The sequence below is a fragment of the Halichoerus grypus genome, chromosome 13 (assembly GCF_964656455.1).
Source record: "Halichoerus grypus chromosome 13, mHalGry1.hap1.1, whole genome shotgun sequence".
In the NCBI taxonomy this organism is placed as follows: Eukaryota; Metazoa; Chordata; class Mammalia; order Carnivora; family Phocidae; genus Halichoerus; species Halichoerus grypus.
In genome coordinates, this window is record NC_135724.1 from 3466751 (window position 1) to 3755108 (window position 288358).

Sequence of the window (288358 nt, forward strand, 5' to 3'; positions counted from 1 at the left end):
TCACACACTCAAGAACCTTTTGCCCCACTGCCATTTTATTATTCTTTCCTGGAAAACCCAACCTGCTTTAATCCAGCCCTCTACCTCACCTGCCATGACAGTGACTGGGGAACCCTACTATTGGTTTCATCTTAAACTTAGGATTACTCACCCCACTGGGCTTTTCATCCAGCACAAGGGTCACGCTGCATTCCCCTTGTCCACACACTGCCTCCTCTCCTGGATGCCTGCTGCCTGGCTCTGCTTCGCCTCAAAGCTCTGACACCTTCTATCCCGTCCCCATTCTCAGCTGATCGCTGTGTGTCCAGCCTCATTTAGAAAAGAGAAGGCCATTGCCCCAGACCCCACCACCATGGACACCCAACCTGGTTCCCTACACGGTGCTCTCCACTGTGACGGGAGATCTGCCAGCGAAGGCTGACCTCTCTACTCACCCACTGAGTTCCTTCTCACTTGGGTGGGTTCCAGTCACTGTCCCCTTCCTCTCTCACATGATTATTTTTTTTCCTTTCCTGTGGGAATTGCCTCTATTAGCCTGCAAAAATGCTGTTATTTCTCTTATTTTAGAAAAAGTCCCACAAGTCTCTTGACTCATAACCCCTCCAGTTGCCCCTTTATTTGAAAGCTCTTTGGAAGAGATGCTTATTCTGGCTGTCTCCAGGGTCTCTCTGGAACCCACTTCTACCTCTGACCTCTTCTGAAATTTGTCTTTTCAAAGTTGCCTATTACATCCACATGGTCAATTCTCAGTTTTCATCTGCCTTAAACTTATAAATGATCATTCTTACATCCACCTGCCTACTCAACATCCCCAAGGAGAACCTCATGGGCATCTCAAATTTAGCATGCCCCACACCACGGCCCCTGTCTTCAGACCCAAGCGTGCCCACCACTCCACCCCCCCAGTAAATGCTTAGCTTACCCTTACCATCTATCAGTCAACCAAACTCTCAGAGCTGTCCTGGCTCTTACCTCCCTCACATCCTATATCTGACTTACAAGAAAATCCTGTTGACTTGGTCCTTTCTGAAGCTCCATGGCCATTATCCTGCTGGAGACACATCCCTCCCCGCAGATGGTTGGGATGCTCTGAACCAGCCACGTGTGCCCCCTTTACTCACTCTCAGCGCACCTGCCCCTGTGGTCAGCACTCATGCCTTCAAACTACCCTGGTGGCTCCCTGTCTCTCCGAGAATAAAGCCAGAGTCTTGACCTCGGCCTGATTTGCCACCACCCACAATACATACTTGACCCTGTCTCCTCCCACGTCCCCCTCGGTCACTCAACCACAGCCACAGGAGAGAAGTGTTCCTAAACACGCAGTGTGTTCCTGCCAGGGACACTTGGAATTGGGAAGCTTTTACAAAAAAAAGAAAAGAATGAAATAATTAAGGAAATGTTCAATAGATTTGACTCTGCCAAAAGGCACATTAAACAAAATTCACTATCAAGAAACAAAATGGGTAAAATATTTGTAATGTAGGACAAAGAATTGCTAGTTGTAATATATGAAGACATTTCATAAGTTAATAAAAAATACAAGTTCTTTAGTTTTAAAAGTGGACAAAATTTATCAACTGACAATTCAAAAGAAAGAAAAACAAATGTCTTTTATATAAGCATGTAAATTATCAAAAGTTTTAAAAACATATATTCAATTTGACTTCCTAGTAATTTGTACCCAGGAGTTCATTAAGAATGTACCAAAGAGGGGCGCCTTGGTGGCTTGGTCGTTAAGCGTCTGCCTTCTGCTCAGGTCATGATCCCAGGGTCCTGGGATCGAGCCCCGCATCGGGCTCCCTGCTCAGCGGGAAGCCTGCTTCTCCCTCCCCCACTCGCCCTGCTTGTGTTCCCTCTCTCGTTGTGTCTCTCTCTGTCAAATAAATAAATCAAATCTTTAAAAAAAAAAAAGAATGTACCAAAGTTTCGGTCACCAGACTCAATTTTAGTACAGTATTTAGTAAATTTAAATTTTAGTAAGACTGAAAATAAGAGAAAAGCAAGTGTCTGGTATTAGAAGGTTGACTAAAATAAATGATGGAAACCTTGCTTGAGGGAAGTACAACATATATTGTAAATAACTTTGTTGAAGTAGAAAAGATGTTTACAATTTAGTTAAGTAAAAAAGCAGGTTACAAAATGCCATGCACAAAACTAGTCCATCTTTGTAGTACTTCAATGTCACATACTTATGTTTCTGAATCAGTATATGGTAGTTGGCAGTGATTATTTTTTTACTTAAATGGGCTTTTAAATTTTTCCTTATTTTGCATTTTTTCTCTTTCCTAGAATGAACAGGTAATAATTTCATAATAAATGAAAGCATTTTCCTGTAATGAATAATCCCTCAATTTCTTTTAAATATGGCACAGTCATTTCTGTAATATTCTGAAAATTTTAATTCACCCTTCAAAAAGCACACTTATGTTTAAAAAATACATATGTATGTATATTAACATTAAGATAAAGATGTCATAAGTAGTGTAAAAATGAGATAAATAATACTGTGATTAAAAATGAAACAGAAATGAAAAAAATGAGCAAGGATAAAGCCACCGTCTGACTCCTGGGGGGAAACAAGTGATTACATAAAGAATAGGTGCCTGGCCTATTGTAAGAGCTCAAAAAATAGTTTTTATCTTATTATGGAGAATATTTGATCACTATTTTTCTGGCAACAAAACTTTAAACTTTTGAAAACTCACAGTGCATCTCTTCTAGTCGACAAAGATTGAGTCCCTTGTGTTTTCTCAACTTGTTTTCTTAAAATAAGTGACCCTTAATGTTTAATGTCTTCAAATTCATTATTGTTTTGAATGCATTCCAATGCTTAGGGATAAAGGGATGCCCAACTCCTATGCAAATGACCTAATGGGAACATGGCCCATGGACCAAGTGCCAATGTTCCATGGCCAGTAGGTTGACCTATTAATCCTTGACCTACAGTGTTGTGGGACTCTTTCTTTAATAGTTAGAAGCACAGACTCTGGGAATCAACTCCAGGTGCGAATTTCAGCTCCGTGCCTTATTTGCTGTGGGGCCTTGGTCCTCTTGCTTCAGTGATCTTGCCTTACTTGGGTTTAGAGCAACTAGAATCATACTCAGCATATCGTAAGTTCTAACCAGCATTAATTCATGTTCATTTGTAGCTTTAAGCTGCTTCCAGGCAGCTGCTGCCGTATATGGTTGATTATAGTTTTCCATATTATAATTTTTTATGCCTAACCCAAGCTCTTTATGCAATTTAAGTCTATCATTCAGGGCACTGAATGTTTTCTTCCGAGAGTGACATCATCAGTAGATGTAATCAACATGTTTCCATCCTGGTAAGTTAAGTGGTACCAGCCCCAACTGGGTGCCAGTGTTTATGTTCTTGTTGGCGATCATTATCAGCAGATACTGTGTCAGTTAAGATAGTTCAGCTTCCAGAAGAAAAACCCTGATTCGAACTGGCTCAGACAAAGAAGTGATTTCTTTTCTCCTACAACAAGAAGCTTCAGAGGTTCCAGGGCCCCTATTCAACAGGCTGGAGAAGTAACGATGGGCCAGGTCCATGCCCTCTCCTAGTTCCCCCCGTTAACATGCTGGCTCTGTCCCCAGGTTCACCTGTTATTGCCAGAATGGTTCAGAGCCATGCCCAGACAAGATCACGTCCAGGAAAACAAAACAATTGTTTAAATTTTATTAACTCGGGAGCAGGGAAACCTTCTCAAAACCCCCACTAAAAGTTTCTCTAGCCAGACACAGATGACATGACTATTTCTAAACCGAGACGAAGGTACTCGGAGTCCCATGACTGGCACAAATTGATCAAGATTTACCCCTACGGCTGGAATTCTCACGGAAGAGCTTTGGCATGCCCAGTGAAGCGGAAGGAAGGCAGGACGGGAGTGAACGTGGAGCGGGCAGCCGGCAGGGTCCGTTGCCATTGACCCAATAATGGCAGAGTGACAATAACATTTCTTCTTAATGTTCAGATAGAAAATGGCCATGCCAAGGGACTCAGATCAGGTCCACCACTTGGCCCCATCTACGTGTACATTAAGTTAAAGAGACACTATGCCCTGGTAATTAGCTAGTTTTGGATAAAAATGAGCATAAAACTCAAAAGTGTACCTTTACAACTGCATTATACATATTTGCAGCTGTTTATACATAAATTAATAATATATAAATAATAACACAACATAATAATGTGATAATACGTAAATTACATATTAATTATACATATTTATATATTCTTATATATAATTTAATTTAGTATGTATCATTTAATTATATGTTAATACATTAAATTATATATTGTATCATATATTATATAACAGATATATTAGCTTATATATAATTAATATATTACACATAATATACATATAATAAAATATATATTTATATATGACTTAAAATTCAAATTCAGACTAGTGTAACAGTAATAAAATCAATGCATATAAAACGACACTGAGGTATCTTATGCAAAAAGAGACACTATTTTTTGAGCATCTTAATAAACACTAGAGCACTGCTGGGAACATTTGGTAAAGAAGGAATAGTCTCCACCCTCATGAGGCTTATATATTAGCATTTCTCAAAGTCTTTACACAGGTTCTATTTATGTTTCAAGGTTTTCATTTACATTCATAGAAAGAGATTCATTCTCACAATTTATTTTAGATAATCAGAAATCCCCATGGTTTATAGTTTTCCTGATGAATACCAAAAAGGAACATGGTAAGAATTTTTAGAAATTCAAATCTCAAATAGGACAAAATTACTTAGAATGGTATAGAAATAATTATTAACTGAATATCTATGTCATTACTATGCAAAATATGAAGTTTGTAATAGATTTCAACAAACCATTCATATATGACTCAGGTCTCAGACATATGTGTTGGAAAATATAAGAATTTGTGATAAATTCATAAATTAGGAAATATACTTTAAATACAAAGCTCATGCTAATGGTTTTGTACAAGATACATGTCCCTTTTTTTTAATCAGTTTCTCTCTTCATATTATGAGCCCCCAAACAATTGTAGGTTTCAAGAATGAGAAAAGGATCCAGATTGAAAAATAGAAATGAAAATTAAGTAGGCTTTAAGATAAAAGCCCAATGCAAATAATAAGGAGTGGATCGGCTCTCTACATTTATTTGCATTTTCTGCATCTACAGTGTTAACAATATCTGCAGGAGCATATTTCTCACTGTGGTCAAGGAAAGCAGATCTGCCATCATAGGATGACAACAGTGTTTTGGGTTTAAGTCGGATGTTACCCTCTGCTATGGACTTTAAGAATTAGCAGGTAAATGAACACTGTTCATCTTCAAATTACATGCCACTCAATACCTGTTATCCATGTATCAGGGCCTCACTGAACAGATGTTGGTGAGCAAATGGACATGGATGTCATTTTCCGTGAAAAGGACCAAAGATCATAGTTGACTGAGCCAGCCACTTGTCCCCACCCTTCTCTGACATATCTCTAGTCATAGACACACAGCGTATAAATATTATCCCACTGCATAACTCACGTAGTACAGAAATTCACGTTCTAATAGTTACTTGAGTGATTTGTTTGTAGATTTTTTTTGACACAAATTGGTTTTTCTTTAAGGTAAATTTACAAATTCACAGCAGTCAATCCTGCATTAAACCTGACTGATCAATTTTAATGAAATGCCCTAAGTCATAATAATAATTTAAAAAAAAAACAAACCCTGTTTCATATTACAACAACAAAGAGATCTTATTTGCCCCCAGGTCCTAGCCTCCACCTGCTCCTATATGAAGCAAGTGTAGTGCAATAATAGTGACATTTTTAATTATGCTGTTTTTCTGTAAAATCCTGGTTTGTGTGTCCTGATTCTACAAGGTCATAACAAGCTTCCCCAGTGATGTGCGGACCTCGGAGCCCAGAGGCTCCCCAGGTGCTCCAAGAACACCATGAAAGAGAGCGTTCCTTCAGCTTGCAGGCTTACCATTCTTTATTTGTTTAATTATTAATAAAATCATTTTAGGATCCTTCCTTGACTCCATTTTACCCTCCAGCTACACCCTGTTTTTCACCTTCCCCTCCTCGTTCTTGAGAGAAGAGTTTACACCTGCTGCTTCCACCCCTGCCCTCCCAGCCCAGCCTGACTTCTGACATCGCTGTGCCCCACTGATTCCTTTTTGAAGATTACCAATGGCTTCCTAGTCACCCATCTCAAATGTTTTCATTTAACCCTCATTGACATCGTCCCTCCCATGGGGCTGACCTTGTTTACCCTGATTTCTGCCCCATAACTTAAAGCTCCCTGGAACTCTCTGCTCCTTTGGCTGGTGACATGGCCCCGCCTCATACAGTCCCACTTCCCCTTCCCTGTCCTTGGCTACCATCCAGGTGCAACGCAAACGCTCAGCACTCAACCCAGGAGTGACACCTTAGTGGGCCCTAAGAATTGGGGGCAGTTGTGGTAACCAGGACATTGCTTTCCGTGTCCCAGGTGCTAGGACAGAGCAAGAGGCATGTCTTGAAAGTTTTCTGCATGCTGACACCTGTTAGAAAGTAGCCTCCAGCAGCAACACAGAGGCAGGTTCATCCACAGAGGACTAGGGGCCGAGATGAGAGGCCGTGAGGCAGTCTGACAAGAAGCAGCAACGGTGACACTGGGAGACTTGGGTGACAAAGTTAGATGTACACACAGAAATGAGAACTGTTGATGGGCATGCATCATAGAGCCTGCCAGGTACTTGGATAAGGGGAAGTGGGATAGGTTGACTAGGTCTCCCCTTAAGGTCATGTTCAGGCACCAGCAAATCCGGTGTCTGCAGAGGATCCTCCTCTGGGTTCATAGCCGACTGTCTTCTCAGGGTGTCCTCCCATGACAGACAGGGCGAGGGAGCACTCTGGGGTCTCATATAAGGGCTCTGATTCCATACAAGGCTTCCACCCTCATGACCTAATCACTTCCCAAAGGCCCCACCCCCTAATGTCATCACCTTGGGGGTTAGGTTTTAATGAAAGAATGGGGGGGGGGGTTGGCAGAAACATTCAGTCCATAAGAGGAAAGATACTGGGGCTTTGTGAGTCTTCCCAGACTCACATTCCTGCCAACCCCTGGAGCTTGTCATTGGCCCTCCTCCCCCACCTCTCTATGTTCCAGTGTTAACTCCAAAACACCTGCCACATCACTGCAGGAAAGGAACACAGCAACATGGGAATTCTGGAGGTAATAAGATCTTCAGCCTGTGTGGTGGAGGTCTCCGAATGGGCTCCCTAGTGGAAGGGGCATTGAAAAATGCATTTAATTTGGCAGATGAAAATGCTTCTAGGCATAGAGAAACCATGAGAACGAATCAAAGGTAAAACACATGGCCATTCAAAGAGGAGGCCATTCAACAAGGAGGGAGAGGCAGAACTTGTGTGGAGGAGACTAGTGAAGGTCAAAACTAGAAGTGCTGTCAGCACCATGGGATCTTTATTGCCATCATGACACTCTGAGTTAGCCTTCATGGTTTCAGTTATCAAATGCGGCATGCTGAGGCCTCTCAAATCCTCATCCCTGGCCCGGACTTCTTCTACAAGCTCCAAATGTACCCATTTACTGTTGACCTCCACCTCAAGCTCATTAAGGCTATGCTTGTTGTTTTGGATCTTTACAATAGTTGAGTCAGCCTTTTAAATGGCAAGTAGCATCTGAAAAGCAAGTGGGAGTCATTTAGATCTGGGTGAGCTTCACTATGATCTGAATTTAATACAAATTCTTCATCACTTTCTAAACTGTTGAAATCGGGCAGCTACTTGGCAGCAGTTTTCCTTTTGCTCCTAATACTTTCAATTTAGCAGAGACATATCAGGATTCCTCTCCAAAGCGTAATGAAAGTCTTGATAGTTATTAAAAGGAAAACCTTTGTTATAAGAACGGCAGTCTGCCTTTTAATCTTATTTTTATATAATCAATGACACTGTTGGTTGTGTTTAGAAGCCTCCAAATTCCTAGTCTGGAGCAGCAATCAAGTCATGGGTGTGCACACTGGTTTGGGGTCCAACTAAGAGTCTCAAAGATTTATTTCAGCATTTATTTTTTCCCCTCTGGGCAGTGAGACCTGCTGCTCTAGATTTTAAAATAACAAAGATTGATCTTAAGGTCATTTCCATAAATATGCTGGGCACATAGGAAGCACTGGAATGCACAGTCATTCTGGTTGAAATGTGGCAGCTCAGCCCAAGGAGCAGTCCAGGCTCACTGTGAGATTTCCCATGAATACTTAAGCTTCAACAAGGGGCAGTTTCTTCAAAAAGGACTTTGGTCAACAGATTTGTACTGAAATAAACTTCACGAGTTGACGTGAGCTTAATTAAAAAGTGATAAATCTCCCTTGCCTCGTCTATCAGCTATTTAAAAAAGAGAGAAACTTCAGGCTCTGGCTATTAAGCCACACTAGTTGGCACTTATAAACACAATTTCCATGATATGTTTTATAACTGAGAAATACAGAGCCCATGTATTTTTCTTTCTAGAAAATGTTAACTAGTTTTTCATATATTGGTTTTCATCATTTATATTGTTCAATTCTAGGGAACATCCAGCTGATGAGTTAATGTTATATTTGCATGACTTACATTGTATGTTCTCTTACCTACAGTCAATAAAGCACTATGACTTAAGAACCCTAAATTATGAAGTTCTAAGTATATAACAGTGTGTCTGCCTCGATGCAAAAATTAAAATGCTAGTGTCTTTTATGACTCTAGATGGACATATGTAGCCATCTCAAATTTTCTGATTCTCAAGCCATCTGAAATGTCTTCATATGTGGGGAAGAGCTCTCGCATGGCTCTCCTCAGTTACGCAAATGCAAATTCTGGAAGACTTTCTCACCCTACTGGTGAGAAGACTCCAGAGAGCAGTCTGCACAGTGAGTGGCTTTATCAAGTGGCTAACTTTCCTTCCTAGGGGGATGGTTTTCATCAGGGTGGAAGGGATAACATGGTGGAAAGAATGGTATTTGCATTTGTAAAGACACTGAACTTGGCTCAGGTCAATGCTCTTAGGGTTGGCTTTTATGTTAAGAAGAGATTAGAGTGAACTCTCTCAGTTCTTTCTCCACCTCTCCTATACCTCACCCTGTTCTGGTTTCCAACTCACTGAAGGGGCAGGTGCCATTCAGGGTCTCTCCTGGGCATCTTACTTTCTAAGTCTCCTCCGCAGGATAGAGAAACTTCTCATCCCTTCATGGAATGGCTCCTACATCATCCACATATAGCCACTGTATACACACTTTCCTCTTGAAATTTCAAAAAAACATTTAAAGAGAAGAAGATGAAAACAAACAAACAAAACTTTATCCCTCTCAAAAGTGGTTGCTCTTGGAATTGAAAGTCAAGGATTTCAAGACCTAATTTAGAACCAAAAGCCAGGAAACTGAATTTAGTTTTATTGGGTCTTTTTGTGCTCTCCCTTCAAAGAGAATATATCTTAGTCTCATGAGAAAATATAACTCAGTTTTAACAGAGGAAAGGATCTCAATAAAAGGGATTATTTTTTATAAAAAATAATTATAATAGGAAATCTTACCAAAATTTATATTATTATCATATTATACATAAACTTACATTTAAGAGAGTGAGAAAATGTTGATGAATATTTTAGATTCAGACAACCCTGAATAACCAAGAAAAACACAAATACATTTATATAAAATCAAGAATCTACTCAGCCATTATCATCCCCCTTTGTTTTAACTGAAATCTGTTTTATAAATTTGGAAAAGTTCCATTGTTCTTTGTTTATTTTGACATTCCAGGGAAGGGAAAAAGAAAAAGATCCTGTGATGTCCATTCCTAATTTCTCCAAGTTCTTTTTCTTCTGGTGTGCTATCTAGAGTTATATTTACCATATATCTGAATACTAAAAATCAAGATACATAGTCTAGCAAAGCATATTTTCTCATTTTTCAATTTACTTATATGAAAAGTCTAATATGGAAAGCTATAAAACTTTAGTTGCTTTTAATTTTAAGCAGACAAGTTATACTTATTGAGATCTAATTTAACAATAAATAAAATTGTGTGATATATGGTTGCTTTCCCTACGGTAGCATTTCTTCGTGTTTTAGAATACAAATCTCCCCTGGCATCATTCCTTTCTCTCCTGCCAGATCAACACCAAATAAGCATTATGATGTATATTTCATAAAGAACTTTTTAATCCCTCTTGTATCTCAACTGAATTTTTTAAAAAACATGAAAGAAGAAAATAAAACCTTATGTCAGATAGTAGGTAATGGAGTTTCTTAAGATAACATGGGCATGGTTTTATGGTTTGTCTATACTTATAAGAAAGAAGAAAATACTGTCCTATTTTATCTTCCTGTGTAATGGGTGGGGCTGAGTGAAAGGCAGTTTCAATCTCCCCAGGTGTGCTGATGGAAAATGAAAAATGATTTTTCCCAGTCAAAGAATGAATTCCTAGAATGTTAGGAAGGTATTAGGACACCAAGTGTTTTGACACACAAAGGGAACAATTAAGCTGTTCGGCAGATATGTGACCTGAAAAAAGAACCCCAAGAAAGGAAGTTTAGTAGAACTGGATAAGTATGTTACATTCCTTCTTTCTTTGATGTAATAAAAATCTTCTTTAAATCCAATTTTGACAGAGGGGACTCTGGAAATGGCAGCGTGAAGAGGCTGGCAAATCATCTCCCACATAAATAAGTATGAACACATATAAAACAATATTTTGGGCTCTGGAGATTAACCAAATTTAAATAATAAATTGAGAAGCATTTAATTATGAAAAACTACTAGGGTTGGATAAAAACTATAGGAATATCTGGACCTCTCATCTGGTACTGGTTCCATTTGCCCACATGCACTCAATTCATAATATAGTAGTTTTACCAGGGCAGGGAGAACTTTGAAAACCAGTAGCCTTGCCACCATGGGGGAAGAGGCCAGTCAACTCAGAATGCAAGCTGAACATTTAAGGTGGTATTGTCAGTAATAGCAACAAACTTTTTAAAAACATGAATGGAGGAAACATACAGCTTTTCTACCTCTAGATTTCAGTCCCATTAAGGGAAAAGATCAAATCAGCAGAAAGTTAGTGGGTAGATCCTAGAAATGAGAAGTCCACAAGGGGAGAGAGATGAGCACTCCACACATCTCTGGCCAGCTATAAACTATGCCATGTGTGAGGAATGCTTAAGAGGGCTGAGAAGAACATAAAAGCTGAGAAATATTGAAGAAGGGGCTGAAGTCTGAATGTGCTGCCCAAGTTACACACACATCAAGTGGCAAGAGTGATAGTCATATAAATACAAGGTATTTGAGCAAAACTTCTGCCCAAACAATTGGCTGATTGCTAAGCTATGCAGACACAAGAGTAATCCTGCAAGGTCAGGCTAAAAAATAATGACTAGAATAAATAAAAACTCAATATAAAATCAGTGGCCACACACCACAGGGGAAAGAGTTTAAGATCACACAGATTATTAAAAAAGGAAAAAAAAAAAAAAAGAAACTCAGGGGAAAAGAAAAGCACACAGAATCCAGAGTATCTAAAATATACTTTTTAAAATGTTTACTATTTGAGAAAACTATAAAAGAGCTGCTAGGAAACAAGCAAGTTTGACCCATACTCAGGGTAAAAAAGAAACCAATAGAAACTGATTTGAGTGGGTCCAGATGTTGAATTTGGCAGACAAACACATCAAAGTAGGTATTATAAGCATATCCAATGAGTTAAAGAAAAGTGTCTTTAAAAAAATATGACAATGAAGACTCAACAAATAGAAACTCTCAACAGAGAAGCAAATGCTTTTTTAAAGAACCAAATGAGGAGTGCCTGGTTGATTAGTCAGTTAAGCGACTGACTCTTGATTTCAGCTCATGTCATGATCTCAAGGGAATGAGACTGAGCCCCATGTCAGGCTCCAGACTTGATTGTAGAGCTTGCTTAAGATTTTCTCTCTCTCCCTCTCCCTTGTCCCCTTCTTGTGCATGCACTCTCTCTCTAAAAGAAATAAAGAAAGAAATATGGGGCACCTGGGTGGCTCAGTTGGTGAAGCCTCCAACTCTTGATTTCAGTTCAGGTCATGATCTCAGGATCATGATACTGAGCCCCACACTGGGCCCCATGCTCAGCAGAGTCTGTTTATCCCTCTCCCTCTGCCCCTCCCCACACTCTTGCACTCTCTTTTTCTCTAAAGTAAATAAATAAAATATTTAAAAAAATAAAACAAAGACAGAAAGAAAAAAAGAACCAAATGAAAATTCTATAGTCAAAATACAAAATAATTAAAATGGAAGATTCAATAGATTGTCTCAACAACAGAGTTGAAAAGTTAGAAGAAAGACACAATGAACAGTTAGGTGAATAAATAGAAATTATGCAATACAAAGAATTGAAAGACCAAAGGTTTAAGAAAAGTGAACAGAGCCTCAAAGACTTCAGAACATCCTCAACTATATTTATGTATGTGTACTGGGGGTTCCAGAAGAAGACTGAGAATGGAGCAGGAAAAGTATTTGAAGACATAATGGTGGAAACATCCCAAATTTAATGAGAAACATGAATCTGCAGATCCAAGAAGTTCCACAAATCCCAATCGGACAAACACAAAGAGATCCACACCTAGATACATCATAATCACACTGCTGAAAGACAAAAGCAAAGATAAAATCATCTTGAATGCAGCAAGAAAACAAAGAAGACTCATTACATACAGGAGAACAATAATAAGATCAGTGACTAACACATGATCCTCAACAAGGAAAGCCAGAAAACAGTGGAGTGACATATTTCAAATGCTGACAGAAAACCCTGTCAAACCAGAATTCTGTTTAAAAAAAAAAAAAAAAAGGCAAAATAGAGACATTCTCAGATAAACAAAAACTGAGAGCATTTATTGCTAGCAGACTTGCCCTTCAAAAAATGCTATAGGAGTCATTCAGACTGAAAGGATATGGCACAAGATTGTAACATCAATCCTTGGGAAAAAATGAGGTACACAAGAAATAATAATAATGAGGGTAAATATAAAAGATGGTATAAATGTACTTTTCTCTTTTCAAAAATTTATTTAAAAAACATAATTTTGCATAAGGCAATAGCATAACACTGCACTGTTGGGTTTATGACATATACAGATGTAATGTAGATTAAAATAATACTACAAAGGAGGGGGGAGAAAGTGGAGCTATATTGGAGTAAAGTTGCTATATTTTATCAAAATTAAGACAGTGTTAATTTTAAGGAGATTGTGATAAATTAAGCTGCATAAGAAAATTTTTACAGCAACCACTAAGAAAACAAGGCATAAACAACAAATAAATAAGCAAATAGTTTGGAAATTAGCAAAGAGATTAAGTTGATACAATTAAAAAATATATTTGACACAAAGGAATGCAGTGAAGAAGGTACAAAGGAACAAAAAGACATAAGGCATAGAAAACAGCAAAATGACTCATGTGCATTTAACCTTATCAAAAATTACATTAAATATAACTATACTAAGCACTTCAATAAAAAGGCAGAACCGCACTCTTAACAATGGGTAGATCATCCAGAGAATCAATAAGGAATCAATGAATCTTAACAACACTGTACGCCAAATGGATCTAACAGGAATATACAGAACATTCTATCCAACAACAGCAGAATACACATTCTTCTCAAGTGCACATTGAACATTTTCTAGGATAGACCATATGTTAGGTCACAAAACAAGTCTTATTGAATTCAAGAAGATTGAAATCATGATAAGTATCTTCTCTGACCATAGTGGCATGAATCTAGAAATCAATAACAAGAGAAAAACTGGAAAATTCATGACCACATGGAAATTAAACAACATTCTCCTGAACAACAAATGGATTGAAGAATGAATTAAATGGGAAATTAAAAAATTTCTTGAGATAAATGAAAATGGAACCACAACATATCAGAACTCATGGGCTATAACTAATGCAGTTCTAAGAGGGAAGTTTATAGCAATTAACACCTACATTAAGATGCCTGAAAGACCCCAAAGAAATAACCTAAATCTACATCTCAAGAAACTAGAAAAAGTTACCAGCAGGAAAAGAATAATAAAGATTAAGCAGAATAAATGAAATAGAGAAAAAAAAAAAATAGAAAAGATTGACCAAAAGATAAACACAATTGACAAGCCCTTAGCTAGACTAACCAAGGGAAAAAAAAAAAAGAAAAAACCCAAATCAACAAAATTATAAATGAAAAAGGAGACATTACAACTGATAGCACAAAAATACAAAGGATCATAAGAGGATACTATGAACAACCATATGCCAACAAACTGGAAAACACAGATGATATGGGAAAATCCTAACATATAACCTATAAGGACTAAACTGGAGAGAAATAAAAAATCTGAATAGACCAATTAGTAGTAAGGAGATTGAATCAGTAATCAAAAGTCTCCCAATGGAGAAAAGCCCAGGACCAGATGGCTTCACTGGTGAATTTTACCAAACATTTAAAGAAGAATGAACACCAATTTTTCTCAGAATCTTCCAAAAACTCCAAGATGATGCAATATAGGCCAGCATTATCCTGATACCAAAGCCAGATAAAGACACTGCTAGAAAGTAGAACTATAGGTCAATATTCCTGATGAACACAGATACAAAAGTTCTCAATAAAATACTAGCACACAAAATTCAACAGCACATTAAAAGTTTCAAGACAAGGGTGCCCACTCTCACCACTCCAAGAGTACTAGAAGTCCTAGCTAGAGCAATCAGGCAAGAAAAATAAATAAAATGCATCAGAAATGAAAAGAAAGGAGTAAATTTTTTTTTTTGTCTGTAGATGATATTTTATATAGAGAGAAATCCTAAAGGTTTCACCAAAAACTTTTAAAACTAATCAACAAATTCAATAAAGTTGCAGGATACAAAATTAACGTACAAAAATTAGTAGCATTTCTATACACTAATGGTGAATTTTCTGAAATATAATGAAATTTTTCCCATTTACAATAGTATCAAAAACAATAAAATACTTAGGAATAAATTTAATAATGGGCATGATAGATCTCTACTCTGAAAACTGTAAGACACTGATAAAAGAAATTGAAGAAGGGCATCTGGGTGGCTCAGTCAGTTAAGCAGCTGCCTTTGGCTCAAGTCATGATCCCAGGGTCCTGGGATCGAGTCCCACATCAGGCTCCCTGCTCAGTGGAAAACCTGCTTCTCCCTCTCCCTCTGCCTGCCTCTCTGCCTGCTTGTGCTCTCTCCCTATCTCTCTGTCAAATAAATAAATGAAACCTTAAAAAAAAAGAAAGAGATCAAAGAAGACACAGATAAATGGAAAGATAATGTGATGTTCATGTATTGAAAGAATTAATATTGTTAAGATGTCCATACTACCAAAAGCCATCCATAGATTCAACACAATCTCGATGAGGATTTTAATGGCATTTTTTACAGAAATAGAAAAAAACACCTTAAAATTTATATGGAGTCTCAAAAGACCCCAAATAGCCAAAGAAATACTGAAAAGTAAGGACAAATCAAGAGGCCTCACTTTCTGATGTCAAGCTATACTATAAACTATAGAATTAAAACAGTGTGGCACTGGCATTAAAGTGGACCAATAGATCAACAGAATTGAATTAAGAGCACAAACGTAAACCCAAACAAAAAATATTGTCAACTAATATTTGACAAGGGAGCCAAGAACAGTCAATGGAGAAAACACAGTCTCTTCAATAAATGTGCTGGGATAATTGAATATTCACATGCAAAAGAATGAAATTGGATCCCTATCTTATACTACTCACAAAAATTAACTCAAAAATGGAGTAAAGACTTAAATGTAACACCTGAAACCATGAAACTCCTAGAAGAAAACAAAAGAACATCTCCTTGGTATTTGGTAATGACATTGGGTCTTGGTAATGATATTTTTTGAAATCATACCTAAAGCACGAACAACAAAATAAAAACTAAGTGGGAGTATATGAAATTAAAAAGCTTCTGAACAGCAAAAGAAACCATCAACAAGTGAAAAGACAACCTATGGAATGGGAAAAAATATTTGCAAACCATATATCTGATAAGCAGTTAATATTCAAACTACACAAAGAACTCATACAACTCAATAGCATAAAAACAAATAACCCAATTTAAAAAAAAAAAAAGGGGGGGGAAACACCAGACATTTCTACAAAGAAAATATATGAATGGCCAACAGGTACATGAAAAGATGCTCAACATCACTAGTCATTAGGAAAATGCAAATTAAAACCACAGTGAGATATTTCCTCACACCTGTTAGAATGGCTAAAATTAACAACACAGGAAACAATAGATGTTGGCGAGGATGCAGAGAAAGGGGAACGCTTTTGCACTGTTGGTAGGAATGCAAACTGGTGCAGCCACTATGGAAAATGGTATAGAGATTCCTCAAAAAATTAAAAATGGAACTACCCTAGGATCCAGCAATTCCACTTCTGGGAATATATCCAAAGGAAGTGAAAACAATAACTTGAAAAGATATCTACACCCTCATGTTCATAGAAGAATTATTTACAATAGCCAAGAAATAGAAACAACCTAAGAATCCATGGATGGTTGAACGGATAAAGAAGTTGTGGTACACATATACAATGGAATCTTATTCAATCAGAAAAAAATTTAATGAGGAAATCCTGCTATTTGCGGCAACAAGGCTAGACCTTGAAGGCATTATGCTATGTGAAACCAGAGAAAGACAAATACTGTATGATGTCACTTATGTATAGAATCTAATTTTTTAAAAATCAGAAAAATAAATCAGATTTGTGGTTCCCAGAGGCAGCGTGGGAGTGGAGGGGAATTGCAAGAAGATGGTCAAAAAATACAAACTTCCAGTTATCAGACAAATAAGTCCTAGGGATGTGCTGTAGGACATGATGACTATAGTAACACTGACAACTATGTACAGGAATGTTATTAAAAGAGTAGATCTGAAGAGTTCTGATCACAAGGAGAATTTTTTTTTCTTTTCTCTTTATTGTATCTATATGATATATGTCAATTATTTCTCAATAAAACTAGAGAGAAAAGGCTGAGATTTTCAGACCACAGATAAAAGAAAATCTTCCAACTTGATGCTCTTTAAATCCAATCTTGACTTCTTTTTAAAATAAAAATGAAAGCAGAAAGTGGCATGCATTCATAACTGGTCAGACCATGAGGACATTGTTCTAGAAGGGTAGAAGTCTACTATAAATCTGTGAAACACTTCTAAGCTGACAACCCTATATACCAAAGGAAAAAATACTGCCTTGGTGGAGACTCATGGGATCAGATCATATAATCCCATGCTTGTAATTGCCAATTTTCATGGTCATTCTCACTTCCTTCTGTATACGTGGAAGTCAGAGAGTTCAAGTTCTTAGAACTGCCAAACATCACCAATTTATCTAACAGTGAGTCAAAAGACAAACTTCCAACTGCAATTCTTGATACACTTAAGATACTTGCAGATATTGCCTTTTGTCCAAAATTAAATGGCATATAGTTTTCCACCTTCAGGAGGGTTACCTAAATGAGCTAAAAATGGCAGAACAAACTTCTGATCATTTTAAGTATGTGTAGATCAGTCAGCTCAGGCACTAAATGTTGCTTGTTTATAATTTCTATAAGCAAAAGCCAATACAACAAACATATAACAAAACTATCTCAATTACTTCTTCACGTTCCCCCAAATTATGGTGTAGATGAAACAAATTTGGCAGCTTTTAACAATTTTAAGTATTTCCAAATGTTTTCCTTTTCCATGTTGAGCATATCCAACTGATTTTTTCATAGAAGTTTTCTTTAGTTATGACTCAAAAAATAATATACAAAATTTATAATTTTAAGTCCATTTTGCACAAGAGCAAAGTAAGGCAGGAAATAATGTGAATGACTTGTCACCATCCAGACATGTGAGCACTGATGAAGTTGAACCAGAATTAAAAGCTCCTCATCCACCCATTCTGAGTATGACCTCCTAAGTGTGACAAAATCAGTTATGCACATCCTTCAGTCATCATTGGAGTAACCAGCTAGAACAGAGTCACGTGTAACAGAATTGTGTGCAAAAGCCAAAAGAAGGTAATGATGGAACTTTACTGCTTCAGCCAGTGACTTTTGATTATAATCTGGAATGACTCATAAAGTAGTGAAATCCACTTACTTGCTTTCACCAGCATTTTTTTAATGGGATAGGATAGGATAGATTAGGATAAGATACCAACAGTAGAATGGAATAGAATGGAATTAGAATAGAATAGAATAGAATAGAATAGAATAGAATAGAATAGAATAGAATAGAATAGAATAGGTAGAATAGGATAGATCAGAGCGTGTCTTATTTGTTACGCTTTTCTTCATGGAATTCTTATATATGTGTTTTGGGTGAAACTCACAGCATCTTTCTTACTATGAGTTGAAGTGAAAATATTTGCAAAACATTTGCCTAAAGTGCCATAGGTCTCATGCTTTCCACATGTTCTAAATCATCATTAAACCACTTATAACCCTTTAAGAACCAAATCTATTTCACGATGTCAAAAATAAAGAAGAAAGTTCAGCCACTTCTATTTAATTATATATGTGTATTCTATATCATTATAAAATGAGTCAATTAAGATTGTTTTTGAGATAATATAACTATGTTGAAAAGGCACAACATTAAATGTAGTATAAGGTTAAAAACTCTGGTCAAACATTGATACACTATTTGTATTTCTGCCTTTTTATCCCTACCTTGGATAACCAAGTAGTTTGATGAGTTTACTTATTTTAACTACACTAATCACATTTGCCACACCCACAGGATTCAAAATAAAAGAAGCCAGGTGTTTAGGGGAAATGCAGTATTTTGATTTGGGCCTACCTAACCATTACCTTCCAAGTATCCATCAGCTGATAATGAGCTACCCAGAAGTCACAGGAAGAAGGACGGCTCTTCCTTCTTACTTACAAGTACACTCTCCCTGTGCACCTGCACATGCGAGCACATGCACGTCCGCAGGACATTTTTAAAGGGAGTAAGAATGACAGCCATGACAAGAAAGGGGTCTCAACCACTGTGGATAAATCAATCCATCAAAAAAAAAAAAACAAAAAACAATTCTGCCATGAAACTTAATCACTAAAGGTCATGTCGGGGAGTAAGGAACAGATTAAATTAGCATAGTATTAGATATGGAAAATGATTTCTGTCAAAATCATCTTTACCACAATTATAATATGTTAATTACGTATTTCGTTAAGGAAGTTGATTATGGTTCACGGATGAAATCATGCCTGCCACGACACCTGGAAGGCAGCCGCGGAACCTCACACCGCCGCGAGCTCCCTCTCCGTGGGCGTGGAGTGCGGCTCTCCCACCCCTTCCCGCCCGGCTCTACCGGGCATCCTCCACCGTGCGTGTGCCACCGTCAGGCTTCAAGTGTTTCCGTCTTTAAAGGGGTGTCATCTGGGGCTCCCTGTCTCTGCCCTGAAGGAAACGTGGGTTCCCGATGAGTGCAGCATGGCCAGAGCAAATGGAAGGCTGCAAGCCCAGCTGGTTCGCGAGGCCCCGCAGTGGGGCTCCCGGTTCATGGCGCGGGTACACCGCTTGTCCAAGCAGACGCCCTCGGTGCCATCCCCCCGCCTGAGTTCTGGGCAGTCCGGGCCTCCGCAGGCTTTGTGTGGACCACTTCGAGAGGCCTGGTCCATCATCCAGATGCTGCGCCCAGGCTCGCGATGACAGCACATCATCATAATCCTGTCCCGGGAAGTGGCCACAATGAAGACATCTGAAGAGGATGGAGTCAAAGGTGGTAAAGTCCTACTTGAGACCTGCGAGCCAATTATTTTAGTCAATAATCCGTGAGCCTTTTCCTCAGGATCACCCATTCATTTTTTTTTTTTATGATGGTCGCACATTAATTCATGGGGAAATGTACAAGTGTTTAGAATTCTAGGGTTTTATTATGCACCTCATGCCCATGCTCATATATCTCCCAGCTCCCTGGAGCAGGGATTCAGGGCTCCCATTCCGTGCCCTCCTCCCTGATGTCCTTTTGCACTGAGATCCTCAAAGGGGGAAGGGACAGAAAGACCTCATGTTAGACTTCACCCAGAGACACCATGACTCAGCCCTGTCCAGCCCAGACCTGCAAAGGGAGCAGAGAACAGGCAGGTGACTGGAGGTGGGAGACTCCACCCGCCCATAAGCAAAAGTTCTCGATGAGCACCTGGGAACAGAGGCTGTTGCATCCCATTCACATAGAATGACCTCTTTCTAATATTTCCCTGCCAGCGAGAACATGCCAATGTTCATGTGACCTTGTGGTAGTAGATTTTGCCACACAGAATAATCATTGTTGGAATTAAGCATAATTGTCAAGAAAGACTTGGTCATCACTAGAAAGACTGTCTCATGTGACTGTCCCTTTGCTTTCCAACCATAATTACTTTAGTAATTAATCTCTGTCATTTAACTGTATTACATTTTGAAAAGAGAAAATGGAAGGAAGACCGGTTTCAAACTAATTTACATCACAGTTTAAAATCCCAGAATAGGTTGAATCAAATGTCAATTTAGCCCTTTCACATTTTCTAAAATAGTCCCATTCTAACACTCAGTCCAGTGGAATCAAAAGCAGGATCCTGAAGTCACCTCTTCCTGAAAGGTCAGGCTTCAGAGGCAATATTGCTTCAAATTCGTCATGGAAATCCTCCTGCCTTGTTCCAAGGTGCTCAGAAATACAATTAATAAACCCATTGAGGAGAGCAATGGGAAATCTCTTCTGTCCAAAGACCGTCTCTGCTGCTGGTAATGTCAATTGCTCATAATGTGGTGCGAGCATTCGTTAATGACATCATCATACAGTAAGTGAATAAATCTGTTCCAGCAATCTCCTTTAATTCCTTTTCACCTCATTTCATCGTTTCAAATTAACTTGTTTGACCTTGTTTATTGTACACCTCATTATACTTAATTTTCAAAGAAGTGCTTTTAATAGACTGAAATTTTCCTCAATTTCTTATTAGTTTTTTAATATTGGTAAGAGCGCATATATTACCTTTCTTGTTAATGGCAACTCTTATTAATAAAATGTTTCTCATGATAGACTATGCAAAAATTTACAATGTATTTTTAAGAAATCAGATTTGCTTTACATATAATCAAGGTATGCCACTAGCTTGTTTAAATTTGAAATTCCTCAGACTTAATAATCCATAATAAACTTTAAACAAAATCTTCCTCGTTAAGAACTTTACTGAAAATGTAAATGTGTGCTGTTGTCAATCCAGGGAAGCCTAGCATCAGACACGTGCTAGCACTGAGTGTGTCCGGGTATTTTCTGTTCGATAGCTGGGCAATGCCTATGTTTTGTGTGGCAGATAAATGGGTATACATTTATCTGTTGAATAAGGTAGATGAGAAAGGGACGCGTCCTTTCCTCTCCACAACTCAGATGTACATTACAATTCTGGTGTTCAATATTCAACTAGCTGGTCTCTTCAACCAAGACGAGCCATCATTATTTCGATTGCTGCGTAAAGACAGAAAAAGAATGTAACTTATATCTGCAAGGTGGGAGGAGGTATATATACCATGTCTGTGTGCAGTACGGGATGCGCGGTGACGTCCTGGGAGAAGGGCCGGGAAGCCCGGGAGGAAGGGACGTTGGGGGAGAGAAACAATGGTGGCCGCCCTGATCGGGTGCTCTCTTTCCATCACACGCTTCCCGTGGCCTCACCAGAAGGAGGTCTCTGTGGCCAGACTTGCGGGAGGTCTGTGGGAGCCCTCTCTGTGACCCGCAGACACACACACACAGAGGCCAGATGATGTGTGGCTCACTGGCCCTGTGGCCTGAGCTAGCTCGTCTTGGTAGAAGAAAACTGTACGAATGCTTTCCAGAGTTTATTTCCCCTGCACATTTGCGTGGTTTTGGTTTTGCTTTTTTGGCTTGAAGAAGATGAAATAAGACTTTATTGAAACAGTTGAGCTACTTCCGGTGTAACTCACTGCGAGGTCTCCCAGCTCTGGCATGGTTTTTCATGTTCACAAGCAAGTCTTCATTGCTTTCTGGCAAAAAATGGAGCAGATCCGTATTTTTACAGGCCCCGTGCCTCCTGATTAGAGAAAGCTTACGGTCCACATATACAAGTATATGGAAGATTAAGGAAAAGAAAAAAAAAAAGCCTCTTGCCAATTGACCTGCTAAGTGAATATATTTCAGGGCACAGTAAGTAAAAAGGCTATGAGGTTTTAGTTAACAAGAACTGACTGATGCTTAAAAGCCAGGTTCTCCCCACTCCTCCTCCTCCAGAGCGAGCTTGTTATCCTTGCAGGCTGGACAGCGCACCAGCATGTCTCTCCCCCTCTTCTCCCCAAATCAAAGATCAAAGGCTGCATTTGTAAAGCAAATAGTTGGAGAGTTACAGCCGGGTTTGATGAAAACCCACTCCAGGCCTCTTGGGAGATATTACCTTCCTCATTATTCCACTGATTGGCCTTATTTCATCCAAGGATTACTGCACATTCTCCTGACGGCTGATGAGCAGCTTCATGAATATACAAAATAATCCGGCGGCACTGGGCCAGCACTGATTATCATTGTGGAACTCGGAGGGGCTGCTTCAAATGAGCTGCTAGAGACGGTGGAACCCTTCCTCCCCGTTTTCCATCTGATTTTACCACAAGGATCCTTATTAGGCTATTTTTCACATGTCTGTAAGAGAAAGAGAAAGAGAGAGATATTGCATCTAGTTAAAAATGATCAGGGAATTCTGGGTACCAGATGTTTTTTGCTTAATATTGCAAAATGCCTTTTATTAGATTACACTGAGCACTTACTAACTACAGTTAAACTGCTTTGTAGAAAAACCCGATGGGAACGGTGCCCTAAATAGCTTTCCTGGGTTTGTGTTTTTTTTTTTTTTTTCCCTCCCTTCCTTTCTTTTTTTGTGCACACTCTCCGATTTGTAAGTGCTTATTCATGGTTGTGTGTGTAAGGAGCTGGATATGTCGGCTGGGAGAGAGGGACTGCGGATATGAAATTATCAAGGCCTATTACACACTGGCCTGGAATAATTTAGCATCACACTGAAATCCAGTCTCATTGGCCAAAGTACTTGGCCAAGGTGTTAATGAAACAGTAATGATAGAGAGCAAAGGTGTTTATTTTCGGATTCAGTCAGGCAGAAACAGCTTTGACACAAAGTACCTCTGATGGTTCCAATCTCCTCTGATAGATTCGCACCTGGATTGAAGGTACTTTCTTACAGACCCTTTTCTCTCCTTTATGCCCATTGTGAAAAGCCCACGGGGGACTGTAGAGAGCCCCCTTCCTACCCCAGAGGGCCGCTGTTCCAGGAGACGAGGTTTGAACAGGACCAGGGATCTTTACATTTCACTCCTAGAATCATATTTATTCCTGCTGTGCTAAACAAGAACGTATGCCCCCGATTGGCTTGCTTTAGTCTCTAAGCCTATCAGAACCCTTGGTTTACAGCATTGCTCATTTAATATCCAACAAACAGGGTCCTGTGATTGTCATTTATAGCTGGACACGCTTGTTTTTACTGACTGTGAACTGCTGAACTCTTCTGGGCAATAAATGTCTTATCCTGCATCCTGTGAAATATGTCATATGAAATAAATGACCAAAATGAGGGACTCTAGGTCTCTTCCCACCACGTTGGCCAGAGAAGCGTTCAGCAGATCTATTCCTGAGCAAGGAGGAGCGCTCTTCTCCACCATCATTGATGGCGACAAGCAGCTTGCCCTCTCTGGACTCAGAGGGAACTAGCTGCCTCCAGGCTGGGTAAAATCCAGCTCGGGGTGAGTCTGTGCTGTTATTGCTTCTGCTCACTTGGCTGCATCTCCCCCAGTCCATCCGACCCTCAAGATATGCCAGCAAGGGGCTGCAAGGGGCTGCAAGGGGCTGCAAGGGGCTGCAAGGAGCTATGTGTGCAAGCATTTATGAACACGAAAGGCAGCAGAGACATGCAAGGTACTATCATTCTGACTGTATCTGCATTATTATCATTACTGGAGAAGAACTGCCCATTATCATTTCTCATTGAACACACATCCCATGTGAGTTTGGGCGGGTATTTGTCTGGGTCTTACGTCTGGAGGGGATCCAGTAAAATTCTAGGGCCCTAGACACTTTGGGGTCCAGTCAGAAATATACTTGCTCTTTTACACAGAAATATCCTTGGAGCTGGTGGCGGGAAGGGCCTGCCAGACAGACAGGCTTCACAGCATCGATGGCTGAGGCTGATCAGCATCTTCCACCAGGCTGCTCCACGGAACCGCCCGGCACAGTCATTTAATGAAGCTTCATTTCATGACTGCAGCGATAAGGATGAAACATTTTAAAATAACCAAAAGGTAGATACACCAAAAAAGCCTGATGAAACATTAAATGAATGTAGTGTAACACATTATCTTTGCTTCTGCACATCCAAAAAGCGCAATGAACTAAAACATTGCATTAGGCCAAGAATAAAGCTAAAAATTAAATTGGCTCAGAAAGATCTAGGGTAGTGGTTTATGCACTTTGAGTGCAGTAAATTTGCTCATTTAATCTCATTCTCCCTACCTCTGATGTGCACACTTAAAAGAACACAGGGTACACAGAGAAGAGGTGAGAGAAAGTGACACAGTTACAATTTTGCTCTTAACTATTTACCTGATGCCAGAAAGCAAGGGGTGAGTCATATTAATGGTGATTTTTTTACTGTAAAATTGCCTCCATTTTCCAACATTTAAGTGCAGCGAATGTCAACAAACATAAAATATGAGCAACTTCGCAAAAGATGGAAAACAGACCCAATCAAGAAGACATATTTAAAAATATAATACTACCCCTTCAAATCAATAAATAAAGACAAGCATTTCATACACTAATGCATTTATCTGTGACCATTATAAATTAGTTGCTTGCCAGAAAATACACTTCTTAGCACAAGTGCCATTTTTTAAAGTTGTCTACTTAATGCACACTTAGTATATTTCCTCATCCAAAGCTCCTCTGCATAATTAGACAACATCCATTCTTAAAAACCAAAGTAGATGCCAAAAATGCAATACATAAAGCATGACGTTTTACAAATTTACATCTTCAAAAGCTATGTGCGGTTTCAGATAAAAGAAATTGCCAAAAGATCACTCTATTACGATGGCCCCGGCTTCCCCGAGTGTGCTCCGGAGGGAGCTAAGCCACAGTGGCGGTTCTCATGCACACTTCCTAGGGCGATCTTATGGGCAGGACTACCGAGAGTGGTTCTCGAATAGCTTGCTGAGTTGCTTAGGGCTCCCCATTTCATGCGGAGATCTGCCTCCCCTGGGGCATCTGCTCCTGAGGTCAGCATCAGAGACACTGGGACAGTGCCAACCCCCTGGAGGGCTCCCATGCTCCAAATGGTCATTTGGGATCAACACTCTCTTATTTCAGAGCCCAAGATAGGCTTTTGGGGAGAAGTCCAAGGGCTGATTCCTAAGTCTACACATTCCACTGCCTCCTTCCTTAAAGTTCCCTCTTTTCCTCTACCAACAACCCTGTCCGTTCTCCACGTTTCTCCATTATCCCATCTCCAAAGCCTACCATTGGCCTCTGTTGTTATCAGTTCCTTCACTAACAAGCTGACTCAAGTAACGTCTGCCTCATCAACAGACCATGGCTCTAGATCACGTGGTTATGGAGAGTGAGCTGGGGGGCGTTCTGACACACGGGTCCCCGAGCAGCTCAGAGAGCAGGCGTGGCGCCTGAATAGAAGTGGTCCTAAAATCATCAGAATTAATGATGCCAAAGATAATCTTTGAAGACACACTCTTCCTGCTGCTCATGGGATCAAACTCAGTATCATACCACCCTTTCTCTCGAGGGTGTCCTTTTACCTTCCTGGAAATGCCCTGAGAGATCATAGAAACTCGTGAGTATAATAAATATACTTTTATTCTGTGTAATACCATGACTTAAAGTTTAAGGGATTTTACCAAGAAGATAATTTTTCTTTTCATTTGTGTTTTCAGATATTTCTGCAACGTGAGAATTGAATAATTATCCAAGATCCCCCTGATTCTCCCTTATCACAGGTTGTGTCAGAAAGTTGTGGAATTTTCTTTTTAGAGGGGAGATTATTGATGTAGTATCTGCTAAGTCTGTCTGGGCTGACTGAAGGTGGGAGCAGTGTCTCAAGCAAAATAAAGTCTGAAAAGGGAAGGCATCCCTCACTCATGTTCTGATGCAGTTCTTGGCATATGTAATGAGCTGTCTACCCAAATGCCAGTCTCACCTGCCATCATCTTTCTGTCTAACAAAAAGTCAAATTTTGTTCACTTTCTACCAGTCTGGTCCTTCAAGATTCAGAGGGGAACATGATCTTTTTCTTAAGGGAAGCGAATCATCATGATCTCATTCCAGTTTCTGTGGTCAATTCAAGCTCAGGTATATGATTCAACCCTTGCCATTATAAATCTGCTGGGGTAAGAGTATGGTTGGAAGATTTATCTTGCCCCTAAAAGGGGGACATACGCAGGGACGCTCTATCCTATGCCTTGGATGTTTCTGTCTGCCTATGTTACCTTGATCTGTAAGAGCCATCCTGGGACCAGGTCCACAACCCAAGAATGTCAGAACAGAAGGGGGAGAAGAAGCTGGGTTCTGCCGTGCTGAAATCCCCCTGCCTCTGAGCTCCCTGATGGGCCTAAAAAGAAATATCAATCTTACTTAAGACACTCTTAGTTGTATCTTCTGTTATTTGTAGCCTAAAGCGTCCTAAAAGATGTGGGTTTAGAGACCCAACAGGAAAAATGGAGGCTAAGAAATAAGGTGGGGGAGGAGGAAGGTTTCAAGTTAGGGAGTACAAACTGATGGAGTTCTTGAAGCCTAGAGAGTAATGGGCAGGATAATGGGAGTGAACCAAGAATGAAGGAAGATGGCAAAATCTCTAAGTAGTGCCCTGAACGCATCTGCCTTGTCTGCTGGATTGCCACTCCCTCAAAGCAGCTGCAGAAGTTCTGCAAAAGGAAGCAAGCAGGATTCTTGATCTTATCTTGGAGACGGTGACACATAAAGACTTGCAGCTGTTGTCACGCTAAAAACAAATTGCATACTTCCAATTTATAAAAGTATTAGTGCAAGAAATTTCCACGTAATGAAAGAAGCTCATTAGAATAAAATGGTAGATTGGAAGTAGAAAAATAGCTCTTTATTTGTAATTGGTTCAGGCAAACTTTGTGAAAGAGGTGAATTTCCAAAAGCTCCCTGGAGAAAAAGTACCCCTTCCCCATTCACCACCTACTTGTCTGTTTTCGATTATAAATTCCTGGAAGGTGTGCAGGTGTTTTTGCAACAAACGTAAAGGGTAAGGACGAAGGCACTTTTCCTGAGTACCACCCTTGTTTTCTGTTCACTGATGACGACTTGATCAAATTCCTATAGAGTTCTGGCTTTTCCACATTTACTTACCCTGTTTGGACAAGACCTCGCTGCTCTTGGACAAGGTAATCAATGAATGGAGGCGAGACCATGAGTATAAGACACTGTGCATCACTCGGGGTTTACTTATTAACATGAAATCTTAAAACTAACTGTATTTATTGAGATGACCCCTGGGGTTCCCCAAGAGGCACGGGCAGGAAGAACTCAGCAGGGGACAGAGCTAGAGGATTTGCGGTAGTTCTTCTGAGGGGTGTAGGAATAGGTGGAAAAGGTATTCACAAGTGAAGTTTTCGCCAGTGGAAATTCGGCAGGGTGGGGGAAATATGTACTGACTCCTAGTATTTATAAAAAGGATCTGAACTTAGATCCATAGCCCCTGCAAGAGAAGCACTCTCTTACAATACCTTTGGACATCGCCATGTACTATAAAGGTGGAAAATATTATTACTATTATGTTGTCCCCATCTCCCCTAATTGTACCTACCATAGCCGGTGCACTAATGCTCTCTTTCTTATAATTTTATGTAGAGAGCTTGATTACGGAATGCCTGAGATTTCCAGTCATTGCATTTCTTCTAAAATACAGCTAATATAATAGAATAAAGGGCATTGTCCCTCTCTATTCTCTCTACAGAATGTGCTGAATCCAGGAGAAACCCCAGAAAGTTTTGTCTAAGACAGAACGAACTGCCTATTTTCTTCAGAAATTGAGGGCAGAACTGTGGTTACATTATATCTTTAAATATTTTGAACCAGTCCTGAAATCCTATTACTTCCATATGCTATGTGGTTTCCCATTAACAAAACCCTACATGATCTCATAAGACAATGTTACAGAGGAAATGTGTTGTCCTGGAATGAGAAAATGTGACTTCCTGCCCCACCTCTGACCCTTTTCCTCTGTGTGACCACGGACAAGTCATTTACACTCTTAGTGCTGCATGAACTCACAATCATAAATCTGCTAGGCAAGAAAGGTTACTTGTCTTTTCTCTTCCTTAGAACTAAGTGGAATTTAACACAAAGGCCTGGCCTGGCGAGAAATCTTTTGCCGATCTTCTTTCTTTCCCATCCAAGGATTGTGTAAGAGCCCCCACCACTGTTTAGCCCCTGGTTTACCTGTCAGAGGTGCAATGGCCCAACTGATGTGTCCTTTCAGAAAGACTTCTTTGGCTGCTTCTGGGCACACTGGGGACACGAGACTCTGAGAAGTTTGAGGAACCCAGTGTTCAGAGCCTAGCCACCCCCACCCTGAGTTCTCACCATCTTTCTGGAGTGACACCAGGAACCCAGAAAATAGACAGCCAACACACCATACGGCCATGCTGCTCTGAACCCCTCCCAGTCTGAGGAACTATCTTCCTGTTCTTCTCTAGCTTCTTCCAAAGGCTTTATCTCTCTCCCTTTTCTCTTGTGCATAGTGTTTTCAGAAAAGTCAGGACAAGGGTCCTCTACACAATTCGGTCTTGCATCACCCGACCCCCCCCCCCCCGCCCCTTCTCTGCCAGGCAGAAAATACAACAAGGGCAGGATCTTGGTCTTGGCCTAAAATAGTATCTAACATATAACAGTGTTCAATCAATAAGTGTTGAAAAAAATGAAAGAATGAATGAAAAAGCCTGGCAACCTAGCACAATACCAAAGGGATTGTGGGATATTAATGAGGAATAACAGGAGCTATAAATAAGAAAATATTATATGTTAATATATTATATTGATATGTATATTAGACATAATTACACACTTGTCTCCCTCTACTAGTATTTTGCACATATCACAAGTTTGTTAAAGGCAGGGAATGAAGGTTCTTAGGTGGACTCTGCAAGTTGAAGACATTTTACTTTAATCATCAAAACAATACAAAATTTGAGGAAGATGTTATTCCCATTTCACAGATGGGCAAACAGACGCTGGTAGAAATGAACCACTTTCTCATAATAACTATTACAGTCAGGGGGAGGACTAGGCTTGATACCAGGCCAGCTTTCTTTCTACCATTCCCTGATCCTTTCCTGAACAACTGACAAAGCCCACCGTCCCTCCTTGCCTAAAGGACGCAAAATTGTGTCCGACTTTCCAATTCAGCACAGAGCAAAGGAAACATGTGAGCTACTTAAACTATGAAAAAATTCAGATTTTCTCCAAATCTTGTTCTGACAACAACTAACATTAAGTAAATATGATATGCTTAATGGAATTTAAAATGTGTTTCTCAAATTTCAATACCAAATCCAAGGGAACACAGATTATACACAAACATGAGTATTTGGAGCATTTCTACTCTCCCATATTTCCAAGTATGATTTTTATTGTTTGTTATGTATTAAACTTTTGAATACCCAAGTGGTTTGTAAAAGCTTTTATTAAAAATCCCAACTTTGGGATGGATAGCCAAATTGAATCTGAACCCTGAAACAGCTGAGCCATATGATGAGTTATTTTCTCACGCGATCTCATTGAGTATACAGGGAGTTGTACTTTGTAGAGGCAATTTTAGTGGAATGCTTGGGACGCGGCATCCTTTAATTATCTTGACATTGTCCTGCCGGAAGGGAAATGATTAGGAACAGAAGAAGAAGACAGAGAAGGAAAATGGTTGGAAGGAAAATTGAATAAGAAAAGAAACTGCTTCTAATTCTTTTTGGAGATAGTCTAGGTATGAATAATAAATGAATGAATGATTAAGAAGAAGAGGAGAAAGGGTGAGGCAGGACAAAGGCCAGGGAACCAGGACCAAAGTCACTCAGTGAGGCTGTCAGGCAGGAGCTTCATTTCAGAGTGTCCTATTGCTGAGCCTAAGAGAAGGTGGGAACTCTGCAAACTCCCTTCCTTCCCCTGCTTTCCTGGGATTTTGCTCTAGAAAAACAAAGCCAGGGAGAGAGGAAGGGGGAAAGAGGAGATGGATGTGAAGGAAAGAAGGAAAGAAATAAGGAATGAAGGGAGGGAGGGAATTTAGAGACCACAGTTTCACACACTTTTCATCCCCATGGGCACTCTGCTTCAAGCAAGTGTTTTAGGACATCAGTCTACAAGCTCCTATGTACTGGGCATTGGGCTACATTTAGAATGCTTTTTAACCACAGATCCATTGTTTTGGTGAGAAAAAATGATGCAAGTGGATAACCTCCATGAATCCATCAACTCAAGATGTAGAGAATGACCTTCCCTGTTCTTCTCTTAAGTGGACACTCCTCACCTCTGAGGGTTCACAGAGGCTTCCGTCACCACCTCTACTGTCCATGAACACCTGTCCAGTGGTGCCTCCTCCTGAGTTGTGAGTCTCTATCCATGCTTGCACATTTCCTGGCCAAGCACGGTGCTTTCTAAGTATTTCGGGCATAGGTTGTTTTTTTGTTTGTTTGTTTTCAGTATATTTCTCATGTTAGACTGTAAGATTTATGAGAACAGAACCACACTTACTCATCTAACATTGTTTCCCAAGTGCCTAGAACAATGCCTGGTATACGTTAGCTGTGAATCAAATACATGTTCAGTGAATTTTGACGATGATCAGGGAGTGATGGTAATACAAGAAAAAGTTCATGTCTAAAAGCAAAAGAGCTCTTTTCTCTTCTTGCATGAGCATTATTACCTCACACACAATGGCAAAAAGAAGGGACTGGGTCTTAATCACCTTTCTACTGCTGTGCGCATCTCGGAGGGCACTCAAACTGTGTTACAGAAAAGGAGAAGAGAAAGATAGAAAGAAGAAAGGGAATGTGAGAGGGAGAGAGGAAGAGAGAAAAGGAAGAAAATTTTCAGGTGACTGGATAAGGAAATATAACCAAAACCAGCAATGGAGAAAATCAGAGATAGTAGCCTAGAAAAAAAGAATAAGCAAACACTCAGACTTCTGGTCACACTCTTTGCCTCACCTCCAATATGTGGACGTACCAAATAAGAAATAGCACAAGCAGAAGCAAAACTCAGCAGATCACAGGAAAGCAGAGGAAATCTGTAACAGGATAGTAAACCTGAGCTAACAGCCCAAACCTGGGGGGGAGGTGGTCAGAGTTTTGTGAACTTGGCCCTAAAATTTGGATACTTGTGTAGAGAAGACACTGCAGCTATAGGCCCTTGTGCAGGGGGAATCCGACTGAAAGAGTCCTCTTATCCATCTTGAGCTGGTGCTGTGGAAAATCGCTCACCAGCCCAGGGACTCAGCACAAGGTCTAAAAGCATCAGGAATGAGAAATCACAACCGTAAACTTCCGCTGAGCTTGGCGGTAGAGCCTGGTTTTGCATGACTTACACGGGCAGGTGGCGAGGGTCTGCTGGCCAGGAAACTGACGAGAAACCTGATCCGAAATGAATGACATCTGTAGGGCTCTGGAAGAGGTGAATCCAAACCACATCCCAGGGATGACACTGCAAGCCTAGGGCACACAAAAATCTCATGGAAAACAGGATGCTGCAGAGGGACTGCTGGTCCAAAATCACACAGCAGGACAAGAATCATGTCAGCAAGCCCAAACGGCAGATATGACCCACTAGAGAATTCATGCCCGGGAACAACAGAAAGTCAACTTTAAAAGAATAGGTTTAAAACTCTGAATAAAATAAAGGAAGGACTAGAGACCATAAATTAAAAACAACATTTTTTGATAAAAGAAATGATTAGAAATGTACTAAGAAAATGTAGTCATTGAAAAATTCAGAAATTTAACCTGCAGATTCAATGGTAATATCAGCCTATTCTCATATAAGTGTTCTCTCAGCATAGTACATATATCTAAATTTATTTCATCCTCATTCCAAGCCTATGAGATTAGTATAAACTATTTTAATTCCCACTTTTCATATGAAGAAATTGAAGCACAAAAGTGAAGTGGGTTGCCCCAGCTCACACGAAGTAAGTGGGGAAGCTGTGATTCACACTCAGAAGTCTGGATCCCGAGTCTCAGCTCTGCACCAGCAGGCTTTACTACCTCTTGGGATATTATAGTAGAACGAAGAGAGAGCAGAAGGGAGAAACTAGGACTTGGGAATTGAGCAAAAGAGCTAGAGCAAACTCAGAATGCATCTGAGAAATATACAGAAATAGAAATGAGAAGGAGGGAAACATGGAGAACACAATGAAAAGGGCCATTAAGTCTGGGAGCTCCAAAAGCAGACACTGAAGAGGAAGGAAAGGCAATTATCAGAAGGGTTAACAGGTTGGGACTGACCAAAGAGGTCATGAATATTCCTGTTGAGAAAATAGTACTAGTCCAAGCAGGGTAAATAAGTCTACACCCAGATACGCCTTCATGTAATTTTAAACATCAAAGCTCAGGAAGCTATCTTAAAAACAACTGGGGAGAAAAAAACCCAGAATACCATCAAAGAACAAAGCAAATTCAGAAATATGAGGCACAATATATGCCAGAGGAACATGGGACCATATTTTATTTCATTTTTTATTTTATTTAAAAGATTTCATTTATTTATTTGACAGAGAGAGAGCATGAGTCGGGGGGCGGGCAGAGGGAGAGGGAGAAGCAGGCTTCCTGCTGAGCAGGGAGCCCGATGTGGGGCTCCATCCCAGGACCCTGGGATCATGACCCGAGCCGAAGGCAGACTCTTCACCATCTGATCCACCCAGGCGCCCCTGGAACCATATTTTAAAAGTGCTGGTAGAAAAATCTGCCAACCCAGAATTCTGTACCTAGCTAAATATCATAAATAGGAATATAAAGTCTTACGTATTACTGAAGACAAAACATTTTCACACATGCATAGATTCTTCCAGTCACACACCCACTGAAAGAACTACTGCAGGACAAACTTCAGACAACAAGAAACTGAATCCAAACAAGGAAGAGCTATGCACAGAGCAAAGGTATGCAAATAAATTGGTAAACATTTTGACAAATCTGTCAAAAGTATTGACAGCAGAAAATAACATCTATTTTGGCAAGGTAAAAATAGGACAACTAAAATGCTGAGAACAAAAACATGAAAGACAAAAATGGCAGTTAAGAGTTAAAGCTTTCTAAATTTCCTCATCTTGTTCAGGGGGAGGATAGAGAAATAATTAAGTTTAAATTCCAGTAGCTCAATTTCATTTCTAATGTTTTATTGCTTAAAATAGATCTGGAGCAAAAAATGACAAATTTTTAGCATTTGTTAATGCTTATTATATTGCATTATGGGTGTTTGTTATATTGCTTCTGTACTCTTTTCTATTTTGAATTTTGTATAATTAAAAAAAATCCTTTTCACATTAACTGAAAGGCAAATTAAGTCTTCTAGACAATTATTTCACACCTTCCTCTCCCCACAAACTTTCAACACCTCCTCCCCCTTCTCCCTCTCGGCTGATGACCTTGTTTCTTACTCCACTGAGAACACTGGAATGATCAGAAGGGCATTCCGCAGACCCCCCTCTGCCTCTGCTCTGGCAGCCGTGGCAGCCCGCCGCCTGGCAGGTGCAGCCTGCTGGTCCGTCAGGACGGTCCCTCGGCTGATGGACTGACTGTGTGCCCTCTTGCCTTCCCATGACAAGACCCGGCACATAGCCCCTCGCTCTCCTGCATCATCCCCCCAAACATACAAACGTGCTGCTAGTTCTCCTTTAAAAGCAGAAGCAAAAACAACTTTCTCTTGCCCACACGTTCCCACCTGCTACTGCTCCATTTCTCTTCTGCCTTTTGCTGCAGAACTTGAAATAGTTCTTCCTGATGCCACCCCTCATAGCCCTCCTCCCATTGTCTTTAAACACAGTTCAACACACCCCTATCCCCACTGCTGCACTGGCCCTGCTGTCCCTGTGCTCAGGGATGACCTCCATCTGGCGAAATCCAAAACTCAGCCTCTGTCCTCGCTGAATGTGAGTCTGTCCCACATCCCTCTCCTGGCTTCTGCAGGCAATCCTTGGTGCTCCTTGGCTCAGAGACACTCACGGATCTCTGTCTCCATCTCTGTCTCCATCGGCACATGATGTCCCCTCCGTGTGTCTTCCTCTCCTCTAATAAGGACACCAGTCATAGATGGGGGCCCCCCCCACTCCACCCTGCCCCTCATCTTGCTTACACCTGCAAAGACCCAGTTTCCAAATAAGCTCACCTTCACGGGACTGAGGATAAGACTTGAACATATCTTTGGGGGACACAATTCAATTCACAGCATAAGGCTACTAGATATTTTAAATTTAGCTTGTCCAAACTGCCCTTCTGGTCTTCCGATTCAAACAGGTCCCACTGGCAATTCCTCTTCCCATTTAATGTCAGGCCTACTTAACAGTTGTGCAAAAATCTTGGAGTCATCTTTGGTTTCTCTCTTTTCTCACATCCCTTGTCTAGTCCCTAAAGAAACCCTGTCAACACACACACACACACACACACACACACACACACACACACACACACACGGGATCTGACCCCTTTCTCATCACCTTTATTGTCACTACCTTGGTTCAAGGCCCAGGGCTTTTAGTTATTACCACGCATTTGACTGTGCTCCTGAGCAACCAGGGTCCTAATGGCCAATTCCCACCCCGCAATTTTTCACTATTATAAACAGCCTTGCAATGATCATCCTCATGCTAACATTTTTGTGCCCGAAAGCAATTATTTCTTCAAGTTAAATCCTAGAAGTGGGGTTGCAGAGTCAAAGGTAGCACATTTTACAGTTTGTTTTATCTTGTGCAATTGCCTTTCAGAAAGGTTGTGTGAACTGGTCCCTTTTAAATGATCAGCAATTCATTTTGCTTTGTAATATGGATCTCAATTTTTGAGAAAAGTCAAGTCATTTGCTTCTTCTGTTTATTTAAACTAAGATTTATTGTGTGCCCACCAGGCACCAGGCGCTCTTACAGACACAGAATCCTGCCCTCCCGGAGCTTAAATTCTAGCTAGGAAGACAGACTATAAATAATAAGCATAGCAAACCAAAGAACCGGATAGTATATTGGAAGGTGACGTCCACTGTGGTGAGAAGCAGGGATGTCCCGGTTGCAGTTTGAGACTGGAGGGTCAGGGTCGGTCTCGTGGAGAAGTCGGTAAGTGGGCGGAGGCCTGGAGGAGTGAAGTTAGCTCTGCAGCCCTCTGGGGAGGATGTCCCGGCAGAGGGAGCACCAAGATAGAGGCAAGTATTCACATAGGATAAGTAGAAGTCCATGGAAGAGGAAGGGCATTGGGTGAGGGGAGAAGAATCTGTATTTTACCCAAATCTAACTAATAGAACAGCATGAAAATGTCCTGCTCTCCTGCAGTCTATCTGTGCCCCACTGACTCCATTTTGGAGCTGGACAAGGGAAGAGATAGCATGGCATAGGAAAGAAAGTTACCAAATTAAGTGCACTCAGCATTCAGAAAGTGCATAGATTCTCCCTTGTCTTGCTAGCTGGTTGCCTCGAACAGAAAGTTCCCAGCAGACTTCTCTGCTTCCTTTTTTAAGTGTGGACATGGCTGCAAACCTAAGGAAGCTCCCACCACCCAACGCCCAACCCCCCAGGCCCCGTCTGTCACCTCAAGCCCATCCTTCTACACTCACACTCCCCTGCACACTCATGCTCGCACACCTGGGCAAGGTCCAGCCCTCGCACTGCTGGCTCCAGAGTCCTATGAGGCACAGTCATACCTGGTGCCTTCAGACCTCGTAGTTCATGTGCTGTGATCTGTCGTGAAAGCCTTCTCTGAATTAGCTGCTTTGTCAATGTGTCACATAGGCAGCAGCCGGTGCCTGCCCTGCTGGATGCACTGCATGCTCTTGAGGACAGGACCTGCATCTCACGATTCCTAGTAACCTGCTCAGCCTCAATGGTGCCTGCTGCCTCGCAGGGGCTCAAGCACTGACGGATGAGATGTGTAAGTGCATCTACGCTCAGGCAGAAAGCAGTGTGGGTGTGCATCTGTGCAGTCCTTAGGACCCGAGACAGCCCCATGATCATGATGTGTCTTTCCCTAGAAAGTTCACATGCCAGGAAGGAGGCAGGAGGACCCTGATCAAGGGCAACTGGGTGGTGGTGGGTAAAGACGCAGCTGGGTAGATCCCAGGTCCTGAAGGGGGGACCATGGGGTGGGGATGACATTTAGCAACATCATTCTGGGACTTTGTTCCAGACATGGGAGCGTGAGCTGAGACCACACCAGGAGCAGTGAGGGGCCAAGCTCAGGAGAAAGTGACTAATCCAAACTGACCTCCATATACCAGACATCTAGTCTGTGGGCTTTTGAGAGTGGGCTGGGGATGTGGAAACTAGTGTTACAACATCAGCACATTGACAGGAAAAAAACCCAAGCTTAAAGAAAAGATATTGTAGGAAGCAAGTTAGTGAGCCGAACCCTAGCCAGGCTTCAGTTTCTTTGGAGGAACTGGCCAGGGAGGCTCTGATAGGGCAGATCAGCCCATGTTCTGCAAGGGGATGCTTCATGAGGCCTCTTGGGAACAGGGACCGCAGGAAGTGAGTGTCACATCACTAAAATGTACCAGGCATGGGGCATGGGACACCAGACTCCTTGCAGTCACCACTGGACAGTGGGGAGGAGGGGCAGAAGAGTCTGTTGAGCACCAAGGTCCCAGAAGACATCTAATGCCACTAGGCAGGAAGGTGCCCCATCTGAATCATGCCCTGGTTTGTACAGACAAGAGACCCAGGCACCGTGACCCTCAGCCTGCCATCTTTGGGCCAATCCTTAGAAAGCACTGTGGTCCGGGGGGGTCCCTTTCTCACTGTTAGACATGCTGGGATGTGGGGACAGCAGAGTCTGTTCCATTTACAAGCCACAGTGAAAGGAGAGAGAAAACAGGGCTGCATCATTTTCATCCAGAAACAGTGTCAGACGGGGAGGTCGAATTATGCCCTAGTGTCAGAACAACATGGGCCCTGGAGGACCAGCCTGGGCCCTGGGAAGCTGGCCATCAGGACTGGGGAAGAAATGTCCTTTCTGCATCTCCAAAGGGTGGCTCCTATGTGAGCATCTCCAGCTCTCCAAGCACGACTGTCCCTGCCCAGAAGAGGAAATTCAAAGACAACGTTCCTTAGGTTTGGGGTCAGAAACTCTGATTTCTATCTCATTCAACACCCTCCCAAGTGCTGAGACTTGGGAAAACACTCCCCTTGGGTAAGGGCTGTGTTGGAGCAGGGGGAGTGAGAGACGGCCTCACCACTGCCCTGAGGTAAGCAACGTGGTGTAGAGATAACTTTTCATTCTATGAATTTGAATCTTTGTTCCATGACTCACCATCAACCCAAGTAGTTAAGGTGGTAAATTCATGGGTTGTGGATTGCTGGTTGTAGGAATTTTTTCCCCCATAAAATACAGCATACAAGGGTTATAAACACACAATACAGATTATCAGACTATAAAAAGGCATAACAATACAATATGATTCATTGCTGGCATGGGCACAATATTTTGCTGGAAGATTAAAGACTATGTGACTTAAATAACTTTTATTGTAATGCTTTCAACAGATCTCCTAACAGGGAAAACAAACGGATTCTGCCTAGTGATATGACTGGTGAGTAGTACCCAATAAAATCCCCCAGAGGGCTATTCATCTCTCCAGTCTAGCTGAGATGGTTGCACTTTGGTGCACGTTTCCCAACCAGACCCGGCAGCTTCTGGGCTGCGCGGTTATATACCAGTCTCCGAGGATGCGCCTGTTTGGCTAAATATAGCGCGGGTCCTCCCAGTACCGCGGCAGACGGGGAGTAATTGATGCTCCCGTCCCTCCTCCCACTCTCCTGCACAGGCTCTGTTGGATTCCGTCCAGGAATTAATTTGTGGTAATCTGGTCCCCAAATAAATAACTTTTGTCTTTATACGGCACCTTGAGTTTCCCAAGGAGCAATATGCAGCCCCGACAACGGGCACTTTGCACATGACCGTGGGGAGACCCTGCTCGGGGCATCTACAATTCAAATCAGGGATGAGGGCTGAAGTCATCAATCTGTCCTGTCTGCTGCTTGCAGGCCGAGCTGGAGGTGGGGCTTTCGGCACTGCACCCCGAAGGAGATCTGGAAGCAGCGACAAGGGGAGCGTCCTGATGTCCTTCCTCCTCGGGCTTGGCGCACAGGGCGCTGGCCGAGCGTTCCATCAGAATAGAGATGCTCTGTGTCCGAGGAGTGGTACCCCGTCTGCTCCAGCGCCTGGATTGGCGGAGCCAGCGAGCAGGGCAAACGCCGAGTTCCCCAGAGTTGCTGGCAGCCTCCTGCTCTTTGTTCTGCAGAATGTGAAAATAGTGTAAATAGCAGCATCTGCGGCTGCTCCTGCGGCTCTGACCGCCGGCCAAATCTTCTTTCTGTTCTCCCTGTCGAGCCATCCACATGCTGCACACACGCGTGAGCTGCGGAGCGGGAGCAGCGTGCAGACCCCGGGAGCGCGGCGAGGACGCGGGCGAGTGCGCCTCCCCCCCTCCCCGCCCCATGCAGGGCCACGCCGGGGCGGGGGGCACTCCTGCGCCTGGACTGGGGGTCCCCAGGCGGGGCTGCCGCACCGCGGACCTTCCCGGCACCTACCGGGCGACTGTGCAAAATGCACGCTTGCCCTTTCTCCCCCCAACAGCCTGCAGAAGGGCCACACCTCATTCCTTAATAGCTGTAGGAACCTCAGCTGAATTTTATGCTCTGGAATTTTTCAAGAGAGGATTAGTCTTCTTCACTGGCCCCCTGACGATAATGAAATGAGCCCTGGCATGAGCGACTCAACGAATTCTGCTGTCGATGGCCACCAAGAAATTTCACGTTTCGTCTAGAAGCTTTCCATGTGGCCAGCCCCAAAGTGTTCATTTTTCTTGGATGTTATAATTTCCTTTCTCTGTCTCCCGTCTTTGTTAACTGACAAAAGAAAAGGCTGTTATTTTCAGTATGTCAAAAGAATCTGCATTGTTTTCCTATCTAAGTGACAGATGTCACCGGACTGTGAATTGTATCCTAAAGTTCTCAACAGCCTGATCAAAATTAATGTCGTCTTGATTTTAGAAATAAGTTGTCACATGGTTAGTGTGATAGCTTTATATTATTATAACTTCCATAGCATCTTGAGTCTCACTCCAAGACAGCCTTAGCATAAAAATGCAGAATTCCCATCTATATTTATCCCTTGTTTTTTAATGTGTATCTTTCTAGTACATGTCAACCCCAAGGACATAAAATGCTTGTCTCTGAGGAACAGCCTGTAATTGTGTTTAAAAAATACACACCAGTAACTCTTCTGTGCATAGAAAATTCTGCACACAGCTGGTGAAGTATGTGCGCACAAAATGGTGATCTGTTCTGTGGTCACTAAAGGTTAAAACTGGCATAGCCCTGAAATGTTCTAGGACTAAAGCAAGTAGAGGTGTATTTTCAAGCTAATAGTAAATGATAGTCTTCAGAATTTCAACCAGGGTCACCTGGCTGGATCAGTTGGTGGAACATGCAACTCTTAATCTTAGGGTCGTGAGTTCGAGCTCTACTAGAGCGTAGAGATTACTTTTAAAAAATGTAGCAGAATTTCAAGAAAGTCAATGCAGTCTATTTGTTAAATTCCTTTTTTTATTTTTTTTGTTTTTTTGTGTGTGTGTGTGTGTGTGTGTGTGTGTGTTGTTGTTGTTGTTCTGTATAATTTACTGTAGTTTTGCCATCCCAAGCCAGTAAGGGTTTGAATTTTTTATGGTATATACGTCGTAGGGGTGGAAAATTAGAAATGGTTCAGGAAGTAATTTTTTCATGAATTACCAAACAGATAGGAAAGTGCTGAGGAGAATAAAGAGAAAATAAAGGGAAGAGCAAACATCCTGAGGGCCACAAGACCAGGAAAGTTCGTGACGCAGACACCCTCACCCCTCACAGCCCAAGGCCACTGCTGCCTTTTCCAGAGGCTCTGAGGAAACCCCACAGCCAGACCAGCACAATACTTTTCGACTGACTTACAGATCACAGCTGCAGCACCAAGGCAGCCAGACTATAAAATGGTTGCTTACTTAGGCTCTGCTCCCAGCACACTCTGAGGAGATCTTTCTGCTCTCCTGATCAGACCGTGAGGACTGTTTCAGATACTAACATTTTCCTCTTCTGTTTCGTTGCTTCCTGTAGGAAGCGAGTCCTGAGAAGGGGAACTTTTTCTTCTCCCAGAACTTCGAGTCTAGAACATCCCTTCTAGGCTGCAGATTGACCCGTTGGGGGATACACCCAGGGGATCCACTGGCACTGAGCCTAAGAGTAGGGTATAGGGTGGTGACCACGCTCCCTGGCCCTCCTCTATCCAATGTCTGCAAGACAGAGATTATAACTGTGGTTTCAGAGTGTGATGGGTCAACTGTATGTATCAACTTGATAGGCTAAGGGATGCCCACATAGCTGGGAAAACATTATTTCTGGGTGTGTTTGTGAGGGTGTTTCTGGAAGGGGTGAGCATTCCAATCAATAGACAGAGTAACGAAGATCACCCTCACCAAAGCAAGTGGACGGCATCCAGTCCATTTAGGGCCTAAATCAAACAAAAAGGCAGAGGAAAAGTGAATTCTTTCTCTTCTTGAGCTGGAGCACCCATCTGCTGCCCTCAGACCTCCATGTTCCTGCCTCTCGGGCTTGCAGAGGCAGACGGCACTATGCCATCATCTTTCCTGGTTCTCCAGCTTGCAGATGGCGCATCTTGGGATTTCTCAGCCTCCACACAAGCCCACTCCTTTAATGAATCTCCTCATATATATCTACACATGTCCTGTTGGTTCTGTTTCTCTGGAGAACCCATGCTCCTCTGTAGAAACACTGGCCATAAGTGCAGCTGTTCAAGAATGTTCACTACCCCTTAGCCTGAAATATTCTCCAAAGCCTATATGACTGAATTTAATGGAGAAACAAAGAGGAAGAAGAGATTTGTTCATGTGGGAAAGTCAACATAGCATGGGTGATGGCCCTCAAAGGGGCAAGTTAAGGCCTTTACCACCAAAATGCTAGTATTCCCATGGGCCACCTGATGATAACAGACCAGACAAGTTGACTGTTACCCAATCAGATGTAAAAACAGAAAATCTGTCAGTCTGATTGGCATGGGAAGACCAAGCTATGCTTGTAGAAATGACTCACTTTAGAGGGAAATGTGCACCAGGAACTCATGGAATGGACAGGGGAGTATTCGGAGGCAGAAGGGTAAGGAGGTGATTAATGAAAACTGGTATCTGTTCATGTCAGCACGGATATTGCCCATTTTTCATGAAATGTAGAAATTAGAGTGTATAAAGTTTTCAAAGAAATCCTTCTCAAACGTTAGGCCCCATCCCAAAGCCCTTCCTATTAGAAGACTTCCCCAGCACCACCCATTTCCTGGGCAGCTCTCCCCCGACCCCAACTCTCTCAGCATTCTGTCCCTACCTCACTTGCTCATAGTCACGTGTGTGCTTTGTGCCCTTGCCAGAGGCAGACTCCTTGAGGAAGGGACTCCATCTTTTCTACCTTTATATTCCCAGAGAAACCTAACTTGGGGCTTCACATAAGGAAGCTACTTCACAAGTGTTGGTTGGTATCAATAATAATTTGTAATAATATAAACAAGTTTTATAATATCTTATTTTTTTATTTAAATTAAATTAGCCAAGGTATAGTACATCATTGGTTTTTGATATAATGTTCAAAGAAAAAATCCCCCAACATGAACATAGACACCAACAAAACATTGAAAAAGAGGTTCTTCTCAAACATCATCAATCATGGAGGATGGTGTTGTGGGTTCTAATATTCCCCCACTCACTGAATTCTTGTGGCTACACCCCAAAGGTCACTTCCCTGCTCCTCAGTCCCAGTAGAACTGAACAAAAAGAGAACAAAAGAGAGAGACGACACTGCAGAACCAGAAGGATAAGACACAATCCTGCAAGAGAGGTTCCTGCGCCCCCAGAGTCCGGACACAATGTGAGCCGGGAGAGGGGACCATGTGGTACTGATAGAAGGAGGGAGGTCTTGGAGAAGTCCCCCAGGAGCACTGCAAGCTGGATGAAGCTGAGGTAACACCAAGCAGATGTGATGCTGTCATCCAAAACACCCCCAGTTGCCTGTCCAGTCAGCCACGTGCTCATTGGGAATCGGCTTGTTAGACACTCTGGGCTCTGGACACTTCTCAGCACAGACCCGCAGGGCACCCTCCCAAGGTTACAACCTCTTGTCCTAAGTCCTAGACAGTATGAAGTCCCAGAATTGACATTTGGGAATTGGACATCTCATGATTTGAAGGCAGTATGAGGGAAAGCCTCAGTCCAGCAAAGACGGGACTACACAGGCCAGTCTCATGCTAGTAGGCACTAAAATTACTCTATTAGGACAGGTGCATGAATAGGGCTCTACAGTCTGGACAGATTCCTATAAGTGTGAGATTTCTATGACGTCTATAAATTCATAAGTTTTTACATGTTCATACATATATAATGAATATATGTTTGTGTATTTCTTTCTCAAAAACCTTCATGTGAAATTGAATCTCTAGTAAGAGGCACTATTTTCATCTTGTATCCATGGTACCCTTCTTCCACCTCCTCCTTCCATGAGAATATTTGTAGAGAAAGGACGTATAGAGCTCTAGGCTATAGTTAAAGAGAAATTCAAGAGAATAGGTGGCACATGGGTGGGCAGCTCAGTGGGATGTGAGAGTAGGGAGGATAGGTCATAGACCACCAAGAGCAGAGTCTGCCCAGCTTAGACCAGACACATGGTCTACCACATGGACCATCTCATTTGAATCAGTATTCCAATTGGACCAAATTAGTTCATCAAACACAAAAGTACTTCAAATCACTTTTTTTTAATAGAGTAATTATCTGATCAAATGTACTAGATTAATATATGCTATATGTATACACATATCTATGTATAGCATCAAATCCTCTTGCTTTAGAATTATATTTTATAGTTTAAAAAATCTCAACAAGACTGAAAATACTCTGTATGATAACAGAGATATGACATTATACATTGTCCAAACCCATAAAGCATACCACATCAAGAGTGCAGCATAATATACATTATGGACTTGGGGTGATTTTGAAAGAGGCATATGCAGAGTCATTGGTTGTAACACATGTACCACTCTGGTGGGGGACCCTGATAATGAAGGAGGTTGTGCATGTGTGTGGGGAGGGGGCATGTGAAAATCTCCATACCTTCTCTTCAATCTTGCTGTGAACCTAAAACTACTCTAAAAATATAGTCTTAAAAATATTTTTAAAAACATCTATCAGCATATGCCATCTAGTCTGGTTTTCATAATATCCTCCTCGGGTGGTTAGTGTGTAGACCACTGACATCTTTTCAGACATTAATAAATGAGGGTTACGTGGTTGAGCACATCTCCTGAAATGGAAGTGGCAGAGCACACCTCAGATCTTCCAAATCCATCATGCCCCTTGTGCCTTCCCCACTCATGACCGTTGGTCCAAGTAGAAACTCCCTCACTACGGTGATAATGCTATCAGAGGAACTGTCTGGAAAAAGCTGTGGAGATGTTCATGATTATAATAGTGCTGGAAACCCAAAGAGTTACAAAGAAGTCATGTGTCCAGACTGGTATGTATACAATGGGAGGTTGAAACTTCATCACTTCAATAACAAAGTTGAAATAGCTTCCCATCAAAGTCATGGAGCCAGATCCACACCAGTGCCTCTCTGTGGATGATAAATGTGCTACTTTAAAACATACTTTCCACACCCTCTTTGTGTATCGTATTGAACGTGCAAATATTAGTCATGGCAGGACCGTGACGGTTAGTCAAAAGACCTGCCATCAGCCGTTCAGGCCAAGAGAAACAAGGTGCCCCATGTCCTTTCTTTCCACAGAGGAGATGTGGGGCCAATTGAATTGTATTCCCAAACTTTTTGCTTGATTATAGGTTTCCAGAATAAACAGGTAGATGTTGCAATATACTGATTGAGAACTAAGGCTTAACATAAAGATACTGGTTATCCAGACTGGATTGATTTCATGAGAGAAACGCACAGTCCATGACCATGTGGACTATACAAAAAGCATTTTATTTGTTTTGAAGACCTTTATTTCTAGGCCAGGTCTTGTGCCACATAAATCTCCCACATGGAGTAATTCCTCCCTCCCACAAACCATTGTGTGACATCTTCTCTGTCGTCTTTGGCATTTCATAGACCACACATATACTGCTGTTTTACCCCCAGTTTGGCAGACAGCAAGCGCGTGTGACCTGCACTTACCTGGCAACACAGACCCCCAAGGGAGCTGAGAACCATAGTTTATTAATTGAGAAAGTCCTCGGGGCATTGCCTTCCACCTTAAGCAGCTTATCAATCTTTGGAAATGCCTCAAAAACTTAGAAATAAAACTACCATATGATCTAGTAATCCCACTTCTAGGTATTCACCCAAAAGAAATGAAATCAGGATCTTGAAGAGATACTAGTACTCTGTGTTCATTGTGATGCTATTCACAGTAGACAAGACACGGAAATGACCCAAATGTCCTCTGATGGGGGAATGAATGGACAGTATGTGGCATATGCATACATTGGAATATTATTCAGCCTAAAAACAAACCCTTAAATGCATGACATCACGGATGAAGATAGAGGGGATTATAATAGTGAAATAAGTCAGTCGCAGAAGGACAAATACTGCATGATTGCACTTCCATGAAAAATCTGAGAGAAATCTAAGGTATAAAATTTTAGGTATTCAGGATGAAACTTGCAGCGGACTCTCGACAATCTCTAGTATCTCTAGTTAACAATACTCTATTGAACACATAAAATTTGTTACGACTCTGGACCTCATGTTAAGCATTTTTACCACGATAAAACAAAATTAACAATAGTAATAATGGGGAAAGCCACTTAAAAGGCAAGGACTATTACAGATAATGTCACTGAGGTTTAAAGACGTAACTAAGTGCCAGCTCTTCTCAGGACAGAGCCAGGACCCACAGGGGGGCCCCCTCCCTGGAGCCCCATCCTGACTCTGTGCTGGGCCTCCCATCAAGCTGTTTCCTGTCAGTCACTCTATGTAGGTGTCATCACCCCCAGCTTCATGGATCAGGAAATCAAGGCTCAGAGAGCTTGAGTGATTTTCCTGGGTTTGGATTCAACCTCAATCTATCTTTCCTAAAACTCATGGTTTTTGTTGTTGTTATTTTGTTGTTGCTGCTGCCAGATTCATAGTCCAGGTCCTTGGCCAGATGGGTGGGTTTTTCTTGAGCCACCAGATCCCTCACACATCCCTGAGGTCACCAATGTGATTGCAGAACAGAATCCCAGGAAGTCAGAACAGAACCTTCATTAAGTCAGACACTCTCAAGCGCCCTTCCCAATGAAGGTCCTCCAGCCCCACGGCTTTGACCCTCAGTTGCAGCCAGATTCCACTGGAGGCTTGCCCCTGAAGGGGCTGAGGTGGCAAGCCTTGCTAAGCCAAGCCAGCCAGGGTTTCTTTTTTAGGTCACTAGTTAGAAGGATGTGGCCAAGGCCATCAGCAGCAGGAGAAACCTTCATAATGCAGCTGGTCTGCTTTCCAGAGCAGCATGGTGGGGCTCCCCTGACGGGCTCCCTGAGCTACTTGGCGCAAAACTGGAGCCCTTCCCTGACTGCTCAGCCACATCCGTGGGGATTATTGGCTGGACTAGTGCCTGTGATGCTGGCCTGGGGCCAGAATCTTCAAGTAGTCTCATACCTGGCCCTGCGACTGGTTTTCCCTCCAGCCAGACTGTTGTATGATGAAATCTGGGAGCTTATCCATTGACTACGCAGGCCAGTTCATTCCAAATGGGCCCAGTTAATCCTTCTTGGACCTGGTTGCAGAGGGCAAGTGCATTTCAGCTCAAGTGTTTGGCCAGGAGAAAGAGCTAGAAGTGGGGGACAGAGCAGGAAATTGAGTCAGGTCTAACGGGCAGCAGGTGGACCCTGCAACTGGAGGGTGCTCATTATTCAGTGTTGCCAAACACTTGTCCAGCGCCAAGAGAAGATTTATATGTGCCACCAGCAAGCGTGATTTGGCTTCATTAAAATGGAGATAACCACCTTCTAGCTTAGCATGCCAGAGGCTCATCAAGAATACAACCCGGGCTCCATTTGGGTTCCACGTAGGCCATAGCTCACAAGTCAGTGGGATGAGCAATCTTGGGGTTTTCTAGGATAAAATCTAATGTATATTGAGCAGTTATTATCCACTAAGCATCCATCTGAGCTTTTCATATGCCTTCATTTTAGAGCGACAACAGCACTACGAAGTCAGTTCTGTTATTTTTAATCCTTTTACAAGTGTGTGTATGGAAGCACAGTGACGAAGTTAACACAAAGGGAAATATCTATAAGCAGCAGAGCTGAGATTTGCACCCAGGCGTTTTCTCGCTTCTACAAAACACACTAGAAACGGAAAGTTGCATAACTGATTATTGTTCCATGGGGAAGGAGGTGGGTAAGGACAGCCCAGTGACACTGATATTATTTCTCCATTGTATAGGTGACAAACTGGGGGATTTGTCCCATTCTTATGAAGCCAGTTTCTGTCTAGTTGGACACTCCCTGGTTTTGTAGAATTCAACGGTCTGGTCAAGGTTACCCACTAGTTGGGAGGCGGTGAGAGGTGGGGTCAAGAGAGGAGCAGGACTGGTCAGAGAGGAGGTAGGAGTGTCTGTGCACACACCCCTCTGGGTGGGGGTCAGGGTTCTTTCTTCAGTCCTGCATATGGGAAGCCAAGCCCGGAGCTCTCAGTCTGCTAGGAGAAACGAGGGAAATGACACAGTGCCTACTTGTGAGTTTTCCTATGGCTGCCATGACCCATCATCATGTACTGATGGCTTTAAAACAACAGAACAGTGTTCTTTCACATCTGGAGGCCACACTCCCTCCCAAAGGCGCTGGTGGTCCCAGAAGATGGGCTGTGGTTGCATCCCTCCTACTTCAGCCTCTTCCTCTGTGTCTCTGCATGTCTCTTCTTCTGAGAAGGACACCAGTCATCGGGTTAGGGCCTGCCCCACTCCAGCATGACCTAACCAATTACATCTTCAAGGACCCTATCTCCAAATCAGCTCACCTTCTGAGGTTGAAGGTGGGAAGGAAAGTAGGGGGACACTCTTCATCCACACCCACACATGATGACAATCTCCTAGCTTTGTGAGATCAGCAACAGAGAATTCAAGAGAGGAAGGTGGAGGTGATTCACCACCAGAACAAGCATTATGGTAGTGAAGAAGGGAGGACTAGGAGCCCCTCAGGAGGCTCGCTCCTTCCTTCAGGGACGTCCAAAGTGATCATCCTGGCAGTTCATGCTCAAGGAGAGCGTTAGGCTTGCAGGGACAGAGTAGGATTTGGAAACTGAGTCACTTGGCAAATTCTGCCAGGCCTCCTCCTCCCCCTGGGCCCTGATGGCTGCTCCTGGGCTCCCCACATAGCCTCGGCCGTGGCCCCTCCACTCCCAGGCGAGGTGGGGTGCAGCCTCGCAGAGTGCGCATGGCTCCTGCCAGCCAGACGCCGTGTGCAGACCTCGGGCGGGTGCGGGAGGGACCCGCGTTGAGTGTGAAACATGCATGAAAAGACTAAATGTATCAAGTATAAAATGTCAACTAAAAAGTGAAAACATAACAACGTTCATATAATTAATGACGCTTTTAAGGATCACATTCCAAGCCCAAATATATGATATTTTAAGACAGTTTATCAGTTTGGATTTCTACCCCTACAAAATGCCTCCGTTCTGGAGATTTTGGCAGCACATTAGTCAAATTTCTACCACCAAAAGATGAAAGGCCCACGGAAAGGGAAATAAAAAAGCTAACTGGCTAGAAATAGCAGGGAAAACCACAACCACTGAGTTGGAAAACAGTAACACAATTTGTTAGTCATGGAAACATACAACTATGTCACTCTGTAACATACTCACTTCCTTCATTAAAGAAATACTTTGTGGCACAAGTAACAATATTATAATTTTTTATTAGGGAAAAATGCCAATGTTCTACCAAAACTCCAAGTCCTGTTAAAAAAAAAAAAATCTGTCTTAAATTCCAGTTTAGTGGAAATTATTAAATTTTTCTACACGGGTAAAACAATGAATGAATTCATTTGATTTCATTTTCTTTCCATCTAAAATATACCTAAAAGTCATAAAAATAAATTTGGGGCCAACGTTGTCAACTAAGAGAAATGAACCTGTAATACAAATCTGTCATTATTAGAACTTTAACTTCTGTGAATTTTTCGTCCTTCTGCCTGGAATCCAGTGTCCTCCCATCCGGAAGCTTCACCCCCTCCCTGGTGTGGAGTGGCTCTCCTGGGCTTCTGTTCTCTGTCTTCTGCTAACCTGCCCTTCCCTCAAGCTCCTTTCCCTCTTCCATCATTTCTTCCCTGCGAGCTCCAGGTCTCCGGGGTGCAGGGCTGCCCCTGCCCATTCCCGGAGGCTCCAGGAGCCTTCCCAGGCACTCGCCCCTGTTCAAGGAGGAATTCTCCTGCCCTTCTTGGGAGCCTCAGTGCACTTCCCTGCTATAGATCTGATCTCATCCCTCAGGTTCACAATTTATTTGTGAGCCTGCTTTCACCAGAGCCATGAGGGCATCTGTTTCTGTCCTCGGGAGCAGCGGGACTCAGGTGCTCCAAAATGTGCCCCAGAGAACTCCTGGGGGTCTGCTGCATCTGGGACTGCACCCAAACCCCCAGCTCCCCTCCAGGCTAGCTGAGAGCCTTCCCCGGGGGGCTGTGGGGTGGGCCTGCTCCAGGCCTTCATCCCTGGATTGGGGACAGCCTGTGTCGCCCTGTCCAAGTTGTCTTCCCTCTGTACCTTTGTGTCTGAATCTCCTCTTCCTATAAGGCCACCAGTTATATTGGATTAGGACCCACCCCAGGATCTCATTTTAACTTTAATTACCTCCTTAGTGACTGGCTCCAAATGCAGTCCCATTCTGGTGTCCTTAGGGCCAGGATTCAACACAAGCATTTGAGGGTGGGGGAGGGGAAGGGTGGATTCCTCCTGTGACACCCACCTCCCTCCATGAAGAATGTGATTTGTTTTTCCTTGAAATCCCGCAGTTCCTAGATTTCTGTTTGTTTGCTTGCTTTTCATTCTGGAGGCTCCTATCTTGGTCTATCTGTTGGAGGAATTTAATTACCTACCTTTTAAAAACGCTTTGTCACTGCCCTAGACAGAGTCACACCCCTCTCTAATAAGGGCTCTTTATTCCATGTTTTTCACTTTACTTCCCGTTTCAAAACTGGATCCACAGTTCTTCCACATGGCCCTCAAAATGTTTGTGCGCTGCAGGCTCCAGGCCCTTAAATTTACAAATTATTGTCTCCTTGAAAGCGAGGCTAACCAGACCTGGTTTCCAGGCATTCCCGAGGAGCATAAAGCCAAAGACCTGCCATAAAAAATGTGCAATGAGTTCCAACCCTTCTTTGGAGAGCTCAGAAAGGCAGCCACTTAAGTTTGCTTTTTAAATCTTTTTTTTTTTTTTTCTTACTGAGAAGGATCATACAGAATCAACCCACTAAAAAAGAATTGTCGTAAAATCTCACACCATTGACTTGTAAATGGAATTGAATCTGTAGCGTCTACATAATGATACTATCAAAAAGGAAAAAACTATCACATCCATATAACAGATGAGATATGAAATGACTACCATGGCAGATGAACACCCCAGAGGTATTTTGCTTCATTCTACTCACTGCGTTTATATCCCCAGTTTCTCTAATTTTAGTTATTTTTTTCCTCAGGTCTCAAGACAAGAGCAGAAAGACTTTTTTTTTTTTTCCCCCTCCTGACAAATTACCCCATACAGAAGTCAATAATATAAATACTTACGTTTCTGGGGTCAGGGCTGGGACTTTATTAAAACTGATTTTTCAAAATGTATTTCCGTTGTTAGTACAGCTACGGGGACGCCCTCCCATCAGATGCTCCCCCTCCCACAATCAGAGCCTGTGTGGCGCGGGCTCTGGCCAGGAGGGCGGTGGGAGATGCGGATGGGGCCGAGAGTCCTGGGGTCAGCCCCGTGGTGGGGTGACCCTGGAGCAGAGCATCAGAGGAGGGTCTTCCCAGTTCCTCCCACACCTGCCTGGGCTCCTGACTGCTCAGTCCCTCCGCGACTGCCTAGGGTCATCAGCAGGCGTCTTTCAAGGGGAGTCCCACTTGAAGCAAAAACGCAGTGTCCCCAGAGAAGAAAAGTCACCCGAAACATGGACACAAGCCTTGCTTTCTGCGGCCAGAGGGATCTCTTCCGAGAGTGGAGACCATGACCCAGACCCTCTGCCCTCAGCCCCCAGGGGGTCACACTTAGGCTCATTAGGGCCAGCGCCTGGCGTGCGCTGTGGCCCCGGGTTCTGAGCCAGGTGACCGGGGTCCGCATCAAACTCGCCCCCTGGCGCACAGCCAACACCCCCGCGCTTTCCCTCACCCTCCGTGAGTTATTGGCGTTCCTACGATTTACAGGCTGGAGGGGCCTGGTTAAACTGTGTGCTCTGGACTTATTAAATATTGCTGGCCTCGGGGAACGGCTGAGCCGGTGCTCATTCCCACGAAGTGTGGTTAGCCCGCTAATTGTGGGGAACACAAGCCCTGGCCGGCTAATGAAGATCTATAGGGGAAACCAGAGTGTCTCCCCAGAAAGCCACGCCGGGGTGCTTGCTGGGGGTGCTCACCCGCTCAGAGGGCGCGCGATGCGAGAGCCGCCCGAGTGTGCCACGCCCGAGTGTGCAGTGTGAGCGCACGCCGCAGCAAGGAGCCCGTCCACACGGGAGCGTGTAAACCGGGGACGGAAACAGAAGGAGTATGTAAGAGCAGCAAGGAGGCCTCAGCCACGTCATCCGCAAACAGATAATAAACACACGGAAAATAAAAGTGCCCCCTAAGGGGCGCCTGGGTGGCTCAGTCGTTAAGCATCTGCCTTGGGCTCAGGTCATCATCCCGGGGTCCTGGGATCGAGCCCCGCATCAGGCTCCCTGCTCAGCCAGGAGCCTGCTTCTCCCTCTCCCACTCCCCCTGCTTGTGTTCCCTCTCTCGCTGTGTCTCTCTCTCTGTCAAATAAATAAAATCTTTAAAAAAAAAAAAAAAGCCCCCCAAGCGTAAGCACGCGCGTGCGGTGACTTCGGTCCCTCCTTCTGGTCTTCTCATGCCTTTCCATTCCAGCCAAACTTTGATTTAGCTTCCGTGACACCTTAATTATATTTATGCTTTGTACCTTTCTTTATTTGTCAGGGCTTAAAGATAGCTCGTTTTCTTTTGTAATTTTCCAAGAAGGTTGCAGGAAAAAAAAAAAAAAAAAGCACGTATGCCTTAGGAAGAGCTTGCAAAATGATCATTTCTTTTTCCCCCACAACCTTTTTTTTTTTTTGTAGTAGAAAGGCAACACGTGTTCATTGTGCAAAATTTGGAAAATGCAGAAAAATATAAAGAAGGTAAATTGTATCCATAATTCTTCCTCCCAGAAATGGCCAGAGTTATATTCTGGAAAATTTGTTTTTATGTTTATTATAGTTGATCTAAAAGAAAAATAAAGGTAAATGGAAATACAATTTTATTTTATAAAGTTAAGATCATTCTATATACAGTAGTGTACACTGTGTTTTATAAACTTATGTTGTAAGAATGTTAATACAGCACGAAGTATTCTTTGAAAGTGTGCTTTCTAAGGGCTATGAAATATTTTTCAATGCGTGTACCATAATTTCTCTTTTTGTTTCTCTATTTTTGGATATTTAGACAATTTCTAGTTTTCTCACACAAATCATGCTGCAATGACTATCCCTGTACATAAACCTTGGAACACATTTCTGGTAATTTCTTAAGTGTACGTGCCTAGGTGTGAAATTATTGAGTTAAAGAGACAGAACATTCTTGAGGCACTGTCTCCATATTGCAAATTGCACGAAATGCCCCATATCCCAAATGCATGAAACGTCCTTCTTTCTGTACCCTCCCCAGGATGAAGTATTCCCCTCAAAATTTACCAACAGATATATGCCTTTTTTATAGGGGAAAAATATGTTTTTGAATTTAATGCAAAAGAGACGAACACTGTTAATATATAATTGTGTTCAATTTGGGTTTATTTTGCAATTTGCAAGTTGCTATCTTTTAAAAACAGGGTGTTAGTATTTTTTCTTACAGATTTGGAAACTGTCTTTGTGTTATTATGATTGGTATTTTGTTGTCATCAAGGTAGCATTTTTTCCTAGTTTCTAAGTTGTCATAATTTTGTACATGACATTTGTTGATATTTGAAATAGCTTTGATGATATAAATTGTTAGAGAGTCAAATTTATTACTCCCTTCCTTTCTTATTTGTTTTACTTTATTTATTCTTTGGAAGTTCTTCACCTTCTCAAAACAATTTTATATAACTCATCAGAAAAAAACATCTTGTGTTTTGGTGTCTTTTTATGTTTTTAACTTATTAACGTCATGAAAACATAAGTCAGCATATAGAGCGATGAGAGACCCTAGCTTGATTTTCCCTCCCAATTAGCCAAGTTAGTGGCACAATTGTGTTATACAATCCATCATTTCCACAGATTTCCACAAAATCTGATGTATTCCAGGGTCTTTTTCTGGACACTATATTCTCTTCTACAAATCTGTTTGCATATTTTTGTAGATTAACAATTTCATTTAATTGTTATGTTAGTTTTACAATGTGATTTATAATATATATACTATATATTTAGATAATATAATAAATACAATATATTAGCTTTACATCTGATAGATTGTTTCCCATCATTTTTTTTGGTACATTTAAAATCATTTTCACAAAACGGTGCAGGCACTTTGGAAAAGTTTGTCAGTTTCTCAAAATGTTAAACATAAATTTCTCGGACGACTAGCAATTTCATTCCTCAGCACCGACTCAAAGAAAGAAAGCATATGTTGACAGAAGACTGGTATGCAAATGCCATAATAGCCAAAAAAAATAGAAACAATGCAAATGTCTATCCAACTGGAATGGAAAAACGGGATGTGGTATACCCATATATCACAGAACATTATTCAGCCATATAAAGGAATTCTAATGCACACCACAGTGGGGATGAACCTTGAACACATTACGCTAAGTAAGAGAAGTCAGACATGAAAGTCCACATAGTCTATGATTCCATTTAGAGAAATGTCCAGAACAGGGATCCACAGCAACTGGAAGGAGGGTAGCGCTTGCCTGGCCAAGGTGGCTGGAGGCGCATGCCCCTCCCTCTTGCTACACTGTGGGGATGGTTGAACAAGTCTGTAAAGACGCTCCACGTCATTGAATTGTACACTTACAATGAGAGGATTTTATGGTATGTAAATTAGACCTCAATAAAGCTGTCAAACATCATTTTCACTATTTATTTGTCAGATTATGGTAGGATCATTGGTTGAGTCTACCCCCAAATTCCCTCAGTATTACACTAAAACTTAACTGAGGAAAACTGCTATATTTATACTGATAATTTGCTATCTAGAAACATCATATATATTTTATTTCTTTTTTGTTATATAAATGGAATCATACAGTATGTAACCTTCCGGATATTCCATTAAATTCTCTTTTTATTGCTTAAGGGTCACATTATACATTTACTTCACTAATATTTTTCTTAAGGTTAGACTCACTCATTTTCTTCCGATTAATATTATGAATGTTTTTTATGGTAAGTATTTCAAGCTTCTTATTACCAGCATATTTTTGAAAGCATTTTTATATTTATTTAACCTTACATCACTTTTTTTAAAATGTTAAGATGTTTTTAAATTAATTTGGTATTAGAGGTATATAATTGTAGAGACTTCAAAACAATTTTCTAATATTATTTTCCTTCCTCTGCACCAGCTAGAACCTCCTCCATGAATTAAGAGATTGTTGTTGATAACAAATAAAATGGTCTCATTCCTGATTTTAATGGGAATTTTTACAGTGCTTCACCATTAAATATCATGTTGAGTTTTGGTTTGTGCATGTGTGTTATAACTTATTTATTTTGAAATAATTATAAATCTACAGGAAAGTTGCAAAAGTAATATGGTGGTCCTGTGTACCCTTTGCCCAGCTTCTCCTATGAACTACTTCTTCCCAAACTATCATGTGACATTGAAACCAGGAAATCGGCATTAGTACTGTGTGTGTGTGTGTGTGTGTGTGTGTGTGTAGTCCCTCGTCATCTATCGTGTGTGCAGATTTGTATAACCATCACCACAGTAGGGACACAGGACTGTTCATCACCACACAGATCTCCCCTCTTCTACCCCCTTAGAGCCAAACCATTCCATCCCTGATCATCCTTAACCCCTGACAACTTCGAATTCTCCACCTCCTGCTATCATTTGGGTGTATCAGAAAGGTATATGTGTTATATAATATATAACTTTTTCAGTTGGCTTGGGTTAGTTTTGTTTTGTTTTTCTTTAAGATTTTATTTATTCTAGAGAGAGAGAGCATGAGTGGGGAGGAGAGTGAGCGGGGAGGAGAGAGAGAAGCAGACTCCCTGCTGAGCGGGGAGCCCCAGGTGGGGATCGATCTCAGGACCCTGGGATCATGACACGAGCTGAAGGCAGACATTTAACCGACTGAGCCACCCAGGCGCCCCTCATTTGGCTTGTTTTACTCACCACCCTGTCTTTGAGATCAAGCAAGTTGCTATGTATATCAGTAACTTGTTTCATTTTATTGTTGCACTATTGGGACAGGTGGATGGACCAAAGTTTGTTTACCACTCACCTACTGTAGGAAATTTCAGTTGTTTCCAGTTTGTACCTATTACCTGTCAATTGCCACCTACTGAGTTTTTGCATAATTACAAGATTCTTAAAAGAAACATTATTGCTATCATCATTAACTCCTAGACTTAATTAATGGCCTATAGAGTTGAAAATTTGAAAAGCCAAATCATTGGAGAGTTTAAAAGGAGCTTAAAAAAAAAAGAAAACACTTGAACAAAACTGTCCTTTAATACATGCATACATATTAATTAAGAGTGACTAAGTAAATCTTTTCTCTTGGTAACATTGAGCATAAAGACAGAAAAAGACAGAGTAAGGAACGAGAAAGAAAAGAGGCAGGGAGAGTCAGAGGGCTGGAGAAACAGGAGGAGGAAGGAAAAAGAGGCCATCTCCCAGAGTGGGACCCCATGCTATCCAGTTTCCTACCAAAGGTGAATTTGGTATTTAGCCTAGAGAATTCCGTCCTGGGAAATGTCCAGGTATGTCCTGGAGGGTGAAGGATGGGATCTCAGTTTTCAGTCAATGAACACCCTGGGATTTGGAGGTTTAAGCCACCTCATTAATGTTACTTCAACTTGATTTTTGGCGTAGGAGTGGATTTTTTTTTTTTCATTTGTTTCTGATGTTTGCTTAACAGAGACAGAAAATGAGAAATTTCCCTGAGGTGAGGAAGACATTCGAGACAGTGTAGACAAAAGACTATTCCTGCTCCCGAGACCATCCGAGACACAAAGACAGAAGTTAGAGGCCATCGCTCAAATGGAAGAGAGATTTTAAAAGCCCTGATTATCTCAGGAACATACATTGGAAGACCTTCCACAAATATAATTCAATCTGAAAGGCTTTTTCAAGGTTAATGAATATCAGTGAAAGTTATAAATTAGATGTTTTTAAATGTAAACTTGACCGTTTTTAATCAAGTTAAAAGAGCTATTTCAATTTCTTATGAAAATGAGGGCTAAGATGATCTTAAGTCCAGAATAATTTGAACATCTGAATTTGCACAATGTTCCCTCCCTCTGCGGTAACTATTTAGAACGACCTCCTCCATTAATCCTCCATTAATACTGCATTAATAATCTCAGTACTCACGGAATATGGCCATGCCTGCGGAGAGACGGCCTCTGAACACGCCCAAGCTGAGCGTCTTCGTGTAGACTTGGCTTAGGAAATGAACTGGTAAAGAAGTACAAAAACTGTGTGAAAACTGAAATCTGTATTTCCTTAACTCGTTCACCTGCAGTGAGAGGAGGTTCTTATACACCGTTTGGGTTGGTTCCGGCGTAGCTATTTCTTTTTGGTTCAAAGTAAAAAGAGAACTTCAGGGCCAATGGTGGTATCTTAAGTCAGAAACAAGGGTTTCTCATGAGACGCCTCTTGTTAATATTCCTTGCTTTTTGTGGAGTAAATGGGTTGGCTTCATATGACTTGTAAATAATGACTAAAATAAAAGTAAAAAGTCCGCAAGTATTTACTAGCTCTTAGCTCCTAGCCCTGTGGAAAGGGGTCCCCACTGTAGTTAACAGAACACCAGCATCTTCTATACCATATGATGTCATTGTGAGGAGGAACAAAAAAGGACTCACGAAAATGCCTAGCAGAGCACCTGGCATGTGGCAAGAGCTTAAGACATGTTTGCTAGTTTGTTGTTTTACTGTCCTTGCCAGAAAGAGGTTCTGTCCGTGAGGAAAGCACTGTTACTGCACGAAACAGTGGTGCTTCTGTAAATAAAATTAAGTGCCAAAATATCTGATAAAGACAATAGAATTCCAACTGAGCTCCATTGATCACCATGTTGTCTATCTACCATGTTACAGGTGCCGGGCTGAGCACCGCGCGGAGACATGACACACATCTCAGCATGTTGTTGGAAAGACTCTGAGGTCCTTCTAAGGTAGAATTGTCACCTGAAGTTTAAGTGACCTAAAATCTGCTTCTAAGAGTAGTCATTCAGTTCCCACCGCCAATTTACCTCTCTCCACCAAACCTTAGGAAAATTTCAAGACGACCGGCAAAATCATAATAATTAATCAACATCATCATCATTTTAGTTGAATAAAGCAGTATTGCAACAAAATAGCTTTTGAAATCAATGTTCCCAACCCCCCCTTCATTTGGTTTGCAAAACCATAACACTAAAACATCCTAACTGATTTTATTTCTGCACTTTGTTAAAGTGATTTGATCCCAAGCTGGGACCTCATATGCCCAACATTTAAACCACAGAAAACTTTACCAGCTTGGTTTTGAACTTACAGAAACAGTAGCTTTTAATGGAAATGCTGACAGACCCTTAAGTATAGCAACGTGAATGGCACCAGTGATAATAAATATGAGGAGTGATTCCCAAACCGAAGACGGGCAAATAGTTACCCAGCTGCTACAGAAATAGCAAGATAGAATTAAAAAAAAAAAAAAGGAGAAAAGAAATTAAATGAAATGGATATTAGCTGGAAACATCTGTGTTCACCACAGAGCAAAATGCATATTCAGCAGCCAGTTTATTGGCTCTTTAGAGGATGTGAATGGTGCATTGTAAATAATGACCCGCCTGTAATAAATTCCCAGTAAAAAAGAGAGGGGCCTCTGTGTGTTCCTCCTACAATTCACATTTCTGGGTCCCTGCTGTGAGTGATGATTCACAGCAGTCACAAATTCCTGTTTTCAAAATGCTATTGTATACTCCAGGGCTTTCATTAAGTTTTACACTAGCTGGGGAAATTTAAAACTTGAGAGAGCGAGGAGAGCAGAGCAGAGAGGGGCTCTCGGTGGTGGCGGCACTTAACACTCGGTCTGAGGCGGCGGTGATGAATGTGATAGGCGGGCATGCCTCCCAATCCACCCGGATTGCCTCCCATCCTTCTTCCTTCTGGAAACCCATAACAAAAGGAGAGAGCAAGGGTCAGTGACTTCCTTATGCGATGGGAAAGGAGAAAGACGAGCTAAAGATCTTCGCAGCTGAATTTTGAGAGGCAGTTGGGAAGGAGCATAAAGAATAGGGCGCTGCGAGTGACGGGCTCCACGAGGCCTCCGTCTGCCGGGGTTGGCCCGGCTCAGATGTGCCCGCGCCTTGCTCCACCGAGTCCTGAAGCCCGCCCCGCCCACCAGGACCTGGGGCCCTGCTCCTTATGTCTGCCTGCTACACCTGGTGGGCGCACACACCTGGCCAGGGCCTGATGTTTGGTGCGGTGGATCCTAATACTTCAAGAAGAAATAGTCCACTCTGGATGCAAGGTTGAGTATCAACCTTAAGTATCAGGATAAAGAAAGAAATGTCCTCATCCAGTTCAGCGACTTTCTTTCTTTCTTTTTTTTTTTCCAACTTTTATTGTCTTTCCTTAAAGTTTAGTTGGAACAAGGACAAATTAACACATTGGTGGCTTTCTTATTGAGGTACAATTGGCATATAACTTTATATTGGTTTCAGGTGTACAACATAATGATTCGATCTCTGCATAAATCGTGAAACCCAGTGAATTTCAAAGCTCAAGTTACCCAGCCTGTTGCCACCAACCTGAAGGGACTAATCCCCACACCTGGACTAATCCACCTACAGGACAATGTTTTACATTCTGTCTGCATCTTCCAGCCAAATGGCTGCGCAACAGTGCAAAGTACCCTAATGAGAAGACCTTTGGCGGTCTCAAAATTTCCAGGGCTCAGAGTACTCAGGAAGCACCATGTCTGGTGGCTACCTCTGTGTGCACTTCAGAAGAACCGCGTCTTCCCCATGTCTGCAGAGAGCCGCTGATGCACAGGGGTGGAGCTCACTGCCATCTGGATTCCACCGATCCCTACAGGAGCATCCCTGTGTCCTCGTATCCCTGTGTCCCTGGGGGAGCGGCCAACAAGGCTGCGTGAGAAGGGGTTGTTTCACTGAAGATAACCAAGAAGTGTGTTTATCAAGAGCTCCACATCACACCAGCACATCCTTTGCGTATTTCCTCCCGGGGTCTTCGATGGATCTCTACGCATGGATCTGCACACGGCAAACGCATTAAGTCATTTTCTAAAACAAAACGCAGTTAATCCTCGTTCCGTGTTTTCTCTTCTTTTGTCTTTCCAAATAAACTAGTCCTTTCCAAATAAGCAAGTGGCTAGAACCATGGATAGCTTTCTTTTAAAAATACATTTCTGTCAAAGGAAACTTATATGGTGCTTCTAGTAATTCCAAAATTTCTCTTATTTTTTTTTTTTCTCCAAGGGGTACTTGGGATTTTCGAAGTCAGGCTTAAAAGTGAAGAAAGCGCATTTTACAACACACCCTGTCCTGTTTTTAGCAATTACAGAAGTGGATGTGGGACAGCCTCCGCCTCTGCTGTTCTGTTTTCCAGGCTCAGAAAGGGGGTCTGCGGTGGGGCTTGGTGGCCTTGGCCCAATGCCCTGGCTGAAGTGTTGCACCTTGTGAAGGCCAGCTGGTGGACAATGGGGTGAACCCCCAGGGGCAATCGGGCAGTGGCCTCTGCTGATATTGGAACACCTCAGTCTTTAAAAACAGAAGTATCTCTGCAAACATGAAATAAAGAATTGAGGAAAGCTCTTTTCATTCTGGAAAGAGGAAGGCAGATTCTCAAAACTAATTATCAAATCAATCAATCAGTTTAAATCAGCAAACCTTTCTTGTGTATCGATTACATGCAGGCAGTGTGCTAGGTTTTATGAGACGTGTCCTGGTGACTAAGGCATGGTCACCTATTTCTAACAGCAAAAAGATGCCTGCATGTTGCAATTCACCATAAAACAAAGAAAAGAGTGATCCTAAAAATAAAAGTGAAAGGATGGATACAATATGGACTTTAGAATACTAACTGAAATGGATGGAGTAAACTCAGATACTCCCGGAATCCAAGGACACGAGAACATCAATTTAATTTTTGAACCTGAAAGAATGGTTGGGGAGATAGAATATTACTTCTCATAGCAGGTAAATTGTAGCCCAATACCTCTGAGAAGCAGCAAAAGCTGAAAATAACCCAGAGAAGGGTTTAGATCCATCTGGAATAACACATCCACATTAGTCGCCTAAGGAAGGCAAAGACATTTTGGATACAACCATACTCTCTGATTGAACATGCACTGATGTTATTCCCATGGGTCGAATAAACCAAAAACGTTATGTTGGTTTCTGGAAAGACAGGTGGGAACGCTGGGGGGACTGCTCTGACCCTTGAGGCTGACAGCTGTCCCATCATGGGCCTTGCTGCATTGCTAGTTACCAGAACAGACACGAAAGCAAACTGTCCTCTTCTGAACGATACGGCCACTCCATGGGGCACATGCTAGGACTTCTCCACTGTGCCTGTGTTCCTATACTCCACACGTACCCCATGTCTGTGCGCTCAGCGAAGTGGATCCCACAAGTAAAACTAGACAGTAAGCCCCTCTTCTGAGTGAACTCAATCAACCAGTTTTCTGAAAACAGAAGAGAAAATAAGGTCCTTACAGAAGTCCGGTTGAGTACCTCCGAGTGTTGATACCTTTCACCAGACCATCCCTGCCTACAGAGCCCTTGTGTTTACTGCACCTGTTAGATCCTGTCTCCTGCAGATCCAGACCTCCCTTTGAGACCATACCGCCCACACGACATCTTTGTTTCAGAGTGAGTCACAATTACTTTAGGCTGATTTCTAAAGCAAACTGGCGTTCAGATGAATACATCAAGAAGGCTTACTAGTTAGTATGTTGCTAAAAATAAAAATAAAACATGGCACAAACCACTGTGTGCAGAAGTCTAATTCTACAAAAAGAAATCGACGTTTATATGCTCATTGCAATATCACAGGGCTTTGATTTATTATCAGTGTTTTTACTCTGGATGATCAGGTTAGAAATGCTATCTGGCTATTGCAGACATTGCTGCTATGAACATTGGGGTGCATATGGCCCTTCTTTTCACTACATCTGTGTCTTTGGGGTAAATACCCAGTAGTGCAATTGCTGGGTCATAGGGTAGCTCTATTTTTAATTTTTTGAGGAACCTTCATACTGTTTTCCAAAGTGGCTGTACCAACTCGCATTCCCACCAACAGTGTAAGAGGGTTCCCCTTTCTCCACAACCTCTCCAACATTTGTTGTTTCTTTCCCTGTCCATTTTTGCCATTCTAACTGGTGTAAGCTGGTATCTCAATGTGGTTTTGATTTTCATTTCCCTGATGGCTAATGATGATGAACATTTTTTCATGTGTCTGTTAGCCATTTGTAGGTACTCTTTGGAGAAGTGCCTGTTCATGTATTCTGCCCATTTTTTGACTTGATTATTTGTTTTTTGGGTGTTGAGTTTGAGAAGTTCTTTATAGATCTTGGATACCAGCCCTTTATCTGTAGTGTCATTTGCAAATATCTCCTCCCATTCTGTGGGTTGCCTCTTTGTTTTGTTGACTGTTTCCTTTGCTGTGTAGAAGCTTTTTATCTTGATGAAGTCCCAAAAGTTCATTTTTGCCTTTGTTTCACTTGCTTTTGGAGATGTATCTTGAAAGAAGTTGCTGTGACCGATGTCAAAGAGGTTACTGCCTATGTTCTCCTCTAGGATTTTGACGGATTCCTGTCTCACATTGAGGTCTTTCATCCATTTTGAGTTTATCTTTGTGTATTGTGTTAGAGAATGGTCGAGTTTCATTCTTCTGCATGTGGCTGTCCAATTTTCCCAGCACCATTTATTGAAAAGACTGTCTTTTTTCCATTGCATATTTTTTTCCTGCTTTGTCGAAGATTATTTGACCATAGAGTTGAGGGTCCATATCTGGGCTCTCTATTCTGTTCCATTGATCTATGTGTCTGTTTTTGTGCCACTACCATACTGTCTTGATGATGACAGCTTTGTAATAGAGACTGAAATCAGGCAACATGATACCCCCAGCTTTGTTTTTCTTTTTCAACATTTCCTTGGCGATTCAGGGTCTTTTCTGATTCCATACAAATTCTGTGGAAAGAGCCAAGATGCCCTTCAACAGATAAATGGATAAAGAAGATGTGGTCCATATATACAATGGAATATTACTCAGCCATCAGAAAGGATGAATACCCAACTTTTACATCTACATGGATGGGACTGGAGGAGATTATGCTGAGTGAAATAAGTCAAGCAGAGAAAGTCAATTATCATATGGTTTCACTTATTTGTGGAACATAAGGAATAGCATGGAGGACATTAGGAGAAGGAAAGGAAAACTGAAGGGGTGGGGGGAATCGGAGGGAGAGATGAACCATGAGAGACTCTGGACTCTGAGAAACAAACAGGGTTTTAGAGGGGAGGAGACTGGGGGTGGGCTAGCCCGGTGATGGGTATTAAGGAGGGCACGTACTGCATGGAGCACTGGGTGTTACATGAAAACAATGGATCGTGGATCACCATATCAAAAACTAATGATGTATTGTATGGTGACTAACATGACATAAAAAAAAAAAAAGGGGGTATCTGGTTTTTTAACTTCTTTTCCTTTTCTTTGTTCCCCAAGTTTTCTGCTCTATGAGGTTGAGGACATAATCTCTATATAAAGCAAGTTCATAAAAGGTAAAAATTATAACAACAGATAGAAAATGAACACATGTTAAATATTTTACTTAATCAATGAGAAATCCAAGCAGATATCATAACCAGTTCAAAGAATAAATTTTAAAAACATAAATATTTATGAAGTGACAGAATGTTGGAATAAATGTGCAAATGAAAGCAAAACTGGTTTTTCCACAAGGAGAAGATATAATTCAATTGAACTTCTTTAGACAGAATTTCTGAGTCTATTGACAAGAATTATTTTGCATTGCTATCAGTATCTACAATTCGGAAGTTGTAAAATAATTCCCACAGAATGAAAATCAAATACCTCAGAGGGTTCTCCTCTAGACTCCTCTAGAGTCTAGATAATCTAAAGTTTTCCACTAAAACACAAATTTTTCCCTACACTATTTAGTTCATTTCTCTTTCCAGAGCTTAAGTCTTCCCAGTCTCAAAGTGGGACCACTTGATAAATACTTACTTAAAGTGTGAGTAAATCTATAGCTTTTATAATTAGGATAATTTTATTTCAAGTTTTTTTAACTTTTTTAATTTTTAATTTTGTATTTATTTATTTTTTAGTGCAGCCTTATCTCTGGAGAGTGGATAGAATTAGGAAATTCAAAGATTCCCCTCCCAGGACAGTCACAGTACAGTTGTGCTGTTACACACTGAGCAGCCATGGGAGGTCTCATACACATTTTAGTCCTTGTAAATACTGCTAACGTTGTTTGGAACACAACGCTCTGGAGTCAGGAATGGGTGTGAGGAACAGAGGGAAAAGAGAAGCTGAGAACACAGCTCTGGTTCAGGAAGCAAGTTCATGCTCCCCACTCTGTGTGGCCTGGGACATCTTTGTTTATTCACTGCTATGTCCTCCCACCACGCAAACCAACCAGGAGCCAAGGTGAACCAGGGCAGAAAGAAGTTCCCAAGCAGCACAAGGAAGAACGTTTTTTGGAAAATCTTTTTAGGATAGAAAGTTTTTGTTTGAAAGAAAAAGAACACCAGATTGCTTTTTAAAGATCGCTATCTGCACATGACGTGTTGCTGCATTTGAGGCATGGGGTAGATTACTCACTTTTATTCCCCTTGAAGAAAAGCCATTTGTAGACGTGATGTTAAAAAGTGATCACTTTTTTAAGCATCCTACTTTTTGTAACAGAGCCACCTTCCAATACAATTCGTTTCCTTAGGATTGTATTTCATGCCCTGGAAAGCCTGCATTCCCTGGAAGCCCCTCCTCCAGGCACCTTTGGGCCCAGTTACTTCTCACTGGGGTGGGAGCTGCACTCCATCGTGACTTTCATTACCCTATTTGTAAGCCTCAGCTCTGCTGCTGTGAATCTCCAAGGGCGCACCGCGCTCCGGGAACAACCTGCCCCTTGGGGATTCACAGTTCTGTTACTCTCGAAGGCCTGGGGCACAGCACCCAGCTTCCCTCCCCAGCCTGTCTCGCTCGGAACCCACCCCACGGGCACCGAACAGGGAAGTTCTAGTCAGAGAACCGATTCCCCCTGCCCATATGCCCAAGCCCCTGTGCGTCTGCCTGGGGTTGTGGTCTCGCTCCTCGCGGCCCTCCCTGTCCCCGGTCCCCTCCGCAACCCCTTCGCAACCTCCAGGAGAGATGAAGACACACTTACAAAGGCAGAGCTCCAAAATTTGGCCAAGGCTTACCAGCACATCTGGTGACTCGAAATAAGTAAGTCTGATAAAGACAAGATCTGCTTTATTAGATTTTTGCTGGTTCCCTATAATGACTTTCTTACCCTGCGCTGCAATCCAAGCCCTCCCCACACCCAAGCACGCGGCTTTTGGAGGCTCGGGGAAACAGGAGGGAAAAGGAGAGACAAGCACAAACAGGGGCTCTCCTCTGCCTGTCCACTTGCCAGCACTCCGACTTGGTTTCCTCCCCAGGGACGGGTGTCTTACCACCGGGAGTGAACGACGGGTTTCCATCAGCCCAAGAGTGAATCAATGTGAAATACCGAAGCTAAACTATAAAGATACCTGCTACAATACTATATTTTATCATTACATTTATAGCTACAGTATCATAGTAAAATATTATCATATCACTAAAAAACAGATGCTGGGACGACTTCTGGAGGGGAAAAAGCCGCAGGGACTGATCTTTCCCTTGTGGGAGCTGCTGTGGCATTTGCCAGGTCCCTGTGATACATGGAAATTATTCTTCTGATAACTGCAAATCACTCTCTTACTTATGGAGATACAATAGACATATAACGTATTAATTTTAGGCATGCAATATACTGATTAAATATTTGTATATAAAAACCATTCTTTTTTAAACATGTCAAATTTAGGAGCATCGGTGGCATATGATGCTGGACTTCGCTCGTTCACAGAAACCATTTACCTGTGCAAGTTGCACTAGTCACATGGTCAGCCGATTCACCAGGGTCAATGTGGGCCAGGAATTTGCTTTGTAATCATCAAATACATTTTTTTTTTTAAAGTGCAAAAATCCACAAGAGGTGAAGGCATCTTTAATAACGATATTCTGACTTGAGATGTCTGGAAGAATTTGGAGTATGCAAATTAATTGTGAGTGTGCAAGAATCACCCTCGAGTACTGAGCTGAGCTCAGTCAGGATTTACTGGCTTACTAACGGCCACGTCCCCGTTTGGCTATGCGAGTGCTCACTAAGAGTGTCCTGCCCCTGTCCCACCGTTCTATGTCTGACTGGGGAAAGGGGTGAGCAGGTACCTGGTTTTTGTAGGTCATGGGTCACAGGTCACTAGATCAAGAGGCCCTGAGTCTGGACCAGAAGTAGACCTCCAGCTTGATGCCAGGATGGAACCAGACTTCTGTGGGCCCTGAGGTGGCAGGAGCATGTTTTGCATGCCTCCTGCACTCACAGAAAAGTTCCACTTCTAGATCACGATCTCCACTCCATGTTCCATCCTCCTGCAAGGCTCATGGGGCACCATTCACTCCCCTGCATCCCCACCCAGGTCTTGCCCTCACCCAGAACAACTCCACGTCTGAAATCCTAAATTCAGACATCCCGCCCTCTCACCGAAACCTCCTCTCCTGATAGAGCACGTTCTCTATCCTGACTTCACCTATTCCTAATATCTGAAACCTCTACTGCTCTCCCCTTGCTTTCCCTCCTGTGTGCCCCACACTTAGTACTTTATCTGTTTCACCACTTCTTGCCAGTGCACAAATGTCTTGTCTCCTTGTCCTTCCATTGCATCTCCCAAGAAAACAGACAAACAAGCATCTAATTTTAGATCAATCCACACATCTCCTTTCTCTGTTCCTGTGCTGGGCTGTTGAGAATTGGAAGAAATCTGCCATTATAATAGGAATCACTCCAGATACAACTTCTCTGACCTCATCCACAACCCCCATGTGGCCTGATGGTTGTATTTTGGGTCTGGAGACAGGTAGCAGTTCTCAGGTGGAGAGAGGCTTCTGTAAGGAGGGGATACTAAAATGGCTTACACTTAGGTGTCAAAAGGAAGGAATGATAGTGTTAATTGGCTACAAAATTTCTCCCCAAATGAATCCTCAATCAATAGTGTGATTGACTGACTATCTTGGGCACACAACCATACTTGATTGGTCACAATCAACTCATTCTGGGTTTTTTTTCCTCTATCTCTTCTCCTGAAAATGAGGGACTTCAGTATCCATTCAACATAACCACTTAGAGTTTCTACACATCTTTGAATAAACAAGCATATATTGAGCACCTTATGTGTGCCTGATGCAAAGCTAAGTGTTATGCAAAATAGTCTTCAAAGGCTTATAATCCAAGTGGAAGGAGAAAACCAACATATTTAAACAGCTGAAAAATAGATACAGGCAGAGTCTGTTGTACTTACATTGACTGACAAAGAAATCCAAAAATGGGAAAGAGTCTTCGTGGGACTTGGGCTAGGTTTTGAAGGAAGACTGCCATGTAGATAAACAGGAGGGAGACATTCCCCCCACATTCACCCTGTTCTGCCAACTCTAGTGTTGCCTCTCTTTGTGATTGTGGAGCAGAATGCTCCACCGCAGAACACCCCAGCAGGCAGGTGTGACAGGAACTTCAACTGACAACAGAATCTCTGGTCCTAACCTGTCTCTTGCCAAATACCTTCAGGATTCACACATAGAGTAGGACTCTCTTACCCTAGAATATCTGAAAATTCTCCCTGAGGGGAGAACAAATCTTTAGGCTGTCCTGTGACAATTCCCAAACTCACCCCTTTGGCCCCAAGACAGAACCTACGTGAGGCCCCTCAGTTCAAACCCCATGGGACTCCCTTGCACCTTGGAGTTCTTCTTGTGCCTTCTGTGCGCTCAGCAGGAGGATGTGGGACTGGGGTGGAACTGACTCAGGGGATGTGGAGAGGGGTCTCTTGAGTCTCAGCCCCTCACACCCGCATGCATCTCAGAGAGGAGCATGGGCTCAGTCAATCCCAAGGTCAACAGTGAAGGGAGTCTGTGCAGTGAAGAGCGGTCTGTGCAGCAGAGTGAAATACCTCATCTTTGGTTGGGCAGTTATTCTACCTGCTCTATTAAAGTAGGTATCATTGAGTTCCCTACACACAACTTTATTTATAAATTAATCTCTTATCCTAAAATTTGTCCATGTTTAAAATAGAATCCCGTTGTATGCCTGAATATTACATTCTGTTAAAAGGACAGAAAAGTACAGAGCATGACTCATTTCCAATTTTTTTTTTTTATTTTAGAGAGAGACAGAGAGATACAGAGAAAGAGAGAGTGGGGGGAGGGGCAGAGGGATATGCAGAGAGAAAATCTCAAGCAGACTCAGTGCTGAGCACAGAACCCAACGCAGGGCTCAATCCCACAACCCTGAGATCACAACCTGAGCCGAAATCAAGAGTCAGATGCTTAACGGGTGCCCCTCATTCCCAATTCTTAAAATATTTGAGAAAGGTGTTCTCTCACTGACTCCACATTATTTTACAGCCTTTAGTAAATTATTCACAATACTACCATATTGATCACTCTGGTCATTTTATTTTTGGAGTAAAATCCACTTTAAAACTAATGAGTACAAAATGTCATCAAAATATGTGATAGTTTTTGCAGAAAACAAAATAGTTATTTTTTTCTACAATAGCTTGTAATGATACAGTCACATTCCATTTTTGTTGTTTTTGGTTTGGTTTGATTTTTGTTTGTTTAACATTTTTATTCATCTATTATTATTAAGAGTTTTAAAGAAATTAAGGATGGAAAGAGAATAAAATTGGCTATTATAAGGGCAGGAGTGATTGAAAATATTACATTTACAAAAGAAAAACAGAGCCATTTTCTGGTGAATGTGCTGGTTCCCAAATGTAGCATGTAGGTATCTATGAAGATTGTGGCAAATGAAGAAAATATCCTACCTAAGATTCTCTATGTGCGTTCTTGGAACTTACAATATTGAGAGCTTCAGGGAAAAAAGTTTATTGAAATAAATTGTGAAGCTTTAGCAATTAACACAGCAAAATGGTGATATAGAAATAGATCAATAATTTTTATTTTTAAAAATCTGCAATTATGTTCATTTTGCAACCTAAGGGGTTAGTTATTGACATGGAAAATCAAAGTGCATGTACAACATGCATTCAGGTAAGTAAGTATGTGCGTGTGCATGTATGCACAGAGGGTTCTGGAAGAGTCTGTACCTGGGTGTCCACAATGGTCATTTCAAAGTGGCAGAGTCTCACGTGTGGTAGGTTTTGCTTTTTGCTTTTTTGTACTGTTTGAATGTTGGAGTGTTTAACAAACATATTAAGGCTGTTTTCAACAGAGGAAAAAACAAAGGTCAACAAAGTAATCCTCACATCGTGTCTCTCGCCAGCTCCTGGTTCCAGTTTTGGACACAGCTCTTCCTCTTACTGTGTGAATTACTTCTGGCACTTCTGCTAAGTGCCCTTCAGCACCCTGAGCGGGGGAGGGCCATAGGTGCTGCTCTTCATCACTCAAACTTTGGCTTCAACAGCAACAACAACACCACAAAAGGAGATACAATAGCGTGGCCTGCATGTGATTTTTCCAGAATTGGCCTGGGATTAATTTATTGCAATGTGTAATCATGCCTTTTAGCTTTTGAAATGAGCAAAAATGTGCCAACTGGTGTGGCTAAGAGGCGGGGTTCCTTTATACTCATGGGGGTGCTGTATGACCACATCCGCGTTCTGTCCACACAGTTCTCCACCAGCGCCAGGGTCTAAGCTGTTGGTGATAGCTCACAGAGGAGAGGAGAGTAGTGAAGGAGAGGATAAGAAAGGATATGATGGGGGAAAGCCCTAACCGCAAAGCCCATTCTAACTTGGGACACAGATGGATTTAGTCACTATTAACAATATGGCAAAATGGCACCATGAAAACTAAAATTCAGCAGGAGCAAGTGTATGTGCCACCTGTCATTTATTCCTATCGACATATGATTTCCCCAGGCTGTGCTCTGCAGAGGGTTTCTGTGGAGAAGGGACAGGAAGAGGATGAGATCTGGCCTAGCTGTCCCCAGCACCCTGACATGACAATGCTCCAGTCTAGATAGAAGACTGTCTTTCTCCAATTTTCACCAGTGTGAGAAGCTGTCACTTTCTGATTTGCCCAGAAACACCCTAGGAGTCAGAAGCCTTAATTCTCCGATTTCTAGAACAGTTCAATAGCAAAATAAATGATATAATAAGTTAATCATATGAAGGCAAATAGGACAGCTTTTGTTTCTGTGATGAGGTAGAAGACCTCCTATTCTCACCCTCCATGGGCGATGGTGTGGTATCAGGACAGAATAGACGACAATAATATCCCAACTTTAATGGAAGAAAACCACTTCTGTGGGTTGAAAGCTTCTTTTGCTATTAACTTAAAATTTTCATTCAGTTATTTAAACCTGTTCCTTCTTTTTCACAAAAACTAGTGAATATCTCTCTCTCTCTTTTTTTTTTAATCTCTGAACCCACCATAACATTAGTCAGTATGTAATTAAAATAATCCCTCGGGCGCCTGGGTGGCTCAGTTGGTTGAGCAACAGCCTTCGGCTCAGGTCATGATCCTGGAGTCCCTGGATCGAGTCCCGCATGGGGCTCCCTGCTCAGCGGGGAGTCTGCTTCTCCCTCTGACCCTCCCCCACTCATGTGCTCTGTCTCAAATAAATAAATAAAATCTTAAAAATAAATAAATAAATAAATAAAATAATCGCTCAAATAGTGCACGGGGAGGAAATCATGGACGAAAGACAACAAGCAGGAAGGAACTTAAAGTTATAACAGGTGGACTGTCAGAGCGCCAACGTTCTACCCAAAGCAGGCTGTCTGGTGCATGCTGACATGTGTGTCCGCAGGGGAGCACATTGATGTCGTGTGTGTGTGTACACCATGACACGTGAGTGGATTTAGGGGACAGGGTGCCCATCCCTGTACTGATGGAAATTATTTTGTTATTGTGATGCCCTCCTCTTAAAAATGCTAAATAATATTTTGTACTCCAGCTTTCTACATGAGTCCTTCTCATCAAATAATATTTAGGCTTCTACTCAGATTTCTCCAATTTCTTACTTTTTTATAGGACTCTAAACTCAGTATTGTGGTATAAAATGAAAATTGAGAAACTCCAAGAAGATCATGGTGTTAAATAATAATAAATGAGTTGTTTAATGGTAAAGATATAGGTAGTACAATTGACATGACATTGTTTTGATAACCAAGGTAGTATGAGTAGATGATTATGTAAGTAGCTTGCAGAGATTTTCAGTTGGAAAAAAAAAGAAACTAAAATGTTATCGTGTGTTTTGAAGTTTTTTAAGAAAAAGAAGTTATCATGGACAAAAATTATGATACACAAAACTAAAATCATTTTTGTTAAAGCAACACAGTAGTGTAACATAGAAGAGAAAAACATAAAGAGCGTAATGGATAGCTTAAAATTTATGTTTAAGGAAAAGAGGAGAACTCATTTTAGGTTATTTTCCAAATAAGAGCACAAAAGAGCAAGCGAATTTTAAAATATGCATTCAAAAATCATATTTACCAATATTTTAGTGAGATCTTGCAAAAAATGTAATGCCCATAGACTGATCCAAAAGCTTACATAAGACTTTCACTTATTGGTTGAAAATTACACTTAGAACAATTTGTCATACAAATTTCCAAGAACATTAAAACTCATGCAAGAAAGAAATTAATATCATGCATCTCAGCATCATTTAAGAGCTGCATAGATCACAGATTCGTTTTCGTGCCATGAAGGTCTAACTTCGACTTTCAAACAAGATGAGAGTGTGAACCACATGATAAGACAGGAGCATGAACAGCTAATTTCTAAGGATTCCATCAGATTATAAATGAAACACACTGTAAAGAGAGGCAACCCTAAACTGGTTGCAGAGAGGTCTGCAGACCACAAATATAGGTTAATGCCTACATGTATATAACGTATCTGACAGAAAGGATATATCTTCCTTTTTCTGTTATTTTCCAAAGGCAGTAGTGTTCTTCATTCTTCCTAAAGCATAAATGAAGAAGCCCACGGTTTGAATGGGCGAGAAGCAATTTCTCAGTTAGATCAACAGCAGTAATGCATTTTACTGCTTTCTGCCATTTACTTGTAGAATGTTTAATTGAACATTGTTTAGAACATTTTAATAATATTAGCGTACTGAAAATGACATTAATTCTTTATTCCCATTTGCACATAATTTCTGATAGAGTCTTGTGCATTCTCCCCCCAAAAAAGCAAAAAGACAGGGTATAATATCTAGATACATATTTATTTTATCAGAAAATATTCCAAACTTCAATTAAAAAAAAAAACAAAACGCCTAGGGAATAAGAATACTGAGGGTGTATGAGTGAAACAGCCTAGCGTCTGAAATCACATAAAGCTGGAACTGTGTTTGCTTCAAAATCAGTATTCACTTCCTCATGCGATCACACAGTTTCATGTGGTCCTTCTCTAGTTACTTAAGTTAATAAAGCTCGGTGTCATGATGTGGAAATGCATCAGGGATGCTCATGCTTTGACATCATCTTTACGGGTCCCTGATGCTTCAACCGAGAGGGCTGAGGCACCTTCACAAACACTGAGATGTGTGAGTCAGTCCGCTAGTGACACACGCAGGGTGGTTATCACATGTCTGCACCCCCTGGGCAAGTTCATCAGAGCGGTCAGAGCATCCTTGGGCATATGGGGGCAGACTGAGAAGACAAAGCAAAACATACCAACCAAGCTGGCCCTGTGGTCTTGCTGAGCACAGAAAAGGACTTTTTAACTTTTTTTAAGATTTTATTTATTTATTTGAGAGAGAGAGAGAGAGCACAAGCAGGGGGAGCAGTGAGGGCAAGGGAGAGACAGACTCCTCACTGAGCAGGGAGCCCGACATGGGGCTCGATCCCAGGACCCTGGGATCATGGCCTGAGCCAAAGGCAGATGCTTAACTGACTAAGCCACCCAGGAGCCACCAGAAAAGGACTTTAAAATGATATTACTGCTAAAGAGAGTAGAATCTGCTATTATTAATGTAGAAATACTTTATCCGTGGAACATGGAAAATTTTCAGAAATGTTTATTTCTAAGTAGCTTCAAGGATAACAAATCTCTTGTAAAGGAAGAGTCTTTGTTCATAAGTTCCAGTGTTAGCACCATGTTAGAGTGTTGATGTTCTTCAGCAATAGAGATTATTCTCCTTTGATCTATGTATTTAGACATAAGAAAAAGAGTAAATATATTTCTTGCACTCAAAAACTTTATCGTGTACAAGAAAGATAAGCTAGAAATTAAAATAGCTTTTATTTATTTTTCATTTTTATTTAAATTCAATTAATTAGCATATAATGAATTAATAGTTTCAGAGGTAGAGTTCAGTGATTCATCAGTTGCACATAACACCCAGTGCTCATTCCATCACGTGCCCTCCTGAATGCCCATCCCCCAGTTACCCCATCCCCCCACAGCACCCACCTCCCCTCCAGCAACCTTCAGTTTGTTTCCTATGATTAAGAGTCTCTTATGGTTTGTCTCCCTCTCTGATTTTATCTTAAAATAAAATAGAATAGCTTTTAAAACATTTTACATTATTAAGTAAAATTCAATAAAAAGGCACCAAAAACATAGAAATGAAATATTTTTTTAAATGAATCTCACTGTCTATTAACTTGGCTGCATAGGCATACAGAGGGGCAATTCCTGCTCCTGGCCATGATGGGGTGTCGGGGTAGCTGAACCGCTGGATAAAAGGATGCTCAAGACATTGGGCATCAGGCTGTGAAGGACAGGACCTCCGCGGGCTGGGAAATCGGTGTAGTGAGCAGCAAACTCATCCCAGCTTCCTGCCTGGAGAGGAGTGCAGGAGGGCCTGGTGGTCTTCCCGAGCTGAAGAGATGGGGCAGGGGCTTTAAAGCGCTTGCATTAGCTTCCCATTGCTGGGTTAACAAATCACTGTGAATATACCAGCTTAATACAAAACAAATTTATTATCTACCATTCCTGAGGCCAGAAGTCCAAAATGGGACACCAAGTTTGTGTTCTTCCTGGGGTCTCTAAGAAAACATCTGTTCCTTGTCCTTTCCAGCTCCTGGAGCTCTCCTCAATTCCCTGGCTCTCTGCTCCTTCCTCCATCTTCAAAGCCAGCAGCATAGCATCTTTGAATCTCTCCTTCTCTGTCTCCAACCCTCTAGCCTTCCTCTTATAAGGACCTGTGGAATTATACGGGCCCACTTGGAAAATCCAGAATAATCTCCCCATCTCAAGATCCTTAGTTTAATCACATCTGCAAAGTCCCTTTTGCCATATTAGGTAACATCTTCACAGATTCTGGAGCTTAGGATTCAGACATTTTGAAGGGTAGGTGATCATAATTCAATCTATCACAAAAGCCAAGGCAGCTAGAATTTGCAGGATGGAGTTGCAGAGAGGACAGATGCACAGAGTGAGAACCCCATAGGTCTGGAGAGGGGCCCTAAAATATTCAGCAGAGGCTCCTGCTTGAGTGTTCAGCTAAGTGTTGATCATTGCATGCATGAGAGGAAATTATCCAGGGCTGAGGGGAAAACATCTCAACAGGATAAGAGGGAACAATCCTAGAGGCTCATTCAGGACTGGGAATGGTGCCTGTTCCCATCAGCCTGAGTAGAAAATCTCATAATTCATGGACATTGGATAGAGTACTTAGGAGGGATTTTTGCCTCAGTAGTAAGGCAAAAATAACCCTAGATTAAACAGCCCTCTAGTCCTCTCAGTCAAAGCTTAAAGCAAGGTTCACAAGGATCAAAGTATTTCCAAGTAACTTAAGCAGATACCAGAACAAAGCTCAAGAATATTTTTAGGAACACAAACAATACCCAGCACCCAAACACGAAAACTTCACAGTGAAAGTCTTTCAATAAAACATTACCAAGTATGCAGAGAAGAAAGAAAATACAGTCCACAATTGGGAAAAAAACAAATCAAGGCTGACCCAGAAATGATTCAGATGATAGAGCTGGTAGACAAGGACATTAAAAGAATTACTATAATTTTATTTCGTGTGTTCAAGAAGCTAGAGAAAACCTGAAATCAAGACGTGAAAGATATTTTTAAAAATCCAAATTAAACTTCTAAAGATAAAAACACCTGAGATTTTTTAAAAAATACACTGAGTGGGATTAACAGCATTTTAGACATGCAGAAGAAAAGACTAACAAACTTGAAGACGTAGCAACATAGTTCCAAAATGAAACATACAAAAAATAATTTTAAAACATGGAAAGAGTATCAGTGAGCTAATTAGTAGCACAACCTAATATGAGTGTTATTTGAGTTCCCAGCAGAGACGGGGCAAAATGAGGAAGAAAAATTTGAAAAAATGATGACTGCAAGTTTTTCTCAGATTTGATTCAAACTATAAACCCATAGATCTGAGAAGGTGAACAAGTGAGAGCAGAAGAAACATGAAAACAACTGCACCAAGGCACATCTTAATCAAATTGCTTATCTCCAGGGATAAATAGAAAATATTAAATTCAGTGGGGGAAAGGCACATTACATGAGTAGGAACAAAAATGGACATTTCAGGACATTTCTCATTGGAAACCATGTAAGCTAGAAGGTAGTGGAGGGACATCTTCAAAGTACTGAGACTAGAAAGTGTCAACTTGGAATTCTTTACTAGTGAATGTATATTTCAAAAACTTTTTTAGGTGTTATGTTGTTGGTGGTGCTTTTTATATTGTTATTCTGAAATTCTTGTATTTGTATAGTCACATAAAGCAAATGAATCATTATGTTGGTGCCACTGAGAACAAGACTGGTCAGCATTAGAGTCAGAGGTTACAGATGAGCTTGAGCAAAAATCTTGTGCTGAACTTGAATTGGAAATAATAAGAGCTCATGATGCCTTTTGTTAAGAAAATACATATTTATATAATCTTTAACGAAAAGGCTTAGATCAAAGAAATAGATTTGAGAGTCCAGAAATAATCTATACATCCATCATCAATTGATTTTTGACAATGATGATAATACCATACAATGGGGAAAGAAGAGTCTTTTTTTTTTAATTTAATTTAAATTCAATTAGCCAACATATAGTACATCATTAGTTTCAGATGTAGTGTTCAATGATTCATCAGTCGCATATAACACCCAGTGCTCATCACATCCCATGCCCTCCTTAATGTTTATCACCCAGTTACCCCAACCCCCCAACAACCTCCCCTTCCTCAACCCTCAGTTTGTTTCCCAGGGTCAAGAGTCCCTCATGGTTTGTCTCCCTCTCTGAATTCTTCCCATTCAGTTTTCCTTCCCTTCCCCTATGATCCTCTGCACTATTTCTTATACTCCACATATAAGTGAAACCATATGATAATTGTTTTTCTCTGATTGACTTATTTCTCTTAGCATAATACCCTCCAGTTCCAACCACATGGATGTAAATGGTAGGTATTCATCCTTTCTGATGGCTGAGTAATATTCCATTGTACATATGAACCACATCTTCTTTATCCATTCATCTGTTGAAGGACCTCTTAGCTCCTTCCACAGTTTGGCTATTGTGGACATTGCTACTATGAACATTGGGATGCAGGTGCCCCTTCTTTTCACTATGTCTGTATCTTTGGGGTGAATACCCTGTAGTGCAATTGCTGAGTTGTAGGGTAGCTCTATTTTTAACTTCTTGAGGAAACTCTGTACTGTTTTCCAGAGTGGCTGTACCAGCTTGCATTCCCACCAACAGTGTAAGAGGGTTCCCCTTTCTCTACATCCTTCCCAACATTTGTTGTTTCCTGTCTTGTTAATTTTAGCCATTCTAACTGGTGTAAGGTGGTATCTCATTGTGGTTTTGATCTGCATTTCCCTGATGACAAGTGATGTGGAGCATTTTTTCATGTGTCTGTTGGCCCTTTGTATTTCTTCTTTGGAGAAATGTCTGTTCATGTCTTCTGTCAATTTCTTGAATGGATTATTCAATTTTTTGGGGTGTTGAGTTTGATAAATTCTTTATATATTTTAGATACCAGCCCTTTATCTGTAATATCATTTGCAAATATCTTCTCCCATTCCGTGGGTTGCCTGTTTGTTTTGTTGACTGTTTCCTTTGCTGTGCAGAAGCTTTTGATCTTGATGAAGTCCCAGAAGTTCATTTTTGCTTTTGTTTCCCTTGCCTTTAGAGATGTGTCTTGCAAGAAGTTGCTGCGGCCGAGGTTGAAGAGGTTACTGCCTGTGTTCTCCTTTAGGATTTTGATGGATTGCTGTCTCATATTTAGGTCTTTTATCCATATTGAGTTTATCTTTGTGTATGGTGTAAGAGAATGGTCCAGTTTCATTCTTCTGCATGTGACTGTCCAATTTTCCCAGCACCATTTATTGAAGAGACTGTCTTTTTTTCACTGGATATTCTTTCCTGCTTTGTTGAAGATTAGTTGACCATAGAGTTGAGGGTCCGTTTCTGGGCTCTCTTTTCTGTTCCCTTGATCTATGTGTCTGTTTTTGTGCCAGTACCATACTGTCTTGGTGATGACAGCTTTGTAATAGAGCTTGAAGTCAGGCTTTGTGATGCCCCCAGGTTTGGTTTTCTTTTTCTTTTTCTTTTTCTTTTTTTAAGATTTTATTTATTGATTTGACAGAGAGAAGGAGAGAGCACAGGCAGGGAGAGTGGCAGGCAGAGGGAGAGGGAGAAGCAGGCTCCCCACTGAGCAAGGTACCGAATGTGGGGCTCGAGCCCAGGACCCCGGGATCATGACCTGAGCTGAAGGCAGTCGCTTAACCAACTGAGCCACCCAGGAGCCCCTGGTTTTCTATTCAACATTTCTCTTGCAGTTTGGGGTCTTTTCTGGTTCCATACAAATTTTAGGATTGTTTGTTCCAGCTCTGTGAAAAATGTCAGTGGTATTTTGATAGGGATTGCATTGAATGGGTAGATTTCTCTGGGAAGCATAGACATTTTAACAGTATTTATTCTTCCAATCCATTATCATGGGATGTTTTTCCATCTCTTTGTGTCTTCCTTAATTTCTTTCATAAGTGTTCTGTAGTTTTTAGAGTACAGATCCTTTACCTCTTTGGTTAGGTTTATTCCTAGGTATTTCATGGTTTTTGGTACAACTGTAAATGGGATTGATTTCTTAATTTCTCTTTCTTCAGTCACAATGTTAGTGTATAGAAATGCAACTGATTCTGTGCATTGATTTTGTATCCTGCCACATTGCTGAATTGCTGTATGAGTTCTAGCAATTTTGGGGTGGAATCTTTTGGTTTTCCACATAAAATATCATGACTTCTGGAAAGAGTGAGAGTTTGACTTCTACTTTGTTGCCAATTTGAATGTCTTTTATTTTTGTTGTCTGATTGCTGAGGCTAGGACTTCTAGTACTATGTTGAACAAGAGTGGTGAAGGTAGGCATCCCTGTTGTGTTCCTGACCTCAGCTTTTCCCATTGAGAATGACATTCACTGTGGGCTTTTCATAGATGGCTTTTATAATATTGAGATATGTTCCCTCTATCCCTACACTTTGAAGAGTTTTAATCAAGAACAGTCTTTTCAACTGATGGTGCTGGGGCAACTGGATATCCACATGCAAAAGAATGAAGTTGAATTCCTGCTTCAAGAACATACAAAAATAAGCTCAAAATGGATCTAAGCATAAATCTGGATGACCTTGTATTAATCGATGGTTTCTTAGACATGACACCAAAAGCATAAGCAACCGCGGAAAAGATGAGATAAATTGGACTTCATCAAAATAAAAACCTCTGTGCTTTTTTTTTTAAAGATTTTATTTATTTGACAGAGAGACACAGCGAGAGAGGGAACACAAGCAGGGGGAGTGGGAGAGGGAGAAGCGGGCTTCCTGCTGAGCAGGGAGCCCGATGCGGGGCTCGATCCCAGGACCCTGGGATCATGACCCGAGCCGAATGCAGACGCTTAACGACTGAGCCATCCAGGTGCCCCAAAACTTTTGTGCTTTAAAGTATACACCAAAAGGGTGAAAAGGCAATTTACAGAATGGGAGAAAATATTTGCAAATTATATATTTGGTAAGGGCCAAGTATCCAGGATATATAAAGAACTCCTAAAACTCAACAATAAAAAGACAACCCAATGAAAAAATGGGGAAAGGATCTAAATAGATGTTTCAGATAAATAGGCAAAAGTAAATGGCCCATTTTGCCCATTTTAAATCAATTAATTAACAATAACAAATGACTCATTTTGCCCATTTTTAACGATTGACAAATGGACAAAAGAATCTAAATTGTCTTTCTACAATTCTCCAAAGAAAATATACAAATGGCCAATAATGACATGAAAAGAGACTCAATATCAATAGCCATCAGGGAAGGTACATCACAACCACAATGAGATACCACTTCACATCCACTAGGATGGTTATAATAATAAAGAAATCATAATGGGAAATAGACAGTGTTGGTGAGAATGTGAAGAAACTGGAAACTTCCACAAGGTTTGCCAGAACATAAAATGATGTAGCCACTATGGAGAACAGTCTGATGGCTCCTTTTCAGTTAAACATAGAATTACCATATGTTTTTAAACATAAAACATCCTGTATAAAATTCCAAAAATTTCATTTATGGGTATATTGGAATTAGAAACAGGTGTTCAAATAAAAACCTGTATACAAATGTCACAGCAGCACTAATCACAACAGCCAAAACGTAGTAACAACCCAATGCCTATCAGCTGATGAATGAACAAAAGGTGGTCCATCCACACAGTGGAATATTACTCAGCCATATAAAGGAATGAGGTTCCGACACCTGCTAAAATGTGGATGAACCTTGAAAACATACTGAGTGATTGGGGTACCTGGGTGGCACAGTCAGTTAAGTGTCTGACACTTGGTTTTGGCTCAGGTCGTGATCTCATGGGTTGTGAGATCAAACCCCATGTCAGGCTCTGTGCTCAGTGGGGAGTTTGTTTGAGATCCTTTCTCTTTCTCCCTCTGCCCCTCCCATTTATGCTCGCTCACTCTCACTCTATCTCTCTCTCAAATAAATAAATAAATAAATCTTTTAAGAAAAAAAGAAAATAAAGCATACTGAATGAGAGAAGCCAGCACAAAGACCACATATCTTATGGTTCAATTTATATAAAATGTCCAGAGTCATCAAATCCATAGAGACAGAAAGTAGATTTGTTGTTCCTAGGAGTTTGGGAAGGCGAGAATGAGTGAATAATTCCTCTACAGGCAAAGTTTTTAAAAATCTTTAGAGAGGGATTGAGTCCTGCATTAGGCCCCTTGCTCGGCGGGGAGCCTGTTTCTCCCTCTGCCTGCCACTCCCCCTGCTTGTGTTCTCTCTCTCACTCTCTGACAAATAAATAAATAACAAAAAATCTTTAGAGAAGAGTAGGTACAAGATATAGATGACATGAGTGGGTCACTGGTGGATAGTTGTTGAGGACGGGTGAAAGATACACATGGAGATTTTTTGCACTATTCTATTTGTATTAATGTGTTTAAAATCAAAAATATATACACAAATGCACAAACGTTAAAAATTGTATCAAGGTATCAGTGAATTTTGTTGATTCTTTTTTTTTTTTTTTTTTTTAAAGATTTTATTTATTTATTCATGAGAGACAGAGAGAGAGACAGAGGCAGAGGGAGAAGCAGGCTCCCCGCGGAGCAGGGAGCCCGATGCGGGACTCGATCCCAGGACCCTGGGATCATGACCTGAGCCGAAGGCAGACGCTTAACCGACTGAGCCACCCAGGCGTCCCAATTTTGTTGATTCTTAATGATGTAATAAATAATCAAGGATAGATCCTTGGAAAAATTAGCATGGGCTATGATTTTAATATAATTTTATGTATGGGTTTATAGGCTATTTTCCAATTATAAAGTATTATTTGACAATGTCTCAAAATTAAATTTAAAAGTACAAAATGGTTAGCATAGTTGCCGAGTGAATATTGATCTATTAAGTACAGGTGTCTTAAGGTTATCCAGCGCCTCGTATAACAAACCCTCAACAAAGACCCTTTTCTGAATTAATAAATGCTCCAATATGGGTGCTTGGTCCTAAAACTTACAGGATTGTTGTGAATAAATGAGTAATGTTAATTTTAGGGGATGCATGTTTTCTCATGAAGAATGCAGTCACAACTTTAATCGACAAATTAATTGTTAAAAAACAAATCTGTGTTTTTAAAGACAACTAGTCAAGTTGACAACAAGCTAGTAAAGTCAAAATAAGTTGTTGAACTAATTGTAGATATCAAACCAATTCGAATGTGTGGAATTGATCAGATGCTTAGATATCATGCAGATATAACCTGAGAATCTAACTCCTAATTTAAGATTTCAATGTTCATCAAATTCATTCAATTTGAGGGTAAAAAAAAATGTGTCCATCTTAAATTAAATCAGCTGCTTTTTCCATTTAAATATATATTTCTGTATTCAGCCCAGCAAATCATTCAAAGATCGGAGCTCTTTGTTACGGTTAAACTCCACTGCTCCCACTCTCCATGATGCTGGAGTTCACCCTCCACCTTGATTATGCCGCACAGCCAGCCTGGATCAATACGGAGACAAATCTGGCTCTGTAGGCTCTGCCCAGCTTGCTCCCTGAAGCCTGCCTCTCCTTCTGCCCGCCTCCACCCAAAATGAGTGATGCCTTTCTGCTTCTATCACTTTCTTCTCTTTCCAAAGTAACTTCCTATTAGTTTCCTGAGCTGTTCATTTCTGGTCACTTCAGGCTTCTCCTGAGCTAGAGAAAATGATTTTCCGTGGTCTATGGAATTACCTGAGATTCCATTCAGCCATTCAAGACCCAAGTCACTTGTTTATCTTAAAACAACTAGAACTTTAACTCTTACAACCTGCTGGCAACCAACATACACAAAATGCATAACTTGCACACATAATCAGTAATGATTCAAAAACATTTGGAAATTAGAAAAGGAAGATCATATGTTCTACCTACACTATTTTGCTTGAGAAATGACTTAGTTGGGGGGAAAGGCCACATGTGAAGCTTGTGAGAGGCATGTGCTGAGGATGAGACCCCTTGGAGTTGTCTAGAATGTTCCACCCTCACCCCTTGGCCCAAGGTGGAGGTCCACACTGGTTCAGGTATCACTAGCCATCCATCAGCTGCCATCATGCAAAAGGACTACAGTGGGTTGAACGGCCCGTTCATTCTCTCTTTGGCACTAAGTATTAGATGCATCCTTCTGAAGACTTTGCAAGAAGGCTCTTTTCCCTTTGAACCAAAGGAAACTTGGCTAACCCCTTCCAGAGTAGAAAAAAAGGAAAAAGGACGAATAAAAGTTGATCCTGCTGGCTATAATCATGTTAGGTAAATAAATACAGAATATGCGTTTGCTCCTACCCCCTGTTCTGTGTAGTGATTTCCATAAACACACAATGTGAAGACGCTGTTGAATATTAGTACAATGCTTTAGCATGACTTGGTTAAGACTAAAAATAAAATCTTTTCTCCCCCATATTTCATCGTGGTACAATTTCCTGTCTTGAAGAAAGATGGAAACTTTTACTTGGAAGATATATAGTTAGAATTTCCTGTAAGACTGAATTAGCTCCAGTCAAAATGAACTATTTTACACTGCCATTATTACTCACTTACCAAAAATACTTTGTTCTGGGTTTAATATTTTCTTAATACTTTTAACTTTTCTAAGCACTTTTTCATCAAATATCTCTCGAAGCTCACAATAAGCCTCAGAGTTAGGGCAAGTGTTGGAGAACAGTGAGTGGCAGTGAATATCAACAGAATTAGGATTATGATCCACATCTCCTTACTTTTGGTTCCAAGCTTTTGGGGGAAAAAATTAACAAAACAAAACACTGTTTCATCACATAGCAAATCAAATATCTAAGTAGGATATTTTTTAAGTGACAGAGGCAAATGTTATTTGTATATGAGACTATGTTTGCCTTGACAGTTTTTAAAAATACTTCAGGAAAAAATTACATTAAAAATCACATAAAAAGCTCTTTTAATGCCATACCTTGACAATAGACATGACCATGCAAAGATATGAGGCTCCATTACATTTTTATTATGATATGATTATGATGTCAATGCAAATTTCTAAAAAGCTCTATCTAACTGTAATTTCAAGACAGCTTCATTGCATTAAGAAACAAAACAGTCAACATAACATTGCATTAATTTGGGGGTTTTGACAGAAAGCCATAAAACAAAAGAATGTGCCAAATCAAGTCAACCTAGAATTTGGCTTCTCTTAGAGTGGGTAGTATTATGGAAGTTCGTGGTTCTAAATATAGAGACCAGGAGGAGATGCAAAATGGAGCCAGAGAACTTGGACACGACTGGCTGGAATTAATTAACGTGCACCTAGAGCCTCGTGTCCGCTCGCCATGACGTTGCTGACTCTCTGTATTACTAGATCTGGTTCTCACAATGATATGTAGCCCTTTTATGCTACCCTACTATTGAAGCCAAGGGGAGTGGTGCTGGCAGGCATTCTCGTTCTCTACTTTGGTATTTTTTTTCAACCCTGTATATTTATGGGGTTTTTAAATACTATCTTTTCCTGTTTACCATATGTCAAATTCTACATGAACTGATAAAAACATGCAAAGGCCTTATCACTCTAATCTCTTAAAATAGACTTTCCTCCCTCCTACCTCCTACACTTCATCAAGCCCCTAAGTACTAATTACTAAAATCTAAAATGCTCATCTGACCGAATTACATTACGTGTCCATTTTTAAAGACCTCAATTCAATTATCCACATTGATGTGGGCACCCAGAAAAAAAAAAAATCCCCTGTCTGTATTTTTCCATTATGCAGCGACTCAGCTCTGGGACAGTTCAGCCTAAAGATGGTTCCTCCTCGAATGTAACATGCTCCTTTTAAAACAAGCCAGCACCCTCCTTGCGAGGGGCGTGCAGTGCTTGTATTGAAACCACAGCAGGCCGCCTTCATCAGAGCCTGCTGTGATGCTCCTAACCCCACACTCCAGGGAGTGCTTCCCTGCATGACGCTGGTAGCAGATTAAAGCTGTTCTAATTTTCCACCCAAGCCAAATAGATGCATAAGCAAGCTGTTAGATTGTCTCAGGATCGCACGGGACACCATCGCCCTGCTCTTTGGTGCTCTACTGTAGTTAGCATATCGGGGAACATTTGCAAGTAAAATCACAAGGGGAGGGCTGGGAGGAAGGAAATGGAAACCAGAGGTGTGAGAAAACCACTCCCCAGTCCAAGTGCGCGTTCTGGCCAAAGTGGCAGGGGAGGTCAAAGCCCACTTACCAGAATGGAGTAAAACCTGCTTGCAACCAACTGTAAGGATAGTGTCTATTGAAAGACAAAGAGGAGAGAGTGATGGTGGGTCATCTCCCCCTATTGACAGCCAGAAATGGTTGTCACGCTGTGTTCTACGAGAGAGACTGTCCAAACGGACAAAGGGGAGAACGAGAGCTGGAAGCAGCCGGTGGTCACAGGCTGGAGAAGACCGAGGGCTGTGGGGTGAAGCCACCGGTCCCCCACACGCTTGCCTGGGATTCAGAGTTGCAAATCCCATGCGAGCTGTCTCCCAGCCCCATAGCCCAATAACGTGCACGATGGAGTTGCCAGGGAAGGTAAGGATCATCTATGGGAGTGCGATAAAGCATGCATTGTGCAAGAAAATGTGGGTGCGACACATTGGCAGATGGGGAGAAAAAGGTAAGAATCAACGTGGAAAAATGCAGAAAGCCGAAGGAAGCTTGCAACAACAGAAACATGAGGGACACGTCTGCAGCTCACCATGCAGAATCGGCAACGTGAACATGAGAGGAAAATAACTGCATGCCTTGTTGGAACTAGTTTTTATCATGGTGTTAAAAATTTATAATAAAAGCCCAGGTGCGCACAGCATTCTGCTGAGTGTGGCTTAGAACACAATATACAGACCCTCCTTATTCCTTGTAAGAGTTTTTATAAAAATAGGTAGAAATAGAATATATAAAAATACTAGTTGTGATAAAAAAGGACCTATCTAATCATTGATTATTGGGCTGCATGTAAGGAGATTTTCTTGCACGTGTGTAATATGAGCTCCTACTGAAATGTTTTAATATTTTTAAAAGAAGGAGACCCTACCTATAAAGACTTTACACCGATATAAATAACATGGTATTATTCTCTAAATGAAGGAAATATGTACATATAGTCTTACTGAGTAGCAGTGTGCCCCACCTCCACAGACCCTTTGAGGTCCTAACCCACATTATTTGGAAATAGGGTCTTTGCAGATGCCATCAAATTAAGATGAGGTCAGACTGGATTGAGATGGGTTCTAATCCAGTGACCGGTGTCCTTGTAAAAAGGGCCCCAAAGGCCAAGGATGGCCCCAAAGTCCAGGGATGGCCAAGGGTTGCCGGGAACCATCAGGAGTCTCATGAGCCAGGGAAGGATTTTCCACCCGAGCCTACCAACACTGCTGATTTTGGACTTTTAACCTCCAGAACTGAGAGGGAACAAACTTCTGCTCTTTTAAGGCACTGAGTTTGTGGTGATCGGTTATGGCGGCCATAGGAAACAAAACATGATCAGGTGTGTCCAAAGCAGATGCTCATTCTGCAAATTTACCGTGTACACAAAGTATTTCAATTGTATCTGATTTTAGACATTTTCTGAATAATTAAGAAATTGTACTCCAGTGCAAATAAGGTTAGGGGTACATTCTTTCTATGACAGGTTAGCTTTTCACATCCTTTCCACTCAGGCCCCCTTTCCCACCACGGAGAGCCCACACCACACCAGTGAGCCACCGCCAACCTTGTCCCCTGGGTCAGTGGGTCCTGGTGCTGGTCTCCATCCCCTTCCCAGGACTTCAGCTCATGCTTGCTCTCCTCTTTCTGCTTCCTGGTAACATCACGTTTAGATGCTCCCTTTTGTCTGTTTCTCCCAGTCCTGCTGCCAGGACTAGCGAGGGTGTAACAAAATGAAAATCTCTCAAAATTTTGGAAAACTGTAAACGGGTATTTTTCTAGAAAACAAGAAGATGAAGCAAGAGCCTTAAATAAATACATTATTTGGGCCCAATAATTTTACTCCTAAGAATGCACCTGGAAGTATCAAATGTCTACGCACAGATGTTCATTTCAGAGCTATTTATTTAATTCATACATCTTTGATCCAAGTCCTCATGCTAATGCAGAATTCTGATGATGAGCAAAATCTATTCCCATTATTTTGGGGAGTCCTAAGTGGCATCTCTCATTTGCTTTCTGAGCTCATCTACTCAATTATCTGCATGTATCTATATCTGTCCCTTTTCTCTGGGACCTCCTTAAGACATTTTCCAGGTATCAAGAGTTGTCTCAACTCTACTCTCTTGGCTACTGAGGTTCCTGCCAGCATCCCTGTCCTCTGACCAGGTGTCCTGCTTCAGCTGGGGGTGGCTGCTGGTTGAGGCGGCTATGCCCACTCTGTGCTCCTGTGTCCGCCACTGCCCTTTGACGTTCACCCCCCACACTGCACTTGGAGGAGGCTAGCTTTAGCCAGTTTCCTTCTGTAGGTGTGAGACCGCTGTGATGTACCAGGTCTGACACAGCAAACACTGTGCTGGGCATTGTTGTGGGCAAGAGAATGACCTCTTAGGTACTATTGCGTCGTGGGGTCATGGCTGGGAGGAGTGCTAAGGAGAAGTAGGAAATAAGATCATCTTTACCATTTTGGATTATACTTTATTATCCAGGTCTTACAGAGCCACATGTGAAAGCCTTTCTGTTAAGGCTCTACCACAGTCCCCTTTGTCCCACAACCTGAGCACGGGTCCACGGCAGGTAAAGAGGGAAACCCAAGTGAAAGATGCCACCTGTGACAGACCATCCTCCTCTTTAAGAACTGCAGTCTGGACCCTGAGTGAAGTACTCAGTCCTTTGTGGAAGTGAAGTGTGGCTGGCTCTTTAGGCTCTTGGCGGGACATCCACACACCCGCAATAAGAGCCAAAAAAGGTATCATAGAAAATAGGTTAATTAAAATCATATAATGGAATATCATATGGCTGCCAATGGTACCTATTTTTAATAAAGGAAAAATGTTCTTGTTATTATCTTATGTGAAGATGGATTTCAGTAGTGTGATCTCACTTATGAAGAGATAGATGATAGATGATAGATAGATAGATAGATAGATAGATAGATAGATAGACTTATACATTATGTATGGAATGATGGACTAGGAGGAAATACACCCAAACGCTAACCCTCACTGTCTCTAAGTGAGACTCATAATGACTTTTCAATTGTTCTCTAATTTTCAGTTTTTTTCAAATATATCATGAATTTTAGATGGATATGCATGCGTTTTTGATCAGAAAAAAAAACAGAATGTGTGAAAAGTATGCAATCACTGTCCAAATGTCAGAGTATACAGGACTCTGAGGATGGCAGGCAGGATGCTCCGCCTGGCCATCCCGAGGTCTCCCCACCTACACCCTGTCCAGGATGCTCCCCTGGGATGCTCTAGTCCCTTGTGTGGCCCGTGCCAAGCCATCCAGGAGCTGATTTCAGAGCAGAAATGCCGGGGCTGGGCCAGCCTCCCAAAGCAAATTGAGCATCCGTGCCCATAAGCCTTAGCATGTGCTAGGCACCGCTCCGAAGACACATAGCTCCTGGCCACATGGGTTTTGGCCCCTTGTAAATCTGAAAGAAAATGTCCCCTTTTCCCCTGCTGCTACCCTCAGGGTCCTCCCTTCTTTCCTCAGCCATGATCTCCACTCACTTCATGTTTTTCACAAACGCGGGGTTGTCTTCCAGCACGGCCAGCCTTGGTCCCTGAAAAAGTCCCAGAATAAGAAATTATTCTTTTCATTTTGGTGGGAATATGAAGAGGACAAATACTGTGGTGAACAAACAGAAATAAAAACCTCAATGCCTCCTTTTTGTAACAATGCTTTAAAAGGTGTTTTTGGGTCAGATGAAAAGACAATGAACTGAGGCAAATAGGGACTCTGAGTCAGAGGGCTGGAGAGGAACGGGGTTGTGTCCACCCAGAGCCATGAAAAATGGGGCTCACCTTGACCACAAGACTGGCAGAACCACGGCCATGCCAGAGTTCAAGTTTATTTTCCTAACTCCATGCCTTCAACCTTAAATGATTAAACTGACCAGCAAGTAAAGATGCTATTTTCTTGGTGAAAATAATAAGAACATTATTTTGATGACTTTGCGTCTTATGTTTCTTTAGCATTTTCTGTTTTTGATGGGGTGGGTTGTGTTTTCAAGGGTGCAAACTCTTTTAGGATGTGGATTTGGGCAAATGAACTTTTGACGTGCACCCACCACACTGCACTTGGAGGAGGCTAGCTTTAGCCAGTTTCCTTCTGTAGGTTTGAGACCGCTGTGATGTACCAGGTCTGACACAGCAAACACTGCGCTGGGCATTCTTGTGGGCAATACAAACATCCCAGACTGCCCAGCTCTATTTCCATTCAAATTGGAAGTTTGAAGGATGCTCCAAATACATGAGAATGGAAAGAAAATCAGAAAAAGAACTGACCTGTGAACCCTCCCCCAGCAGCCCTTCCAGAAAGATTTTGGGAAGAAGGAAAAATATATACAAAGAGCTCGGATTGATTGGGAATGAAAAAGGAAACTTGTTTCAAAAATACTGTAAAATATGCTAAGAATACATTTGGCCTTTGTGATGCTCCCTTCAACCAAGCATGGGAACTCTGGGGTGGGTGGGGACGCATGGGCCATCTACCGCATCCATGGATATCATGGGATGATTGCCCAGCCTCCCCTTGAGGGATGGGCATTAAGCTGTTGTTTCCTGATTTTTCTTCATCATCGATCATACATTGCTGCAGTGATGCCCCTTGGTCTCTGTTTGGTCTTCAACAAGAAGCTACAGCTGAGAAATCCTCTGCTTTCATCTTTAGTCATATGAAAGACAAGCTCCCACGACCATTGCTAATGTCCCCTTAGCCAGGGTCTTATGTTGTCATCACAGGCCCCTGACAATTTGGAGAGAATATTTCACCACTGTTCGACTAAAAACACAGAAGTGTTTGGCTTGGGTGCAAATTTATTAGGATTGTTCTGAAAAACAAACCAACAACAACAAAAAAAGGGCTTTAGATTAGTTAAACCTGTGTTGAATTAGGTCATAATAAAAGAATAGTCTCTCATGGATTTCAATTGTGGTTTGGCCAACATTCTAGACACACACACAGAAACTAAAAAACCTTTCTTGTAAAAGGAAAGTCACTTTAGAGTGTGGCAGTCCTCAGTAAAGAGGACAATAAACTCATCTGTTGCTTTTTAAAATAAGTTTCAGTGATATTTTAATTTGAAAATACTCCTCAAATATGCGCAGTGGTCCCATTTCTTCCCTTGTGAGGCTTTCCAACATTATATGGATTTTCAGTTCACTGGTTAAGAGCAACTCTTATATCTGAAAGAAGGAACCACTGGGGGAAATAAAAATTGTCCATGGAAATTGTGAGCCTGTGACAATGAGTTGTTTTAATAGAAAATGATTAAATTAAATTTAAAAATTTTAGAAACAGTGATTAATGTTTTGACTTGAAACAACCAGAATGGGACTTAGAATTCACATGATTCTAACCACACCCAACCCAACATCCTCTTGCTGCTCATAAAATGTGAGCTCCCCTAGAAATAAAAGTGTTATTATAACTGCCTAATTTGCATGGTACTCCAAAATATTATACCATTTGATACCCAAAAAAACCTAGAATATTTGTAAGACAAATATTATTCCATGTAAAAATGTAAAGAAATTCAAACTCACAGAATTGAATTACCCAAGGTTACAAAGCCAGTAAGAGAGAGTAAACCTTGATTTTTCTGACTCACAATCTGAGTTTTGATAATTTGAAACCCTCCACAATATCCCCCCATGTTTAAAATCTTAACCCTAATGTTAGAATCACTTTGAATCTCCATGAAAATCAAGCCTGATTCCACTTACTCTTCCATGCTGTGGGCACACATCCAAGGTCAAGTAGAGCAGATGTAAAGTATAGATACATTTAGAATGGAATGGAAACTGTCTTCCTTCTCAGATTCTTGTGTGGATTCATTTTCTGGCTAGTGGATGGCATAAAACTGAGTAACCCCACAGTGAGCCATCTTGTGACCAGAGAGACTGTGTCATCAGCTTGAGTGCTGAGGATGACCAGGGGACATAGGGGCAATGTCTTCAGTCCTCTATGGAAGAAAAAAAATAATAATGCAAATATAAGGCATATAGACTACAGATTAAAAAGCATAGGATTGATTCTCCTCTTCAGAACAGGAGAAGAATGAGGATAAGGGAACTCAGTATTACCACTGGGGAAGAAGGGACATTCCTAAAATATTTAATAAAAATATTAACAACAACACCCTGTAAGTTTCTAACCAGACAAAGGAGCAGAAAGCTAGTTATGTGGAGAATAATAGTGAGAGTAATAATAAAAAAGATTTATTCATAGTTTACTATTAGATACTCAACAAAGTGTTTATCCACTAATTCCATAAAATCTTACCAACAACCATAAGTTCCATGTAGTCACCCTATTTTATAGGTGAGGAAACTGAGAACTAGATAATTTATATAGTTTTGCTAATGTCAAAACTCTGATAGAAGATTTGAGACTAGTTCTGTCTAATCCAGAGCCCATGCTTTTAATCCCAATGCTGTCCTGGGGTTTATGGTAGAAACAGTATCCTAAGGATTCTACAGAGACTTTCACAACAACACCAGAATTTTTCACCACGTTTTTTCAGTCTTGAATCTTCACTATCCATTATTTACTTATGTACCTTCAGTTTTTTTCCCTGCTTAAAAAAAAAAAAAAAAAATGCCTCAAATTAAGTCTCACCGTGCCTTGGTGTGAATTAATTTCTCAATGTGCTTTGGTTGGGTAAAAAAGAGACAGGACCTGTGGGAGCCCAGAAGACTGATTGGAGAAGCTGTAGAGGGCTAAGGAGCTGTGGAAGAAAGGGTGGTCAGAAGGAAAATAGAAGGTAAACATCCCCTTTCCTATCAGGCAGGATGGGCTGGTATTCTGTAGACATAATCTCATTGTCTCAATAGCTTGACGGTATAGTTTTATTTCTTACTCACATGATATGTTTTTCATAGGTGCAAGGTGGGGCCATACTCATTTTATTTCCCCCTTTCCACACCAGGCTGACACAATCTCAAACACCCACCACCACAGTAGAAGGGGAGAGAGCTGTGGGGGTCCACACAGGTGAGCAAGTGCTCCAATCAAGTTCAAGGGAGCACTCTCTTCACACTGCATTGACCAGAACTAATCATGTGATGATACCCAGTCACAGAGGGGCCAGGAAGTGACAAACTCCTATGTGCACAGACCCCAGGAGGCCAGAAAACTCTATGACAGCATTCATAAAAATTCTGCCAATGAACATCTCTCAACATTTACCTACTTCTCCACATGGCCCATGTTTGGCATTCCTTATACTTAGTAGGGCACCTGCCTTTCCAAAACCATTTCTGTTCCATATTGCTTTCTAAAACCATCGTGTTTTCAGAAGGTCAGCTTCTGTTTCATCACCCACATGTACCATAGAAACAAAAGTAAGTCAGGAACATACCTTTTAAGTATGTTTGGGATGAGAAATGGCACGGTGAATGATGGGTTCCATATTTGCGATGTGAGGGTTTTGTCATCTTTATCAAAGAGAGTCTTGTCTGCTACTTCAATTATGTTCGTTCCTTATACATTATCTTATCAGAGGCATTGTATGAGATCTTAAAATCATGAATTTCTGACTGATGTGAATGATTCATCTTATTGTAATTTCCTGTGAATATTATGATAGCCAAGAGGAAAGGGAAATTCATTTGTATGCTGTGAGATCTTTGAAAATCAAACTTTACTTTAAAAATAAATTTTATTGCCATAAGGTATTCTTTATGTGTCATTCTTCACTTTAACAAGAATGTGATGGACCCTTCATAATTAGTAGTATCTGAATCATGCTGGAAATGTCAAAATAAAATGAAGATTTCAAAAAAAGAAGAGCTTCCCATAATTTTGCAAAAAAAGGGGGCAAATTATATTTCAATTTTAATAAGCAAATATTTCACTTTCTGTAAATTATATATATGTATATAATCACTTACAGTTTATTAAAGTGATTCAATAATTTTGTTGAGACTCTAATGTGGTCTACTTTGTCTATGTGTGTGCTGCACGCAATGACTAGAAAACCAAGCATTATAAGAAACTATCTCAACCTCCTGGGATCTTACATTCTGGCTAAGATCAGGCCTGCCAGAGCAGAACTTGAGATAAGACCACATAAGCAATGATCTGCTTGTGAAGGAAGTGGTCCCAGGGAAGCTGATGAGAGTGAACAAAGCAGAGTAGGATAGGGAAAGGCCAGGCAAGGGTATGATTTCAGGCAAAATCTTGCAGCCAGTAGCATCAGCCTGATCCCTAGGATGATCATGAAGTGTAAATTACACCTAATGGTTGTCTTGATCTAAGGCAAAGGGAATGGATTTTCATACTCTTGTACATCGCAGTCATTGGCTAAGTTCTGCATCAGGGAAACATAAACTCCTAGGTACTTCCAGCTATCTGCACATGCAGTCAAAATGGTCCCAGCAGACTAAGGACAGTCGTCCAAAGAAGTATTGTAGATAGTGGTCATTGAAGGCACAACATCCCCTGCTGGAAAAGAGCCCATAGGGAAGGCACTCAGGAATCCATGAGAAGCACTGGCAATATCAATTACAGTCCATCCCTTGCTTCTTTCAAATCCACTTGAAGTAATCTCACTTTATCCTGCATGACATCCCCACAAGGATGGTTGGTCACCATTTCAGGGGACATATTAAGAGAGGGCTAGTGGGTGGCCTATAGTTCCTGTTGCCGCAGTGAATCCCAAGGCTGTAACTTGCACTTACCACCTCTGGGCACTGTGGTGTCCCTGCTTGCTTCCATGACAATTCTTACATTAGTTTTCCCTGCATTTCCCTTCACTGGTTTTATATTTCAAATGTGAGTAACATCCAATAGACTCAGACTTCCAGCTTATACTTTCAGTTGTCCCTCACTCTGCTTCCTGAGGAAGACCTCATCCACACCAAAATGTCTAAGACGTCACTTATAGAGAAAAAGGCTGGTAGATATATGGTTACAGTTGATTTCATAATGATCCCAAAATATCCAAAGTAAGAATATACCAAAAGGGAAAAAAAAATCTGTTCATTCATTCAAAAACCACACACTGAGTGCTTACTAGATGCCAGGCCCTGTGCCAGGTCTTGAAGGTAGCAACAAACAAGGCAGGGTGGTTCCATCACAGAGAGGACTTGCTGTGCCTCCCCTTGCACACCGACTTCTTGGCATGGCCCTTTCACCCGCCTGAGCTCTCTGCAGGCACCACTTTGTCTAGGAAGCCTGCTCTGAGCTTCCAGCCCACATGGTCAGGCTTGTCTCATAAGGACTATGGCACTTCCGCCCTACTCTTAGCAGGCAGCCATGTCATATGGAGATCAGGGGAAACTCAGCCCAGAGGAGCAGCAACATCAGCAGGTCAGGGAGAGGAGGTGGGTGTGCACCAGAGTCTCTTCATCTCACTCACACTGAGCAACAAGTCTTCCCTAGAAATCTGAGCTGCTGATTGGGATTGGCCCCTAATATAAATAGAGAATAAAATAATATAACATAACTACAGCATAACTACATTATACGTGTTTATAATATAAATATAGATCTTATGATTTGATTAGTATTAATAACTCTGTCTTGTCAGTTTGTCAGGCTTAGATGAATATATCTGGGCTGGCTAAGGAAACCTGTGCCTTGTATATTTTTGTTTCTATAAGAAAATAAATTTAGGTCTTAAATAATTCAATCACAAATTCACTCTGGCACTGAGACTCTCATAAATCAGGGATTACCTGTACTATCCTATGGCAGTAGTTATGAGGTGCCAAAGTTATTCACACCTCTTTCTCTCTATGTCTGCTTTTAAAAGTGCCCATGAATTAGGCTTCAGTTCCCAGACCAACCTGAAATGGATAGCAGCAATTTTAAACAGTCATGCATCCAGTAGGGGTGGTGGGGAGGGGCCCCTGCAGAGGATGATTCTCATCTTTGGGACCCAACGTCTTTGTCCACTCTCCCTTAATTTTAGTTACAACACCATCCCACCTTCACAAGGCAGAAGCCCAAAACCTCATAGGCTGGCATGTGTGTTTGTCGGTGATGTGGGTGTCTCCAATCAGAAAGGAAAGGGAGCTAGATAGAGGCCGCAACAAGCACAGGAACCCACCAACTGATAGGTATGGAGGCAATGTTTTAAGGTGTGTCTACACTTCGCTCCTGAGATCTTTGAAGCCAAGGGACAGGGGCCGTGGCTGCTACAACAAGTCCCTGCAATGAGCTCGGGCACTGTTCCTGGAGGTGGCTCTGGCACTCCCAGTGAACTGTGAACCACCTTTAAAAGTCTTTTTTTTTTTTTTTTTGACACTAGAACGTTTTGGGTGTATAATACTAAAATCCTATACCGTACCCCAAGATGTAGCTTCTCCCATCCCAATACTGCCCAGACGTCCCATTGCTCCTCATTAGGAACAGCAGGGGCTCCACTGGGTGCTGGTCAACCCTAGAAGCAAAAGAGCCCAGTGAGGAAGAACTACCAATGACCCTGACCTTTTCTGAGGTCCACCAGCCCTGGATTCTCCTTACTGAGTTCTCACTTCCTGGAACCTCTGACCTCATTCTGGCCAATGCTGGCCACATTGACTACACTCTGACTGGGGTTATAGACATCCCCTTGGCCAGTCCCAACTCACCTTTGCAGTGAGTGTCAGCTGCCTGCTCTGTTCCTTTGGCCCTATCTTGGGCAAGTGAAAGCCCATGACCCATGGTGGCAAGTTCATATCTGTCCCAGTGCACCTCAACTGGAGTGCTTGACATAGCAGATAGAGCTCACTCACCGAGGACAAGAAGTCCTTAACAGACCTAACCCCAGTCACAACAACTATAAACCCCTTCCCCGGTATCCTATAGATCTGTGCATAAAGAAGAGAAATAGTCACATTTTAAATTTCTCTGGTTGTTGGGGTGTCTAGGTGGCTCAGTCGGTTAAGTGGCCGGCTCTTGATTTCACTTTAGGTCACGATCTTGGGGCCCTGGGATCAAGCCCCATCTAGGTCACCACATTCAGCAGGGAGTCTGCTTGAAGATTCTTTCTCAAATAAATAAATAAATCTTAAAAAAATAATATGGGGCGTTTGGGTGGCTCAGTTGTTGAGCGTCTGCCTTCGGCTCAGGTCATGGTCCCAGGGTCCTGGGATCGAGCCCCATGTCAAGCTCCCTGCTCGGCAGGAAGCCTGCTTCTCCCTTTCCCACTCCTCTTGCTTGTGTTCCCTCTCTCACTGTGTCTCTCTCTGTCAAATAAATAAATAAAAATCTTAAAAATAAATAAATAAATTTATCTGGTTGTTGTTTTGTTTTATGCTTTGCCTTGTGTTTTATTTAGTTTTCTTGGAAGGAACGCTGAACACTAGCTCTAAGTGAACAGAACCTGTGGTCCTGGTGAGGGGAAGGTCAGCACATGTCCCCTGTTCTGCAGTCAGCATGGTTTTGACATTGCCCAAAGTAGAAAGGTATAGCTGGATGAAAGGGAAGAGCCAGGATGGCAGAAAGAAGAGGTAGTTAGGGTGGGAACATCGTTCGCAACCAGAGTCTAGGTCCCCCCCTCCTAGCCTCCAGCTGGGGAGACACAACACCTGCCCATGGTGAAGGAGAAAAGGACAGGGGATGAATAGGACTTGCCCCCAGGTTTGAGGATAAGTGAGTCTTTACCTGCATGTCTAGTCTAACTGTTTTGTAAACTTATAAACAAGTCTATCCACTATGCACTTATTAGTTTTCCATAAACTCTTCTGAACTCAGTGACTTCAGTTATTTTGGAAATCAAAATATCTTGACACTAGTGGACTAGGGTCCATCAAGAACTGTGGCAGATGTGGATACCTGCCAGGCTCAGTGAGAGCTTGCATGTCATAGGGTAAGTGGAACCTGCTCTCTCCTAGGTCTGTTGCTCATGGGGATGGATGAGCAGAGCACTCAGTGCCGTGGACTGAATCGTGTCCCCCTATCCTGACCCCCAAGCCTCAGAATGTGACCTTACTTGGAAGTAGAGTCATTGCAGAGGTAGTTAGTTAAGATGAGGTCCCACTGGAGTGGGGTGGACCCTGATTGCAGTGTGACTGGTGTCCCTATAGGAAGACAGAGACACACAGGGAACGAACGCCACATGACAAGGAAAGGAGGATTGGACGGGAGGCAGCTACAAGCCCCTGCATGCCAAGGATTACCGGCAAGCGTCCGGAAGACAAAGCGAGGATTCTCTCCTGCAGGAGCATGGCCCTCATGACACTGATGGCAGACTTCCGGCCTCCTGAACTCTGTCCGGCGTTTTACCCCCCAGGTTGTGGTAATTTGTTACGGCGACCCTAGAAAACAAGTACACCCGGGGGAGGACGACTCAGAGGTGCTGATAATGCAACGCACGAACTCAGCTATGGAATAGCACAAACCACAGAAGTAGACAATATTATTTTTCTAGCTTAATATTTGTTTTGAGTCTATAATTTCTCTGCTTATAATCAATTAAATTACATATTGTTGTGGCCTAAGTTTTCCCCCTAAAAACCGTTTTTATTGTTCTTGTGGTGTCTGTAGCCGTCAAAGAGGCTGCCAACAGGAAGCAGATGTTAAACAAACAAAATGTAAAGAGACAAGCATGATTTTGAACTAACTCCCCCCAGATGACTTGCACGTGACTATAGAGATTCAAAATGGAACCAAAGCATTAGTGACAAACCACAGGGCCTTGACACATGCACCAATTTCATGGAGGCGCAGGGACCTCCAGGTTATGATTTGATTCCTGTCCCTCTTCATCTCAAGTCTCTAATCTCTAAGAAAAGGGGAAAACAGAGGTTGGCAGCTACAACCGAATGTATAAAGTGGACCTATCTGTCGGTATCCATGGCCAATGAAGAAAAATCCAAGTATTCGTTTATCGCCATCTCCTACGAGAAGGTGGAGGAAACGATGGAGACGACGCAGCCCCCAAGAAGGAGCAGAGGGGTGTGGGGAACATGTTAGCGTTTCCTTGGCAGTAGTCAGGAGCAGTAAACACAACCAAGAACCTGCTTCTTCAAAGCGGCATTCAGAAATCCAAACCGCCAGTTGTTTAAAGGCTGTCCAAACCACTTTGTGATGAATATAAATACAGTATCAGAATGAGGTACATGGATTTAAAAAGTAGAAAATTACAGTATACCTACATTTTAAATGAAGAGCTCAATTTATTTCTGCATTTTCTTAAACACAACCTGAAAATTAAGGGGTTGACTTACATTCAGAATATAATGTTCTATTCTTTTCACTCACTTTCCAATCTCCAGTTAGCCAGATGTCACATTTTTTTACACAGAAATCCTCTGGATGATAGTGCATTCATTCATTCATTCATTCAGGGGAAGCTCTTTCCCACGGGGTCCCCAGAGTCTGGGGTCTCTGTACTGAACTGAATGTCCTCTCCAGGAAGATGTTCCAGAAGTCCTTTACTTCCCCGCACTCTGACTCTGTGACTGGGTAGCCCGCAGCTGAAGTCTCCATGTTTTGTTGGTTTGCTTCACTTGATCCCAGAGACTAGAGCCCTCACATTAAAGAAAGCCCGTACTCCGTGTGCCAGGGATTTCTTTGTGAACTCACGCTTGTCTTCCTTGCTTGTGCTCAGTGGAACAACCTTGCTCTGGTCTGGGGGGCCCCTACCTCTCGCGGCACCAGCCCTCTGTTAAGCCGAGTGCCAGACAAGCTGACACACACAGGATGAAGTGTCATCCTCCAGTGGTTTGGACACCTCGAGGTCTGAGAAGCAGTGAACACGTCAGCAGAAATCCCCCTTCTCTTCCCCTACAAATGCAGGGGTCTTGATATCTACATCACTAGTTACCCACAAAACCTCCCCAATAATCATCACTGCCTGATCCAAACACATAGCAGCTCTTTCAAGAGTAAAAAAAAAAAAGAAAGAAAAGAAAAAAGGAAGACCTTACTGAAAATAAGAAAGACCTTTTTTTCTGCTTTATTTTTAACCTGATGTGTTGCAGAGTACTGAATGTCACCAGATTGTCATTAATGTCACTTTTCCTCATGTTCCATATGTGATGTGACATATCATCTGACTAATGAAACTCGATGAACAATATGTCAACATAAAGAAGCACGCTGGGTCACAAATATGCTTCGAGAACATTAAATTGCAAGGAAATGTATATGGAACGTGTTTTCCATAGGAATAAAATTGAGTTGCATAGTTAACATATCACATTTAAGTATAATACCTTGGAGACCAGAAGAACCAACATACATTGCTGAAAGACTTATAAAATGCACATTATCAACACATATTGATAGCACAGCGAGGCAGATGAATACAAACCAGTAACAGGAAGAATTACAACAGGAATGATGCTTTCTCTAAGAAGGCAAACAGTTGTGGAAATGAACCAGCCCACATTAATAAAAAATGTTGAAAATAGAAGAATACCTCATTATTTTGATTTAAACATTAAGTAATACTTTTTCCTAGAACTCTTTTGTCCTCACCCACTAGCACATGGGTATGTTGTTATATAAAGTTGTGGCTCTTGAGCAAACCCCTTTGGGCTATGGGCCTGGCCTCCTGGACCTGCCCTAGCTCAGGCTGACCAGCCCCTGGGTTGTCCCCTCAACCACCAGGACCAGTGACCTGCTGGCGAGCCATGCAAATGGCTCCGCCATAGCTGATGCAGTCCGCCTCCATGGGGTCTACTGCTGGTCATCAACAGGACACTCAGCTCCATGCCCTCCCCATCAACACTTCTGGTAACTTCTCAGAGCCTTGTACACTCCCCTCAGACTTGAACTTTGTCAAATAATTTTACTTCCTACTTTACAGAAAGAAAAGGTGTGCTATATTAAGATAGTACTAGCCTTCCCTCCATCTCAAAATGAATCCGTATTTTTATCCCCACCGCTCCCCCTGCTCTCTTTTACCCCTCCAGTATTTCTCCCTCTGTTTTCTGATCACTGTACTGATAGTATGTTCTGAATTCTTGACCACTCCTCTTCCCTTGGCTTCAACGACATGCACATGTCTCTTACTTTTTATTATCAGTTCTTGTCTTCTCTTCTGCACGCTCTCCCCTCCCACCTGATGAATTTAGGTATTTCGCAACTAGATGTTGACCCGCTTCCCCTCTGCCATGAATACTTCACTTACTCTGCAGCATTATTACCCTCCAGGGGTAATAAGTGCTGACATCACAAGTCTAGACCTCTTGTCTACCTCCACATTCTTGACTGACCACTGAATGCGCCCTTCCTATTTCACTGAAACTTCTGAGTTTGCCCCCCCATCCTACCCACGAGGCACAACATGCCCACCCCTCCTCACCCCCAGTAGGAAATAGTCACCCTTATGCTGAGTTAGCATTTCATCCACATTGCTCTTAGGACACTGCCAATGCTTCTGCACCCATTCACCCATTCATTCAACCATCGTGATTATTGGCAATGCCTTGTGCTAGGTGACGGTAAACATTGGAAATGACCACAGCACTTGACTCTATGAGCATACAGTCTAGCCAATGAGAGCACCTGCATAATGGGATAATTGTTGTAGAGAGAGTTAGGGGCGATAATTAGGCTAAATAAAAAAATACGAAGGGATTGTATGGGAAGGTCCTAACCTAATATTGCAGGAGTCAAGTACAGTTCCAGAAGAAGCCACTTATAAGATGAGAGCAAAAACATTTGTTAGAATTATCCAGGATGTAAACACATGTACGAAGGCTTAGAGGCGAGAGAGAGACAGAGAGATAAATAGACTTTCCATGAATGGCAGGTCTAGGCTGCAGCCCAGACAGCAAAGACTTAACTTGCAAGCCCAGAGGTCAGATGATCCAGGGCTCCTAAGCCATGCTGACTGAAGGGTGTTAACTGGGGAAAATCATGATGTGACTTACCTCTTATAAAGGTGACGCTGGATAAGTTGTTGGAGTTGGTTAAAATGGGAGGCATGGAGGCCAGTCAGCTGCTGAAGGAGTCACTGAGATATGTGAGGGTGGTTTCTCCCTGAACTAAAGACTCGGCAATGCGAACAAAAAGAAACAGATGCAAGATATTTGAAGAAGGTAAAAACAACCAGACTTGATGTGTCCTTGGTTATGAGGGAATGGGAGCTGAGCCAGTTGTGTGGGAATTCCCTCAATCCTGCTGGAAAAATTATAAGGATGATAATGCTATTGGCCAGGATAATATGGTAAGAGAGACACTTTGGGAAAAGGAAATGGTGACAAATCCTTCCTAGTACTTTAGTAATTTATGCTTACACCATCTCCCCTAACCAGCAGGGAGAACTTTTGTCCCCTGCATTTTGGGGCCTGTGGTTGCTAGCATGGTGCTTCTCATTCCACAGAACACATTCCAATGGAAACGAGACCAGTTAAGGAAAAAGCTGCAAGGGAGGTACCATCCTAGTTTTCCCATCTTGGAGGACTTTCTCAACTTTGTACTTTATAAAAATAGGAAAAGGATTTGTCTTAGTCCATCCAGGCTGCTATAACAAAGTCCCACAGATTGGGTGGTTTATACACTACAGAAATTTATTTCACAGTCTGGAGGCTAGAAATCTGAGATCAGGATGCCAGTATAGTTGGTGGGTCAGGGCCCTTTTCTGGGTCACAGACTTCTTGCTGTGTCCTCACATGGTGGAAGGGGTGAGAGAGCTCTCTAGACCTCTCTTATAAGGACATTAATCCCATTCGTGAGGGCTCCTCCCTCATGACCTAATCACCTCCCAGAGGCCTCAGCTCCAAATACTATCCTTGGGAGTTAGAATTTCAACAAATGAATTTAGGGAAGAGATACAAACATTCAGACTCTAGCAGGATATATCAAGAATAACTGAACCCCCTTGCTGGAATTAGAAACATGTATATTTTTTATACATAAGACTTCATCATGATTATAGCCAACAAACCATAGAAACATTCCAATGGGACTCTAACATTATTCTGACCACATGATTGTGAGAATCCTAAGCCAGCAAGACTAAGGTCATGATAACCTCTTCCATCCCAACCGGAACCCTTTAATTGCCCTCACTTTAGTAGACACCTTAATGAGCCCCTCGTCCCAGTTCCAGCCTTGGATTCCTGCTTCCACCTCACTGTTTGTCAATTGCTGTGGGCTCTGCATCAGCAGAAATTTGCAATTCCCAATAAATAAGTCTCTACAGACCTTTTCTTCCCTTCCCTCCATTTGGCCAGCCCTGAAGCTCTCCCTCTTGGTATTTGGTTCTGCTTATTCTCCCTGCTTTGTTTTCCCCCAGAATCTGTGTATTGTGGTAATGGGAGCAATATTTTAAACGCCTTTTGATGGAAAGATTAATTCCTGCTTAACATCTCATTGGGCAAAATCATAACAATTGTTATGCAACTCCTATGGACAACTCCTTGGCAGTAAGAATTAAAGATATTACTGTTTAACATTAACAAATCGTCAATAAGATATAGGGTACATTTACATGTATTAGAAATAATTGCCATGTGATGGATGCTGCACATTTGTTATCAGTTGAAACTTCATAGCACTCTAGGTATTATTATCCCCATTTCACGTGCCCAGAGGGGTTCACTCACATAGCTGCTAAGTTGGAGTTGGGATCTGAACCCAGTTGTGCATGATTTCATACTCGTCAGCTTTCTACCCCAACACAGTGCTGGGGCCCTTGGGGATAATAATAATCCTTAAATACAGTCTTCTGGAAGCCAATCTTTTCTCTACAGCACTATCAATCTGTATTTTATTAAAATTTAAAAAATACTGATTAGAGCCATCGAGCACTTTTACGAGGTCACTTCTGGTTTGAGTGTAGTTCCCTATTTCCTCATGCTCACTCTTCTGTCACTAACGAGCTTGGGGGATGCATTCCTTTTGTGAGGAGATTTTAAAGCAGTGACTCCCACAATTTGCCATGTTATCCTATGTGCAACCTACGCCACAGTTACCATTGTGCTTAATGGAATTACCAGGCAGTTACTATGTGATTATTGGGAAATAATGTTGGGTATTTTGTAGTGAGTCCATCAATAACCCATGTCTCCAATACACCTACCATTTATCCCTGTAATTAAGATATTGTTGACTTCAATACACTTGTTTAAATAACGAAAAAGTAGGAAACTATATTTTTAAATGAAATTTCATTTAACTGAAGCTTAGCAAATTTATAACCTCAGATACCTGAGTTTTTGTAAATGATCTGCCAGCCCCAGAAGGAGATGCTAGAATTTATGTCAAATCATCATAATGGATACTTTGTTGTACCAAACAGCTCGAAAACAGATGTATTTACAGTTCCGGCAGCTGCAGACCCACTATTAGAAAGCCAGATTTGTACTTCCTATTATATTTGTACTTCCTTGGTTAAATCCCAGCTCTCACTCCTGAAACAGAAGTTGTAAAATACAGAAAGGAAAGCTGTATCTAAATGGCCAAGGCACCGGATACACATTTTTATCTGAGAATATCATTACAAAACACTGAAAGAATTGGTCTGGCAATTCATGAGCATGAAGAATTCTGGTTTTCTGGAATAAAACTACTCTATGTGATGTTATAAAAAGTGGCAATTGATGATTTAATACCTTTCCCCCACTAAATTATGTTAGAAATATTATAAAATATGGTTTTAGCCACCCTACCAACTGATGGTTCCAGAGAACATAAACAAACAAACAAAAATGGTGTCTCCATAACCCGTTGGAAGACTGGTAAGTGTCCCTTTGTTTTATAGTAATTGAATTTTTGGTTAGGCACATGGTTATACAGAATAAAAATTATGCTGCCTACCAGTCTACTTTTCAGCTAGGTATGGCCATATCCAGTAGCTCTGACCAAAGGAATATGGCAGGAGTAGTGTATGGCCTTCTGGTTGTTCTCCCTTCCAGCTCCAGAACACAGAAATGGTAGCTAGAAGGTGTGAACCATGGGGCCAGGTCATGAAGGGTGGACCATGCCGGCCACTCTGGTGACATAAAACAACAAGGTGGAGCCTGCTCCTGATAATTCCACATTTAGAGCAGCCACATCAACATAGAAACTTACATGGGAGAAATATTTGTCTTGCTTACCCCACTATTATTTTGGATTTCTGCCCATGCTTACAAACTGGTATCCTAATCAATAAAAACACTTATCAAAAGCACAATTCTAGAATAAGAGCTCTGATAAATGAGAAAGGTAGCTGTTTTTTTCTTCATCTCCCTGTGTTTCTGACACTTCCAGGAATCCTAAGAAACAAATAGGTAAAAATTCTACAGAAGGAATTTTCCAATATTCAAGAATATGGTTACATGAGTGTATTTTACCTTCCTGGTGAAAGTTTGTTAAATGTGTAGAAAGGTGCAAATGAATGAGGCAGACCCACCTCCATTTCTCCAGTTGGTAAGTTCTTTTACCTTTTGGGTGCCCAGTAAATTTAACTGGTTAACTGGTAGACTAGACTGCCTTAAATTATCTAGGAGCTTTGCTAATGTATAAAAGCTCTGAAAATATTTCCCATTATGTTAAAATGCTTAAGAGATAAGCATTATGTGTGTCATTTCATAAAAAAACATAACCTGAGTGATAATTAATGAGAACATTTCCTGACTCCAAATTCTGGATGTGTTGTCTCTACCCATTTCCAAGAGATGGAGGCAAAGGTCATGGCCTTCGGAGAGAGACAGCACAAGGTGGGGACTCGGACTTTCAGAGTGGCAGTACTTTTGGTGGCACATCACCAGCCAGGATCAGAGACTCAGTTCTTTCTCAGCTCACTTAACTCTTGCTTGTTGACCTTCGGACATCACCGGAAGTGGTACGGTCAGGGAAACTGAGCCGTAGGGCCCACATATTGAAGACATCAGAGACACCTGCTGAAATGACCTAAAATTAATTGATGAGACTTTACAAGGGCTACCAAATATATATTTGGTAAAGTATTTTTTTCTCATTTTTTTTCAGTTTCTCATTTTCCTGAAGAGATATGTCTCTTCAGGAAAATGAGGGATAAATCCTTTCCAGTTTGCCAGACCTCCCTTAAGCCAATTATTTGATGTCTTTTCTACCTAACTTTTCAGGGGTGATGCAGATTCCACACAAATGGAGAATAAAATGAGACAACCAAATTTATTTGTACTTATGGACCTGAGCCAGAGCTTAAATGACTCCAGCAATGGCACTTACTTCCCTTGGGAGCTTATTCTCCAGTCTAATAGATCTCGCTGTTAGGAAATTTCTCTTATAATTCAGCATAAATTGTCCCTTGCTGAATTCCATCCCATTATTCCTAGTGAGATGTCCTTGGACTACTTTACACAATGAGCCCTCTTCTTGCAGTCCTGTCCACTCCTAGGCAGGAGGGGGAGATGGAGAGGAGGCGAGAAGATGGGAGGGATGATGAGGAAGAATGGAGTTGAATCTACCAAGTCTGCCCTGCCTTGTGTCTCATCAGTGAACATTTCAGCCACAGACTGTTACATATGGACACAGACAGCAAATTTATTAACAACAAGATTGGGTAATCTCAGAAAAATCTTTAATTTTCAGCTAACTCAACGTCTACCTCTTTGTAATTTCTCTGTAAGTGAGATAGGTCAAAGTCATAATGTTAAAGACTAAGGATACAGGAAAGATAAAGTTAAAGATTAAAGAGATCTGTCTGCAAGTTTTAAAACCATAGATTTGGCTCTGTTTTTGGTTATTGAACACTTCTCTTTTCCCCTCCTAATACCTAGTCTTTTTAATAAAGGACACTGTTCATTGAGGTGTTTTAAAACATTATACTTATAAGATCTTTGGATACTCACAACATGGCACCCATGGCATGGCTTGCACACAATCCTTTGGTCAAGAGTCACCTGAGTGCCCCTCACCTGTGTGGTTGCAGTGGAAGTGACCATATTACAATGTGTCAGACACCAGTTACAGCTGATCAGTGTAATGGGAAAGCTGACCAATGAGTCCTTCACTGAAACGTGTTTGATTTGGGCCTGAAAAAGTCAAATCAGTATCTCTTTGTGTGTCTGGACTGAGATATGTAAAGCTTGGGAACAGTGAGTTGTTACGTCTTCTGTTGGGTGGACCATGGCAGGGCAGCAGGCCCACCTGTAAAGGTGAGGGGCACCGAGGAAGAAAGCAGACTCACCAGCAATGAAAGGCAGGGCCACCCAAATCCCAGGCTCTGCCCCCATTTGCTTTGCAGTCTTGGTAGCATCCTATATTTTGGTTTCATGAAGAAGCTCAGAATCCTTATAGCAGTTGATGCCATGTAGACACAGAGTTTCAGCTTCTTGCTGAAGACGCTGCCCAGCTGTCGGAAGAGGAGCAGAGATTCACATCCAAGTCTTCTTTACTCCAAACTAAGATTTTTGTCATCATAGTGTACTCGCTGTGTCCAGGACCATGCAACATACATTCTACCAGGATATGAAAGGGTCGAGGGAGGGAGAAGCCATTCGCACCGAAGTCTTAAAGCAAGATTGAACTTGGCCTAGGCATGACTTAAGCAACCCAAGAAGGCCACTGACCAGGTTTCTATTAGCAAAATGCAGAATGGTTATCTTTGACCAACTACTCCCTGTGGGTGAGTTTTGTGTGTTATTAATGGTGGGGTTAATGTCAGTACTCCCGAGGAGTCTCAAACTATTTACATCAAAACAGCTTTTGTTCTCTATAGCGCTGGGACTGGATTTGTATTTTATAATAGAGAACGCATCCAGCAAGCAGCCAGGATATCATATACACAAGAAACACCAAAATGGGAATTCCACAACTATGCAGACAAGGATGGAAATGCATAGCCATCATCAAGCCATGTCTAATACAAAAAAATACAGAGAAAAATATACTCATGAGGTTGTCTCTAACCATTGGCCCCTTTTCCCCCAAAATCTCCCTCCCGATTCATTTGGCAAGATTCTTTGCAGTGCTACATTCACAGTATACACCGTGCTTAAGGGAAATAGGTTTCTCTGTAGTCTCACTTCATAATCAGACGAGACTCTTAGAAAAGATGTTCCAAACAAAGCTGTCTTGAAAGGAAACCAGCCTCTTCCCACGGACTAGTAAACTTCCTGGATTTCTGCCAGTTGGCCATGCTGTGTACCACACCATATTGTGGTTCCCCCTTCCTGCCAGAGCTGGACCCTACGGGATTCCTTCAGGACGGACCCAGGTCTATTAACCAGCAAACACGAAAGATGCAAATTATCTCCCAACTCCATGCCTGAAGTCTGCAAACGTTATTCTTAGGAAGGTGCTGATTATGGCAAATTATGAATTAACGTGTCAGGCACTGAGATTTGAAACCTTCTAACTGTGTTTACTGTGTAAGGGCCCCCAAGTGAAATGAAAAATAGAAGGGGGAAAACAGCAAAATCAGTGATTCAGTGCTTGAGAAGGTTGCCAACATCTGATTTCTGCCTATCTGGCTGCAGCCCCACCAGCGTGGACACACGTGGGCACGTACACGTACACACACACACACGTGCACACAGTAAAGCAGAGGATAGGCACGTGCACCAGAAACAATCGGAACAATAGCTTGTGGTCCTTCTGGTCCAGGCCTTTTGGCTGATTTCATCACCACAAGTTTGCTGATTCAGATCATTCCATTTTCAGTCTCTCCACAAGAACGAATGGGACTCCCACATGCACCAGGCAGCAGCGGGCAGTGCTGATATGATGGTAAAGAAGGCAGAGGTGAGCTCTTCCCCCTGAGACCACTTGTCCTGATGCACTGAAATTCTAAGTGTGGTCTGGACAAGCAGCATCCACAAGCTTGTCAGAAACTCATGTTCTCAGGTCTCACCATTACCCCCTGAATCAGAATTTCTGCTTGTGAGGCCCAGAAAGCTTTGTTTGAACAAATTCCCCAGATGATTCTTAAGCATGCTCAAGTTGATAAGTACTGGGACAATAGCACCAATATTTTAATAACTTTGGCAGACCCATTTTGGTAAATGGAAATCCAGGGGTTTATAACAACTGTTTCAGCCTTTGTAGATTCTGAAGGCTTAGCCATTTCTGTATGGGAGTTAAGCTATGCTTCAGGAGTCTTCTGAAATTAGATCAACAGAGGATCCCAGGCAATATGAAAAAAAATCCTTTAAAAAATACTATAGTAATATTGGCTACACATCTCTGCTAAAGATTTGTGTGGCTCCCATTAAATTACATTTCCACCAGGAAGGGACCCAGTAAAACAAAAGTTTCGTCAATCTCTGACCACATTACAGTTATTCTTTAAAAGGAAAAAACCTGATTATATGCGGAGCACATAGTCAATTGCAGAACAAATTGTTTTATTTGAGGAGAGTTGCTGGTCAATATGGGAAGGAATGATGCCCTTCATTTTCTTCATTGGCAATAGATCAATATGAAGTTGACAGTTCCTAGTTCCCAGGTAAGATAATGCTTCCAGGTAGGAAAGACAATATTTAAGGCTTCAAAAGCAAGGAAACCAAGTTCCTTTATTAAATACTTTCTTACAGGAAAGTGAGGCTAGGGGCCATGTTTTCATTTTTAATGACTCTTTTGAACGCAAGTTTCAAGTGTTCCTCCATCCGCATCTGCCTGGTGGTTTCCTGGTTCCTAGGAGATCCTGTGAAGGTGAAGCACAAGCTAATTACGTGATCTTCCTCTTGCACAGAGCATCTGCTCCGAGTCTCTATCTACTTCCTGCACGGCTGAACTGGATTTCCCGCTACAGAAACCCAGGGATGGGCTTTCCCTTTCTTGCTGACCCACCCCTCCATTCTTCTGAGAACCTGGTCTAAATTGCAACGGCTCTTATTAATCCTTACTACATTCAGGCACTGGATTAAGTGTGCCCATACCGCTTCTCCCCTAATCCTAACACAGGGTGAGGAATAAATGCTACCACCCTCCCCATAATATGGCTAAGTGAACTGAGTCACAGAAAGATTAGTTATCCGCCAGAGAGCAAGCAGACTCAGTGATAGAGTGGGGATCTGAAAGGCGGTCACCTGGCTCCTGCTGCCTTAGGCCACCCTCCTCCTTCTTCCCTTCCCACCCCGTTCTGCACTTCTCCACGCTGAACGGAGTCTGTAGGCGATGTGTGCACACCACTGCTATTCCACGCTTCTGTTACTGGGTGAAAACTTCCTTAAACACCAATATGTGAAACCTATTAGACAACAGAGAGAACACAACAAAATATAGTTGATACTTATTATTCACGGTGGTTCTGTGAAGTCTATATACAGTTGTCTAAAGTCACCTCGGCAGCTGAGCTAGCAAAACCTGAAGCATTGCTTCTAGGAGAAATACAGGGTTAGGTTCCTGCAACTCTCTCGTCACAGCATTTCATCCACCAACCCATATATAGCCTTGCTTTATGTGTGTTTCTGTTTAAAGACACCATGGGAGAGCCATGCCTGCCGTAGCGGACTGGACAGAGATTTCCTGCAGGCTTTGAAGAAGTGGGGCCTCCATGTTGTGAGAAAGCCATGTGTCAAGGACCGAAGGAGCCGGCAGAGCTGAATTCTTTTCTGTTTAAAGACACCATATATATATGGTACCATCTAGCTACCATATATATATATAATATATATATTATATATTGTTGATTCATTAACGTTGAACTCATGGCCAACAGCACTCTAACTCATGCCTCAATGATGCTCACCTAACACAGTTCATCACAGGCGCTCTTAGGAACACCAGACGGTGCTTAAGCACTGTTTGGGGGCCATTTGGAGGGAATTTTAAACAGCAAAATTACTGCACAGAAACCCCACAAAAATGTGGAAAACATTTGCAGATGAATAATGAGGATCAGCGGTACCAGTCTTATTCCTCAGCTATCCTGCCGCTCCGCTGATGTTCGTAGGAAGAACCAATTATTTGAATGTTCTGGGTCTGATAGGCATTTTCCAGTCCTTTTTTGCTGGATGTCTGCTCTTCCGTGAATGCAGTCGGTCACCCCCTTCTCTATACGCATTGCAAACATCACAGCACACCTGCTCTCTGCTTGTCTACTACTGCCTGGTGTTCGCATTCCTCTCCCATCCCTTCTGCAGTCCGGGAATTTCTCTGAACTAGGAACCCTTCTGAGCTTCTCACTCTCTGCATGCTCCCTACGTGGTGATGCCCTTGGCTTCAGTTGCAATCCCTAAGGAAGCTCAAGCTGCCTCCCCCTCAACTGCTTTTTTGTCTCTTCTTCCTGGAAGGTTCTCCCCTGATATCCACACAAAAACTCACTTCCCCTCTTCCTTCAGGTGTCTGCCATGATGCCACCTCCCCTGGGCTGTCATCCCTTTACCCTTCACTTTCCCTTTACCCTCCTTCATTGGCTTCCTGGCTTCTCACACCACCTGAAATATTACATATTTGTTGTTTATTCCTTTGTTGTTTTTAATCCTCCTGTGGCAGACACATTCTTAAACTGGTCCCCAAGATTCCCGCCCCTGATATACACACACCTATGATCCCCTCCCTGGATGAGAGGGACCTCTAAATGTAGGGGGATGGTCACTCCTTGATTGGTTGTGCTGACAAAGTGGCGGGATAGCCATGCCTGCCGTAGCGGACTGGACAGAGATTTCCTGCAGGCTTTGAAGAAGTGGGCCTCCATGTTGTGAGAAAGCCATGTGTCAAGGACCAAAGGAGCCGGCAGAGCTGAATTCTCCCAGCAATCAGGATGATCCTGGAAGAGGCCCCCGAGCCCAAGATGAGAACATAGCCTGACCAACACTTGGATTTCAGCCTGTGAGACCCTGAGCAGAGAGCACAGCTAACAGGTATCCAGACTCCTGACCCACAGACACTTAGACAATAAATGGATTTTGCTTTGAGCTGCTAAGATTTTGATAACTAGTCACACAGCCATAGATACACCATCCATTAAAATGCAAGCTCCATGTGGGCAGGGAGCCTGTCTGTTTTGCTCACTGCTTTCTCCTCAGTCTGGATAAAAGCTCTCAGCCCATGGTTGGAGCTCAATAATGAGAATGGGCTGGGGATGTGTGGCCCAATTTCACCCGGGGTCCAGAGCCCTCCCAAAGATTTATTGCAAATTCCCACCTTCCTCCTTCATGCTTCTCTCTAGCTACCATCCTTCTGGTTCTTCAGTTAGGCAGCAAACAATGTGTGTGTGATGCACTGCCCCTTGATGAGTGTTTTCTCCAAACCCCAGTAGAACTAAGTGTGCAGATATGGGTAACCTGGAAGGGTTATCTCCCAAGGGGAGGGCCAGGACACAAAGCACGCTGCCTTCTCTGCCCTGGGGACAGCTCTGCCCATGGCCGGGTTCTTCCAGCTTTTAATGTGGAACCCATGGGGGCCTCTCAAAGAATTCTTTCTAAATAAACCCAGTGCCTTTCTTGGGAACCTTATGGGGACAGCTGTTAATACAGTGACATTTTCTACATCATTTAATCTATGCTGATAAATTCTACTTCAGACTCTCCACTGAGCATCACATGCATTTATCCATCTGCCTGCTGGTTACCTATGCTTGGAAGTCTCATAGGCACCACAAATTCAACATGTCCAAAAACTGAACTAGACATTTCATTCCTGAAACCTTCTTCTCCAGGGTTCCATATCTCATTGCCTGGCATTTCCACCTGGTGGTCCAAGCTGTAAACCTTAGAATCACTTCTGAGGTGCCCTCTCCCTCACCCTGTGGGTCTGATCAGTCATCCAGAGAGTCAGACCTATTTCTTCTCCTTTGGAAATGGCTCTTGGCTCCATTCACATCACTGCAATGTCCTCACCATCGCCTGAGGTCAGGCCACCATCACCATCTTAATCCTGCTTCAGAAAGCATCACAGGGGCTCCTCTGCCCTTTGCCCTTATAATTCATTTTCCATGGTGCAGCCATCTATCTCTTAATGCAAATATGATCATGCCCCTCCCTGTGCATGCCTTCCCATGGGTTCCCTGGGTTCCCATTGCCCTTGCTGCACTGAGCTGATGGGGCTCACCCAACCGCTCATTTCCTCCCACCATTGTCTTCACCAGGCTTGTCCCTACCCTTCAGGTCTCTTCTGCATTACCTCCTTAAGACTTGGTTAGAGCTCCCTCTTATTCATTTTCATATCTATCAAAATGGTCATCCTACTGCATTATAATCAACAACCCAATGCCTGACTCCCTACCGGAACAGAAGATGCACAGGGCAGAAATTGCATCATCTTGTTGGTAACTGTGTTCCAGTGACCAGCACAGTTTAGGACAACAGATGGTGACTAATAATTACAGGTCAGTGAACAAGAGAATGATGAGAAGACACAGATGCTGGCCTCCGGGAGCTCACCACCGTGTTGCAGAGTTAACACATAAACATGGGAAAGTTAACTATCCAATAGCAAAATCACAACACTAGGTCATGTTAGATGCTGTGGAGCTCTATTTGATCAACTGTGGGTGAGAACCACAGAAGGGGAACAGCCATGAGTTCAGAGACACATGGGAGGCCTGTGCGTGGGGAATATCTCACCAAGAAGTCACCCCTTGAGCTGAGTCCTGGTCAAGGCAAAGAACTGACAGAGAGAAAGACAGGGAAAGTTTCTCTGAAAGAGGGGGACATACAAGAGAGGCTCCTGGGAATGGGGTGGTGAGGTGGGAAACAGAAGACACACCCAAGACAGTTTAAGTGGAAACAGTTCAGCAAAGAAGCAACTTGATGAGGTATGGGGACCAGCAGATAAACAGGATGGTGCAGCGCCCAAGGTCTTGGAACTGGCGGAGCGGGTACTACATTAACTACAGCGAGGTCTGGAGGAATGAGGAGAGGACACGGGCTCCCCAGCTTGTGTCTCAGGGAGCCGTGCAGCAGGGGGCCTCGCCTCCCCACAGGAGCTGGGAGAAGAAAGCAAAAGGGAGACAGTGGATGGAGGGCAAGAAGGCACAGAGCTGGGTGGGGTGGGCTGGGCAGGGGTGCAAATGCAAAATCATCATAGGTAATCCGTTTAACTCCGCAGCAGAAATACTCTACGGAATCAGGGCATCTGTAGGATGCAGGCTCTGGCAGGTTCCCGGTCCCCATTTGAAGGGTCACGGAACGAATGAATGAATGAGTGGGAACGGATGCTGTGCCCCCACAGTGTATTCCACATACCGCACAATGTCAGACCAGTTTAGTGAGTCTGGACTTCATTGCATCACAATGGGCAGCTGAGTAAAGCTTATAGCAGCAGAGTGACAAAATAAGATTCATCCAGAGTGCTCTAGATGAATTAAGCTCAGCAGTGGTGCATTGGGAGAACAGAAGGGCAAGAGTCTGGATGCAGACAAATTAAGAGGCTCCTGGTGGTTGTGATGATGGGAGTTATAATAATAATAATTTATTGAGTGTTTTCCATAGACCCGGCCCCGGTGGCATATGCTTCAGATAAATTGTCTCTCCTCCTGCACACAATTCCACTCTCTGAGGCAGGTACTAACATTCCCCTCATTTTACAGGTGAGGAAACGGAGGCTCTGAGAAGTTTAGAAACTTGCTGCTGGTATATTGCTGGTAACTGGTAGCGCTCCAGTTCACTTGATGTCAGAGCCCACGTGGGCTGCCCCTGGGCAGAGCCGTGTGCTGGGTTAGAAGTGACAGGGGACACAGTCAACAGGCCCTGTGCTGGTCGTGAGGACGGGACCATATCCCAAGAATCCCCTCCGTGTTCCCCACACGAAATGCCATGGGGTTCACTTAGATGCCTCCTGGGGCTGCTCCCACCACCCAGCTGTTAGCAGCAGAGCAGGGAAGATCCAACTTACTTAGCATTGCCCACTCAGAGCTGCTACCAAATTGTTCAGTATTCCTGAGTCGGGGCAAGTGTGGTGGTTTGGGATAGTTCTGCCTACCCTTCAAAAAAGTGTCCTAGTGAGGCCAACCATAAATATGCCTCCTGAACTGTTTAGATCGAGACTCCATCACCACCATCCCTGATCTCTCAGTAAATAAATCAATAAACAGAATAAGGGGTAGAGTCCAATAAGATTATAAACCAAAACAATGGGGAAAGAAAATGATAGTTGAGATTCACTGTTTTGTTGTGTTATTATTCATTTTTGTTGTTAATTTTGGTTGTTTTGGAGACACTGCTGAGAAGACAAAGGGTGGGATACAATATATATTCCTTGAGAATGAGGGTTAGCCTGAGATTTCAGAAAATCCAAGTCTGTCACACCACTGAAATTAGAAACCTGGGCATATGAAGCAAGCCATTTTTTTGTAACTCCTAATGCTTGTGTGCATAATTCCAAATCAAACATATTCACATTATTAACTTTTTAAAGTTTATTAGTCTCAGTGCTAATGAACTCATTCATCCTTGGCAAATGCACATGGCTCCCTAATGAAACGTCAATAGATAGATCGGCAGTGAAGTGAGCACATCCACTGGTTGATGCCAAATTCCGCTTGGCTGTAAGGACTGGAAAGACGAGATCACTTCCAAAGAGACACTTGGACTCGGTATCGTGTAATGGGAAGAGCCCCAGAGCGGATGTCTGCAGACTGGGATTCTGCACCTGGCCCTGCCAGTTGGTGGCTGGGTGACCTTGAGCAAGTGTTCTGCAAGAAGAGGAGAGTGGGCTGGCTTATCCCTAACATTCTCCCTAGATCTGTAATTAAATCCTCTCCCTCCCCACCCAGCACACCATCCCCTTCTAAGAGTTATCAGTGTTTACATATGTTCCAGTGCATGATATCTTATATTCAGACATCTGTCTCGTTAAACAATGGTTCATCCTTTGCAGATAAAATTAAAACTTGGCTCTTTGGGAGATATCATGCCACAGGTTATGGGTTTTAATTTCTGACCCGTTGGAACATTGCACAAGTTCAGAGTTGTAATGAGTTTCCTAACCTGCGTTGGTTTGTGTCAGCCTCCGTGACAGTGTGTTGAGCACGCCACGGGAGATAGAAAATGGAACGGCCTTTAAAAAAAAATCTAAGCAAGCCTCCCTTTCCCTCAATTATCAGTTCTGAAAAGTAGCCTGAACATGGGTGCTCTTCTGTTTGGAGGTTTCTGAACTGCTAGCATTAATTCTCCAGGGTAAACTTCCTGTCTTCACGCAACGATGGGTTTTTTTCTTCCTTTCCCTCAGATCTTTAAAATTACACCACAGCTAGGGAGTCAGGACGGCTTTCCCCCAATGCTTCATGGAAAGAGACTGCTTTTTTATTGAGCAAAAGCAAAAATAATAATCATGAAAAGCTTTTGCTTCTGGACCGCATAAATTATCTCCAATTTTCCTCATTATTTTCTTCTGCAGGGTATAAAGAGATAGCTTGCAGTAAAATATGTATCAGTACAAAACAAATAGAAAACAGTTTAAACCACTGAAGTATTTACCTTTTTTATTTAAAAAAAAAAAGACATTTTAATCCTATTAACAGTAAATTATATTACCTATTGTGGAAGCAGACATGAAAGAAATATTTGAAGCATGCAGTTAATTATGATACCAAGCGACAGGTAATATTTATGCTCCTCTTCTACGGCCTCAGCGGCGTTTCTCTCACTAACTGTGAGTCACAGGCTGATTGAAGTCTTGAAACCGGTGCTGAGACCGACCCACAGACACATCTGCGGGTAGATGCCTCATTCTGTAGCTAATTAATGGTACAAGAAATAGCCATTGTTTATTCTCTTATAGTCCTGATTTCACATAGAGGGAAAATACTCTAATTCTCCGATTCAGCATATTTATTAACCGCCCATACGGGCACAGCAAAGCGGGGAGTTTGCAAACGAATATCTGTGTCTCTGTGAGGCTGGTGGGCTTTTTGAAACTCCAAGACATTCATAAAGGACCGGCCCTACTTGAGGCAAGTGTGCGACCCATTTAAATAAGTCAGGTGTTTTAGACACTATGATGTATTTCCCTACAATTGGAATAAAATATAAAATACTGGTTGGAGTTAGCAAGTCATATTCCTGTTTGATGATAACACAGTGACCTTGCCAAGTTATGTCAGAGAAACAGGTAACAGGTTCCTGCTTGCTGGCTTTCCAATTGAGAATGGCCCAATTGCAGGGGGAGTTTGCTAAGAGACCACTCTTGAGGACTGAGGGTTTAGGACCCACCCTCCAGTCTATGCTGCAATAGGCCAGAGTCTGAAGCAGCAAAATGTATCTCCTTCTTTTCACACATAGACGGCTAAGTTATTTTATAACAGCTGTGGACATCCAATTGTCTTCTATCAGAGTCCCAGTATATGTGCTGTTATTTCCAGCAGTGGTGACATGTTTTATTTGAACTACCCCATTGTTAACTGTGAGTTTCCCTTAACACTCTGGTTTCATGACTACTTGCAACTCCCAAAATGGATTGAGTGGGAATCCCATTGTCTATGGAAGTCTATAGTTGACCATAAGACATTCTCACTACTAGATGGTATCTTAAGATGAAGAGCCAATATAATCCTAAGGATAAGAGTTTTTACTCACCTATTATTCCCCATTAGATTTCTATTAGATTAATTAATTTTTATGTCATAACATAATTGTCAGAAATGCCTATGATTTGAAATAACAAGAGCCATCCAGCCTTTTGAAGACTTATTATATACTAAGAGCTTTGCATATGTTTTCCTTTACCCTCACAATAAATTTGCAAAGTCGGCACTAAGATTCACTTTGGTCAAGGTAGAAATTGAGGCTCAGAGATGCTAAGTAACTTGCTGAAAACCAAGAGCCCATGCATCAGAGAACCACAAATCAAGTGCAAGCAGGTACTTGGTCCTCACCACCACCTAGTTCTCATTTAAATATTTTGGTACTACAAAATTATTACACAAATATTAACAATTGAGTGAAAGCATTTAAATTTGAATTCGATATCCATTATGAGTTAGAGAAATAATTCTACCAGACTTCATTTAGCTACAAAATATTCAGAACATTTCATCCAATTTTCAAATTATAATGAGATCATTTTTTTGCTGAGGTATAATTTACATTTTCTGAAATGCACAGATCTCAAGTGTACAGTTTGATAAGTTTTGACAAATGCATACATCTGTGTAACCCAAGACTCTGTCAAGATAAAAAGTGTTTCCATCACACCAGAGAATTCTGTCATGCTTGCTCCTGACCAATCCCTACCCATCCACATGGGCACACACCATTCTGCTTTCCTTCAGATGATTTTCACGTGTTCTTAACTTCATGCAGAATCATATGGTATCATGTTGGTTTCCTATTGCTTCCATAACAAATTACCACACACTTAGCTAATTTTACTCATATTCATTCACGTGTGTGTGTTCAGTTCTATACAATTTTATCACATGTGTAGGTCCCTGTTTCCACCACCACAGTCAAAATACTGAACAGACATCACCACAAGGGTCTCAGCTGTGGCCATGTAATAGCCACACCTACCCCTTCTTCACCTCCCCCTCCATATCTAGCCACTAGAAACCACTCATATTTTATCATTTCGAAAATTTTGTCATTTAAAAATGTTTATATAGATGGAGTCATACTGTATGTAACGTTTTAGATTGCCTTTTTTCATTCAGCATAGTTACCTGGACATTCATCCAAGTTTTTTTATGTACTTATAGTTTGTTTATTTTATTGAGGAGTAGTATTCCCTGAGATATATGTGCGACAGTTTGTTTAACCATATCCTTATTGAAGGATATCAGGGCTGTTTCCAGTATGGGGCTATTAAAAAAATAAAGGAAATGTGAATATTTATGTACAGCTCTTTGTATGAACATTTTTTCATTTCTTTGAGATAACTGCTGAAAATTTCAATTGCTGAGCTGTATGGTAATTATATACTTAGCTTTAAAAGAAAAACAAAACTACAAAACTCATTTCCAGAGTGGGTGCACCATTTTACCTTTCCACAACAATGCATGTATGACTCACATCCTCACCAGCATTTGATATTATCACTATTTTTAATGTTAGCCTTTCTGATAGGCATGTAATGACAGCTCATTATTTTAATTTGTGTTTGCCTAATGGCTAATAATGCTGAACATCAATTAATATGCTTATTTTCCATTTATAATATCATCTTCAGTAAAATGTCTGTTCATGTTTTAGTGCATTTTCTAATTGGATTGCTTGCCCTTTTACCTTGGAGTTGTGAGAGTTCTTTTTATATCCTAGTTGCTAGTCCTTTATGGGATATGTGGTTTGCAAATATTTTCTAACAGCCTATAGTTTGTTTTTTTTTATCCTCTTCATACAATATTTTGAAGAGCAAAATGTTTTAATTTTGGTAAGGACGAATAAATCGATTTTTTTCTTTTATGAATTGAGCTCTTAGTGTCAAGTCTAAGAACTCTTTGTCTATCCCTAGATCTAAAGATTTCCTCCTATAAGGAAGTTCTATAATTTTGTGTATTACATTAAGTCCATAATAAGGAAATTCTATAATTTTTTGTATTACATTAAGTCCATAATCCATTTTAGGTTAATTCTTGTACAAGGTGTGAGACTTAAGTCAGACACTTTTTTTTATGGCCTATGGTTGTTCAATTGTTCAGGCAATTTTTTGAAAAGTCTATCCTTCCTCCATTGAATTGCTTTTCTACCTTCAAAAATAAGTTAAGTGTATATTTGCAGTTCTATTTCTAAGTTCTCTATTCTGTTCCAAGTCTGTATGTGTCTATCCCTCCACCATCTCCTACTTGGTATTGGATAGCTTTTCTTCTTACTTTATTTTTCTTCATCAATATTATTTTAGCTATTCAAGAGCTGTACCTTTCTACATAAATCATAGAATAAGTTTGTCTATACCTGCAAAATATCTTGCTGAGATTTTGATAGGAATTGCATTAAACCCAAGGATGAATTGAGGAGAAGTAACATCTTACTATGTTGATTTGACTAATCCATTAATGTAGTATGGTTTATTACTTATTTGAATCTCCTTTGATTTCTTTCATCAGCACTTTTTAATATGAAAGATACAGACCATGTACATGTTTTTTTTGGTGGATGCTTTATTATTTCATTTTCTTCAAGGCAACTATAAATGGTATTTATTTATCATTTATTTACCAATGGTATTATTTATTTATGTATCAACATCGTATCTCTTTAACTGGGGGAAATCTTACCTCCATTTAGGTCTTTTTAACCTCCCACACTTTAAAATCATTGTCCTCAATAACAGATGTTAAATTTTCGGTTTCAATCATGAAATAAGATTTGAAAGTCTTTGAGAAAAAATAATCTATTGTATGTATCCATATTGCTGCTCATTCTGTTGTTCATTCCTCCTTCCACATGATCCAAGACCTTTCTTTTAAATTTTCTCTTTGTTTGAAGAACTTCCTCTGGTCAATATTTAAGGGTAGGCCTTCTAACAACAAAATCTTCTAGTTTTTCAGTTCTTTGAGAATATATTTATTTCCCCTGTATTCTTAAAGGACAGTTTTCCTGGATATAAAATTCTAGGTTGACAGTTTTCTTCTTTCACAATTGAAAATTTTATTCTACTTTCTTCTGTCATCCATGATTTTAGATGAGCTTTGGAAGAGTTTTCAGAATGATTTCTTTGCTAGTATTGGGGAAAATGCTACTCTAAATGCTACTTGAATCCTACTTAACAAGGGATAAAAATATAAAAGAGGTAGGCATCAGACTGTTTCCAGGTAACTTTACTACACTGAGAATAAAACTCGAGAATGTTTATAGGGATGTAAAAATATCCAGCACTCAACACAGTCAACACAGTAAAATTTACATTATATTGTATCTAATAAAAAATAATACAAGCCAAGCAAAACAGATATATAATATGACCAATATTAAGATGAAATTTCACACAATCAAAACTTAGAAATGACACAAATGGTAAAAACAATAGATAAGGACAAAAAGTTAGTATAACTATATTCCATATGTTAAAGGAGCTAGAGAAAGTTTGAGTATATTAAATAGAGACATTGATATTAAATAAAAGTCTAAATAAAACTTCTAGAGATAAACTTCACAGTGTCTGAAATTAGAAATGCATTGGATGGGATTAACAACATATTAGACATTTCAGAAGAGAAAAACAGTAAACTTGAAGGCACAGTGATAGAAACAATCTAAAATAAAACACATAGAGAAAATAGATTTTTTTAAGTGACAAGAGCATTGGTGAGTTGTGGGACAATGTACAGAGGAACAAAGATAAGCACTACAGCCAACTTCTTGTCAAAAACAATGCAAGCCAGAAAATAGTGTGGGAACATCTTTAAAGTATAGAAAAGCAAAGAAAAAAAAAAGAACAAAAAGAAAGAAAGAAATGGTCAACCTAGAGCCTGTACCAATAAAAATAGCCTTCTCAGTTGGTTGGGCGACTGCCTTCGGCTCAGGTCTTGATCCTGGAGTCCTGGGATCAAGTCCCACATCGGGCTCCCTGCTCAGCGGGGAGTCTGCTTCTCCCTCTGACTCTCCCCCTCTCATGCTCTCTCTATCTCATTCTCTCTCTCAAATAAATAAATAAAATCTTTAAAAAAAAAATAGCCTTCAAAAAACAGTGATGAAACAAAGATTTTTTTTTTTTTTCAGAAATACATAAACTGAAAGAATTCATCACCAGTTCAACTGAATATAAGTAATGTTAAAGTGAGTCCTTCAGGCAGAAAGAAAATGATCCCAGGTGGAAATCTGGTTATATATTAGGGGTTTTTTTACTGTAGCACTACTTATCTTTGAAACAGAAAATAGTCTATTGTGGAGGATTTCTGTTGACTATAGGCTGCTTTGCAGCATCCCTGGCCTCTACCCACTAGATGTCAGCAACACTCCCCCTTCCCCCGTTGTGACCACTGAAGTCTATGTGTATTATCAGTTGTCCCCTGGGGGTGGAAAAATTGTTCAGGTGGAGAATTACTGGTCAACACACAAGAAAACAAAGACTATTGGAAATGATTACTGTGTGAGTAAATATGAAAGACATTTTTCTTCTTATTTAAATCTCTTCAAAAGATAATTGACTATTTAAAGCAAAAATAATACTGTAGTCAGAGAATTATAACATATGTAGAAATAAAATACATGGCAACAATAGCTGGCAACAAAGCTGGCAAGAAAAAAATACTTTTATAAGATTTTTATACTATATGTGTAGTGAGAAAATATCCCTTGAGGATAAACTTTTATACGTTAAAGATGTATACCACAAATTCTATGCAACCATGAAAAACAAAACGAAGTATTATAATTAATATGCCAATAAAAAAATATAAAATGGAATAATAAAAATGCCCAATAGTCCAAAAGAAGACAGAAGAAGACAACAAAAGGGAAAAAATGATGAATAGATAACAGAAAACAAATGGCAAAACGGTCGATTTAAACTCAGCCATGTCAGTGATTATATTAAGTATAAATGATCTTAACACTCCAATTAAAAGACAGAGATTGTCAGATTAAATAATAAAAAGAAACTCACCCAATAATATTCTGCTGACAAGAAACTCAGCTTAAATATAAAGACAAAAATTGGAGGAGTTTAAAAACGGAGAAAGAATCATCATACACACATTAATTTTTTAAAAGCTGGAGTGACTATATTAATATCAGACAAAGTAGATTTCAGAACAAAGATTGTTCGGGAATTTCATTTCATAATAATAAAGAGACCAAGTCATTAAGAGGACATAAGAATCCTAAATGTTTATACATCTAATAATAGAGTTTCAAATACATGAAGCAAACACTAATAGAACTGCAAGGTGAAATAAACAAATTATAAATGGAGATTTCAACACCCCTATCTCAGTAATTGATAGAATACAGACCAAAAAAGTCAATAATTATACAGAAGACTTGACCAGCATTATCAACTAAATTGACTTAATTGGCATTATCAAAAGTAGAATACACATTTTTTCTAATGTGCACAAACATTTACTAAGAGAAACCAAATTCTGGTACATAAAACAAACTAGGAACAAAAGAGAACTTCATCAGACTGATAAAGTACATCTATTTAAAATATATAGCTAATCTCAAACCTCACAATAGAAAACAGAATACTTTCCTCTTAAGATTAGTAACAAGGAAAGAATATTCACTCTCATCACTTCTATTCAATATTGTACTGGAGGTTATAATCATAAAGCAATAAAAAGAAGTAGAAGACACCCAAATTGGAAAGGGAGAATTAAAATTATCTTTATGTACAGATGACATGAAAGTATATATATAGAAAATCCTATAGAATCTAAAAAATAAAATAAAATAAATCTCACTAGAACTAAGAAATCAGTTTAGCTAGATCACAGGATATGAAATAAATATACAAAAAGCAATTGTACTTCTATATATTAACTACACATATTAGAAATTAAAATTAAAACAATTTATAATAATGTCAATAAATACAAAATGGGTACACTGAAAACTACAAGCTACCACTAAGAAAAATTAAATAAATTATCAATATAAGAAGAGATATTCCATTATAAACAAAATATTAGCAGTCTTTTGTAGAAATTGACAGAAGGCTTCTAAATTTCAAAGCTGCAATTTACATTACCTGATTTCAAGACTTATTATAAAGCTACAGTAATCAAAACAATGTGGTATTGGCCTAAAGATAGACAAATAGGTCAATGGAACAAATAGACTAGAAATAGATATACACATCTATAGCCAACTGCTTTTCAGCAGAGAAAAGATAATTTTTAACAAATGGTATTATAAGATTGGAGAGCCATACTGAAAAAGAGAGTTTTTTTTCATACCTTAGACTATTTGCAAAAAGATAAATCCAGTTAGATTATATATCTAAATGTAAGACCTAAAATTATAAAATTTTCAAAAGAAAACAGAATAAAATCTTTCAGTTCTTCAGCTACAAAAGAGTACTTAATTACAATACCAAAAGCATGATCCATGAAAGAAAAAAATATATCAGTAAATTGGATTCATTGAAATTAATAACTTCTAGTCTTTGAAATAAATTGTTTACAGAATTAAAATATAAGCCACAGTTTGGGATAAAATATTTTCAAATTACATAATTGTTAAAGGTCTCATGCCCAAAACGTACTTTAAAAAAATAAAATTCTTAAAACTCAATAGTAAGAACACAAATAATCCAATTTAAAATAATAACAAAAGATTTGGCCAGATACTTTACAAAAGATGATAATACAGAAGGCAAATATGTGCATGGAAGGAAGTTCAACATCATTCATCATTAGACCACACTAAACCACAAAGAGTTACTACTGCATACTTATTAGAATGCCTAAAATTGACCACACCAAGAGTTATTAAGGATGCAAAGCAACACAAAGTCTAATACATGTCTGGTGGGAATGTAAAATGGTGTAATAACTTTGGAAACCAGTTTAGCGCTTTCTTCAAAGTTAAATCTGTACTTCTATGACTCATCCAGGAGAAATAAAAACATATGCCCACCCAAAGAACTATATATGAATGTTTACAGCAGCTGTATTCACAGTTGACAAAAACTAGAAACAACCCAAATGTCTATCAACAGATCAATGTATGAATTCATGGCACATCCTCACAATGGAATACTACAGAGCAATAAAAAGAAATCCACTATTAATACATGCAACACCATGGATGAATTTCAAAAGCATTATGCTAAGTGTAAAGAGCCAGACACGAAAGCCTACATGTTATATGGTCTATTTATATGACATTCTGAAACAAGTAAAACTATAAGGACAAGAATCAGATCAGTGGGTCCCTGGCCTGGTGGGTGGGGAAGAAGATTGACTATAGTGGGGTTAGAGGGAATGTTTGTGAATTAGATACATTCATGAAAAGTCATGCAACTAGAAAAGTGAATTAAACTGTATTCTGTCTCAATAAACTTGATTTTTAAATTAAAAACAAATTAGAAGACAGTTTTTTATCCACCCTCCACCCGAACTTAGCCCACAATAGATGTTCTGTAAAAAAATATTGAGTAAACAGTAAATGTGCTTTCCCCATCTCTAAAAGGACAGTAACAAGCTAATCTCTTTCTGTCTCCATTTCTACTATGAATCCCAAGATAATAATGCTCAATCTCCCTTACAGAATTGGATCAAGAATTGAACAAGGTAATGGGTGTGAAAAGCCATTGCAGACATTAAGCTATTATTACCCAAGTTTACACGTTGTATACTGTGGTCCATTTGCTCTTGGGAGCCAAAGAACCTCCCGGGTTGAAGACCCTGATCTTGTGTCCAATATTTATTCCAGCCAACCATTTCACCAGTCCCCACTGAGTTTCTTCTGCCCACCCTTCAGCCCCCACATTCACTTCTGAAACTTGGAGAAAGACACAGAGGTTGTCCAAATGCTGCCGAGCATCGGCCATTATTGCTCTTGAGGAATCCTTCAAGCCTGCTTGAGACTCTCCCACAAGGGAGCATAAGTTGGTACAGGTCCCAACAAGTGACTGAAAAATAGAGAGAATGCCCTAAAATTAAAATATTTTTAAGTACTTACTTTGAGTAAAGGGGGAACATCAAGTCTATTTGGGTTTTCAGAGGCTCAAAATTTAGAGGAAGATTGAACCAATTCTACCTGGCGCCATCTTATAGAGGAATGTCCTTCACAGATCTCATGGTAATGAGTACACTGAACCTCATGCCATGCATTCCTTCTCCAAGTCCTTATGGAGGGCTGCGTGGGTAGAGGTGTTTTTCCAGGAAACATGGTTTACCAGTGAAAAAAGGGAGCACACCGGCCCCTGCAGAGCTTCTGTTCTTTAAATGATTATTACAATAGAACAAATTAGAAAGGTATTTTATCCAATGTTTTTTTTTTTTTTTTAAGATTTTATTTATTTATTTATTTATTTGAGGGAGCGAGAATGAGAGAGAGAGAGCGAGAGCACCTGAGATGGGGGAGGGTCACACGGAGAAGCAGACTCCCTGCCAAGCTTTGAGCCCGACGTGGGACTCGATCCCGGGACTCCAGGATCATGACCTGAGCCGAAGGCAGTCGCTTAACCAACTGAGCCACCCAGGCGCCCCGATCCAATGTTTGTTTGCCCATTGCTTTGAAATGTTACGTTTTGGCCAAAAGTAGCACAGGATAGGAAAGTCAAACAACAAAATCATTCAGTGTACCCTTAAAAGGCCTAAATTATAACAAAAAGCATAAATATCTTCAATGTTTGCTCTGTTTGACCACATGGCCAAGTCCAATATTTATAAGAATTGCCTTAGGGAGAAAGCCTTTCTGTCATATGCCCACCACACGGGCTAGTTGGGAGGCACGAGCAGATGATGTGTGCACGGAGGGAAAGTGGCCAGTGCAAGCTGTCAGGCCCCTCACGGGCAAGCCTGCTCTGATGTCGTTTTACAGGGAATTCCTTCATACCCTGAGTTTGAGGAACCATCCAAAACTATCACTAGAACAAAAAAAATCACACAGCAAATTTTTAAGCATTTTTAAATATACATATGATATAAATATGGCTATACGTGTTGGTATGTGAATATCTATATATAATACATACATGGTATATTAGTGATAATGCAAAGTTATAAAAGACATATATGCTTGATGCTTTTTCTGAGGCCATTTGGGTTTTGATGGCATTTTTAATCTTGAGACTAATTAGAGCTAGCAGGTATTTTTGTAAAGGTACTAATATAATTAATATTCAGCATCTGATCACAATTTTCTAATATCTAGTTATTAGAAAGTGACGACCTCCAAGGACTTTTTCTTTTTTAAAAAACTATTTTATTTATTATTTGAGAGAGAGAGTGCGTGAGAGAGAACAAGAGCAGGGGGCGGGGGAGTGCGAGAGGGAAGAGCAGACTCCCCTCTGAGCAGGGATCCGGACATGGGGCTCGATCCCCCCAAGATCATGACCTGAGCTGAAGGTTGATGCTTAACTGACTGAGCCACCCAGGAGCCCCCTCCAAGGACTTTTTCAACACCCACAGTGGGCAGGGCCTTTGCAATCCTAAGGACTCTTGGCAACCCACATGTAGGGAGCCTTCAGAGGCTCACTCCACTAAACCTTCTTCAACTGCAGACCTAGAATTCAACACAGGAGCCAGGACTGGGAAAATATGTCATCTGTCCCTCTATTGCTCAGGACATGAATTATTCGAAATCTCGTTCCTCTTTACCAATAATTTTGTTTATTATTTGCTTCTCTCAGCTTGGCAGGAACAATCTGTTTATTTTCTATCCCCTGCTAATATCATTTTGTCATATTTGGGTTCAGTGGTAATATTCCTGTATTTAGATCTCTCGATACTACCCAAAATATTCCATCTCAGAACAATTTTCATTGAATTTTTTTTTTAAAGATTTTTTTTTTTTTTATTTGTTTAACACAGAGAGAGAGAGCACAAGTAGGCAGAGCAGCAGACAGAGGGAGAGGGAGAAGCAGGCTCTCCACCGAGGAGGGAGCCCGATGCGGGGCTCGATCCCAGAACCCTGGGATCATGACCTGAGCCGAAGGCAGCCGCCCAACGACTGAGCCAGCCAGGCGCCCCTCATTGAATTTTTTTTTAAATGTACTTTCTCTCAATCTCTCCCCCACCCCACTCCAAAACACACATTCACATTGGTTTCAATCAATGATCTTTTACAATTGACGGACATTCACTACCTGCATTTTTGAATGATGAATGAATTTTATGACCTATTTTATTGACCAAAGCCTAAAACAAAGGCAAAATTATCTGAAGCTATCTTTTTTACAACATGTAGTTAAGCATAAATATTTGAATTCATTTGCACCATTTTCTATTCTAAATTGTACCAATCCATTGACTAGAAGAAAAAAATTCTTTAAACTTCATTGATATCATTTTTTTCTGTAACCAGTATTAAAATTATGGTGTGCAATACATCTAGAAGAGTGTAGACAATCAGAGATTGTTAAAAAGAAAAAAACTGAAGGAGCACCTGGGTGGCTTTGTCAGTTAGGTGGCCAACTCCGGATTTTTTCTCATGATCTCGGGGCCGGGCCCCACACTCAGTGAGGAGTCTGCTTCAGGTTCTCTCTCTGCCTCTCCCTCTGCTCCTCCCCCGCTAAAGTAAATAAAAAAATCTTTAAAAAACCTAAAAACTGGGGACACATGAGATACTTAGGGATCATTAAGATCATTCTTTATTAAGATAACCAGTGGGTATTCCCATCAAAAGAAGAATGCCATCAAATCAATACCATCCTCTGTTCCCTTTATGTATGTGAAATTCTCATTACATCCGATCTGAATATCTGTCTACATGGGGAGGATGGACCAAAATTCCCTCTACAGCTCTTTACTGAATCCCTTAAACTCATTATTCAAATGGCCCTCCACACTCCTAACCACACATATTTAAGCCAGCACGAACGCGGAGGGTGATGTGGGTTATGACTCTGTGCGGCATCCTGCCCCATGGATTTCTCCCATTTGCCATATGAAAACTAATGGATGTGTCCGTGGGAGATAAGAAGCTGCCCTGTGGCAGGCAGCTCCAGATTTCCGTATGGAATCCACTATTTAATGTAGGTGTTCTTAACGGTTGCTTAATTAGTAAACTCAGACAATCCCACTCGACTCGGGTCCCTGAGTGAGAATCTCGTTCTAGCAGTGAACTTGCATCTGGCTCACTACGGCCTACACGGCGCCCTGTCTCCCTGGCAGCTTTGGGTTACTGGGTGTTGGTGGGGGTTTCAGCTGTTTGTTAGTGTGCTTTTCATGCCCGTATTTACCAAGTCTGTTCCTGGCTTGTTTTCCCTTCCACCCTCCCTGGGCACTCAAGTCCATGGGTCCTTGACCTTGTGGGGCCACCATCTCGTGTGGGTTCTCCTTCAGACAGCCATCCATCATTTCCCCTGACTTCAACGCAAGCCCTGACACACTTGGTAAGTAGGCACAGCTGCTCTGTCATCTACAGGGACTCACACTTCACCTGCTCCAAGCCCTCTGTTGTCACTGGCTTAAAAGGCCAGACAGCTAGAATGTCTGGATAAACTCATTTCAGCTCGCTATCATCATGGCCTCAAGCCAGCAACAAATCCTATGTGCTTTCAGGGGAGGTCACAGGATTTCTAGGATTTGGCTCTTCCCACAGCTTAGAAATTTCTTTCACCTTCCCTTTATGTTTTAGAATTAAAAAAAAAAGAAAGAAAATCCCATCTCAATTCAACAACAGGAGAGAGAAAACGTACTTAAACCCAGAATGTTAAATACTCTGGATATAGTGTAAGTTCCAAATCAAACATTAAACTACAAGGCAAATATTCACTCTGAAAGAGTTATGCCCATGTTGATGGCTTACCTTCACAAACTGGTAAATTAGTCACTGTCAAACTCACAAATACTCCTGCTTAGTTGTCTCACTTTGCTAAAAGCACATGAGGACCACTCTTGAAGTCGAAAGCATGACATCCGAAAGTCCTAATTTGATGTTTGAGCTCTGTTTCACCCAGAAGAACGTTCTCCCACACTGCAAAACCTTCTAGATGTTAAGTGTGAGATTTTCCTGGGCTTGACCCGAGCGCGGACATCCTGACATCTTTCAGGAGGTCTTAAAAAACATTTTTTTCTTTTGCCTAAAGTACAGAGAGGAAATGTGTTCTGTGTCTTTCCTCCACCGTCACTCACACTCTTTGCTTTATTCACTTCCTTAATTTGATTATATTGCTTCTGCCTTTTTTTCAAACATGGGCAGACGTTGAGTGACAGATGCAATATGTTGGCCGTGGTGTCCAGGTCTCTCAGCCCTACCAGCATTCTGTGCGGACCCGTGACCTCCTCCCCCAGGTCTTCGGCATGTGGACCTTGCATTTCAACAGCTCATGCAGCCAGATGGAATTCTCATGTCCTGCCGCAGGAACTGCCGTCTTTACCCGTTACCGATGGCAGCTCGCACAAACCAGAGGCACAACCCGTTTTCCTTTGTGCCTGAGCTGAAGGGCAAACTTTTGGATTTGATAAGAATTCCTTAAAATGTCAGTGTTGAAACAGTGACGAAGCATCATGCTTCCTCACCACAAACGCTCCCCACCTCATGGGTCAACGATGACCAATAGTTAGGCAGCCCGCCCTCATAATGTGCAGGCTTTCCCAAGTAATGCACACACAGGACTCCAGTGTTCCCATTTGTTCCCATTCTGCAGCTGAGAAGACTGAGGCAGACAAGATCAACCAACCTGGAGAGTGTAGTGCAAAAAGCTATACATTTAATGGCCACAGCAGCAGATGGAGCACCCGGTAGGATTTGTGCAAGACATGCGATCAGCAAGTTCCCTTCCAAAGGCGGAAAATTTGGCAAACTTTTATGGCTGCATTTCTCTAACCATCTTGAGACGACCTTCACCTGAAAACTCATGGCAAGCTGACTGTGGACCGAGTTACGACTCGATTTAGAGCCCCTTGAGCAATGGTTGCATTGTCACTGTCTAGAACTCTGTGTGGTTTAGATCTCGTTTGTGGGGACTGTCTAATTAGACAGTAAATTCAATTTTATTTTTTGAGGAGGCAATTCATTGGCAATTTTGATCCAGTTTATAATAAATACTAAATTAACAATGAATTCAGAATCAAAAGTTCTTCTAAATAAATCAATATTGGGGAAAAGCAGGTAGCCCTTTAATGGCCAAAATTATAAATAGTTTTTTATCTAAATATATGCCCACAATAACATCTGTTAAATCAAGGCAAATAGGGTTGACCTCTCTCATGGGTCCTTGTGAGAAACAGTCAATAAAAATGTATTATGCAGAATTCTTAGTCCAATTTTATCCCTTTGCACAACATTTCCAAATTTTTAAGCTGCTAATAATGTTCCAAAAATAAACCTTCCATCAGTTCAAGCTAGCACCTTTGTCTTAGAAAAAAATAATAAATGCATTGCATACACGCAGTTAAAAAATCAAAACTACAGCAAGCTCAGGAAGCATCTCTATAGGGAGTCCTTGCAAATGGTAACATAAGTCCCCATGCAAATCCACTTCTGTCAGCTATGTCACAGATGCCAAAAAAAGCGGGCACAATAAATATGGAGTATATAGATATAAAACGGCAATGATGTCACGCTGGAGGATTTATAAGCTCCTCCATTCCTTGCTTAGAATGTGGACAATGCAAAAGCCTTTAAACAATTCTATCTTCTTACAGGGTCATGGGATATCACAAAAGCAAATATTTTTTGTTTGTGTTGGTGATGGGTAAAAAAAAAAATCTCTTACAAAAAAGCACCTGCAGTTTGCATTATCTATAACACGCTGGTATTCAAAGACTGAGTTTTCAAAAGAGAAAAGTCGATATCAGAGTTGCCATCTGGCAGATTCCCTGTCCAAGTCACCCTGGAATCCTGTGTGAGCATCAGTTACATTGCAGTGCTCCACATTTGGGGCATCATCCTCTGGACCCCGCCTCTGAGCTTGGACCCGACGACGAGCTGATGGCCTTCGTGAGCCCCGGGGCGTCCACCTCTGGGGCTTCGGTGCAACGTCTCCGCACCTCCAGTTCCTGACATCCTTCTCTTGGCACCCACTTCCCCCACTCTCCCCACCCCCAGCCCCAGCCCCAGTGAGCGCTCATTCCCATGAGCGTGCCAAGCCTCCGCCCAGCAACCTGGCTATTCTTGGCAGGGTCTCTGTGCTCCCCTGTCCTGGACGTCCCATCCAGGGGGCACACTAACTGGCCTCAGAATCCTCCTTTTGTGCAGGCCCTTCTCGCAGGCTTGTCTCCAGGGGAAGGAGTGGAAGAAAGGCTGGCCCACACAGCCGACCTGGCCCCTCATGAACATCTATTGAAACTGATTGATCTAATGCCTTGCATCTGCCAAGCTGTCATTCAAGCCAGGGGGGATTTGGACGGAGACAAGGAGAGCATCGTAAAAATGACTTTGTGATCTAGTTTATGAAGCTTGCCTTGAACTCCTAGGTACAGTGAGGGCAGAAAACCTTGTTTCCTTCGCATAAACGGGAAAATGTACTATATAAGGAACAGTGAATATTCTCCCTTGATTTGTGCCTGAAACATAAGAGTGGGGGGGGGGGGGATATCCCAGCTGTCTACTGCATTGTGTGAACATATACATGCATTTAAATTACTTATATCATTACTTACAGATGTAATTGTGAAATATGTTCTTTTTGCATTCAAAATGAGGGACTGAACAGATGGCGAACGCTCAGTTTAAAGCAATATGTCCATTAAAATAACCCGTACTGTTGGTGTTTAGTGTAACCATAGCAGTGAGTTCATTATCACAGGATTCTGCCGGCGCGGGCAGGAGAGTCAGGAAACGCTCAGCCACCCAGGTGATGCTGGTTCCAAGCCCAGGCCACCTTCCCACAGCGGCCGGCCACCAGCCGGGGGCTTTCAGAGTCGAACTCCAGTTGTTTTGCTTTAGTATTTTGCTTCCAAATAGGAAAGTCAATAAACAGCTGACATTTACCAATGCCTTGCTTCTGGGTTATTTTTTTTCTCTACTCTCCAGATGTGCTGAAATGTGTGGCTCCAGATGCATCACCTCCAACAGGATAATCCTGCTCCCGCCAGGAGTAATTGTCTCGCCTAATGAGCCTGGGTCAGGCGTACGGGCTAACGGCACATCAGAGAGCTCATCGCTCTTCCTGGGGCTCAGCAAGGACCACCAGGAAGCAAGGTGTCTGCTGAATGGCTGGAGGAGCTCCCCAGCGGAGCCATGCCTTCCCAGACCCCGCCCTGACAACGGCTGCCCGTCTTCCGGCGTGGACCACTCCTTATGCGGGTATTCTATTAAAGAAAGGAAAATAAACACCCTCACTCCAAACCCCCAAGGACTTCCATTTTGGCACCAGTGCCCGTGGTGGATATCCTCTAGAAAACCATTCATAAATAAGACAGAGAAATGCTAAATTTTCTCTGAGCACCCAGAGTAGGAAAGAGAGTGAGAACATCTCACTGTGTGGCCTTGGATAGATCCATCACATACCATCGAGTCAATCTCTCCATTGTTGAAATGGGACATAATGGCTACGGTGCGTCCCTCCCGTGACAGGGAACGATCCAGTGTATTTCCTGGGGGTCGCAGAGTTGCACAAACTTCACGTGCGCATCACCCGGGGAGGCTGAGGTCAGGAAGTTCCCGGGGGAGCAAGGGGAGCGCGGCGTGGCCTGAGGTTGCCCCGTGCAGAGCTCCGAGGGAAGCTGGGGAGGGCTGCAGCATGGCCCGCCGTAACAGCCACTGACCAGTGCAAGGTGACACACAAAGACGGACAAACTTCCCTCACAGTGGGCCAGAGAAAGATGGGCTTAGGAGCCAGGTTCAGAGGGCATATGGAAGTAGAAGGACACGAAGAAGAATATTCAGGCAGAGGGAGAAGAGTGGGAAGAGGAGCAGTCACATTCTGAGATGTTCTCAAATGGAAGGATTAGGAAGGTTAAAAGAAACTTCTTCCCTTTGCAGGGAGACCGGGGATGTGCCCCCGATTTTATCTGAAGCAAGTGTTCATGGGGCTCCCACTCTATGTCCTCATTTCCTCTTGGCTGCCGCAGGAAAGGGCAGAAGGGAGAGAGAGAATGGGCTCAGCTTTCAGGAGGACAGAGGGCAACAGATAGATCCCTCTGAAGGGCAACCTTGTGTAGGCATCACTAGGGACAAAGGAGGTAGATGGGGGCAGCTAGCGGGAGTTTATGTCATTTGTCATTTACCACCATCACCTGTAAACGACACTCATGGACAGACCCCTGGGCCCACTGAAGACCTACAGAGTCAGAACTTTTGGAGGTGGGGCCAGGTGTTCCGCTTTCCAGAAAGCTCCTTAGGCTATTCTATTGTGCAGGCGGAGCAGAGGAGGCAGGTCTGAGTTTTGGAAGAGGGACATGTGCCTCCAGGAGGTGGCCTGTGACCCGTCCTAGATACCCCTCACCTGGGAGCCTGCCAGCTACCCAGAGCACACATAGAGCTCTCCCCAGCCCTGCTCCGTCCACCCGCCCAGCCTTCCATCGGCCACCTCCTTCCTCCCCATGCGTCTCTCCAGCTCTAGACCCTTTGCTGGTCCAGAAGCTTGCCATGCATTTCATAGGCATATGTTTTTGCTAATTCTCTTTCTAGGGTTTCCTCCTACCTCTTGCCTCCCTGGTGAGCTGTTACTCATCCTTCAAGGTCACGTTTCAACCTCAATCCTCTTCGCATCCCCTCTGGATATTGCTGCCACAATGGTGGCATCCACCAATTGTTCCCTCGTTGGTTGTGGCAGTCAAGCCATATTTAACATCTACCGTGCACAGCGATCCCTGTGGTTCTTGTACCCATGTGGACCCTGGAGTACGGCCCCTGCACGGCTCAGGCACGAGGTGTGCGCTACCCAAGCATCCGGGCGATGCGGCCGGGCTCCGAGAACCCTGCAAATCTCACTACTTCAAGAGCCTCCCTTGTGCCTGGTGATAGGTATAAGCACTCCGTGACATTCTGAGCCCGGCATCAAGGTCTTCATCTCTGACTGCAGGGCCTTGCCAGCACAGTGCCCGACACATAGTAGGGGCTGGGAAATGTTTGGTGAATAAATAAGCAGTGAGACTGGCACAGATGGTCTGGTGTTAAGTACCAGAGGCGAAGGGGAAATAAAAGAAATAAGCTGGTAACACCTGCCAAGATAAATAAATGAAGGGAAGTCACCTGGGGCCGTGGAAGGGAAGGAAGCAGTGAGACGGGGATCAGAGATGAGGGGGAAACAGAAGCTGTGGACTCAAACACAAGAATCGAACAAAAGCTACGCAGAGCCAGGACGTGGTCGGGAAATGGCAGGGTGAGATTCTGGGAAGCCCCCCAAAAGAACAAAGCAAGGACTCGGAATAAGTGAAAAAGCAAAATCAATAACAAGCACCGGCAGGTGTTAGGGGCTGAAAGGTGTCCCTCGAAATACATATGTCAAAGCCCTAACTCTCAGGACCTCAGAACGGGGCTGCATTTGGAGAGCCGGTCTTCAGGGAGATCATTAAATTAAAATGAGGTCATTGGGTGTCCTTCTAAGGAGAGGAGATTAGGACTCAGACCCACACGGAGTGCTGGCCCCGTGAGGACACAGGGAGAGGCACCTCAGGAGGAACGACCTTCGCCTTGGACGTCCGGCTTCCAGGACTGTGAGCAAATAAATAAATCTGTTGTTTGAGCAGCCCAGCCTGTGGTGCTTTGCTGCAGGTCCGAGGGGAAAAGGAAGCGGATGTGCCCACAGGAATGGAAGGTTTGCAGCGAAGAGTAGGGCCCGGGCAAGTGGGGGTCTCACGTCAGAACCCGATCCCTGCCATGGTGGACGCCTGCACCCCTTTCCCTGGGGCCACTGCTCCCTCCCGACAGGTGCCAGTCTCAGGGAGAGGCTCCCGGCAGGCACGAATCCAAATCGACAGGCAGATCCACGGCGGCTCCCACGGGGACAGCGGCAGAGACAAGGGATCGCGTCTGTGTGGCACAGAGCTGATGTCTGGTTGCATTTTGAGGGATGAGTGGGAACTGGAAAAGACGGGAGAAGGGCATTCCACATAGAAGGAGCAGTGTGGGCAAATCCAGAGGTGGGGGAACCAGGGACCCCTCGACAACCAAAGGGTCCCGTGTGTCTGGATCATGAGGGACCAGAGACCCACGGAATGCTGTTCTGTTTACATGCAAGCACCGGGGTGCACTGTGGCTGAAATTGCTGACCCAGGACCCTCCCTCATGGGACTTCTGTTCTAGCAAGGGGGCCTTGCTTCCCGGGAGTGGGTGGACTCCTGAGTTTTCATCTTCCCTTGTCGGCCTCTGATAGTTCTGGCTACTTCCCTCGTGTGGGACTCATACAGGCATCTTCCTCGACCAGAACACACTTCTCTCTGCATGGTGAGCTCCTACCCAACACTCTAAGGCCCTGTCCAGCTCAGCCATTACCTCTTTTATAAAGTGACCTCCCAAACCCTCCTCAGAACAAGTTCTTCCATTCCGTGCCCCATACATAGCATGAGCATGTGGAGGACAACCTCATTAAAACACTTATCACGATGGGCTATGCTTGTGTGTACGTATGGCCCGCCTTCCCCACTCTACCTGTGCCTTCAGTAATCCCAGGTTCAACAGGCGTTTGCAGAGGGACTGAGGACGTGAGTAGACAGACAAAGGACGCAGCGGGCACATGGTTAGCTGGGAACAAGGGGGAGCTGGAGACGGAGACCACATGCTGATGCACGAACACGTTGAGCCGCTCCCTTGTTGGAGGAGAGGGTTGCAGCCCGGGATGGCTCATGCCCGCTCGCTGTGGCCAAGCTTACACAGCCAGCTGCGGAAGAGCCCAGAGCCCTCCACCAGGCCCTGGGCTCTCAGCTCCAGATGTTTTCCTCCTCATCTCCAGGGCCGCAGGTTGGAGAGAGGCAGCTGAAGTCTATCAAGAGTCAGGACTTTGCGGGGAGGAGAGGGAAGGCGGCCAGCAGCGTCAGAGGGAGGCTGAGACACACGGGGTGGGAGAGCGCCTTCTCTGTGTACACAATGGCAAAGCTGAAATTAATTTTTCAGAAGCCAGAAGAATTGGCAGAGGTATCTGGAAGATGAGAAAATTCAAGTTCAAAAAATAAGAATACAAAGAGCGGAATGGTGTAGGGCCCGCTTCCCATTCCAGAGGTCAGTGAAGCAGGATTTATGAAAAAGGATGGGAAAAAAAAAAAATCACTGATGAGAACAGAAAAAATAATGGTCCACAATGACAGAGCACATATGCAGTGTTTTAGGCAAAATTAATACAGAACAGTTTGTGACAAAGGACAGTGCCATGCATGTTGGGTGGATAACATCACAGGAGACCCCAAAAACTAATAAGAGAAAGTGTATGAAAACAGCATGTGCAGAGAGCACGGAGATGCAGGAAAGGCACCCTGAGGTAGGGCTCCATCTTCACATGCGAGCCTCCTTCCAATGCGTGCTTTCTCCTGCGCTGTGAACTCGGGAAGGCGAGGAAGGGTTTCTTCGTGCCAGCTCCAGGGGACCCATGTGAACCGACCCGAGGCTCACATACAGTGACTTCCACTTGGATACCATCCAGCGCTGTTGACTTGGAAGGCACAGAAGATGATCTTTACAAATCAGGTGCATTCCGGTAGACGGAAGGAGCTGGTAGGAGACAGTGGTGGCTAGAGTTGGCAGATAGTATGGAAGATTCAAGGCTGACTCATTGGGTAGGAACAGGGCAGCTGACTGCAGAAGGAAGAAAACGATGGTGCCAGCAAAAGAATATCCTGATCCTCATTTGCCACTTGCCTGCATCCTTAGGTACATGTCTTAAATTCTATTGGTAAATCAATAGGCTTTACACAGATGCATATGTAATTCTCTCCCTATAAAATACATATTTATTGTTAAACAAGAAATACAGAAATTATAAAAGAATGAAATTTGTAAATAGTGCAATTTCATCTACTGCACATAAATACTTTCAACATTTTTGGTGCATTTTCTTCCACTCCTTCCATGAGCCAAATTTTTAATGAAATTAGCATAACACTGTACATACACTTTTTATTCTGCTTTTTTTTAAAAATTTTTTATTGTTATGTTAATCCCCATACATTACATCATTAGTTTTAGATGTAGTGTTCCATGATTCATTGTTTGTGCATAACACCCAATACTCCATGCCGAACATGCCCTCCTCAATACCCATCACCAGGCTAACCCATCCTCCTCACTCAACAAATAATCCACCTTCATTGGGTGCCGGGTCCTGGGCTGGGTCCCGGAGCTGGTGCCCGGAACAAGAAGGAGCAGAGGGGCAGAGATAAGAGAGAATGAGGAATTATAAGCAGATACATGGTGCCGTGATGGGAATAGTCATCCCTCGGTTGTTAGCCATTTAGGTTATCTGGCATTTCTGACATTGTAGGGAACCACCAGGACCCTACACGGCGGAGGGCACAGCCTGAGCCCAGACTGGAATTCAGATGCAGGTGGACCAAGCCCCTCGTGGGTGCTGTTGCTGGAAGAGGTCGGGGTTGAGGGAGAGCGAGGAGTACTTTTCAGGTCCCATTTCTGGGAGTGGGGTAGATGGGCCTGGGTAGCACAGCCCGGCTGCCTAGCCCCGTGAACTTGACCCTGACTCCCAACAGGAGTCCACAGAGAAAGCTGCTGTCAAGAGGGCCTCCGGGGACAGGTGCCACTGTGCTCCCCGGGGTCCGAGCTGCAAGTTCTCTCGGGAGACCGTGTCCCTGGCCGGACAGCAGCATTCTCTCCAGGGAGTCACATCTCCAGGGAGGCCTGCAATGGCGTGCAGCCTTTCAGACGCCTCTTGAGCACAGGAGAAAGCAGAGGTTTTATGGTCTCCATGGTAACTGTAACTGTGGCTCTTAGCTGGTTTTGTGCAGGTTTTCTGGGGTCTTTAAGGAATAAGTGCTTGTGGAAGGTGCTTTGCACAGGGCTGGAGGTTGGATGCAGGTGGTATGTGAGCAGGCACAAGTAGGGTTGCTCCTGCCTGGGTGGCCACGCCGTGGGGGAGGGTGGGTACCCGAGGAGTGGGATTGCTGGATCCACAGGTCTGGAACGCGTGCGGCTTCTGACCACACTCGGCCAGCATCACTTCCCGCTCGTTGCAGCAGCTTGCATACACCTCCCCAGCAAAGCAGCAGAGCGCCTGTGCCCCACACCCACTCCGCACCGAGGATTTTTAGTGTTTTCTCTTTGCCAGTTTGATGAGTTTAAATGGCATGTTGTTTTAATTTCCCTAAATGATGGGTGTTCCACTTATTAATAAATTTCCATTTTCTTGCCCAGGAAAATATCAGTTTATGTCTCTTAAAAAAAAAAAATGGTTGTGTTTTCCCTGTGGATTGCTATCTATATATTAAGGATGTTAACTTTCAGTTTCATGATTGTTGCAGATCTTTTCTTTAGGAGTCATGTGTATTTATTTTTGGCTATGACTTTTGATGTACAAAATAATTATCCTTCACACAATCAAATTTATCAGTCATTCTTTCATTGCATCCTTTAATTATGTGATAGAAAGTCTTTCCCCATCCTGAACCCAGTTAAATAGTTAACATATTTTTTCTTATATTTGTATGGTTTTCTTTTTTTACTTTAATCCTCAATTTATTAGAAATTTTTTGGAATGTGGTTCATAGGGAGGAGAAGACACAATTTTATTTGTCTCCCCTGAACTGCTAATTTCTCAATGCTATTTGTTGGATAATCCCTGTTGTCTCTTCTTTTAAAAAGCATCCTTTACCATAGTTTAGATTTTCATTTAAATTTCTCAAGTTCAGTTTTTTAATCTGTTTACCAAAAAAAATGTTTCCATTGTGATGTTAATTTTTGATTTATGGAGTACTTCAACTAATGGAGACATCTCTTATTTTTCTTCCAGCTGCACTTTTGAATTATTTTACAGAGTTCCAAAAATAATCCTGGTAGTATCTGGTACACTACATATCATTTTATTTAATCTCCAAAGATCTTTGAAAAGCAGATTTTATAATTTTCCCTTTACAGTCAAAGAAATGTAAAGTCAGAAACATAACGGAAATGCCAAGGCCTCTAGTAAGTGCCCGTGGGCCAATCTGGTAGACCAGAACTCCACACGGTTCTGTCTGCAGTGAAGCGCCAATCCTCCGCCCCACACAGAGGTGTTCCTGGACTCTGATGCTTCCCTTTGCCTATTAATCCTCACATTATTCCTCTGAAAGTACTTTTGTTGTGAAGAATGAATGAAAGATGTGATCAAAAGAGATAGCAGGCAGTGAAAGGGAGAGGAGGGCTTTCCGTGTGCCTTTGCTGTGTCCTCCCACCGGCTGCACTTGGTCCTCCCAGCTTGTGACTCCAGAAGGCAGCTCTCTGGCATCGCAGACTTCCAAACACACCACTCTTCCAACAGCTCACTGCTCTCTCTTCCCTTCCTTTTCAACACCCCGGGGCCAAGGAGTGGTTGTTATGAATCAAAATAGCTTCTGTTGGCCCGGGTATAATGTGGAGTGATTGTTTATCAACTATGGGAGAGCAAAGAATTTGCAGTACTTTCCAGAGTCACGGCCAAAACCAGGGTAGCAGGTGAAATTGTGAGTTCATTTGTCACCTGAAATTTAAATTGAGGTGTCTAACTTAGGGACAGTGCTCTGTGTATCCTGAGTATTATTTTCCTGTAAGGGGGGAAAAAAAAAGATACCTCAGTAGTTTCTATAGTTTTACAATTGGAGTAATTTGCAATTTTCAAAGAAAAACACAGTTTCAACTGGGTTGAAAGGAAATATGGCTGATGTTGGAATCGTGGCAAGAACTGAATTCCCTCTGCCTAAATTAGGGAATTCTGTATTAACAGCTCAACCTTATCAAAGGAACAAGAGTTAAATCTTTATCAGAAAGGTAAACTCTCATATAGGAAGCTCATGGCTAAGACTGAGATTTATTTTATTACTATTTCTTCCAAGATTTCTAACACTGCATGGCTATAACAATACGAATAGGAAAGCACATCTATGTAGATTTTCTTCTACATAAATGCTTCTATTCTCAAAATTGTGAAAGAAATCCCCCTCTCTTGAGAATTTGACTTTGCATCTTCTTATCTAGACTGTGCTATCATTCATTCACTCTGCAAACTCTGGCAATTCCCAATGCAGTTCATTGTTCTACCAAATACATTTGCCACGTAAGCCTAAAGGATTTTTTTTCCTTTGAAGGAGGAGCTATTTTATTCCCAAGTAACCAAATACACTTAAAGTATCTAACGGAAATAAATGGTGCATTTTCTCTCAAACCTTAAAATGCTTTCAATTAAAAAACATTTCCAGAGAGAGAGGAAAATTGCCAATGCTGAGCTTTATGCAGTAATTGTATTCATTTTGAAATGTGATAGATATTAGGTATTGTGGCAGATTGTGAGGTAATATTCATCTCTCTTGTAAAACATATATTCCCATGAGGTATATCGAAAGTATTAGATGTTTCGGCCAGAATAAAGTGTATTCCATTTCCAGGAGATTTTTCTGATCAGGGCTTTTGTGCAGACCTTGAAAATAAGCACACACATCTTCCTCCAGTCTTTGTGAACTGCTCATGTGATAATTCTGAGGAGGTGACTCACCCCCCCCAATTCTATGACAACACAGACATGGTGCCCGGTATCAGGCTGCTAGGGGGAGTGTCCTGCAGGGAGAATTCAGTATTCAATTGCACCCCCAAACATAGAGTTTTCAGAAGTTCCCCTATTTGCCTAATGGAATATTGAAACCTGATTTCTGATATGGGGCGTGTTGTGCTACCAAACACATCTGTTGCTTTTCTAGAAAAATAGAAAAATCTCAGTTCATTCCCAAGTGCTACATTTTGGCATGAATGGTCACTCTTTTTAAGTGAACATACAGGAAGAATGAGATTATTGCCACGTTTCCAAGGAGAATCCAGGATTTGCTTTCTGGCTGAGCGCATGTCAGAATGAATGTCCCTCCTCTTACCCACCCCATCACCAGGTCACTATGGTCCTGGAAGAGAGGACAGAGTACAATGTAAGCAGCCCTCTGCGTTCTGAGGGAGGACAGCATGCAGCCGTCACCCTCCTGGACTGATCCCCAGGTTCATTCCAAATGTGTTGGCACAGCCTCAGGGAGTGTCCTCCTCTCTACTCAGTCCTGGCCCCTGGGTGAACCGTCCTTGCCCTGGGGCTGCCAAACCAGACCTGCACCCACATCAGTCACAGGGTCATTCTGAGAAAGCAAAGCACCTGTGGCCATGTCACGGCTCATCTTTAACTAGGGCAGGAAGGTCTCCAGCAGCTGTGGCTCCCACGGGGCTCCTGTCACTCAGTTTGCAAGTAGAAGAGTCAGCAGAGGCAGGATGCTCAGCACTCTGGTCCTGATGGCCCAAATCCACAAGGTGGTGTAGCCCTATTTTGAGAAATTGCACCGATTCAGGGACACACTTAGAGTAGTGGAGATCATGATGACTTTGTGGTCAACCTGTCAACAGTGTGGGCATAGCCTTGGTCATAGGTTGGAATGGAAGCCCTCTTTCTCGGACAACAGAGCTCACCCATCAATTGTGACCCTAGGGATTAAGTGTTGCTTGCCTCTTATGGCCAAAATCATGAGCATCCCACTGCTTTACCTTACAAAGAACTTATTCTCTGCTGGAAAATATACACTTAGCTCTCTTTTCTGGATCGTCAAGTTCCCGATGCAGAGGAACTTTGTGTAGTCTCAAAGGGAATGGCAGTCAGACCACAGTAACTTGCTGAGAGGTGGAAGCTCATGGGCCTCCCAGGAAAGCAGTAAGTGCTCCAAGCCCACTGACACGTGGTCGGGTGGATGCAGTGCTTGGAGTGGTTTCTGTTCCAGGGACATTAGGCAGGGTATCCTTCACACCCCACCTTACCACCGGCCCTACTATTCCTTCCTGAACCACTCCAGCCTCGTCCCTCCCATCTGTGATCTGTCTGGCCCTTGAAAGCCTCTGAGTCTATGGTCCTTGGAACGAAGCATCAATAGTTGCTGATTGCAGAAGAGAATGACCCTGACAGGCTGAGCAAGTCCTAGAATCTCTACTTAACGCCCATCCTTAATGTGTGCAGTATGAAACACGTGACTCTTCACGTATATACTCCTCCATATAATTTCATGGTGAGAGTGCCCAGCCCCAAATTCAGATATAACCAAGATCACAGAAGTACTGTGGACCGAGGAACACCCCACAGAATGACTAGGGGAGCTGTGTGAGCACCTTTCCTGGTGGATGGGCTAGGTCACTAAGGGTTGCCCTCCACTCTGTGAATGGCCCCCTCTCTGCCATGTCAAGCTCCAGCATGTCAGGGTCTGACCACAAATTCTCCCACCGGCCCTGACCCCACTCCCTCATTGTGCTCCGAGTTTGACTTAGAGATCATGCCTCTTTCCCTTTCTCCTCCCAGTCTCTGGACATAGAGCCTCACTCTCTCACTGGGAGGGAGTGGCCAGGCTGCATTGAATCCTCTGCCTGCCATCACCCCAGTGACCCGCCCTGTGTTTTCCCCGCCGTGCAGCAGATCCCCAGTCCTGCGTCCAGTCGGTGGTCTTCATCAGCAGCCCCAGGCCCCTGGTTCTGTGGACGAAAACACTTTTGACACAGCCGCTGTGCTGAACATGTGAGCAAACCAGCCACGAATTCCCTCAACGGGCTGCCTGCTACACTCACACCCTACCCCTCCCCGGAGGGGCCACCCTTCCTCCTGCTAAGGCCAAACCCTCCATACGGTTGACTCCATTCCCGCCCCTTCTATCTTAGATGTTGTGCCATGGGTTATTTCCAATATTTTCAATGCCTTTCCTCTCCAAAGCCTGTTTTCTAAAAGCCTATGAATCTGAGAACAGTTAGCCATTTCTTAGAACCCTCCCTCTGCCCTCATCATCTGAGACCCAGCTCCATCCTACCCCTCCCCCCACCACCAGTCAAGCGATGTAGAAATCAAACATTAATTGTTTCTTTTTGAAAATACTACTACTTATTGCTCACCTTTTTCTAAATACAAAGAAAAAGCACACATTCATTATAAAACATTTGGAAAATATAGCAAAGCATACAGAAAGGAAATAAAAATCACATGTAATCCTACAACTTGGTGGTAACTAGTAATTTTAAACCGTAGGTGCAGTTTTTTTATATGTGCACTTTTTAAAAATAAAATGAGGATGACACTTTTGTTTTCTGTTGTTTCTACTTAATGCTAAGTCATGAAACTTGTCAAAAACATGTCAAAAATATGATTTCTAAGTGGCTTGTTGGTATCCTATCTTATGTATATGCCAAGACTTACTTGGCCATATCCTCACTGCTGAGCATTCCAGGCATTTAGATTTTTGTAGATCTACGAAATAATAGGATGAGCTTCATTGACCATGGCCCTTATGTACATTCTGATTACTTATGTGAGATCAATGCCAATTAAAAACACCATACTAAATGACATGCACATTTTTAAAGGCTCCTAAAACATATTGCTAAATTGTTTTCTAAAGATGGTTGAATCAACATGTACTACCAAGAGCAGCATGCAACATTTTCCATTTCACTATATTCTTGCTAAATCATAGCTACTTTGCTAAGTGAACAGTTTAGTATTTTAATTTCATGTTACTATGTTTGCATTTGCCATTGGTCTCTTTCCCTTTATCGGAAGTCTGTTTGTGTCTTCTCACTTTTCTTCTAAAGTGTTTATCTTTTCCTTATGTGCACATTAAAAAAAGAAAAAGAAAAAACTCTTTAAGCATTAAGAATACTAACTCTTTTCCAGTTTATCTGTTAAGAGTATGTTTGTCAGTTTGTCTCTTGCTTTTCATTTCTTATCTATGGGAGTGATTTTTAAAAATTTGTACAGGATCAAACCTATCAATATTTTTTCCTTCTTTTTACCTTTCCCATCCCCCCAGTTGTTTTTCTACCCCCTCCACTGTCTTCTCCCTGAATGTGCTGTTAGCATTGCTCTACAAAACCTAGCAACCAGCATCCCCAACTGCCCCAAACCGAAGAATCTCCACGACCGTTTGCTGCTGCCTCTTTCCCCTGGTTTGCCTGCCACATTCATTCATTCATCATAATAGATATTTCTGTAGAGCAGTTTTAGGTTCTCATCAACATTGAGAGGAGGGCACAGAGATGCCCCACAGACCCCTGCCCCCAGGACACTTGCTTCAATGGATGAACCTACAAGGACACATCATTGCTGGACCGTCTTTCTTGGCCTTTGGCATTGGTGTCATCAGGCCTCTGCCTTTGGCTCTGTTCTCTTCCCATTCTACCACTTCTCTGAGAGTGCTGCCCACTTCCACAAAAGGTGTGCTGTCCACTTAAGCACCACATCTTCAATTCACCCTCTCATGGCTCCAGACCTCCAGTCCCCAGCTGCTCACTATATATCTTCATAAAGATGTCCCACAGGCACCATGACCCACCCGCCTCCCTTCCTGTACTCTCTCCTTTGGAGCAAACCACCATCTTCCGTGCTGTTCCCTAATCTAGAGACTCTAGAACTTCTCAGACACAGTGCCTTCTCCAAACCCATGTGTCACCTGTGACCGGTGAAGCAGCATGTCTGGCTGCTTCTTCCTTCTCAGTTTCCCATATCGAACCCCTCCCCCCTCCACCACCATGCCATAATTCAGACCTATGTTTACCCCAACTTAGCAATGAGGAGATTCATTTTCCAGTTAAAAGTTCATGGTCTCCAGTGAACAGACTTCCGTTTTGATCTCCAGTTATGTCACCTGTGAAACAAAAGTGATTTGAGCACTTACTCGTGTGGTTACTTTGAGGATTAAATTAGATGAAATAGGTAAGGTACTTCACAGGGCTCCCTGGCATAGAGTAGTGTCCAGCAGATGTCAACTATTATTTATCACAACACTTCTGGTTTCACGCATCCACAAGGCCAATTGCCACTGATGCCGTAATTCTCTCCCTAAAATGCAAATCAGATCACTGCTCTTCTCCCTGAACCTGGTCTCCTTCACTGTAGGAGTTGTCTAAACACCCTCGGATAGTACAAGTCTGTCCCTGAGTAGGCTGTATACCCTCTAGTGTGGTCTCACTATCCCTAGGCCATGTTTCAACTTGGCCAGATGCAGCTGTCAGCCCTTGCCTCAGTAACACCGTGTAACAACCATCTCTATGCTTACAGGTCTGTGGGTTCACTCTGATTTGGTTCCATGGGTTAGGGTAGGCTTGACTGATATGTGGGCTTCAAGCTACAATTTGGTGTAAATTTGCTCCATTTGTGTGTATTCTGGGGCCCAGGCTCACAACTTGCTGCCTGCTCTTTTCATGGCTGATCACTACAGTGCAGGAGATATGCCAAACTGAGCAAGCATATTTGATGCCTCTTCCCACATCACATCTGCTAATCTACCGGCCAAAGCAAGTCACATGGCCAAACCCAGCATCTGTGAAGCAGGAACATACACTCTGCTCATAGTGGGAAGGATGCAGAAAGGGTATTGGCCAAACAATAATCCGAACAGTGACGCTGAATTACTTGCATCCCTAAGAACTCCATGCTACCTCACACTCCTGAGCATTTGCCCTGCAGCCTTTTCTGGAGACACCTTTGCCTCCCGTCCCACTTCCTTCCACTTAACAAACACGCATCAGCCTTGCAAAGCTCCACTCAGCTGTCACTTCCTCAATAAAGCCTTTCCACCTTCCTCAGATAGGCCTTCCTTCAGTCTCCCCTGGCTGCCCACCATGACCTGTGCATAAGCAGTCTTGTCATCCTCTGGTCCTGGCACAGAACACTTAGAAATTTCTATTGTGGTTCAATGGGTGAACATCTATCTAGTCTAGTAAATTTCTCTATAATTCAGCCAGTGTAATGTTGGCTCTTCTCAAATAATTCCTTCTCTTTTAAAAAAAAAGTCTGAAATTAAAGAACTCCGTTATGTATTATAAACCAGACTTCCTATGGATACTGGTATTTCAAACCAGATATTCTCAGATAACCATCTGGTCATGTCTAATTATTTAAAGAGGGACCCTGGACTGCATTGGTCAGACCAAAGTTTACACAAGAAGCAGTTTTATAATTAACAATCTCAAACCTGGGTACAAAGGATAAATCTCCTTCATGCTCATGGGACCACAGACAACTCAAGCCTTGCACTCTGGCATTAGCCAGATGGGATGTGTGCACCCCTGTGGGCATGCTCTGTTAGTTTACTTCCCATGAGTGCCTGGGCTTGCTCTTATTCCCTTGATACAATACATGGGGATCTTATTAAATCCAGGAGAGATAGACACAGATAGACATTGTCTTGTAGAAAAACTCATGCTAGTTTAGACTTAAAGCATGAGACGTTTTCAGTAGAAATATTTTGAAGACAAAATAAATAAAAAAGAAAAAGTGGAAAAGAGTCAAACAGGCAATTATTTGTAATAGAAAAAACTATTGATTTTCCTTTTTTGATACATAGTCTAAATTATCCCTCAAGAAAAGTAGTAATGCATCTTTAAACAGATTTATTGGTTCTAGAAGGGAAAAAATGTATTATTTAACTTCAATGCTATTGGATTTTTCTTTTATGTTAGATATAGAAATTGTGCAGATGCACAGAAATGGGACAGGGAAATTCTTTCAAGGATCATAGTTATTTTGGATCCCAAGGTAAGATGCTCTAGTATTTCCCCCAAAGCAGTAAGAGTTCATAAACAAAAGATCATTTTTCTTGCTAAATAAATGACCTCACACATTTACAGTAAGTACATTTTCCACGAGATTTAAAGTTCCCATGGGTGGAATGAACAAACCACACTGGATCCCTGAGAACTACTTTGAGGATCAGGCTCTTTGTTACAAAGGATTTTTGCCCCGGGCACAATCCTGGAACTAGAATCCCCTTCTCTGAGCTGGGAAGTTTGCACTTCTCCCTCTCACTCACTGGCTTCGGAGATCAGAAGGCACAGTAAACTGGCCTGTAGGGAAGCTTCTCTCACATTCTATAAAATGAACTTGGAATTGACTGGAAGAGCCATTTCATGCTCTTCCCAGCACTGTATCCTGTGCCCTCTCAGAAGAGGGACCTTGAGCTCAATGGGACCCGACACATTCAGGACCACAGAGACTGTGGACCTGGCCGCACATCTCTCTATTTGCCTGTTACATGACCTTGCAAAATCCCCTCACCCAGGTGTCACCATCTATCAGTCAGCGGCAATCCTAGGTGACCTCACTGGATTGTCACAAAGAAAAATTACTCAAAAGGATTGGAAAGCATTTTTCAAATGTAGAGTGCTCTAAAAGCCATAAATAAGTATTTCACACCACAGCTACAAGCCGAGTCCCTCATCATGTTTATTTGGTATAGTTCAGCACTTCAGGAGTTTGATGTGTTTGTTTTTTGTGTTTAATAACTAGGCTCTTTCAATGAACTAGGGGCATATTTACCAGGAGGCCATCTTGAAGAACCCGCAAAGTCTAGTGGTCAGAAAGCATCGGGTCCTAGCTGTAACAAAGGAAGTCCCCAGACCGTCGTCATATCTACCCTCAACCACACGACCCTCTCCCGCTGCTTCCCGTGTCTTTGTGCTCTCATGTCTGCAGGAGAAAGAGACTCAGGATTGGGAAAAGGAATGCCCATGCATTTCATGTCACTCCACGTGGCCATTCTTTCCTGTTTAGAGGATGATTTTGGCATTCTGGTTCTTCATGTTGAGAATGACATGCCAAGTCTTTGAGGCTGCTCTATACTCTCCCTCAGGAACTGTGGATATTACAATTATTCCGTGCCTGCAGGCTAGAACATCTCCTAGCCTGTAGAGCGGCAAGACAGAGGCAAGCGTCGTTCTGGTGGCCCAACAGCACAGCGGGCACTAAGGGTGTTTCTGGCCATCACCATCCGTTACTACCTGGTGGCCGCTCTTCTCCCTTCTTCCCTGTGTCTTCCACACCTAGACCTCAGCACTTCTACCTACAAAACTCAATATCTTGTCTATCCAGGACCCAAAGGTACTTCCCATTCTATAATCCAACATGTGTATTTGGGGAGACTGGCTACTTGACAAAGAGCCTTAATCACCTTCCTACCACGAGATGGAACCTTTTCTACACAGATGTGTCCTTTAGAAACCAAGCCAACCAAAGCCTGGTCAGAGTTTAGAAAAGCTGGCCGCACACAAGAGGATATCTATAAAGACTGGCTATACACCTTTCTTTGATCTGAATAAGGAATGTTTTTGTTCCATGAGGCCCCCGAGTTCATGATCAAATCTTCTGGTAAAAAACAGAGCACAGAGAAATCCATATTCTCCCCATGTGACAGATGATGTGAATACGGACCCTTCTTTAAAACTCTAGCTAATTCAGGTGGCAGGATGAAGTGTGCCATGTCATAATTAATCCCTCATGTATTGCAAGCAATTTAATGTCAAAATAATCAACAGTAGCTTTTTTTTACCCTTTTGTGAGTACATAATAAATACTGTCATTTAGCCACAGCAAACATTGGATTTCTTGTCTGGTCTTTGAATAACACTATCCGTGAGGTAAATACCAGACCCTATTCCTCAATCTCCCCTGCCCAATCCCCACCAACCTCCCAAATATATGCTCCTTAGGAAAATAAATCACGGATGTCAAAAGAAAAGTAGTGTGTTTAATTTCCAGTTGGTCCCTCACATTGTGATTATTCTTAGAGTCCAAGCAGGAGGCAGGGGGGGGAGAAGGAAGACACTGGAATAGGATGGAGTGTGCCCCTCACTGCCGGCCATTGATTTTCTCTGCAGATTACTGGCAGTGACGTGGCAGCTATGATTATTTTTATATTTTGCAAGGTTAAGTCACCACTACTAAACCATCGGTGTATTCTTTTGATTAGACTCAGTTCACGTTTTAAACAAAGAGCACTTCTGAAGAGGAGGCCAAAAGCTGCCCTCTCTCTCCAAAGGCAGAATGTGAAGCATACGAGGTCTAAAGCTTCTTCAGGCAATGCTTCTGTCCAAGAGGTCTCGCGTCATGGTTTTTGTGGCATCCTCCATTTCCAGGATCCCAGGGGGCTTTGCTTTCGGTGGAAGCTCTCTTGTTACAAGATAGTGATCAGGATGAGAGCCCCAGGAGCAAGCTCAGTCAGACTGTTGATCTCCGGCTGCCTCGTGTGAGCACTGAGTGACTAAACTCCAGGCTTTGAGGTGACACTTCACATCAGGTAGGAAGACCAAAGAATGACTATGCTACTTTAACAGATCTTGTGTAAAAATGACTTTTAAAATATGAAAGTGGAAAACTGGATTCCAAGAAGAGGTCCCCATGGACCCATGTTTCCATGAAACAGCATTATGTTTTACCCTTTGAAATCTATTCAGCCATTGTTACCAAAGACCATAGGCCCCTCCTTTAGATATTTGTACATGTTTTATGGACATGCAAGAAGCTTACAACTACTTAGTTTCATAGTTATCATCGTCTTCTTTACACTATTATTGGTTTTTGTTTAACTCATATGGAGTATCCACTTTGCCAAAAGCTCTGGATAGAGGTTCTTGTGATATAAAGATAAAGAAAACATGATTCAAGTCTTCACACATACACACACACACACACACACATACACACACGGACCAATAATCACACTAAAACATAACGACTCTCTGGATGTTAGCTCCTGAGAGACACAGGCTATTCCTCGCATCCTGGACCCACAGGTCTGAGCTCACTTTGCATTTGGTACTTGTCCCATGCTGTCCAGCAGTGAGAACATTCACCTTGACAGGCGGGGGGAGCTCTGGGCACAGATTAGACGGTAGGCCACTCACATGATAACACAGGAAGGGTGTTGGGGCTGCTTGAGAGTATCTCTTTCTTCCATGTTATCACAGCTCTAAGGACATGGACAGGTTGTGCGAAGGCACATGGAATCTCTGAGTATCCGCATTTTAAGTTCTTATCTATTACAAATACTTCTTTTGAATTATCTTATTAGATTCAATAGCCAATTACCCAAATAGATCCCGAGTGGATGGCACACGGGTAGAGTGTGTGGGAATGGAATGCACTGCTGTGGGGGACTCCAGACGCACAGGCAGCCCCAGGGACACGGGGACGCTGGACACCTCACGGAGAGGCTGAGCATGAAGTGGGGTCTGCCCACAGGCGGAAGGGCGGTAAAGACGACCCTTGACTATCCAACAGCTTTCTGTGGGCCGACTATATTGGCAGCACATCTTTATTCCCAGGAAGAATACCTCTGTCCACACAGTCCTCTAGCTCCCTATAAAGTGGCTTCAAATGCTCACAAAGAGGGGTGGGGGAGCACAGCACAAGAAGGTTTGCAGAAGCAGCATTTAAGACCGCCAAATCAATCTCCCTTGTAGACTTTTCTTTTAAAATAAACTTATCTCTGAAAACTGCCCCTTGAAGCTTTAGCTTTAACAGTAGAGTTTCCCTGGTTTATGAGCGAACGGTAAAATCCTAAAGCCAGAGCTCCTCAAGGAGGTACTAACACACCATTTACAGAAGTACTGCGGTCAAAACGGTACGCGGCCATGAAGTCACTATAAATTCACACACTCACGCACGTACAATGCATCGACCCTGTCTCACACTGCTTGCTCTTTAAGAGGACAGATAACAGCCGACACAGCCCTCCCTGCCTCCCTTCCCACTCTTCTTCGCAGACCCGCTCCGGACAGAAGCCACCAAGCCGCAAGGTGGCGGGTCCCTGAACACACTCCACTCTGGCACTACTGGGCTGTTTGCAAGATAACAGTAGACACAAGAATATTTCACCACTGTCATTGCTTAACAATGTAATATGACAGCATCCATGAAACCGATTAGCATAAATCAACATAATACCCACTTTACAGCATTAGTATTGAAAACTTTCATCTTGAAATAGTAAGAGGAGAAAGACAACATATGATGAATTGTAATGATTTTGCTGGAATGTTACCAGATGAGTATAAGATGCACATGTCGACGGAGCGCACACTCACAGACATATGTCAACATAATAATTTCAAGCAGCTTTATTTTCATTTCACAGACTCCATAGGACTATATGCCTGGCTCCCCAAATACAGCTAGCAAAAACAAGGCTGCCATTATCTCTACGATTCAAGATGCTTTGCTGACGGGTGGTCCATACAAGTTGCCTGGTAGAGCGGAGGCCATTCTAAGAGCCACACATAGAGTTCCCGGAGTTCAAACTACAGATAATTGTACCTCACAGGGCCAGAGTCTAAACCAAGGAGGAGGACAGAACTGCCTCGCCGAGTGACACCTTCGGTGGTTGATGGATGAGCTCTACTTCTCAGGGCGATGGAACCAAGTCGTGTGTTCCTCCAACAGCAGTGAATGGGTCTCCTTCCTCTTCCTCCCTCCCTCCACTTCAGCCTCCTCACTTTGTAAATAATCCATCCAGTCATTCTCTTTGAAATGACTTTCTTCATTTTCGCCAACTGAGAAAATTCCAGGACTTGAAAATCAGCCAGGGAAGTTTTCCTGAATATGCCAGAAGACGGGACTGAATGCTGGAGCACATTCCTGAGATCTCTGAGGATGCAGAGACCTTGCAGTGACACCATTTAGTCTTAATCGTGTCAATGGGACGCCAGGATTCGGCTGCTGCAGACAAGCCTTATTCGAGGGGGTGGGTGGCATGTGTCCTGGGGTCCTGGGAAGACAGTCGCCCGTTCACATTCCCTTCCCCTTGCTGAGCTGCCCTCGCCGGGCACACGCAAGGCAACAGTGAGAGATGAGCAGTTAGGACACGCTCACGCAGGTGTTTTTGCCTCCTACGCGCCCACCTGCTCAGCCGCCCAGGAGGGCAGGCAGCGTGGTGCTGGTCCTGTGCACACCTCTGCATTAAGACAGGCACTGCTGTGCGGGAGCCAAACTGCATCCCAGCCATAGTCTGGCTAAGCACTTTGATATAGAATTGTTGATCCTTAAAATTACCCTGTGCTATGAGCGCAGCCCCATTTAATAGATGAGAAAGAAATGTGGCTCAGGGAATTATGTACCTGTCCCCTCTACCCCCAGGAAGAATGCCAGCGTTTGGACCCAGGAAGGAGAACAGCCTGCATTGATTGCCTTCTCCCTCCCGAGGACGTCTGTGCCTATTTAGCAACAGTAGGAATTCAGCTAAGAGGTGTAATCCAGTTAATAAGTAATTATTGAATGCCAGCTATGGGCTCAATACTAAAAAGAAAACAATAAGAAGACAATTATACATTATTCACTTTTTCCCTGCTGCTCCTACAACCTTAGCTTCCTAACTGGTCACTCTTAGGAGCAGAAAAAAAAATCCATGTTCAATCACTTACTCTTTCTCCACTTCGGCAGGAAACTGTCCATCAATTATTTTGGTACTATATTGATATTGAAATCTAGCAAAGAAAAATACAGAAATGGTTTACATATTTTAATTGGATAGCCATTTTTTATTTAATTTAGACTTGGTCCAAACCATCTCAGAGAAAAAAAACCTGGCAAGTCTGAAAGACAAGGGGCCATCACCAAAGCATCCTAGCTCCCATTCACGCTCCATACACAATGGGGGTGGGGGAGGGCTGTTGTAAATGTAAATGCATTTTATTTAACTCCTGCAGGTGCTTTCAACTTTGAATTTCTTTTTTTTTTTTTTTTTCAACTTTGAATTTCTGATGGTGGAATTCAGCTCATCCTTTCCCTCATCCACTGGTAGGAATTTTGGTTGGTCTTGCAATACAACGGATATATTTTCTCCATCCCTAAATAATCTTTAAATTGCCTAATGTAACCCTTTCAACAGCAATGTGCTTACATTCCGACCAGTCATTTCTGTGGGTAGGTCTCTGCTATCGCAGCAGACGCAGCCAAATCACCTTTATGATTCATACAAATTACTACATGACACAGACACAGAAACTAGGATTTGTTGTCAAGAGGGCTGAAATAATCTAGTGGATGGGACAGGCTCTGATTTGATGTTGGTGTGTACACATACAGGCATGATTTTCTTACCAATTTGGGGAAGAAGCAGATCACTTATAATCCAAGGGTCAGAGATAAAACTAATTAAGTTATTAGGGTAATCATTTCAATCACCTAGAAAGTTCATTATACCCTGTTTTAAGATTTGCAAAATTGCAATGACAAGATTGATAATTTATGGGTTATTGGCTATCAAACAAGGATAATGAAAATAAATGCATTGATTTGTGAATATGTATGCCAGCTTTATGCATATAAATAGACTTTAAAAATCCTATTGTGGTTTATGACTGCACATAAATAACAAAACAACCTCATGACTTGGAAATAGGGCATGTGCATCTTAAACGTTCCGATCAGACAACTTGGTTTCTACATTAAATTCTCCCATTAATGCCAATCTCTGGGTGAAGGCGTCCCTGCTGGGGAAGATATGAGAGGAAGTGAGATCAGTGCTTCCAACCATGAATGTGCTCAGGAGTCACCCAGGAATCTTGTTGAAAGGCAGGTTCTGACTCTTTGGAGCCAGAGTGTGGTTACCAGCCTCTGTTTTTAACCAGCCCCCCCGGGGATGTTGATAATGTTGGCTCATGGACCACCCTTTAGGCAGAAAAGATTGGACTTCTCCGTGTCCCCTAAGGTGTCACCTCCAACTGAGTCCTTGATGGGATGATTCAGACACAGAAGAGAAGAAAGAGCCGCTACGGCTGTGTAAGGGCTAGGATATGCAAAGATGTCTGAAGAATATATTCAAGGAAGCATGGTTTAAATAAAGCATGATAAGCACTTTTTGTAACTGCAAGGTTTCGCGATGTTTGTTTAACTCTGGGACCTCAGTTATGTGAGGTTTCTTACTCACCCCTTCACCTTTCAGAGAGCTGGCACTCTAGATTGGATGAACAGACTTGCATAATAAAAGCTATTTTTACTCACCTACCAAAATGGACCTAAAATATATGTCACTGAAAACCAAGGAGAATCTTTTATTCATCTCTTCATCTTTTCCTTCTCCCCCTCCTCCTCTTCTTATGTCTTTTTCAGGTAGGAAGTGTTTTCTAATTGAAAGCTCCCCAATAGTACCTTTCCTGGAGGTATCTGTGTAAATTACTAGATGCAATTAGCAGGTGATCACACTGTGTTAAGCACAGCCAAGGGAAGTCAAGGCAAAGAGAGCCCCGCTCAGGCACCACCACCTTCTTGTAAAGAATGGCAGCACCGTCACCAAATCATGGAGCTCCCCAAAAGACACAGCTGAAATCTATAAACTAGCCCGACTGTAAATCCATTTATTAGAAAATCATACGTGAGCATAAAGATACGTGATAGTTATGAAATGTTACACAAGCATCTTCTCATTTAGTTTTAACTCTTTATTCCACTCTTTGTTTCAAAATGACCTGCACTGAATTTTCATAGAGAAATGGAAATGTTAACATTTCTTCCTATCCCCCCTACTATAAAACAACTTAACATCAAGGCCCAGTTTTCAAGAATCAGTTACCTACGGGCAGGCAAATAATTTTGTTAAAAATGTGTTCACTGATCTTATTAATTCAAAACTTCAAACCAATATTTTATGAAATTCTGTAGCTACAAACACTCAACTGTGACATGGCATACCTCCTTTTCTGAGTGACTACAACCTGACTGAGAAAACCATTTCCAAAGCTACGGGCTGCACCAAACAAGGAAAGATTTATATTCAATTTCAAAGTAGCAAACTACCTATAAATCTCAAACTTCCAAAGCAACTAAATGAATCATATTGGTTCAACTTTGGCAATACCCACATTTTATTCACAAAACACTCACACACACACACACACACACAAATTAAGTTAAAATAAGGTATAATTTAAAATATTGAACTTATGCAAATGAATACTGATAAAAATTTGTTAGTGTTTGAAAGACCAAGAAAAGTAAATAATGTCACACTCTACTTTCTCAATCCTAATTTAAGAAACTATATTTCTATTTATAACCCTAAACTTTTTCCAACTCACTGGTAAAATTTCATTATTTCTTTAATATTCTCAAACGTATTTATTTCATAAAGTTATTTTTTTTCTAAAAGTCTTCTCTTTTCATCTTAAAATGCATGAGTGCCAGGAAGTTCCAATTTTATCTCAGTATTGGCTTTTATGTTGATGAATATGCTTCTCTTTCTCTTCTCCTTTATTTGTATAGAAATCACATGATATTGTTTTCCTTTCTTTTTGATTAAAATGTTATATTTGATTTTCCAGGAATAAAGGAGCTCACACAAACCAAAGTAAGATAAACTTTGAATCTGCAAAATAGCCAGATGGACCAACCAAGCAATATAGAAAAGCTCTAAATCAGCAGTAGCCATAAATCAGTCTTGCCATTCAAATTCACATTTGTAATGTAATTTATTTTTTGAGAGAATTTACAGCTATCCAAGTTTCACTATTTACTAGGTAAGGCAGGGATCTGAGTGAAGTATTTATGTCTTATTAATTCCTTTTATGACCTATTAATTCAGACAACTTATAACATATAAACGATCTCAGCTGCATTATCTAACCTGGCAAGTCGCTGTGTGCAATCGGACACTGAGTTGGGTGGAGTGCTGGCTTTTACCATCCCTTTCAGCCCAGAGACGCTCGGATGGGATCAGGATGCTCCACTGGGTACTGAGGGCCACACTGGCAGCCTGAAAGTGTCAATGGAATGTTTGGAATAGTCCTCATTTCCCCAGAAAACTTTACACTTGGAGAAACCAGAAACTGTACCATGTTTTATGGTATCTTTTTTATTACAGTTCCATTCAAAACTAAACCTATGGTCACTTTATTTTTAGTAAAATTTAAGTATGTGTTCATGTTTCTAAATGGTTTCTCCGAAACAAACTCATTATTCTTTATCCAAGGGTCGTCTGGTTGAGGTTATTATACACTAAAATAGACTCCTAATAATGGTAAGAGTTATTTCTTCCTTGAAGATGGGGAGTCATCAGCTGGGGTGGGAATCACTCCTGGATGTGAGGATATGGCACAGATGATATTTGGAAATAGCTTATATTTCTTTAACCCAGGTCATATTTTATATTTAGCATTTATTACATATAAAGTTTTCATAGCCCAGGGGAACAAATGGAACATGACGCTGCCTGACCATGTTCTTGGGTTTCTAACAAAATGAATTTACACTGTGCTGTTTTGTTCTATCAGTGAGACGAAAGAAGGGATGTTTGGTGTTTAATTATATACATGTGATATTCAGCAGGTACTGGGAGTGATATTTTAAGCTCCCTCAGCTTTGTTTCAAGGTTTGAGTGTATTAATTCCTATGCAAATCATTCTGTGGCAGAGTTCACTGTCACACTGATGCTGGAAAAAGAGACTTCCATGTACTAGTAGAAAGAAAAGAGAAATTCTGGAAGGACACATGAAGATTCAGAGAGCAAATCAAGGCAAGGCCTATGCTAGTGGCCCAAATCTTTTTCCCCCCCAAATCTTGTAATGCTAAACAACATGGGACAAATTCATTGTGTGAGAGTGGGTGTGACTAACGTCACATAAGAAATGCACAGCATGGACCAAATTCTCAGAATTGTGGACGACAGCTAGTGGAGGTCCACGATGCTGGAGATGATGCTACCCTGTGTCTGTTCCACACCAGGTGGCCATCCAGCAAGTAGACTCGGGTTTTCATTTCTAGCATACCCTTTGGGAAGGAAAACAAATAAATATACAGAGAGGTGTGGATATTTTATTAGAAATAGTCATTTCTATGTCGACAATCAGAGAAAAGAGTACTTTGGGGGACTTCGAGGACCGTGAGGTTTATAGATGTTGCTCATTCATCTCCTATTGACCTTAATCCAAACTCACAGTCTCAATCCTAGAATCAATGGTTGTTTAAGCAAGACTTTTGATCCTTGAAATGATAGCCAGGACTAAAATTTTAGCAACTCTGGAAGTGTCAGATAGACGTAAGTTCAAATGGTTGAATGGGTAAGGGGTAAGATGGGAGGTGGAAGGGGTGCAAGAGGACAGAAGAGCAAGACCAGGTAGATGCCCAGCCCCTTCATGCCATCTTCCTGGCCCCGGAAGCCCTTCTGCTAACTCCCTTCCAGCAGTCATGGTTGAAAGGAATCTGCAGTTCCAGGAAACTCTTCACCAAAAGCTTTGATGGACTCACCATCAAAGGAGGGCACGTGATGTGATGAGCACTGGGTATTATATACAACGGGTAAATTATTGAACACTACATCTGAAACTAATGATGTACTAGATGTTGGCTCATTGAATTTAAATAAAAATTAAAAACCAGGAATCACCAAAGTTAAGCATGTTGACCTCTACAATGAGAGAAAATATTTGGACACCAAATGTGTGATCAATTCCACTTTTCTTCTCTTCAGAGACCTTTCAGGAAAGTGGAAGGAGCTCACCTGTGTGGATTAGAGGTCTTTCTGTGTGTCACAGAACAAATGAATCTGCTATAAACTCGGCTATTATACATTTCAGAACCTCCCATTGATTTAGTGCAATGGTGGTCTATATGACGCTGTTTTAAAAAACAGTAATTATGTTTGTGAAAATAAGATGATTCCTCTCTTGTGAACATTCATATGGCCGCCCTTTATTTGGCTGTAGCAGCTGAGGGAAAAACAAATGCTTTTTTATTTTCATTTTTCTATTCCAGAGTAATTTATGACCCTTCTGCATTGCCTGAATAACAAGTGAGTTTTCAGAGGCAAAAATAAAAATATGACTTTTTTTTAAGCCATTAGTATTTCCAAGAAATGACTTGGAAACAGAGATATAGTTAATATCAGAGACACCTATTTCCCAACTTCCTCATTTCGATCTAAAACTTACATAAAAGAAGCCATATTTTCCATTTTAAAGAAGTTGTTGGCCTCGGGTAATATTTCCTCCGAATAGAAGGTTGTTTTCCTGCATGCTCTCCCATTGCAGGACTTCCATGTACTAGTAGTACTTCCCTCCCTGACTCAGTATCCACTGCTTACAGGGTCAGTACCTGGAAAAGCAAGCACAAAAGTCAGTGCCAAAGGGCACCAGGCTGAAAAGAGAGCCCTGCCTTTGTACAAAACAAAACAGACAAAACAAGCTTTCTTTGGCCACCTGGGGACCCCCAGAGCTCGTTGTGGATGGACCGACACGTGCTGGCCACGAGCTCCCCGTAAGGTTATGTTATGGAAGGAGAGCATGGTTCTAAAGGAACAGCAGTGAGGTCGCAGTTCCTCAGGGGCCCAGACCCACAGAACGATAAGAGTTTTAGAGAATATTGACATTTACCATTCACAGGCCATATTTACACCCTAATAGGTAGGGTAATTTTGTGTAAAAGATGGCTACATGCCAATCCAGTAGGAGTCCATTTACTTAAATAAATTTCACCGTAGAAAGACCCTGAGGAAAAAAATTGTAAAAGTCTAATAATTTAAGCAAATATAGTTTCAGTATAATAGAATGGAGCCCACTGAGTGTGTGGCACAGAAATGTCTCTTTAAATGTTTGCCCGTGCTTTAGCCTTCTGAGCATTTGTAATTAAAAAATAATTATACTTTAATACAAAACAGAAGAATAAAATTCCAAGTTTTTTATGTTTATAAAAATAAACTGGAAATGCATAGTCCTCAAGTATTAACTTTTAATTTCAAAACAATTAAAAACTAAATTTTTAAGTAAGATCAATGTAAAATTTTCTATTGCTCTTCCCTAACTGTCTAGAATCCTTTGGAATTTACTAATTGGTTGTTGAGTGATGGAATTGTGTATTCCCTTCTAAAAGAACATGTACCTAAAATCCAAAGTCACTATATATTTTATTGTTCAATTGACAAATTTGAAGTATGACATGGACAGAACATAGCAATATTATAAATACACTAAAAATGTTTGGTCTTCAAATGGGATTGCTTTCTTAATTAGCAGAAGCTGGAGACTTTGGGTTTTGTTTTCGCAATTTGGGAAAGTATATAGGATTACCGAGTCTCCTATGCTACCCCCAGGTGTAAATGAGGCATTATTTACATCCAGATGAACAGTCTGTGACAGAGAGTGAAGAGCAAAGTAAAGACTCAACCAGAATTCTGAGTTGCAGGGTTTATGATCAATGCATGTTTCAATGCTTCCTGGGATTTGCAACATGCATGAAACACATGTGTATCTCCAAGATCAGAAAGTTTAATTTATTTTCTAAATAATTCAGGATAAACCCAATCCTAATTGAATTTCTCATTATATTGCACACATTATTGTGCACATTATTAATATTGGTTGATCTCAAAGGAATTGAAATAGATCACTTACTGCAAACAAAACATAGATTGGCATCAAATGCCAGGTGAGCACCAGGGAATTATATTTTGCCATATTCCGTCTGGTAACTTAAACTTTCAGCATACCGAGATGAATGACCCAGATAAACCAGGGCACTCTGACTAATGAACCCTTGGTTTGAACTTAGTGAGCGTGTTTAGAGGCGGGGAGTGGGTAAGGTTTTGAATATTCTCATTCAAGAGACTGTTTTTTCCAAATGTCCTTCCTTAGGAACCTGAAAGTATTCATCCCTTTCTACCTTCAGAAAGCAGCCCTCAGATTATCTGTTGCATTGGCCTGCCTGCCTGAACTAAGCCAGGGAATGCTGAGAAGAGTTAACTGTGCATTTTGGAGGGAATTCCTCCCACTGTCATTTATCAACCTCCTGCTTTGTCTAGATGACACCCAAGTATTCACACGGTACTAGCACATTCTCATGGATTTGAAAAAGAAGTCAGTTTGCCAGGGATAAATAGATAACTCTTTAGCCGGAACCCCAGGAGCGGATGGGCTTGTATCTCTCTGTGTGCCCAGGTGCATGGAAAATGTACGTATGTCTGGTGTAATACGACAGCCAAACAATGCCACCCTGAACTTTCTCACCATGATTTGCTACCTGTCCCCCAAAAACCTAGAAACCTGGGCTCTGGCCAGAAGTAAATGAGCAGAACAAATGAAAGAAAGAAATAATGTCTTTGTAGTATTTATAGTCTGTAGTCTAAGTAGAAGCAGGAAATACCAGAAATTTCCAAGAGAGGGGCTGTTTCCAGGAGATTTTTCAGAGTAATTTTGCATAACCACATTTGCTTATCCAAGAGACTTAGACAGCTTGAATTAAGCATCTGAACTTCTGGGTGCTCATTTGAACCAAAGCCAAACTCTGAACTTTTCAGGTTTCACTGTCATTAATCAAAATTTCGAAGATCAATGGCATGCAATGAATCAAGGATAATGGCCACCATCAATTGGGATAGCAAGGAGCAGCACTGGGGGATCGCCAGAACACTATATTGGATAAAAATCTGGCTGACTTTGAATACCAAGTGAATTCAACACTGCGATCTGGTATGGGGAAAGTTGACAGCCCGTGAGAGGCATTCTGCCATGGAGAAGGAAGAAGAGGAGTCCAGAGCATACTGAGCACAGATCTCAAGACACTTGGGGAGGGAGTACTGTAAGGCCTAACATGTCACATGCTGCCCTGACACCTTTGAGTCTCATGGGGCAGTAAAACTTAACCATGAGCTCACCTGCTCTCACCAGATATGACCCCCACCCAGCAGGAAATACTCCCCACCCAGCTAGTTCCTCTATCACCTGACCCAGCTGCACCCCCCTCGTCCTCAACTAACAAGTTCACCTCCTTGCCAGCCCACAAAATTATTCCAACAAGCCAATGATGTCCTCCTGCAGGAACCAGGGGGTACCTTACCCTTTTGTTACTACAAAGTCTGCTTTGTACAGTTCCTGCGGGTTCTCTCTGCTCCCCAGTGCAACTCCCATGTGGTCTTGTATGGTATACTGTGGGTATGCTTAGTCAATAAACTTCTGTTCGAGTTCATCTGTGCAGTCTTGAGCATCCTGTACTTGGCCATCTGATACTATTGAGGGTGGGGGATCCTTCCCTCCCCAGCGGGGCAGATAGGAAGCAATCAAACTGGATGAAAGTGTCAGTAGGGGACACTTTGGAGGACATTTATAGAAAAGTTTCAGAAATAAGAGCTAGAGAAAATTATTTACCAAAGAATATTTAACATTTGACTCAAATCTATCCTTGTGTGATATTTGTGTATATGTGTGTGTGTGTGTGTTATGCACACACCAAGGAAACTGTACATTATCAAGGACAAAGGTCTGAGTCGGGCATACAGCACATACTGCACAGCTGCATTCCACAGAGTGTGTTCTTGGAATACTGGATCTATAGGATATTTAGGGTGTGGTGAAAAAATATAGCTTTGGTCAGACAAGTGTGAGAAACGCTGACTTGAACAAACGTAGACAAGTTTATTATTAATGTACATTTTAAACCATCAAATTTATTTGAGGTCTAATGTTCCAGAATAATATTCTGGTAAATGACAGTCTATATAATGACATTTGTGCTTAAAATAATTTTTAAAAAGTAATAGAACATATTCTTGACCCTGTCCCCGTTATTCCCCATAAATAATATGCTTATATATTTGACATAAATAAAGAAGGAAGTAAAAAAAGAAGTCATTGTAAGGTGTTCAGGAAAAAACTATTTTTCATTCCACCTGATGCTGCTCCCCTCACTATCTGCCATTCCCCCACCATTTTAGCTACACAGAATCCCGAAATAATGAACACTTATTTTTCTCTTTTGGTACATTTTTCTCAGCAATAGCTATGTGAATACCTTTAGACTTATATTAGGCCTAGTAAAAGCCAAAAATATTTGAGCAGGAACTTAAGAGTCATGCTTAATGAAAACATGATCTATAGGCAGACACAGATGCATGTTAATAAATATTTTAATATCTGGTTTAGAAATTCCAGCCTATTGTTATTCAAAATATATGACTCATCATTTTGCTTTTGCTTACAGTGAGATTAGAGAATGCTCATTTTAAACCGTCATGATTCTAAAATTTTCCAAGAGAATATTCTGGAGTATTTTCCTACCAAAAGAATGGTGAGGTCATAGACTGATAAGATAGTAGATGATAATGATAGATAGATAGACAGGTAGGGAGAATAAGATAGAGAGATAGATGGATAGATAGATAGATAGATGATAGATAGATAGATAGATAGATAGATAGATAGATAGATAGATAGACAGATGATGACAAGCAACATGGCAAAGAATTGGAACCATATAAATTGGGGAAGATAAGTTTGATATGCTGGACCACACTGAGATCCACTTATTATCAAGATAAATACCATTTTTTTTTTTTTTCCTAAAGAGATCTAAGGACAATTTTGTCCAAATTTTGTCAATTTAATTTTCAATAAATTTGTGTATTTTAATGACTAAATTTAAATTAGTTTTACCAGTTTACCATACCAGTAAGTATGCTTACTATCACTGATTAACAAAGAAAATAATGCATACAGCAGAATTATACAGTTCATAAGAGTATTTTTACAGCTACAATAATGCAGTCATTCAGAAATCACTAAGCAAATACTATTAAACATACATTATGCTAGATATTAGGGGCAAAGTCATGATTCAGACATGGTCCCTTTCTTCAAAGAATTTATAATCTATTAATACACTATAGAAAGAAATCCATTTGATTTCAAGTACATCATATTTGATGTTGAGTCAAAGGAAAACTTCTTCCTTAAACAATTGAAGAAACATATAATGTTGAATTTATTTTAAGCAATAGATCTGGTGTCTTATTTTAACCAATGGTTTATAAAGAGCCATTCCAAATATATTTTTACCTGGACAAGAAAGGAAGAGGCCAAATGCAAAAGGTGACATCACTAAATTCTTACTCATTGAGATTGTCTCCTGAGTCACTATCACAATAAGGAAATAACCAGCAATTAAAACATCCCTTGGCTGTAGCCCTGGGTTGGAATTTCACGAATACTATCTTACTAGCAAACCAAGAATTTTGTCACATTTCTAGCAGATTGCATCAAACACACACACACACACACACACACACACACACACAGATTACCACAAAACTAATGACGAGAAAGGAAGGGTAGGGCGAAGGAAGGTACAGCTCATGTGACACCAAGGAAAAATCTTCTAAAAAGATGGCACTTCTTCCACCCAGCTGACTCCCAACTTGGAAGTAGCTGTTAGCGACAGCAAAAGTAGGTTGGGAGGAAGTGTGTAGGGCTCACATACCACAATCATGATTAACTGGAAGTACCTCACGCCCTCATCTGCATATTTGTCTCTCTTGCCCTAAAAGAGTAGGAGCTCCAGGATGAAGTGTGAATCAACACATAGTGAAAAAAACCAACAGTGACAGAAAATAAAAGCTAAACAAAAGATTGAGAGACATTAATAACTTCGACTTTACCAAAGCGGTACGTCAATCACCCACCCACCAAAGGTTTGCCGTGCGAGGCATTGCTGGCGAGGGTCCCACATTGCTAGGCTGAGGGGGTGCTGCCCTGTTGGTTTCTGCTGGGACAGGGACCTCTGAGAGTTTGCAGGGACCACAGTGCCCCAACCACCCAAGGGGAGCACTGGTGCCCAGGGGCTGCCACGTGCAGAGCCAGCAGTTCTCGCTTCTCTCCTCTGGGCTGTCTCTCATCTGCTTCCCTCTCTCAGGTAAGAGCTGGGATCCCACATTCCTCTGGATTGCAACCCATAGGACTTTTGTCATCTCCATGACTACTCTACCCGAACTTCTGTGCATCAACCCTGCAGAGATACAGTGAAGCTTTGGACAGACTCAGAAAGCCCCGGACTCACTAGATAGCAGCTGACAACGTTGTTCTCTTTCCCTATTCTGTACCCACCATCTCAGGACAGGATGAGTGTGGAATACCACGTCTGTAAGCTATCAATGTCAGTGGACACCTTCAATATTCCTATTAGCCATGGGAGGTTTTTATCCACTGTAGAAGCCGAAGCCTGGAAATGTTTGGCAAGACGTCTGTAATATTACTGTCAGTAATGACAGGAACAGAAATAAATGCAGGTATTGTGATTTCTATGTTGCTAATCAACATAAATTTTGTCAACAACCCCAAATCTGTCATAGGGCCCTTATTAATGCAAATTAGTTTCTGATAATTTAGTCCACCATTAAATGGCTAATATAGGCTTTAACATCCTCAGACAAAAAGAAAAAAAAAAAAAAACTCACAAAAATGTGAGTTCATTGAAATGGCTAAAATATATTGTCATTAATTTTGATAGGAATGATTTCCAGTGGGCTGAATCTAGGGAAATGGTTGATTAAGTAGGAAAGATAACAGAAAAAAAATATGTCTACATTGATATATTATGAGAAAGGACATGGAGGGGAAATGTAGGAAGAAAGAAGAGGTTTATTGCTACAAAATCAGACTTTTCATCTTAATTCTTTGTGCAAATTCTCTCTGTCCAGGGTTATGGGGAAAATGAACTGCCATCAGGAGTGGCCTCAACTTCCAGCTTCATCAGAATTCTGAGGGAGACTGACATTATAATAATTGCCAGAGTGGACTCGGTGCTCACCACAGTTGTAAGCACTTTACGTACAAAACCACTATTTTTGTCAACTATCATGCTTTGACTAACTCTTTTTAATTGACTTTATTTCTTAGAGCAGTTTTAGGTTCACAGAAAAATTAAGCGGAAGGTACAGAGATTTCCCATAGATCGCCCTGCCCCCGCTCACATGTGTATCCTCCCGCAGTCTCATCAGCCCCCAGCAGAGTGGAACATTTGTTACAATCAATGAACCTATATTGACACATCATTCTCACCCGAAGTCCACAGTTGGGTTACATTAGGGTTCACTCTTGGTGTTGTAGGTTCTATGAGTTTGAACAAAAGTATAATGACATGCATCCACAATTACAGTATCATGCCAAGTAATTTCACTGCCCTAAAAATCCTCTGTGCTCCTCCTGTTCATCCCTCACTCCCCACTGACCCCTGGCAACCACTGATCCTTTTACTGTCTCCACAGTTTTGTCTTTTCCAGAATGTCATGGTGGGAATTATATATTATGTAGCCTGTTCACTTTCGATCCTTTCACTTAGTGATATGCATTTAAGGTTCCTCCATGTCTTTTCATGGCTTGGTGGCTCATTTCCTTTCAGCACTGAATAATATTGCATGGTCTGAATGGACCACGGTTTATTTATCCATTCACCTACTGAAGGACATCCTGCTTGCTTCCAACTTTTCGCAGTTATGAATAAAGCTGCTATAAATATCTATGTGAAGGTTTTTGTGTGGACATAACTTTTCATATCCTTTGGATAAATTCCAGAGAGCATGACTTCTGGGTCATATGGTAAGAGTGTGTTTAGTTTTGTAAAAAATTTCGAGGTTGTCTTCCATAGTGGCTGCAGCATTCTATATTCTCGTCAGCAGTGAATGAGACTTTCAGATGCTTTACGTCCTTACCAGTATTTGGTGGTGTTAGCATTTTAGATTCTCACCATTCTGCTAGGTGTATAGAGGTGCCTCATTGTTTTAATTTCCAGTCTCCTGAGAACATATGATGTAGAACATCTTTTAATATGCTTATTTGCCACCTGTATATCTTCTTTGGTGAGGTGACTGTTCAGATTTTTTACTCATTATTTAATTGTGTTGTTTATTTTCATGTTTTGAGTTTTAAGAGTTCTTTGCATATTTTGAATAATAGTCATTTATCAGATTTGTCACTTATAAATACTTTTTCTAAGTTTTTCATTTCAGTGAAGTCCAGTTTACCAATTCTTTCTTTCATGGATTGTATCTTTGGTGTTGTGTCTAAAAAGTCATCACCACACCCATGGTTATCCAGGTTTTCCCCTGCATGATCCTTCCAGGAGAGTTATAGTTTTCCATTTACATTTCAGTCTATGATCTATTTTGAGCTAATTTTTGTAATGAGTACAAGGTCTTGTCTAGATTCTTTTTTTTTTTTTTTTGCATGTTGATGCCCAGTTCCAGCTCCATTTGTTGAGACGACTATCTTGTCTTCATTGTGTTACTTGTGTTCCTTTGTCAAAGATCAGTTGACATAACTCTGGGCTTGCTGTTCGGTTCCATTAATCTGTCTATTCTTCCACCAACACTAGGCTGCCTTGATTACTGTAGCTTTATACCAAACCTTGAAGTCAGGTCTTGTCAGTTTTCCAACTTTGTTCTTCTTCTTCAATAATGAGCTGGTTATCCTGTGTCTTCTGCCTCTCCATATAAACTTAAGAGTCACTTTGTCAATATCCACAAAATAACTTGCTGGAATTTTGGGTTGGGATTGCATTGAATCTGTAGATCAACTTGGGATGAACTGACATTTTAACAATATTAATTCTTCTTATCCATAATTATAGAATATTTCTCCATTTATTTAATTCTTCTTTATTTGTTTCAAGTTTTGCAGTTTATGTAGATTTTTTACATATTTTGTTAGATTTACATCTAACTCTATCATTTTGAGGTGATGCTAATGTGCATGGTATTGCGTTTTAAATTTCAAATTTCACTTGTTCATCACTGGTAATATTGGAAAACAAGTTACTATTGTATATTAACCTTGTATCCTGTAACCATGTTATAATTGTTTATTAGTTCCAGTTTTCTTGTTGATTCCTTTAGATCTACTATACAGATGATCATGTCACCTTTGAACCAAAATAGTTTTTTTCTTCTCTTCCCAATATGTCTATCTTTTATTTCCTTCTCTTGCCATACTGTATAGTTAGGAATTCCAAGACGATGTTGAAATGGAGTGGTAAGAGGGGATATCCTTGCCTTGTCCCTGATCTTAACAAAAATACTTCTAGTGAATTACCATTAAATATGACTTTAGCAGGAGGATTTTGTTAATGTTCCTTATCAAGTTGACTGTTTCCTTGTTCTTAGTTTTGCAGGGTTTCTAATCATGAATGGGTGCTGGATTTTTGTCAAATGCTTTTTCTGCATCTATTGTATGATATGATCATGTGATTTTTCTTATTTAGCCTGTTGATATGAAGATTACATTAATTGGTTTTTTAATGTTGAAACAGTCTTGAATACCTGCAATAAATCCCATTTGGTCATGGTGTATAATTCTTTTTATACATTATTGCATTTGGTTTGCTAATATTTGGGGGGTGGATTTTTTGCATCTATGCTCATAAGACATATTGGTCGGTTATTTTCTTTTCTTGTAATGTCTTTGTCTAATTTTGATGTTAGGGAAATGTTCATCCCCTAGAATGAATTAAGTATTCCCTCTGCTTCTTTCTTCTGAAAGAGACGGTACAGAATTGGTATAATTTCTTCCTTAAGTGTTTGGTAGAAATCACCAGTGCACTCATCTGAGCCTGGTGCTTTTGCTTTCGGAAGGTTATTAATTATTGATTCAATTTTTTAAATACATATAGGCCTATTCAGATGGCCTGTTTTCCCTCTTGTGAGTTTTGGCACAATCTGTCTTACAAGGAATTGGTCTATTTCATCTAGGTTACCAAATTTGTAGGAAGAGAGATCATAGTGTCCCTTTCTTATCTTTTTAATGTCCACAGGATCTGAAGTGATGTCCTCTCATTTCTTTTTTTTTTTAATTTCTTTTTTTTTTTTTAAGATTTTATTTATTTGCGAGAGAGAGAGAATGAGAGACAGAGAGCATGAGAGGGAGGAGGGTCAGAGGGAGAAGCAGACTCCCTGCTGAGCAGGGAGCCCGATGTGGGACTCGATCCCGGGACTCCAGGATCACGACCTGAGCCGAAGGCAGTCGCTCAACCAACTGAGCCACCCAGGCGCCCGATGTCCTCTCATTTCTGATATTAGTAATTTATGCCCTCTTTTCTTAGTTAGCTAGAAGCTTATCAATTTAATTTATCTTTTCAAAGAACCACGTTTTGTTTTTTTTTTAATCTCTCTGTTGATTTCCTGTTTTCAATATCATTATATTCGGAATATATTTTTTTTAAAAACTCTCATAATGTAATAAGAATAAGCTAACCATGGTGATGGTAACTGTGTTTATCATGGTGAACATTTAGGAATGTATATAAATGCTGAATCACTGTATTGTACACCTGAAATTAATATAATACTGTATGTCAACTATACTTCAATTAATTTTTTTAAAAAAGAATAACCCAACTATAAAATGGGCAAAGGTTTTGAACAGACATTTCTCCAAAAAAGATATACAAATGGTGAAAAAGCATGTGAAAAACTGTTCAATGTTATTACCCAGTAGAGAAATGCAAATCAAAACCACAAGACACCTGTATGCATCCATTAGAAAGATTGTAATAAAAAAAAAAAAAAAAAAGCCAGGAACAAATGCTGGCAAGGAGGTGGAGAAATTAGAACCCACCTTGCTGGTGAGAATGTAAAATGGCAGAGTCACACTGGAAAAGAGTTTACTCAAAGTATAAAATATAGAAATACCATAGATGCCAGCAATTCCACTCCTAGTAACTACCCAAGGAAAATGAGAGCATATGTCAATACAAAGACTCATACATGAATGTTCATAGCAGTTATTATTCATTATAGCCAAAAAGTGGACACAACCCAAATATCCATCAACTGTTAGATGCATAAACAAAATGTGGTATGTCCATACAATGGAATAGTATTTGGCAGTACAAAAAAAGAAGGAATGAAGTAGGTGTATGGACTACAAAGATAAACAAACGTTATGTCATTAAAAGAAGCCAGTTACAAAAGATCAAATATTATATTATTCCATTTATATGAAATGTCCAAATAGGTGAATCCATAGAAATAGAAGTAGGTCAGTATCTGGTTGGGGCTGGGGTGGAGGTTTGGGGGAGTGAGAGAACAACAGGGAGTGACCCTTAATGGGTACAGAGTTTCTTCTGGAGATGATGAAATTTTCTAAAATTAGATTGTGGTGATCATTACACAATTCTGTAAATATAGGAAACACATTGAACTGTATATTTTAAGTGGGAGAATTTTATGGCACATGAATCACATCTCAATAAATATCATATCTCTAAAAAACATTCAGACACAAAAAGGAGATTACTAAAAACAGTCCTTCTTCACATAAATATGGCATTTTTATCCAGCTCACCACATTACATGCTTCTCCAGATGCTTGCTTTAGTTTCTCTACTTGGGGGTTCTTACAATAACGCATTTTTTTTTTGCAACCTCTACAACTTTATGTAGATTATATGCAATATTCCCAAATAATAAAGAGAATTTTCATCTGTATATCTGAAGGAGATGGACATAGCTTCCTCATAACACTGCAAATATAAAATTTTAAATGCTTTTATGGACAGTCTGACAAAGCAATAGGACTTCAATGGTTAACTCATTTGTCTTCTCCCTTCAGGACAATAACTTCAGTTTTAAAAACGTCGTCCTCTGCTGTATTTTTCCCCCAAAAGTATGCATTCAAAATGGCTTGTGAAATGTATGTTAAATAAATCTTTTTCACTATGTTGAAAGTTTAAGTGATTTAATAAAAATAGAATCTAACATTTTACAACTTGAACAAGCTTTCAAACGCCACATTACTAAACTCCATTCTTTCCATGATGGAATCATCTGACAGTTCAGCCTGAGACAGGCTCACCTCCTACGTAACTCCAGAGGAACTGTGTGGGATGTGAGCCTGGCCCTGTAACCTGGGAAGGCCATGAAAGCTTAATTAATTTTCAGAAAACAAAGTGATTTGCATGGTCTAATTAGCCTACATTTCTTCGAAGTACCCCAAACAAAGCTAAGTGAGATAGTTTTATGCAAACAAACAATAAAACCTGATCACCCCCTACACTCAGACACCATCATTATTATAGTTGTTCAACCTTTTTTAACTCTCCATTGCTTGGAATAATAATAACCTGCTAGAACTTTGAAATGAAAATCTTTCTACCTGACAAATGCTGATGTTTTTAAGTATTTCAAAAGCCAATGTCAAACAGGCTTCCTTTGATTTTCATCTAGGTCTGTGCTTGAGCATTAGCGAAGTGATCAAGAGCTCAGGGCCTCAGTTTAGCCCCTCCTCCACAATTCCCCAATGTCAATCAGTAGGGGGAGCTCTCCTATTATCTAAGTGACCACAAACAAAGCACAGAAGCATTTTTATAGACGCCTGGGGACAATGGCGAGGGATTTTTTAAAATGGATGTTATAATCTGAGAACATTAATGCAATGACTTGCTCAAAGTTGGGAGATGTACTTCATTCAGGGTCAAGAACGTATTTCCTAAAACAGCCTTGCAAATCAATGAGGATGTGGAAGTTGTGGGCCTATAGAAAATTGTCCCGTTCCAAGAAGGGATCACACCCCATCACTTAAGTGGAATACAACTTAATTGCATCAGAATCTTAATGGCCATAATGAGCACCATCATCTCCTTGATATGATGGAATGTTTAGAAAGGTTAGAAAAAAAGATAAATTCAGACTTATAGATTTTTTAGACTGAAAAAGGTGGATTTCAACTATAAATTATAATGCAGGATGTACAAAATGAAAAGAACTTCAGAAGTCTTAGACTCTTGAAAACACTTTGAGATTTTGTGGTTAAGTTAAATAAAATGTCATGGTAAGGAAATGAATGGTATATCTGGTAAGATTTTCATGTGATTTACTAAAATAATACTTTCACAATTAGAGAGAGAGTTGTATGATTCTTAATAACCGCTGAGTTAAAATAGCAATGCTCTTGTAGATGCTACATAGTATATATCACAATATGGTAAATTGAAGACCACAAAATACAGAGCGTAGTTACCGAGAGGAAAAAACAGCAAGAATTTTCTGTCTCAATGGGAATACATCCTCCAGCATCATAGTGCTAAATGTGGCAGAAACCACTGATTGACCCAAGTGCCTATTGGCTCCTCCTCTCTCTTATTAATGGAATTAGCCAATTTTGGCTTCTCAGAGGAGGAACCACCATCCCCAGGCTTCCTTGCAGCTAGTAGAAGGCAGATGGCTACATTCTGGCCTACAGGGTATGAATGGAAGTCAAGTGATATGAACAGAAGGGACACGAATGGTAGAGGACACATTGGGGAACGGGGAGTGTGCTCACACCTACCTGTCCCCCTTCCTGCTAACAGGAAAGTGGATATGACAGTGAATCATCTCAGATCATGTGGAGAGGACAAAATCTCAGAGAGTGAAAAGGTACAATCAGAGAAGCTTGAGCTCCGTAAACCTCGCCAAGCAGAGCCACCATTCCAGCTTAGATCTTTATGTCAGACAGGACTGCATCTCTATGTTGTTTAAGACACTATTGTTTTGTGTTTCTGTCTCCACGGTTTACTCCATATCCTAACTTGATCCCTAAAACTCTCTTCTTTCTCATTGTGGAGTTATCTAAGAGTTTAGCAAGTGAGCCCAGCATTGGATTGTTCTAGTATCAAAAATTTATAAGGAGACTTATTGACTGGTAATCCAGTGTTTACATTTGGGAAATAAATAGATGATTGATAGATGATAGATAGATAGATAGATAGATAGATAGATAGATAGATAGATAGATGATAGATATAAGAGACCCAGAGAAAGAGAAATGATGTATTTCCCCTATGAGCAGGGGAAAAAGGAGGTGTTGGGGGAGGAAGGGAAGGAAGAGGAAAGGGAGAGGGAAGAGAAGGAGAAAGGAAAGAAAGACCTGTCTCCATTTGGCCAGGAGAGTCCTAGTTACATACGTGGCATGGTATAGTTAATAACACCTCTTTTTACTCACAAAAGAGCCCTGATTTGGACAAGGACAGTATATGATATGGTCACTCTTTCCCTTGGTGTCTTTACAATAAACCCCTACCATCTGAGGTAGCTGGAGCTTGACTTTGTGTCTTAAAACCTGATAGTGCCTAATCCAGCAGAATGTGAATATGCTGTGAGAGAGAACAGGGTCATGGTGTAAGAAATGTCAGTTGAGACACCAAAAGTGAAAGAATATAAAATGCAAATAGTTTAAGAAAAAGAATACTGCAGGTAAAATAATAAAAAAGTACTTGATTTCATCAAATCAAAATTAAAAGAAAAATGTTGGTAGAAATGCTTTTGATAAGTTCGAGTGAGAAAAGGGCAAATAGCTGAGGAGGGAGCAGCTGGAGGAGGTAGACTGGGCCAGGTCAAGGGAAGGCACACAGCAAGAACACAGGGAGGTGTGGGCAGCAGGAAGCTATGGGGGCGGTCTCTCCCATCAGTGCTTGACTTCCGTAGTATCAACTGCATGGTAACCAGTAATAAATCACATTGTGGAACATGCTCAGGAAGTCTGTATGATTCCTGTCTCGGACCCCGTAGTAACATATCCAAACCGTTCTACCCTAACATAAAACTATGGAGCAACATCGGAAGAATATAAAATGGATAAGAAGTAGACACTTAGGGACATTTTATCAATGGCTTTTTGTTTTTTTAAAAGAAAGACTGGGGCGCCTGGGTGGCTCAGTCAGTTGAGAGTCTGACTCTTGATTTCAGCTCCAGGCTCGATCTCAGGGTTGTGGGATAGAGCCCCACGTTGGGCTCTGTGCTCAGCAGAGATCTGCTGGAGATTCTCTCTCCTTCTCCGTCTACCCCTCCCCCACTGCTCACACTCTCTCTCTCTCTCAAATAAATAAATAAATAAATAAATCTTTAAGTAAAAGAGATACATCTTCAGGCTAACTGCACGTCTCTTTATTTCTTATGAACTCACAAAATAGCCGGGCTCCTACTCAAAATTAACATTTGTTCAGCATATACATGATTAGCCTGTTTTGTCAGATTCAAAATACACTGAGGTTAACCCACACTTGGCTCACCTTGCTGTTAGCAAGCATGTCCTCCAAGCAAGATGAACGGACAACCCATATGGCCGCCATCTTTGTTACTTGCGATTCAGAGTGACCGAGAGGGAGAAAATGTGAAAAACCACTCCGAGCACACATTGTACACAACATGTACACTTCTCTTCAATTTTTTAAAAAACATAGCAAATCATTTACTGAGGTATCCTTGAGCCTGAGGTGTCCGTTTTAAATCGGCACTGTAACTAGCTATGATTTTCCCTAAAACCGAGGAATATCCATGTGTTTATGTATTTACATATTATCTTCACAGATTTCTTGGATAATATAAAGTTAATCATTCATAGAAAACAAAATTAATTCATGTGATGGGTGGAAGTGGTTTGTTTTGTTTTTATTTTTTGGGTCTTTCTTTTTTTTATGTTTCTTTTCTTAACTAATCTATATTTGGAAGAACCAGGAAGGTGGATAATTAAGAGCAGAGGCTAAGGACAGGGAAGATGTCTATTCCCAACTATTTGTCCAAACTAGGAAGAGTTCCAAGCACATCTAGAGCTGAGACCAGAGGGACACACCAAAGTGATTTCTTTTTTTTTTTTTTTAAAGATTTTATTTATTTATTCATGAGAGACAGAGAGAGAGAGAGAGAGGCAGAGGGAGAAGCAGGCTCCCAAGGAGCAGAGAGCCCGATGCGGGACTCGATCCCAGGACCCTGGGATCATGATCTGAGCCGAAGGCAGACGCTTAACCATCTGAGCCACCCAGGCGCACACCAAAGTGATTTCTTGAAAATGAGAAAACTTTTTCCTCCAGGACGGACTGGGCTCAGGTGATGGGATGAACTCACCACACTGTGGCTGAGTGTGGATACGTAACTATGGTCTTCATTATGGTTTAAAGCAATAACCAGAAAAGGCAGTGCATTTGCTGGTCAGGGCAGGAATGTGTAAGAAGCACGTAGCTTGCGATGTCAGGAAAAAAATAAACTGACTTAATAATTGGAAGTCATCAGTGCCAAGGTCACAATATTAGGGCAGATTACGTGTTAAGAGATGTTAATTTTTCCTATTGGTAAAAAACTCAGTCTAAAGGACCCCATTCCCAGTAGGAGACCTGGATTCAGTGAGAACTGGGACAGTGGCTTGTGTCTCCCCAGCCCAGTGTTGGAATACGCAAGTCTTCCAAAAACCACCCACTCCGCTCTATACACAGATGCATCCTGGCAGAAGAAAGCTTCACTAACGTTGACAATCTGTAAGGCATGCAAAATTCAGGGAAACAAATTGTGACCAAAGAAAGTTGAACAGACTCTGTAAGGCTGTGTTAAGAACTGGCTGACGTTCATGACGGGAGCACAGCATTAGCAAAGTGACTGAGAGAGATTCTTACAGAGAAAGAAGCTGAGTCACTGGACCAAAACCTCAGGGGCTCCGCTGGAAGTTGTACAGATAGTTGGAAAATAAGAGGAAAACCACATGATAAAGTAGGTTGACCAAAGGATAGCAGAGACAATTAGCAATGTCATCGGTTCGTGGTTTAAAAAAAAGTAATCATTAAGACATTCAGGACACTAGGGAATTTCCAGGAACTGATAAGCATAGAACTATATGGTCAGAAGAAATAGAAAAGTAAACCTGATTTTTTCAATTGTCAACACATGGAGTAGGACACCATCTTAGGTATAAATTCCTTATAATCTCTTCATTAGTTACATTTTATTTGAAGGTGTTAGAACTTCACCTTAGCGTGCGTGTGGTCTGACACAGAAAGTGTGGGACTGCCATTGCTGTGTGTCCTTCACAAAGGTCCTGTTGATTCCGGTATAAGGAGCACCTATACTGATCATTTTATTCATTGGACATAGTGTGAATTACTATTTTGTTATTAGAATATAAGTAAATCTCACCTTCTTCATTAATTTTTCTTCCTTTATCATTTTACTAAGCACATTTGTCAACAATTCTTAGAAAACCACATAATGGGTTTTTACAATGTCTTAAAATAACAACCTACATGTTTGGTCTTCAAATGAGCTTACCCATGGGATGACAGGCCTCTCAGACCGGTATTTCCCAACTTGGGAGAGACTCTCACAGGCACTCCTGAGTAAGTCCTGTTTTGATGTGATGGTAGACATAATGTTAGCTGCGTGGGATGTTTGTGACTGACTGTATTTGGATGGCTTTGTTTGCATTTGTAAACTACGAATTCAGCACAAACTCAGAACTAGCCTCCAGCCGGATGTCAAACATGTGGCGCACTCTTGAGGGCAAGGGGCTCCCTGGTCCCCAGGGCCGGACTGTTTCCAGTCTGTACATATCACTTTCCTCCTCTTTAACTTCATTGTTTTTTGTGTTTTTTTTTTTTTTTCAAGTTTCCCCCAAGAACTTTTCTCATTGAAGTCTAGACCAGGAAAAGTGTTAATGGTCAATGTTTTCTATTTAGCCAAAATTTATCTCATTTGCTTAGAGAGGTTTAAAAGTTTCGTCTTTTGTGCATGTTGAAATTAAGTAAATTTGCTTCAGGAGTTCCCCAAAATGAAGTTTTGAGAGAAGATGAGAGATGTGGAAAAACTTATCCTATAAATATTTTTATTTTTTTAAATTTTGATTTTAGAAAATTATGAGAAAGAATTAAAGATTCATAATTCTACACTGCCAGAAGCATCCACAAAACTGAAAAGAAAGGAAAATATTATCCACCTTCGATATTAAATTCTACAGGTGCGTGGAATATTTGCCTGATAGGCAGATAGGAGTCTCAGTCTTCTAGAGGATTCTAGACCTGTCAGAAATGGTTACAATGAAAAATATTTTTTCCCCCTGGGAAGCAGAAATATGCTAATGCCAAACCAATTGCATTCTTTCAAGTTACATTCAAGCAGGATAGAAAGCGCCCATCTGAAATTCAGACCCATTTTTACCACATCTCATTTTTAATTATCTAGACAAATATGGCAACTTCTAGTTCACTTTTACTGAGGCTATCCAGCGGTAGACTTGCAAAAGCAGCTACCCTTCACAAGGACGTGGCAGCTGTGGGACAACTCACAGGCGCATTCCACTATAATTAAAGCCAAGAAACAGTGGAGAACCATATCCAATTGAATCTGAAAAGAGAATGTTAGTCAGCCAGAACATCCTCACTCAAAATAGAATAGACCAAAAAAAAAAAAAGTCAGTAAACTTTAAGATTTTATTTTAAAAAAAAGGTTTACCAAAACAATTACTATTCTAGAGAAAAAAGTTGCCATTAACTTCGAATGATACCTTCTAATGAATTTATCAAGCGTTCGTGTGTATGAAATCATTTATATTGTTTGAAATCACGAGGCATCCCAGTTCACTTTAGTGAGAAACGCAAAAGCAAGCTGTTAAATGCCATGTCAGAGTCAGTTTGGGGTTCCAAGCGAGCTTGTCCACAAGTGCGGTCCCAGACACACCTGGACGGAGCCTGGGCAAGGTGCATCCACCTCCCGCGAGCCCACATGCAAGCGGATGCACCACGCAGAGGAAGAAACCACAACCAGCATCTGGATATAGAGTCCTTTTAGAGACAAGAAGAGAGTGAGATTGTGTGTTGAGTGTTGGAGTGCCTGGTCCGAAGTGGTCTGAGCAGCGGTGAAAAGATGCATGCTGGTAGCATTCGTAGATTGTATTGAGGTCAGAGGGGCCCGGCCGGCAGGCTGAGGAGAAACCCACAGAGCTTACACAAGTTTTGCTGCGGGTAGCCTGGTGCCCTGGACTCAGAATACTGCTCGCCGGGGTCACTGCATTTGTCATCTTCACAGATCACATCATGCTCTCATCTGCTATTCCAGACACAGGGTTGGGGTTGTTTTACTGAGAAGTGGACCATATTTTATACCATTCTCTTTGTATTTCCCAGTTCAATTCTGTACCACACACATGTGAATGCTTTAGGATTTTTTTTATTAGTTTCAGAGGTAGAATTTAGTGAGCACCTAGTGCTCATTCCATCACATGCCCTTCTTAATGCCCATCACCCAGTTACCCCATCCTCCCATCTACCTCCCCTCCAGCAACCCTCAGTTTGTTTCCTAGAGCTAAGCATCTCTTATGATTTGCCTCCCTCTCAATTTTCATCTTATTTTATTTTTCCTTCCCTTCCCCTATGTTCATCTGTTTTGTTTCTTAAATTCCACATATGAGATCATATGATAATTGTCTTTCTCTGACTGACTTATTTCACTTAGCATCATACCCTCTAGTTCCATCCACATCATGCAAATGGCAAGATTCCATCCCTTTTGATGGCTGAGTAATATTCCACTCTCTATATACACCATTGGACAACCACATGCAGAAGAATGAAACTGGGCCACTTTCTTACAGCACACACAGAAATAAATTTAAAATGGCTGAAAGACCTAATGTGAGACAGGAATCCACCAGAATTCTAGAGGGGAACACAGGCAGCAACCTCTGTGACCTCGGCCGCAGCAACTTCTTGCTAGACACGTCCCCAGAGGCAAGGGAAACAAAAGCAAAACTCTTGGGACTTTATCAGGATAAAAAGCTTATTCACAGCACATGAATGCTTTGTTTCAAAGGCATATATTTAAGTCAGAACAGCCTACAGCGGTGCTCAGTAAATTCAGAAGGGGAACATGAACAGACGCTTACGTGACTGGCTATCGGGAGACCCAGAGCCTGAAGATGGACCCTCGTTACTGCGGCGTGACAGGGCAGGTCACTGTAGCTCTGTGGCCCCATGTCCTCACCTGCAAAGTAAAAGACACTGAACTAATACTCCAGTGTCTCTTTGACTCTTAAAAAGGTAATGGTTCCCCGTGATTGCTGCTGGATTTGGTCCTAGGAATCAGAGAGAACCAGCAGCTCCCCAACATGCACACCTCCCACTCAACCTTCGAAGCCACCCGGCTCTACATCCATTTTCTTCTCGGCGTGCATACCTGCACTGATATTGCAGGTCGGGAGGTTTCCCCCAGAGCCAGGGAAAGTCTTCTCTACTAAAAGGAGAATGAGCGCTCACTGCTCTCATTCTGTGGAGGAGAAAGTGTTTGGAAGCCAGACGTAAGGAGGAAAAAGGCTTTGGTAGTGCATCAGACTGTCCCCTCGGTCACTTAATCTGCTTCCACAGGGGTTCCGTTTTAGGCCGTTTTCTGTCTGTGGCCGGGGTAATTAGGGCACTTTCGTGGAGCTGCTATTTCCCTGAGAGTCTCTCATTAGCAGTAGAGTCCCTGCCTGCCAGAAGATTGCTGAGGAGGCCCGTCACTATGGGGATGCCCCACCTCGTGCTTTAAGACATGGAAGATGCTTCGAGGCGAATGGGAGTTTTATGAATATAATGTTAATAAAAATTGATTTCTGAAAATGAAGCTGCCTCTTTATACTCCCTGCAGGGTAGATAAACAAGCCACTTGAGTGGTAAATGCCTGTTTTACCCGGTCATAATTGGCCAAATACTCTTTTACTTACAGAAGCTCCTGCTTTACTATGGACAAAATAGTAGTAAATAGATCAATTAGCAGGTTCTAGATAAGACTTGGGAGATTACGGTTATGAGAACCAGGCCAAAATGCTCTGCACCACACCTATAGGGCTGTTGGGTGGCCTCCCTGTCTCCTTGTCCTGCTTCCCACACCGGGAAGAAGGGCTGGGATCCAAACAGTTATCCCACGATGGATGGCGTCCCTTCTTCATGACCTACCACACTCACATGATTTAAGCCATGGTTTTGGATGTTGTTGATGATTTATTGTATGAAAAATGTAAATGATCTGGATGGCAGATGTTTTATATTTTCTGACCATTCATTTTCAGTGAGAATGTAATTAAAATTTATGAAGTGTATCTGCTGAATTGCATCGGCAATTGATGGTCTTCTCCAGGGCTGTCTAGGTAGAGATGATGAGTAATTGTGGACAGTGAGATGTGGTGACAAGGGCGGGACGTGATGCTTCTGCCACAGTGAAGCTATCTGGGCTAGGATGGAGTTCCTTTAGAGCATGACCCCCAGCCCCACCATGCACACAGTGGAGAAGGGCAGGAACAAGGTCTGTCCTGCCCTGTGCAGATTTTAAAACTCTATGCCAGCCTCCTGATTTCTCTTTTTCCCAAAGGAATCTCTTCTGTAAGTCATGTCATAGGTCAATGCCAGGGAGGCAGGGATATAACGTGAACCTTCAGAGAAAGCCCACAGGACTAACTTTGGCAAATTCCAAATGTCTTCAAGGGAGCTGTGTTGTTTGCCCCTTACATGTGATTTTTCCAGGTGTCTGTGAGAGAATAGAGTCAAAAAAGTAGCTACAACCCCATATACATACCTCCACTCTACTTGTTATATGGTAGTGCAATTATCAGATCACATGTCCATCTCTCTACCAAATGGTGAGCTTCTTGAGGTCAAGCACCTTGCCTTTGGCTCTCAGTATCTCTAAAACCGAGCCCACATCCTAGAGCAGTGCCTGCCACATGCACTGTTCCTGCGCTTGATTGACCCATGTTGACAATGCTTCAACTGGGGCAAGAAAGAGAAGAGAGCCAAAGAGCCAGAAAATTAGCATGTTTTTTTCTCATTACCTCATTACTTTTTGTGATACCGTTTATTAAGATACCAAACTTTTACTACTGATGTCGTTACTGTCATGCAAGCTCCCTAGATTACTCCACTGAATGTCCACATGCTCAATCAGGTAGGTCTTGTGATTGGATGATATAAAGGAAGGAAGTAAACGAGAGTCACAAACTCCATTGTGAATGGTTTGGACGCTCTGGGCTGAAACAGAAGCCTTCGTTTTGCTTCTGCTTGCTCTGCACCCAAACTGTGACCTTGCCTTGCAAAAGTCAATTTGTGCATGGTTCCGATGAGAGCGTTATCTAAAGATGTTGACACCAGTGGCCTGGGTTCCAATAAAGATTGATCACCATGACAACTAGCTGAAGAGTCTGAGTGGGGCTGCTTCTTTTATCAGCTCATCCTTTTCCAACGTGTGCCCATTTTTCTCTCTTCTGCCGTCTACAGACCCTTATATGACCAGCTCACCCATGCATTGTCTAATCAGGTACTTTCCAACCATTCATCCTATCTCACTCACACACTTATTAGGATTACTACTAGGTCTCTTTGATGGCTAGTACTTCTCACTGAAATGGAAAAAAAAAAAAAAAAACAGTGAAAATACTGAGATAATTTATTTCTACTTTATCAGACCCAGATTCTACAGGTAAGCAATCTGGCAATTCCCATTTTAACATTTGACTTCTTCACCTACTCTGGCCACATAATCCCCTTCAAGGAAACTACCCTAACTATCTATAATCAGCACAAATGTTTGGTACAAGGTTATCCACTGCAGTGTATTAAATGTCAAAAGATGGAGAACTAGTTAAATAAATTACGGTAGAGCCATATGATAAAGTATTTGCTGAACATAACAGAAGTGTATTTTCATTCTTTGACCCTAAAATTACTTCTAAATTCTACTTCTATATATTATTTCAGAAAGAAATAATTAGGAGTCTATGAATGTTTAGCTACAAGTTGTGTTTGTAACTTCATTATAAATCATACAAAACTAACAATCCTAGGTGTCTGATAAGTGTATTTGTTAAATAAGTTATTTAACAGTAGAACATTATAAAGCTAATATTGATAATCATATAGATTATTATTCACAAGAGTTATATAGTAGTATTATTATAAAATTAAATCATTATGTTACTAAATTATACATTTATATAAAATTACATATAATTATACTATTTTCATTCAAAATGTATACAAATGGAAACAAAAACTAAAAAGATAGTAATAGTCATCTCCTTTCTATATTTTTATTTTTCTTAAAAAGAATGTATATGCTTGTATAACAAAGAAAAACAAAAACAATGGAGCCCCTACTTCAAAAATTATAATATTAAAAGACAATATCAGAATACAACCTTCTAATTAAAGCATTGCCCAAATTTTATTTTTAAACATTTGGGATATAATGTATATGCTTCAGAATAACATGGATACGTATATGATTATTCCTAAGGTTTGGTGTTTGGGTTGGTTTTCTTTTTTTATTTTAATTTTTTTATTAACATATAATGTATTATTTGTTTCAGGGGTACAGGTCTGTGATTCATCAGTCTTACACAATTCATAGCCCTCACCATAGCACATACACTCCCCAATGTCCATTTTATTCTTCATACTGTTGCATTTTCCAAATTTTCTACTGAAATCATATGGAGTTTTTTTGAAATCACATATTTTAATCATAGGAAACAAGTAGCAATTATAGACGGCATGTGGATAGAATCTGAATTCTTTTTTTAAAACTTTAAAGGGTTAAAATAAAGAGAGTAAAATGTTGAGTGAATTTGGGGAAATCTGAAGAAAATTGAACACCTCTCATTTTTTTTCTTTAAACTTTATTTTTAAGCTGCCTCTCTACTGCCATAATGTTTACCAAACTCAGCGCTAAGATTTTCATTGACAACCACAAGCACGCTGAAGCTCACTTTCCTGTGAAACTGTCATAATAAAAAGACATTAACATTTTAGTATTTGGGCAAAATGTTTAACACTCAAACATTTGTATTTTTCCCTCAGTTTTCAAAACAACTTGAAATCTCTCTTTTCAAAACAGTGTTAAATGATGTCACTCGTCAGCTAGCAGGTGGCTGAGACGGAAGGGGTGTATTTAATGCTTCCGTTTCCTGTGTAACTTGACGCACGGAGCAGGTGAGGGTGCGGCGCAGGGGCTCCACTGCGGACCTCCGAGAGCCCAGCGGTGCGCACCTGGGGCGGCTGGGCGGGCCTGCACGTCCACGCCCGGCGGGGCTTTCGGGGGACATCGGAGCTCTGGCTTGTCTGGATGGGGCTGTTCAGGGGAAATCAGGCTGCGACACGGATGGAAGCAGTGTCAGAGCCATGCGTCCCCTGGATGAAACCGTCCTCAGAAGTCCAGCAGTCAGACTTGGGGCGGGCTAGAAAAGAAGTATAAAGTCCTGGGAATCTACTCGGCCGGTGTGGGACGAAAGCCCCTTCTTGTCCAACTGCGTGTATCTGCAGGCACGAGCAGTGTGTCGGGACTTCAGTAGGAATGTGATCTCTTTGCAGGAGAGCAAAACACTTACTGCCCGCTAGGCCTTCTTTACATCACCGGCCGCTTTGCAGCCACTTGGCTCCTTGGATCACATCAGTGGCCCATTGCCCCCAAGCTGAGCAACGAGACCTCAGGGAGTGACCCAAACCAGCCATGGAGGGAGCTGGAGTGACTGGATTCACGGCTTTGTGAGCCCGTGCTGGGGTACGGACAGCCAGATAGCCAGGCGGGAAACCGCAGGTAATGAATGGCATGGTGACGTCAGGTGTCCCTGAGCCGCTGGGATAATACAGGTGTGCATTTCACAAGATTGGGGTGAAGATTAACTGAGAGGCTACATACGCCGGGTAGGGACAGTGACCGGCTCGAGGCAAACTCTCCATTAATGGGAGTTATTGGAACATTATTAGTCGAATGTGTTTGATATTTGCTTAGCCTTTTACAGATTTCAGATCATTTTCATATTTGCTGCTCATCTTAGCCCTGAGAGAGAGATACAGAGTGAGACAGAGAAGTTTTTTGGGTGAAGGACTGAGGACCTCATGGAAGATTGGTGTTTCGCCGAAGGACAGGAAGCCAAGGCCCAGAGACTTGTCCAGAGTCATCAACACCTACTGTGCTTGCTTGTTGTCTTTTTTTTTTTTTTCATTTTAAAGTCTAATGACTTATAAGCTCTGAAGGATGGCATCAAAGCCATTCCTCTTTGGGATTTTTTTTTTAAGATTATTTATTTATTTGACAGAGAGAGACACAGCGAGAGAGGGCACACAAGCAGGGGGAGTGGCAGAGGGAGAAGCAGGCCTCCAGCCAAGCAGGGAGCCCGATGCGGGACTCAATCCCAGGACCCTGGGATCATGACCCGAGCCGATGGCAGATGCCTAACGACTGAGCCACTCAGGTGCCCCCTCTTTGGGATTGTTTTATTCAGTGGTGATACCCAGGTGGTGGTAGCAAGATCACCCTCAGGTCTTGCCCCATAAGAGTCACGCCCCGCTGCAGTCATCCCTCGGTGAGACGCTCTGTGAGCCCTGATGTGCCCTCTCAGGTGCATCTTTCCCTCCTGCCTGGAACCCCAACCCACCCCAGTCCTCAAGAGTTTTTCAGGAAAACAAGGGGACATCATTCACTGTGCCAAGGGAATGAAGAAAGATCAGTAATGGTATTCCTAAATATAATCCTTACAATGACCTTTGGCAGGCAAGGAAACAGGGCTTGGAGCATGGGTAAGCTGACAGAGGCAGAGGGTGAATTAAACTGTGTCTGAGTTTAGACCCAAAGCTCTTACCCGTAGTTCTGCTCTGTCTCCTTGGGGCTGGGGACGGGGACACCTGCCCCTCTGCCATCTTGGGCCCCTCACAGATTCTGCACACAGGTGAGCTTTTACCTCCAGGTGTCAGCTGGTGCCCCCTCCCTTTAATGCTCACCACCATAGAGTCCTGGCTTGGGACCCACTCTATCTTGCTTGTCAAGACTTAACTGTTTAAACACAAGCGGATGCAGGAGGTTTGGCAAGTTGAACCATGATTCTACCCTCATAGCCAGAGAGAACCCTCTGTAGGGTCTTGGGGACATCTGTGTGTGGCCACCACTCTTCCCTTCTCCCGGGAAGCCTCACGGCCTCAGCCAACCCCTTCCCTCTCACTCCTGCACATCTCTAACCTGTCCTTCCAGCAGCAGCAAATGTGCTGGTGAGCAGGAGCCGGCCACCTGCTGGGCCACGGGGAGACAGAGATGAGGACCCTCTCAGCGTCCAATGATGTGTAAAGACATTTAAGATAAAAAACGTACAAGAAACACATGAAAGAGAGGTAACATAGTCTAGGAGCCTCCAGCCTAACTTCTGTAGCAAAGGATTGAGTATTCCAGTGCACTCTCTCCTGTCCTAGTAGCCAACGCGTCATCGGTGTGAGTCTCCGTGGAACCAGTACTCGTCATGCTCTCTTTGTGTCCCCGACCTTGCCCGGTACAGAGCTGTGCATTCAGTAGGTGCTCAGTGCAACACCTCTGTGTCGAAGAGCCTCAGGTATCAGTGAGCTACTCCTAGTGCATCATTAACGAACCCAAAACTCAGAAGCTTGCCCTTTGAGATTCTAATTTACCATTTCTCACATGTTTTCAAGTCGATCGTGCAGTTCTGAGGACGGCAGCTGTTGGCTGGTTTGGGACTGGCTGGAGGGCATGGTCTCAGCCTGGATGGCTCAGCCGTCCACGTGTGTCCCCTACATCCCTAGCAGGCCAATGTTGCCATGGTGGTGGCAGGTGTCCAAGAAAGAAAGGGGAAACAGGGAAGCACATTTTTGAACTCATCTTGTATCAAGTGGGTCCCATGGGCCAGGACAAATCACCTGGCAAGGCCAGTATGAGCGTGGGTCCCATGGGCCGGGACAAGTCACCCGGCCAGGCCAGCATGAGCGCGGGAGGGCGCTGGGCGAAGGTGCACATGTGAAGAGGCATGGACAACTCTACTGTTGGGCTGAGTCTTCTCCTAGCCAACCCAAATCCTCTGTGCTTCGGCTTTAACCACTTTTATCCAGAAATAAATCCATTTGTCTCCAAATGACGTTCTTACCTCCATTCTGCCGATGCAGAATCCTAGGCTCCCCGGGCAGGTGGGCACGAGGCAGACAAAGATGGGCGTCCCGAGGAGCGTGTCCCACATGGGGATAGCGAGAGGGTTGGAAAGCACGGAACACAGATCCCATTTGGAACTTTATCTTTTCCAAAGAATGTCACATTTTGAGTGGAAAGGGGGAAAAAAAGGGGAGCCCCAAACGTAACACTCTGAAGTCAGTTATTTTTCTCTCTTGACTAATTAAGCTTAACCGGAATGGTGGGCCTGTCAAACTTGGGGAACCTCTCCTGAGAGAAAAAAGGAGGCTGCTCTCCAGGTGGGTTTTCCTGACTTTGGCTGGCTCCCACCACAATATGCACTTGGCATCCATGACAGCGCCGTCAAAAATAATAGCTAAAAAACTCACTGTCTGTCACGATGAAATAATTATGTATGGGGCTTTTCTTACACTCGAGATGGATTATATATTTCATTGAGGAAAATATATGTGGCTTTTAAAAAGAATGTAATGCATTGAGGGCACTACTGAGATTAATAGCCAAATAAAGAATTTTTTAAAAAAAGTTTTCTGTGAGTGTGTGTGTGTGTGTGCATCTGTGTGCTTGTAAGCGTGTCACTCATGAAGAAATGGGGGATGTCATTCCTAAGCTGCTTAATTACAAAATGCATTAATGTTTTATTATACCCTTATCAGTAATTAATCACCCACTTTGATGTAAAGTTCAGCCTCAGAAAAGTATCATGAAATTGTCCTTGATGTATCAGTGAGGTTTTTTAGGGGTGAACAAAGACTGTGACAAAGATAGAAGTTTATTTCCCTTGGAAACAAGAAAGGGATTAGCCTTGCACGTGCGTTTTACACTGTGCGCGCTCCCGTGGGGCACTTCTCAGGCCAAAACCAAAGGAAGCAGGAGATAGGAAGAAACAGAGGGAAAGAAGACAGAGACAGAGATACTGAGAGACAGAGGGAGAGACAGAGGCAGAGAGGGTTAGGAGCCTCAGTGATACAAGGGGGTGGAGGAGCTTTCCTCAGTGGTGTTCTTCAGGTGCTGAGCTTGAATAAAAATGCAAAACAGGATGCTCCCATTCAGTAAATATTATCATTTTTATTCACTCATTAATTAAGTTGCTTAATTGCGCTGTCAAAAGACTCTTGAGTTGGTGACTGGGGCGGCTGCACTGTTTTGATAGTCGCGAAGGAGGGAGTCGCAGCCCTGCCGGGGTGGCTCTCCCAGGAAGGGCCCCGGGCGGGAGGGGAGCCGGGAAGGGTCCCGGGGGGCGCGGGCCAGGGAAACACAGCCGGGGAAGGGGCCGATGGTGTGAAGGCTGCAGGACCGGATTTCCTCACTACCATGGATGCCCATCGCCCGCATATTATCATTTCAGCCATTAGTCTGTGAAAATCATTTTTATGCAAAATATTTCCCTCTTTTAGGCTAAGTTCCCCAGAGGGGCAGGGATGGGAGCAGGCTCGGCCCGCAGCACCGCGGCGCGGCCCTCTGTACGTGGTCCCCGGGAACGGCTGTGCGCGCTCTGAGCGCCTCTGCCCAGCGGCCCGTTTGCGGACGCCCAAGGCCCTGGGGCCCGCATGCATAATTCTCGGGGTGTCCTCCCACGGGCGGCCCGCGGCCCACGGAGCCCCTGCCAGGCCGCTGCTCAGCAAACACAGACCACAAATAGCCCACAAAGTGTCTTGGTGCTGACATTTGATTAATGTCCCCTGGCCTTTCCGAACTCAAATATGCTTTATTTGAAATATTTGAATAACCTTTGAGCACACCCTTACTAATTTGCCACCCCGCGCACACCCCAAAAAAACCCTAGGCTGACCCAGCAGCCGGCAGCGCCCCGTCCGGGTCCGCGGGCCGGACGCCTCCCCCGCCGCCCGGAGGAAGGACAAAGCAGCGGCCGGCGCATCACTGCGGAAGGGGCCCCGCTGCGAAGTAACCGTGGCTCAGCGGCCCCAGGTGCTCACGCAGACGGGAGCTTCATGCAGGGCCCCGGCTCCTCTGCCGAAGGAATGTTGGTCTCCGGCTTCGTATTCAGTGTAGACGCTCCACGGCCCAGCGGAGTCAGTGTGCGTGCGCACACCGTGCCTGCACAACTACGCGTGTGTTGTGCGTACTGCGCACGTGCTGTCTGTACGTGTGTGTTGTGTGTGTGTGTGCGTCTAGCTCCCCGATACTTTCGGGGTGACGCCGGATCCGCGGTGAACCCGGCTGCGTGCTGACTGGGCGCCTCGCGGCCGGTGCATCTGGAAACAGGCCGTCCGGGGGTGACTCGCGTCCAGACTGGAGCTCAGCCCCGAGAGCAGCGTGGCAGGGGACGGGGAATCACGCACGAGTCCTTGAATCATCGGTTTCCTATTAAAATACACGCAGCCACATCGGGAGCTCTGATAACAGAGCCTCACGAGGTTTACGAGGCCGGAAACCCTCCCTTCGGGAAGCCGAGCTGCGCTGGATCTGGCCTGCAGACCCTGAGCAAGCGTGCAAGCTCCTTTGCCCTGAAGAGTCTCTGGCAGGAGACAAGGAAAGGAGGGCACGAGGGGGGGGAGAGAAAGAGGAGAAGGTGAGGGAGCACTGGTGTTCAGGGCATCCTCCTCCCTCCCTTCCAGTTCTCTGAGAAACCGTTTGCGTTTAGGGCCGGGCAACCCCCTTCTGACCTCCACTGTGGTCATGAAGGAAGATGAGAAACACTTGTTACAACTTCCCAACACGCACCTTAAAAATCTGGTATTTGTAGCAGGTCTGTCAAACCCAGCTTTGGGAGGTGTATTTCAACGATTTGATGGCCCGTCCAGCCCTACTGACCGGGCGGGTTCCTAACCATGTCCCAGATCCGTACAAAGTGGCCGCCAGGAAGCACGTGTCCTGCCCTGGGCACACAGAGATGCTGGGGTCCATGTGCACGGTGAGGCCCAGACGCTCCAGTAACAGCGGGCTTGGAGTGGAGGCCAGGGAGGTGGGACACGGGGAGGAAGACGGCCAAGGTTCTAAGCTGATAATGCAGCAAATTTATGATAAATTAGGAGCCGTGTTTTCATCATTACACTTCCAATCACATTAAATGATTTAAATGATCTCAAGCTCCTGAAAATAGCAACATGAACACGAATGTTGATCTAAAACAGGAACATTACAGCATACTGCTAGGATATAAAATCTTTTCCAGGAAAAGGACAAAACCACAGGGGGGAAATGGTTTTACACTTTATTATGCTTGTCTTGTTGCAAACACTCATGCAGATAGTCTTTTCTTGAGTATCAGATGAGACAAATTCATGCAGACATAGATAATATTCCGGAATAAGATTCCAAAAAATCTAAAATTCGACTTTCACACCAAAAGCCAAATTTTCTAAAAAACAAGAAAGAACTATTTGACGGACAAATTACCCCAAATGTAGTGCCTGAAAAACACACAGATTTATCATCTTGCTGTCCTGCGTATCCCACGTCCATCATGAATCTCACACGGCTGTGATCCGCCCTCCTTTATGGAGCCTCCAGGGGAGAATCCACTGCCTTCCCTTTTCCAGCTTCAGGGGCCAGCCCGCATTCCTCGGCTTGTGACCCCTCCCTGGCTGCTTCTTCCCACACTGCTGTCCCTCTGGCTCTCTGACTCCATCTTCCACTGTTGAGTACCCCCGCGAGTACACCGGGCCCACCCAGATAACCTCCCTGCTTTAAAGTTAGCAGCGTAGTGGCTTTGATTCCATCTGCAGCCTTAACTCCCTGTGCCATGTAATCTACATAGTCACAGGCTCCCCGGGCAGGACCTGGACGTCTCTGCGGGCCACTGGTCTGCGTACCACATTGCTCTTTAGGTCTACAGGAACCAAATGAAGAGGAAAGGTTGTCCAAGCAGGCAGGGATGGCCCCCTTGGGTTGGCCCAACACTCTCAAGAAATGCTGTAGGAAGCCAAGAGGTTGTACGGGCAGGTATGTGTGGGCAGTGCGAGATAATCAGATCCCTTTCTTAGAAGTTTGTCTGGCTTCCTGTGGTTTCAATAGCAAAGTATCACAAACAGGGTGGCTGAAAACACCAGGAATTTTCTCCCTCACAGTTCTGGAAGCCATAAGGCTGAAATGAAGAGGTAGGTGGTACCATGCTCCCTCTGAAACCTGTACAAAAATTCTTCCTGCCCCTTCTAGCTTCTAGGGTTTGCAGGCAACCCGTGGCATTCTTCGGTTTGTAGATGCATCACTGCAGTCTCTGCCTCCAGCATCTCATGGTCATCCTCTCCCTGTGTCCCTGTCTCTGTATCTCTGTCCTTTCTTAAAAGGACACCTGCCATATTGTAGTAAGGCCCACCTACTCAGGATAGCCTCACTTTAACTAATTACATGTACAGTGACCCCATTTCCAAATAAGGTTACCTTCATAGTACCAGAAGTGAGGACTTCAACATACCTTTTGGGGAGGGGACAGAATTCAATCCAAAACAAATGATTATTTTGAAAGTATTATTCTAATGTATGACATTTATAACAGCTTTTCCATGTATTTGAGCTGGTATAGAACATATGAATATAGAAATATAGAGCTATATTTTATACCTACATCAAATTATTCCATATTCAGTCTGTCCTGAGGTAGAGTCCAACTATACCATGACTTTTATCCATTCTCAGGATTAATTAAGTCCCCAGTACACCTATAGTCCCAGGGTTATAACAAAGCACACAGAGTATAAAGTGACGGGAAATAGTATCGTAACTTGAGACCTTACAGAGATGGAAATACACTCATATGCATAAAGCTAAATTATGAAATGGCCCTAGAATCCAGAATCCAGGTGTTGTTAGTAGTTTAAGGCAGCCTGTTTGGAATCAATATATATCCATACATTTATCGATTATGTTCAACAAGTAACTACAAAGTAATGGTTTTATTTCTATTCAGAATTCTCCTCTCCTGGAAGCCATAAGGAATTGGACACAGAGCCTTCCTAAGGGGCCTTGTGCCTCCCGGGCTCTAGAACAGCCCCAGGGCGGTTCCCTGCACCCAGGGGACGGGGCCTGGCCCCCACCCCCATGCCCTCCCGGCCCTCTGCCTGGAGGTTCTCAGGACGGGGCAGGCTGCGGGCCAGGAGGGTAGGGCCCAGCCAGCAATGCGGCAGCCTGCCCCGGCTCACGCTCGGGACTTCTAGGCTAACAGAACTCTCGTTCTTTCTCTTGAGCACTGAGGAAAAGCCTCTCTTAGAAGGAGCTTTGGGGGCGCCTGGGTGGCTCAGTCCTTAAACGTCTGCCTTCGGCTCAGGTCATGAACCCAGGGTCCTGGGATCGAGCCCCGCATCGGGCTCCCCGCTCAGCAGGAAGCCTGCTTCTCCCTCTCCCACTCCCCCTGCTTGTGTTCCCTCTCTCGCTGTCTTTCTCTCTGTCAAATAAATAAAATCTTTAAAAAAAAAAAAAAAAAAAGAAGGAGCTTTGGCTCCCTACCTTTCATGTTTCAGAGTCAGGGAGAGCAATCAAAACCAGTGTTGGAGCAGGTCTTCCCTGGAGAAGGGCCCCTGGTGAGGAAGTGAGGTCAAATCCCCCTGGGGGAGGGGTCGAGGCAAAGACCCCACGGGGATGCCCACTTTCTGGCCAGGCCAGGGAGCCTCGGGGAAGGAGAGAGGGCGGGAGGAAGGAGACAGCAGCTCTGCCCTCGGGCGCCAGGGGAGTGCCCACCGCCCCTGCATGCCCAGAGCGGAGAGCAGGGCTGTCAGGGACAACTCCTTTGCTTTGGAACACCTGATTTTTGGAAAAGAGAGAAAGAAGGCATTTAACTTCCCAGCACATTCTCATCCTGACTTTTTGGAGTAAGACGATGTCAGCAGCTCAGGCACCCCTCCTGCCCTGAGGTTTACAAGTTCCTCGTCCCCGAAAGGCTGGGCGGCGGCGGCGGCCTCCCTCCCCTCCTCCCTGAGGTCCCCTGGGAAGGCTGCCCTGTGGTTTTCACTCCCAAGAAATGGGGAGCGCTTCGGGCAGAAGTTTTTCCTGAAAACTCTCCAAGAACTGGCAGGTGGCAAGTGTGCTTTATTTAGTGTTCTGTTTTCACTGGACACCGAGTGCCTCGCTCGGGCCCCATCCCCGCCGGCCGAGGGCTGTGGGCTCCCGCGGGGCCAGGCCGGCCATGTGTCCAGGGGGGCACAGGCCTCGGCCCCCCAGAGGCCGTGCAGCTGCCCGGTGGCCGCACGGACACGTGTAAGGACAAATGGCAGCGGTGGGGGTTAGGCTGGGGCGTTTGATGTGGGGCTGGAAAAGGAGTGGGGTGGGTTCAGAGGCCTCTTGGCCCCTTGGAGGCTCTGTTCACACTTTCATGTTCGTCTGGGTTGAGTGGGAGGTCAGGAGGTGAAACAGAGTTCACCCAGGAGTTGACTGATAGCGTGGGGTGTGCGGGGGGGTGTCTGGCCCGGGCCGGGGCGCGGAGGGCCAGCCTGCGGGAGAGAAGCTCCTCGCAGCAGTGGGGTGATGGATGGGCCGGGGCCTGCAGACAGGCGCACTGATCTCACAGCTGCAGGCACCCCCGACAGATGTGGGCGCACCCACCCCGCACCCGCCCCGCAACCCCCCCCCCCCGGGCCTGGGTACCAAATGGGGCCCAGAGCTCGGAAGCCGCATTCTGGGCGCCTTGACTTAGTTATTTACTGGCCGAGGCGGGAGGGAAAATGGCCCAATAATGACATCGCCTGCGTAGGAAAAGATTGTTTGCTTTTGTGGGAGCAAAAGGCAGCTTACTGCCCCCGCCGCTGGGGTGTTGCTAAGTGAACGCTAATGACTAAGCTAGAAATTTCATAGGGAGAGGCTAATGGCAAGCTGACTTAAAAGTCTTTTTATGTCCAACTTCTGTCCAATCCCTTGAGTTAAAAAACAAAACAAAACACAACACTAAGAAAGTTCAAGTTGTACGAGGCCTGGGTTTCTAGGGCCGGGTCACTTCTGCCGTATGTGACTTTCAAAAGTAAGACTTAGAAACTTGTCCAGTGGATTCCCGCATGTGTGGTAAAGAGAACGGCCTGCTCCTGAAGCAGGAGGGCTTTCCGGAGGGTTTTGCCTCAGCCCCAACTGTGCCCACCCCACCCCCACTCCAAGGTCGGAAGCAAAGACCTGAGAAGTAACACAGTCCTGGAATTCTCCTCCTTGGGGCTTTCTGAGGCGAGGCCCCGAGGGTGCCCTTGTCCCCCTAGGAAGAGAATACGACTGTGCAGGACGGCTGCACAGCTTGGTCTGCTGCCTGCCGCTCTGAGCCCTGCATCCCTCAGGACGAGTCCTCCTGCTTTCAGTCTGCGCTGCCATCACACCTCAAGCCCAGCACCTTCAGCTTTGCACATCCACCTGCTCGGCCTGGAAATGGGGACAAAGCAAAGCTGTGTTCCCTGATGCCTGCAGAGAGCAGAGAAGCCATGAGCTGGCAGACCTTTTCTCAAAATGTCCCCGTCAGGGAGCCTGACGCCAGTGCTGCGGGCACAGAACGTGCTGATCTCCCTGGTTCTTGGGCAGGATGACTGTGAGGGGCCCTTCTCCCTGTCCCCCCCAACAAGAGCGACAGCTGCAAAGACAGGTCTTCTAGGACAAGCACGGAGCAGTGCGGCGGGGGTTCTGAGGGGAGTCCTAGAGTGCGAAGAGGTATGAGACCTCTGCTTGCGGATGAGTCAGCTTTCCCTTGGCAAAGAAAAACACAAGGCACCTCCTTTACAGGGCTCCATCCATTATCATGCTCGATTCCATTTCAAATGTGCCTTAAAGAAGGCAGGACTCTTTATTTTGAAACTCCAAAGTCCTTGGGAGTTTCTCCAATAGTCTGAATGCTTTTCAAGCAACCCTACTTACAAATGATGATTTCATGGGGGAACATCCCTAAACAAAGGCAGTTTAAACACCTCCTTAGATGCCATGTTTGCTTTTTAAGTCATAAAAATATACTCTGCTTGGCAAACGGAGAAAGCTAAATGTTTATTAAAAGATTAGACACAAAAGTAACTCAGGGATTGCTCTCTGAGAAATATAGGATTCTTACACATCTCTTTTTCCGAATTTCGCCTTCTACTATTTTCTCCATTGTGAAAACATGCTTTTCAACAAGTTTCTTTTGAGCAAGTGCTATGTGTTAGAAAGTAGAGATATAAAGGTTAGTAAGTACCAGAAATTGATGGAAACCAAAACAGAAGTTCTTTGAAAGGACCAATAAAAAAGACCAACTAAACGGAGAGAGAGAGTGAGAGGGAATATAAATATATATCACCAGCAACAGATACGGGAAAAGAGGGTAGTGAATAGGTAAACATAAAAATTTTTAAATCAGAACAAAATAACATATGCACAGAGTCATTCCAATCATTTGAACATACAAAGCAAATGAAATAGATTCTTTTCAGGGAAACATGTTACCAAAATTATCTTTCAAAAGGGAGAGATGGTAAAACAAAAAAATCTATTACACTGATAATTTCAGAAGAAATTTTAAAGATTCTCAAATATCTACCTCAAAAAGTTTTCAGGCACAGAATTATTTAACAACTTTCAAGGGACACAATAGTTCCGTCTGTAAGTTACACTAACTGACAGCATGAAAACCAGACTTCCCAGACAAATTTATGAAGCTAACAGGAAAAACCGAGCCAGGTAAACAGAGGAAAAAACTGAAAAATACAGTTTCAACTCATTTATTCATATAGGTTTGAGAAATTCCAAGCATTAACCTAGTGAATTCAACAAATTAAAAAAGATAACACACTATAAAGAAGCAAGTTTATTCCATCCTATAATTCAAATGTAGAAAGTCTGTTAACATGATTTATTGCATTAATTGTTAAAAAATTTACATAAGCATTTCATCAGATGCAAAAAAAAGAGAGAGAGAGAAAGAAAAGAGAGACACTGAATAGAATTTAACAGCTGTTCCTGTTTTTTACTAATATATAGTAAATTAGGATAGAAAGTTCTCAAGCAGTCTAGGGAATAAATCTTCCAAAACCCTCAGCAAATATTTTGTAGTAAATGGTAAAACATTAGAAGCATTCCAGTGAAGCTAAAACACAATAAGAGCAACTAGCTTTATTTTTTCCCCAATATTGAAATTCCAAATCAATGCAGTAAGATAAAAATATATTTCAAAGAAAATTACTAGAAAGGAATATGTGAAATTATCATCAGTTGAAGATGATTTTTACTACATAGAAAAAAGAGTCAAATTAGATTGTTCAATAAAGTGACTAAATACAAGTTAAAATGAAGATCACTAGGTGTCCACTTTCTGCCAGGACAACATATTAGAAAATGAAAAAGAAGTAAAAGTCCAACTTAAAAATGTCAGTGGTGCAATCCAGTTGGGGAAAGGATAGACTTTTTGACAAATGGTATTGCAGGAAAAAATTGATTTAGTTAGACCCCTCCCTCACACCATACACAAACATTAATTCAAAATGGATAAGTACCTATATGTAAGAGTTAAAGCTATAAAGTTCTTTGAAGAAATGTAAGAGTGTATCTTTGTGATGTTGAGTTAGGGTAAGAATTGTTATATAAAATACCAAAAGTACAAGTGATAAAAGAAAAAGTTGATAAACTGAATTTAATCAAAATGAAAAACCTTTTCACTTCAAAATATACCATTAATAATAAAAAAGGTAAGCCACAGACTGGGACAAACTATCTGCAAATTATATGTCCCAAATATAATATATACAATAATATATATATATTTTATATATAAAAATATATACATAAAATATATAATATATAATAATATATATTGTATCCAGAGTATATAAAGAACTCTTCTAACTCTATACTAAGATCAACAGCTCAATTAAAAATAGGCAAAAGATTCAAATAAAAATTTTCCCAAAGAAGATGCACAAAATGGCCAGTGAGCACATGAAAATTGTTCAATACTATTAATTACTGGATAAATGTAAATAAAACCCATGATAAGATACCACCTCACACCCAGTAGGATTACTATAATCAAAACGTCAGACAATATTAAGTTTCGGTGAGGATGTGGAAAAATTGGTCCCTATATACATTGCTGGTGAGGACGTTAAATGTTAGAGGCACTCTGGAAAACAGTGTAGTAGTCTCTGAACAAGTTAGACATAAATGTATCTTATGACCCAGTAATTCTATTCCTTCAGTATCTACCCAAGGAAAATGAAAACATATGTTCACACAAAGACTTGTACACAAATGTTTGTAGAGGCATTGTTCATAACCAAAAGTGAAAACAATCCAAGTATCTATCAACTGATGAACGGATAAACAAAATCTAGTGTATCTATACAACAAACATTATTTGGCAATAAAAAGAGCAAAGTACTGATACATGCTACAACATGGGTGAACCTCAAAAACATTACGCTAAGTGAAAGAACCCAGTCACAAAGGACTATACGTTGTATGATTGCATTTATATGAAAAGCCCAGAAAAGGCAAATCTATAGAGATTGAACATAAATTAATGGTTGTCTGGGCCTGATGTGGAAATAGATGTTAACTGTAAAAGGGTATGAAAAAATTTGTTGGAGTGAAGAAAAATTCTAAAACTGGATCCTGGTGATGATGGTTGCACAATTTAGTAAATATACAAAATTATTGAATTGTATACTTAAATGAATTTTATGGTATGTAAAGATAACAGAGCTGTTAAATAAGATAGCAATGGGACTTCTATGTTTAGCCGACATTTTGGAAATCTCACAATGCTGGGGAGGGAAAATTGGACTTTGGAACTTCTAAGACAATGAAAACTTAATGAGTTAAGATACTTTTGTGAAAGAAGGTTCAGAGTAAAATACCCAATATCTGGAGGATTTCCCCTGAAGGCATTTACTGAAAACTTTTTTTGAATATTAACTTTTAATTTTGAAATAACTGAGGTTCACAGAAAATTTGCAAAAATGGTGTGAGAGTTCACACACCCCCTTCCGCCAGCTTCCCCAACAGTATCCGTGGCCTCCACCCACTAGACACCAGTAACAGCCCTCCCCCGGTGCTGAGAATCACAATGTCTACTGACATTGCCAAACGTCTTGAGGGGCAAGATCGTCCTTGGTTGAAAGGACTGCTTCAACATTAGCAACTTATATAAGCATTATACGGCTATCAAAACCGGGACATTAACAGTGGTATAATGCTATTAACTAAAATACAAATCTCATACAAATTTCCCTAATGTCCATTTTCTGTTCCAGGATCCAATCCAAGAATACACGTTGTCTATATTTGTTGTATCTCCCTAAACAACTCCACTTGGCAATGGCTCTTCACTTTCCTTGTCTTTCATGACCTTGATTCATTTGATGAGACCTGCTCAGTTCATTTGTGGGATGCATCTTGATTTGGCTTGTCTGATGTTTGCTTAGGATTAGATTGAGCTTATGATTTGGGGCAAGAATACCATAGAAGTGATGTAGTGTTCTTTTCAATGCATCCTACCAGGGGGAATATGATGTCAAAATCTTTTATTATTTGGGGTGTTAATCTTGATCACTTGGTTAAGGTGTTGTCTACCATATTTCTCTACTGTAAAATCATAATTCCTCCTTTGTAGTTCATAAATACCTTCGGGAAGAGCCTTTGAGGACATGCATATATATTCTGTTTCTCTTACAAGTGTTGCCCATTGAGTTTGGTGGCCATCAGTGGATCTTCCCTGCATGAATTATTACTGTGAGTTTTACCTGTTGGTGATTTTGTATTTCCCTCATTTCTTTTGCATTTATTAATTTGAAATATTCTGTAGGGAAAATTTGTCACTTCTCTCCCATTTATTAATTTATTCATTTTTTATATCAATGTAGACTCATGAATATTAATTTTATTCTATGGGTTATAATCTAATACATCTTTTTTTATTTTGTTGCTCAAATCATTCCAACCCTAGCCATTGGGAATTTCTTCATGTTTGTTCCGCTGCCCTTTTGACATAACTCCACCATTTTTCAAACTACCCCTTATTTTCCGGGTGCATATGGTATTTCCCATGCCCTACCTCTGGAATGAACCATTTTCCCAAAAGCCATAGTACCTTTTATTGGAGATGGTATTTAGAAAGGAAGATCTGGGCTCTGTGTGCTCATTGCTATGAGTTGTAATTTCTCCTCAGCCTCCTCAGCAGACCTGGGAAATACATCTATGTATGTGTACTAACACACGTACATGTACACATCTGTATTTTGTTTTATATCTATCTAGGTATATATATATATATATATATATATACACACATATATATAAAATCCAAGTTCATACTGATACCTCCAATTCCAATTCAAAAACCACATCAGACACTTGATTAATAAAATATTATGCACTTGTAATGCATTTTTTGGAGTCTGTGATATTTGCAAGTTTTTATAGCTTTGTCATTTTTGTGACTTCTTTTCTTATCCTAAATATTGACTTTGGTGCTTAATTAAGCTTTCATAATTTTGTGTTCTTTTTTCTTAAAGTTGGCTTTGAAATTGTTAGTAAGCTGAAATATGAAGTAAAGGAGTTTTAAGTGTCTTATTACACACATTTTCCAAAAAACCTTTCTATAAGTAGACATTTTAAAATACGATCCTAATGTTTGTAGTTCTCTTACAAGCAATCTTTTTCTCTCTTCTGCTTTAATCAGCTCTCGGGATGATAGATTAGGAAAAGCTAAAAGTAACTTGTACAACACAGGGGTAATTTCTCTGTAAGCCATAAATCAACATATGACTTACAGATGTCATTATACTTTAAAACATTTTTTTATAAATTTAAATATTATTATACAAATAATGCCTAAACATGATTATAATACCAAATAATACAAAAGTGTATACAATGCTGATTTATGCTGATTTGTAGATTTTAGAGATTATCTGGCTACTCCCTATAACTATGAAAGACGAGGAAGTGAACATGTCCCCTCCACTTCCAATTTGGGGGCACCTTTCCCAAAATGACTTCTCTAGATAAAGTAAATGTTAAGAGTCTTTTATAACCAAGAAGTGTTTTTTATTCACGCACTTAATCACTTTTTCACTGGTCTGAAATAGTAAGTTCAAATTTTCTTCCCTCAAGATTTTGAAGATATATTGACATTGCCACTCAGCATCCAGTCACACTAATAAGGTAATCTGATGTCAATTTGTTTTTTTTTTTTCAAGAAAATTATTCCAAGTCATAATTTTCTTACCCTTTGCCATTGACAGTTTTATCAAAGTAAGAAAACTTAAGCAAATTATTTGCCTTAACAACTGAATGGGATAAACATAAAAGACCTGGCAAATTGCCTTTCCCGTTCTATTACCAAAAGACCTTCCTGCATTTATTTGTGGGAAGACATGCTCGAATAGTTTTCATCATCTTTTATTTTTTTTTTATTTTTTTAAGATTTTATTTATTTATTTGAGAGAGAGAGTGAGAGAGAGAGAGAGCACAAGAGGGAGGAGTGGGAGAGGGAGAAGCAGACTCCCTGCTGAGCAGGTAGCCCGATGCGGGACTCGATCTCTGGATTCCAGGATCATGACCTGAGCCGAAGGCAGTCGCTTAACCAACTGAGCCACCCAGGCGCCCCGTTTTCATCATCTTTCACTCTGTCTGTGCCCGTACAGCTGAAGTCCTCTTAGATACCGTAATGAGGAAAATCATTAAAAATGTCATCTCGCTTAATTTTTTTTATTTTAACCAAAACTTATCAACCTGCTCACCGATGAGGGCCAAGACTTGTTTTTCAAGTTAGATTAATCACTGTTTGGTTTTTGTTTTTGTTTTTGTTTTGTTTTGTTTGTATCAACCACACCCCTGGTTCAGCCACTGTGTTCCCTTCTACACATTTCTTTAAAATGGAAAAAGAATAAGAAAACTTGCAAAGCAATCTCGGTGCAGAATCTTAGACTTTTAAGAATTTTTTTTTTCAAAAATGAGTAGCTTTTTCACTCACACTTCAGTCAGAAGCAATTTCATATCAACTTGACTTCACTGAGTCTTTTAAAAAAATTCAGCCTACTTTTCATAGAAACAATAACTTTATTTGGTTCACGTGATATTTTATTAAGTAATCAAATTGTAAGAAGAAAAAAACTGGCAGAAACTGCTTTCGATATACTTGGCCATTCGTAAGCTCTCCTGCACAAACTTCAATGATCTAGCAATAGATTTTGGAGATGGAAACTTTTCTTTTTAATGTTCCAAAATCACTTCTCAGGCTTTGAATAGAATCGTCAGACATTCAAATCTTTAAGTGTACTAGTTCACAAATAGTTAACAATGGATTGATTTTGTGCTACTCACTTACTCCCAACCAGATATTATACTACTAATGAAAATATCGAACTGTGTGTAATGTATCAGTAATTAACCTGCTACACTTTTTGAACACTGCTCATAAATATATATAATATCAATTTGTGATCACTGTTTACAAATTCAAGCTCTCTGAAGGTTTTAAATATGTTATAGGAACATTAAAGATACAGTTATATCTCATAAAAGGGGCGTTTATTTTCTGTTCCACAATATTCTATTTTGGCTATTCATGATTGATTTTAATAAGAATAGCCTACTAGAGACTCTCCATAATGCAGTCCTTGTATTCTATATCAGCAGAACATGTTCATTCATTTAGTTTATAACTTCATTAATTTGTTAACTCATAACCCACACATGTACCGTATATCTTCTATGTGTGCAGCACTGTTCTTGGGTTATTGCTAAAATAATTCAAACATCACAGGGCCTCTCCGGTCATCCTCTTGGTCCCTATCTCTGTCTTCATGTACCAGGGCATCTTCCTTTGGGGAGGAAGCTTATTTGAAAAAGGCAGCTGGGTTATCTTGGAGTCACGTGGAGGAATGTGCCTGCTGGTTGTTTCTTAGAAAGAGGAAAATCCAGGGAGATATAGGGAAAGATTAGGGGCCTACACGGCTCTGAGCTCAGAACATTCCAGACTAAGAGACAAAAAGTGCAGGGACCTCAACCAGTCAGGCTTGGCAGGTGTCAGAAACAGCAAGAAGCCCCGGGGGTGGGGGGGGGGGTGGGCATTAGTGAGCAAAGACAGAGGGGGCAGGCGGGACAATGAGGAATGGGCCTCGGGGTCTGCAGAGGGCTCCCTAGATCAACCCTCCATGTACCCTCGGAAACAGCATGTACACTCGGCACATCTATGCTAAGAAACAAACCCATATTTTGTAAGATTTCCACATTAGCACTAAGTTGTGGAAGACATTAAAAAAAAAAAAGGAACTAAGCTAATCTCTCATAATATATTTACTGTATATAAAATCTTGAGGTGGTTGTTTTTTTAAAAAAAAAGAAGTTCTCATCAATAAAGAAAACTCATGGATATTTCTAGAACTTTGTCCCTTCTCCCACCTCATCTCTTTTTTATTGACGGCATTTGGGAAGATTTGTTATTTTTCATAATATATGGTTTAGGTTTGAAATATTTGTCTTTAATTTCCATATTCCAAAAATTCAGAATACTATTTATGTGGTCATATCACTACGAATATGACTCCGTGTCACATAAATAGTCATGTAACTTTTTATGTTGTCTCCTGCTTATGGAGAGGAGTTTTCAGAAACCCTATATTAAAGCCTTGTTTTAGACCCTGCTCCTTTCTGGTGCTCGTAGCATAATATACGGACTGAAGCCTGCTACTCTGATGCTTTTGTCAGCCTGAGACCTTGCCTTCCAGTGTGGTATCAAAGCCTGGTACACAATAAATCAACACATGTGTCTGCACAGCTATATATTCTTTCTGTGGCTTTAAATATTTTTATAATCACGGGTGTGCTATAGGACTCAGGGGACCCTTTAAAGCCAGCATTTGAAACAGCTGAATGGAGATTCAGAAAATCTGTGTGTTATGCAGCTAAATTGCAGAAAAACTTCTCTGAACCTTTGATGTGTGTAGGGGTTTGATTTTCTTGGGAACTACGTTTAATTCCACAATTATCCATCTCTACCGTAAGACCTAACCCTGTGTTTCACTGGATGGTAGGTAGGATGGCCTTTGTGTCCCCACACCTCTGAAGTAGGAGGTAGATGCACAATCCACATGGGACCCCAAACCAGCCCACGGCCTCAGGAAGTAGACACTGTCACCTTTCACTCAGCTCCCTTGGTTCCTGTAGGAGGAAAGGACTCATTCAATTCTCATCACTACCATTGTTCTCTGGTTAGAGCAAATTAATTTGGGGAAAGTGTGGACTAATCGGAAATAGATACTGTAGGTTCTGTGCTATAGTCTCTGGGTCTCAAGGCGACCAAATGATGAATCGAGACTGGCACTGAAAAGTATGGGAGACCCATCACAGGAGGGAGCTGGGAGAAAAATCTCAGTGGTTGAGAATTCTAAATTTACACAAAAGATCTGTAATAAGGCATTTACTATTGAACAATATTGATCAGGACTCTTGAGACATTTTAAATGCATATCCTCAGAGACCCCTCCTCTCGGCTCCCGGATCTACTCCCCCCCACCACGCACTTGGACACAGGCCAGTGCATTTCTGGTCCTGCTTCAGAGGCTTAGAAGGAGCCCCCAAGCAGCTCCACATGATATATCTAAGAACGTGACTTCTGTGTTAGATCATACTCTGGGGAAGTAGGTTGTTACGATGACTCAGTTTTTCCCTGTGGAAAATCACTCTGGTAGAGTGCATAAAATAGGTGCACAGCGAGGTTGCACACAACAAATATAATTGCACCCGTGTCTGAATTCAGGATAAATCCTGGTAGACCTTTATGATTTGTGAAGCTTTTCCTCTGTGGGTTTCTGGGAAGCTCATTCTTCCATTTTTGGTATCACATAATCTACGCGCGACAACCTCCCTCTTGGGTTTGTTCTTGATCATTTTTTTTCGTAGCGTGAGGCTCGTTGGTGCAGGGGCCACTGTGGGCATGGAGCAAGCACTGCTGACCGGGTTGCAAAAGCAGTGTCTGCCTGCAAGAGGTGTGGAGCCACTCCAGACAGCTGGGGTTTTATACACGGGATCCTTCATCCCGGAGGCCTTGCAACTCACGCATCAGAACCTTGCGACACGTGCATGCTGGCTTCAATGCCCCTTATTCTCAGCATGCTGTTTCTGAAGATCCACATGAGGCTCTAGCGGTAGAACCCACTTCACAGTAGCTTTGCCAGATGTGAGATGCACCAAGGCAGCCTCGGGGGAGGCTGCGAGGAGTCACGCACACCCCATTAGCTCCCAGTGGAGGAGAGAAAACATTCTTTCCTTTCACCTCCAGCAGCCTCACCAGGAGGACCTCCCGCTTATCCTATCCTTCTTATACTTAGCCCCGGAGGCAGATAAATGCATGATTTTAACCAGCTCACCTTTCAGCGCAGTGTTTCGATGATGCTGACTTTGGTCATCAGCTGCGGCAAGGCTGTGTCCCTCCTTCCCACGCCAGCACTCAGAGATGGTCTCCGGGGGTGATGGAAAAGGTGTGCCACGCTGAGTATTTTGCAGCCCTGTATGTGTGTGCATGTGTATGTATTGTTTTCTTTTCTATCAGTGATTAAAATCACAAATTTAGTTAATGTACGGAACAGGCTTTGTGAGTAAATCCAGCCCCCCCACCCCCGTACCCCGTAATTACTTTTAAATGCTGGAGCCATTCTCAGACACTCTCATCCACTTCTCAGACCCGGGACTTCTTCCCCTTCCCATTCCCAGAAAAACACACCAAGTCCCCCACCCACCTTTGGTCCTGGTGGCGAATTGAAAACCCCAGAGCTTTTCCCAGCCACGCCTTGCCTCACATAGGCCGACTTTCTGTGTGGACAGCCTCTTTGGTTGCAATTTTGACAGATTAAAAACAAAAGATACGACCAATAATACTCATAAAATACTGTGTTCCCTGGATGTTCTCCCTCAGGTTCACGGCGTAGATACAACGGCCCGGCCATATATCACTCAGAAATGTTTTACCGATCTTCTGGAAATATGTCATCATTCAGGAGTCTTATATATCTTTCTAAAATCACTTAAGATTTATGGTGGTGACTTGAATTTCTTTAGAACTATCTGCTTCACACTTTTGAACACCAAAGGAAGAGGAAAGATTGCTATTTTAAGGAATTTGGAGCAATGGTTATGAAGAAGCCAGAAACCAGCAAATGTCCTGAGATTAGAGCCGGAATAAAGGGAGAGGAGGGCTGTTGGAAGGAAGAGGAGCCTCCAGGGTTGTGAGGGACCCACCCTGCCGGTCTCCTCCCTGGTTACATCAGCCCCGCACGTGTAATGAGCCATACACGTTCAATTCTTACCTAATCAGGTCTATCATTCATTGGCTCATCCTACCTTGAGATTCCTAAAGGTTTGGGGGAATGGTGATTTCAAACTCCATCTCTTGCCGATGCTGCTTTTTGAATTACTTAAAAAGGCACAGATCTGTGGAAGGATTTGCTCTCGGATGGGTAAATCTTCAGGATAAGAGGGAGGGATGCATAGAAAGGTTTAACCAACAGACAAATCAGCAATAACCTACCTGAAAGAGTAACCTCCTTAAAAACAGCCCTTGTGTCCCCATCCCCATCAGTCCGCCCACAGAGTGGTTTCCAAGGCATTCTGGTAGAGCATTCATCAGAATTAACGGGCAGCTGGCCATGCAGGGCAGCTCCCTCAGCGTCCGAAGTAAGGCATTTTCCTACAATACGGAGAGGGATAAAAGACCACTGTCGCCATTTCTCTCCCGGCCCTCCTGTGACCAGTGACCCACAAGTTCCAACATGTTCGCACAGGATGAGGATGTTGCCCATAGAACCGATCAGAGCTAACTGGCCTGGGATTTGAATGGAAAAGATTAACCTCATCAGCAAGAACCAACGAAGCTCACCTGCACCTAAATTGATCAAGGTCATCATTCAAGGGGAGGGTCCCAAAAAGCAAAACCCATGCATCATCAGCAGAGAACAGAACTGACAAAGGGATTTTCATTCTGGGTTGGGTGGCTGGGTTCTCATTTGCACCCAGTCTTATGATGGAGGAAAATGAATAAAATACAGTCCCTCTAGAGAGCCAGTAGGTGCCCATATAAGGTCAATTTTCTTGTGGAGAAAGCCCCAGGGGATCATACATTACCCCCCAGGATAACCACTTCTCCTATTTAGCATGTGAGCGAGACTGCTCCAAGGGATAATGGGACACTTGGGGACGCGATGCCATCAATAAGCAGTCGGTGCTCAACCCTGAATTTCACCTCCCCCTCCTTGCCTAGTTACTTATTTTACCCAGTTCCCTGATGAGATAAATACTAGCCTGGTTCAATAGGGACAGAATGAAGGTGAGGCTGAAGGTGAAGTAAATGTTTAGTGCATTTTTCCTAATAACTCAGCACAAAAACCTGCTTAAATGGAAAAATATGTTTAGTGTCTGGGCCTCCAGAGTGTTAGGAAGCATTTTTTAACTTAATTTGTTCAATATCTCTTATTGCATCTTGTATCTGTGTATATTTGCTTCATTTTGAAGGGCGAGGGAGACAGATGAACATCTACAAGTAGATATCCGAATGCCAAAATCGTGAGCCAGCATCCGCTCTCCCAAGAAGCAGTGAGGGAAAACTGGCAAACTCTAGAGTTCCTCTCCAAGTCCTCGGGAGGATCCTGCAGGGGTCAGCTCAAATGACTGAAGCGATGCTCCTCCAGAAACTAGTGTTTGCCTCTGTGACCCCCGGGGAGGCCCTATTTGGGAACCGCGGACAATTAGGGATTTCTTATTGACAACTCAAACGTCATCTCCTGCATCTAATGCCTCTACCTGCCGAACAGACACTTTATTTAGAAATGCAATAGTGGGTGCATGGAGATTAGCTTAACATTTTTGACTCCAGTGTTTGTAGAGGGGCTCCTTGAAATAGGAGAGATCTTGCAATTCTTTCTGGGTGCCTTCAGTCAGGATGGAGCCAGTCTTAGTAAAAAACGGTGAGTCAAGTCTCCTGCCTCTTCCCCAAACTCTCCCCTTCCTAGCATCACGGACACTGCTGCTAAGTGGGAATCACCACCTCAGTTGGCCTGCCCAGGGCTCAGTCTTTCACTGTCTTCTTCTCTCCACTTAGACTCAGTCTGCTGGCACCTCCTACAGTCTCCTGTTTTTCAAGAGCAACTACACACCAATGATGCCCGAATTCATACTTTCAGCCTGAGCACCTGCCCTGAACGTCACACTTCAAACTCTGACCCTCCCCAGGACATGCCCCCTTGTATATTTAATAGCTGTCTCACAGTTAACATGTCCCAAACTGAGCTCCTCATATCCCCTCTTATATTTCCCCTATCACCATTCTTCTGCTTCCTCAGATCAAACTCCTTGTCACCACCCTGGGGGCCTCCTTCGCTTCCAATGCACGTGGGGTAACTCAGCAAATCTTGTTTGCTCTTCCTTCTGGATATGCCCAGAACCTCGTCACTTCTTGCCAATTGCATTGCTCCCGCCCTGCTCCAACCAACCAACATCTTGGCTTGGCTCATTGCAGTCGCTTCTAACCATGGACCTCTCCCGTGTACTTTCCAGTTTCCAGAGTGAGCCTATTTTGTATATATATGAGATCATGTCATTCCTCAGCTTAGAATCTCCAAAGCCTTCCCATTTCATCCAAAGTAACAACCAAATGCCTTCTGTGACCCGTAAGTCGCCCATAAGCTCCATGAGCTCACCTCTGCACTCATTACCTCTCTGCTCTCGTCTTCAGCACATTTTTTTTTTCTGAACCACTTGAGAATTATTTGGCAACATTGGGCACCTTTATCCCTCATACTTGAATGTGTATTCACTAAGAACAAAGACTTTCTCTTACCTGACTTTAGAACAATTATCAAAACCAGAAAATCTAACTTGAAACAGTTCTATTATCTAAGCCACAGTCTATATTTGAGTCATTCAATTATCCTGATGTTGTTCTCTACATATCCCACCCCTGGTCCAGAAACCAGTCCAGGATCTCATAACGCATTTTGTTTTCATGTCTGCTTAGGTTTCCTTCATCAGGAGCTGTTACTGGGCCTTTGTCTTTCTTTATCTTACTATTTAGAAGGGTAGAAGCCACTTATTTCATAGATGTCCCTGAATTTGGGTGTGTGGGTGTTTCCTTGTTATTAGATTCAGGTTATGCCCTCTTGGCAGAAATTCCACAGAAGGGCTGTATCCTCATCACACTATATGAGAAGTCACATGATACCCTCGGTTCCAATATTAGCAATGTTAGCTTTGATTACTTTGAAACAGAATTCACTAGGTTTCTGAACTATACTGTTATTATTTCTCCATTTGTAATTAATAAGTAATTTGTGGGGATATTTGAGACTATATAAACTCTTGTTCCTCATCTAACTTTCACCCACTAGTTTTAACATCTATTGTGGATTTCTAATTCCATCACTGCTTTTATCCACCCAGCAACTTTTTTTTTTTTTTAATTTCAGGAATTACATGTTTCCATTCTAGAATTTACATTTATTTTCACAGGTTTTATTTCTTTGCTGAGATTCCTGATCTGTTCACTTATTAAAACCATATTTTCCTTTACATCCTTAAACACATTTATAAATGTTGTTTTAAGGTCCTGGATTGCTAAATCCAACATCTAGATCTTATTGGTATTAAAATCTTTCGACTCTGAGACAAATTTTCTGGTTTCTATGAATGTCAAGTAATTTTTTTTTTATTACACTAGACACTGTGGATGCCTAATCTAGAGACTTGGGATTATGTTACCTTCCTCAAAAGCACACTGATCTTTGTTCTTGTGGGCAATCAACCTGACTGAACTCAAACTCCAAACTCTGTCTTCCTTAAAGTGGGCTGCAATAGACACTCCTCAGTCCTTCCAGTCTTGCTTCTGTTGCCTTTTGCTGGAAATCTTGCAGTCTCCCCTAGGCATGTTCAATTCATCAATCAACTAGGATTAAAGAATTTATACACAGATTTGGGGGCTATGTCTTCTGTGGCTTCCCGATTTCTAGAATTCTCCTTTCACCTTCCAGGAGCTTCCAGACCCAAACTATGCCTGATGACTTCTTAAGCCAATTAGGGTATGAATTTCTCCCTAAGTTCTATCCATGTTTCCTTGTACAGATTTGGGAGTTCCCTCAGTCAATAAATAAATAAACAAACAAACAAATAAATAAATAAATAAATAATGCAAATAGTGTCCAGTGACTTCCTCTCATTCATGAGTTGACTCTCCTCCAGTTTCTGCCTCCTTTCCATCATTCTCCAGTGCTTTTAAAGAGTTTTTATATTTTGTTACCTGTGAAAGAGTTATTCTGGTGCAGGATACACCATCATTGTCAGAAATAGAATTTCTCTAATCATCATCTTAAATCTAGAAATTCTCATGGTCTCTTAGAACTTTAGGCTTCCTCTCAGTACTTTTCATGACCCTGTATGCTTTCCATCTACATTTATTATTCTTTCTATGATATAGAATCCAGCCTTTACTCTTCTACTTATTCTCAGGACTTTCATGAGTGAAGCACCTGGGCATAAATTCTTAGAGTATTTCTATTGATTCAAGTTAAAGTTACCTTCTTTAGCAAATGAGAAATCTAATAGGTATGCAAATCACATAATTGGAACTATGCAAGCTTGGGTGCTGGAGCAAGGGAACATCTTAGAAGGAAATCTCTCTCTTTTCATCATAGATGCATATTCATGTATATGACGGATAATTTAGGAAACCAGAGTTCAGATAAGCTGCAAGGTCATACACCTAAGGAGACTGTTAAAGTTTGTGCCATAACTTTAAATATACCCAAGATACTTTCCCAAGTGTTTCCAGTCTATTCCGTCAAAGCCACCCAAATTAAAAAAAAATAACAGTCCAAATACACACTGTCTCATTTAACTCTCTCCTCAAAGTGCTGTGTGCTGCCCCAAACCTTCCTTGAGACAAACAAGCATGTATATTTAAAACATACTCTGCTTGGGTGTCCTTGGTGTTCTCATTTTTGTCAGGAGCAACGTGCATCCTGGGTCTGCTTCCTCCCCTATCACATTTAGCTCCTGGTACTGAAAGAATGCAATCTCCTACACAAAGCCAACTCCTCTCCTACTTGTCCTCAACTAGTGAGGGAGTAATTTGCCAAATTCTGGTGGGTAGGGAGCAGGCTGGTTAACAGAGAAATCTCAGGTACTTCCTAATCTGAAAAGAAGGTACAGGAAAACCTCAGGGTTGAACACAGACCAGAAGAAACTGGGAAGTTGTTGCTAGAAAGAAATTAGACATGCTTCTCCACAGAAACTGAAGTTCCATGAACACTCTTTGCCACCCTACAATTTATAGTCATCCCTACTTGTAACTCTAACCTAACAATGTGTCATCTTTACTTTTCATGTTATTTATTTACAAGTGCATTTTCAGTATCAACCCCTTCATTCATTAATCCTAATGTGGCCTTTTCCAATGTCTACTTACCATTTTAAATACTTACTATAATTTACAGGGCTTTCTTGAACACATCCAAGGTATATTATATGGGGCTAGCTTAATGGAAAGTCTTGTATACCAAAGCAGGAAAAAAACACATTTAATTTATGATGGCTTTGAATTTTGATCATAATTTACTCATGGAGACCTATTCATACAAAGCAATACCATACAATTTTTCAGAAGCAATCAAAAAGTAAAACAATAAATGCTGATCTTTTTCATTTTTTTTTTTCCTGAAAGCTCAAACATATTCCATTCTGGAATTATGCAAATTATACTTAGCTACTGAATACTTAAGGTTTTTATAATTGCTCTTGAACTAATTCTGTTAGCTTACATATTAGAAGCATTTGAGCCACCACAAATTCTCAAGTTTGTGTGTGTCTCTTTTCTCCTTAAAGAAAGGGCCAAAGGTTTACCCCAGTTCAAGTTTGAAAACGCCAAAAGAGGTGGACATGGAATTTTTTTAATCACTCAAAAAATTATACCCAAAGAAGACTCATGTTTTGCAAATCTTTCATGGGACTCCATAGACTGGAGTCTCCCCTAAATGAAGAGAAAATTCTTACAAGGATTTTCACAGAGTAATGGATGCATAAAATGCCCCTTAGGGAAGCCAGGCAGTGTCTAGAAAGGCTCCTGTTCTTTCTTCCAAGAGAATGAAATAAACCATTTTTCAGGGCTTACCACGGAAAAGAAAGTTCATACAGAAAGTGAAAGATACATATATTATGAAATCCTTGATGCCGTGGGGTTTGAGTTGAGAATGAAGTGAGGCATCTAAGGACACCAATAGCTTCAGGGCACATAGACACCATGGCGAGTGACTCTGGGAGGTACAACTCAGCAGTGGGCTTGGGGAGCCCAGAGGAAGAGTCTCTACAGAGACCAAGAATGGCTTCTCACAGGAAATTGTGTTTGAGCTGGGATTCAGGTAGAAGAGTTGGTTGTTCCAGGCAGAAATACACATGGGAGCAAATAACACAATAGGAGAAACCCTGGAAGACAGCACCCAAGGACCAGAGGGAGGTTGTGTATGAAGATGAGTGACGTTTGACATGGCTGCAATTCGATCTGGACCAGATATATAGGATATGGCCCTTAATTTAAGATATTTAGTCTTACTTTTGTCACCAGTGAGCAGCTCCTGAAGGTCTGAGGGCTGTCTGAGCATAAATGCAACATGATCTAGAAACAGGTATCAGGGAATGCTGGAGAAGTAGTTGGTTTGATGGAGAGACTGTTGAGTAGGCATTGGAGTCATGTATCCATCAGGCAGTATTGAGGATCTCGAGGAGGGCAGAACAGTGGAATTGAAAGTGCTGGGAAGAAAGGATGCAGAGAGCACTGTGAAGTTAGCACAACAGGAGTAGAGGGGAAGAAGGTAGGTGAGGAGCAATGACCAGCTGACCAGAAGGCTGGAGGTGCCATTAATAGAAAGAGGGAAGCCACAGAAAGGGGGGACTGGAAGTGAACATGCAAATGGCAGGTCTTGGGCGGTGGGGTGCGGGGTTCAGTGACTCTGTGGCTCACCAGGAAGAGCTCTGCATGTGGTCTGCAGAGAAACTATCATGTGTCAGATGGAAGTGAATGAGCATGCAGGGGAAGTAGGCAGTGAAGGACAGCTCCAGGAACTACCTAGGTTGGGGTGTTTAGGAGTAAAAGAAGGAAGCACAAAGCCAAAATAACCAAGTGAGGCCCCATAATCATGGTCATGGTCTAGAGAGGGAGGTGTCAGGTGAAGGAATTTTGGAGTGCAGGACACTGATGTAGTGGGTGAGGTTTTGGGGGACCACACAGCTGCTGAAGGAAGCCAGGGGCCAAGTCCTCCCCAGCAGTCAACTGGATGCAGGACCTGCATAGGGACTTGGGGGTCTACAGCTGGAATGGAACAGGTACACTCAGAAAACGGAGTCTGGCAGGAAGTCAGGAGAAAGACCAGACAACCAAAGTGCACTCAGAGTCTAGAAAGAAAAACAGAGAGCAGGGAGTTATGAGTAAACCTACCTGAAAAGAGTCGGAAAACCAGTGAGTGACACAGAGTGAAAGTACCCACAGCAGACTCTGTCCCGCAAAGTGGGATCAACTGTCCTACTAATCCTCCTGCCCTCCTAAGCTCAGTCCTTCCAAGACCACCACTGGTTCCTGACACACACACCATTAGAGTTTAGGAATAACCTCCATCAACCAATGATCTACCTTTCCAGGGACCATGCCATCGTCCCTTCAGAAACATCAAAGTGGTGGTTTACATTTCTCTGCACTGCCTGGGACGTCGCTGACCCATCAGTGGGAGGACACATGCCATAGCAAGCCCTCTCACAACACAAAGCCGACGGAACCTTTCAAGTTTGAAAACGCCAAAAGAGGTGGACATGGAATTTTTTTAATCACTCAAAAAATTATACCCAAAGAAGACTCATGTTTTGCAAATCTTTCATGGGACCCCTATGTCTAACCATAGACTGGAGTCTCCCCTAAATGAAGAGAAAATTCTTACAAGGATTTTCACAGAGTAATGGATGCATAAAATGCCCCTTAGGGAAGCCAGGAGAAAGTGTCCTTCACTATGACAGAGTAGAGAACAACTTTTCTTTTACAGAAGAAGGAAAACCAGGTTTATTCTTTATTCTTTTTAAAGATTTTACTTATTTGTTTGAGAGAGCCCAAGCAAGGGGGAGGGGCAGAAGGAGAGGGAGAAGCAGACTTTCCGCTGAGCAGGGAGCCCGACTCAGGGCTGGATCCCAGGACCCCAGGATCATGACCTGAGCCGAAGGCAGACGCTTAACCGATGGACCACCCAGGCGTCCCAGTTTATTATTTATTTTTAAGGGATAAAAACTGAGAAGAGGAAGTTGGAAAGCAAAAGCCTTGGCAGTGTCACTAATCCCTAAATATGGCAACCATATTCTCCAATCAAGCAGGTTAACACAAAAACCTGGACTTTCTTCAAAAGAACGGATCCTCTCCACAGAGAAGACCCAGAGAGAAAACAGGGGTTAATCTAACTAAGGCTTTAATGAAAGGCCCCTGATTATTAATCCTCCACTGCTACTCGGCTCATAAATTGTGGGATCTTTCATTCTCATGCCTCATAATAGACGTGGGAGGAGCCCAACTGACATAGGAAGATTGTAGCACGACATAATAAAAATCACCAAGTGGCATTTTTAAACACCTACATATGGTTATGGTGCTATCCTAAGCACAACCAACGCCGGAGGAGTGATCGTTTTAATGCTTGCTTCGCAGCGTGTGGGAAGGAATTTCTCCTAACTTTTCCAGCCCTGTCTGGTCACAGAGGCTTCAGTGTAGAACCTGGGACTGTGATGGTGTGAGGACCACAGACATCCACACCAGGAACACCAGCAGGGAGGCAGGAGGGGAAGGATGCTCAGAGAGCTGGAACTCAATGAAGACCTCAGCATCGGCCACAGGACAGGCCTGGCTTCACACACCGCCTGGTTTAAGTTTTCAAAAAATAATTTTCGGAAGATGTGCTAGATATCATCGGGCAAATATTTCAGTACACTGTCTAGTTGTTGGGAATGAACTATCTAACATCTCCTGACCTGGGTCCCCTTTGCTTTGATCTTGCACTCCATTTGATTCACAGAACTGTCTGGAATTAAAACCCAGTTTTCCATTGCTAATCCATAGAGAACCATGCTCAAGGATTCTTCAGGAAACACCAGTCTTTTCCCAGTGAATCCTGTGTATTTTCTTACAATGCAAGCTCACATCTCATCATCTCTCTTTGGCCTCCCGGCAATCCTGCCCAACTTGGAGGAATGAAAACGGGTCCAGAGAAGTTAGGCCCACAGAGCTGCCCAAGGGTGGGCAAGCTGCTCAGTGGTGGAACCAGAACTTACACCACCTTCACTCTGCCTCTGGGTCATCACACATTCTTTCCCAGGACTGCGGAAGTGTACAGAGATGTAGAAAAGCCATACCAGAGCCCAGACATGTCTTGGCATAAACTCCAAGCTCTTTGGAAAACTGGAAAATTATATCCCTTTTTTTTTCTCTCAGTCATGACTTTTTTTAAAGCTATTCTTATTTTACTATTCTACCATCCCCAAAAGAATTCCAGCAAAATAAGTCAAACAAAGTGCTATTTGAAGGAGCAAACAGTACTAATGGGCATCCATGAAAGGACACAAGAGCAAACTGATTTAAGAGCAGATAATATTTCATCTCACTGATTGAGGCTGACCTTATTTTTTTAATGTGTCAGTACACTATTTTTTATTTAAACTCAATTAAGTAACATATACTATATTATTAGTTTCAGAGGTAGAGTTCAGTGAGTCATCAGTCTTATATAATTCCCAGTGCTCATTACATCACGTGTCCTCCTTAATGTCCATCACCCAGTTACCCCATTCCCCATCCCCCCCAGCAGCTCTCAGTTTGTTTCCTATGATTAAGAGTCTCTGATGGTTTGTCTCCCTCTCTGATTTCGCCCTGTTTTTTTATCCTTTTCCCCTATGGTCCTCTGTTTTCTTTCTTAAATTCCACATATGAGTGAGGGCGTCTGGGTGGCTCAGTCGTTAAGTGTCTGCCTTTGGCTCAGGTCACAATCCCTGGGTCCTGGGATCGAGTCCCACGTCGGGCTCCTTGCTCCGCGGGAAGCCTACTTCTCCCTCTCCCACTCCCCCTGCTTGTGTTCCCTCTCTGGCTATGTCTCTTTCTGTCAAATAAATAGATAAAATCTTTTAAAAAAATTCCACATATGAGTGAGATCATACAATAATTGTCTTTCTCTGACTGACTTATTTCACTTAGCATAATACCCTCTAGTTCTATCCATATCATTGCAAATGGCAAAATTTCATTTTTTTGATAGCTGCATAATATCCCATTGTCTATATACACCACATCTTTATCCATTCATCTGTCGATGGACATCTGGGCTCTTTTCATAGTTTGGCTACCGTGGACATTGCTGCTATAAACATTGTGGTGCAGGTGCCCCTTTGGATCACTACATTTGCATATTTGGGGTAAATCCCTAGTAGTGCAATTTCTGGGGCATAGGGTGGCTCTATTTTCAACTTTTTGAGGAACCTCCATACTGTTTTCCAAAGTGGCTGCACCAGCTTGCATTCCCACCAACAGTGTAAGAGGCTAGACCCGTTTCTCTGCATCCTCGCCATCATCTGTCATTTCCTGACTTGTTAATTTTAGCCATTCTGTTGGCCATGACTTTTAACTTCCTGTTGTTTTATCCACAAAAAAGGATTACTGTGTTTTTCTTTTAGAGACCTGATTTGCATATGATCTTCATGAAAACATGATTTAGGCTTTCCTTCCTCTAAGCCTACTTGGCAGAGAGCAACTTCATCCTTTCTCAGCACTGATCCCAATTGTCATAGACAGGACCATGTGCTTCACTGAATTGGGTCTAGTCCCTCCTACCAACATGACCACCACCATCTTTCAGCAGCTAACGTTTTAAGGACCTATGGGAAACTAAGGGTTAATTTTTAGTTAGTTTTTTCTTTTCTCTAAATCACCAACTCTGGAAAGAAAGGGTTGAGAATTCTAGATGTTATCCCACATATATGTGCTTCTATCTGCTGTCACAACTGAGGATCTACAGCACTCATTCTCAGGACATCCCCCACCCCTGCCCTTGCTCTTTTCTTGCCCATGGCATCAGTGGGGCTGTGCTTACCATGGTTCACTCTTCTCTCCAGGGAATGAGACTTGTCTTCCAATTAGATGAGGAAGCTTGCTGAGGGCAAGACCATCCTGCTCGTTTCTGTGCCTTAGCACACGCCTGAGCTATTGAGCTATTGATTTTTATTTAATACACCTGTTCCCTGTGTGTTTCATAACAAATACCTTCTTAGGCACCTGCTGCGTGTCTAGCATAGTGAGCACTATTCTGGGCGCTTTTGCTCAATAGCCAACACTGTTCTATGTCCATCATAAGCTTCTACAGGCCAGGACTGCGTGTGAATCTGTCTATGGCAGGCACCTTGAAGAAATCTATAAACATATACATTTACTATGGAGATGATGTAGCAAGCATTTGGTGTACATATTAAGTCCCATTGTCCATGAAATTGACATGAAAATTCACATGGGGTTTAACAAGAACTGCAAGAGGCCACTGTGTATGTCTAATGGTATCATTCCTTCCCTGAGTCTTGGCATATAAGGTTTCTCCTAAGATGGGTCTAAAGCAACCTCGCTCATTCAGCCTTGCACCTCACAGCTCCGTGTGGTTCTTCTTCCGTTAGAACCTCTCTCAGTTTAACAGTTATATGAACAATGCAAGAAGCCTACATTTGAAATTCAGTGAACAAAATGTTGGACTCCTATGGAGTGTTTCTTTAAGCTAAGGAGAACTTACTCAAAAGTGTGATGGGGAAAGAAGTTTATGTATTGCCTGGGGCCAAAGAGGAATTCCAGATTGTTTGTTTTTCATTAAAGTATATATTGTAGTATTTATTTTTATTCAGGAAGAAGTTCACAAAAGCATCTTGCCATCGGACCCACAGCTTGTGTTATGGAGACATGGTTACACATTCTCATGTGGCATCATTGCGTCAGAGAAGAAGTCAATAAACCTCAGAACTCTATGTGTCTGGGAAGTGCTATGGTCTGAATGTTTGCCGTCCTCCTAAAATTCCTATGTTAAATACTAACAATGGATGTGATGGTTTCAGGAGATGGGGCCTTTAGGAGACCATTCAGTCATAAGGGATCCCCTCACGAATGGCATTCCTGGCTTATAAAAGAGGCTCCAAGAGATCCCTCAACCCTTCTACCTTGTGAGGACACCATGAGAAGTCAAAGTGGCCCTTCAGGAAGAAGGCTGTGACCAGAACCCCACCAGGCTGAGGTGCTCTGTTACGGCAACCCAAGTGCATTAAGACAAGAAGATTCCACCACCTGCATAAAATGATACCTGGATCTTCCGAGGCTGTCAACAAAGAGGAAAATGCCACAGGGATGGAATGCCAGATACCACGACACCAGCTCTTGTAACCTCAGAGTCAGACCAGGAAGATCTCCCACTGGTCACTGCTGCGGCCACCACACAGACCAGCCAGGGCACACAGCTCCCGACCCTTCACAGAGCAGCTGAGAGCAGCTGGGGCATTTGAACATGACTCTGCAGGAGGAGCTGGGCAGCCAAAGGGAAATAAACATGAAGGAAGAGTCCATGGAGGTGAACTGGTCACCACATTTCTTGTCTGGGCCTTGGTGTTGGCTCATGACACAGACCTCTGCTTCCCTAGCCCCAAACCTACCGATCCCTCCTGGGCCCCTGCCTCCTGGAGTGCCCCTCCCACACATCCAACTCCACAAAGCCCAGCCGAGATGCCATCAGGGACCCCTGTCACATCCACAGACTCAACCTACTCAGAAAAACTCAAGCTGCACTCCTGAAAGAAAGTTTCTTCTTCTTCATTTCAGGGCAGAGTAGAAGTTGCAACAGATTTCTACATTTATTAACCCACATTCATTGATGAGCAGCCTATGTGCTGGCTACAGACTCCATCCCATGGGCAATCTATTGGCAGAGCAGGCGAGGAGGGTGACCAACAGTTTCTGGAAGGGAAGCTTAGGACCAGGGATCTATCAATTAAGTTTGAAGTCCCGAGGCAAAATTTCTGCAGAGCATCCCCTCTATCCGAGTCCCTGCCAAATACTCAGATTCCTGCTCCACAGCCCTGCAGCATGAAGGCTTTGTGCAGAGTTTCTGAGCAGGAAAAGATCTGAAGGTTGCAGGTAGCATTATCTCCTTCCTCTGTCTTGTTCTTCTTTCCTTTTCCTTCTTCGTGGTAAAGGTGAAGGCCTAAAGCGCTCCGTCCTAGCCAGTGTCGCTGGTCCTCATAGGACGTCTAAAAGGTGTGTGCATTTCGTAGGTAATAAAGTTGAAAGGGAACTGAAGTCCCCGTCACACCACACATTTCATCAGCCAGCATCTGAGGAAGCAGAAGCCGGGGTAAACTGATGGGTCATGGATAATCCTTGGCCGGTGTTCGCTGGCTTAGCGCCCCCGCCCACAGAAGGTGGGGCAGGGTCCACAACTGGGGAAGTGCTCACAGCGGCCCCTCACCTCACACGCCCCGGTGCACCTGCTCTGCCAGGTGCCACGAGAGGTGTGAGGATCCCCAGACGAAGGAGACTGCGCCCCTCACTCGGGGGCTCGCAGGCACACGCCTTCCGTGTGTCCCTCCTTCCCAACTCCTCATTTTCTCCACCGTTTTTCAAGTCTGAAGTTACCCTGAGGGTAAAGAGACTTGCTTATATTCGGAACCTATTGAATTAACTGAACGATCAGGCCTGGGCAGAGTTTCAGAGGCAAGGGAGTTCATCTTCTGGGCCTTTCTTCTGTTTTCATCAGCTGCTTCCTACCCGTGTGCTAAGCATTTTCATGTAGCCTCATCTGTCTTTTCATAAGAAAGCCAGTTGATAAACTAATTCACACTCAGGTGGGCTGTTTAAACCACGAAATGCTGGCAAGTAAAACAACACTTAATAATAAATCACACGACAGTAAAGCTCAGCAGCCAGTGGGAAGATGTTTGGGGTTTGCACAATCCCCATTACTCCGCCATCGTACAGCACAGACACCCGCTATCACCGTGCTTCCAACGCCAGTCCTGGGCCTGAAACTAATACAAATTCTGTCCTAGAACATTCCAGGCAGTAGAACAGGAGTTTTTTTTTTGTTTTGTTTTTTTTCTTTTGATCAATGCTCACTGGTTCAAGGACCATGGTTCTGATCAGAACTTCACATCCAATTTCCTGTTAAATACCATGCTTCTGGAAGGTTTTATTTACCGATGTTTCGTATCTTGTGTTTGCAGATAGTAATTGGGTGCACAATGAGTCCAAATGTCTCTGGATGGACTCAATGACATACATTTCAACAATAATTAAATCACCCATCCCACCTTCTTATAACTAGAGTAAAAATGTCAGCAGTGAGAAGAGATCAAAATCATTTTCCTTTTGCCTTAATACTTGACTGTCTCAAGGCTAGAGGTCTGTTAGCAGCAGGTAGACTATTGAAATGAAGACGGAAGTCGGCCCGGGTAGGTCCGTCTCTGAGACAAGATGGCTGAGGACATACCATACAGTTGCCCCATAATCAGTCGAGTTCTGGTCCTAAGAACGAGTGCTTTCTGCTTATGAGAAGCTGCACTGTGAATTAGTCCATGCTGCCTACCGTTACCTTCCCATGCAGATGGACACTGGGGGCTGAGGGGCTCTCTCAAAAGACTGATACATTGGCTCTGTCTACTTAATAGCAGGTAATAGTGAGTTCTCCTCTCCATAGCTCGGTGCCCCCAGTAACATCCAAGAAGTAATATCCCTCCCTGTGCACATAATCTGCTACCAGAGAGAGCCATCAACCACAGGAAGAATAAAACCCCATCTTAACTATTTTCTCATTCATCAGTGCTTTTCAAGAAAATCATTTTCTTTAATTTTCCCACTTCTTGAAAATATACCAACAATTCTTCAGCTGGAGAATAGTCGGGGTAAGTTGCTTCGGAGGCCACATCCTCAACTTGCTGTTTGTTTCTTTTTCTCTTTCTGCTAAATGAAACTTCACTCCCGGGCTCCTGCCACTCCAATGGCCATCTCCCCAAGGAGATCAACATCCACCGATAAAAGGCTTTTTGTTCATAGTCTTCCAGCCAATGATCAGTCAATGTGTTTTCTTAGGAGACTGAAATTCAGGATAAAATGCACAAAACTAATAGGTGAGTTGTAACTTCTGCTAAACCAATGATACGTGGTATGATCTGGGACAGTTTTCCCTGCACACTGCCGAATATATTTTTGAAAACTAAAAAATCAGTCAGTGATCTATATACCGAAATCCTTTGGGAACACAAAATCCAGACTGATCACAGCTATCTGATAACTCACTTAGGCTTTGACTGACTGTACTGCAAAGGTCTAAGAAACCCGAGAAACAATCCAACACGGTGCCTTCAACTTCATAAGGAGTGCTGTTTCATAGAATGTCAGTGAACCTGTCTTTATTGACATCAATACTTAAAACCGTGCATGTGAGGCCTCAGCTATCTTAGACACATTACCTTTTCCTCAACCAATTTTGTGACTCAATAAAAAGGGATCCTATCTTTACTTTTTTTTCTGAAGCATGACCTTAAATATATAAACTTATTATTTATTTTAACAAAGTGTTGCTTGTACCATGAAGCTTTAAAGCCAGACCTGCACGGTAAGTGTAATTATCTCCTTTTGCAAGTTTTGAAAGTGAACACATTTGTGTTTCTTCACATTCTTGGTTCTTTCCCATGTGACTGATGCTGCCGTGGAGTGAAGAGAACACCAGCAGTCTCTGGAGATCAGAAAAGGATAAACGTAGCATCTGCACACCTTTTAAAAGAGGGTAAAAGATAATCTTAGCAATTTCAAAAAATGATTCTAGAACATTCTTCAAGCAATCAATTTGCAACCACCTAGTAGAGTAGGGATACTGAGCTCCTGAATTATTTTGTAGGAAGGAAATCGGGCCAGAGAAAGTTAATAACGTTCCCTGACGGAGCATGAGGCCACCTGGGTGAGCAGAACGGACCCCGGAGCCTGCAGGGGCCTCCTTCCACGGGGCTGTCCTCGAGACGGCCGGCGCGTCCGTGGCTAGGGCCTACAGAGCTCTAATTGCCTCTCAGAGCCAGTGACATGGGACCTTCTAATAGGTAAACCATTTCATAATGAGTCCCTCCTGGTCCTTTAGTAAATAAGTCTCTTGGGAAGAAGGCCAAGAAACCTCAGCCCTTCTCTGAGTTTATTTCTAGAGTGATTACTGTCGTGTGTAATTAAGGTCTCTGTGTATCAGATAGGTGCACAGTTAGCTGGAAATGTGTTCAGAGGCTTAGAGTCAAACTTGGGGGGGAGGGGCAATATTAATTTTATTTTTTCTTCCACAGATAAAAATTCCCCTCCCTCTCCCTCCTCCCACTGTAGGCTTTTCCTGCTTTTCAATGCACCTAGCCTCACTCAAAAACAAACAAACAAACAAAAAACACAACACTCAATCACAGGCGCAGCCAACATTCTGGCTCCTAGCAGCAAGACAGAGCAAAGTTCTTCCATATTTATTCTGCTCTGGAGATGGTCGTAGTCTTTGCATCAAAACTGAAACAAACAAATGAAAAAATAAAAGTCTTATTACCAACACCCTAGAAATAAGATTTCAACTCCATTGGAAATTGAATTTCTTCCATATTCAATCAATATTTAATAAAGAGAGAAAAGGATCTCATTACCAAGACCCTCTTGTTTCTCCATAAGTCATCAATGTGAGATTCCAGGATTTCAGGGAGCTGAGTTCTTAATTGGAACATTATATATTCTCTTTGCAGCCAGTGAGCAAGCACCGCTGCCCAAGAACACACCTCAGCCGACCTTCTTCTGGGCCGCGCAGGGATTTCCGTGAAGGGCAGGCCCCAGGGGCACCGTGGGAAAGGAGGGACAGGCAAGCTATCCCCAGGAGCCATGGGTTTATGGGGAGCTGAATGAGTATCGGGCATATCCTCGAGTTTTATTTTCAGGTTGAGTCTTGCTGACTAGTCTGTACCAGTCATGAGCTTACTGCGGGGAGTTTATTCTACATCATCTGTGTTCTCTCTTTCTTAGCAGCGCTTAATGAGTTGAAGGGACGGGGAAGTCGTTCCCAGCCAAGCCGATATCCTATGAGTTATAAATGACATTTCATCCTCATATGCAGATTTCCTGCACTGAAGTGAATTATTTACAAGGTAGGGCTTGTGGGTTCCAACAATCAGCTGCCTGAGATTTACACCCACACTCCAGTTTCTGCTCTCCTGCTGTGGGAATATGAAGTTTCCCACTGCCCTGGAAGATCTGAAGATTTAACAGGAACAGGCACTCCCTTCTCTGGAAGCAGAAACCAGAACAGTAAATGAAGCCTTTCCAAGACTGCCTTCTTCCCCTCGCCAAAGAGGATGCTATCTTCACAGAAATGCAAATGAGGTGTATGAACGAGAACTTAAATTCTGAGAGACCTTTCTGCCCCATTAGAAGTGATTTGGTAATCTGGAGCTTCGCTTAATTAGTATAATAATTTCTCCCAGAATATCTGAGAATCTGAATCTCTCCTAACAAAAGCACTGCAGTGACCTCTACCTTCTGGGGAACAGAAGGGGGTTAGGGTTGACAAGCCTCCCAACTCCCAGTAAAGATGCTGGAAATACACGGTCCAGAACCAGACAAATCTACCAGTTGGACAAAAAGATAGCTCAGAAATCAATTCGAGTATATTTACATCTGCAATCTGTGATAAAGGTGGCACTTCAAATTAGTGCAGAAAGAATTGTGTGAAAATACTTAGAATGGGAACCATTGACTACCCATTTGGAAAAAATAAAGATCATTAATTTATACCACAAACAAAAATATATTCTTGTTAAATCAAAGACCTAAATGTAAAAAGTAAGGACCAAAGGAGCATTGAAAGAAAATATGGGAGAACATTTGTGTGATCTCACAGTGAGAGGAAACAAAATGAAACAATGGACAAAAGGACCTATTTGGTTACAAAATATTATAAACATTTTCCCAATGAAAACCAGACCAAACGAAATTAAAAGACAAGTGACAGACTGTGGAGGGGAAACATTTACATCTAAGCACTAATATCTCATATTCAAATAAATCCAACAGATCAGAGGAAAATGACCAGTCCCTCCAAGGGACAAAGAGTATATGTAGGCAGGAAGTCGTATGAGCAGTGGATGTCTACAAGAAGATGCTCAACCACACTTCTGATGAAGGAGCGTGGAAATGACAATAAAATGCCCTTTTCCCAAATCAGATTGTACAGTTATAAATATACTTCCAGCACCTACTGCCGCTGAGGATAGGATGAAATAGGCATTGTCCTACTTTCTGGCAGGAACAACCGACTGGTACAAACTTTTGAGGGTCAATTTGGCATTATCTGATAAAGTATGATATTTGCATGCCCTTTGACCAGAGAATCTCACTTTTATGGTTCAATCAAAAACTAAAAACATAAAGATGCATGCATAGGAATGCTGCTTGAGTATTGTTTGGAATAAGAAACATTGCCCACACCCTAAATATCTATCTGTAAGAGAATGGCTTAATAAATTATGAAAGATTCATAAAATGGAATGCAATATTCCCATTAAAATCTGGAAACAGCCACCTTTCTTTCCATCCATAGGGGCATGGTTACATAATCTAGCGTCACCATCACATTGATGATTATGTGTGGAAATTGGGTCAGGATTTTAAAACCTCAAGCTGCCACATTTGTACACATCAAACGCCATGGTCTCCTCATCTCCCTATTCTAACTGTCTTCAAAAACAGAAACCAGATGACAGCGAGGAGCGCTTGCCCGTCTTGGCACAGAGGGTTTTGCACTTGAGGCCAGCGAGCTGGAGGTTCTCCATCCCCGTACCTGGAAGGCGACCCGACAAGTTCTCATCACCCATTTCTGTTCCCCAGAACTTTGCCCCCCAGCCCCAGTGGTGACCTGGTTCTCCTCTCTTGACCCCAGCCCCCAGAGCCCCCTCCTCTCCCTTCCTCCTCTGATCAAGGAGTAGCACCCGGACAACAGCAGGTCTATCAAAGCCTGTTGTCGGCAAAGGCCCCCAGGACAGACGTTCTGCCCCATTCTTTCTTGCAGCCTGAGGCCCCAGCTCAGCACTTGGCACCAAGTACCCAGTCAATAAAGGTTTATTCAATAAATAGAAAAATAACTCTTAATATGAATGAACATGCTTTTTGAGACCAAGGCACATAGTGTATCTTTCCTCGGTGCTAAAAATTTTCATTCTTTGGTAATAAATTTAATTTCTATAATCAATACTAACTTTGAACCCATCAGGGAATAAATGCAGCTAGCCATGCTAGATAATCTCATAGAGTGTGTGTGTGTGTGTGTGTGTGTGTGAGAGAGAGAGAGAGAGAGAAAGAGAGAGAAAGACTCTTAGAAGTTATCATCCTAAGCTGGTGTGAGCCAGGAATCTGATTCTTTGCAAAATAAAATTTTTGTGTGTGTATTTCCTAAAGAGCACAGCACTTGTTTGAATGTCTATGTGTTGAGTTTATTTCATTAACTCGTTAAATGTATTTCAAGTGTCTACAATTTGCTCATCCCTGTTCTAGATAATGAGGATACTGTAATGCAGTAGGCAAGTGTGTGAGGAGAGGGCCAAGGGAAAGGAGCAATCCTACATCAAGAGAAGACCTTATACAAAAATCCTGAAACCAGAGGGAGCCTGGCATATTCTAGAAACTGTGGAGTGTGCTCTGTTCAGTCTGACTGGAACGTAGATAGCAAAGCAGTGGTGGGGCAGTGGAGTGGAGGAAGGAGGCCAGAGATGCTGAAGAATGAGTTTGGAATTGTAAACACATCGCATCTCATCATCTCCTATGTGTCTGGCCTCATCCTGAGAGCACTGGGGAGATATTGAAGGGTTTTAAATACCTGAGTCACAATGGATCCCTGCTCTAGAAAGAAGTCTCAGGAGAAACTCCCGGGGTCATTAGAGGGGCAACATCAGAGGCAGGCTGATAGCCGTGGGTCTTCCCTAACACAGCTCAGAGACCAACCGTGAAAATAGGGTAGATTCAGATGAGACCATCAGCAGAGATAAAAGCAGACAGAGTTGACGGTATTAAGAGTTTGCAGTGGTAGGACCTGGGGGTGGATTAAGTTTGGTGCAGAGAGAGAAGTGGGGACAAACAGATGTCTAGCACTGGCTGGGATTTCGGAGGCAAAGGTGGGAGTAGAGGGAGCATTTCAGAGCATTTCAGAACGGCTGGATTCCATCTCATACTTCCTGAACTTAAGGTGCCTGAGGAACACTTCAATGGGTAGAGTAGCCTAGTAGTGCCAGCTGTGAAGGTCTGGAGCCCAGACATCACCAGTTATCAGTCCTTGTGTGTCCCAGAGTCCAGACAAGAGGAAGCCCAGGAGGGGGAGAACAGAGAGGCTGCATTTGAACCAAGAGCTTTATGGACATGGTGAGTGATAGGGACTGAATATGCATCCTCCCAAATTCATATGTTGAAACCCTAGCTCCTGATGTGATGGAGTCTGAAGATGGGGCCTGTGGGAGGTGATTGGATTTAGATGAAGTCTTGAAGGTGGGCCGCATGATGTGGTTAGTGCCCGTATTACAAGGGGCAAGGACCAGAGGTCGCTCATGCTCTCCCCTCTCTCTGTGCCCCTCCCTCTCTCCCCCATCCACCCCCTCCATCCCTCCCGTCCCCACTCCCTCTCTCTGCCATGTGAGGACACAGTAAGAAGGCAGTCGTCCGCAAGCCAAGAATCGGGTCTCACCAGGAACCGAATCTGCCAGCACTTCGATTTTGGGCTTCTAGCCTCCAGAACTGTGAGAAATAAATGTCTGTTGTGCAAGCGTCCCAGTCTGTGGTGTTTTGTTAGAGCAACCCCAGCCAACTAAGACAGTTAGACTGCACTGGATTTGAAAAACGGTTGGGATTTGAATAAAAGTAGAGGCAAGGGGACATTCTAGATAGAAAGCACAGCACTGACCCCGGAGGAATAAGGGACAAAGAAAAACCGATTTCTTGTCAGAGAACAGGTATCGCGAGGAATCGGTGAAGTGTGGTGGGTGAAGTATTTCCAGGTTGAGGCTGCTGTAAGTCTATGATTAGTGTTCCTGGGTTGCGGCCTTCTGTGCGTGCAACACTGTGTCCCTGTCGCTAGGGGACCAGCTTGGTGGCCCCCGGGGGCCAGGACGATTTGTTGCCACTTAATATTAGAGCAACGAGAGCGACAGTATGTCCGGGTGCCCAGGGACGCTTCCAAACCCTGGTACCTTCTCAGATGACGGTCACCACAGTAAAATTGCCACCCAGTCCCAGCAGGGTCCACTCTCAGACCCACAGTCTTTCCACAAACCAGGAAGGTCCTGCCAGAAAAGACAGCTGGCAGCAAAATATTCTTAGTATGTGCTGGGGGGATTCCCTTTCTTTCAAAACCCAGTTACAGGCTGGCAAACAGAAATCTTGCTCGACGTGGGTTTTACAGAGCAATTTGCTATTTTATTTAAGGGTTTACTTTTAATTCGCCAGTGCTTTTTCTTCCTTCTTTCCTTTTTATAGCAAAGTTGCCTGCGCTCAGCTATTGCAAAGACTCAGAATAAGGATGCTGAGAATCCTTCGAAGCACTGCTTGTTTTCAGATGCGCTTCCCTCTCTTGGGGGATTTGGGCTTCCCATGTTGGAGGCCAGAGAGACAGAGCAGCATTGAAACTGGAACCTCAGGAGGCCTCGGGGACCGGGGTCGTTTGGAAACACGGATGCTCTGGTGTCCAAGCTCTATGCCAAACACCAGTCACTCAGCTGTGAGCAGCAGGACAAGTGTAATGATTCGATTTCTTATAGCCACTGTCACCTTCATCTATATATTTGCTGGTGATTTATTAATATCGGTTCCACCTGTCTCAGTCTGCAGGAGACCTTGTATTGTTGAATTTCTTCTACTGAGTGGAGAGAAATGAAGGGAGCAGATGGGATTATGACTTATTTTCCAGTGTTGAATTTATAAAAAGATCTTTTGTCAGACATTGCACAGCAGTTTGTGGGATGAAATTAATCCTATGAATAAAATTGCTAACCTCACCTAAAATAGGTGCTTTATTTAAAGAAGGATCGATGAGGCTTGCTAAATATTATTTTTAGTGTTGATAAAAGCTTTTCATGATCTCAGGCTGCAAACACGGGGTAAATGGACAGCTCTGGATGTGGCTCTAACACGCTGCAGTTAGCTCACGGATGTCACCCTCGACATCAGCCAGGCAAAGCCGGTCACCAGGCCCTCAGGCCCTCTACGTCAGGCATGGAGTGGAAGAAATGTTTATCTTCGGTGCACAAGCATCTGCAATTCGGACGCATTTCACAATGTCAACTCCAGGATCCTCATTTGTGACTTAATCAGCAAGATGTTTAGCTGTGTAACAAAAGTCACCCTTGAGGCCGAACAGCCACACCCCTGGCCTGTTGTTCCTTACCCAGTGGTCTCGTGAGCTCTGATTTTAAGGGAACACTGACTGGTCTGTTGTTTTGGTGCTGATTCTTTGCCACAGTTCATAAACATCGGCTTTGATCTGCAGCCCCTCCATAGGACAGGTAAGGACCGCAAGAAGCAGTCCATTAGACATCACTATTTTGTGCCTTTGGTCTCAGGGTCTGGCCTTGTCAGAGAATGATTCCAAGACTCCTAGCTATCCTGAGCTTGAAACTCCTGATATCATCAAACAGTGCTAACTCTCACGAGCAAAATCCTCAACCTCAAAAATAAATAAATAAACAAATAAATAAATATAAATAAAAAACAAAACAGAAAAATCTGGAAAGTTTAAATTCAAAAACATGCTCATTGGATAAAAATAAACATTAAGTTTTCTTCTAACATTTTGATTAAATCACACACACAAAAGGAAACGTCTTTTTCTCCCTTCTGTCTGTAACTCTCTAAGTTTGAAGTCACCCAGGACTGCAAGGGAATTACAATAAATAACACTGTATTTCTCTCCCATTGAACGTCATACGATGGATTTTCCATGTCTACAGTACAAAGAAATCAGATTGTATAGAGATTAGCAAAAAATGGTGGCTCACTTTTTAAAAAGAGCCCCAAGGAGAGAAAGAGGAGCTTGTAACTCTTGCAGCAAGAGTATCTGCCCTGCTCTTGAGCTTCCCTTTCCTGCGTTTCTGCTGGGGAACATTCCGAAGGAGAGTTGCAGATGCCACCCAGCCCTGCGAAATCTGCCCTGTGAGTGGAACGTACCCGAGGGTGCAAAGAACTTCAATAGGACATCAAGCCCGTAGTCATATTTTCAATCGCTGCTGTAACTTTCTTCCTTGCAAGTGGTTTTGCTGATTTCGGGACCACCTGAGGCTCCGCGCAGTACACAGCAACACAGTTTGAGACATTTCTGTGATGTTCTGTACTTCATATAGTTGCTAACAACCTGTCAAAGTCATCCTGACACCAAACTGAGAAGCTCATGGTTTGGGTAACATATTAGAGGAGATGAGAAAAAAAGATAGTCCTCATTACTGTAATAAAACCAGCAGAGACACACTGAGAATCAATTACTGATTTGTGACCTAATGAACTCACCCTCAGTCAAGTAGAGAACTGCGCCGAGCCTCTTACATTATCAAATGATTTAGGATGGAGCGCTGTCTGAAGACGGGCGACAAGTCGAGGCGGGGCCGGCTCCTTAAGTCGCAGCTGACTTAATTACCTTGTTCCCGAGAGCAGGGATCAAATTGAGCCACTTAAGGTGCTAACGCTCTGCACCAGCTGGAAACGAAAAAGAAATAATTAACACCCACTCGGGCTGCCTCTGAGGTCGTGACTCCTCCTGACAGAGGCAAGGACACTCAAAGTTAAGGCGGTGCAAAGTCCGTCACCTGTCCCCCGGCTGCCGTGGTAGCCGGTCCGGCTGGCCATGCTGGCCACGCCTCGAAGGGCCTGGGGGTGAGCGGGGTCCAGAACACGGGGCGCCGTGGACACGGGGGCAGGTGCACCTGAGCCCCCCGGAGAGCAGCCTGCAGGGCTCTGAGACAAGGCGAAGGGACGGGAGCGTGCCTGTCCCCCAGCCTGCAAGACTTGAGTCTCAGAGAAAAAGATTATAATGACGATTCTAATTAAACACACACAAAGTTCTTGCTGCTGATGAAGCTGCTTGTTTCGTCGTTCATTCCCTGGGGTCATGTTCAAACGCTGCTGTCCCAGAGGGCACAACTGTGAGACCATTGTCCACACCCCCAGAGGTGAGCCACCAGCTCTGGGAAAGGCACTCAGTGTATATAAAAAAAATATAGATTTATTTATTCATTTTAGAGAGAGAGTGGGAGGGAGGGGCAGAGGGAGAGGGAATCTCAAGCAGACCCCCGCTGAGCAGGGAGCCCCACTGGGGCTGGATCTCACAACCCCAAGATCAGGACCCGAGCCCAAACCAACAGTCAGACGCTTAACCGACAGAGCCTCCCAGGGGCCCCTCGTACCGTTTTTTTAAATTAAACTCTCAGGAGCCATTTTTCAGCTCATTTGTCCCTGCAGTGTCCTCCTCCTTACACACAGAGAGGTGGCCAGGAGATGGGATCCTGGGCCATGGGCCCACACGGTCAGGGAAGTGGCCAGGAATCTGGGCTGCAGGTCTGCGTTCTCTCTCCTCCCAGGCAGGTCTGCCCGCACCCAGAGGACGTGCCGACGCTGCATCTGTCACCTGCACTAGTCCACAGGCACCTTGGAGTGGGGAGACTTGGCTCTGTCAACACAGAGCTCTGTGAAGCCAGCTCATGTGCAGCTCACGTCGGAGTGAGTGGGACTCGATTCTGCATCACCGATGAATCAGCCCCATCAGCGCCACATGAAGCATCATCAGACTTTGAGGACTCCTCCTGCAGAAGAAGTGATGACTCATCACTGGATGGCTTGCACACTGATGAGTCACAGCTGGAAAAGTGTTTGGACAACTGGGCATTTGAGAAATGGTTTCCGTGGGTGGTGTGCTCTCTGTAGGAAGCAAGAAAGCCCCCACGGCAGCCACACACCGTGAATCAGGCACAGGGATGTTCACCTCCCCACCCGGCCCTGGACAAGTCACTGAAGGCAGCGCTTCTCAAACTTGAACGTGCAAAGGAATCACCTGGTTAAGTGGAGGTTCGGATTCATAGGTCTGCGTGGGGCCAGAGAGTAAATACGTGTGACAAGTCCCAAGCATGCTCCTGGCTGCCAGCCTGTGGACCACCCCGGAGCAGCAAGACCTTAAAACTTCGGTTCCTTCTCCCTGGGTCCTTATCAGTAGGGCGGATGTACTAACTAAATCCTATGAGTACGATCATATTAAGTCCTATGAGTGAGGTTCCCTCCCAAAGGAGGTGAATGGAGTCAAATTCCTCCAGAAAGGATCTGGAGCACCAGGCCCCTCGGCCCGCCCAGGACTCAGGCCCACTCCCAGGAGAGTGGCCTGCAGAGCCGTCACACGAGCGGACCAGGAGGTGGTGAGGAGCAGAGCAGAGTGCCCCTGGAGATGAAGCGTGCTTGTGGCCCACACGCCCTTCCCAGGCTGTCCCCTCCTTCCGTGTTGGTCGAGCCCGACGTGGACGCAGGTACAGTCATGGAGGGTAATTTCCAGATCAAGAAGTCTGGTGTCGACCATGACAATAGCTTGGCAATAGTTTGTCCCAACACTTTGCATAATGAGCTGATGGTGGTGTCCAGCCGGTCCTTCCTGAACTGCCAAAAAGAATTACACGACACCCCAAAAATGAGATAGAGGGAAGGCGATTTGGCACGGGCGGCCACCGTCACTAATGAGAGCCAGGCGCCTGGCCCGGTTGCCGTGGCCACCAGGGACACCGGGCTGAGCCATCATTCCAGGCGGTGGTGCGGCGGCAGCCCTGCCCTCCTGGAGGCTGGGTGATTCATTGGATTTAATATTGTCCTGAGTCTCACTCCAGGGAATGCTGCAGGAATGTTTTTCAAAGAAAAAAAACACAAAAAGTCTCAGCCATTAAAAACAGTCTATTGGCTCCATCCTATAAAAGAGGTTCTTTATTAACCACACCGATGGCAGCCAAACAGTCCGGTGCTGTGTGGTCCTGGGCATTCGATGGTAAGGGCCATGTTTCCGGCTGTTTCACCTTCGCTCGCCCTCCTGTGGAGGCTTTCCCGGGATTAGGAGTGATGCCCTCAATGTGAAGATGCAGCCCGCTCACCTCCCCTCACTCGCAGGGGCCTGGAATGACCCCTCCCCTTGGCAGCTCTTGTGTCCTCGGCTCTGAGCCTGGTTCTTACAAAGGGAGGGGACGCTCCGGGACCATCTCCTTCATCTCCTCTGGAGGCTTTAGAACAGCCCATGCACACCTTTCCTGGTGCCTAAAATCTCTCCAATTTCCTTCCTCCTTCGGAGCATTTTTAACTCCAGAATGGCCACCACAAAATGCCTGTGCTGTCCCCCTCCTTGACAGGAAGAGATGCTTCTTTCCGCCTCGGTTTGGATCCTTTCCACTGATTCTGGATACCCAGGGGAGGTCTAGCAAGTGGTAAGCTGTTGTTATCTGGAGCAACATTATGTATATATAGTTAATTTCTTCCTGATCACATCTAAATTTCGATGTGTATTTAAAGCTTTTACTTTAAGTTTAACCAGGATAATAAATCTTTGCAGAGAAACAAATAGTCCCTTGACCTAATTGTCTTTGAGGCAGGAGGGCTTCCAGAATGCTCTGGCCCACCAGTTACTTTGAAACAGGGAACTTCAGAAGGAAGCTATAGGCGTCGTGTCCGGGATCCTCGCCGTCACTCAGAGTCTGATGGAATCCCCCCATCCCCATGCTGAGAGGTTCAGCTCTGCCCCATGGCCATGTGCAAGTGTCCTGTTCATGGAAAACAAAACATGATTTAGGAAGCCCCCCAACACCCTACACACATAGACGGTTCAGTAATCGCGGACCAGCCACCCATGAGCTTAGTCCCTCAGATGTCCCCTTAAGCTCCTCTGGTCACCTGACGAATCTCTCCCTCAACCTTCCGCTACCCACCAGGCTTGGCCCTGGGACCACCCAACCTTCCATCTTCATGGAGGCTTTTCTCGCCCTTCCTCTGTGGGGGTCGTCTTTGGCTTTGATGGCTTTAGGATCCTAGTGACCCACTTTAAAAAAACTTCCCCATGGTGAAGTATTTCTTTAAGTTGTGTCGACTTCCCCCAAACAAATCACTTTCAAAAATCACATTGAACTATTTTTCTTCTATTTGCCAAGGCAGTGTATGTAAATTGTAGAATATTTGTACAATAGTAAAGAGCACAAGAAAGCTCAAATTCTCTGGTGTTCCCACATTCAAAGATAAACATAGACACCATTTTATGGGATTCCTTTCCAGTGTTCCGAAATCCTATCGAGCAGATAGCAAGAGACACGGTATGAGAACTCCGGAAAGTTGTCAAACATGAGGGTTGGAAGATGCTTTGGAACATTCTACCCTTTCAGCAGTCATTCTGAATCTTCTGCTTTCATCTCTTGGGCTGGATTCTCCTCCTTCACCCACTCCTCAAGCACTGGTGTTTTACCTTGAAGTAAAGGGGTGAGTTTCTGGTCTTGTTCTGTCCTACATTCTTTCCCTGAGACAGTACCTTCACTCCTTTGGCTTTAATTAACTATTTCGAGATGCTAATAACTTCAAGTTTTGTATCTCTTGTTCTGACCTCCCTCCCAAGTGCTGGAACCCTGTCACATTGCCTCCTGGAAGTCTGTGTGGAGGGTGGGGCTGGTGTGACCCTCTACTCTTCCTCCTGCTTCCCAGGTGCCTGGCCCCTCACCTCTGCTGCTGCTGTCATCCTGTTTCCCAGGCAGAGACCACGCTTGATGCCTCACTGTTCCTTCTTCGTGTCCTTAAGCTCAGCAGATGCCTCAGCTCTGCCCCAGAAGTCTCCTTCCTGTCCCCCCCACCATTGCCTCCGATGAAAGTCTTCACCAAGTTCTTCTCTTGACTTCCTCTTTCTAACTACAAATGTAATTCATTTCAACAGAAAAAAAAAAAAAAAATTCAACACAAAGAAAATCCAAAGATGAGAAGAAATATTCCTTGTAATCTTCACATCCAGAATTAACTACTGTTAATATGTGGGTGAATATTAGAAATTACTGTTGAGGGCGCCTGGGTGGCTCAGTTGGTTAAGCGACTGCCTTCGGCTCAGGTCATGATCCTGGAGTCCCTGGATCGAGTCCCGCATCGGGCTCCCTGCTCGGCAGGGAGTCTGCTTCTCCCTCTGACCCTCCCGACCCTCCCCCCTCTCATGTGCTCTCTCTCTCAGTCTCTCTCTCTCAAATAAATAAATAAAATCTTTAAAAAAAAAAAAAAAGAAATTACTGTTGAATAGCCCACTGTTCTGTAAGTGATACGGCTGCCATGATGCCTTCCCCACATCGGGTTTACTTGCTACATGATATTCCACTTTACAATCAACACATTATTCAGTCAAGCAACCCCTTTGTAGTGGATATCTAACAGCGAGGATCAAAACAGAAAAACATGACCACTAAGTATTTAAAACAGCAGAGATTTAACATGAGGAATTGGTTACAAAGGTGAGTTAAGAACTGGGAAGTAAAGCGATTCAGAGGGAGCAATGGCAGGAAGCCACCACTATCCCATTCATATGATCAGGCTTAGGTCTTCTGTTTTGTTTATTTATATTTTTTATTTTCTACTGTCTATCTCTTTTGGTCCCTCTGTTCTTCCTTTCCTGTCCTGTGTTGGGTTAATCCAATATTTTTAGTAATGCACCTCAAGTTTCCTATAAGTATTTCAGGTATACTTCTTGCAGAATTTTTAGGAGTAGTTCTAAGGAATTCATATGCACCTTGAACATACCACAGTCTAATCAGAGGTAATATTGCTCAGAAACAAATATTGCAGAGAAATGCACAAAAAATCCTAAGCTCATAGCAGTAGGAGTCCATTTAGTGTCTTAGCGTCCCATGCTTTGTGCACAACATGATGTTATAACTTGCTTTAGACATCCTATATCTTACAGAATTAAGAAAAGAAATAACACAGAGCACGTATACGTACATATACGTACGTATGCACGCATGTATGTATACACACACATGTATACATGGCATGTATATTTTTACCCAGGTTTACCATTTCTGGCGCTCTTCCTTCTTTCCTGAATATCTGGCTTTGGTCTGATATCATTTCCTTCGGCCTGAAGAGCAACCTTCCTTGTCATACAGATCTGCTGGTAACAGATTCTCTCCGTTTCCAGTTCTCTGAAATGTCTTTACTTCATCTTCACTTTGAGGGATAGTTTTGCTGGCTACAGAATGCTTGCTAACAGTGTCCCCTTCTAGCACCACAAGTAAGTCCTTCCGTCACCTTCTGGCCTTGTTGCTTTTAATGACACTCGGCTGCCATCTGGATCAGTGTCCTCCCCTCATGCCTCATTTTCTCAGGCCGCTTCGACATTTCGCCTTTACCTTTATGTTTGAGAAGTTTGGCCTTGATATGGCTGGGTACAGCTTTCTTTGATTACCTTGCTTGAGTTTTGCTGAGTTTCTTGGATTTGTAAGCTGATGCTTTTTCACCAAATCTGAGTCACAAGGATTGCTGAAGTTTTTAGAAAGCCATGACAAGTATTTTAGGCTTCATTCTGTATCCGTGGCTTTGCTTCCAACCATCCCATCTCTGGTCTCCTGCATTCTCTTCTTGAAGTATGATGCACAAGTTCATGCCCCTCTTCTTCCACTGCTGGGATTTCTACTAGAAATGACCTTTCTCCCAACCCTTTATCATATACTACTCTCTCACTAAAGCCAAGTTCAGAGGTCTCCTTATCTGTGATGCTTTCTTACAAAAGCCCTGACAATGTGTGTGATGGCTCCTTCTCCCCTCCCCGCACTCTGCACTCTCTCTCTTTCTCAATCTCTCTGTTACAACACATGAAACACATCATTGTAATTATATTATTGCACATCTTCTCCCATTTGGTTTGTCAATGATAAGAATCCTCTCTTCTTCTCTTTGCAGCCTTTGTACCTAGCACAATGCCAAGAGCATCATATGTGTTCGAGCATGTCTACAGGCTAATTGGATGAATACATGAATGAACTGAATTTACTTACGACAATGAGGTAGCATTTCTGAAGCTCTTTGTAAGGAGAAACACAATGACATTTATCCTCAAACTTGAACACCGGGGTGAGTAACAGTGTTTAGATTTTGATTGAAGACGTAGAGGTTCCTAGAAATCTTCAGGGAAAATCTCTCAGGTAACTCATGGTTTCTGAATAGAGGCCAAGAATGGGTTTTAAATCTATGATAAGTATATAAAAGTGGGAGCAATCCTTTTTTATTATATATTACCTCCCCAGTCATTATGAAATCATTTCGTATTCATTGTGATAACACCAATCATTAATGTACTCATTTGGCATTCATATGACTCTCTTACGCACTTCGATAGGAATTCTGTTGTAATTAACCATTAGTTAATGTTAATAGTAATGGATGTTTAAAATAATGTGCTACCAAATAGGGTCATTGACAGCAAAGGGATCAACGTACTCAGGCATGAGAGGCAGGGGAGCAGTCCCTTCCACCGGGAAAAGTTCCTAAGATGGCAGAATGAAGTTTAAGACACAGTGTGCACTGAACAGACCCGTTAGCCCACGCTGGGGCCTGAGTCTTGAGAAGACTTGATTCAAATTTAAGAAGGAAACTGTGACGACCTGGCATTTGATTCAGTGTTTTTCTTTTGGTTATATGCAGATCAACTATGTCCTAAATCATCTCGCTTATTTGCCTCATTTACAAATTTTTCTGTTAGAGGGTAAATTCGACTTTCCTAAGGGATTGTTCTGGAAAAGGGATTTGAGGAGAATGTCAAGATAAAATGGGGTTCCCCTTCAGATCAGAGAAGTGATGGTCCTATTAAAAATGGTAGTTCGTTCATGGCGAGTGGATGAGCCGCACCTCCAAACAGGGTCCCTGCGAAATGCACGCGATGGAGATCACAGTCTGAACTTCAGGATTTACTGGGCTGGGGCGCACTTTTGTGACCTGCTAATGAAGGCGGAGCTTGTTTCCTCCAGAACCTGTAGGGCTTCCTTACCGAGGCGGCCCTTGTCATTGCTGATGCCAACAGTCACAGGACCTGGTATAGCAGAAACGGGGTTTCAATCACCCACTGCCTCCCTCTGGCTCTCGTGCCTGATGTGACGTCCCCTTTAACTGTGGCACCCCTTCCATGAACAGAGACCCAGCAAGAAGAGGAAAAGGGGATGTCGTGTTCTAGAAGGAGTTATAGAAGCACGCAACTCCAGCTCCAGTGGCTTTGGGTTGTTCTAGGCTCTCCTGGATCTTGCCCCCATGAGCCTCCTCTGGCCTTGGGCTCCAACAGAGGGGAGGCACATAATCCCTGCGCACCTGCAGAAGTCAGGAGGGCCATCGTCCACAAAAGAGCACTTCCGCCTGTGTGAGCATGCCTCATAGGTCTACAAGGCCACGAGATTAGCTCTTTAAATAACAAATTCACCTTCTGTTCGATACTCAGATATAAAAGGCAGAGCGGAGGTAACACATGGCCCCTACCTGACACGACTGAGAAAAAGTTGATCGGTGTGTGGCAGGTGGAGAAACATTGGAGCACCAAAGGAAGGGAGAGAATAACCCCCAGTGGGGCAAGAGCAAGGGATGCTGCAAGTGAGGGAGCTGCCGAACGCTGCTCCACCTGGTCGGGATCCGCCGCTGCCCTCCTGGGGGACGAATGTCAGGATGGCGGTGGGGGCAGAAGGTGCCAGACTGGCTGTGCCCGGAAAATGGCTGCGGAAGGAGGGGCGCTCGGGGTTCCCGCGTGGAAGCACAGGCCCATTCTGCATGCGCCCCCTCGCCCCGGCTACGTGCTTCACAGGGTATCGTGCAGACCCTTAAAGTGGGAAGAATATGGTTGCAGTGCTCGGTGAGGGCGCTAAGGGAGGAGACAAAGGGGGGGTGGGCTTTGGCAAGGTGTCCGGGCCATAGCGTGCCCACGGGCAGGGCTTACTGGGCGCCATCCATGTCGCCGGCCTGGCCCCCCAGCACCCGGCCACACATCACAGGCTCGGGCCCTGTCAGCCCCGAATCCGCTTGCTTCGCCTCCTGTTCATAACCCGCCGACGGCTCAGGGCTCCCCTCAGGGCTCTCCTCCCGGGAACCGAAGCCGTTTGCACTCTGACCGTGGGCCCCAAAACCACCGCAGCCGCGTGCCCACTTTCTGCCCAGCGGTTGTGCCTTTAAATCCCACGCAGCAAAAAAACTCCACACTCCATCCACCTTAATCATTAAAGAGGTTCTTCTTGCCTCTACCGTACCATGTCTATAAAAACCATAAAGTAGAAATCTTTAATTACTTGGAAAGGTCAGGCTTCAAATTGTATATTTAATCTGGATTTAAAGAAGTGTGTTCTATGGAGACTTATGCTGTGGTGTCCACACACCTGCTGCTTCCATTTGTCAAGACGCACACGGGCACTCCCAGACGCACCCGGGCACTCCCAGACACACCCGGGCACTCCCAGACACACCCGGGCACTCCCAGACGCACACGGGCACTCCCAGACACACACATGGGCACTCCCAGACACACACGGGCGCTCCCAGACGCACACGGGCACTCCCAGACGCACACGGGCACTCCCAGACACACACATGGGCACTCCCAGACGCACCCGGGCACTCCCAGACACACCCGGGCACTCCCAGACACACCCGGGCACTCCCAGACGCACACACGGGCACTCCCAGACGCACACGGGCACTCCCAGACGCACACGGGCACTCCCAGACGCACGCGGGCACTCCCAGACACACACGGGCACTCCCAGACGCACACGGGCACTCCCAGACACACACACGGGCACTCCCAGACACACACGGGCACTCCCAGACGCACACGGGCACTCCCAGACGCACGCGGGCACTCCCAGACACACACACGGGCACTCCCAGACACACACGGGCACTCCCAGACGCACACGGGCACTCCCAGACACACACATGGGCACTCCCAGACGCACACGGGCACTCCCAGACACACACGGGCACTCCCAGACGCACACGGGCACTCCCAGACACACACACGGGCACTCCCAGACACACACGGGCACTCCCAGACGCACACGGGCACTCCCAGACACACACACGGGCACTCCCAGACACACACGGGCACTCCCAGACGCACACGGGCACTCCCAGACACACACGGGCACTCCCAGACGCACACGGGCACTCCCAGACACACACACGGGCACTCCCAGACACACACGGGCACTCCCAGACGCACACGGGCACTCCCAGACACACACACGGGCACTCCCAGACACACACGGGCACTCCCAGACGCACACGGGCACTCCCAGACACACACACGGGCACTCCCAGACACACACGGGCACTCCCAGACGCACACGGGCACTCCCAGACACAGACGCGGAAATGAGCCAACCATGCTCAGCACTGGCTACCTTTCTGTTCAGAACCGAAGTCTGTCCGAACACAGGTGATTCTTCCCCAGGACACAGCGATAGCAGCAGATAAAGGAGGCTCTGTTCACCTGCCTTGATTACTAACTTGGAAAGTGGGGTACTCTGAGATGGACATTTCTGGGGATACCGACCTACCTGCCTTTTTTCCTTCTCCTTCCTTCTTTCCTTCCTTCCTTCCTCCCGACATTCTTCCCTTCCTTCCTTCCTTCCTTCAGCCCTTCCTCCTTTCAGTTTCAGATAAAAGTCTGTTACGCAGTTGCAGGAGGTAAATGAGGACATGGGGCAACAGCAGGGGTGCCACCGGGGAGGCTGTCGGCGGCCAGAGAGCGGCAGGCACGGTTGGGAGACTGGACCCATATGGGGCGTGACTACCTCTGTCAATGTATCTTCATTTACGTCAATATAACAGGAGCCAGCGCTTGGACTGGTGGACAAGACTATGGATAAGAAGGTATGGAAAAGATATGGAAAAGAAGGACGCTATAATGAACCCTGTAGTGTCGCATTCAAATTAGAGTGATGGGCGTACTCTCAGGGCCCTCGTAAGGTAAATAGCTCGATAGATGGATGATGGATAGATTGTACATACATACATACAGAGATAATGGATGCGTAGGTAGATACATAGATACATAGACACAGGAAGAAATAGAAATGTGGGTATGTATACACCTGTATTTTACATATATACTTTCATACTTACAGACATGCATTTATTTTCTAGCTTTAAGGACCTAGGGGCAACATTCTGCCCTAGCAATGATTATGCTTACCAGCTAGTTCTTGGTTTTTAAATAAGATTCTCCCCTGAAAGAATGAAGTTTCTTTGGAGAAATGGCTGAGCAGGGAAAAGAACAAGATGAGCTTGGAATCAATTATTGTGCCAGAAGGAAAGATCTTGCCCAAATAATGATCAGAATATGTAAAAGGGACATAGGAGTGAGCTTGAAAGTGTTACTACTGACCCAAACTGGAATCATGGAAAAGACAAAATTAAGAGTAAATGGATGACATCCCATTGGATAAAATAGTTATCTAAGTGACTATGTGGATAAATAAATGAATAAATGGGGAGAATAGAAACACCTCTTCTAATACTAAAAAACCAACCAATAAATGTGGTATCACAATGATGTAATTAGAAAATCACCATGTGGCAACCATCACAGTAGGAACCATCATTGGGTACTAAAGCTAGGGCAGGAACGAGGATCACACCCTCAAAGGAGCTCTCCAGAAATGCTGGGTAATTACAATGGAGGACATAAATGATGTTCTAGAGGGGGAGTTCGGCATGGGTGAATCAGCAGCAATGGGATGCGCTCGCACCCCACGCCGCCGGGTTAGATGCAGGGAGAACACAGACATCACTTCTGTGACCTTCCAGCCCAAGGTGCATGGCCTGGGTCTCATTGTGAAGAAACATCAGGCGAATCCAGAGTGAGGGGTGACCTACAAAAATAGCCAGCTGATAATCTTCAAAAGTATCCAGGTCGTGAAAGCCGAGGAAACTGTTGCCTATCGTAGGACCCTAGAGAGACAGACACCTGGGTGCAACCTGTGAGCCTGCATTGGGCATTGTTGGGGCTGCTGGTGACGTTTGAAAGTGTCCCTGGGCAATGGGTACATGGACATTCTTTATACCACTCCTGGGACTTTTGTCTAAGTCTGAGAGTGTTTCAAACTAATAACCAGTTCTTGTGACGCCAGGTGAGCAGCCTATGAAGAACAGCAAGAATTCTCCCTACATTTGCTCCCACTCCCAGTAAGCTTGGTTCTGCTATAACGATTCCACAGAAATATTCTGTTGAAAGATAAGATATTATGGAGGGTACTCAGAGTTGGTGGATTGATTTCTAGACCAGAAGTTCTTCCTGTTCACTAACAAAAAGGAGCTGAGAGAGCTAAAAGCAATAAGCACATGACTTCTCATTCATTACTGGGCACAAAGGAAGGCACTCTCCTTCTCAACAAACATCAATGGCTCCCATTTGCCTACAGAATACAGTCCAAACGGTCTACCCAGAATTTGAGGCAATTACATGACTCCTGACCTCCCAATCACAGGTTACACTCCTTTTAGAGCCACTCAATTTCCGACCATGCCATGTGATATTCATATAAACTTCTACTTACCCGGTGCCTTCATGAGGCTTCTGCAGTCTTGTGTCTCCTCCCCAGTCGGCCACTATTACTCTCTCCTCTGAATTCCCAGCCCAGTGCTTGCATTTCTGTTACAGCATTTAGTTGGGTCTGTCTGCTCACATAGCTAGCTGCTTACTGGTCTGTTCACACACACCAGAGTATAGGCCACTGAAAGATTTCTTTAGTGAATAATTCCATGGGCCAAGGTCCTTGCAAAGGGAAGCTACTAGATAAGCAAAGACATTCAGTAGGAATTTATTGAGTCTCTACTATATCCTGAGACACACTCATTATAGTTTTCAGAACACAGTAATCAATTCCTACTCATTTTATCCTTCCATATCTAATAGCTTCCATATAAAAGAACCTTGGTCAAACACTCAAGGAATTGTTGACCTCTGAAACAGGGAGATTTTTTTAAATACACACACACATTGGATGAGAGCCACACAAATTGCATCAGTGAACTTTTATTATTATTATTATTATTATTATTATTATTATTAAAGAGTTTATTTTTTAGGCAGTTTTAGGATCACAGCAAAATTGGGAGGAAGGAATAGAAATTTCCCATAGACCCCTTGCCCCCACACATGCACAGCCTCCCCACTACCAACATCCCCACCAGAGTGGTCCATCTGTTACAGCTGATGAACCTACATGGACCCACTATCTCCCAAAGCCCACAGTTTACCTTAGGGCTCACTCTTGGTGATGTACATCCTACAGGTTTGGACAAATATATAATGACATGCATCCGCCATGATGGTATCACACAGAGAAGTTTCATTGCCCTAAAAATCCTCTGTGCTCCACCTGTTCATCTCCCCTACCCCCAACCCCTGACAACCACTGACCCTTTTACTACTGTCTCCCTAGTTTTGCCTCCGTAGACTGTCATAGAGCTGAATCATACAAGTCTACCCATAGGTGAACTTTCCACTTGAGTAGACCAATAGAATGTCAGATGATTAATAACAGTCATCACTTGTTTCAGTGTTTATGGGGCACAAAATACTAAAGAAATTGTTCATTTCCATATACTCGAATATAGTAATTTCTGTGTACTTTGCAGGCTTATTATTAGGAACAAGGAAAGAGAGAAGCAAGAAAGGTGAACTTGGCATTCTATCCATCCTGAATCACAGATCCCTCCTGACCTCACTAAGACATCCTCTTTGGTTTCAATTCAATAAGTCAGTGTTTAAAATAGAGCAGGATCTCACTTCTATGAGGAACTTAAAAGGGTTAAACTCAGAAGCAGAGCAGAACCCTGTTTGCTAGGGGCTGACCAGGAGGGGAAGTAAGGAAGTGTTTGTCTAAGGTTACAAAGTTTCAGTTCTTTGAGATGAATCTGCTAAACAGCATAATGCTTATGGTAATGGTACTGTGTTGTGTACTTAAAATTTGCTAAGAGGGTAGACCTTATGTTAAATCTTCTTATCGTAAAAAAAATTAAAATAGAGACAAAGGAAATTTTCTGGAGGTGATAGATAGGTTTATGGCATTGACGGGGTAGTGGTGGTTTCACACGTGTGTTGTTACTTCCAAACTTGCACATTAAATATGTACATCTTTTTATGTCAGTCATACCACCATAAAATGTTTTTTTAGTGTATCAAGGGCACAATGTTCAAAATAACTCACTCGAAGTGTGTCTACAAATACTTCAGTTGCTGATGGAGGGATAAAGAAATCCAAAGAAAGTATTTGGGGTTTTTTCCCCTTTTTTTATTTGAAAACAATACAGTACCATGGGATATTTCAGGTAAAAACATCCTGGAAATACAGAACCCGCTCACACAGACACAAACACATTTTTTTCCGTGCAAGTGGACTACATGCCTACTCCCCTTATTCCAGACTGCATGAGAAGAGGAGTCTTACAGGTTGTAAAAGCCTTCTCCTCGGGGTTCCTGCCGGGATTGCCTGAATTTGCCTTTTCGGGACCTAAACATCATCGACCGTAAAACAAAACCCATACAGCTGGCCCCTAACCCCACCCTTTAATGAATGGCATTAAAATTAAAAAAAAAAAAAATTTAAAAGAGAATTTTTGGAGGATTTTTTTGAGGTTGAGATAGAGTTTACATCAGCATTATCTATGCAAAATGGGTTTTCTGTGCAAACGAGTCGCCTAAATAGTATTTATGTTAAAGGGAGTTTCGCGAAGGTAAAAAAAATCTTCAAGCATTCAGAAACACATAGTCTTCATACGCTGTATTCGGCTATTGCATTGTAAGGGAAAGCCAGCAGAAGAGTTCTGGCAGCGTCTCAGCCATGCCAGGGGGAGCCTCACTGGCCCGCCCGCCGAGATGCTCAACTGCAGGTGCCAAACCTGCCTTCTCTCTACGACCTTGCTGGCGTGCGAGTGGTCGGCCGACCAGCAGCATCTGCCTCTCGGGGAGCCCCAGAACCTACTCCGGATGCACGAATCGGGTAATTGATGAGCGAGCGACCGGGTAGTTACTGAGCACAGGGAAGTTTGAGAAACACGGCTCTGTCCTGCTTGAGGGTTTGCTCTACTCATTTTTAAATAAGAAAAGTGTGTGGTTCACATATGATTTACAGCATTCTTCTCAGGACCACCGAATACCGACAGAAGAGCAGGAAATCTCACTGTTCCATTCACAGATACTTTTGGACTGATTAGGGGGTCATTAAACTCTTTCCACAAATGCACTTGAGATCTGTTGGATATGGGAGAGAGTCCGGCTCCCAGCTTACCTCCGCTCCTCTCCCCGTGTTCCTTAGTGGGGCGCAGTTGGCACGGTGTGGGCAGACGGGTCGTGATGGCCACACCGACCAGCGGGCAGCAACTCGCACTGCACCCCAATTCAGCCTCCTTCAGTGGTCGACATCCTGGGGGAGTCTCGACACAGAGGCACTGAGACAGAATCACACTGGTCCCATAGCAACCCGTATCTAAAACTACAGTCTTCATACTTGACGCACTACCAGCTTACTCCCAACTCAGCCTGAAAGTGAGTCTTCAGCATGATTCCTCAAGTAGCATCTCCAGATTTTTATGCAGGGAATGAGAGAGAACTTCTTTCCTTCCTACAAATATCACGAAAAATTACAACACAAAGAGGCCCTCTCCCATCCCAGAGATCTAATTATAACTGTTTTTTTTTTTTTTATTCACAGTGCACTTGCTCTGAAATAATGAGCTTTTCAATACAAAGAGCCCCAAAATGGTGGCTGATGAATTAATTCCCTAGAGGAGCATATTCAAAAAGACAGAAGAGAAGTGGGAGTGAGCAGGACACCAGTCCCCGAGGCTCCGAGAAGTCTGTGTCATCCATTGCTAAGAACCACGGGGACAGATTGCTTTGAAAACTACTAATGACATTTCTGTTTCTTTATCACGGGTGAACCTGATGTGCCCACAACTGGACCTAAATGGAACACCAGGCGGGGGTGGCCCTTGTTACACTGTGATGTTGTTGGCTCCAGGCTTGGTAGCACGAGCATCCAGACCATTTCCAGCCCAAATGCTCCCAGAGTAAAGAGAAAGGCCCTGGTATCATCTGAATGTGTAAAAGAGGGTCCCGGCGTCAGCTAACCACGACCTTGAGGCTTGTCCGTGTGGCCCCCTGTGTTGGGTGTTCTTGCGGTTTCCAGAGATAAGAGTTGAGGAACATCGTGGACAAAGGGAAGGACTTTCTACTTTCACCAACACCTATACTTAGAACCCCGGCGAAGACTCAAACTGCGTCTCATGATGATAGATCCCCAGTTCCAGCCAGCGCTGGATTTCCCCATATTTAGCTGCTATGCCTTTTGAGTTTATTTTATTATTTTTTCCTTTCTTTAATCTTTTTATTTAAATTCAACTTAGTTAACCAACAGTGTATTATTAGTTTCAGGGGTAGAATTTAGTGATTCATCAGTTGCATGTAACACCCAGTGCTCATTCCATCACGTGCCCTCCTGAATGCCCGTCCCCCAGGGACCCCATCCCCCCACCTGCCTCCCTTCTACTTTATTAATTTATTTTTTTTAATTGCCTCCCTCTGACTTGGGATGGGGTCGCTTCTCCAAACCTCTGTTGATTGGTGAAGATACTGAACTCAGGGGCAAAGAGCACCCCCAAATGCTCTGCCTTGCAGTGCTGCTCCTGGCCCTCCCTTCAAGCATCAGCCACAGTTTGGGTACAGATACGGTCAGATGGACCACACAGGGCCCTTCCCTGAGACCTCTTCTCCCTCCAAGTCTGGCTGCACTTGCTACGTAAGACTCGGGTTTCCGAAATTGTGTTTTTTCCACCAGCTTCTTGTGTGTTTGTGTGTTTCCCGGAATTCAAAACACACACGAGTTTCCAGGGGTTGCGTCTGGGAGTTGGCAGGCAGGAGCGGCCTTTCAGGCAGGTCGGGAGGCATCGAGGGCACAGAATTGTCGGCAGGGCCCTAGGTGCCCCCGACTCTGAGATTCATTGCCAGCTGCAGGCTGGAGCCCTCGGTTGGCACGTGGCCATCTCCGAGCTGCAGGTGCAGGCGAGGCTCAGCTAACGTGGGCTGCAGTCATCAGTCCAGGTCTCTGGGGACCAGGGACGGGGCTGGGAGGGGAGGGCAGGGGCCAGGAGGGTGTGGTTGTCACCCGAGGGAAGGACTCACACCTCCACCTGACACCCTGGTTGAGGTATCAGGTAACCACGGCAGCTGTCCAGGGGCGGCAGAGACAGAACGCAGCGCACCTGTTTGCAACACACTCCATTATCATCAATACCGTGTCGTCACTACGGGCAGCGCACTCATAAAATACAGCTGCACGGGGGGAACGCTCCGTCGGCGGATATGGGGAGTTTGACATCATTTGGGGCCATTAGACGCCCGTGGCCAACCCAGGGGCCTCCCCGAGAAAGTTCCTGATTCTCTCTGATCTCTGTGATCAGAATCATTAGTTGTTTCTGAGCTCATTTTATCTGACGATATTTTTTTCTAATCCCATTGTTCCCCACGGTTGCTTTGAAGGTTGTTCCCATTTGTTGCCTGGTTGGCTAGATGGCTTTGCATTTACTTAATGTTCTGTCTCTCTGCCTGCCTCTCCTCTGCGAGGAGACAGTCGCGGCTGTGGGCAGCTGGACGAGGTGCCGATAAGGTGTGCCGTTGAGAAATGGTTTTCGGGGTTCTGACACTGCACTGCTCCTTCTGGGCACATGGCCGCTGCGCCCGCACGCCCTCAGACGACACCGGGGGCCTGCGGTGCCGGCCAGCCGCTGCAGTCCTCTCACATTTGTCAACCCGAGTGCCGGAAGCCCTCCATGGGGCAGCTCCAGGATCAATGGCCAAAGTTGCTCCTTTTCCAGAATTTCTGTGAGTCTGCCTGATGCAAAGATAGACAAGGGGAAACGACACACACAGCGATTTTCAGAAAGGCAAACAGCCACTTAGCAATGCTGCTCAGGAGATGGGCCGGAGGGAGCCCCTGGGGCTGGGGAGGGGGCTCCTCGGCGCCCCTCCTGGTCACGCCAGCTCCCAGCGCACCTCTGCCAGTGGGGTGTGCACCTGCCACACAGACCGACCCAACCCAGGGGGCAGGGACTCTCCTCGGGGAAAGCGCATCATCCCAGGATGCCTCCCTCCCTCCCCCTGTCCCCTCCGGTGGCCTGGGGTCCACGGGTGCGGGCAGGATGAGGAACAGAGCCAGCCTGGAGTGGGGTGAGGCTCCCAGGTCCCTGGCATTCAGGTGTCCCCCCACCGACCTTCCACCTCGGGCAGCAAGCATGCGGCTCGTCCTTGGAAGAGGCAAAGACACATTGGCTGAAGCCAAAGCCCAGGCATCGGTGGTGGGAGAGATGTTTTCCTCCCAGAGAAAACTAGACCTCGCTGACAAATTGTTTAAGTGATTGATTTTAACTTTCCCCCTCTTTGCAGCAAGAGGGCAGGTCTGCGAAGTTTCCAGTCAAAATGGCTCATGAATGGGTAATCACAACAATGCTAACAGTCTTTTGATTTCCTGACAGATCTGTGGTACTCGTGAATTTTGCATGATTGATGGCTGTTGACTGACAATGGGTTTTATGGAATAATGAGTAGAGTCCCAGACGGCAAAGGGCTGAACGCACAAATGAAACACCCTACCCAAGAGGTGTACACAAGTCATGATTAAAGAGCCTCGCTTTCAAAACTCCTCCAAACAGACCCAACCACAACAAGGCAGCTCCATCAGCCACGGAGCCGCACAGGACCAATCTCCTTCTCCCGGTTCCCCTTGCCACGGCCCTCTGTGCAAGCCCACGGCCTGCCCGAGCCTCAGGCAGGAGCACTGTGGCCTCGTCCACGGCCACTTCTCCACAGGAAGGCTGTAATCGCGGCAAGTGACCACAGTGATGTCCAGGAAGCCCAACATGCGTTCAAAGCACATTGAATTATGTGCTTGGGAAAATATTCGGGTCCGTTAATAACCTCAGTGAAAACTACAACCCTGTGTACTGCTAAGACCCCACAGTTCGCGGGAGATGAAAAGCAAGCCCTGTGAAGCCGGGCCTGACTTCTGACACATCCTGCAGAACAGAGAAGCAGCTCAGAGTCTGCAGCTTGGGATGCAAGGTCACTTGTAAGTCAAACTTGATTTCATTGACACAGGAGGTTCGTTCCGTCCTATTTTGGAACCTAGTTGAGCTTGGCCCAGGTAAGGGGATGGTGGGAGGTGGCTGGCCCGGAACTGAGCTCCCTCCCAGGAGCCTGGAGCAGGTTTTCAGGGAGCAGTTCAGGTGCAGGAGCTGTGGGTCTGCTCTGTTTGCGGGTGGGGGGGTGGGGTAAGTTCACGCCTCCCTACAGCGGGGTGAGGAAGAGACGGCTGTTCTCAGATGCGGAGAAGGCATGTAGCAGAGCACCAGAGAACTGAGCAGGGCACCCTTACAGGGAATCCCACAGAAAGCAGAGTTCCGGGATGCGAACAGGCAGGACACCTCTAGCAGTAACGCCGTGAGCCAGGAGAGCGTGCGCTGCGCTTTGAACGTGGCAGACGTGTGCAAAGTGTTTCAAACACACACTCAACAGTCATCCAAGTGGCCTTCACACCGTTATTATTACCATCCTCATTAGCACCTAAGGATGGGTCTTAGGGGTGTAGAGCTATTGGCCCAAGGCTCAGACCCAGGCCTGTCTGAATCCAGGACCAAAGCCAGTAATGTCCCCCAAGACGGGCCCCTCAGAGCTGAGTAGAGGAGCGAGGAGCATGCGGGGCCTCAGGGCAGTGGCACTCACAGCAGGCTGGGCCCTACCCTGGCGCCCGCCAACAGGGCGGGGGAGCGGCCTCCAAGGCTGGGACAAAAGGACCACTGGATGTGGGGAGTAGGGCCTCATCCCCAGTTAGCCAGACAGTCCAGGACTGAGGCAGAGATCCCCAGGCCTAAGGAGCCTGGACAGGGTCAGAGCGGAGCCAGGCCAGAGCAGGGCTGGGCCGAGCCCCCCACACCCCCCGAAGGGCAAGCACATCCGTGCCTGGGCAGGGCCTTACTCCAATTGGATGGTTTGTAACAACTCTGCAAGTCGTCATCCTAAAAGCTGTACATGTAATAAAAACGTATGCAAAGCGAGTCTTAAGAATATTTGCCATCTCTAACGACTGGTTACTAAAAATGAATTTTGAGAGCGTTTCGAGTCTCGTACTGTGAAGGAAGAGCGTGATGTCTCTCCAGCAGAGGCCCGCTGGGGGACATGCTGCATTCGTGCGCCAGGCAGGTTCACGCACACCTGCCCGTGATGGCTGCAGCAGACGTCCAAGCGCTGGGGGAGCCCGGGAGCCCCGGGGAGGCCGGCTCACTGGCCGCCACGCTCAGTGTGCTCACCTGGGAGCTGGGGAGAGGCGCCAGGCCGGGTCCTACGTGCTCGTGGGTACCTGCCCTGGGCCTGTCATTGTCGGTCTAAGTTTCTGCTGCAGAGTGGAGAGTCTCCTTAGCACAGTCACACCCCCAGAGACTCTCTTCGCGATCGCAGCTTCTCATGGTTCCCTCTCTGGCTTCGCCCGGGGACTGTGTCTTTCTGGCTCCGAGAGGCTTTGCTGCACACTGTCACGGAGGGTCTGCAAGGAGCCCGGTGTCACCACCGCTCCAGAGCCTGCTTGCAAAGCGGGGCTCATGCAGTCGTTCACCCTGACTTCCTCGTGCGGGTGTTGGGGCACAGGGCAGAGGAACGCATCACGGATCCTCAAAAGCTTCGGAGGATGCTTTCCCAGTCCGGGGCTGGAGCCACGACTTCTGCGGCGGGAAGCACCGCTACTTTGAGATCTCACGTCCCTTCCGGAAGTCTCTGTGAATGGCACTCTGCTCAAAGGATCTTCCTGCCGGGACGATCCGAACCCTGGGGCCAAAACGGAAAGCTCCGACCAGCAGGCTGGGAGAGCCCCAAAATGCCAAAGCCCCTCTGGAGACAGCGTGGCCACAGCGGGAGGTGGGCGCCGCTCCGAGGGGCGTCAGTCACACTGGGCTGGGGAGCAGCAGGGCATGGGAGGAGTAGGAGCCGAGCACAGAGCGCGGGCTGCGCCCTGCCAGGTCCTGCCCCCCTGCAGCACGGGCAAGGGGCCTACCTCGGAGAACTCAGTCTCCCCATCCGTGAAGTGGGAGGAGGGAGATGCCCCACCGCCCAGGCTTGGAGAGCTAATGAAAGCTCCACATCTGAGCGACTTAGATCCCTATTTCCAGAACAGAGGAGGACATCAGCACCCCCACACCAGAACCTGGCATGGTCACATCGCTACATCAGTGTTTCCCAAACTGTGTCCTGTGGAACACCAGAGCCATGGGGCATCAGGAGATGTTGTGCAAAAAAACGGGTTTTGCCCAGCTACTTTCAGAACTTGCTCAGGAAATCAAAGTTGGACAGAGCTCTTTGCTTCGGGTCTTCTCAGAGCCTTTAACCTGTCTCCCCACCATGGCCCCAGCCCCGCCTGGCCATCTCACCCCCACCCCTGCATTATCGCAGCCACCCCCACCGGACCTCCCCGTGCCCGCGTAGCCCCATAGTCAGGTCACAGGACTGCGCTGTTCAGAAGCTCCAGAGGCCCCTCGACTCGCCAAGGAAGGCAGTGGGCTCACAGGGCCTTCCCCACCAGGATGTGCCCCTTTCCTCCTGACTTCACCTCCTGTTCCCTTCCACGGGCACAGCCCAGTCCAGAGCTCAGCTCCAGCCACCTGTCTGGGCTGCCCTCCTCAGGGCTCTGTGGGGCAGTCTCCCTCTCCTCGTCCCTGTGTTAATCCAGCGTCCTCTTCCCACATAGACGGTCTCCCACCCTCCTCCAGACGGCAGCCTGCCCCGCTCCTCCCTGCACCGAGGAGCACCTGACCCTGTTCCCCTTTGGGTTCAGCGTACATGCCACCTTCTCATAGTCTTGTATGCTGTCTACTCTTGCCTCTCTACCATCCAGCTACCCCAAATACCATCTCCTTGAGAGCAGGGATCTTTGCCCAGTGCGGTGTTCGGGATATATGGAGTTACTCAACAAACTTATGCTGAATGAATAAATGAACTTCCACTAAAAGTATTTAACATGTAGCATTTCTCCCCAAGTTATCAGAAATGTCATGTTTTCATTCAGCAACTGTTCATTGGGTGACAGCCATGTGTCCCGAAGCGTTTCAGGATACAGAAAATGGAATTGTCTCTCACAGAGCACCATAAGCAGCTTTGTAAGAAGTGTCACTGCAGAAACATTTCTGTTATAAGGAGGAGGATCGGTCCAGCCAGTTGTCTGATGGCCTTCCTCTCTGGGGCCAGGATGGAGACAGAGGGGTGAGCAGATTCTAGAAGCTTCCACAGGGCCATGGGTGAATGCCTCATCCAAAGTCTTAGGATGTGAAACTACAGGTCCCAGAGGAGTCCTGAAGCAGGACACCAGTGAACGACCAGCACAGAAGGAGAACAGGCCCCAGGATCTAAGACAAAGTCAAAACAGAGGCCAGGAAGGCACGTGGGTGAGGACGTGTCAGGAGAGCACGGGGAGAACATACAACAGGACCCTAATATAATGCAGCAACAAAGGCAAAGGGGGAACATAGAATAAGACACTCAGAACAGATGCAGTGTAGAAACCAGGACCAAAGGGAGAACAATGGGGCAGGTGAGCAAATGCAGTCTTTGAAGGGCAAGACATTTTTCCTGTTGAACAAGGAGCACCAGTTGGTAGAGAAGTCCTGAGCACACGCAGTGGTTTCCTAATAGAGACGTTCGAGAGTTAATGAGAGAGCCAGTCTGAAACGTTTCCATCTTGAGGGTGGGAGTCATGCCTTTGTTATGCGCAGAACAATATTTAATCAATATTTATTCCAGCATTATTAGCTGTAAGCACAGTAATAGGAAAACAGTGTCATGTAAATTTAAAGTCTTATTATAGCTAGCAAATTGGATGCATAAGCTGATTAATTTGAAATCTGTTTGGATATCCTTTGGATTATATTGCCAAGTTCCTGGATATTCAGTTTGAACTGGTGACTTTCAAAATTGATGCTGAGGGCAAGAGACAGTGCTAATTAGTGCATGAGCTCTTCACATCTGAAAATCTGGGAATGAGTCCTTCTTGGGTCAAAAGTGAAAATGAGCTTGGTTCTCTCACTCTGATCCCTGTTGACATTGTCGTCATCACAAAACTATCGTATCATTTGGCGTAGCCCCCGGGCTGTGTCAGGAGCGCCTCAGACCCAGCGCTGCGGGGCGTGGTGGCAGGTAGGGGAGAGTCCAGACTGCAGACTCCACATTACAGAAATGACACAGGCCAGTGGCTTTAGCCCTTTGGTTTCGTATGCAATAAATTCATATGGGCTGATTTTTAAAGGGGGGGGAGAAAAGATAGGAATTAATGATGCATATCCAATCTAAAAGATAGTGTTATCCACTTTATTTCACTACTTGTGTTTCATTTCATTGATTGTGCCCTATAATCTTAAGTCACATAAGCATATAAAATGATGCAATATAGCAGAACATGAGACTTGACACAATAAAGTGCCTCGCGGCCCAGCCTGTCCCCTCCAAGCTGGCCTGCATGCTCCCCCGAGCGCAGGTGTGATTGAAAGCCCGGGCACCACTGCCCATCCCCGCGGTCAGGCGCCAGCTTCCCGAGAGCAGAACTCGGTGCCCAGAGGGGGGCGGGGGGCTCAGGACGGGACTCGGACTGGTCAGAAGGAAGGGCCACGGGTTCTCTCATTCATACACTCACTCATCCATCACACGTGTCAAGGTTGCCCTGGGAAATCAGCAGAACTCGGGGATGCCGAGCTGTGGGCTACAATCAATGCAAATAGACCAAGGTCTGAAGTGAATCCGAGGGACTAGGGAGGTGACTCCACAAAAAGACGGAGACGTGCTTGACCCCAGGGGTGACAGGAAGCACACAAGCCCCTTCCAAGGTGCTCCAGGTCTGACCTCGAACAGCCATCGGGGCTCTCGGACAAGCCACGAGGGACCTCGCAGCACGTCGCTGCCGTCACCGGCGGTGTCTTTGGCTCGCGGCACTGTGACACGTGGCGCAATTCAATGACAGGGGTTTGGGCCTGGATCGAGCCGAAAGGCAGAACCAGAAATGTGAGCATTCGCTCCTTTATATTTTCTGACTTCATGGAAAATTTCCAGCCATCAGAGAGCCAAGAGGAGTGAGACTAGGGTTCCAGACGAACCCCCACGGTCTAAGTGCAGGGTGTGGGGACGAGAGGCCAGTGTGCCGACCCCGAGCCGACAAGCAGCCCCAGCGCTCGGGGTACGTGGGGCAAGGGCCTGGCGGGGGGCCGGCGCGAACTCTAGGGCTCACTCCGCGTGCGGTAGTCCTTCTGTTTGGTTCCTTCAAGGGTTTTTTTTGTGGGGTCCGACACCCGCGTCCCACGGTGCAGCAGTGAATGCCTTCCACCTCGCAGGGGACAGTCGCCAGGCCCCCGCTTCAAGGCCCCAGGGCCCTGGCAATTCCCTCCCGCGTTTGTTGTAACCGAGCGAGTTTGGGCTCCGTGACCCGTCTGCCACCAGCCGTCAGGCAGAAGCCTGCGGGCGGCCCCTCCCACCCTACCCTGCAAAGCATCGACGTCCCTGAGAGTTATCAATTGGCTTTCTGGGACACCTAATGACTTCATCAATAACGTTTCCCAGTTCCGAAGGTCACCAGAGAAAGGAAGGCTGTGGGAAGAGCCCCGGCCCGGGAGGGGCTGCATGGGCTCATACAAAGGGTCACCACTCCGCTCCTGGCCTCGTTAATTGGCACTTTGGGATCAGTATTAATTGAGCTGCAACAGGAAGAAGAGTGGTTGACGGTAGGAGCCCAGGACGCACCGTGCTGTCTGCTGGATGTGTATGGCCACCGCTAACATCCTCAGAGCAATAATTCCATTTTATGTCTTTCACATTTAATAGCAAATTCGCCATTTAATCTTTAAGACAGAAGTTACTTATTCTCAATCTACCTCTCCTCGCACTGCTATAATCTCATGCCACTCACACTGGCCGGTGGCATGAAGCCCATCACACTCCCAAATCAGGCCCATTTTTTCATTAGCTCATATCCTTCCTGAGGTGGCTCCTTTCCAGATGGCTGATCAGCAATCAACACTAGTTTGTTTCAATCAGAACAGCACCCGTAACTTCTCATTTAAAAACTGCTCCTCTCGAAGCACATTAGTGGGAGGCAGAGCAGGGGCCCTGGTGATTGTAACAATGGGTTGGGTTTTCTTTTTTCTCTCTCTTAAGAAAAAAATGTAACTGAAATCCAAAGAAAAAAGAAAAGAAAAATTGCATACATTTGCATACCACCCCATGGATCTCAATGCAGATTTAGGTCTCTCCTAATTGCTCCTGCATGAGCATCCCCTTTGAGTTAGGAAGGGAATTAATAAATCCTATTTTCAATCTTGGAACTGGAAGCAAGGGGGGATGTCCCTTATCTTGACCCACAGACCCAGGAACTATTTGCCTGGTTCAAAACATGCCCATCATTCTTCGCAAACATCTAAATTTTAGACCTTAATTTCATTAACTTTTTTTTTTTAAGATTTTATTTATTTATTCATAAGAGACAGAGAGAGAGAGAGGCAGAGGGAGAAGCAGGCTCCCCGCTGAGCAGGGAGCCCGATGCAGGACTCAATCCCAGGACCCTGGGATCATGAGCTGAGCCGAAGGCAGACGCGTAACGTCTGAGCCACCCAGGAACCCTTTTTTTTTAGACCTTAATTTCATTAACTTTTACCTTTTGGGAGAGTTTTTGGTAAAAGAATAATCAAGGCTCTACCATCATTCATTCCTAGAGAGACAGAGGGAGAGTGTGGAATTCAGGAAAGGCCACCCAGCGAGGTGCTGGGAAATGCGGAGAAGCACATTCAGGAGCCCCTTCTCCACCCAGGCTGTCACTCTGACTCCCTCCATCCTTTGTGAGCCAGCCCGGGTCTCACCCGTGACCCTGCTACACCGAGGTTAAGCATGAACACTTTTCAAAGGCTAGTTCATCCACACTGGGAAATGCTGACTTCAATAACAGGAGACTTTAAAATGATTTTCTTATCTTGCTCATCCTTCCTGTATTTCACTTGGGGAAAGGCAACATGGCCACACACACACTCAGAAATCACATTTGTCATGAAGGGAAAGGGACAACTTAACATTCGATCCCTGGTGAGTAAATGCCATTGTTTATCAGGGAGGGTTATGAAAATTTATCAATGTGTTCACAAACTGTAGGCCACTGAAATTTAACTTTGGGGTCTTTGTTTATTCATTATTCATGAGCTGGAATTGGTAATGTTCCCTAATTCCATTCCTAAAAAATAAAGTCACAAATTGTTTTGAATATATAGTAACCGCCAGATCCCAGGAGATACACCGCTAAGTGACTATTGTTTCCTTCCAAGGAGGCATATTGGCATGTTTCAGCACTGTTGTCTTTGCTCAAAATATAATTGGAATTCTTATTTTGGAACTGCCCGTGTGAGAAAATCAAAGATGTGTAGAACCGTACAGTTGAAAATGGTCTCTTAGATGGAGTCGTCCAAACCTGGGGATGACAGAGCTTGATGTTGCCGCCGAGCTGGGTCAGGGTGAGCGCTGGCCAAAGGTAAGAGTGACATTGGCCCTAACTCCCCAGGTCTGGGGCAGGGGGGGGTTGGCAGAGCTCCGGACTGAGCACGGGAGACCGCCGGCAGGCCGGCCACAGAAGCATGGCCTCTCACTCTGCCCTTTGTTCTTTGGGGGCCACACTCTCAGTCCAGGAAGGGAATATGGCCAGACCACCTCCCCTGCTGGGACGAGAAAGGAAGGGACCTCTTTATGCACAGGTGACGTTCTCATGAGACTCTAAATTGAGCCCCCTTTTGACCAGTAATGCTGATGTCCAACCAGTTCGTCTGACAGCCGCTGATTTTTAACCCTGCAATCAGTACTGTTTGTTTGTTTTTTTTTAATTTCCAAATTTGGAAACTTTGAAGGAAAAGAGAAAAAGAGTACTACCAATAAATATACACATTTTTGTGCTATGCACCGAATTAGGCTCTTTTAAACCATTAGAGGAGTTATAACGTTTTTCTTGTGTCTTACTGATATTATTGATCTTTCAGAAGAAATGTTTTATAAATAACTCCTCGGTCCCCTAGGCCCCAGCTTCACACAATCTAGCACTTTGGATATACCAATGTGGAAGGCATCCATAAAATCGGAGAGAAACTTAGAACAGTCAAGAGAAGAGAATAAACCACAGCAATTTCGGCTGCCATAATCGCACTCTTGCTCATTTGCTGATGCAAAGCTGCCTAAACCCTTCCCTCAGCCATGTCCATTCAGGTCAGTGCTGAGGAGGTGGACAGTTGGCGTCAAGGTGGTGTGACTGGTGAGACACTGAGGGAATCAGCAGCGGGGCTTCAGCCAGAATCTCAGGTCTCCCACATCCCGATTCGGCGGCACATAGCTCCTGCCCAGGACTGGTCCTGCTCGCATTTGTGCGAACCCATCCTTTGTGGGAAAAAACAAAAAAGGATGAGGAAAAGAAGGAGAAAATGTGATAATAGCTTAGTCCTTCATCTTATTTAATAATTATCCATAGATGGCGCTTGGCTTTGTCACAAGTCAAAAGGAACCATCCTCCTTGGGGCATCCAAAGGGACTTCCACAGATTCTGAAGGCAGTTCCTCTAAGAGGATAAAGAATATTTCAGTTCAGATTCAGCACTATATTGAAAACCCGCCAAGCAGAGAAATTCTTCCACTTGGGTGAGAAAACCAGAGCCTGCCCACAGTCTCCCAGTTCATAGGTGGCAGAGCCAGGATTGGGTCTCTTCTGGCAACGCAAGATCATCATACCTATCAAGGTGATTACTTTGGAAAGAACGACCTTTATTTGGGGATGTGGGTTCTGCTGTGGGCTAACCAGTCTATCACTTACATCCAAGGCAGAGGAAAATGTGATACAGAGAAAGACATGGCCTTCACTTTCCAGAAGCTGCCATGGTGTCCCACTTTGATGGTGGTCCCATCCCACGTTGAGAAGATGAATGTCTATGAAATTACCTGCGGTCTGAGCACACAGCTGGAGGGCAGTACACATTCCCACCCACACTAGATGCCTCATTTATTTATTCAATAAAAAATTAATTGGGTAGGGGCGCCTGGGTGGCTCAGTTGGTTAAGCGACTGCCTTCGGCTCAGGTCATGATCCTGGAGTCCCTGGATCGAGTCCCGCATCGGGCTCCCTGCTCGGCAGGGAGTCTGCTTCTCCCTCTGACCCTCCGCCTCTCATGCTCTCTCTCTATCTCATTCTCTCTCTCAAATAAATAAAAAATCTTAAAAAAAAAAAAAAAAAAAAAAACTAAAATCTTTAAAAAAAAAAAAAAAATTAATTGGGTAGTACACCAAGTCAACCAAAAATAAGCACTACTTCCAAGAGGTATGCACAAAGCCCAGCAGGAGCAGAAAGGGGGTATAAACCGGATAGGGGATCAGAATGGACATCTCAGAGGAGCGCACACACCCATCTGAAAGGAACCGGCAAGGTGCAGGAAGGGCTGGGGCATCCATGTGGAAGGGGATGCGTGTGGGAAGGAGGAGCTGCACAAGCACCCCGGGCTTGGGGATTACTAGAGGACAAGCGCTTTGGTTTGGCTAAAGCAGAGCACAGCCCAGGTAGGGTGAGCTTCGGCCAAGGCGGGGCCAGGAAGGGCCAGCGGGCTCCCAGCAGCAGGGGTGGTGTGTGCCGAGCCATGGATCGGACTGCACCTGCAAGAGTGTTCCTGCTGCCTCTCCTTTGCTTCTGCTTGTCCTCCTGCCTGAAATGTTTCCTTTCTCCATGCCCCACCCCCCACATACACACCCACTCACCTCTCCCTCATCAGCTTTCAGGATTTACCCAACATCCTGATGCAACATCACCTGTTGTGAAACCTTTGAACTGACCTGGCCTCATTTCTCCCCTAAATGTACCATCGTGTCCTTACCCAGACATCCCTCAGCTGCATCAGTCCCATCTGGTAGACCATGACCAATGGCAGGACAGCAGTTCTCCCCTCCTCCTCCTCTTCTTCTGTCCCTCCTTTTTCTTCTTCTTTTTGGTTTAGCATGGTGCACACCATGAGTGAGTGGTAGCTAATAAATTTTTCATGAATGACTGAATGAATGAAATTTATCTTAATGCTATAAGGAACAGTTGAAGACTTTTAGAGAGGGCGTAACAAGATCAGATTTGCCTCCTTCCCCCCAAATCTGGAGAAGAGGGGAGGTAGGCTCATTTATTTGTTCTTTCATTAATAAATTAATCCATTGAACAAGTATTTGTTGAGACTCTACTATGTGCAGAGCTTGGTGCTCAGCATAGCGATGCAGTGATAGGCAAAACAGAAATACTCCCTTCCCTGATGGGGTTCATTAGATAATCAGGGAAAGAAACATTAGACAAAGAATCACTCAAACATCCAAAAAATTATGTGGCTTCTGTCCATTTGGAAACAATAGATGAACGTGGACGAAGTATTTCTGAACAGTTCATTGAGTATCACCTATGTACTAAGGATTATATTGGACATGGGCACTTAGCTTTAGCAAAGCCCATTTTGACAACACATCACTGCCGTAAACCCCACAGGATGCGGGCCTGACAACTTGCTATATGCCGTGCTGTTTCCAAGACAGCAATGTTTCATGACAGGAAAAAATCTGGAAAATTTCCTGGTTATTCTCTACATTGACATGACTCCTGGGCTGGAAATCGTTAAGGACGAATTTTGGAACAAGGGTACGTCCAACATGCAAATGAAACGGGACCTTCCTCCTCTTCTGGATTGTGTGCAGTTCTGAAATTGGACATGATCCCTCAGCATCTCAGACTTGGTATCTTTTCTCGGACTTTTCCTGAACAACGTACCCACAGACCAGTGTGAAAAAAATCACATGGCCATCAAAATTCATTAGGGATCATTTACTACCAAGAAATGTGAAACTTAGCCATTTGTCTGACCTCTGTTACAAGGCACTTGTGTGTGAGCAAAAGCGAGCATGGCCTAAGTAAGTGCACGAAGAAGAAACAGTGACAAGGATCCACGTGACAGTGCTTTTTACATCCACATGTAACTTTTTGCAAATACAATTCTTAATGAAACAACCCAGAAGTCCTTTAAAAGGAGTTCTGAAATGGAGTGTGATGCTTCCCAGGAGCAGAGGGGGGAGAATCTGAGGACCTGCTCCAAGTCTGGCCCTGACACCTCCTTGCAGTTTGACCTTGAGTAAATTGCCCCCTCCTCGTGTGCCTCCCTTTCACCCAATCCGTAAATCTGAGCTTGGCAATGACCCTTCCTTACCTCACGGGTAAGCTGTGAAAAGAAATGAGATAACACTTCTGAACTTACGGGAAACCTGGAGAGCACACAGAAAAGCATGACAAAAATGATTAAGAAGAAGCTGGGTTCCTTGAACAAAGGCTAAAAGACACTCAAGATAATTTAGACTAAAAAAAAAAAAAGAGAACACCAAGGAGTGACTTAATTGTTGTCTTCAATTTATAACGGTGTTTATGTGTGGATCTTGGTCTCTTTCTCTTTCTCTCGCATGCTCCTTCTTGCTGGCGCGCACTGTCCCCCTCTCCCAGCCCTAGCGAACAAGAGACACTGTCCTTACCTATCACTCAACCCCTCCCAACTCAACCAAACTATTAGCCTCATGACTCTGCTGGACCCTGAATCGAGGTTACCTACTGGAAAGTTGCCTTCTCTACCACCTTAAACTCCCTTCAACCTCTTGCACGTCTACTTACATTGATCTGAAAATCCCCAACCTTGTATCCAATTTCGAGGCTCCTGGGCCATCTGGAATTGCTAGAATAAAATACAGAATCATGTAAAGTTGTCAGACGACAAAATTCGTGTTAACCTAAAAACAAGCCTTATATGTTCCTCCTCACCCACTCCTGCAGTGGCTCCTTCAGCAATAGCCTGACTTGAGCCTGACTGAAAATATTCAGACTATTAAGGCCACTGATACAGAGAAAGGAATCCAGAGAGAGGAATCCAGAGAGCAGGAAAATAATGTGAAATGCTACCATAGCCATCACGTGACCAACTCATCCTAAAACAAGGTGAGGATGAAAGACGCTGAACCCAGAGCGTCCGACAAAACATTATAATTTAGATCCAACCCTCTGAACTCTGCAAAAAAATACGAGAAGACTGCCATCAATGAAAGAGATGAAAGAAAATGTAGAAACTCTACTAGAAATGCAAGAATTCAGTTCAGTCTCCAATTGTTTAAGGAATGCAATAGTGAAGAAATTGACCTACTTACAATAAGCAAATAAAAAATATTCGTCTTCCCTATCACTCACATCAACTGGAGCCGTCAATAGACAGATAGACAAAGAGGAAGATCAGGCTGCCTCGCATTCCTCATACTGAGAACCACTGGTCACACTGGAGGGGCTTCCACCTCTTTATTATCTGAGAGTTGCCAGCCGAGCAGAGCAAGCCATTATTCCTGTCATTCGTCAGTCATCAATAATTATTAGAAGCCCAGTGAAAGCTGACTGGCACCTGACTTGACATCGAAACTTGGCCCTCCACTGCTTATTCATCAGTGATGTCAAGGATGGAACATGGCAGTTTTAGCAGGAGGGAACTAGTGAGTGGGGCCTTTGATTTGGAATCATAAATCCAGGGCCTTCAAACCACCACCTCTGCACACAGTTAATCCATGTTTCTCAAACTTCGGTGTGTTCAGGAATGACAGTCCCTTTTTGAAATGCATGTTCCTGGCCCCCACTTCCAGACCTACTGAACATCACTCTGAATTATTAACCAGCACCCAGAAGCACTGCAGCGAGCACTCATTCTGCTGGTGCATCCTTCTCCCTCAGGGACGTGCCCAAGGCGTACAGACAGGGAAAACCCAGAGACTGGTTCAGTTATCACAAGCCAAAATACTCCATTTTTCTAAGAAATATGCTGCCACAGTGTTTCATTGAATCCTAGAGATGCCTGCATCCTCCAGTCCCCTCATCACTTTGAAGCCCTCATGGATGTTTCTAGAATGAGTGTTGGTACCATTTCAATGCATATGCACCTTCCAAGTTGATTTTAGGTAAGTCCACATTGCCAGAGCACTCTGAGACCACCAGATAGAAGCTGATGGAGAGCGATGGCCGCCTTGCCCCTCTACACACATTCATTTTCCTTCCGTCATAAGGAAGCATGGCCATCAACTCTGAGGTGAAGCCAGAAGAATGTCATCCCACAGCGAGGTGTGATGCTCACACATGGAACTCATTTCAGTGGGGGGGTCATTTTTAAAGGACATGTGGAGGCCACCCTTTCAAGATTATTTTTGACAGGAATGGGTTAATCTGTCACCTTTTCTGTTTTTGTCCCCGTGCCCGGGTTGTCAAGGAGGTAGATAAACCTGGTGCTATTTTCCGGTTTTGTTTCACTGTCTGTCAGGAGAGTAGGCCAATTTCATACCATTTGCTGCTTTCATTACTGTCTCAAGATTGTCACAAGAATTGATAAATTTCAGACTGTTTTTCTTGTCCTCATTACAATCTTAAGGTTTTCATGAGAATAAATTGATTTTGTGCCATTTTTTGTCCTCATTACTGTCTTTATCATGAGAATGGCTTCATTTTGAACCATTTTTGTTCCTGTGGCCATTTTGAGCATGAGAGAAGAGATTCCTCTGTGGGAAGGAAGAGAGACCACCTCAGATGCTGATCTTCGAGCAGTGAGTCCTCATGCACGACTCAGGGTGAGGCGGGCAGGGAGCACCACCCTACTCGTGAGGAGTTTCCTGTTGTGATTTTTGTGACCTTAATGTGATTGAGGAAAACAGAAGAGAAGCAAAATCTCATCTTCAATTACTGTTGCTTGTATTATGTCCTCCTGTGGGACAGAGAATGTTCTAGATTGGCCCCAGAGGATGTCCAGAAGGGAGTGAACAGGTAATCCAGAAGAGGAAGTGTACTACGGAAAGCAAGGTCCATTAGACAGAGGGGATGGAGGCTCAGATGGAGGAGCTTCGACAGGACTCTGTCTCCTGAAGCAACAAGTTAAAATCATTCATTCCAGCAGCAACTTTCTTGTTAGAAGTGAGACGACAGCACATAAGCATTCCTCACACATTCGACTCTCCAAAAATACATAGCTATCCCCAAAATATGCTGTTTCCTTTACTGGAAAGATCCTAATAAACCCAAACTAGATGGGAGCAAATAGGGCCATCTTCCTTAAACACTGAGTGGAGGGCTGCATGTCTGAAGACAGAGCAGAGCAGGCCCCCAAATAACACAGGTCCATAGGACCAAGAGACTCGCTATCTGGGGCTTTGAGGAGCTTGCCAAACTACGGATGTGCTTACAGTTAGAATTTAAGAAGGTCCACTTGGTCAGTGGGCAAACGTATTGGAGGAAGAAAGCAAGAGTGAGCTTACGGTTGCATCAATTGTTTCTGTTCATTTCTTTGACCAAATTCAAATCAAGCAAACAATTTTTATTTGCTTGCTTTTTTATATAAAATAATCAATTGGTTGACTGAATTAATGATAGGGCACAAATTGAAGACAGGAAGAGGTTTATGTAAAGGATATTTGGATCAGCGAGGATAATGTATTGCATAAACATGTGTTTAAGGACCTCTGGGCCGCTTGGAAATGGACAAACGTCATAGCCTTTAACAGAGAGAGAAGGATCTATAAAGTGGAACTGTTTGGATAGTAAGGCCCTGGGGCAAAATTGCAGCTCAGATCAGGAAAACCCAAATACCTGTTAACAGGTGAGTAGCTAAAAAAATGCAGTATACGTGCACAATGGGATACTATTCAGCTCTGAAAAATAATGAAGTGTGACAGGCTAACACACGGATGAACCTCAGAAACCTTCTACTAAGTGAAAGAAGCTGGCACGAAAGACCACACGAAAGATCCAGTTTATAAGAAATGTGCAGGATAGGCAAGTCTGTAAAGAAAGCACAGTCACGGTTGCCTTGGGCTACTGGGGAGCGGGGGGAGGAAATGGGGAGTCCTGGGCGTAGAGTTTCTTACGGGGGAGGGGATAGGGGAATGATGGAAATGTTCTGAGGTTAGATTGTGGTGATGGTTTCGCGAGTCTGTAAATTTACAAAAATCCATTGAGTTGTATACTTGAAAAAGGTAAATGCCATAAAATACAAATTATACCTCAAAAAATCTGTTTTTAAAAAGTAGTTTAGAGACTTCGAAGTGTTTTTCCCAGTAGACCACGGATGTGGCCAAAGTAAGGAGGAGTTTGGGGAGGCTGGGGGACGATCCACAGAAATTGATAAATCAGTTTGTTTTTTAAGGGAAGAGGAAGAAGAACAATCTCAGGAACATGAGCCTTGTGAAGACATCAGAATAAACAAGCGGGGGACTCCGGGAGGTTCAGGAGGGTTTCATTGATTAATTAATGGGCAGCAGATGAGCAGGAAAAGATACGAGAACGAAGTGTGATGAACATGAGAACCTTTCCCAGAGAGGAAATCCTGAGTCTGCAGCAGTGAAAGCGGTGAAATGTTCTAGTAATTGAGAGAGGAACATTTTATTCTACCCCTGGAAAAGTGAACTCATCCCCTTTCGAGTGACCTTGACACTGGCAGGCTGGGCATCCTAGAATCCAGGGGAGCTGGTCTGAGATACTTCCAAGCACCGTGGCAGGGAGGCCCGGAAGGTCAGGTGAACAGAGAAAGAGAAGCACAGCTGGGCCTCCCAGGAGGGCCACCTGTCCGGGCAGGACAGGCTAAACACACCAAACTGCTTTCAGAAGCCCAAGTCAGGAAGTGGAGGCCACACAGAGCTTTGGAGACGCAGGAAAGAATGAAAGCAATGCTAGGGATGGAGGTGCTCCTGCCCTAGATCGCCACGGCGGCGGGGACCGGACACAGCCTTTCCCTGGTGTGTGGCCCTGGTGCTGGGCCCAGCTGGATGAGGAAGAGTAAAATTCTGAACATGACAGAATTTCTGGACTGTTCTTACAGGTCAGGGAGTTGTCATGGGAGTGCATGTTTCTAAGTGGCAGGAAATGCTGAATTAGGGTCTATGGAATAAGGAGTCTGCCCCCAGGGCGCGAACCCTCCCTAACTGGAGCTGTGCTGGCCTGAGGACTGGACCACCCCTGCCCCCTCACCTCCTTCTGTCCCCCCAGGGGAGGCCCTGGCCATGCCTCTCACGGGCACCAGTCCCAGAGGCCCACACCCCATACCCCGACTGCCCGACGCCTTCAACCACCTGAGCTGAGTGACTTTGGAACGCCTCCTTGCCTTCCATTCATTTCTCTGGGCAACTGTGCATGTTTAGGTCTCTTCTTCAACAAATCGTGGAGCATTTTTTGCTATCCAAGGGGTCATGTGATGTGGGAGGGTTTCTAAAATACATCCCCTCATTCGCAGTTGTCCTGCTAACATCGGAGGTTTCACGGAGAGTTGGAGAAGCCAGGGTGTCCCCGTGCCAGGGGGGCTCTCCCCCGGCCACCTGCCTTTGTCCCCTTGAGAAGGCGGCCGGCGTCTTCCCAGGAGAGAGGAGTCAAGTCTGCAGCCCAGGAGGAGACGCACTTATATCAATGATAGATAAATCCCAGCTAGAAATACAGGTCCCTGACAACCTAATCACTGAAACCCTGTCAAGTAACCCCTAATTTTGAAGCAAGTGGTTAATTCCCAGCAAATTGATTTATGCACTGTTTGAGGTTTGGCGAGTTGTGTTGTTCATCTGTTATTACCAGGAACTCGGTTCTGCCTATTCATTTAGAGCATTGACACAGCCCAGTGCATCTCCCAAGAAAATCTCCTTTGTCAGCACATCCAGAATTTGCTAATTAAATCAACGATGACATTATTCACTATCTCAAGGAAAAAAAAAAGCCGTCCTTCTCCCCACCACCACCACCACCATGCCCGTTCTTCCTCCCACTCCTTCCTTCCCTCTCTCATTCTCTTTAACTCTGAGTTTCGTCAGCACCAAAAATGTCAGAAGTTCATCGGGCCTTTCCTGGACTTCATTCTGTCTTCCAGCAACAGCACACTGATAACTTCCCTCCGTTCAATCAGGAGTAAACACACACACACACACACACAGGTCCGCACACACGCACCCACACGCACACTCAAGCGCACGGGCGCACGAGCACCGGGCACTTCATCAGGACACAGCCACAGAACTGCCTTCCAGAAAAACCACGCTGATCCCCAGCACCTCAGAGCCCGGCTTCTTCGCCGTATACCGGAAGTGTGGATTTCATTAAAATGAGAGGGTGGCCGGCTCGACACGCATCGTCTGTCGTATCCCAGCTGAAGCACACTCCAAACACAAGCAGGACAGCCTGTCCCCGGGGCTCTATAATTATGGGCCCGTGATGTCTCTGCTTCTCTCTGGGCTCCAAGTCATGAGGAAATCTACAGAAGGAGTGGAATGAGCCATGTCACAAAGCCAAGAAGTTTTAGGTCACGTTTTCCCTACGTTGGAGTTTTCATTTTCAATTCACAGAAATTAAGATATAAAAACAGGAAAAGGTTTTGGACCCTGTTTTGTTTTAATAACAACCCCAAAAAAGGCTCCCCTCCTGCAGATAAGAAGCAAAATGAGAGTGAAATCAGAAGCAGAATAACGAATCCTCAGAATAGTATTATTTCTGTAGTTTGTTTTTTAACAATAGCCTTACAATTTTTATTCCTTAGCAAGAAGTAGGGGCTTTTTTTTTTTTACAATGTTAATTGACTAAGAAGACCATAGACAAATAACGTGAGATGCCATGGGGCAGGGCCCTTGATATTTTGAAAGGTCGGTGTGGTTTATGGGTGCAATAGCTGGGTGCCCAACTGACCAGGCTTGAGAAGTGTGTCTGTGGCATACGTCTTCTCCATAGCCTTATCTGAAAACAACCCAGACGTGCTCTTGTTAAATTTACTCTTCTGGGTCAAGGTTTAGACCTAAAATGCAAATTTTACCTGAAAGAGGTGATATATTTACAAATAAGGGGAGCCTTGAAAAAACAGACCCTATATCAGAGAGAGTCCAACCAGGGTCAGTAAGTAGTAGAGTTACGTAAAAGCCAAAGAGGGGACATCGAGGCAGCCTAGAAATCTGCAAAAGCAGAAAGCCATTACCTCGGGAGGCTGGAGGACAAGGGAAAGGTCAGTGCTTCCCCAGCGCCAGGTGGAGTGACCACAGAGGCTTCTCCCCCAGAGAACTACAGCCACAGAGGAGACCCAGCTCAGAGCAGAGAGGGGGAGAAATGCCCAGGCCTCTCCCTCCCTTCCTTCTGCCCTTTCAACTGCCCCCCCCCCCCCACCCTGCCCAGCCTCCCAGGGACCACACCGGAGCCCAGGAAACACAGCCTACAGACACAAGGTGGTGCAGGGGAGAGCACGCCATGGTCCTGGGGGCTCCCCACAGAAGGCATCAGCAGTGGAAGGGAAAAGATCCAGCTCCACGAGCAGTTACAAGGCCCTCAGTGCAATTCGAGACCTCTGCTAGGTGCTATGAAGAGTTGGAGATGAACCCACCATGGAAAGAGTTTTAAGAAAGCACCCATAGACAATCTATTCCACCTGTCAGAGCTTTCATTTCTTCTTATGTGAAATGGGTGAGCAATGTCCATCTCACAAGGAGCACGTATTCCAACACTAAGCACGTGAGAGGTTTCTTTCCTTCCTCCTCCCCAAGTAGCTAACAATCTAGCACGACATATTGGATGTTCTCAAAGAAGAAAATTCAGCACGCTTTTGACTCCGCCATCATTGGGCCATTCTGCTCCCTCCAGGGAGCTCTGTCACCTGGATGTAAATTAAGTACAATGGTCTCACATCCACGTTTGCGGGATGATCATTACTCTCCCCTCCAAGGCAGCCCCTCTACACTACCCACAAACACATCTCCGGGAAGGCCCCTTCTTTTTTCCCTCTTACACTTTAAGTCAAGGCTCCGTCACTCGTCTACAAGCCAAGCCCACTGTGTTGCCTGATTTTGTAAATAAAGATTTATTGGGACACAACCGAGGCTCCTTATTTGCATATTGCCTACAGCAGCTACAGCAGCAGAGTTGAATAACTGGTCCGAGACTGTATGGCCCAAGAATCCTAAAAGATTCCCTCCGACCCTTTAGAGAACAAGCTCGATGACCTCTGCTTTCAATGGTGGCTCTAAATTCATCTCCTCCCTCCAGAATGAATAAATATTATTAATCAGCCTCTGCCCTTCGTGAAGCATGTTTGAAATTCCATCACCACAATGACTCCCAGCTTGAAAGGAGAAAGCAGGGGAGGAATGGAATCCAAAAAATAGAACCATTGGTCAATTGCACAGACCATGCGCTGGAGAGGTCTGTGAGAAACAGGACGTTTCCCCTCGGCAGCCCGAGGAGACTCAAGAGCCGGACAGGTCCCACTCCAAGCTGTGGTCATTCTAGGGATTTTATGGCAGAGTTGCTCGTTCCTTTGTGAAGTGTGATCCCCCCACCCCCATGCTTCATCCATCTGAGTAGAGAGAAGAAAGATTTGGACTGTGTGTGTGCTAATTTGCCTTTCTCAGAAGCCGGTCTGAGAGGCAGGTTGTGTCTATAGGAGCCAAAGAGGGGAAGGCAAGGGAGAAACCTCCCCTTTGCACAGGCCTCACCAATCAGACCACGCTGCTGAGGGGGTCACTGGGCTGGGGGCTCTGGGACGAGCAGGGCTTGTGGGTGGTGACAGCCCTCCACCCCCACCCCGCTCGACCCAGCCTGTGCCCAACCCCCTCGGCCTAGGGTGCAGCTCTCTGCTTTCAATGAGCGTAACTTCATTAAAAATATTTGCACCACATTACAGACCACATTCCTGTTGATCAGAAAGTTGACTGCATTTGTTGACTTAAGTGTTCATTTCTGAACCTGAACGAGTTTTCCTCAACACATTGCTTACTAATCAACTTTTTTTTCCAGCTTGTCATTTTGTTTAATGTTGCAAAACACGGCAATTTTTTAAAGTAGGATGTGATTTTGCAAAGAGATGTCTAAACTTAAGTGAAATAATGGCTGTAACAAAATACCACCAAATCTGACAGCTTTGTTCTGCCAATGTAATTTGCTGATTCTGGAAACCAAATGCAGACCCGTCTGTGCCACTCTCAGAAAAGAGCCGTGCGTGACAGACGCAGACCTGGGTAAACGCCGCACACACTACATGAAATAGCACACTTAGCAGTGCAGTTTTGCTTTTTATTCACTCGTCAGAGCCTGCTTTTTAATACTCCGCTGTTACTTCCAGCCTGGAGCCCAGAAAAGGCGGCCTCTCTTTAGAGCAAGAAGATGATACGATTTAATGATGCTACCAAATTCTTTTATTTGTAGTATTCTTTGTGATGATATTTCAGGGAATTGAATGTGGCCCAGGGCTAATTTTCTGGGAGATGTCGAGTCAGCGTTTGGAAGGTGGGGAGACGGGCGGCCCCGGGACAAAGCGGAGGGGGGGTGGTGCCGCCAGACCTCCGAGGGCCCGTGGGCTCCGGGCAGGTGTACCGCTCCTCCGTGATTGGACAGAAAGTCGAGAAAAGCCAGGAAAGTAATACCTGACACCTTTGCTTTGGCCACAAGAAGCCCCAGTACAGAGACCCTCCAGAACAAAAACGGACAAATAGCTGCTGATTCGAATACAGATCAGGAGCTAGCCCGCAAGCCCACGGGGCCAATGCAGTGCACGCTCTCGGGGAGCCTGGGGACGCACTGGGGGTGGCGGCTTTCACGCTGCAGCGGCCAGGCTGGGCAGTGGCGACAGAGCCTGCTACGTTACGTACCATCCGGCTCTTTGAAGAGAAAGTTTGCCAACCCCTGGCATAAATGAACACGGATGATCATAGAAATGCGGACCCTGGGGGGTTATCTTGCAATGAGCGACTGGTCTCCTCTATACCCGACTGACATCCCTTCTCACACCAGAAACCATCCCCCTGAGGGCTCCCATGTGGAGCTTCTCACTCAAGAGGGGCGGTGACAAAGGGCATGGTAGGTTGTTTGCAAAGATAGCAGCCACTGTCCTCCCTGTCCCCATATCACTTTGCAGTAAGCTCCTCTCATCAAGAGCTAAAGTCTTCCCCGCCCCCACCAGAATCTGGGCTGGCCAGGTGACTTGCTTTGACCCGGAGAATGTGGCAGAAGTTGCAGCATGCCAGCTCTGAGCCTGGGCTCAAGACCTGGCACCCTGGCACTCTCCTGGAACCTGCCCACCGCCACGTGAACAAGCCTGGGTTAGCCCGCTGGAGGAGACACAAGCTGTGCTGGCCGAGGCTGTCCCAGACCAGCCAGCAGCCTCCCCATCCTGGCAGCCGCTGGTCACCGCCAAGATTGAGAACCCAGCCAGCTGAGTCCAGCTCACGTTGCTGACCGATAGAACTGTGAGCTAAATAACATGCTGTTGTTTGAAGTCACAAGTTTACTGACAGTTTGTTATGCACCATAGCTAACTGATACACAGTGGGCATCACTGAGGTGCTCTTGTCAGTATGCAGCGGGGAAAGGAGTGTTTCCAACATAATGAGCTTGTGTGTGCATCACCTATAAAACCAAGGCAAGAGGCAAAAGGCAAACCCTAATAAGCAGGAGCAGTTTGCCACCTCACATTAAAATGAGGACTGTCTACCTCTCTTGTGGTCCAGGCACACTGTGGAAGAGCGCCTCTGGCAGGGCGTGGTGAGACAGCAGGGAAGCGGGGAACCTCCAGAACCTGTAGAACCGGGGAGCTTACCTAGAGCCTGCACAGCCCAGGAGATGGAGAAGAAGGGGTGCACGTGATAAATAGGTTGAGGGGGTAGGCATTGGGAGTGATAGACTCCCCTCCAGAGATGCTGAGTGGAGGTGCCCATGATACACAGAAGGCGCACCATCGAGTTGAGAGCTGGACCTAGATTGGAATTATTATTCAGTAAGCCTTTTTTGCGTGCTTACGCTTGCCAGGCACTCTACCCGCTGTTTCACTGATACGATTTCTGTCACCCTCTCAATAACCCCACGAGGAAAGTGCCGCATCCCTCTCAAAATGAGAAAAACGAGGCAGCCTATTCAAAGCGCTCTAGTCAAGGCACACAGGAATCCTTCGCACAACTTGGCGTCCTCCGATCCTGGGGTAGCAGATAGAAGGCGCAGCTCAGCCTCCTCGCCCACAGTCTCAGCCCCGTGTCCATAGGAACCCTCTTATGGTGGCCCTGACAGGTGGTCATGTGTTACTCAGCTTCTTTGGAGGCTTCACAAGGCGGGAGCTCAGTGGCCCACAGGTAACCAACTCCAGGGGTTTATTTCCAGGTGAACCCAAAATATTCAAAAGCATTTATTCTATCTGCATGGATTGCATGCTAGGCAGGGTGCTTGGCACTGGAGGTGGGAAGATGAGTGAGATGCCCCCATCCTCACAAACGCGGGTGCTCTAACACTAGGAAAGCCTTGATCATAGAGAAATGAGGAAGAGGTGGGAAGTCCACACTCAGCATGGACAAAGTAGAGATGACCCAGAGCTCAAGTGGGGAAAGTCCTTAGCAAGACCAGGATATATGAAAAGTCCAGGATAGAGCCTGTAGAAACCCAGCCTCAAGGCATTTACATGATACTCAAATGTTAATACCTAAAACTGACCTTGGAAAAGTAGACACTGATGTCCTAACTGCTGTCTCCTGGCACACATGGTCTTCTGATCAGCATTATCAAGAGCCCACGCCACACACACAGCAAGAACAGGGAAGCTAAGTTATTGAGTTCCTGTAAGCCACTTGCAGGAACAACCTGAGCGGTAAGTGTCATTAACACTACCACCCACATTTTACAGATGAGGCACAAAGTGATTAGCTAACTTGTTCCAGGTCACTTAGAGAGGAAAAGGCAGAACCAGAACTTGAGCTCAGGTCTGTCAGACTCCACAGTGCAGACTCCCCACCATTATGCTAAAGTACTATTTTCAAGGTCATACCCAATAAAGAAGAAACATATTGCGTATCTTATGTTGGAGTTCATGAGGCAAACCACATTCAAGACCCAACTGGACACAGGTAAACGCAGCACAATGTGGTTCTTATAGTCAAAGGAGAGGATTCGACACAGCTGGAGAGGACACAACTTTGGGGGCTGGGGAAGCAAGGTCAGAGAAGAATAGAAGTGGGCGGACAAAGATAATCCAGAGCTATTGTGGGCTCTTCAGCAGGGGAGTAGCTTGATGAAAATAGCGTTCTTGGGAGATTATCCTGCCAGCTATGTATAGGACAAACTGCAGCAGAAGAAGCGGAAAGAAGTGAGCGTCGCTCAGCAGCAGCGGATGCGATCCAGGCAAGGCTGGGGGTTGCTGGAGGGGGAGTCACTCTAGAAACAGAGGCCGAGGAGAACTGACAAGCTAAGGAGGCAGGTGGGTGAGGCCACGGCGCCGTGGCCTTCTGAGGCTGCGAGAGGGCAGCGTCAAGGGGTCTCCACGGGAATGAAGCCACCCGTTTTCCCAAGCCGACATCAACCGTACACCTATCGCTCTGTCAACCTTAAAGCTAAACTTGGCCTCATGTGGAAGTTGAGTTTGGGGCACTGCTTTTGGCTCCGTGTCTGCCCAAACATGTGCAGATGGAAATGCACAGTCAGTGTAACTCCACCCGTTACCTTGCTGGTGGCCTCAAACACCACTTGACTGCTCTTCCCCCACCGATCTGTGTTCTAGCATCTCGTGGGAGGGAGCATAAGGAACGTGAGTCAAGGTCAGTGAAGGGTCACATGACAGGAAGTGATGTCACTGGGTGGCCAGAGAAAGTATTAAATAGAAAACTGGTGTCTGGCGCCCCTGGCCAACACTGGACAAATTCACGCATCGGGAACTGATGAAAATCAACCAGCCACACGAAGGGTGGACCGTCACAAAACAGTTCCAACTATACCTAGTCTAGGTGCTGCTAGGCTTGTGGGCAGGGATGGGAAGTGCTGGCCCCACGTGGGTGGGCTGGCTCTGAGTCTGCGTCTTCCAACATGACCTTCATGAAAGGGGAATTCAGGAGAAGGGTGGGGGATGGGGACAAAGATTAAGGATTTTCCTGCAGCTCATCGCAGTGACATGGATGAAGGCTCATAAACACACAGCCATCATACTTGCTTCATAGAAGCTTCACAGGAGGACCCTACAAGTCAGGGTTAGGCTCTAGATCCCAGAGTTCATTTTTCTCTGATTCCCTGCTTATGTGTGCAGCCCAGGGAGTTCTACCCTACATTTCCATTTCCATGTTCTGCGTGTCTCTTGCCCTCACAGGCATGGCCATCTATCATGCTTCTTCAAGTCCTCAGATGACAGCCATCACTCTATGACACCTCAACAGTATTGGGCTTTTTCTTCCATTTTCCACTAAAGCTCAACAAAGTCCATTCACTCAGGGTCTTGCTTTGAAGCGTGGTGCCGTGGGCTACATTGTGGCCCCCGAAGAGATATGTCACCTGCTCCTAAACTACAATACTGTGAATGTAGTCCTACTTGGAAACAGGATCTCTGCAGGAATGATCAAGTTAAAACGACATCATACTCCATTAGATGGGCCCTAATTCAAATCCACTGTGACTCCTGTCCTTACAAGAAGGGAGAGAAGGGGCGCCTGGGTGGCTCAGTCGTTAAGCGTCTGCCTTCGGCTCAGGTCATGATCCCAGCGTCCTGGGATCGAGCCCCACATCGGGCTCTCTGCTCCGCGGGAAGCCTGCTTCTCCCTCTCCCATTCCCCCTGCTTGTGTTCCCTCTCTCGCTGTGTCTCTCTCTGTCAAATAAATAAATAAAATCTTTAAAAAAAAAAAAAGAAGGGAGAGAAGACACAGAGACACACAGGAGAATGCCATGGGACAATGGGGACAGAGATTGGCATGGTGCATGTACCAGCCAAGGAATGCCAGCCACACTGCAGCTAAGAAAAAGGCTTCCCCAGGAGGTTTCAGAGAGTTTGGGCCTGCTGACACCTTGATGTAGGACTTCCGGCCTCCAGCACTGTGAGACAACACACTCCTGTTATCTGAAGCTACCCAGTTTGTGGTGTTTTGTTACAGGAGCCTTAGGAAACCAATACACATGGAATGAGGATATAGTGTAATTTTGTCATTATAATAATAATAGTGGTAAGATTAATGATGATAAAATGCCGATTGAATGCTTATCTGGGTTCTGGATTTCCACTAATCCTTACAACAACCCCATAAATTAAGTGCATCCATTATTTGTCCCCATTTTACCGAAGAGAAAACAAAGGGACAGGCAGGTTAAAAAAACTTGCTCAAGCTAGACAGACAGAACAGTGCATCAAATGAAGGCCTGTCTGAGCCAAGAGCCCACACTCTTTTCTAGAATATTTGCCTCAAGATAAGATATGCATACATTTTACAAATAACAACAAAGATTTATCCCAAAGTTGTAGATGGAGAGAGCATGGACCCTTTGCCAAAAATCTCAGTGTTCTCTTTTGGAATGATTTGCAAAGTTGTCATTTGGAATTTGTCTTTGATTTCACCCAGAAATATTGACACACATGCTGTTATGACAAGGCAAAACAGCCATCATGCGTAGTTTTTCATGAATCCAGAAATTAAATTTAACTGCATTTGCTGTAATTCATCCAAAATTTAAAAAAAATATGAAAAGCATTGCTTTTTCCAAAGCTAGTCATCTCAATGTAAATGCAATTTAGCTGTTTAAACATGTCATAACTACATCTATATCCATACTTTGCGCCTTTATAGAAACAGTGTTTCTAGAGTATATACTTCAATAATAAAAAAAATCAGGTTTACAAATACCATATTAATAAACATTTATCAATTCTTATCAAGCAGAAAATAGAAGACATATTGTCTTCTCTTATCTTGCACTGGCTAGAATATATAAATTCATATTACAAAGAGTTTCATTTTTCTTTCTTTCTTCCTCCTTTTTTTTTTCCCCTTCCATGCAAATATGTACTTTGGGAGGATTTTGCTGTGTATCAAGCAAGGCATCTCAACTCTGGCACTGTTGATATTCGGGGCCAGTTCACTTTGTGCTGTGGGGGCCATCCTGCACAGTGTAGGACAGTTACCAGCATCCATGGCCTCACCCCACCAGATGTCAGTAGACCGCCCATTCTCTACCCCCAAAGCATCTCCAGACCTTGCCAAATGCCCCCGGAGGAAGAGGCAAAGTTGCCCCTGGTTAAAAACCACTCCAGTAGATACAGGTACATTTCCAGGTCTGTCTGGTGTTAAGCCGAAAGACCGTGAATACTGAGCTTCAAATCACACCACATCCAAATTGCAACTCAGTGAAGACATTGCAAGAATGAAGGAATAGTATATTGTCCAGGAAATTCAACATTTCTTCTTCCCAGGATTTCGTCACCTCAGGGCCATCTCCTCGGGGCTGTGTGCTTCCGCAAGGTGTCTTCGGACCCCGCGGTCCCCTGACCCCTCAGAAAGCAGCCCTGTGATTCTTCCCTGAAGTTCCAGCATCCCGCCAGCGCCTCCCTCCCTGCTCCCTCAGAGGCCCGAGGTTCACTTGCACTGAGTGACTGAGGAATAGGTGTTCTCTCCAAACAGCTTTTAAGACAACCAACATAATCAAACCAATTGGGGTTGAATGACGCCCTGAATGACATCCCTACGGAAATATTTTTTAAGGACATTTTGTGGTCTGGCTCAGTGCCAGCTGTGTTGTTGTCCCCGAAGAATGGGACAAGCAGGCCTGGCCACCAAGAAGTAGTGGCCCCACAGAAGCACCACCATGCTCGTGAGTATCGTGAAGCCAAGCCACTGTGTGCCCAGGGCCTCACACCTCACGTGACACTTGAGATGCTCTACAAATATTTGTTGAGTGAACAAATAAATTAAACGTGGAATGCGTGACTAGAAGAGCAGTGTTCAGGATGACAGTGGTTATAATGCTACTCTGTTGTGACCTGATCCGGCTACTTATGGCAGCTGTGGTCAATGCCGGTGGTTTATGGGCCCTGAGACAGTGCTGAGGGTGCCCCAAGGAGGGAGCAAGGAGAAAGGATGGAAGGACATGAGACCAAACCAAGTAAGCAGGACCCAACAAATACTCAAGCAACAGGACTCAGGAATTCGGGATAGTCATTTTCCCAACATTTGAAGACCTACCCAGTGTCAGGGGAGTTGAACTTGGCCTCAAGTGTCCCAGGCACAGAGCAAGGGCTCGTGCTGAGCATGCTTAGCCGTTCTCACCTTCAGCAGTCCAGCCTTGCTTACTGGTTTTGCATGGCCGTTCTGAAGACACGTTGCTCTCGCCTCCTTGGAAATCACAGAGGTGGCAAAGGCTTCTTGTTTGGTGAGTGAGTTGGTCTCCCCATGTGCAGATAAATAAATGTTGAAGTTATCACATGCTGCTTATTGAACACACAAGTTGCCAAATGAGGCTGGCTACTCACTGATTTTGTTAAGCTGTGAGTACTTGAATTCAATACAGAACATATTGCCTCTTGAAACACAGTAGAGAAAGCCATTTTCATCAAACTGTACTCTTCTGAATTAGCTATTCAAAGGTTGCCTTTTGAAATGACACCCTGGTTGAGGACCAGTCCCGAGTTTTCAGAACGCGTTGATCTCGCCTCAGTCTTGGCCACTGGTCAGCCCTCCACAACACTCGCTTACTCTCGTCTTTAATTTCCTGTATCAAATGTTGGGGGACAACTTTGCAACTGCAAAGCTTTCTAAAAATAAGTTTGTAGCAGCAACCGTTTGGGTTCTTGATTTCTGCAGCAAATCCCAGAGAACTAATTAAGCCCGAGCCCCTTCCGCCGCAAACCTTACCCTGTCACTGGCTCGGCTGCCAGGGGAGCTAAGTGACGGCAGTTTCGAGTCCTGCGATGAAAGATGGGCCCAAAGTAGAAGCAAAGGCCAATTAGTTTACAGCGGGTCCGCGGAGAAGCCAGCGGATGGCAATGAGTAGACTTGGAAGCCACGATAATGTGCTTTAATCTTTCAAGAAAGCTCGTGAATACCTGTGGGTTCTTGGACTCCACTGACTGCACACTTCTGTTGTATTCCATCCCGAGCTTAATTATACTTCCTTGCTTCATTTTAAAGATATCCGAGTGATTTCCCATGGCCTTGGGTGTCTGCGTGCACCAGGATTCTACTGGGCACGAGTGTCTTGTTTGAATGATTTCTACAACGGTTACTGTTCAGCCAGGCAAATGCCCTTTTAAAGGGCAAAGCAAATTCTCTCTTAGATCAACGTGGGGGTGAAACATTACAGGGAAAATTCCAGTTATCAGTTAAAAAGGAGCTATTCCTGAAAAAGTTCCACGCTACCATTTGAATTTATGCCCCTGGGGAAAAGTTGAAAAAATAGAAAATACAGTTTATTATTATTTGTGTAGATTATGCAAACTTTGCCTTTTAAAAAACAATGACTAAGTTGCAGAGGATCAGGGAAAGAATTTGGACTGTATTTAAGTGAGAAGGATTAGCTAGCAGGATGTTGATTTATAAACGACAACAACCAATTCCTTATATTCTGCACTGCGATCCTGTCTCCCGCACGGCAATTCCCAATGTTCCCTTTTGAAAGCCCTTGGTACTCAGTTAGCCCCGAGGTATAATGTTTGATAATATAACTACTGCTTCTGTCACTGCGTTTTGTACAAACGCATTATATGTGGCCCAGAATGGTAAAGATTTATGTATGGGTATGGAAAATAAAAATCAGCATTGATTAAAAGCCCCAGATAGACCATCCAATACCGCCCAAAGAACATCAGTTATTTTGCATTTTGACGTGGCGATTGATAACTCATAAATGCAAGCAGGAATGACAAATGCGGATGGAAACTGGCTTTGACAAAAACGATAACAGTATCAGTCTCCAGGGGCGATGGAGGTATAAGCAGGAGCTGTTTAAAATATTTAATCATTTTATGAAGGCTGCAAGATGCTGTTTGACCCTGAAGGAGTGTGAATGTCACATGGATCAGAAATTGCCAAGTCTTTGAAGTGAAATAAAAAAATGGTGTTATTATAGATCCTTCTTGACATCCTATCATTTTTGTATAGGATTAAAAATATGTATACAAAGCCCTAGATAAAGGACTCCAGCAAAGGATGTCTTGGTTGAAGGGAAAGAAAGTAAAGACATGCCGATTGTGAAATTTTACCTCGAAATCCCAAAGCATTTCTTTTCTTTTCTTCCAAATGGCAAGAAGAGAGCCCAGAGCTCCCAGTAAAATGATGCCTTTGGATTTTAAATAAAGGGTAAATTACCCTTGACTTGTGTTACCTGGAGTCCAACTGCTGGAATTTTGTATCTCCCTTCCCCGGTGCCCCCCTCCTCGCTTGGAGGTTGTGTTGGCTGTGTTTGTTTATCTGGGTGCGGCCATACAGGACATCAATGGCTATAAATAAGCATGGGGGGCGCTTAGACACCTGCATGTGAGGGGCTTTTATTCGGTCCGCAGTGAATTGGAAATCTCGGTTCTTACCTGCCGTGCTTTTCCCACTCCTCCCGTTTGTAGCAGCCCGCGCCCCTGAGCACGCACAGGTAGCCAAGCCGCCGGCCGTCACGCAGCAGTCCCCCAGGAGGGAGCACTGCCTCGGATCTCGCTGTGCACTGGTGCCAAGGGAAACATCACACTCAGGGTTTCTCGTATCTCTGTTTCCCTTCTCATTTCTCCCATCTTGAATTTCCACCCCCTTCCAAATTTTGTCTGCGGCACGTGGGTGTCAGGAGTGGTATCTTGCAGAATTTTCTCTTTCTCTCCTTTCTAGGCCTGTGTGCTGGTGTTTGGTTGTTCTGAGGCATTGTTCCCACTCATTTTGAGCCGTTCTGCAGATTTCCCGGTGGCTGGGAGTCACTTCACCTTGGCGGGCCACTTGCGCTCTCTGACACGAGAGCTCCGCACGCACAGCACTCCCAGGGGCGGAGGCCTGGGGCCCGTGCTGCTCCCCGTTCGAGTATTAGCTTTCTCTTCCTCTTTGGTTTGCAGTTTGCAGGCCTGTCCGTGTCCGGGTAGGCGACATGCCCCTCCCAGGGTCGGTTCGTGCAGGAGGAAGCTTTCCTAGCTCTTCTGATCACTACCACCGCATCCGCTTCCCCCCCAGACACTCACACACACCATGCACAAGCATGCCCACACACGCTCGTAGCACACACGCTCACTCATGCGTATGTATGCTCACACACACACCGTGTAGTTCACACACACTTGTACACACTCACACACAGACCATGTAGCTCACACGCACTCATACACACTCATGCACGTGCACACATGCTCACACCATGCAGCTGACACACACAGCCTCATACACACTCACACGTACACCGTATGGGCCCAGGCACACATGCTCACGCTCACACACACACACCTCACTCGTGCATGTGTCTGCTCACATACTTGCCCCATGCATGCTCACACGCACTCATACATTCACACTCATGCGCATACCATGTAACACACACTCATGCATACTCGGGTGCACATTCACACACACTTACACATAGGCCATGCATGTTCATACACAAACACGTGTGCCACCATCCACTCAGCCCAGAGCCCCAGAAGCTCCTGAGATGGCACAGATGTCCCTGCCTGGCTTTTGGGGCAGGGAGTAACCCTCCCACCTCATTCCCCACAATTTCTGTGGGTTCCCCTTGTTCCAACCAAACAGACCTGCCTCCCCTCCCCATCTTTGTGCGGGCATGCCCTCACCTAGAATATCTTCCCTCTTTCTGTCTCCTTGCCAAGAGAAAACTCAGGTACGATGAAGCTTTTCTAATGATTTGAGTCCATTTGAGTATCTCCTTCATCTGAATTCCCATCCCACTCGACACATGGGTTAGTACACAATTCTTCTTCATGTGTGTTAGTTTTGTCTTCCCTAGCTGGACTTTACATTTATGGAGCATGCTAAAGAAAAGGAGGAGAAGGTCTCTATCCTCATGAAGCTTACACTTCAGCTAGGGAGATAGCACTTCTTAGCAACAGAACAATCGACATCCAAGTGAATGAGAAGGCAGCCAAGTGCCATTTTGAGAATCCAAGACCAGAAGTCAAGGGAACTTGGTTCTAGCCCTGGTTCCGGGAAGCACCTCTCCCTGGCCAGGTCTCTTTCTCATTGTCTATAAAAGTAGACGTGGGAGCTCGATGACCTCCAATGTCTCTCCAATCTTTGCCATCCTATGGTCCAGAGTTGGCATCGGGATGTGCCCCTAGCCCGAGGACACCTTTCCCCTCACCTGAGATTTCTGCCAGAGACTGTGTGAGTCACATTCCCACAGGAGCACAGTGCCGCAGGTTATTAATCATCCTGAAAACCTAGGTCATGTATAATTCAGATCCAGGGAAGCCCGACTTACCACCGAGTCTTTGCTGGCACTGAAAACTTGAAAGCTGTCCCTGACTTCTGCTACCTTGGCAGGATGCAGTCAAACAATGCCCTCCTATCCAAGTAACTGGAAAACAGGACCAAAAAGCCAGTGCCCACTTTGGCCACACTTTTAGGGTCTGGCATGAGCATAAGAGGAAGTTCTAGACCAAGAGAGGGGCCGACAAAGCCATGGCAGTCTCCGATTAACCGTCCTCCTGTGAACCCTGGACTCACAATTAGCCTCCGGGCAAACTTCATATGCACTAGCTTATTGCTCTATTTAAAACTAAATGAAAGGTCGTGATTAATGAGGGTCTAGGGCACAGTCCACCAATTTGGCATTATCATGACAACAATGGGCATTCTGGTAGAGATGGGCTGATGCCCACGGAGAGATGAGGCAGCTCAAATGAAAAAGGAATGTCGTGTCACTTCCCAGGAAAAGACAGCCCATCAGTGATGACAGGCTCTACAAACTACAATCAAATATTTCCCCCAAAGGCCATTAAAATCCCATTCTGGCTGTGGCGACACGCCGTGGTGGCAGCAGAACAGACACAACGGTGGTTCCTGTCCCGACGTCAAGTCAAGCTCATGAGCGGTCCAATCTCCATAATGGCACCACCGAGTCGCAGGGCTCGCTTCCCCACCTGGCCATCCTGTCCGGGCAGAGGACCCTCCTGGGGTAGGACAGAAGTGCTGAGCAGACTGGTCCCACGACCCTCCCTCCCTCCCACTGTGGACATGACTTCCATGTGCGCTGCCAAGAGCATTGTTGAATACTTTTCTGACTATTGGAGTTTTTATGTCTTGTTAATATTAGTATCATTATCATTTTTGCCATCTCAAAGGCATTCGCATGCAAGGCTTTTAGACAGAGATATGTGAAGCCAGCAGCTCCATTTGGAAAGTGTCACGGTGCAGCGCTGCTCATCAGAACTTTTGCGAGGATGGAAAGGCGCCATGATCTCTGCTGTCCAATGTAGCAGCCACTAGCCAAATGAGGCTGTTGAGCACTTAAAATGTGGCTAGGATGACTGAGGGACTGATTTTTAATTTGATTTAATTTACATGTATTTAAATTTTAAAAACCACATGTGGCTAGTGGCTGCCATGTTAGGCAGAGGAAGCCATGTTTCTCACCCTTCTTTCTCATTTCTCTGATTTTGTCATTCATATAATAAGCATTTATTGGGTAGTTGCAGTATGCTAGCATGGTGTCAGACATTAGGGACATGAGAAGGAACTAGAGGCAGCCCCTGATGGCAGGGAGATCGTGACAAAGGAATGTAAACATGCATTTGCAGCATAGTGTTAAAAGGATGAATGGGATATTCAGATGGCAAGAGAGATACTATTATTAGTTATTACTCTGACACCAGTCTACTCAAGTCTAGTACTGTCCTAGACACTTTCCATATGTTGATCTCACTTAATGCTCATGGTAAGCAATGACATCGGCCTTTTATAGGTGACATTGAAATTCAGAGACCTAGAAAGGGTAAATAATGCAGCTGCAGTCTAAAGACATTAAGTGGTAGAACGAGGGTTTGAAACCAAAATTAAATAAGAAAGATCTTCCAAAAGGAAATGACACTTGGCCTGATTCTTGAAGGCCTAACCCAGATCAGGGATTGGGGAGTGGGTGCAAAGCAAAAGGACAAGGTAGAGGGCAGGAGGATGGTGGGGGAAGAGCATTCCTAGAAGATGAAACAACATGTGCAAAACAGAGTTTCACTTCTGGGGAAGGAGGTGGTGGGGAGAGATGAAGCCAAGAGGCAGTCCAGACATGGGCATGAGCTCTGTCCTAAGGAACTGGAGCTCTACCCTGAAGGTCACAGGAACACCAAAGGCTTTTCAAGGAGAAGTGAGTGTCCAGTGTTGGAAAGTCTATACTCATGGCATGAAGAAGGACATAGGCATGCAGACGTGGGAAGGAAAGAGGCCTGAACCAAGATGGTGGAGACAGGTAAAGTGGAAGGATCCAGAGTTGTGAAGCAAGTGAGGTCTAAGGGACTTTGTAAATGACCGGATGTGGAGGGAGGGGTTTCCAGCCTTCGGGAAATGCTGCTTTCCAAGTGGCTCAATTAGTGCCCTTCCATTCCCTATGGGATGTTTTATTCCCCCTTCACTAATCCCAAGCCCTCCCTTCACCATAAGGCTATTTAAGAATCAGAGGTTCCTAGAGGTTCCTTCTAGGATTGGCATACACAGGCTCTCTTCTAGAACCAAAGCTGTGAGCTCCAAATTATTTGCTTATGAACACCTTCCAGAGGAAAAAAAAAATACCTTTAAAAGGTTGTGCACACATACCTTATATAGGTATAATTATTTATTTATAAATTATAAAACTACTGCCATACTGGTATTGTGTCTATTATAATCTATAAGAAATAGATACTAAAATAAGATTACACAAATACTATTTTAAATTATTTACTAATGGTTCAACTTTCAAATTAACTGATTTCTATAAATTTTCTTATTTTAAGCAATACAATTGAATATTCATCATCTCTGAAAATTTTGCTTTAAATTAGCATTTATTTCATTGTCACTCGGGGTCCCCAAGACCTGTTCAGTCTGTTCATGAGGCCAAAATTATTATAGTCTACTTCTGGGTGTTATTTGCCGCTGGGTTGATCTTTGCTCTGATGGTCCACAGTCAACAGTGAGCAGAATTACGGGCACTGAGACACTACACACTAGTAGTTGTACTTTTCACTGCCACAAACCCACCTTACTAAAAAAAAATTTCAAAAATCCAGTTTCACTTCCTTGGTGAAGTCAATGGAATTATTATTTTGTTAACTCCTAACCCTCAAACATACATCTTTTTAGTATTCTTTTTTTTTTTTAAGATTTTATTTATTTATTTGAGAGAGAGAGAATGAGAGAGAGCACATGAGAGCGGGGAGGGTCAGAGGGAGAAGCAGACTCCCTGCTGAGCAGGGAGCCCGATGCGGGACTCGATCCAGGGACTCCAGGATCATGACCTGAGCCGAAGGCAGTCGCTTAACCAACTGAGCCACCCAGGCGCCCTTTATTTATTTATTCTTTTTAGTATTCTGAGTGATGAAGTGTAGATTGCATATGAAGCACTTGAGCTGCATGCTGAAGGGACGGGATGTTTGGATCTGAGAGCTGAACTAGCCACTTTGTTCGCAGGACACCATCTTTCCTCAGAGAATGACTGACAGGCAAGCTATGGTTATTCACACTTGGGTATTTGGCAGATACTTTCTCAAAACAAATCAAGTGAGCCTGTAACTATAAGGAAAACAACTGACGGTATTTGTTGCCAAGGATAAAATTCAATCTTTCAAGTGAAAATTAGAATTTTGAAAAACATTGTCTATCACCAAGAGCTTGACTGCTTCCCAAAACTCAAAGACTTTGCTGATGAGATTGGGTAATATTAACGAATGTGATATTTTGTTGTGTATAATGAAATGTGTCAACATTTGGAAGATCTGCATAGCTCAATGGACCAATATTTTCAAACCAATGCAAAGTGTTATAAAATCATGCATGAGTAAAAAAATCCATTCAAAGTGCAAGAAAGACCAATGGGTTTTAATATTAGTACAAAAGTTCATTGGTGTGGTTTCAGATTCCATATTACTATTAACTTTTAAGAAGCACCCACAAGTTGAATTTTGGTATAATATCAGAGAAGAATATACACAATTATCCAAAAAGACTATTAAAATATTTCTCCCTTTTCCCTCTACATAGCTGTATAAGGCCCACAAAAGCAAATAGATCACAATGGATTAAATGCAGAAGCAGATACCAAAACCCAGGTATGTATTAAACTGGACACTGAAGAAATTTGCAAAAGTGTAAGCAATGCCACTCTTCCCACTATTTTTTTGCTTTGGAAAATATAGTTATTTTATTAAAAATATGTTACTTATGTTAGCATAAAATAAACAGCAATTTGTCTATTGATGTGTTTAAATGAATTAATAAAGAAATATTTCTAATTTTCCCAGTTTTCATTTCTAAATACCAGTAGATCTATCCCACATGAAAAGGAGCACTTTGAGGCCACCAATAAATTTTAACAGTGTAAAGGGGTCTTGGGACCAAAAAGTTTGAGGACTGCTGATTTAAGTCACTGTGATACAATTTAAAGAACCATTCAAAATTCAGATTCTTTTTAATATATAACATGTATTTCATTATAATTGTTACCATTGTTGGAAATGATAACTCACAAAGGTATAATGTATATAAGGAACACTTAGGTTGACCTTCACCCTTAAGGACAGAGGTTGTGAATACATATTTCCTATTGTACTCTTGGCCACTTTAGAATTTGGGGTCAACTTTTTGTCATATTAGACCTTTATTGTGGCAGAGACAGCACTCTTATCAAGAGTGGCAATGTCAAAGTTAGCGATTCTGGTTGTTGGCTTGTTATTGCATTGTTAGCATTACCTTTAACCTGAAGTTGCTTTTTGAGACTCTTATTAAGTCATGTGTCCATTTTGCAAGGGTAGATTTGGTTAAAACTAGAAAATATGATTTGTAAAGCCACTTAACTGGGCATACATACACTTCACTACTCTGAACGTCACTGTCAATTTGCCTTGTGCTTCATAGAGTCCCCTCCTACCCTCAACCTCCCTCAAGGGCTGTGAGAAACACGTGATTGATTATCTAACACACTGAAAATAGAAGACACCAATATCAACCTGGGAAGATGCTCATAAAGCTAACTTTCTTCTTAAAAAAAAAAGAAAAAATATATATATACACACATAATGCCTGTAAGTATACATTATATATATAATCTTCTTCAACCCCGGTAAATCACTGAGTATATTGAGCATAATACTACAAGGTGCCCTCACTTAGAAGCTCACTGGAAAAGACCACCAGGTAACGGAAAAGACCACGTGTCTCTTCAGGATGTTGCCAACCACAGGCACGAGCAGTTCGATGGCGAGGGCGGCAACGGAATGGAGCTTCCGTTCATCTGTGAAATGTCTAGTACCTGGAGAATGTTGCATCTTAGAACTGTAGGGTTGGAAGACAGATGAGTAGCTTTCATCAGGGAGGCCCCCAAGGTCCTTGGTTACCAAGTTCTGTGATGAACATCTTCACTTGTGAATTTGTCTTAATACTAGTAGTTATTCAGATATCTTGTGGTTCATGTTAATACTGTTCCCTCTAACTGGTGGCTGGGGCAGGATGAGAAAGCTGGCCCCACCCTGCTATGCACGTGGAAGGACTAATAGCAGCAATGGATCACGAGGCATTTGGAAAGGCTCAAACAGGCTTTGTCAACTTCCGCCATTTCTTGTGGGGCCCAGGGAGGATGAGATGGTGCTAATTATCGCAAAGAGCTGTCTGCGAATAGAGCAGTGGAATACTAGAGCCTACTGGACAGCGCGTTGCCCAGGGAAAGCCCTGGCTTCTAAAAGCCATTAGGACAGCCTTGTTCACTCCTTCCAGGGCGTCCCACAGCAGCTCTGAACTCTGCTCTTTCCGGAAGGACAGCACATTACAGGAGCTTCATCTATTTTCCCGAGAGGCACTTTAGAGACCTGGGTGTGATGCCCAGTCATGTGGTTTGATGCTTTTCTGGCATTTTTGACTTGGGTTAATCGCAAAATAAAGGGCAGTTGGAAGTGTGGCACCAAATACTCTGGAAGATTAAAGAGTTCGCACATGGCCAGAGTATGGAGTCTTAAATCATTCAAGTTCCAAGTGTCCCTTTTTCTTGCCTAGAGGAGGGTGTGCAAGGGGGATGGGAGAGTGAATTCCACGGATGGATTATCTCATTTCATTTAGCCCGACTCTTTGTCTAACAAACCATGCAATTAACAGCAACACAAATGGAAACTCCCTCAATCAAAACAAAGCATGAGTCCACTCTGGAGGATTTACTGGCAAGGCTTTCTCAGTGTAGCTTTCTAGATCCTTCTGAAGACAAAGTGGTGAGTCAATTTGCAGTTTGATGGCAAGGTGTGGACTTCTGTCTCTCCCTGCTCCTCCTCCCCACCCCCCATGGCTTCCCCTCCCAGCACGTTCATTTCAATATCCTCATAACTAAATCTGAGACAATGTGTAATTATACAGAAGAAAAATCTGTCAAGGATAGCTGAAGTTGCTTAAATTGTGCTGATTTACAAAGATGAGAGATTTTTTTTCCCCGACCTAAAAAAATACCTTTTTACGTGTGTAATGGCAAACAACCTCCTGCAAAGTCAACCCCTTTTCTGAAAGTCATTGCTAGTTTTATAATTTCTGAGTCATTAGATAACAGATAGAACTCCACACTTAGTGGTTTCAAATGTTTATGGTCTGCAATTCATTCTTAATGAGCTCTCTCCACGTCTTTATTCTTCTTCGCACCCTCCTGCTGGGAAGTGTCTTACTCTGCCTTGCCTTTTGTTAATGATTCCACAATCATTTCAGAGGCATTTCTCCTGCCTTATGTAATTCTGACACCACTGAAGAGCCCAGCTCACTGCCTCACAGTTGGAAATGTAACCTTTAATGTATTAATTTCTCTTGCTCAAAACAATTTAACCTCTGTCTTGGTTTTGTGATTGCTAAGTGCTCCAATTAAATGCCTCTTTCATTTTTTGTCCTGGAGGGCTGGATCTTCCCCGAATTATGTTCAACACCCCCTCCTCACCAGCCACGAACACGCTGCTGGGCCCCCTTATGCGCTCACCATCAATCCATTATCTATCTCTTGAGCGCCTGTCACGTTTTCAAAACACCTTCTTCCCCAAAAAGATTAATTAAAGTAGTTTTAAGTGCTAGGCAGCATCATCTGTGGAGGAGAAACAAATCACTTTAGCCCAGAAGGTAAAAGTGTCCAGGAGGACAAAATATTCCTCTTCCTACCTTCTACTTCTGAACCCATTGGATCTGTTCACACGGATGAACATATGGCAAGTCTAACATGGAGGAGCTTCGTCAGGATGCACCCCGAGTCAGCCAGTGTGGGCGGGAAGATCAATCATGGTAACAATAGTCTCTGGACACTCAGCTTTTGCATTTCAGCCCCTACCTCCATGCACAACAGGCCCAGCAAAATGGGAGATGCACTGAAGCATCTCTGCACGGGGGCCTGGGGTGCCCACACCCTTCACAGTCCACCTCCAACTCATAAAACAACTGAAAATAAACGCCAGTGGCAAATTTGGACAGTCTGTTCACAACACAACACTCCAGAAGCCTCACTCCGTTTCTGGCTGGGCGAGCACCATCCTGGGACCAACGTTCGTGAGCAGAAGCCCCCTTCTCAGGAGGGCCTTCATTTCAGTTCCTCTTGTTGTCTTGGCGCCAAACTGTTTATGCTTTAAATAATGTTCTTTCCTTCTCTCAGATGTTCGAAAGCATGGCAGTGCAGAGCTGGAGGTTGGGGGCCTCATCAGCCCCCTTGTCCAGCTAGAAAGTGTGCTCACAGGAACACTGTTGATGGAAGTGATTGGCAGTCAAACATTCTATGGTCTAATCGAAACGATTTCTCCAAGGCAATCAGTGTGCGGAGGCAAATGCCTCTGGGTGGACCACTGTCTCAAGTTTGCATTTAGCACAGCTATTTACATGTCCATTCATTGCATCTCATTACCAGGCCTGTGGCCAGTCAGGTGGTAAGCCAGGAGCACAGCCCAAGCCCCCCGGGTGGCAGTTAGGCAGATCGGGCTGTCTCCCTTCTTTTGGGTGAACAAATGGAATTTTGTTATGGTAAAAACCAAAATGCCTTGTATAGGGCTCCTTAAATGACAGCTCAACTAATACATCATTCTGTAAAAATGTATACAAACTGTGTCCACATTGTCCAAACCTGCCATGCCTATTTCCGTCTTGACCACATCCTTTCACTGGGGACCATATGATGAGTCTTCTCCATTGCTAATGGGAAAAACAATGGACGCCCTGCCCCTCCCAGAACAAAGCAGGAATTTATCACCTCCTCTGAAATTCTGAAAAGGGCCTATCAGGAGTTTCTATAGTAGTTTTCTGTTAGTTCTATGGTTTGATATACTCTATATAGAGTTCTATATGTATTAGTTCTATAATGTTCTACATTAGTTTCTTGAGGACTCCTTTGACCTCTATCAAACCCTGAATGTCAGGGTTTATCCTGGCATTCAGAGAGTAAAAGAAAAAATCTTCAAGTAGGATTCCACTGCCCAGTGGAAAGATCACCCACATAATACTGCCCCCATTTTTTGAGCACTATCAAAATGCATGAAAGTATCATGTTTGAAATAATCAGCACTGGAGTGTTTTGAAATAGTTTCAAAGTCTTCATAAGTATAGACATTTTGTAGCCAATGCCTGTGGGCTGTGAATTATTCTTCCAAAAAAATTTACAAGTGATCTAGATAAAACTACTAGTTAATAGGAAACTCAGGGATAGAAGAACATGTTTAAACAACATGGAGGGATGCAATCAGTGAAATCCACAAGGTGGGAAATTCCATAAGACAAATGCTCCATTTCTTCAACAAATTAATAACCAGGAACAGAAAAAGGTAAGTCTATAGGTTAAGTTTCTTAAGATGTAGATGAAGCAAATACAATGTATGGACCTTGTTTGAACTCAGATCTGAAGAAAAAAATGAGATACACATAAAACAAAGAGAGCATTGGAAATTCAGTGAACTTAAGAAACTATTGTTAAGTTTGAGGTGGGATAATGACATTGTGCTTACTTTTGTTGTTGTTTTTGTATTTAAGAGTCCTTACAGAAAAATGCTGAAGTGTCTACAGAAGAAATACTATGATGTCTGAGATTTGTTTTTAAAAAGCCCACTGTTGGAGGGAGCGGTTGGGCAAGAGTGGATGGTTGTCAGAACTGGGTGGTGGGGACACGGGTTTTACTATGCTGTTCTCTCTACTCTTGTATTGGTTTAAATTTCCTATAAAAGGCATTTTAGACAGTCAGTGAGTGGGTCTTCCTGAGCTGGAGTCTGTGAGGTCATGTCGGTCTCGCTGTGAAGAACCCAAAGCCCTTCTCCAGTTCGTCCGAGTCACCCATGTGAAGAAGAGCCCTTAGGCATCGTCATCTCCTTGTTCGCATGAGCATCCTGGGTTACTGTCCAAGTCCTCTCCGTGTAAGTGACACGACACAGATGTGACACTGGAAAGACAGGCTGGAAATAGATGCTACAGGCCGCTGCCCTGAACGTCTTGAACGAGCGGGTTTGCTTGGGATCATGAGGACCTGGTGCTCCAGAAGGAGATCACTTCCAAACGTTCACCTCCTTACCCATCATCCCTAACATTCTGCAGCACACTTTTTGTTTGATTTTAAAAACAAACTTGTGTTCCTTGTTACAAACATGCATGTGCTTATTGCTGAAAAATTGACAAAAACACAAGCAAAACAAAACTAACCATAATCTCACCTTTTTTTTTTTTTTTTTTTCAAAAATGAAAACAACTATGTACAAATCCTCCACTAAATAACTCTCAGGAGGTTAGGGGGGGAAAAAATCCCTCCGTGCTTTCCAGAATTGGGTTAAAAAGAGTTTGAAAATCTTAGCACCTCTCCTACTTGTAAAGAAATTTAAAAGGGAACTGGGCCATGTTTTTTAGAGTTTTCTTATTTTAAAAGCAAATGGAAATATTTTAAGGGTTGCATAAGAATTTTGAATTCTGGAATGCAGCAGATGCCACTTCTCAGTGCTTCCCCGGCATGCCAGCCAGGAAGGCGGGGGGACCGTGCAATTCTTGGGGCCAGGTGGGGAGATTGGGAATGAAAATCAAATCCTTTTCATTTGGTTTTTTGGAATATGGCTCTGGAAAACCTGCCTAACCTACCTTCATCTCAGTTTGTTGGGCGTCCTTTTGCTAGGTGTTGTAATAACTAATCACAGGCGCAATTGCAATATGACTGATCTCACATAAATGAAAACTGCATTATAAATCTTTCGTAATGATCACTTGGCTAGGCTGCCCTCTGAAAATCATAAGCAATCTTTTAGTGAGCCCTGCCAATGCATTCCGCATATACACTTGTTTTGGAAACTAAACAATTGTGATTTTCCCCAATGGGATGGAACAATCAAACTTGGTTCTGATTTTCTTACGTAGGTGACATTTGTCCTTTGCTAATGTCAACTTAGCTGTGGAAAGAGGACACCTTTTTGGTGAACAGTTTATTCTTTCCTTTCCTGTATTTCCAGCCCCGTTTAGTCCCCGGATTTCAAGCATCTTTACAATGAGGGGCAGAGACTCTTGATCTTGAGCAAATTAAAGAAAACCCATCTTTCCTAGGAGTGAGTCTCCCCGGTACTAATCACTTGCAGATGAGGGCAGAGTCTGAGAGGATGCCACACTTGAACCAGATAAACCTGCTTCCTGCATGCCAACTCTTTGCTTTCACGACCTTTTACCTTTCCTCAGGCAGGACACATTACTATCTTTTTGATAATAATTTTTACATGCTTAGCCCCTGAAAATAGAGCTGCGATAACAGAGAATGTGGGAGGAAGAAATAAAGGGAAAACAGGACCACGTAGTCCAGGAAGTAAAATGGTTTCTTCAGGTAAGGGTAAGAACATAGTACACCGTCCGCGTTCCATTCCAGCAGGTACTTTGCATTTTGGCCTCTTGGCAGCAAATGTGCTGGTGTTGTTCTGTCGACATGAAGCAGCTGTGAAGATGGTAGCCCCGTAGACGTGCATCCTGGGCCCCCTCGCCACCCCCGAGGCCCAGGTATGCACTGGAGGGAGGTGATGGGGTCTGGGGGTGGTGCACCTGCGGAGACATACCAAAATGCACTTTCAGACCCAAAGGTAGAGACTGCAGCGGACTGGGAATAAAGACAACCTCTTCATTCTTTCGCTGAGAGCTTGGATCCTCTGCCCTAGTGTGCACCTGCCCCACCCCAGCCCTCCTGTAAAACAGATACGGCTCCCCACGGGATCCCGCACAGCAGAGGAGCATCCTGGCCTGCAAGGTGCTCAGGGAGCCCAGGGAGGACGAGGACAGCAGGGCCCTGGGTGGCTGGTGACCACACCTGACCTTCTCAGCCACCTTCCTCCTTTTCCCCTCTGCCTCTGGCCTCCGTCACTCAAAGCGCAAACACAAGGACAGAACCCAAAGCAGCAGCTTGCGCCCGGATTCCACCACCAGCCATCAGACGTCCCTCCCGCTCCCGAAGGACCATTTGCACATCTGTCCCAAGGGATGGCTCGTCCCCTGGCCTGCGTCTGACCTGCGTTTGTCCCGTCATCACTGGCAGGACTGATTCAGCTTTCTCCATGTGTGTTGATTTGGTGACTGGGGTAAAGCCCTCCGGGCCACCGCCTCCCCTCCACCCCACACACGGGCCCGGGGTCCGCGGGACCTTGGGGAGGCGCTCTGACCCCTAGAGTCCCGCAGGCATCAACTTTCTACTAAGGTGCCACCCAAAAGGCCTAACGGCCGGTTCTGAGGAAGATGCATACAAAAGAGAGAGGAGGAAACTATCACATCGCTCGGCTTTTATTATGTAGAAAGACCTCCTTCAAATTGTTTTTATTTTACCTTTATATGCAATTGTTACTTTATCTTTGTTTATATGGCTATTATACTATTGATTCATATTTTTTTTAATATCATTCTATTTATAGCCATGTATACTGAATCCCAGAAACAACCCCCAGTCAAAGATTGCCCCTTTTGAATGATCCTTCGGCCCCTAAAGTCTCACTCAGGCCTCTCGCCTGTGCCCTGGGGTCAGCAGGAAGGTCGGCAGGCAGATCTTTGAGACTGAGCCCCCCTCCCATCCCCACTGCCATAACCAGCCTCAGGACGCTGCTCCCCCAGCTCAGTTCCCTTAAAGGCAAAGGCACACCAGAGGTTATGTCACCATTCCTCGGTGCTTTGAGGTGGGCCTCTGTCCTTGGAATCTTGAATGAACCAAAACAAATTTAGGGTCAATCCGGGGGCATCCTGAGCACCCCGGCAGCGTGCCTGCGAAGGCTGACATACCACGCCTGTCTCCTCTGTTGTGTGCAGAGAGGCCGTGCTCAGCGGCTTGTGTGGATGCAAGAGAGCTGGGAAAAAGTTGGGGCCCAAATAATAGAGGATAATTAGAAATTCTTGCCTCATGTAGCCACAGTTTTAGCATCTAATAATTATTGTTTAAATGCAAATACTGGTCCCTGGGACTCCTTATGCATTTGAATCAATCTCTTAAAAACAATTGCAGGCTCCAGATGAAAAACAATTTCTCAACAGCTGGAGAACATTTGCAGAAGGCAACTTTTAAAGAACAGAGCTGGAGAAAGACAGAGATAGACACAAAAGTAATGACCAGCCTCTGTTGTCTAAAGGAGTCTGAGCCCTTCAGACAGGGTGATCCTGATCACCACGCCTCCAGCTAGGCTCGCCGCCAGGCCGCAGATAAACCAGCAAGTTAAGTCAGAATAGCATTTTGTGTTGTCAGTACAGTTAATCAAAAATTACCCTGCCTTTCATTTTATTTTTTTGAGTTTTGTTTTTGTTTTTGTTTTTGTTTTTACTATTAGCCTCCTCTTACTGAGTTTTAAAGATGAATAAATGAAGGTTAGATCATCAAGGATGCATACGAGGAGTACAAGTCTATCTGGAGGACAGTATTTAGCACGGGCAATCGGGAAACCTCTTTCCACTGGGCTGGACTGAACCACCACTCGAGGCTGGTTAAGTGCCGGGCAGGGACAGAGAGGAACGGAAGAGAAGGAGGGACCTGCAGCCAGCGCAAGGCTTATACAATTAGTTTGAAACTATTTGTGTTTGTGCCCCCAACCCTCAAATGAGTTCGAACCAAGTCCTGACTTTAAATGGCAGATCTATGGCTCATGCCTTACTCTTTCTTATTTGCCACAGTCCTTTAGGATTCAAGTTCAAAAATAATATTGATCGGTAATAAGACAATAGTAATAATGAAGATGACGGTCAAAGTAGCTAGCGATTTATAACACATACCCTCTGTCAGACTTTGTTTTAGATGCTTCAACTAATTCAATCCTCATGAATCTTAAGAGATAAATACTATCACCCCATTCTACAGAGGAAAAAACTGAGGTACGCGGCGATTCTTTAACTTGCTCCAGGTCAGCATGCTAGTAAGTGGTGGAGCCCGTTTTTCAACCTGGACATCCGGACACCAGCCATTGTGCTTAGTAATCAGTGAAAACTTTTTGCTGGTATTTAAATTCTGCTTGAGAGTGTTTGGTTCCTTGGCTGAAACAGTGATCACCAAGTGGAATGCGCAGAACCCACTGGGAATTTATATGCTAAATTGTCACATGGCAAAGTTTAACTGTGACGAGCAAAGTGGGCTTACAGATTTCTTGTGTAGTTCTAACCAAATTTACCCTCACAAAATGGGCAGGTGGCTTCAGAAAGGTTCGTAAAAAGAACAGGGGACTTGAAGATAGTACTCATACCGCAGAGACTAACAACAAGAAACCAGAGGGACCCCTCTCCTCTCAGCCAAATCACAAAACAAAAACATCAAACAATATAACCAATGTTCCATTGTCAATGGCAGGCCCTCCCTTCAGTTCATTCTGTACCCTGAAATATTAGTTAATGAAAATAAGAGGCCATTATAATTAATAAGACATTTTATGGCTAAGCATCAAGAACATAAATGCAAACCTCTACAAACTGAAAGCAAACGTGGGCTTGTACAATTAATAAATTTTAAAAAGGAAATAGCTTAAAGGTTTTTTTTTTACTTCCCCCACCCTTTAATTTCTATTTTATGTGGGCTTTACAATGCATTGAAAGTATTAATATGTATATTATTTTGTAGAATAATAAACATGCATATGAAGAGGGAAGTGCTCAAGAAACTTCCTGATAAGATTATGCAATCAAAAGTTTGGATTAGAGCACAGAGCTAGAGTTTAGTCCACCCCATGGGGCTACTCTCAGGTAACCATGGTAACCCTAATCTGTGGCCAAGTGTCTGGCAGAAGCTTAGCAACCCAACCAGAGACAGCGGAGAAGGTGGATGGCTCCTCCTCCCGCCTGGACTCCACCGCAGGGCTCCTGTGCGCTGTGGAGCTGAGGGGCAATGGGGGTGTGGTGCCATCGTTCCACATCAAGGGAGTTCTTTGTACCTAAGGAAATACAAGGACTTGCCTCCCTGAGTTGATCCTATTAACAGTAGAACCAAAGCTAAGCAAGTGACTGATAAATTGTCTGAGGTCACAGAATTTTTAGAATGGAACCTTCAAAACCAGATTTGCAAAGCAAGTTGTCATACTTCCAAAACTATCAAGGGAGGAAAATTATGTGTTCTTTTATATGAGGAAATAAAACCCCGGAAATGTAACAGAACTGCACACGAGAAGATAATAATGTTCCAATATTGAAAGGCATATATTTGGGTAATATTCTACGTAGAAAAAAATGTCGTAAGGGGGAATCCAGGAATAAACTCCCAACACCCACATACATACACGATACAGTATTCACCCAAATGGATTTTCCTTTCTAAGATGCGAGATTTTGTAGGGTGGAAGTTTTCCTTTCTCTTGATTCAAAATGAGCCTTGTAGAGCAGAAGAATTTCCAAGCTGTCACTGGGAAGGACTTGAATAATACTTTGTGTCTCTCAAAAACTTGATCAGGTAGGTGTTTCATACTGAAGATTTAAAGCGATTTCACTGGCTTTGCATTTTGTATTTTATAAATCATTAACGGGAACAAAGTAAGAACCAAAACAGAAATACCCATTTCATAAGTGTGAAGACAGTTAACCTTTAAACAGATGGGTAATCCCAGACAGTCTGTAAAATTAATAGAGCTTAAACCTGAGGTCTCGGAGCTGCAGAATACATCTTTGGAGACCATGTTTTTGAGATCATCATAAATCAACTTTTTTTTTTTCTCACCAGTCCCTTATGCCTACCCAGGCTCCTAGAACTGCCGCATTATGAATATGTATATTGTGGTGCACTAACCGATCCTGCGCTCTGGTGGCAAAGGTTCTGAGTGAGTTTCCTCCGCACTCCCGTCTCCCAGTGGCCGAAGGGCAGTCGTCCTGGTGGAACTCCAGCCAGAGGCAGTGTGGGAGCAGGAAGACCAGGCTGGTCCTGCTCCCAGCCCTCAGCACCTGCATGCCCAGCTCCCTTTGGAGAAGCATTTCCATTTTTTACTCGTAAACTTTCACTTATTAAGTCAAAGATATTGTGGAGGATTGTTGTGTTTTCACGGCACTGTGTTCTTCCAGGGCTAAATTGGTTCAGACC